Source organism: Prionailurus viverrinus, chromosome A1, assembly GCF_022837055.1.
Source record: "Prionailurus viverrinus isolate Anna chromosome A1, UM_Priviv_1.0, whole genome shotgun sequence".
NCBI classification, from domain to species: Eukaryota; Metazoa; Chordata; class Mammalia; order Carnivora; family Felidae; genus Prionailurus; species Prionailurus viverrinus.
Window position 1 is genome coordinate 227,640,924 of NC_062561.1, and position 248,889 is coordinate 227,889,812.

At 41.7% G+C, this 248,889-nt stretch overlaps 1 protein-coding gene and 2 long non-coding RNA genes across 3 annotated transcripts; 1 reads left to right on the top strand and 2 right to left on the bottom strand.

Moving 5' to 3' along the window:
• Nucleotides 1-59,535: 59,535 nt before the first annotated feature.
• On the bottom strand, nucleotides 59,536-60,628 carry LOC125160161 (uncharacterized). The gene is made up of 3 exons (XR_007150168.1): nucleotides 60,466-60,628; nucleotides 59,732-59,828; nucleotides 59,536-59,624 (listed from the first exon to the last, which is right to left on the bottom strand). It is a non-coding gene; the product is annotated as an uncharacterized LOC125160161 (long non-coding RNA).
• A 58,686-nt stretch (nucleotides 60,629-119,314) lies between these two features.
• LOC125160122 (uncharacterized) lies at nucleotides 119,315-127,535 on the bottom strand. The gene is made up of 3 exons (XR_007150153.1): nucleotides 127,449-127,535; nucleotides 119,667-119,780; nucleotides 119,315-119,455 (listed from the first exon to the last, which is right to left on the bottom strand). It is a non-coding gene; the product is annotated as an uncharacterized LOC125160122 (long non-coding RNA).
• Nucleotides 127,536-128,285: 750 nt separating this feature from the next.
• Nucleotides 128,286-233,149, top strand: MARCHF11 (membrane associated ring-CH-type finger 11). Its single transcript, XM_047863970.1, has 4 exons — nucleotides 128,286-128,967; nucleotides 130,202-130,357; nucleotides 208,631-208,823; nucleotides 232,557-233,149. The coding sequence occupies exons 1-4, from the start codon at nucleotides 128,419-128,421 to the stop codon at nucleotides 232,877-232,879; spliced, it is 1,221 nt and encodes a 406-aa protein (XP_047719926.1). The 5' UTR covers nucleotides 128,286-128,418; the 3' UTR covers nucleotides 232,880-233,149.
• Nucleotides 233,150-248,889: the final 15,740 nt, after the last annotated feature.

Genomic DNA, 248,889 nt, shown 5'->3' on the forward strand with positions numbered 1-248,889 from the left:
TATTTAGTTTGGAATGGTATTCATAAACATGTCATCTCTCTGTGACAACTGTTTTCAATAACTTGTTTTCCATAGTAAGGGCCATGCTTGAACCACATCAGAATTTATGTCTATCCACGTGTGGGGAGGGTAACATTTTAGAAGTAGATCACAAATGTCAGAACACTGTTCAAAGTGATAGCTTCACAGAAATGCTCGAGAGTAGATAGAGAGCCCTGAAGGCATTATGTAAAGACAGGAAAAATTCATTGCAGTCAACATATTCTTGCAAACGATTTTGAAAGGGAAGCACTTAATTACATTGTAATTATTAATGATTTCAAACCAGTGGTGGTTATATGGATATCAAACCATTCAAGGAAGGGAGGGTGCTATGGAAATGGATGTTAGATTTATAGACCTTGTTAGTTTGCTTCGGCTGATAGAACAAAATGCCAGAGAACGGGTGGCCTAAACAGCTGATGTATTTCTCAGTTGTGGAGGCTGGGGAGTCCAAGATCAAGGTTGGACCCACAGATTGGGTTCCTGGTAAGATTCTCCTCCTGGCTTGCAGACTGCTGTCTTCTTGCTGTGTTTTTGCATGGTGGACAGAGAGAACGCCCCGGTCTCTTTCTCTTATAGGGACACTCATCCTATTGTGGGACTCCGTCCTCATGACTTCATCTAAACCTAGGTGCCACCCTAAGGCCCTACCTCCAAATGCCATCACATTGGGGATTAGGACTTCCACATATGGATTTTAGGGGACATGAACAGTCGTAAGAAAAGCTGAAATGAGCTTGACTATTTTGTTGGCAAACAAGTTCCCCTGTCTCCCTCACTTCCCTTACTCAGCCAGCCATCAAGTCCTGTCGATCTTACCATCACGTATTTCTCTAATCAAACCTCATGATACACCTGAGCTGATCCAGACCTTCTCATTTCTCAAGTGGACAGTGCCAGTAACTCCCACCTGCCTGCTGTCTCCAATCCTACCTCCTTTTAATCCATTTGTCATAATTTATAACATGCAAATGAGATTCTGTCACTTACTTGCAATCTGAGGATTGCCATTACTCTTATGATGAAATCTCCAATTCTTACCATTCCTTACAAGAAAGACTTCATCACTGGGTGTCGCATGGGCACTGGGGAGCGTGTGTGTGTGTGTGTGTGTGTGTGTGTGTGTGTGTACGTGCACGTGCGTGCGTGTACATCTGTGAGTGTGTGTCTGTGCGTGGGAGAGTTGATCTCACACTGATAGAAGTCCGCAAATTTACACTTTTTTTGCTTTATGTCCACATGAGATTATTTACGGTCATTAAAGTTTATATATTTGTGTTGAGGCATTAATTTAAGTGCAAACATTTAAGAATACCTGATTTTTACGATCCCCTTCTTTCCTTTCTTTATTTTGTTTGTATACTGGGAGCCTAAGGTAAAACAAGTTAAATTGGCCTTGAAGTCTGTCAGTTCAGAGGCCCTGCCCTCCAGACTCCTCTCTCTCTGTTCTCCACACACCACCGTGCACCCTAAGCTCTCCCTTCACGAATGTTTTCACTTTCTTAAGTGTTTGGAGCTCTCTCATCTGCGGAACTTCTCACGTAGTGTTGCCCCTTCCTTGACTCATTCTACTCCTGTTTTGCTCTTTCAGGTCTTAGCTCAAACATCACTTCCTGTTCCTGGGACTTCCCTTGAGAAGGCCCGGTGCTCCCATCACCCACCTCTCATTCAAACTTCAGCATCCCCTTTCCTACCTTCCTAGGGCAGCAGGTTTACTGCTGGTTCATTTGTTCCTCCTCCTTGAGGATAGGGGTCTTGACAACCTTGCTCATTATGGAATCCCTCAAGTCTAGCAGAGGCAAAGGCACCCATTACAGAGGAGCTTGTCCTCTGGAAGCTCCATGGGAACGAGAACCTCCGTTTCATCCTTTGACTGATTCACTGCTATATTCCCCAGCACCAATAACAATGCCTGTACATAGCGAGTGCTTAATAAATGTATGTGTGTGCGTGTAATAGTCATACACAGTTAGTTCTCTCTTCTTCTATACACATATAAGTATATGTATAAATAGGAAGTACGGTGCTTAAAAGACTATTTTGGGGTGCCTGGCTGGCTAAGTCAGTTAAGCCTTCGACTCTTGGTATCGACTCAGATCATGATCTCATGGTTTCATGGGTTCGAGCCCCATGTTGGGCTCTGCCCCTCTCCCACTCATGCTGTCTTAGTCTCTCCCAAAATTAATAAATAAACTTAAAAAAACCCAAAAAAACTATTGATTTTAGAGCAGTTTTACGTTCACAGAAACATTAAGAGGACAGAGCAAAGATTTTTCATTTATCATTTGCCCCCACACATGCATAGCCTTCCCCACCGTCCCCACCACCAGAGTGGCACAATTGTCAGAACTGATAAACCTACATGGATACATCATAATCACCTGAAGTCCATAGTTTATATGAGGGCTCACTCTTGGTATTATACACTTTATGGATTTGGACAAAGTATAATGATATGTATCCATTATTATAGTATCATATGGAATATTTTCATTGCTCTAAAAATCCTTTGTACTCTGCCTGTTCATCTCTCCTCTGACCACCCCCCAACCCTTGGGAACCACTGATCTTTTTATTGTCTCCATAGTTTTGTTTTTTCCAGAATGTTATGTAACTGGAATCATACAGCATATAACTGTTCACGCTGGCTTCTTTTACTTGGTAATATGCATCTAAGATTTCTTCATGTGTTTTCATGGCTTGATAGCTCATTTCTCCTTGGTGTTGACTAAGACTCCGTTTCCTGAATATACCACAATTTACTTGTCCATTCACCTACTGAAGGACATTTTGCTTGCTTCCAAGTTTCAGCAGTTATAAATAAAGTTGCTATGAACATCCACATGTAGGTTATGTATGGACATCTATAAATTTCTAACTCCTCTGGGTAAATACCAAGCAGCACAAATACTGGATCATTTGGTAAGAGTATGTTTAGTTTTGCAAGAAACTGCCACGCTGTCTCTCAAAGTGGCTGTACCATTTTGCATTCCCACCAACAAGGAAGGAGAATCCCTGTGGCCCTACATCTTCACCAGCATTTGGTTTTCTTACTGTTCCAGATTTTGGACATTCTAATAAGTGTATAGTGGTCAAGAGACACTTTATGACTGAACCTCCTCTACATCATGGGACTAGTATGACAACTCTGAAGAGGTGATATCTTTGTTAAGTGCTATAAATATACATTATTTGTGCCAGGAATCAGAGTACAGATGTCACCCCTTGAAAAACACGGACCCGTCAAGGAACTAGCCTGCCATCTCTCTGCCTTACCTTTATGATTCATCAGTAGTAAAACAGGAAGCCAGGCATGGCTTGGCCACTCATTTTTTTTAATGGTCTTCTTTCCTTTTAATTATTTCATAGCAACTTGCTTCAGTGGGAAGAAAATAATGGCAATTATTTAAATTTGTCTAATGTTTATTTACTTTTGAGAGACAGAAAGAGGCAGAGCATGAGCAGGGGAGGGACAGAGAGAAAGACACAGAATCTGAAGCAGGCTCCAGGCTCTAAGCTGTCAGCACAGAGCCCGGCATGGGGCTCGAACCCATGAACCATGAGTTCATGACCGTGAGTTCATGACCTGAGCTGAAGTTGGCTGCTTAACTGACTGAGCAACCCAGGCACCCCGAGGGCAATTATTTAAAAAATTATCTTTAACATTGTTTAATAACAACTTAGCTGCATTTTTTGCCTATATACCAAAGGTTCAAATTATTGCAGAGACTGCTGACTCTAATGAGCTAAGAAGACCAGTATGGTTTCATGTTGAAATGTTTACAGCATAGCTACGAGGTCATAAATATGAAAAGAGGAAAGGCTAGCCACATGGTTTTTAATGCATCAAAAATTCAAATAAGAGTTAAATGTTTAAAATGTTTTGTAAGGTTCAGTTTTCCAGATCTGTATTTGTGAGCTATAAAATTAGGAAATGAAACGGTGGTTTCTAAATGAAAACTTTGATGAAGGTTGACCAAAGTTTTCGAAGCTTAGACCCTCTTATTATTGAGTATGTACTTAATAGGAATGAAAATTTATAATAACTACTAACTAACTGAACCTCTGTTTTTAATTTATTGTTACCTTTAGGTACATAAATATAATTTAAACTTTATGCTATTTCTGTAAGCCAAGTGTAAGTATCTCAGTCTTGCAGAAAAGGGGACTAAGGATCAGAATGGTTAAGTGGCTTGCCTGAGAGCACACAGAATGAGACAGTCGCAGAGAACAACGTTTCCTGCCTGGGTGAGCCCATTCCTCTGAATGTGTTTTGGACTCCAGTTAATGACTCTCCAATGAACTGTCTGAATTATTGTTGTTTAAATGGTATTTTTGCTGCATCTGCAATTCTTGGAAATCAGTTTGCTGTCAGGGAAGGTTTCTTAAAGAGCAGTCTACCTTTAATTATTTCCATTTTTTCCTATTTCCACTGTGCAGCTTCCACATCAATATTCTTGTTATTGACTAACCTCCAGATTGGCAAATTTGGTGGGATCTCTTTCTAGTATTTGAATTGCCAACTCATCTTCCTCTGAAAAACTTTTCCTTCTTTTTTTTGCATTTAATAACTTGTTTTACTTTTATTTTTTTAAATTTACATCCAAATTAGTTAGCATATAGTGCAACAATGATTTCAGGAGGAGATTCCTTAGTGCCCCTTACCCTTTTAGCCCATCGCCCCTCCCACAACCCCTCCAGCAACCCTTAGTTTGTTCTCCATATTTAAGAGTCTCTTCTGTTTTGTCCCCCTCCCTGTTTTTATATTATTTTTGTTTCCCTTCCCTTATGTTCGTCTGTTTTGTCTCTTAAAGTCCTCATGTGAGTGAAGTCATATGATTTTTGTCTTTCTCTGACTGACTAATTTCACTTAGCATAATACCCTCCAGTTCCATCCACGTAGTTGCAAATGGCAAGATTTCATTCTTTTTGATTGCCAAGTAATACCCCATTGTATATATATATACCACATCTTCTTTATCCATTCATCCATCCATATATATACCACATCTTCTTTATCCATTCATCCATCCATGGACATTTGGGCTCTTTCCATACTTTGGCCATTGTTGATAGTGCTGCTATAAACATGGGGGCGCATGTGTCCCTTTGAAACAGCATACCTGTATCCCGTGGATAAATGCCTAGTAGTGCAATTGCTGGGTCGTAGGGTAGTTCTATTTTTAGTTTTTTGAGGAACCTCCATCCTGTTTTCCAGAGCAGCTGCACCAGCTTGCATTCCCACCAACAATGCAAAAGAGATCCTCTTTCTCCGCATCCTTGCCAACATCTGTTGTTGCCTGAGCTGTTAATGTGAGCCATTCTGAAAGGTGTAAGGTGGTATCTCATTGTGGTTTTGATTTGTATTTCCCTGATGATGAGTGATGTGGAGCATTTTTTCATGTGCTGGTTAGCCATCTGGATGTTTTCTTTGGAGAAGTGTCTGTTCATGTCTTTTGCCCATTTCTTCACTGGATTATTTGAAAAACTTTTCCTTTTCCTTCTTATTGGCACAATCCAACTACATCTCTGGGATCTGTTCCAGATCCATATGTCAAATTGTCTCCCCAACAGCTTGTTTGGTGTTTCCATCGACATTTCCAATTTAACATGTGTGAAACTGAACTTGTTTTCCATATCAAACCTGTTCTTTCCTGTGTTCTTGAACTTAATTCTTATGATAGTTGATTTTATATGTCAGTTGGTTACACTCTTGTGGCTGGGTGTTTGGTTAAACACTAGTCAAGATGTTGCTGTGAGGTATTTTGTAGATGCGATTAACACTTACATCCGTTTGACTTTAAGTAAAGCAGATTACTCTCCATAATGTGATGAGTCTCATCTCATCAGCTGAAGGACTTAAAAGGAAAAACTGACATTTCCTGAAGAAGAAGGAATTCTGCCTCCAGACAGTAATGTAGAAATCCTGCACGCGTTTCCAGCCTGCTGGCCTACCCAATGGATTTTCAATTCAATACTGCAATGTCAACTCTTAACATAAATTTCCAGCCTGCCAGCCTACCTTCTGAATTTCAGACTTTCCAGACCCCCCAATCACATGAGCTAACTCCTTAAAATCAGTCAACCAGGGGCGCCTGGGTGGCGCAGTCGGTTAGGTGTCCGACTTCAGCCAGGTCACAATCTCGCGGTCCGTGAGTTCGAGCCCCGCGTCAGGCTCTGGGCTGATGGCTCAGAGCCTGGAGCCTGTTTCCGATTCTGTGTCTCCCTCTCTCTCTGCCCCTCCCCCGTTCATGCTCTGTCTCTCTCTGTCCCAAAAATAAATAAACGTTGAAAAAAAAAATTAAAAAAAAAAATCAGTCAGTCAGACTCTCTTCCCATGCTTGGTTCTGTCTCTGGAGAACTAACTGATACATTACTAAGTCAGAAACCACACATTGTTCTTAGCCTTCTCTACCTCCTCCTCCTCCTGCTGTCCAACAAGTGCCAAATCCTCTAGATTCCCTCTTTTAGAGGCTCCTAAATCTATCTCCTCTTCCCTTCTTGCTTGGAGCTCTGTGGTAGCTACCTAAGCCCCACCTCCAGTTTGGTCCCCTCAATCCACTTTGCTGGAGATGTCACTGTGTCATTTCACAATCCTTTGGTGGTCAGTTCCCTTCACCTGAAACTCAGGCATGGGCGCATGGCTCTCCTTGATTTTGTTCTTTATTTCGGGATCCTCACTTCCTCTACTGGCCCAGGTTCGCTTTTGGATCCATGAAGAAAGACTTGCTATTTCATGCCTCTATATTTTTCCACATGTCATCACTTCTGAATGTCTCCTCTCCTTTTCAGCTAGCCATCACCTACTTCCTTTTCAACACTCAGCTCAGGGCCATCTGTTCTAGGACTCTCGTTTGTTCCCTCATAACCTCTTGCTTACACTGCAATCAAGAACTAATCCCTCTGACCTGGATTTGTTATTTGCTCTCCCCTCTACTAAAAAGCAGAGAGCAGAGACCGTGTGCTTTTATTTCTATGCATCAAAAGCGTGTATTTTGCAGACATGTAATAAAGGCATATAGGATGAATGGATCAATAACCAGATGAATAGGCTATGACCGGGAGGTCTTTGCTGTATAACGAGTCCCCCAAATGGTAACGGTACTGATACAGGTTCACCTGTGACGCAGTAATAAGGATTGGAAACTCTTTCTTTGCATACCACCCTAGGGCTAGACAGGGCCAGGAGTGCTGCTGGATATCTAAGCAGAAGTGGGACTAAAGGAGAAAAGTGAAGAAAAAAGGGAACTAAATGTTAAAATAAAAGAAGTAGTTGGGAAAGGGGAGAGAAAGAAGAGGAGGAAACATGGAAGAATCCTGGGGAATAGGTGGAGGTCCAGGGAGCTGTGATTAGGACCTCAGGTGTTCTCAGCAACAGGAAGCGCAGGATTCTCCTGTTGTCCACCCTTGTTGTTCCTTGTGTCAATACTAGGGATCACGGCACCCTTACACCCCGGTCTCCTGCACATATCCTGTGTGTGCGCCTCTCTCTGTGCACCTCTCCCCTACGGCGAAGAATCAGCAGTACCAAAGGGACATGCCCCCCTTGAATCCCCACCTAGGCCCCGGGATCTTGCAATGCCCTGCCCAGCTGGCCCTCAGTTGGCCTCCAGAGCCTTCACAGCACTTCCCGTCCATCTTCAGAGGGCAGATAGCTGAGCAGAGGAGTTGTCCCTTAGGCACAAGGTATACTCTGAGTGGGGTTACAGCTAAAGCTCTACACCTGGATCTTGCAGACCATTCTCAAGGCCCTGGGAAGGCAGAATGGGTCTAGAGTAGCCCGGAGGTGTCAATATATTGACAGAAGAGAAGAGTTGTAAGATGTCCCAGCTTCATTCTGACTCCCAAATCTCTGCCGAATCTCACCTAGGCCGAGGTGTAACTGGCCCTCCTGTAAGTCCTCCAAAGTTTTCCTTTTCTTAAAAAGTTGGAAAACAGAAAGCATTACACATAAAATATTAAAAAACCCAATCACACATACTCCTAACACCTGGAATTAACCCTGTCAACGTTTTGGCATATTTGCTTCTAGTGGTTTTTTTTTTCTATGTAGACACCAAACACAATTCTGCTGGTGATATATGCGTATGTCACCATTTCTTGTTAAATTTTTTTGATATAATTTCAAACTTAAAAGTCGGAAGAATGGTATGAAAACTCCTCTTATGTCTTATACCCAGATACACCACATGCTAACATTTTGCCTCATTTGCTTTATTTTTCTCTTTTTCTTTCCCTCCCTTCCTTCCTCCCTGACCCCTTTCTTTGTAGCTTTCTCTCGCTCTCTCTCAAGTTATTTTCTGAACCATTGGATAAGTTTAAGTTTTTAGTTTATTCCAAAATATTTCATGTGTGTTCGCTACAAACAAGGACATTCCGATGATCACAATCAAGAACTTTAACATTGATACAACACTGTTATTTCAGTCACAGTCCAAACTTGTTTGATTGTCCCAGTCATGTCCTTATAGCTATTTTTGGTTTGGGCTCAGAATCCAGTCCAAGATCAGGCATTGCACCTAGCTGCCTTTAGTCAATTCCTCAGCTTCCTTGTCTTTCATGACCTTGACATTTTTGAAGGGTATAGGCCAGTTATTTTGCAGAATGTTCCTTAACTTGGGTTTTTCTGATGTTTCCTTGTAATTGGATTCAGTGTCTTTATTTGGGGCAGGAACACAAGAGATGTGGTGTTAGTCATTTCCCAGAATGTTGTAACAAACAGTCTGGTGCCCTCCAGTAAGGCTTCTCTCTCTGACGATCCTGATTCCTATTCCTGACGCCTGGATCTCCCTTACCCCCATAGCCACTGTTACGTGGGCCTCCTCTTGTTCTTTAAAAATAAATTTACAAACTTACGTGTGCTAAGGGACAATCTGTACTGTTAATTTTATGCTTTTAAAGTTATACACGTAAAGTTTGAAGCTATACATACGAAACATTTGTAATGTGTCTGAACTCCATCCCTGACGATGCATATAGACCTATGCGATTCCTTTTATGGTTCTTGTTCTCCAGAATCTTCAGTTTAATGCAGGCCTGAGAATTTCTCCAGGTGGCTGCAATATGGATCCCACAAGATCATATCTATCTAGTTTACTACTGTGTTACCAGTCCAAGGCCTTTCCATCACAGGTCCTCAACTAATTTCTGCTGGATGGACTGAGACATCACCAGGATTAGAGGAATCTTCCAAGCCAGCTCCAGGGCTATTTCCCATACCTGGTTCTATCAGCACCAGGAGAGCTTACTGATTCCCCCACATTGTGACACTGACTCCTGGGTCAGAGTGTTCTGACGCATGAAATCTCACCTTTCTGTAAGTTTTCTTAAAAATTTGTTTTCAAATTCACGTTAAGAGAGAGGAACTGGTAATCAAGATTAATGTTAGCCATTGGGGTGCACATATTTTCTTACTGTCATAAAAGAACATTATTGGTATTTGAGAACAGTGAGTCTCCATATATCGCTGCTATTAAAACTTCAACACAAAGCCTTTTCAGGATGTTTTAATGATCAGTGAATGACTTAATGAATGTTGAGCTGGAGGCTATTAACCCTGACTCTGACCTCTATTAGCTATGAATTAAGGCAGAGCTTTAGGCTTCGAACAAGGGATCAGAATAAATGTGGGGAGTAATTAAGCTTCCTCGGGTCCCTGGATTTTTGCATTTCCCATTGTAGCCTGTGTAATTGCCCAAAGAGCTGATCACTCTGAACCTTAAAAACAAAAAGATTTCTTATTCTTTGATTGTGAATCTGTATACAGATGAAATGGTGTATAGTCTTTCTTACTTTGAAGAGAGTAGTGGAAAAAGAGAAGTAGACGTAAAATTGATGTTAGAGGAACCGACTGCCATGCTTTCAAACATGTAATACACTTGTCTGGGGGAAATGGCTTAGTATTCATGTTTTCACCAAGTAGACTTCTGTAATTGGCCAAGTGCAAACACAGAGACTTTTACCTTCTTGCAAGAATCGAGCAAAGCTCCTTTTTTCTAATCAACAGGATATCTGATTGAATAATATATTGTGTAACTCTGGGATATCAAAGTCAGTGTTCTTTGAATATGTATGAATCATAAGGAATTTAGTTGGTCAACATATTTACCCTGTAAGATTTTACATTTGCTTTTTTATTTGTAGCTTTTGGAAAAAACAACTCGGTCCTAAAGGGGATGATTTGATGACAGATCTTCATGTTATAGAAGCCAAATTGGGTCAAAGATATCCTTATTTTTAATCAGGTTTTCTGGGATAGAACTTCAAAATCCTGGAGGCTTTTAATTCCACTTTTCGTTAGAAAGGAAGAAAGGAAGAATGGAAGATATTAAGGAAAGAAGGAAGTAGAATGGAAGGGAGAAAGAAAATAGACCCTTTCATAAAATTAATTCCTCCTTTGAAGAGCTATGTAGAGGCACAAAGGATCCCCTAAGTCCTCCTGAACGACAGATGTGAAAAGTCATGTGAGTGGTATACTGATAGTGATCAGGGGAGCCCCTAACCAGGAACAGGGAGCCTAGGACCTAATGGCCAATGTATAGGACATATGGCAATACCTAACTCTTGGGCTTAAATTCCAATGTGCATCTCTTATAAAAACAAATAGTAAGGGATTACAAGAGAGGCCACAGCACTTTAATATGCTTGGAGACTCCCATCTCTTCTCTGCTCCTAGCAGAGAGTAGAGGGATTTCCCCCCAAATATGTGTCATCTGAGAATGGTCCTTGAAGAATTAAATGAGACAAGATGGACTATATGTATATTTGCATATCCCTGTAGTATGTATGTGTGTACATGTGCACGCTCACATACACACATATTTTAAAACCTAGGATAAAAGCTAAATTAATAATGGAAATACCAGCCTTTTTAAAGACTGTGAAAGTGTTTGTTTATTCTTCGTGAGGAAGCGGGATCTCTCCACTATGTTCAACGCCATTAAATCAAGCAGAATAATGGATCCCTGAAGAGTTCCACATTCTAGAGCCTGTGAATATATTCCCTCATTTGGAAAAAGGGAGTTTGCAGATGTGATTCAGACAAGGATCTTAAGACAGAGAGCTTATCCTTGAATATCTAGGTGGGCTATGTAATCACAGGATTCTTCAAAGATTGAAGAAGGAGGCAGAAGAGAAAGAAGTGACAAAGGATTTGAGGGGTCTCTGCTGCTGGCTTTGGAGATGGAGGAAAATGCCATAAGCCAAGGAATGAACGCAGTCTATAGAAGCTAGAAAATACATGGATCCTCCCTGAGAGTCTCCAGAAGGAATGGAGTTCTGTTGACACCTTGATTGTAGCCCACTAAGACCCATTTTGGACTTCTGACCTCTAGAGCTACAAGATAATAAATGTGTGTTGTCTTAAGTCACTGGCTTTGTGGTGATTTGTTGTAGCAGCAATAGGAAACTAATGCACTGAAGCATTTGCTTTCCAGATGAGAGTCTCTAATGTTCTCTAACACACCATTGACTATGAAGGTCTTGTGTTCTAGATGGTTGTCACTACAGGATGGTGGAGCCTCTGTATGCCTGGGTCTCTGAGTCCCCACATTACTCCTTAGACTGGGGGCGGGCTCTGCTCGAGCGAGAAATAAACTCTCTTCTGATTAAGACCTGGAGATTTTAGGATTGTTTGGTTTCGCTGGGTCACTTGGCCTTTCCCCCATTAGTACCCAGGACCTGCCTGGTAAACTCAGATCTTCACAAATGAGGTTTTATCAGTGGTGTGCTGATAAATGGTTATTTCTATGGTGTAAATATTCCCACCACGGCTAATTTCAAGTAACATATAATGTCACTGAAGGACAAGTAATATGCACAGTTAGTTAGCTTTTGTGAGTGTGTAAGTTGTACCAGCTCATTTCTGGGTGAACTTTGATTGGATCTTAAAGATGGGGCAGAATTTGACTATTTTGTAAATTTAACAGTGGCATATCTATAGAGGGGGATGAATGTGGGAGAGGACACAGCCTGTTTGTGGTAACAATAACTGGAAAGGCTATATTTAGTAATATTTTGCATTAAGATTTTCAAGCCAGGAATTAGAAGATTGAAATCATACCTGGTAAAATAAATTCTAGCACTTAAATTTTAAGATCTATTTAATATACCCAACCAAGGCAAATCATTTGGAAAATTATTTTGTGGGTTTGGGGTTTAAAAAAACCTTTTTTTTTTAACATTTATTCATTTTTGAGAGATGGGGGGTGCAGAGAGAGAGGGAGACATGGGATCTCAAGTAGGTTCCAGACTCTGAGCTGTCAGCACAGAGCCCCGACACGGGGCTTGAACCCACAAACTACAAGATCATGACCTGAGCCAAAGTCAGACGCTTAACCAGCTGAGCCACCCAGGTGCCCCTTATGAGTTTTGGTTTTAAATGATGGCTGTATAGCTTATTTTTGTGGAAAGAGCAAGTTACCGCCATAGTAAAATAAAGGTAAATGAAAACAGAACATTTTGGAATTTTTTATAGTAAATGAACTTTCTTACATTTGTTTTATAACTCAAAGACATTATAATTACCTATGTAAATATTTAGGAGGATGTGAAATGTCAACCGAGGAGTTTAGGTAAGTTAAATTATAATTTAAATATCATTTTTTACAAAATGTTTCTTGTGAGACCCAATATCACTCCTATAAAAACAGTCCATTTAAATTATCTAGGAAAATATTTCAAGTTTCTTTTTTTAAAAGCCTTAATGTCAAATAATAGTGTTATTTTTAATGTTAATCTAAATATATTTTTCTAAAGCCCATAATGAAATTTAGGGCTTTAAACCAATTCAGTCTTTTTTTTTCTTTTTTTAAAATATGAAATGTATTGTCAAATTGGTTTCCATACAACACAGTGCTCATCCCAACAGGTGCCCTCCTCAATGTCTATCACCCACCCTCCCCTCCCTCCAACCTCCCCCCCATCAATCCTCAGTTTATTTTCAGTTTTTAAGGGTCTCTTATGGTTTGCCTCCCTCCCTCTCTAACTTTTTTCCCCCTTCCCCTCCCCCATGGTCTTCTGTTAAGTTTCTCAGAATCCACATAAGAGTGAAAACATATGGTATCTGTCTTTCCCTGTATGACTTATTTCACTTAGCAGAATACTCTCCACTTCCACCCACGTTGCTACAAAAGGCCATATTTCATTCTTTCTCATTGCCATGTAGTATTCCATTGTATACATAAACCACATCTTCTTTATCCATTCATTGGTTGATGGACATTTAGGATCTTTCCATAATTTGTCTATTGTTGAAAGTGCTGCTATAAACATTGGGGTACAAGTGCCCCTATGCATCAGTACTCCTGTATCTCTTGGGTAAATTCCTAGCAGTACTATTGCTGGGTCCTAGGGTAGATCTATTTTTAATTGTTTGAGGAATCTCCACACTGTTTTCCAGAGCAGCTGCACCAGTTTGCATTCCCACCAACAGTGCAAGAGGGTTCCCGTTTCTCCACATTGTCTCTAGCATCTATAGTCTCCTGATTTGTTCATTTTAGCCACTCTGACTGGAGTGAGGTGGTATCTCAGTGTGGTTTTGATTTGTATTTCCCCGATGAGGAGCGACGTTGAGCATCTTTTCATGTGCCTGTTGGCCATCCGGATGTCTTCTTTAGAGAAGTGTCTATTCATGTTTTCTGCCCATTTCTTCACTGGATTATTTGTTTTTCAGGTGTGGAGTTTGGTGAACTCCTTATAGATTTTGGATACTAGCCCTTTGTCCAATATGTCATTTGCAAATATCTTTTCCCATTCTGTTGGTTGCCTTTTAGTTTTGTTGATTGTTTCCTTTGCAGTGCAAAAGCTTTTTATCTTCACGAGGTCCCAATAGTTCATTTTTTCTTTTAATTCCTTGCCTTTGGAGATGTGTCAAGTAAGAAATTCCTGCGGCTGAGGTCAGAGATGTTTTTTGCTGCTTTCTCCTCTAGGGTTTTGATGGTTTCCTGTCTCACATTCAGGTCCTTCATCCATTTTGAGTTTATTTTTTGTGAATGGTGTAAGAAAGTGGTCTAGTTTCATTCTTCTGCATATTGCTGTCTAGTTCTCCCAGCACCATTTGTTAAAGAGACTGTCTTTTTCCATTGGATATTCTTTCCTGCTTCGTCAAAGATTAGTTGGCCATACATTTGTGGGTCCAATTCTGGAGTCTCTATTCTATTCCATTGGTCTATGTGTCTGTTTTTGTGCCAATACCATGCTGTATTGATGATTATAGCTTTGTAGTAGAGGCTAAAGTCTGGGATTGTGATGCCTCCTGCTTTGGTCTTCTTCTTTAACATGACTTTGGCTATTCTGGGTCTTTGTGGTTCCATACAAATTTGTTTGTTCTAGCTTCAAGAAGAATGCTGGTGCAATTTTGATTGGGATTGCATTGAATGTGTAGATAGCTTTGGGTAGTATTGACATTTTAACAATATTTATTCTTCCAATCCATGAGCATGAAATATTTTTCTATTTCTTTGTATCTTCTTCAATTTCCTTAAAAAGCTTTCTATAGTTTTCAACATACAGATCTTTTACATCTTTGGTTAGGTTTATTCCTAGGTATTTTATGCTTCTTGGTGCAATTGTGAATGGGATCAGTTGCTTTATTTGTCTTTCTGTTGCTTCATTATTAGTGTATAAGAATGCAACTGATTTCTGTACATTAATTTTGTATCCTGCGACTTTGCTGAATTCATGTATCAGTTCTAGCAGACTTTTGGTGTAGTCTATCGGGTTTTCCATGTATAATATCATGTCACCTGCAAAAAGTGAAAGCTTGACTTCATCTTTGCCAGTTTTGATGCCTTTGATTTCCTTTTGTTGTCTGATTGCTGATGCTAGAACTTCCGACACTGTGTTAAACAACAGCAGTAAGAGTGGACATCCCTGTCGTGTTCCTGATCTCAGGGGGAAAGCTCTCAGTTTTGCCCCATTGAGGATGATATTAGCTGTGGGCTTTTCATAAATGGCTTTTATGATGTTTAAAAGTCTATCCTGACTTCAAGGGTTTTTATTAAGAAAGCATGCTGAATTTTGTCAAATGCTTTTTTCTGCATTGATTGACAGGATCATATGGTTCTTATCTTCTCTTTTATTAATGTGATGTATCACATTTATTGATTTGTAAATATTGAACCAGTCCTGCCGCGCAGGAATGAATCCCACTTGATCGTAGTGAATAATTCTTTTTATATGCTATTGAATTTGATTTGCTAGTATTTTGTTGAGAATTTTTGCATCCACGTTCATCAGGGATGTTGGCCTGTAGTTCTCTTTTTTTGCTGGGTCTCTGTCTGGTTTGGGAATCAAAGTAAATCTGGCTTCATAGAATGAATCTGGAAGCTTTCCTTCCCTTTCTATTTTTTGGAACAGCTTGAGAAGGATAGGTATTATCTCTGCTTTAGATGTCTGGTAGAATTCCCCAGGGAAGCCATCTGGTCCTGGACTCTTATTTGTTGGGAGATTTTTGATAACTGATTCAATTTCTTCTCTGGTTATGGTTCTGTTCAAATTTTCTATTTCTTCCTGTTTGAGTTTTGGAAGTGTGTGGGTGCTTAGGAATTTGTCCATTTCTCCCAGGTTGTCCAGTTTGTTGGCATATAACTTTCACAGTATTCCCTGATAATTGCTTGTATTTCTGAGGGATTGGTTTTAATAATTCCATTTTCATTCATGATTTTATGTATTCAGGTCACCTCCCTTTTCTTTTTGAGAAGCCTGCATAGAGGTTTATCAATTTTGTTTGTTTTTTCAGAAAACCAACTCTTGGTTTCATTGATCTGCTCTACAGTTTTTTTAGATTCTATATTGTTTATTTCTGCTCTGATCTTTATTATTTCTCTTCTTCTGCTGGGTTTGGGGTGTCTTTGCTGTTCTGCTTCTATTTCCTTTAGATGTGCTGTTAGATTTTATATTTGGGATTTTTCTTGTTTCTTGAGATAAGCCTGGATTGCAATGTATTTTCCTCTCAGGACTGCCTTTGCCTCATCCCAAAGCGTTTGGATTGTTGTATTTTCATTTTCATTTGTTTCCATATATTTTTTAATTTCTTCTCTAACTGCCTGGTTGACCCATTCATTCTTTAGGAGGATTTTCTTTAACCTCCATGCTTTTGGAGGTTTTCCAGACTTTTTCCTGTGGTTGATTTCAAATTTTACAGCATTGTGGTCTGAAAGTCTGCATGGTATGATCTCAATTCTTTTATACTTATGAAGGGCTGTTTTGTGACCCAGTGTGTGATCGATCTTGGAGAATGTTCCATGTGCACTCAAGAAGAAAGTATATTCTGTTGCTTTGGGATGCAGAGTTCTAAGTATATCTGCCAAGTCCATCTGATCCAATGTATCATTCAGGGCTTCTTTATTGACCGTGTGTCTAGATGATCTATTCATTGTTGTAAGTGGGGTATTAAAGTCCCCTGTAATTACCACATTCTTATCAATAAGGTTGCTTATATTTGTGAGTAATTGTTTTATATATTTGGGGGCTCCCATATTCAGCACATAGATATTTATAATTGTTAGCTCTTCCTGATAGATAGGCCCTGTAATTATTATATAATGCCCTTCTTCATCTCTTGTTACAGCCTTTAATTTAAAGTGTAGTTTGTCTGATATAAGTATGACTACTCCAGCTTTCTTTTGACTTCCAGTAGCATGATAAATAGTTCTGCATCCCCTCACTTTCAATCTGAAGGTGTCCTCAGGTCTAAAATGAGTCTCTTGTAGACAGCAAATAGCTGAGTCCTGTTTGTTTGGGTTTTTTTTTTTTTTATACATTCTGATACCCTATGTCTTTTGGTTGAAGCATTTAGTCCATTTACACTCAGTGTTATTATTGAAAGATATGGGTTTAGTGTCATTGTGATGTCTGTAGGTTTCATGCTTGTAGTGATGTCTCTGGTACTTTGTGGTCCCTGCAACGTTTCACTCACAGAATCTCCCTTAGGATCTCATGTAGGGCTGGTTTAGAGGTGATAAATTCCTTCAGTGTTTGTTTGTTGGGGAAAACCTTTATCTCTCCTTCTATTCGGAATGACAGACTTGCTGGATAAAGGATTCTTGGCTGCATATTTTTTCTGATCATCACATTGAAGATTTCCTGCCATTCCTCTCTGGCCTGCCAAGTTTCAGTAGACAGGTCTACTACTATCCTTATGTGTCTACCTTTGTAAGTTAGAGTCTGTTTATCCCTAGCTGCTTTCAGAATTCTCTCTTTATCCTTTCATTTTGCCAGTTTCACTATGATATGTCATGCAGAAGATTGATTCAAGTTGCGTCTGAAGGGAGTTCTCTGTTCCTCTTGGATTTCAATGCCTTTTTTCTTCTCCAGATCAGGGAAGTTCTCAGCTATGATTTATTCAGGTACACCTTCAGCCCCTTTCTGTCTTCTTCTTATGGAATTCCTATGATACGGATATTGTTTCCTTTGATTGCATCACTTAGTTCTCTAATTTTCCCCTCATACTCCTGGATTGTTTTATCTTTCTTTTTCTCAGCTTCCTCTTTTTCCATAATTTTATCTTCTAATTCACCTATTCTCTCCTCTGCCTCTTCAATCCGTGCTATGGCTGCCTCCATTTTATGTTGCACCTCATGTATAGCATTTTTTAATTCCTCATGATTATTTTTTAGTCCCTTGATCTCTGTAGCAATAGATTCTCTGCTGTTCTCTATGCGTTTTTCAAGCCCAGTGATTAATTTTATGACTATTATCCTAAATTCTTGTTCTGTTATATTGCTTAAATTGGTTTTGATCAATTCGTTAGCTGTCACTACTTCCTGGAGTTTCTTTTGAGGAGAATTCTTCCATTTCATCATTTTGGGTTGTCCCTGCGGTAGCTCCAAATGGCAGGGCACTTCCCCTGTGCTGTCTGGAGAAACTTGTGTTGGTGGGCAGGGTTGCAGTCAGACTGGTGTGTCCCTTCTCTTCCCCTCTCCCAGGGGCAGGACTCACTGTGGACTGGTGTGGTCCCTGTCTGGGCTACTTGCACACTGCCAGGCTTGTGGTACTGCTTCGATGGGATCTGGCCAAGGGCGTATTAGCCGGGGTGGATCCGAAAGGTGCACGGGGGCGGGAGGGGCAGGGTCAGCTCGCTTTGCCTTCGGTGGTCCACTTCGGGAGGGGCCCTGCAGCACCGGGAGGGAGGCAGACCCGTCATGGATCCGCAGAAGCACAGCGTTGGGTGTTTGCGCGGTGCAAGCAAGTTCCGTGAGGGGAACTGGTTCCCTTTGGGATTTTGGCTGGGGGATGGGCGAGGGAGATGGCCCTGGCCAGCGCCTTTGTTCCCCGCCAAGCTGAGCTCTGTCGTCCGGGGCTCAACAACTCTCCCTCCCGTTGTCCTCCAGCCCTCCCACTCTCTGAGCAGAGCTGTTGACATATAACATTCCAGATGTTAAGTCCCGCTGGCTGTCCGAACTCAGGGAGTCCAGTCCCTCCGCTTTTGCAAGTCAGACTTGGGGGCTCTGCCTTGCCAGCCAGGCTGCCCCTCCACCGCCCTGGCTCCCTCCCGCCAGTCCGTGGAGCGCGCACAGCCTCTCCCCCCTTCCTACCCTCTTCCGTGGGCCTCTTATCTACGCTTGGCTCCGGAGAGTCTGTTCTGTAGTCTTCTGGTGGTTTTCTGGGTTATTTAGGCAGATGTGGGTGGAATCTAAGTGATCAGCAGCCCAAGTCACTCTTTAAGAAGCTATTTATTTATCTAAAATCTTCTAAGGAATTAAAGGATACCATACCACTGTCTGTGATAAGAGATAGTTAATTACCAGAAGATTATTATGACTGTATGTGTTATTAAGCATATTCATTTTAAAAATAAAAATGTGTGTTTAACAAAGGAGTGGAAAAAAAAAAACCCAAAGACTTAAAACAAGGGGGAAAAGGGATAAATGTATATTGACACAAAGCCCAGAGAAGGCAATGCTTGCTATTTTGCCTAGGATGAAGGACCCATGAGATGGGCCTCCCTGTCCAAATCAAAACCTTGACCTCACCTTTGAAGTAAATGGGTCCTGTCACCTGCACACACACGTAGAGCTGCTCTCTGTCTGTGCTGTTTTCCGCACGAGGAGAGGAAATGTTCTTTGTCTTCTGTGTATCCTGTCCCAACAGCAAAATTTGTTGTCCTCAGTTTACCATATAGTCTCCCCTAAAATCTGCTAGCATGTATATTGCCTGTAGTCAGTTGTGAAAATGTTAGTCACTGGTGCAGTCGTTATCAAGTAGTTATTCTAGTTAGAAGCTCAGCCAAGACTGTGGACAGTCCTCATTCCTAAACTCCATCTTTGCTTTCATTTCTATCAACTGGTGAATCTCCTCTGAGGACCTTTCAGATGCTGCCCTTTTTTATAATCAGTCCTTAATGCTGTGTATGTGTGTGTGTGTGAGTGCATGTGTGTGCACACACACCTGTGTGCACGTGCATATGCAGTGCATACATATGCACGCAAACATACTCATGCATATACACATGTGTGCATATACAGACCTATGCATGTGCGCACACACACATACACACACACACACACACACACACACACACACACACACGATTGGGAGACTTGCAGCATACATGCATGTGTGAGCATACACACACACATTTTGTAGACTTGTAGGAATTGTTTTGCGTCATTGAATTATTGGTGGACTTTCCGGACAGCCACTTGGCAGTATTCTCTCCTTGCTTGTTCTTCCTGGCTTAGCACCCAGAAGCAAAGTGGGGCAGGTGATGTCCTCATGATTTGTATGCTCTTCCAGTGTGGCTCAACACTGCTACTGAAGCCATACTGCCAAGCAGGTGCACATGTGTGCAAAGCTGTGTTAACAAAGAAAGAAGCTTATCCTTCCCATCGGGAGCCATTTGTGAATATTCGGGTTGATTTTATTTACATGGAGGGAGTACTATCCACAGGAATGTATCCTAGTAATTGTATGTGTATTCATAGGATGGCAGAAGTTCACACATGTGCAGAGGAGACAGGACTCATTTCATTCAAAAATAAGATCAGGGCTTTGGAACAGAGTGATCCAGCAGCTATACAATGATTCAGACAGGCAGGAAAGTCCAATGGGTTTCTCACTCTAACACAAATTTAAGGACTTCTAAAACACTTTATTTCCAAATTTGGCTTATTCTATTTGACCGATAAGAACATTTGCTTATTCCACAGGTCACATTGCAAAAGAAGTAGTGAAAGCCCTTATGGACTGAGAAATGTTTTGAAAGTTCACATCATCTAGAACCAACAGGGGCAGAGAGAGTTGAAAAGAAATTGTGAAAAAAAAGTAGCCAAGTTGTGGGCAGAGAGCCAAAGTGATTAGATGCCACTTGTCACAAAATCTATAGCAAATGGAGTAGTAGGACTGTGTTTGAGCGTGAGTTCCTTGAAAATGGCGTCTGAGACAAAGTTCATAGTGTCCAGATATGTTATTCGGGATTATGATTCCAGGGAGCAGGAATGCAGGGTATAAGGAATGAAGCAGAGAAGAAAGGAAGGCCAATATTGAGATGCATTACAGAGCAGGTCCATCCTCCAGGTAGCCCGGGCTCTCTTTTGCAGGAACTGCTGAGGAACCTTATGAAATGTGCCTGAAAGTGACTACATAAGAGACAACAGGTGGACTTATTTTCCACTGACTCCAGCTTACCATTTGTTAAGGGAAGCTTCACGGGTGGTATCGCTCCCTCGTATGTTTCAGGTCCTGAGGCAGAAATCAAAACATGTGTGCATCAGTGCAAACAAGATACTATTAGATTGAACTTGCATCAGGCTGCTAGAAACGTGGGCAGAACTGGTAGCCAGAGCAAAGGCTGGAATGAGGCAGTGCCACATGGATGAAATTAATGTAGAAGTATCTGAGAAAGACTAATTATCTTCGTCGGTTTTCACTAGGTGTGCTGTGTTAGGAAACAGCCCTGATATCTCTTAAAACAACAACAGTTAAGGGGCTCCTGGGTGGCTCCGTTGGTTAAGCATCCGACTTCGGCTCAGGTCATGATCTCACGGTTGGTGGGTTCAAGCCCTGCGTGGGGATTTGTGCCTAGAGCCTGCTTTGGATTTTCTCTCTCTCTCTCTGTCCCTCCCTCACTCACATTCTGTCTCTCTGTCTCTCAAAAATAAATAGATGTTAAAACAACACTTTATTTCTTGGGCTTTCAGACTGAAGGAGAAGCCTCTATTTAGGAATGGCAGAGGGAGCAGAGCAAGAGCATATATTGACTTTTAAGGCATTTGCTCAGACATGACATGTATCACTTCTGTTCATGTTCCATTGGTCGAAGCAACCATATGGCCAAGTAGCACAGACTGGAAAACTCAACTCCAGAGGGAAGCACTACAGCTCACGTGGCAACAGACAGGATTGTGTCGCACGCTCACAAGGAGGGCAGAGAATGAGCAAGAACAATAATACAGTCTAACCAGGGGACCTCCCCATAAGAACTGTTTACAGGGAGGGCCATGAGACTTCTAATTACTGCCTTATTACTGCCTTATTAATGCCTTATTACTGACTAGTGGTCACCTGGATAACTAAGGTAACTAATGTAATTACTGCAAAGCATTGAGAATTCGTGATCAAGTATTCCAGTCACAGATAAAAGAAGCCCTGTTCACTGAGCCTGCCACATATATGTTATAACACGAGAGAAATCAGAGTCCGAGTTTACGCCCAGATTCATCAAAGACACAGACACCAGTGTCGCTGTCAAGATAAAGTCTTTCCATTGTCATCCATGCTTCTCACTATATGTCATCCATGCTTCTCACATTGGCCACATTACACACACACACACACACACACACACACACACACACTCCTACACTTCCCTTTTTCTCTTAGACACAAGGACTGCAAATAGAAACACGTGACTTGAGCTTCAGAAAGGTGCTGAATGTCCACAGGAGGTCTTGGGTGTTTTGAGATGTTTTGCTTCCAGCTCTCAGACCTTCTATTTTAACGATGGCTCGTGCGTAAGTAAAATTCAACGCAAATTTCAGAATTTTCCAACTACCATTGAGATCTCCTCCCACTGGGTTCTGGCCTCTATATTTAAGATGCTCAAGGAAATCTTACAGAAAACTGCCTTCTTTGGGCAGAAGAGATTTTAATTTTTAATTTGCATGCTGTCTTAGTCTATTTGGGCTGCTGTAACAAAACATCATAGACTGGTGGCTTACACGCAACAGAAATTTATTTCTCACAGTTTTGCAGGCTAGAAGTCCAAGATCAAGGCGTCAGCATGGTCCTGTCTCTTGGTTCATAGCTGGCACTTTCTCACTGTGTCCTCACTGCAAGTCAGATATCGCATGATTTTTCCAGCTTGCCTGAGGTGTAATTAGTATACAAAAAGCTGCACACAATTAATGTATACCATTTGGTATACGTGTGTGTGTGTATGTGTATATTGGCATTACTATCGCCACAGTTTGGAGAATGAACGTACTCATCACCTCCAAAGGGCGGATTCAGTATCACTCGTCCCTTTTCTGCCAAAAACTCTTGTAACCATTTTCTCATTAAAAAGTGAGGGGTTGGAACTTCAGGTCTTCCTGACCAGTTACTCTACTATCAAAATATACCTGGGCAGCTGGGGTGCAGGTGCAGGAATTCTAAAGGGCATCGCCACCTAAAAGTAACTGTTTAAATAAAGTGAGAGGCTAAAAATCATTTAGGAGAAGAAACCTCTGTTCTGCATGCAATCGCTGCAGTAAATTGTCCTTTTGATGTACATATCACAACGGAAACTGTCTTTGAAACTGAACCTGTGGAATGCGGCCTTTACCTTTTTGAATACTAATTGGTCATCATCGGTAACAATGTTTAAATTAATGTATGCAAGTTTCAAAGACATATAGATAGATTTGCTTCCCTTTCCAGAAAAGCTTTGGAATTTATCTACTCTCCCTCCATGAATAAAGGGTAAGTACAGTGATAACTCCTTACTGTAAGACAATTTAAATATAACTGGCTGCTTATCGTCATGTGACTGGGAAGGGCCTTCAGAATTGTGCTAATGAGGTCAGATAAGATAAATAATGTAAGAACCACAGTTCCGGGCCAAAATGGTCTTAGAGGTAACAAAGTGATGTAGTAATAAGGGATGGATGCCAGGAAGGGCTATGGGGGACTGAGGGAAGCTGGCTGCAGTTGGGTTTGTTTTGGGGGGGGGTGGAAACATTCGTCCCTGTCAAATGCCTCTCCCTTTACATGATCAGTGGGATCATATAAGGACCCAACATCCCACGACATGTCCTGGTTTTGGTTGAATGTGACATGTCTAAAGAATAATAAGGCTGAATTTTCCTTGTGATTTAGGGAAGCAAGGCAGAAGGACTGTCACAGCCACTTCTAGTCACACTTGACAGAGCAGCATGTGGCCCTGTAGCTGGTCAATCTGCTGAGATCAAGGGAATGTTTTTCTTTGTCCATGTGAAAATAATTGCTCAAAATGCAAAGCTTTAATACCAAATAACACATAGATTTTAATCAACTAAGGATAAATTACCGGACATATCAATTAGCATCTCTAGGGATAAAGTAACGTTCTAATCAGGAATTAATCCCCCCCCCCCGTCATATTGGGTTTTAAAAGGCAGGAGAATCCCCAGTCGTAATGAGTACCCCTAACAGCCAGATCTTGGTTTTTAATAATATTCTCAAATCAAAGGAACCAGAGCTTTGGAGAAATGACTTATTCCAGTACTGAGGCAGGAAATAAAAAAGATCAGTCTAGAGTATCTAATAACATCCGAAAGTAAGGAAGTATCCCTCTTTTCCCCAAACCGCACAATGACAGGCTCTGTCAGAGCCATGCAGGAGCTAACTGAAAGATTTCCCAACAGCCAAAGCTGGAACAATTTGAGCAGTAAAATGAATACAGCAGTATTGGATTATAATCCCAAAATAAATAAATAAGTATCCATGTGTCCATACTGATATAAGTAAGTGATTGAATACATTAACAAATGCAAGAGAAGAGACAAGTCTATGCAGAAGAATTCCAAAATACCTATACAGATACTCTGAACTGCAGAGGGAGAGCATAACTCCCCATTCCTTAGGTCGGGGCTGCAAAGGGTACATTCATTCTAGTATGGAAAGGAAGAGGAAAAAAAGAATAAATTTGCAGTGGAAAATCTGACAAACACTGCCTCAGCTAGGTGGTCAAGGTCCGTAACAGTCATAAATCAAGTTGATGGTAGATGCCCATGATGTGATGTGACGAAGATGGCACCTGACCTCGGTCCTCCTGATAGTAGTGTCATGAGAAAAACATCACATTCCCAGCAATGGATCCCTGGCAATTTTCTCAAAACCTTCAGTGTCACCAAAAACAAGGAAAATCTGAGAAATGGCAGCAGCCAGGAGGAGCTTAAAGAGACATGATGACTAAATATAATATGGTGTCCTGGATGGGATCCTGGAACAGACGGACATGAGGTTGAAACTGAGGAAGTCTGAGTAAACTCTGGACTTTAGTTCATAGCAATGTATCAATATTGGTTCATTAGTTATAATAAATGTATTATACTTATTTGCAGGTGACATGATACTATATGTACAAAACCTGAAAGACCTCCAAAAAACTAGAAATCATAAATGGATTCAGCAAAATAGCAGGGTATAAAATCAATGAGCAGATATCTGTTGCATTTCTATACACCAATAATGAAGCAGCAGAGAGAGAAATTAAGAAAACAATCTCATTTACAGTTGCACTAAAAATAATAAGATACCTAGGAATAAACCCAACTAAAGAGGTGAAAGACCGGTACTCTGAAAACTATATACACGGATGAAAGAAATTGAAGATGATGCAAAGAATGGAAAGACATTCCATGCTCATGGGTTGGAAGAATAAATATTGTTAAAATATCTGTACTACCCAAATCAATCTATAGATTTAATGTAATCCCTATCAAAATACCAACAGCATTTTTCATAGAACTAGGAAAAACAATCTTAAAATTTATATGGAACTGTAAAAGACCCCGAATAACCAAAGTAATCTTGAAAAAGCAAAGCAAAGCACAGCTGGAGGCACCACTGTTCTAGACTTCAAGTTATAGGACAAAGCTGTAGTGATCAAAACAGCACGCCACAAAAATAGACACATAGATCAGTAGAACAGAATGGAAAGTCCAGAAAGAAACCCACAATTACATGGCCAGTCTTCAACAAAGCAGGGAAGAACATCCAATGGGAAAAAGACAATCTCTTCAGCAAATGGTGTTGAGAAAACTGGATAGCAACTTGCAAAAGAATGAGACTGGGTTACTTTCTTACACCACACACAAAAATAAACTCAAAACAGATCAACCACCTAAATGTGAGACCTAAAACAATAAAAATCCTGGAAGAGAGCACAGGCAGTAGTGTCTCTGACATGGGCCATAGCAACATTTTTCTAGATATGTCTCTGGAGGCAAGGGAAACCAAACCAAAAATAAACAACTGGGACTTCATCAAAATAAAAAGCTCCCACACAGTGAAGGAAACAATCAACAAAACTAAAAGGCAACCTAAGGAATGGGTGAGCATAATAGATAAGTAAAATAAGTCAGACAGAAAAAGACAAACACCGTATAATTTCACTTACATGTGGAATCTGAAAAACAAAACAAATGAACAAACAAATCAGAAACAACAGACTGGTGGTTGGCAGAGGAAGGAGGTGGTGTGAGGGGAGGGGCAAAATGGGTGATGAGGGTTAAGAGGTACAAAGTTCTAGTTTGTAGTAAGTCATGAAGATAAAAAGTACAACATGGGGATATAGCAACATTGTAATACTGTCTAATGCATAGACTTGCCAAATCACTATGTTGTACACTTGAAACTAAGATAACATTGTCAACAGCATTTAAATAATAAAAAAGCTTAAAAATCGTCTCAAGTGTGCATGGGTGGCTCAGTCAGTGAAGCGTCTGACTTCAGCTCAGGTTATGATCTCTCTGTTCATGAGTTCGAGCCCCACAACGGGCTCTGTGCCGACAGCTCGGAGCCTGGAGCCTGCTGCAGATTCTGTGTCTCCCTCTCTCTCTCTGCCCCTCCTCCACGTGTGCTCTGTCTCTCTCTCTCTCTCTAAAAATAAATAAACATTAAAAAAATAAGGGCAAAATTTAAGGGGACACCAACATAAGTACTATTTCACTGAAGTATTTTTCAAAAGCCAAATGAATGGAAAAAATCCATGACGAATCAAATGCCAAAATTTTATTCAATTTTAATTCCAATATAGTTAACATACAGTGTTATTATTGGTTTTGAGCATACAATATAGTGATTCAACAGCTCCATATGTCACCCGGTGCTCATCACGACAAGTGCACGCCTTTATCCCTATCACCTACTTCATCCGCCCCCCACCCCCGATCCCCCCCCTGGTAACCATCAACTTGTTCCCTATAGTTAAGAGTCTGTTTCTTGGTTCCTCTCTCTCTCTTTCCCTTTGCTTGTTTATTTCCTAAATTCCACATGAGTGAAACCATATGGTATTTGTCTTTGTCTGACTGATTTATTTCACTTAGCATTATACTCTCCAACTCCATCGGTGTTGTTGCAAATGGCAAGATTTCATTCTTTTCTATGACTGAATGGTGTTCCATTGTGTGTGTGTGTGTGTGTGTGTACCCCATCTTTTTATCCATTCATCTTCACATATAACAATTGATTCATTTTTTAACATTTATTTATTTATTTATTTATGTTTATTTTTGAGAGAGAGAGAGAGAGAGAAAGTATGCATGTGTGCATGAGCTGGGGAGAGACAGAGAGAGAGGGAGACAGCTCTGAGCACAGAGCCTGATGCAACGCTTGAACTCACAAACTGTGACATCATGACATGAGCCAAAATCAAGATTCAGACACCTAAGCGACTGAGCCACCCAGGTGTCCCTAACATATAACAATTTTTAAAAAAATCAGTACCGGTGCCAGGTTGACCCCCAGTGAGTTCTGAGGCAAAAAGAAAACTCAGTAAACTGAATCATATACTGATCCTATCTTCACTTAAATGCTTGATATTTTGTCTGTCATGGATTTTTGGGTATTCGCTTGATTCTTAAAGGATATTGCTGTGAACTATGATTTTCTTGAGTACCAAGTTTTCAGTGCTTCTTAATTTTGTGCTCAAGACCTCACTCAAGCCTCGGCCCTGGATGTCTGCCTCAGATTTTATCCTCTTCTTTTCCCCTTTCCTCTGCTCTGGCCACAACGGTTGCCTTGCAGTTCCTCAAACATTCTAGACAATTCCTTACATTAGGGCTCCTGCACTGGAATCACCTCTTCCCCAACTCCTTTTACCCCAGAAAAGTACATAGCTTGGTCCCTCAGCTCTTCTAAGTTCTTGGTACAAAGCATGCTTTTCCTGAAAGGTCTACCCTGGCCACTGTACGTAAATATAAAATCTGTTCTACCCCTCCTGCAGCCTCCCTTTTCGCTTCAGTCCTCTCTTTGAAATAAATAAATAAATAAATAAATAATCAATCGATCGATCTCCATGGCACTTCTCACGTCTTTCACTAGATAGTTTCCTGAAGGCGGAGTTTTTGTGTGTGTGTCTATTTTGGTCACTGCCTAGTGCATAAGGGTTGTTCAGAAAATATTTGCTGGATAAATGAATGGTTTAACCACTCCAAGGCCCATTGAGAGCTTTTGGAAGGGTCACAGATTCATTTGATTCAGATAGACATCAACTGTAAAGTGTTTAAGAGGTAGAATAGATTCAGTCTGAAACTAATTGAAGGAAAGTTTCTGCAGAATGGTATTGGGCATGGTCATTAATTTTTGTCCTTAATATTGGAAATCTGCCTTTCTCCCAGTCTTCTGCAAGAAAACATGATCTGAATAGGATCCTCCCAAATGATGTGGAAAAGTATGCCAAAATCTATATTATAAAATTCCAAAAACCACGCTTAACTAGTGGTAAGGGAGGAAAATGTTGATGTATTTTGTGGCTGTTGCTGCCTTTGATTTTGCAGAATTTATCTGGCAAGGGCAAAATGTCCCGTATTGCAGACTGAGATTCGGAAGTCTGTGATTCTGTTGACCGAAAATATTGAAGTATTTCACTCATTGTCTTTATTTTTTCCTCATAATGAATATTTTAAACAATTAGAAATGTGTTCTAATATAATGAGCACTCAGATTGTCACTAAATTGTCAAATTGTACTATTTTTTCCATATTTGCTCAAATTTTCCTTTCCTTTTTTCCCTAAGAAGTAAAACCTGATAGATATGATAGATAATATATGCTTTCTCTTTCCCATGGTTCTTCCTCCCTCTCCAGTTAAGTACTCTCCTAAATTTGTTGTTTATCATTTGCATGCATGTTTTTATACTTTCATTAATATGTATGTACCCATAAACAATTTATAGTTGCTTTGCAGATTTTTTTAAACTGCATATAAATTTTATCCTACTGTATATACCCATCTGAAACATTTTCTTCTGTTGTTAAAAACTATGCTTTTAAGATTCATCCGTGTTGTTACATGTAGCTTTGGCTACTGTAGTATTACATTGTGTAAATATACCTACCCACCATTGGAAACAATGTTGTACACATCATTCATTGTATTTATCTCTTTGGGTATACAGCTGGGCGCTTGCTAGGATTGCTGCCTGGGCAATAGGTCTATGTATCTGCAACGTTACTAGAAGTGGATTGATTGTTATCCAAAGTGATTATGCCAATCATGGGCATTTTCCATTAGATCCCGGAATATTTTCTGGGAGCCTGTGTTTTGTAGAAAAATGATATCACCTAATCTGATCACCCATCTGTTGAAGTGTAAATGTGTTGTTTAAATTTTTTTTTTAATTTAATGTTCATTTATTTTGAGAGAGAGAGAGACAGAGCGCAAGCAGGGGAGGGACAGAGAGTGAGGAAGACCCAGAATCCCAAGCAGGCTCCAGGCTCCGAGCTGTCAGCACAGAGCCCGACGTGGGGCTCGAACTCACAAACTGCGAGATCATGACCTGAGCAGAAGCTGGACTCTCAACCAACTGAGGCACTCAGGCGCCCCAAATGTGTTTTTTTTTATAAAAAATATATCGCTTAATAGACATATTAGTAGAAAAAAGTACTGCTTAATAGATATATTAGTAGAGAAAGGTGCAAAAAAAAAAGCTTGGACTAGAAGAGTGATGAATATACTGTAAAATCAATTCAATCAGCATTACCTATGGATGCAAAGTGGGGGAAGAAGTTTCCTGCTGTTCCCGCGAGAGCCGGGGTCATTGGGAACAGTCTCGGGAGCGTTGCCAGAGCAAAGTGTTCATCATTCGGCCCAGTCTGCGTGGCTTCCACCAAGGCTCTTGAAGCCTCTCCAGTTGCCTGTACACCCACATTTGAGACGGAGACAGGGAGGGGAAAAGAAAACTCTGCACTGCCTTTTTTTTTTTTTTTTGGCAACTTTGGTTACATTGCTTTACTTCAAGCAAAAGTAAACCTTAGCCCCTAACTTTCTGCTCCCATTGTTCTCTTGATTAAACCGCTTTTCCCTTCTTTTCATTTTCCCCTCGGTCCTCAAAGTGAAAGGTACCAGACACAGGACGGCAGGTGGAGACACTTGAATGAAGAGACAATATCCACGTTCATGCTTGGATAAAGTTGGGGGAAGGACAGGTAGTGGCTTTTCCTTCACCCCAATTTCTGCCCTCTTCCCCAAGCAAGGCTGAAACATTCTTTGTCTCCTTTTAAATGGTTTCACTTTATTTTCCCCCGAAGCATTTTTTTGGCTTAAACAGTGACCGAAGCTGTCCTGGTTTCCCCTTCTCACCTTCAAGACTGTGTTATACTTCCTTTGGTGCCTTTCTGCAGTGGAGAGAGAACCTGGTTAGACGGCTGATTAAAAAAAAAAAAAAAAACTAAATAATTTGTCCATAACATTAAAGTCTATTAGTGAACAACATCATTTTGGCAAAAAAGCACCACTTTAATTCAACAGAACATAGTCCAGCTGTCAACAGACAACTGCTGCCATTTCCCAACCCAGAAAGTAAGATTCAGGAGGTCATTTGGTAGAAAATGGCTTTGTCAATACCAAGCGTAATGCCACTGCTATGGCTGTGTTCCACTCTCCTATTCTGAAGTAACAAATGGGACTTTGTAAGACTGGGTGGATGGAGCTTAACATTTTTTAGAACTTTAATGGAATTCCTGAACTTGCTTTTCTCATGGTAATAAGGGACCTGGCCTCGATGGAGCAGCCGTTCAGAAAAAGCATATGCAGTGTTCCGATTCTGCAAAGACTAACGTGGAGAAATGGGGTGCGTTGAGGAATTTATCTTCGTGTGTTCAGGCGGTTGAAACAATGTTGCTTAATTCTCACTTCGCTGACACCAGGTCTACTGGAGTCGGAAGTGGCTTTAAATGGCTTCCTGAATTTTTCTTTGTGTGAATAGTTTAAGGGTCTGAGAAACTTGGCACATAAAGGCTTGAGAAGTGGTTGGGTTGATTCAAAAGACACTTATTAACTGCTAATGGCATGCCTTCATGTCACCGGTGATTCTCAGATAGAATGTATCTCCGAAACTCTCCTCCCTTTCCCTAGTAAGCTCATTGCCAAGTGTGTTAGTTTCCTAGCGCTGCAGTAACAACTTAGCACAAACTCTGTTTAGAACAAAAGAAGTTTATTCTTTCACAGCTCAGGAGGCCGGAAGTCCACGATCATGATGTCAGTAGTGTTGATTCTTCCTGGAATATCTGAGGGAGAAATGGCTCATGCCTGTCTCCTAGCTTCTGATGGCCACCGATGATGTTCGGTGTTTCCTCGGCGGTAGATGCACTCTCTGGAGGCATTCCAATCTCTGCCTCCGTCTTCACATTGCTTTCCTCTCTTTGTGCCCCTCCTCTTACTAATCTCTGGATTTAGGGCCCACCTAAATTTCTGTGCCTTTGCCCTCCACCATGCTTGGAACTACTTGTGTTCATGGTAAGAACACACAATGATGCCTGCCTGTGTCACCCCCCATGAATGCTAAGAGATGGAGTCCAAGAGAGAGCTGAGAGGTGAACCAGATCATCTGCATACTTTATGTGAGCAGCAGATCTAATGGTCATGCTTACCAAGTCACTAGACCTCCAAGTTTTCCAGGTTATCTGTTCTTACCGGGATGCTATTTTCCGGTCACACAGTTCTCTGAATCTTTCACCCACGGGCAGTGATTAATTGTCTGCCGTCAGCAAAATCCCGTATCTTTTACTTCTTCTCTGCACAACTTTGACTTTCACGATCCAACTAAAACTCACTCCCTAAGGACTCTGATTCCCTTATAAACTCTTCATACGGTGCTGTTTTTCCAATACCCACCCTGTACCCCTTGGCCCAGAGGTGGAGTAGAAGACCTTTTTGTTCCTTATTGCTACTTACGGACACTGTCTTCCCCTGTCCCTCAAAAATCTCCAAACCTATCATCAGAACCACCTGCTAATTTTTCTGGTTGTAATCATCAACCAGCATCCTGGTCACATCTGCATTTACTGAGGTTTTTGTTCCCTGGTCCATGGTCTTTTTTCTCCAACATTTCATGTCTCACTACATTTACCTACCTTCCAGAGACTTTTTCCCAGCCCCCACCCCCAGCCACTTCTCTAGAACAGTGGAGTCCAATGGAAATAAAATCTGAGCCACAAAGGTGAACTCTATGTGCAACTTTCAATGTTACAATAGCCACATGATAAAAGTTCAAAAAAACCTGAAATTAATTTTAGTGATATATTTTATGGACCCAATATTCAAAATATCATTTTAATATATGATAAACTAAAAATATTAATGATGGGTTTAATGTTTTTCATACAAAGTCATCGAAACTTGATGTGTATTTTATACTTGCAGCATATTTCAATTCAAACGAGCCATCCAATATCAGTCCTTAGTGGCCATACATGGCCAGGGCTACCATACTATATAACTCACTCAGCGCTAGAGAATGGATATACTCCAGGTGTTGTCCTAACCAGTAACTGAACCACCACCATTATCCTGATCTTGAGGGTCTCATACCCTGGCACCACCTCTTCCTAGGTCACTGACCCTAGAACGACCTGTCCAAGAACTCTTCTACTCTAAGAAGACTTCTACTCAACTGACCTACCTCTTTACTGTCCCTCATCCCTCTGATATCCATATGCAGCCTAGCTACTACGTTCTACCCACTGTAATGGTTCCCTTACAAATACCCTTCATCTCTCTCTCCTCCCTTATGCACTTGACTAGTAAAACACCAACTCCAGGAGCACGTGGGTGGCTCAGTTGAGCATCTGATTTCAGCTTAGGTCACGATCTCATGGTTCATGAGTTTGAGCCCCACATCAGGCCTGCTGCTGTCAGTGCAGAGCCTGCTTCAGATCCTCTGTTCCCCACTCTGTCTGCCCCTCCCCTGCTCATGTGCGTGCTCTCTCTCTCTCTCAAATAAAAACATTTTAAAAAGACACGATTATAAACACACACACACACACACACACACACACACACACACACAAACACCAACTCTAGTTAAGCTCAGCCCCTTGACACCTGTTCCACACCTGCACCAGAACAGCTGACTATACCTGGAGAAAATACATGACTGCAAGAATCTCAAGTGGGACCTCAGAAACATGCTGTATTTCCTTAATAGTGAAGTCTCATTCTCTGAGACAACTGTTTAATGTTTTCTCCTCTCTTCCCAAACTGATTATCTTACTCCTCATCTCACTTAGAAAATAGAAGCAAGCAGAGAACAATCCCATTTTGTTCTAGCAAATCTACCAATCTAACAAGTGTCGAAATCCTGCCATTCTGCCTGTTGTCCTGTTGGCAGGATGTCTTAGGCCAACCTCTCTTCCTGCACTTGGATCCTAGCCTATCTCACTACTCAAGGACTTTGCTCCTATACCTGTTGCCTCTCTTCCCTACATTATCAGTTGCTACCTCTCCAATGGAATACACCTCATCCCTACCCAGAAAGGCTACAATGTATCAAAAGTTACCCAAAAAGTGCCCCCCTTGATCTTCCAATCTCCTCCAGGAACTGTCCCACTGATCTGTTTGCCTTTAAGCAAATTCTTTTAAGGAATTTTCTATCTTCTCCATCTCATTTCTCACCTCCCATTTTCTTTTTTATCCCCTCTATTTAGGCTTTTGTCCCTATTCACTTGCCCCATCCACTGAAAGTTCTCTTGTCAAAGTCACTAATGACTTTCATCTTGCCAGATCCAATGTAAAATTCTCGATACTCATTTTATTTGAGCTTTCGGCACATTCGACGCACTCCATACTCCTTGAAGCACTTTATTTGCCTTCTATGACTCACGTTCTTGATTTCGATTTACCTCATTGGCTTCTTCCCTTTCACTCTCTTGATGAGTCTATTATCTCTCTGCTTCTCTTAATGTTGGAATGTCCCACAGCTCACTTCTCAAAACTCTTCCCTCTGACTGATCTCATAGCTTTAGATACCACTACATGATGATCTCCCCAATATTTTTCCTCTCTCAATGAGCTCTCTTGAGCTCCAGACTCTTATAATCAACTGCCTTGTCAACATCTTCTTCTAAGGACCTTCATGTTATCTCAAGTGTAGTATTTCCAACTTACAATTGATTCCACCTCCTCCAAGCCACTCTTCCTCCCATTATTCATGTCAGAAATCTAAGATTTGAGTCCTGATTCTGTATTTTCCCTCATATGCCATTTGTAATCCATCAGCAAGGCCTGGTTGGCCTACTTTAAAAATATATATGAATCCAATCCCAATTCTTATCAGTTTTTCCTCTAACACCCTAGCCCAAGGCACCATGGTCTCCCTGAACCACCGTCAAAACTCCTACAGAATGAACCTTTCAGATGTAAGTCAACGTACTTCCAACCAAATCCATGGCTTTCTATCAGACGGAGAAAAAAATCCAACACTTTAATATGGCTGAAAGCCCCTATGTGATCTGGCCCCTGCTCACCCCAGTGACCTCCTCACCTGCCATCTTTCTCCTTTGCCTATTCCAGTCTGTCTGCTATGGCCTCCTTGCTGATCTCTGTATACACCAAGATCATTTCTGGCCCACGCATTTGTACTTTTTAGTCCTTCCCATTAGAACACTCTTTTAAAAGGGCTTTAAAGATCTTGCCCTTATAAGTTTTTTTCAGGTCTTTTCTCTAGAGTCCACACTAAAAGGTATAAACACCACCACTGTCAACAACAAAACCTATCTAGGACTTAAATGTAGTGTTCATGATGCCCCCAAATAAATAAACAAATATAAATAAATAGAATCTCCAAAATTAAAAAATAAAACACCGAACTCCTCTTACTATCTGTCACATTGTTTTCCTCAGTCTCTGCTTCTAGAGGATGCCAATCAATGTCTGAGAAGCCCAGGAGAAAAGAAGGACCTTCAGCATTAATTGACAAGGAGAAGGAAGAGAGGGCCTTAGATGGTGCTCAATATCTAAACATCCCTCCTGCTCAGAAACATTTTGGCACATTTGGTTTAAAAAATTAACTCTATTAGTTGGGATTTCTATCTGTCTTTACATGGCTCAGATGCAAAATAGCAATGTCTTAGATAAGACAGTTTATTTTTCTTTCATTTAGGAGCCTGGGCTGGTATCATGACTCTGCTCTACAAAGTCTCTAGGGATCCAGCTCCTTCCATCTTGTTAATATGCCATCCCTAGAATACCCACTGGCCATTCTAAGATGACTCCCCCTCCAACAAGGAAGGAGGAGGGGAGAAGGTAAAGCAAACCCCATGCCTTTAAGTCCTAACCCCAAAGTGGCACATGTTATCTCCACCAATACAGCATTGGCCAGAATCTGGTTATGTGAGTATGTCTAGCTAGCTGTGTGGGAGATGAAGAATTTTGTCCTTGTTCTATTCTGTGTGGTCGTGTGCTATATACTGGCTGAATATCAGGGGTTTTATTGTTAAAGTAGAAAGGGTGAATGGCTATTAGGTAGTGATGGGAAACTTCAGTAATGCACATTTCATGAAAAATAATCACATAAGAATTATAGAATGACTGTATTGCAATGAGCTGGCTATCATGTGCACATGTATGTGTGTGTATCTATGTATGTGTATAAATATTTGTGTATGTCTAAGAGAGATGAACTCTTGAAAGATTGATAAACTCTCTCCATAGAGGAGTTCAAGAAGGTCTGGGAAACATCATGGAGTAAGTCTATAACCTCCCAGGGCAATGACTTTAGAGAGAGCATCAATAATTGTGTTCTTAAAGCCTGCTGTGTTTTTACTTCATACAAATGCATGAGGATCAACCTCGTACTCTGTGTATTAGGAACATGACATGATTTATACCTGCATAACCAGATATGTGGTGTAACAAAGAACTTTTTAATTTCCTCATTAGAATAAGTAATCATGACTGTAAACAGCTATCAGTATGATTATAGGGCTTAGTAATACCTATGGAGGATGCAAGTCTGATTTTAGGTGTAATGGTCTCTCCCTCCTTCTCCCCCCCGTAGCTTTGCCTCGACTGCTGTTAAATGCTATCCTTTTAATCAGTCTTGATTGCTTTGCCTTGCTTTGAGACTTGCTTAGAGACTCCTCAGAGGCACATTGTTTCATGGGAGACAGCTGTTCTTTCCTAGCTCACACTGACTGCGGTTATATATAGTGACGATAATAATTGTCTGCACATACGCACACAGCACATGGGGACCCACTGATGAAAATTAGTGTTTTGTGCGTATGTAGTGCTTTCCTTTGATTGCATTTACAAACATCCAGCCTAACTTCCCCCCTCCAGCTGCCGCAACGTATCTCCTTAGCTCACAGAGGGGTCAAAAATTGCCCCCTCAACCTCCAAGACTCCTCTACAACTTGATAATTAACACATTCCTGACTAAGGTTTCCCCTTCCAGTTTCTCCTCTAAAAAAAAAAAAAGATTCAGATCTCTAGGTTTTTAAGTCTTTGAATTTTATTCTGCGAACAAAGCTTTTATTCTGTAAGTACGATGCAATTTCTAGATAAATTCCACTTACAAAAATAAAATATTTTTTATTTTTTTAATTTGAATCAATTTTGAAATTGGTATTTGTAACATTCAGCTCCACTTCCACTTCCCATGAGGCACCAGTGACTGTAAAACAAAGGGCTTAAAAATATTGATTACCAGTGGGAAGAAAAGTAGAACATGCTCCTCATTAATGTGTTTGATAACAGTTCCTTTGTTTAGAATGCCAACCCAAGTTTCTTCACTGATCATATAGAATTTATAACAGTCATATACTAAAAATGGAGACCACCTATTTGAAATAACAAATAGTGTCCTTGTTTGTGGCATCAGCCTAAACAGATCTCATATGCAGTGACAAAGGCCCCCTCTCATTGCCAAATGGAGCATCTCTAAAGCCCAAAGTATGGTTGTTCACCACACTGGCCTTTCAATAACAATCTATTTTGAAGTTGGCAGTTGTATTAAAGGGCATGATATTTACACTACGGTGCATATTCTTCAGGGTCTCTGGTTTTCATTTAATTTTAGGTCTTCATATTCACTCTTTTTTTCTTCCTAGTTTTACATATCCTTATGTTAATGTTTCATTGCCATGGAAAATCCCATTATTTTTTGTTTGTTTCTTTTCTTGTTTTCATTTAAGACACTACAGTGTTGTCTTTACCACAGTTTCCTCACAGTTTACCACCATAGCATAAACTAGGGCCATAATTTCTCTATGTCCTCTTTGAATTGCATCGGGACCATAGTGGAGTGAACCAGATGGTTTTCCCCAAAAGAGAGAACTCTGGGAGAGGGCACACCGTTTCTGAGGTCACAGATGACCCCAGTGGCCACATTGCATATGGTACCCCAAGACAATGCAGTCAGTAATTATAGAGGAGGTGGTCCCTGCTGTTTAGAGCCTCCTCGTTTTTCTTCCAGGCTGGTTTCCCTCTTGCTGCACATCCAGCCTTTCCTGATGGCCATTTTGTCTACGTGCAGTATACCAGAGACTGCACTGGCTAAGGCTTCTGCTCTGGGCTCTATCTCTTCCTATGTCAGTTTTGATATGATAGATGGCATCTCTGAGCCTACGTACTTAGTTTTAAAAGACGTGGTAAAATGGAAAGAACTTGAGAGTAGGCTGACTTGGGTTCTGAGCTTGGTTTTGTCTATTACTGGCTGCACAATTAATTACCTTGAGCACTTGACCTCCTCTCGGGGATTTGGGCACAATGAATGAAGTCATACATTTGAAGGGCCTGCCTTGTATCAGAGCTTTATAGCTCTCTGCTTTCTTGTCCTACTTGTCCCACCACTTTTGTGAGAGTCTGGTGAGATAAAATGAGAGAACACACTTTGAGTATTGCCTGGGAGCGTTCATGGTTTTCAATGGTGGACTGCATAACCAGAAGGTATATTTAGATCAGATAACTATTACCGACAACAGTTGGTTACACTGAGAACATACACACCCCTGGCCTGTCTTGGTGACTTCAAAAGTGATTCACATGTGGGTCAAGTCCTCATTGGTATTTTACTCTTATTTTCTGCTTTTCAATAATCTTGAATAATGTGTGAATTTTACAGTTTGAAATTAAACTCGAGGGACTTGAAATTATGCCACTTAATTCAGTTTCAGTTGCAAATGTGAAGGGTTCTAAATGATCCCTGTACACAAATGATACAAATGATGTCTGTCAAATGATGCCTGTACATAGGCAATACAATGGAAGCCAGTAATGGTTTATCAGTTTCTGCCAATGAGCTAATTCAATGTGCTGTTGTGCTAACTGTGCTACCTTGGCTGGACTCCATTCCCCAGGCAACTTCAAATTTACTCTCTAGCCTTCTCTGTCCTGCTCTTTGCCCGAGGTGGCTGGTACTGTGGGCAAGGATCCTGGAGCTCCTTCACCTTTATAGTTAAGTTTGACCATAGGGAAGCGTGAGCAGGAGCTCAGAGGATCGAGAGAGAGAGGTCAGCATACTTCAGACTGGATTGCATATTAGCTGGTCTCTCCCAGTAGCTGATTCCTTTGATGACCACAGCCACACTATTTCTTCCAAAGCTTCAGCTCTCACGGAGCTTCTTCAACACAAATTCCTTTCTTGTCCCTCCAGTTTTAGGGTTGAAAAAACTCCCACCTGTTGCTGTTCTTTTGGGCCTCCCTGTTCCTTGTCTGTTCCTTTAATCCTCCCCAAAACTCAGTAAGAAGTCTCTCCTATTGAACCTCCATATTTGAATCACCCAGGGTGAACCCTGTTTCCTGCTAGACCCTGGTCTTTACTCTTGAGAGCCCTCAAGTCACCAGTCTACACAGGGGATGCCCAGATTCTCGATTTCCTCTTCTTAGATCATGAAAAAACTTTACCTCTGATTGTTCCTGCTAGAAATGCCTTCAATTAATCAGCTTTATATGTTCAGCTCAATTTGAGGGTGAGGGTGGCATTGAAACGTTAAGTACAAGCATGAGAAACATTTCATCTTCTCTAAAATTAAGTGAATGTCCAAAGTCATTCATTCAGATAAGAATCCACATGATAAACCTCTCCACCATGAAAAAGGTTCTTTTTGTCTCAATAAATGTGATTATTAAATATCTAATTTCTCTATTAATTCTCTGAAAACATTTTAGGCAGTAGTCAGGTTATAAATTACACATACAGAAAATTCCATTAATATTACTTTTATTACATGATGAAGTCAAGGGTCTTGGCAGATAGCCATACTGGGAAGGGATTGCCTCCTGTATGTATGGCTTAGTGAACCCTCTAGTTGTTAGTGTTGTGGAAATAGGGACTAAACTGATGCAATAGTAAGAAAAATTGAGGGACCCAAATAGCAATACAATCCTAAATAGAAAGTGGGGGGAAAAAGATATGGATGTTGAGTTTTTAAGAAAATTGGGAAGCAAAGTATAAAAGAATGAACATTTTATATATGGAGAAAGGGCAGAATTTTGCAAGATCTCATAACTTCGGCTAAATGGCCTCCTAACCTTTTGAAAAGATGGATAGGGGAAAAAAATAATTTAATTACTGAAGGCTTCATAGAGAAGTTAAAGGTATATGGGGAAGTCTTATTAAGTAAAAAAAGACAAATTATTAGTAAATTTTTAAAAGACTCTAAATTATCTAAGATTAAAATTTAGAGGGAAAAGGGTAAGTATATGTGGCAAAAAAATGAGAATACTAATATAAGGCAATTCAGAAATATTCCCACTGAGATAGGAAAAAAGCCTCCAAAGAAAAGCAAATATGTTAATAAATGAGACAAAATTCTATGACTCTTGCAAATGGCTTGGAGAAATCAATAATTCAAGGTTTTTAATATATATATATATAATATGTATACTATGTATATTATAATATATAATACTATATATTATATTCAATACACATTTATTTATAGATATTTTAAAAAAATATATATTTATATATATTAAAAACCTTGAAATATATGTGTGTGTGTGTGCATATATTTATATCAAACCCCTTGAGTATGTTGTTATTAAAAGGAATTATTGTTATCATCTCAAGTGAACCATCTGTGGGGTCAGTGAGGAGTTACCCCAAGTGGTCTTTCCCTACAAAATTCAAAATGTCGCACAGTAAATAAGCACTGAGAAATTGTCAACTTTTGTTGTGGGTTGAGTTGTGTCCTCTAAAGAGATACATTGAAGTCCTAACCCCTTAGTACCTGTGGATGCAGCCCTATTGGAAATAGATGTAATTTGTAGATGTAATTGAGTTAGGATGAAGTCATAGGGTGGGTCTTTAATCCAGTTTGACTGGTTCCTTTGGGAAGAGGGAAATTTGGACACCGGCACAGACACACAAGGGGAAGGCCATGTGAGCTCAGAGGCAGAGCTGCAGGGTCTTGCTGTTGCAAGCCAAGATATGACAAGGCCAGCAGCCACCAGCAAAAGCTAGGAACAGGGACAGAGGGACTCAGAGTCTCAGAACTGAGAGAGAGTGCATGTCCATTGTTTTAAGCCACCCACTTGGTGATACTTTGTTTTGGCAGAGCTAGGAAATGAATACAAGTTCCTCTTCTTTTTCTTGTCCTTCATGATGGTGAAAAACAGAAGGAGAGGTCCCTATGGGTACAGGCAATTAGGTAGTGCATTCTTTACAGAGAACTTGTAAACAATAATACAATTAAACTAACAGCCAGGCTGTGCTTTGTCATCACGGTGGATCACCACTTTTAAACCTTGTCAATGATCAGCAACTAGTCTTCCCCCCAAATGAGGTGCTGCTGTAAGATCTAACCATTTGCTGCAATTACTGTAGAACTTTTAAAATACATATATAAGCTTCCAATGAGTACATTTATATTCTGTACTTTTTATTTAAAAAATTTTTTTTAATGTTTATTTATTTCTGAGAGACAGAGCATGAGTGGAGGAGGGGCAGAGAGAGAGGGAGACACAGAATCCAAAGCAGGCTCCAGGCTCTGAGCCGTCAGCACACAGCCTGATGCAGGGCTTGAACCCACGAACTGTGAGATTGTGACCTGAGCCAAAGTCGGACGCTCAACTGACTGAGCCACCCAGGTACCCCAAATTCTGTATTTTTTAATGAAAAATGTTTTCTGTGCAGAGGTTAATATGGAGAATTCATAGTTAAACAGTCATCCTGCACCATGGGCAGACTCAGCTATCATATTCCTTTCAGGGTAAAGCTTGAGCTCTGGGTTTGTGCAAGGTTTGTGCCTTCCTCCCCTTGATACTAGATATTCCTGTGTTTGAAGAGCAGACTCAAAGTAAACAGTGATAACACTGCCTCCCTAATGTGGCCACTTGGAGTTTTTATTTGTGTGTAAGTTTTTTCGACAGAAAACCTTAAAAGCTGCTAGAAAGGAAAGCGAAGACATGGATAGTGTTATGGTTTCTGGAATTTAATGCGAAATAGGATTTTTATAACTCTCGACCCAACTTACTCTTGCGTTGAAGGCTTTTTTTTTAATCACTTGTAGGTCTGCAGTTTAATGTAAAAGAAACTCATCTAAAATAAAATAAAATAAAGTGTGATTCAATCAACCGTGATTGAGACTGGGTGGACAAATCTCATTGTGTTTTTTATCAAACATGACTATGTGAAGATCAATGTTGATGAAATCATTGGCAAATTTGCAGTTAAGAATTGAAAAGAGAAGCTGTTGCACTATTATCCATTACGGTGATAAATCAATATATATGCATAAATCTTCCGATCTTTTAAAATGTGTGTGTGTGTGTGTGTGTGTGTGTGTGTGTGTGTGTATGAACTAGTACTAATCAAAAGTACTAATCCATTACTGTATTGGTTTCCTACCACAAACTGGGGAGCTTAAAACAACAGCAATTTATTTTCTCATAGTTCTGGGGGTCAAAAAGCTGAAATCAAACTGTTGGAAGGGTTGGTTCCTTTTAGAGGCTCTGGAGGCAGAATATGTTTCATGCGTCTCTCCTAGACTCTTGTGGCTGCGGGCGCTCTCCCATTTTCTGCCATTGCTTTCTCGTAAGCCTTCTCCCCCTGTGTCTGTGTTTTTCTCCTCTTCTTATAAGGACGCTAATCCTTGGATATATGGATCTTGAGATTCCTCACTTAATCACATCTCCAAAGACCATGGTACCAGGGGTCAGGACTTGGACATATCTTTGGAGGAACCCCGATTCAACCCAATACAGCGAACTTTTGCCTATTATCTATGGCAATACTTATTTTATCTTTTTATTATTTTAATTTGGGGGGCATGATTTTATATGAAAAGCTTCATAAAAGAAAGTGTTCACTGTCTCTATTTCTTCTGTGGCCATTATTATTATTAATTTCACTTTATGAATATTCCTAAGAGTACTAAAAATGGCTATGATTTATGAAGGAGCATGGCATTAAAAATTATTTTCTCTGAGTGCCAAATAGCTAGATATGGATTGCTTCTTTGCTGGGTTTTCAAAGGGAGAAAACAGAAAGCAGAGTACAGGCTGGAAAAGATAAAACTGGGAGAAGATGAGAACTCATCCGTGTGGTGATGTCATTGTGCAGAGCTTAACAGCATGAGCTTCTGAGTTTGAAGGTGAGGATTCATAACCCCAGCCTGTTGCCCTTGCAATGATATCTGACCTTAGCATGGCTTCACCAAGTGCAGAGACTTTTCAGAAGAGGGTGTAGGAAGGGAAACTCAATCATTTTTCACTTGTTGTGCATGTAGGGGTGCAAATGTAGGACCTGGTGCGCCTTACAAAGCTGGCAAGGATGAAACAGATCTGGGCAGTCAGGCAGGGGTGAGGGTGGGGCAGCTTTGGACGCCCGGAGGATAAATGAAGGCATAGAGACTGGGAGAGAAGGGGTCAGCTGCGCTGTGCTTAATGTAGAGTCTATTCCTTCATCTTATTGGAAAAGGGAAGATAAAAGAAGATGGACAAGCTGTACAATTAGTAGGCCATGACCTACCAGTGCTAACTGGGCCTTTAGAGAGGAAATCATCCAAGCTCCTTCATTGTCAAAGAGGAAATGTGAAGTCCACAGGGGTCTAATGTGTTATCTGAGACAACTCATTGTGTTGGTGTGGAAGCCCCTCTTCCACGGTGCAGAAAACGTACACGTAGCCTTTGTAGTAAGTTGTCCTCACCTGCCACGGAGGCTCCTTCGAACATTCTACTATGTATTTGCACGGAATGACTGGTACCACGAAAATACACCTATACAAGATTGCAATTATAGTCTCAAATTTATTATAGGAAGAAAATAATGAAGTGAAAAAATTAAAAACAGAGTCAATGATACACTTTACTTGGAAATACTTACCTTGTGTAAATACCTTAGATATGTTAAATGACAACCACTTAGAAATGCATTACAGAATTCCTTTAATAAAATGTAAAATCCAGAGTTAATGGCTATATATATATTTTAATGACACACATTTATTGCTACACATAATTCATTGCATATATTAAGTATGAAATTTCCTGTGAGCAATAATAAATGTGATTTATAAGTCACAAATTTGCGTGGAATCTATTTCTTATTCTCTTGAGGACAGTTCCAAGAACCATAAAAAAATAGAAAAATATCTAAAACAATTGGAGATCATGCCAGTCAGAGTGGCTAAAGTGAACAAATCAGGAGACTATAGATGCTGGCGAGGATGTGGAGAAACGGGAACCCTCTTGCACTGTTGGTGGGAATGCAAACTGGTGCAGCCGCTCTGGAAAACAGTGTGGAGGTTCCTCAAAAAATTAAAAATAGACCTACCCTATGACCCAGCAATAGCACTGCTAGGAATTTACCCTAGGGATACAGGAGTGCTGATGCATAGGGCACTTGTACCCCAATGTTTATAGCAGCACTTTCAACAATAGACAAATTATGGAAAGAACCTAAATGTCCATCAACTGATGAATGGATAAAGAAATGTGGTTTACATACACGATGGAATACTACATGGCAATGAGAAAGAATGAAATATGGTCCTTTGTAGCAACATGGATGGCATTGGAGAGTGTTATGCTAAGTGAAATAAGTCATACAGAGAAAGACAGATACCATGTGTTTTCACTCTTATGTGGATCCTGAGAAACTTAACAGAAGACCATGCGGGAGGGGAAGGAAAAAAAAAAAGATTAGAGAGGGAGGAAGCCAAAACATAAGAGACTCTTAAAAACTGAGAACAAACTGAGGGTTGATGGGGTGGTGGGAGGGAGGGGAGGGTGGGTGAGGGGTACTGAGGAGGGCACCTGTTGGGATGAGCACTGGGTGTTGTATGGAAATCAATTTGACAATAAAGTTCATATTTAAAAAATAATAAATAAAACAATTGGAGATTTATTTGTTTGTGGAATCATCTTTGTTTCAGTTAATCCTACAAAATATATTTTGAAATACAACTAGCTGATTTATATTCCTATCATCAAAATTATACGGAAATTAAAACATGCAATTTTAAGGCTCTCTTCATTATTTTATTTTATTTTATTTTATTTTATTTTATTTTGTTTTATTTTAAATTTATATATTTTTCAGAGACAGAGTGAGACATGGTACAAGCAAGGGAGGGGCAGAGAAAGAAGAAGACACAGAATCTGAAGCAGTCTCCAGGCTCCGAGCAAGCGTTCAGTACAGAGCCCAACATGGGGCTCAAACCCATGAACCCTGAGATCATGACCTGAGCCGAAGTCAGTCACTTAACCGACTGAACCACCGAGGTGCCCCAAGGCTCTCTTCATTTTAATCACTCAAGGAACATACTAATTTTTTTATGATTTTGAGTAAATCATTTTCTTCTGCTTTTTTAAAAATTAAAAGTGAACTTTATTACAAAATTAGTGAATATAAATTATAAAAAATTTTAAATAAAAATAAAAAAATTAAAACAGGACAACCTACAGAATGGGAGAAGATACTTGCAAATGATATTTTCTGATAAAAGTTTAATATCCCAAACATAGAAAGAACATACATAACCCAACCCCAGAAAAAACAAATAGTCCCATTAAAAATGGGCAGAGGACCTGAATAGACATTTTTCCAAAGAAGACATACAGATGGCCAACAGACACAATGAAAAAATGCTCGACATCACTAATCATCAGGGAAATGCAAATCAAAAGCCACAATGAGATATCACCTCACGTCTGTCAGAATGGCTAAAATCAAAAAGATAAGATATAACAAATGTTTACGAGGATGTGGTGAAAAAGGAGCCTTTGTGAACTGTTGGTGGGAATGTAAATTGGTGCAGCCACCCTGGAAAACAGTATGGAGTTTCCTCAAAAAATTGAAAATAAGAATACCAGTAAATATGATCCAATAATTCCACTACTGACTATTTATCCAAAGAAAATGAATAAACTAATTCAAAATGATATATGCCCTTCTTATGTTTATTTCAGCATTATTTATGATAGCCAAGATATGGAAGCAATCAAGTGTCCATCAATAGATGAATAAAGACGATGTGGTGTGTGTATGTGTGTGTGTGTATGTATGTGCACATATATACATGCACACACATATATGTACATACACACACACACTGGAATATTACTCAGCCATAATAAAGGATGAAATCTTGCCATTTGCAACAATGTGGATGGATCTAGAGGGTATAATGCCAAGTAAAATAAGTCGAAGAAAGACAAATATCATATGATTTTTACTTGTGTGTGAAATTTAAGAAACAAAACAAATGAACAAAGAAATGAACAAAATACAGACTCTTAATACACAGATAAACTGATGGCTATGAGAGAAGTGGGTGAGGGATGGGTAAATAGGTGATGGGGATTAAGAGTACACTTATCATGGTGAGCAGTGAGTAATATACAGAATTGTTGAATCACTCTAGTGTACATCTGAAACTAATATAACACTGTATGCTAATTATACTGGAATTTAAAAGAAAGATGTGGTATAAATGCACAGTGGAATATTACTCAGCCATAAAAAAGAATGAGATCTTGCCATTTGTGACCACATGGATGGACCTAGAGGGTATTACGCTAAGTGAAATGAGTCAGACAGAGAAAGACAAATACCATATGATTTCACTTATATGTGGAATCTAAAAGTCAAACGAACAAATAAAAAAAGCTGAAACGGACCCGTAAATACAGAGAACAAACTGATGGTTGCCAATGGAGAGTGGGGTCGGGGAATGGGCAAATGTAGGTGAAGGGGAGTGGGAGATACAAGCTTCTAGTTACGGAATGAATAAGTCACAGGGATGAAAGGCCACAGCATAGGGAATACAGTCAGTGGTATCGTAATAGCATTGCATGGTGACAGATGGTAGTTACATTTGTGGTGAGCATACCATAATGTATAGAATGGTTGAATCACTATGTTGTACACCTGAAACTAATGTACCATTATGTGCCAACTATACCTCAATAAAAAAAGAAAAAATAAAAAAAGAGGGCATAGGGAGTGAGAGAGAGAGTCTTAAGCAGGCTTTATACTCAGCATGGAACCCAATGCAGGGCTCAATCCCACGACCCTGGGACCACAACCCGCGCTGAAATCAGGAGTCGAATGCTCAACCAGCTGAGCCACCCAGGTGCCCCATATACATATACATTTTTTAAAAAAATGAAATAGTATATATAATGTGTATGAATGATTTGTTTTTGTCACTTGACATTTTCTATTTTTCCATGTAAATGAAACTATCCCATCTAGTATCCAAGCCACATTAAATTGCCCTAATTATACCCAAAATGTCTTTAAAGCTTCCCAAGAAGAATCTCCATCAGGACTGTCTATTGCATCCTGTTGTTATGTTAAGTCTGTAATCTAGAACAAGGGCTGCTGGCCAAATTCATCAGGCTGCTGGTTTTTATAAATAAAGTTTTGTGGGAACACAGACACTCATTTATTTAGGGCCGTCCATGACTGCTTTCACTCTATAAAGGAAGAGTTGAGTAGTCATGACATAGGCCATGTAACCCACAAAGTCTGAAGTGTTTCTATTTGGCCCTTTTCAAAAAAGATTTGTTTACCCCCAATCTAGAATAGAACAGTCTTCTTTTTTAATGACTCTGAATTGCTGATGTGACTGGGGCAGTTGTCCTCCAGAATGTCACAGTTTCTGGATTTATCTGGTTGCTTCCTATAGTATCTTAGTTTATTCTTCCTACTGGATGTTTTTTCCCATTTCATTACAGTAATCTCAATTACCTTAGTGTCAGTACGACCAGGATTTCATAGATACTAAAAGGATACATTAAATGAAATGAATGAAGAGAATTCTCTGATCCTGCCAAAACTTAGTTTTTTATTCTGAAATTCCTTTAAGTGGGGATAAACTCTTTCACTGTATCAATAGAAAGAAATACTTCAAATGAAAATATCTTGGGAGAAAGTATAATGGATGAGGCAGCACAGCCAATGGCTGGGTTTTAAAGCAGGGGAAGGGGAGACGTAGGGAAGATAAAATGCTGTTGGAAAGCCAGTCATACCAAGGTGTGAGTGGTCCAGGCTTGTGAGAAAGAGAAGCACGAGGCCTGCAGAAAGGCTTTGTTTTCCTGAAAGAGTGGAGAGATAACAAACCATAAAGAAGAGAAAGTTGAAATATCAAAGACAAACTCTTTATTCTAAAATTTTGTCTGGAGCCAATTCTGAGCAGTAAGCATTGTGTAGTGTCCAACCATTTCAAACTCATTCGTGTTTCCATCTTCTCTATGGGAGGCATTGCATGGTGGTGGAGAGGCATAAGGAAGACCTGCCACTTGCCTAGCACTGTTCTGATTACATTTCTGTAGCATTATTATCTATAAATTTCAAGTATCCTCGAGTGGCCTAACTCTATCTTTAACATGCAGTATTCAGTATCGGCCAATGAGTCACAGCAGAATAATTTGAAAAGTAACAACAGGATAATTTGAAAACTGTCGTAATGTTTGATACAACACTGGCTTTTTAGGTGCTAGATAGTTCTCTGGTGACCTTTGATTACAGCATGTAAAATAACTTCTGCCCAAAGACCGGTTGATTAAGCAAAGCTGAGTTCACTAAACTTCCCGCCGCAAAGGAGATTGTCACCTTATCTTGGAGGAAGTTAGGGAAGGATTTCTTCCGAAGGGATTTTGAGGTCTGGGCCAAATGTTTAAAATGGGTCTTTCAAAGCAGGGACTGGGTGAGGCCAATGACATAAAAATTTAGGTGTGGTGAACATATATGGCAAAGCAAGGTTCTGATGAGCAAGCTCTTTGAATAGGGAAGGAAATCTTTGTTCTGACAGGAGAGCTGTTTGCCCAGATGAGCAAACTGTCTGCCTTGATAAATTGACTTGTAAGCATTTCCTGAAACAAATGGTGAGGTTAATTATTGGTTTCCAGTCTTTCTCTTCCAAGGTATAAATTACCTGGAACAATCAGGTCATATTAATATAGACGGTCTCAGTTTTCAGTCCTAATGGCTGAGTTATGTTGACGCAGATGGTCTCATGCCTCAAGAACTTGGTGGAAATTAAACAAAAACAAAAACCTAAGACGTAAAATTATTGCCTTAAGTATTTTTATATATTAATAAGGAATATTTGTTTTGTTATACCAACGTTATATTGGAAATTTTCCAATTTGCTTTCAATGAATATTTAACTATTTTAATCATTTGTTTTGAGTTACCCAAGTATTTATAAGAACAAATATTAAAAACATGATCGTGAACATACTGGTCTTTTTCCCTTAGTGATAATTATAGCTGCTTAGACAACTTTTGGAAATTAAAAGAATATGTCAAAGTTAACATGCTAATTAACAGCATCTGAAATGTTGTTTCTAATTAAATATGTGGAAGGAATCTATGTGTTTGAACAAGATATGAGAAAAACAATTTTGCCAATTAAAATGATTTCCTAAGATACTTTATATAATAGTTTTTCATTTATACTTCTTATATTTAACAGGTATTTATTGGGCATCTACCATTTACAAGGTACCATGTGCAATCTCTAGAGAATTCAGGCCCTCCCTGACCTCCAGGAGCTGACAGTTTAATAAAATAGACGACAGAGAAAACTATAAGTAAGGGATATTTTATGCAAATCAAGAGGAGTCATAGAAAGTACTTCCCAATGATAGTGTTAAAGTATAATTTTTTAAAAAGTTAAAAACATGAGTCTCATGCAAATAGAGAATGACATGAGTCAGAGTTTTATTAACTCATTAGTGAAAGAACTATTAAAATGATAAAGCTGGTCCAAAGATCATTTTGAGGAATTGGGTATTTATTGGCACTTTGAGAAAAGAATGTTAAAATATGACGGGTAGGTTAGGTACAAAATTAGCTAATGTCCTATAGGGCAATAAAATCATAACCTCGAAGATTATGTTTTCTTCCAGAATAAAATCTGCAAGTAAATAGTAATTCCACACAGTCGAAGATTCTTAATTAATAGTAAATAGCAAATTCAAATGCAGGAATTCCCTGAGATAATTAAATAATCTTTATATGAGCCTATTATATGTGACTTTGGAAGTAGTGTTTTCATATGGGAGTTCCAAAGTGACATTTCTTGGGGATGTTATTCTAAATCCTGAATCCCAAGAAAAATCAGTTGAGAAAAGGGGAAACAGGACAAAGTATTAAAATTCTCTTGGGGTGCCTGGGTGGCGCAGTCGGTTAAGCGTCCGACTTCAGCCAGGTCACGATCTCGCGGTCCGTGAGTTTGAGCCCCGCGTCGGGCTCTGGGCTGATGGCTCGGAGCCTGGAGCCTGTTTCCGATTCTGTGTCTCCCTCTCTCTCTGCCCCTCCCCCGTTCATGCTCTGTCTCTCTCTGTCCCAAAAATAAATAAACGTTGAAAAAAAAAATCCTCTTACAAGAGTTAAAACTTATCAGTGTAGAGACATTACTGACTCAAAGGAATCCACTGACACCAAGTAGAAAGCAAGGGCAGTAAATGATCACACACAGAGGAGAAGGTTAAGTTAATGTTTCTAGGAATGTTTCGATGTAAAGTTTTAGACCATTTTTCTTAACAGACACAAGAAGGATCAGAAAACACTCTTAGAGAAAGCTGTGGACAAGAAATAGTTTAAACACGCAAAAACACAGATGGGGTGTGGGTAGGAGAAAAGAAGGGCTTTCTAAGCAAAGGGAACTCTGCGAACAGAAGCAGAACGTTTGGAAAGTGTGCGGAATCTATAAAACCTATAAACAAGGGAAGATGAAGGTTGGGCCAGATGGTAGGAGGTCTTAAGTTCCAAGATAGGATTTGAGTTTTATTCTGTGAGCAGAGTAGTTACGTGACTGTAGATGGGTTTTGTGTACATAATTAAGGCTGCAGATTTTTGGGAATGGGGTGAGGAAAGCTAGGTTAAAGGAGCGATAGCACTGGAGTCGGGCAGATGGGTTAGGATAATGTCACAGTATAGATGTAACTCTGGCCTAGACTAGGTTAGCAGCAGTAGGAGTAGAGATTAAAGGGAAACAGGTACACTGCTATCTTGGTTGCAGATGCCAAAAGGCAGGTCAAATGCTTGGATGTATTAGGGGGTGAAGAGGGGCTGATAGGAAGGCAACAAGAGTTTTAGAAAAAATAAATGTGAGACTGGAATATTCGTATAGGAAATATGGAAAAAGTAGCAGGCACTTTCTGCTTTGCCATTAAAATGGCTTACTATGATGATCGTCTTACCAATAAATTTGAATATTCATCAAAAGAAAGGTTTTCTGTAAATTATTTAATTTGAAATAAATTTTGTTTCTGTATCAAAGTTATGGAAAAGTTAAAAACTTTTTTTTTTTCCAAAATACATTCTCCCTTTTTCAGGAGAAGGTCAGTTAGACAATAATCAACATACTACAAAGACATTTGGCTTTGGAAATAAGCCAACCCAGAGAGCAAGGTTCTGGATAGAAACTCAGCAATTGGGTAGCCCAAACTTAGGTACTCTTGAGTCTGTGTCTTAGTCAGTTATCTACTGGCCATTTGGTATTATGAATGGACAGTGAGGCAAACAAGGGCAAGTGTTTTGGAGATAGGAAGGGGGATGGGTTGGGGGGAGGGAGTATCTCTAGCAGAAAGGTGACAAACTTTATTAAAGAAAGAGAACAAACTCTATTATACATCCATGAGAAAATGGAACATTAACATCAATACTAATGCTACAGACTCATTAATTCATTCACTCCTTTATAATTAATTCTTATTCTGAGAATCTTGAATTAGCCATCTGTTTTCATGAAGTTTCCTCCTTCTGCACTAGAGAGAGTCCTGGATATTCTGACTAAGTACACTTTTGGTCTTGGTTTTTCTAAGCTATAGAATGGCTATACTTTCGGAGTGTGTTGATATATACGTTATGGGATGTGTGTATTTGGCATGTGTGTGTGCGTGTGTGTGTGTAGCTTAGTTAACTATGTTTCAGTATTTTATTTCACATAGAAATTATCTTGATACCCAAACATTCTCCATTAATTAACTTAATTTAATTGTAGTCTAGGATGAAAAATTATCTAAGTACCTTAGATACTACTTTTAAAGTTACTTTTACAAAACTGTTAGAGTCATGTTTTAATTTAGTTGAATACACAATTTTATGTTTTTTACATTGCTAAACATTATACAGATGTTAGTTATCTGATCAATAAACCGATATAAATCATTTAAGGAATCAGATTAACTAAGCTCTTAAAAAAACAAATAAAAAAAACCCCATATGGTTTGTATAATGTGCTTCACTGGTAACATGCCACACTGATATCAAAGAAAAGATATATAGTTGATGTTACTTGTTTTTTTTTTTAATCAAAATCATTAAATAAGTCTGACTTGTCTAAAATTCACTTTAAATATGGGAACCTGAATTCCTTTTTAAAAGAAGCTTCTGAGCCAGTGGTTTCTTTTGTTTAGTTTTACTTAAAAAGGCTAGCATAATAAAAGTATTAGAAACTGAGTTTCTTTATTTTCTGAAAATTTTGGCAAATTATTGACATGTAAATACATATTTATTTCCATAAGCCAAACAGAAGTTCTTTAAGAGGTGTTATAATCTAATTTAATAATAACCTCTAGTGGTAGGAGAATATTTATGGAGAGGTAGAGACCTTTTCCAGGTTCAGACACACAGGTATCCAAAGAGAATGTAGTTCAAGGTCCCACAGGTCAGAGTGAACACAGACACATGACGCCTCACCTGTCTTGCTCTCAAAGAACCATTCTTCACCCGAGATCACATATCGGCAAGGATAAAGAAAAGACTAACAAATTGGATACTCTGTTGTTTTTCACCAGTTCAACCAACACACCTGACTAAATTGCCAAACCATTAAACCAGATTCCCAGCCATCATTCTCCTAATGCTGCTGCTGCTGCTGCTGCTGGTAACTTATCTGCTATGTATGAAGTCATAGCCACTTGGACAAAGAGTTTGCAGCTTCCCACACAAACCAGAACCAGAACCAAATTTGGCCAAGATCCAAAAGCAAAAGGAAGGGCTCAGCATCAAGTTACAAAAAGAAAGAAACAGAGTTAGCAAAAGTAAATGTTCTAGTGTGCTGGAGAATCCCTCTGGGTCCTAGAAAAGATGAACCTATGAGAAACACTTCTTGGATAGCACGGTTTAATTTGTTCTGGCACAGAGTCTACCTGGACATGTTCGACCATCTCCAAGCAAAGTCCCATTTGGGGAAAGTTAAAAACATTACCTGCTTTCAAATACAGAAAGAGCACATGCCAAAAGTTTTACTCTTGTTAATCAATGAAGGAACCGGCAGGATCATAGGACTAATTGAAAGAAGAATTCCTGGAACAGGGATTTATGTCACCAGAAATTCAGAGGAATGCAGAAATAAATGTTCTAATGGCTACAAAATTGGTTAGTGTCCAATGGGACTATACAAGTTTAATAACTGGAGCTATCATTTCTAGTGGACTGACATCTACAAGTAAGCTTTTAACTTCATAATGTCTGTGCTTTAATCAAATATAGTTAAGAGTGACGTTTCACACAGGTGCGTTTGTCTAAATAATTAATTATGACATGTGGGATCTTGAAGGCTTTGAATAGACTTTGGATTTTAACCAAAATGCAGTTTGCAGCAGAGTGATGATAGTAGCTTGGATTAGGGAATTGGCAAGGGGAACCAATTGACAAGGGGAACCAAGAATGCTCTTGAGATATATTTTAAGGAGGAAGATCCCCCAGATGATTATTAGATTACTGGCATGAGCATTTGGGGGTATTTGGGTGGCATTTATTGAGACACAGAGAACTAGAGGGAGAACAGATGAGAGCAGGGATGGGGAGGTTAACTTGGGAAGCACTAGGTTAGAGATGTCTGTGAGATAGGCAGAGGCTATGTTAAGTAGACAATTGGGTGTTGGGTCTGGGGCTCAGCAGAGAGGGCAGGGTAAGACTTAGCGGTGCGGGGATGCAAAGTATTAGATATGGATGACCTCCATGAGGAGATATTGTGAACGAGATGTGAGCTCAGAATGGGGGCCTTGGCACCCTACCCTGAGGGGTCAGCTGGAGGAGGAAGAGCCAGCAAACGAGACAGGCTGAGGGGCCAGTGAGGTAGGAGGACCTGGAGAGTCAAGAGGAGAGAGTGGGTTTTGAGAGTTTATCAAAGAAAACTCAGTCATTATTTGTGTGCACTGTGTCCCCTGAAAAATATATGTTGAAGTCCTAAGGCGCACTACTTCGGAATATGATTTTACTTAGAAATGGGGTCATTACAGATGAAGATGAGGTCATCCTGGAGTTGGGTGGGCCCTTAATCCAATATGGCTGGTGTCTATTTGATTCATAAAGTGCCAAGCATTGGTGACTTAGCAAGAGTGGCTTTGCCGAAGATAAGCAGAGCCAGACTGCCGTGGGGGATAAACTGCAGGAGATGAGAGGTGGGGGCAGCTTTCCAAGAACTGTGACCCCCAAACCTCCTATGCTTACAGAAGCTCTGACAAGTTTTGGGAAATGTGTACCTCCATGACAGTTGTATGTTAACAACCTTTCACATCATAATTTTAAATAATACCTATATCTATATCTATCTATGCATTCTTTTGGGTCTTGTATTCAATTTCAGCATGTGGAGGGGGTGAGGGTTTTTACGGAGGCCTCATTACATGGGCATGAGTGATTAAGTCATTGGCCATTGGTGATTGAACTCAATCTCTAACTTCTCTCCTCTCCCTGGAGGTTGGGGGTGGGTAGGTGGGACTGCAAATTCCAACCCTCTGTTCACACGGTGCTCCTAGCAACCAGTCCCTATCATTAGGTGGGTTCCAATAGCCACCTCATGAACATAAAAGGCACATCTATCACTCTTTCACTTAGGAAATTCCAAGGGTCTTAGGAGCTGTGTGCCAGAAATGGTGATGAATACCAAATATAGATTTCTTATTATAAACCACAATATCACAGGCATATTGTAATAATTGAAATTTTAAGATAAAACTATTGTACGGTCCTTTAAAATATACCTAGTGGAATCAGCATGCAATCGCAATTTGATATTCAGTAATTCACTTGAAATATTCATGAACAAGTTGGAAATTTTATGCTGTTCTTTCCCTGTATAATCTTATTGTCATTTGATTTCTTCTATAGAATTTTATCATAATATATCATTATGTTTAGCAATCTTTTTTTTTTAGCAGTCTTTGCAATAAAATAAAGACATTGACATTAAATTTTAAAAAAGGCCTATGACCATAAACTTTGAAGTAGTAAATATTTTTCTTTTGGATTGATTTCTTCCTTTCTTTTTTCATGTTTATTTTATTGAGAGAGAGAGAGAGAGAGAGAGAGAGAGAGAGAGAGAGAGAGAGAGAGAGAACGAGTGAGCACATGTGATTGGGAGAGGGGCAGAGAGAGAGGGAGAGAGCGAATCCCAAGTATCACAGCTGACAGTGTAGAGCCCATCGCAGGGCATGATCTCACCACCTGGAGATCATGACCTGAGCCAATATCAAGAGCCAAATGATTAACCAACTGAGCCACGCAGGGAGCTCCCTGGATTGATTTCTTTTTCACATTTTCATACAGTTGGTCAAAACAATATAATGCAATCTAAAATTCAATACATCATTGTTAAGTGTATAAAAGCTAGTGGAAATGTATCTGATAATGAGACAGATGGCAAAGGTTTTTCTTCAAGTAGTTTAAGTATCCCTGGTTCAGTATTTTTTTGTGAGAATGAGGCAGAGTTCTGCACCAATACTTTTCCCGTTTTTCACTTTTGTTAATATAACTCTTGAGAAACCTTTTCACAGAAATAAGTAGACAAGAATGGAAGGACTTTTTTTCTAGCAATACCACCAAATTCTTTAAATGGTCCCCATGATGCCTCCAGAGGAAGAGCTACTCTTATACTAAAGCTCAATCCGGCTTAATCATAGGCTGTACCTCCTCCCAGTGCTTTTGAGTTACATGGTAAAAATCAGAGTGTGTGTATCAAACAACATTTCCCATAATCTATTCATTGACAGAAGGATTGGTTTCTCCCTTCACTTGTGTTGAAAGCAAGAATTGGAAAAGATCTTTTACCCAGTTGCTAGAGTGATTCACTTTCTTAACACCTATGCTGACATTTTGAACTGCCCCTTGGGCAGTGGCAGAGGAGGAGTCACACCTGAAGACAATGAAGTTAATGAGATTTGAGCTTCCAGAACCTTCACTTGTACCTGCCCCAGCTAATGCCGAGAGTTAGGAGCCTTGCTACTTGAAGTATGGTTTGTGACTGAGCCATACCAGTATCACCTGACCATGTCCTGGGGATTGTCAAATATGTAGAACTCGGAGCCCATCCAGACCTACTGAATCCTAAATGGATCTACATTTTGCCAAGTTCCCCAGATGTTCATAGGTTCTTTGAGGTTTGAGAAAACACTGCTGTTGGGTATTCCAGGTTAGGAAGACCAACCAAGTTGTAATCAGTTACCATTTCTGGTAAGTTGTGCAAAGAGATCTCAAAAGAAAAAGGACCCGGATTCCCAAGTCTCTAGTATTTGGTGTGTTTTCTTTGCTCATTTGAAACAAATATTCACCTTCTGGGGCCCCTGGGTGGCTCAATCAGTTAAGCGTCTGACTTCGGCTCAGGTCCTGATCTCACAGTTCGTAGGTTCGAGCCCCGTGTCAGGCTCTGTGCTGACAGCTCATAGCCTGGAGCCTGCTTCGGATTCTGTGTTTCCCTCTCTCTCTGCCCCTCCCCCGTTCATTCTCTGTCTCTCTCTGTCTCAAAAATAAATAAACATTAAAAAAAATGGAAATAAATCTTCACTTTCAGACTAAATTTTAAGTTTGTAATGTTTTTCTTAAAAGGGACTCTTAATACTGTACAAACTTCAGGGCTTACCAAACCTGTTGTGTCCTGGCGGGGGGGGGGGGGGGGGGGGGGAGGGGGGAGGGTGGGCACTGAGAGCAGAGAGTGGGGGAAGAGGTGAGGAAAGATGCAAAGGGAGAGGAAGCTCAATGGGGAAAAGCACCAGGGCTAAGTGTCAGTGAGGAGGGCCTACTGGAGGTTGGCGATAGTGCTTTGGCTGTGTGACCTTTTTTTTTTTTTAGCATCTCCTAATGATAGATAGGGTGGGTGCCTTCTTTCTCCACAGGTTCATGGGGCAGATTCAAGAGAAGGAGGAGGAGTGATGAGAAGATGGTAGTTTCTTATTTCTCATTTTATCCTCATGACACCTTTATGATATGTGAGGGCATACATACGACCACCATTTTAGAGTTGATGCTGAGCCTTGAGTCAAGTACTTTTCTAAGATGCTACACTGTTCTTGACCCAGTTTATCACCTCCCCAGATTCACTTAGCTTTTCCTGCCTCCTGCATCTTGGCCATTTGTTCAGTGGAGAGATGCATGGACCCTCTAAGCCCAGAGGCGTGGGTGCTCTGGGAGTGTTGGCCTTTGGCACGGCCTCCATGATGCCTCCAAAGGAAGAGCCGCTCTTATGCCAAAGCTCAACCCAGCTTGGCCATAGGCTGTACCTCCTCCCAGCGCTTCTGGGCTCAGGCGAGCACTGTGCCATAGGCAATGCAGCGGGCCCTCCAGCAGCTGCCTAGCAGGGTCAGACAGCAGTGTGTGGGAGTCAGTGCCCCAGGGGATGAGACACAGGTAGGCACTGGAAAACAAACTCCTCTCCCCTCATAGATGGTCCTGAGGCTCAGGACTTCTACATGGCCCATCTGGCTGGTGTCCTGGGCTAGGAACCAGCGGCTTCTTAATCAGCAGCTGTAGCTGGCTCAGTAGCATATGTATCACCTTCATTTTGCTTTCTGTTTTCCTCTCTTTCTGAAGGCCTTGGGGTTGTACCTCCTGAGGAGGCCTCAACACACAGCTCTGCCTCAGTGTTTGCTTTTGGAAGTGCTCTGGACCAGGAGACACTTATTCAGGACACAGTAGAACCAACAATAGAAGTTACCTCATTGTCAAGGATACACTATATGCCAGGCACTGAGCTGGAATGCAAAGTAAAACAAGAAATATGTGGCCCCTTCCTTCGGGGGGTACAAATCCAGCCTTCCCATCTCCTGGTCCCATGTTCTTTCTAGAAGACACCATAGTGATTGCAATGGACGATCCGTCTCTAAAGAATGGACGGAAACTCACCAGAAATCTCCTACTAGAGAAAGTTCAAGCCCTCTTGTCACACTGCTCAGAATTCATCAGTTTTGTTTTCTGAGTGGATTTTATGTGAAAGTATAGCTTGTTCTTTCTGTGTCTATAGAATAGAAAGAGAGCAGCAAGCAATATATCCCACAAAAATAATTTATCTCAAATGGGAATTTTTTTCCCTAGAAGATATGCTTTTCATTTACTCCATTGAATCTGACACACCTTGTGGTTATCTAGGTTATTAGCCACTCTGATAATGAATGAACACATATCCAGCCCTCTCTTCCCTTGTCTCCTCCATAAATGTCATTATTCATACTTCATTCATTCGTTCGTTCGTTCGTTCATTCATTCATGTATTCATTCACAGAGAAAGGGTTGTTGCGCTGAATTTAACAAAATAAAATATTGACTTCTGGTGTAACCTTAGCCTTTGGTGAAGAGCCAGCAGCCTGTTCTGAGCCATGATGTTGAACATTTGGGAGGATGCAAAGTTGGCATAGTATGGGCCATAGGGATCCTCATCTTACACAGGAGGAAATGGAGTCCCAGGGAGGGTAGAGGGATTCCCCAACACTAGTTAGGGATACAGCTTGGACTTAGGCATAATCACGCTCTCTTACCATCATGATGTTTGGGAACTATTTTCTTTATCAGAAAAAAACATGTTCTATTTTGATATGCAAGTATTCATCCTCCTACTGCAATTCTCTCTTAAGAGTGAGCAACTGGGATGAAGTCTACTTCTCAAAGAAAGGGCCATAACCTTGGAGTTAAATATTTATGAGGAAAGCATTTCTATTTGCAACTGCCACATAAGAATTTGGGAACAGCTGCAGGGTCAGGCCATAGCATATAATGCCTCTTCCCCCACTCCAGCGTCAAAGACAAGATTATCTCTGCTAAATTTTCTAGGTGATTTCCCCTGCTTTATATTTTGTCCAGATTAAAAATGTCCAGAACACCCTAAATGTAATTTTGCAGAATTGACAATATTTAATGATGCTAACATCTTGGTAATCATTACTCTGAAAATGTGCACCTAACTGCCTGGCCTGAATAAGGGAAAATGTTTGCCTCATCAGGCTGTTTAGTGGATTTTAAAGTGGATCGATCCACTGGGAAAGAGTTTATATGAGATTGTTCTGGTTTTTTTTTCTTTAAGTTAATTTTTTTTGAAATTTGCTGCATAAGAATAATGAAATGAACTCCAATGAGATTAATTTAGTATAATGCTTCCTATAATTAAATCCCAACTTAAGTTCAGTACTGCAAATATGAGTAAGCATCTAAATTAAATCTGTTTTAACTAGGCTCTAATAGTCTAATTGAAAAATCTATGCTAGAATCAAGTACTCAGGTTTATAGTAAATGAGCCTCTCTCATATGACATCACACTGTAAAATGGAAATCTTTGGTAAATTTTGATAAATATCTAAATACTTTGCCCCCTATATTTTGAATATGTTCTCTCTCCACCCCCTGCAATTTTTAATATTTGCTATTTTAGCTTGAGAATCTGGGGAAATGGCTCCATGGTTAAATGTGGAGTAGTTAACATAGTCCTACATTTTGATTTAAGGGACTTAAGTCCTGGTCGCAATTCTACACCAAGACATCTTCTTTACAAACCCACTTAACCTCGGGTTCATTATCTGTCAAATGAGAGATTTTGTCTACCAGACAATATCTGTGTTTCCTGCCCCATTCAGTCACCAAATGAATATTAGTCTTTGCTCTAGTGTTGGAATGTGCATTTAGCCTTTGCTGTGGTTTTTATTATCACACATTTGGAGATATTGCCTCAACTACCTTTGAGAAATAGTATTACATAAGGAAATCATTTTATAGATACGCATATCAAGTAATTAGTAGTGGTTCTTGAAATCATTCAATGTCAATCAGATTTTAAACCCTTCAGAAGCATCCTATTCTTAAATTATGGTAATACATATCTTTCCAGGAGACGTTTTCTAAATGAAAGGAATTTTTAAATGTATATAATCGTCTCTAATTAGTGAAGAAAGACATCAGGCCTCTTGTGGTTTACAACATCCAAGTGAAACACTTAGTCAAGTAGATTGTTTATTTGGAATATACATCAGGACATAGCTTGCAAAGTTTGAAGGTATTCAGTCAAAGATTTTGTAATCAAAGACCCCTGAGAGCAAATATCTCCCTGTCAAATAAAACATGGTAGAAATATTAGATTTGGTCATTTACCAACTGCATGAATTAGACAGGATGCATGTTTATATTCCAATTTTACAGAAGAAAAAGTTGACCTTCAGAGAGTTTAAGCACCTTGGCCAATTTTACACAGCTCTCCCACTGGGACCAAAATCCAGGCCTTTCATTTAGTTACACTGTTAACTACATCACAGATTCCTTTGAGTTGCCTAAAAGGAAAACAAAATTGCACACGGAAGGTAAGAAATGCCACTTTATTTAAATGGATAAATAGGGTAACAAAACAAAAGCCAACTGCTCTAAGAATCCCAGAGGAATTTGAAAACGTTGTATTCATGTAATTTCTCTCACGTATAAGTGCTCTTGCTTCTCTGCCCCTTGTTAGAGATGGAATCTGTTGAAAAGGTTGGTTGAAAGAATAATTTTCATAAGGGAGGTTAAGGCTTGAAGAAGGGAATGGCAGTTTATAAAAGCTCCCCTGTTGAAGGAATTACTTCTTACCTAGAACGTAGGGCAACAGACCATGGACCAGTGAGGTGAAGACGCCAGCGGGGTTGGTGGTCCTTTGCTGAAGGCCCACAGGGCAATTGAGTAAAACCTGAATAAGAAATAATTTGATTCAAACGTATACAGATTACAACAAAGAGTGGCTGGATACTTAATTATGTGTTCCAAGTCAGAAAAATTATCGACAACCGATGGCAGAACAAATATAAATGGTTTGTTGCATTACAATTTCTTCAGATAAGAAAAAACAGCTTTCTTTGTATGAATGAATGGTCATACTTGGCACATTTGAATCATCGGTGAACTGGTTACGTAAAAAAGAAATGCAAAGATTCCATTTCTTTGTTCTCCTGTTTTGCCTTTGGAGAAAGTATTTTTGGCATTGTAAACGCTTTATTCAACTATAGGAAATGTTAACAGAGGTGGGTGTAAGATGGTGATTCTCAACCCTTGATGAGCAGTTGGGTCATTCACAAGGGCAGCCAGAATGGGGAGCTCCTGCCACAGTGGCAAGGCCATGGGCCTCGATGTCAGAAGACCTGAGTGTGGGGATCCGTTCCTAAATTTATTAATTTTCTTTAACGAATTTAAAAATATTTGTTTGATTTGATTAACGTGTGGTCTGTAACATTTGACTTGTAGTCATTTTCCCGGGTTGGTACAAGAGGGCTGCACCTCGTATAATCTGGGGGGAACTTTTCGAGAAAAAGAATAGAAAGATGTCTTACCTTTGCAAATATTAGAAAACTGCCCAACCAAGGGGACACAAGGCAAGCGTCAAGCGTTTCACGGCAATCCCCGCTCTGGCTTTACCGTCAGATCATTGTCGGTGTCTGTTACCATCAGGTGTCTGGTTGAAGAGTGGATAAGCTTGCATTCCAGCTTTAAAGAACTTTATGCAGTATCACTATGGCAGCAGGAAAGGGGAAGGACAAGGCGTTGGGGGTGGCATTTGTAGAGGAGAGGGAGCCTATTCTAAAATTCACGGGCTGAAGGAAGATGGATCCTTGCTGAACGAACAGCGCCACCATCATTGGGACACGTACGTTGAATGCTTTCCCCTGATATTTTATAGTCTAGATACATTCACCGCCAACTTTTTTATTGTTGTTCAAATAGTTTCCTTTGTTACTAAAAGAAGTCATCCTTGAAATTACTGTCAGACGTTAGGTATGTACAAGTTGGATCTGGAATAAGGAAGGTTGTTGGCTTACACGGAAATTATAAATTCATAAATATAAAATGAAAATCCCCCTTTGGCTCTTTTTATAGCATATCCTTTTCTATATCGTAGAGATCTTGTCTATTCATGTGGTTTCAACAGCCACATTTGTCTTACTTCTCATTTTATGTGTGCCGTGGTTGCACATTTAACTCACGTGCCCATCAAACACAAATGCCAGTTTCCAGTCATCTCTCTTGAGTGCAAGATACATATAGGGGCACCTGGGTGGCTCCGTCAGTTGAGTGTCTGACCTCGGCTCAGGTCATGACTCATGGTTCGTGAGTTTGAGCCCTGCATTGGACTCTCTACTGTCAGCTCAGAGCCTGCTTTGGATCCTTTGTCCCCCTCTCTGTGCCCCTCCCTGGCCTGTGCTCTTTCTCTCTCAAAAATAAAACCTTGGAAAAAAAAAAGATACGTATAAATGCCTACCAGACCTCCACATTTCACCTCGAACCACCTCTGTTCACAAGTACAAGCATGGAAGCTACCCAGTCTCCTACCAGGATCCCTGTCTTAGTGAAAGACCCACTACCTACACAGCCACCTAAACGGGAGGACTTGGAATCACTTAGACTGCTCCCTCTCCCTCACCCCTGACATCTGATCAGTCATTGAGTCTCAGGGATTCTGTTCCTGTATCAAATATCACCTTCTCTGTCTTTGCACCATCTCTAGCTTGCATTAGGCTCTCATCGTCTTGCGCCGAACTATTGCCATGTTTGAGGAACAGGTCTACCCCCCGCTTCCAATGCACTACTAGAGTATTCTTTCTACAGTGCAAAATTCATCATGTTTGCAATCCTGCAAAAGCCTCCTATTTTTGAAGATAAAATCCTCAAGAGCATATCACATTCAGGATGTGGTCTCGGACTTGCCCCTCCTATTACCCCTATTGTCTTTGGTCCAATACGAAAGAACCTGTTGTAGTTCTTTAACAGGCCAGCTTTCTCACTTTTATGCCATTGGTCATGCTGCCCTTCCTGGCTTCTTTGCCAGCTCCTTCTGCATATAACACATGTGCATCCTATAGGGCTTAGCATAGGCATCACCTCTTCACAGAAGCTTCCTTGGCTTCTTCCCCCAATATCCAGGCTGAGTTACATGCCTCTTTGCTGGGAATGAGAGAAGAAGAAGTAGAAACAGCAAGTTTCGATAACTCATATGAAAGGGAACAGAAAAATGAAGGAGTAACTAGGGTTAAGTAGCTTCAACTCTACACAGGATGACCGTGACAGAAAACGGTGAACCGTGTCTGAACTCTCCAACTTGATGGCTTCAGCACTGCCCAGCTCAGGAAGGAATCACATGCATTGATGCTTCTGACTTGGATTTTTTTGTTTGTTTGTTTGTTCTGATTTAGTTCTATTTCCTCAACGCAACTTTTAAGATTTTTTATGATAGTTATACCATTTAGACATGAGGCCAGTCTCTAAAACTAGTGCTACTCTTAAAAATCAAAGGGTAAGGGTGCCTGGGTGGCTCAGTTCATTGAACATCCGACTCTTGATTTCAGCTCAGGTCATGATCTCATGGTTCACGGGACTGAGCCTGCATGGGGCTCTGTGCTGACAGCGTGGAGCCTGGTTGGGATTCTCTCTCCCCCCCCCCCCCTTTGTTCCTCCCCCACTGGCATACTCATGCTCTCTCTCTCTCTCAAAATACATAAATAAACATTTTTTTATATATTTTTTAATGTTTATTTATTTTTGACAGAGAGAGAGAGACAGAGCACGAGCAGGGGAGGGGCAGAGAGAGAGGGAGACACAGAATCCGAAGCAGGCTCCAGGCTCTGAGCTGTCAGCACAGAGCCTGACGCGGGGCTCGAACTCACAGACCGCGAGATCGTGTCCTGAGCCGAAGTCAGACGCTCAACCGACTGAGCCACCCAGGTGCCCCCATAAATAAACATTTTTAAAAAATCAAACAGTAAAGATAAAAACCGTATTTTGAGCTCTAATACATTTTATAAAATGGATATTATTTCTTCTTTGGTAGAATCCATGAGTGAAGCCATCTGGGCCTGGAGTTTTCTTTGGGAAGGTTTTTGAATACAAATACATATCTTTAATTATTGTAAGTCTATTCAGATATTTTTTAATGTTGATTTATTTTTGAGAGAGAAAGAGACAGAGACAGAGCATGAGCAGGGGAGGAGCAGAGAGAGGGAGTCACAGAATCTGAAGCAGGCTCTAGATTCTGAGCTGTCAGCACAGAGCCTGATGCAGGGCTCACACTCGCAAGCCATGAGGTCATGACCTTAGCCAACGTCAGACGCTTAACCAACTGAGCCACCCAGGCACCCTGTCTGGATTTAGAATAGAAAATAGATTTTAGAATAGAAGATAGAAAATAGATTTTCTATTACCTCTTATGTCAGTTTTAGTAATTCGCGGCTTTCAAGTACTTTGCCCTTTGATCTAAATTGCTAAATATATTGATATAAAGTAGTTCATAAACTTTATTATTCTTTTAATGTCTATAGATCATTATCAATATCTTCTCTTTCATTCTTGTTATTGGTAACTCATGTTTTCTCTATTCTTATCAGTCTAATTAGGATGTTTCCCTAGATTCTCAATGAAAGCAATGGCTGTTGATTTTAATCCCTTCCTCTTTTTTATATAAGTATGTAGGAATATAGAATTCCCCCCAAACACCGCATCCCACAAATTTGGATATGTGGTATTTTCCTTATCATTCATTTAAGAATATTTTCTACTTCTTCTTTTACCCAGGTCTTAAGACATAGGTTTCTTAATTTCCAAATATTTGGGGATTTTCTGGTATCTATTTTTAAATCATTTTATAATTTAACTACTTTGCTGTCAAAGAATATACCCTGTATGGTTTTGATTGAGATTTATTGTAGCTTGTCTTATGGCCCAACATATGGTCTATATTGATAAATGCTTCATGATCGCCGGGGAGGAAAAGGGTATTGTGCAAGTGAGGTTAGTTGATAGTACTATTTAAATCTACTGCATGCACATGGCATGTTTTATATACTTATTCTGTCTACCTCTGACAAAGGAGGTTTGAAATCTAAAACTTTAAGTGTGCAATTTTCTATTTCTCCCTTCTGCTCCATTAGGTTTTTCATTGTATATTTAGGATTTCTCTGTTTAGGGGTATACACACTTATCATTTTAAAGTTTATTTATTTTGAGAAAGAGAGAACATAAATGGGGGAGTGGCAGAGAGAGAATCCCATGCAGGCTACGTGCTGTCAGTGTAGAGCTCAATTTGGGGCTCGATCTCACGAACCCATGAGATTATGACCTGAGTCGAAATCAAGAGTCAGACGCTTCACTGACTGAGCCACCCAGGCACCCCACGTTTATGATTTTAATGGCTTCTTGATGAAATGATCATGTTTCCATTATGAAGTGTCCCTCTTTATCTCTGATATTTTTTTTTGTCCTAAGGTCTAATTTATCTAATATTAACATAGCACCCCAGCATTCTTATGATGAATATTTCAGTGAAATACTTTTTCATCCTTTTCTCTTTCATAAGCAGCATATTGCTTTTTTTTTTTTTTTTTTTTTTTTTTTTAAGAGAGACAGAGAGCCGGAGCACAGGGAAGGGGGTGGGGGGGGGTGGGGCAGGAGCAGAAGAAGAGGGTGAGAGAATCTTAAGAAGTTTCCACGCCCATTGCATGCCTAATGCAGGGCTCAATCTCACAATGGTGAGAGATCATGACCTGAACTGAAATCAAGAGTTGGGTGCTTAACCAACTGAGAACCAAGGCCCCCCAACAGTATATTGCTTTTTTTGAAAACAAAAAATCCAATCTGATCATTTTTTCCTTTAATTAGAGTCAGTCCCATTGAATGTAATTATCAGATAAATATGATTGTGTTTAAATATGTTATCTTGTATTTACTCTTTCTGTCCCATTAGATCTTTGTTCTTTTTTCCTCTTTCCTGCTTTCTTTTGAAACAAGTTTTATTGGGGCGCCTGGGTGGCGCAGTCGGTTAAGCGTCCGACTTCAGCCAGGTCACGATCTTGCGGTCCGTGAGTTCGAGCCCCACGTCAGGCTCTGGGCTGATGGCTCAGAGCCTGGAGCCTGTTTCCGATTCTGTGTCTCCCTCTCTCTCTGCCCCTCCCCCGTTCATGCTCTGTCTCTCTCTGTCCCAAAAATAAATAAATGTTGAAAAAAAAAATTAAAAAAAAAAAAAAAAAGAAACAAGTTTTATTTATGATTCTATTTTATGCCCTCTGTGAGTTTTTGTAGCTTTGCCTCTTTCTTTCTTTCTTTCTTTCTTTCTTTCTTTCTTTCTTTCTAAACTAGTTGCCCTTCCGTTTCCTGGGTATATCCTTGACATATCATGGTCTACAGAAATATAAATAAATAAATACATGTTATGTATAAAACATATTATGTGTGTAAGTATTTATATACACACACACACACACACACACACACACACACACACACTTATAGGATACTTCCGTCTTTCTGTAATTAAGCAAGAAGAAAGTAATCAGGGGCAACGTGCTGGCTCAGTCAGAAGGACATGTGACCCTTGATCTTGGGGTCATGAGTTTGAGACCCACATTGGGTGTGAATGTTACTAAAAATAAATAAATAAATAAACTTTTTCACAAAGAGAAAATACTCATTTTTATTTGTTTACATATTTACCTTTCTTGTAATTCTCCATTCCTTTGTGTAGACTTAATTTCCATCTAATATCATTTTGTTTTAGTCTAAGAACTTCCCTTAATATACCTTGTAGTGCCTGTCTGTTGGTTGCAGACTCTTGTGGCATTGATTAGTCTAAAAGTTTCTTGATTTTTCCTTCATTTTTGAAAGATGTTTTCACAAGGTTTTAGAGTTTGTTCTTCCTTTTGTCTCTGTTTTTCCTTTTAGTACTTTAAAGATGCCGATCTAATATAGTCTGCCTTACTTTGTGTCTAATAAGTTTAGCTTATGAACTCATTTCTTTGGCTGACCTCCTTTAAGATTTTTCTCTTTATCACTTTATATATTTTAGAAAGTAGTCCCTTCCCCCAAAAAGTATCATACTTTCTAAGCATTCAGAGGTTGAGATTAATCCCATGTTTCCAAAAATAAATTGTTTACACTTTGTATTGACTGACGTTTCTTTTGGTTCTGTATCGCATTTTGCTGCTTCCTCACAATGTCTATTAATTGTTTATTGTATGCTAGATACTATGGATGCTATGTTGCTGAAGAGCTGGCTTTTATATTCTTTCTTAATAGACAATATATTGAGTATCATTCGTATTGATATTGAGTATCGTACCTCTTACAGAGAGGTAAGTAATTAAGCTTGACACTTTCAAGGATTATTGTAGAGATTTGTTAGGAAAATTTTAGAGTAGCTTTTACTGTGGAACTAGATAAGCATGACTTTTCCTGGGTCTCTGTTGAATGTCAGGGTTATTTTACGAGGTGTCTCCACTCCACCTGGTCAGGACTCAAATATCTCCCAGGCTTGGTGAGTTCTAGCAGTTGCTCAAGTCAAATTTCCCCAGTAATTTTTCTTCAGTACTTGTTTTTTGCCTCATCTTACAGATTCTTGCCCCATGCATACACAGTTTGGTATTGGACCAAAGACCAAGGGGAACCATATGCAGAATTCTGGAGTTTTCTGCGTCTCTTCTCTCCATTCCTGCCCTCCCCAGTGTCCAGCCACCTCAGTAGCCTGGAGCTATGATATCTGTCTACTCAGCCCAGTGAGATTACTGTACTCTCTTTGACTCCTTCCCCTTACTATTCGCAGCGTGCCTCCAGGCACAAACTGGTATAACTTCATCTTATGTTTCCTTTTCTCTGGGATCGCAGACCTGTGTTGCCTATTGTCTAACATCTCAAAATAATCATTTCCTGTATTTTATCTAACATTATAGTTGATGAGAAGATTAGTCTGACACGAGTTACATTGTTGTTTTTTTTTTTTATTTTTTATTTTTGTCAACCTTTATTTTTGAGAGACAGACACAGGGTGTGGGCGGGAGAGGGGCAGAGAGAGAGAGAGAGAGAGAGAGAGAGAGAGAGAGAGAGAGAATGTGAGGCAGGCTCCAGGCTCTGAGCTGTCAGCTCAGAGTTCAACACAGGGCTCGAACTCATGAACTGTGAGGTCATGACCCGAGACATAGTCGGATGCTTAACTGACCAAGGCACCCAGGCGCCCCTGACACAAGTTACTTAGTGAGGGCCACAAGCAGAAGACCTCTAACATGTTTTGCAATATACCTTGTGAAGTTATAACTCAGCCATCTTTGTAAGTTTTAAAAATTCATTTGTCTTATGAATATTACATGAAGAACAGGGTTTTTTTTTCTATTTTGAAAATATTGGCTAGACTTTCCCAAGTCCTGAGAAGTAAAATTTTCACTGTATAAACCTTGGATGCCTTCCCACGGTTTGCTGTTTCAAAACTGAAATGGCAAAGAGAAAAAAGTAATCAAAATTCTACAAGAAATTTTATACTCTGGACATCCCAAGTACAGTCCTAATGCTTTTTCACAAAAAGCAGAGGGTGATTTATTTATTTTTTTTTAGTTCAGAATGGTGGCCAAGTGTCAAAGAGCATTAGACTAAAATATCAGAAAATACTGAGTCTTATCCTGGTTCTGCTGCTTCATAATCATGTGATATCGGATAAAGGCGACAGTTTCCTCATCTGTGAAATTGTGTCTGGTTTGTTGACCTCATGAGATTAACATGTGGTTTCCATGTTGTTAAATAGATCAGAAAGGATGTTGCTCCTTGTACCTTGGGAAATATAAGGGCCAATTTGTGGGTAAAGATGCTAATTTCAAGTGTGAAACTCTCAAGTTAAGAAGAATGTCAATAATGGGGTGAAAATAAGAACTTACCTACAGGGATAACTTATTTAGTTTTTATTTGTAACAAGGAAATTAGAAATCATTTTTTTTCTTTTCTTAAGCTTTTATTTAAGTTACAATTAATTAACATACAGTGTAATATTAGTTTCAGGTGTACAATATGATGATTCAACATTATATTAGTTCATATTCAACATATTCAACAACAATATGATGTTACAACACAGGTGTTGTATGGACAACAGCTGATACTCATCATAAGTGCACTCCATGATCCCCATCACCTACTTCACCCATTTCCCCACCAACCTCCCCCCTGCCCCCCGCCCCCGGTAACCATCAGTTTGCTCTCTATAGTTTCTTGGTTTGCCTTGCTCTCATTTTTTCCCCCTTTTCTCATTTGTTTTGCTTCTTACCTTTTTTTTTTAAAGTTTATTTATTTATTTTTGAGAGAGACAGAGAGAGTGAGTGGGGGAGGGGCAGAAAGATAGGAAGAGAGAGAATCCCAAGCAGGCTCCACACTGTCAGCATGGAGCCTGACATGGGGCTCGAACTCACAAACTGTGGCATCATGACCTGAGCTGAAACCAAGAGTCAGGTGCTTAACTGATGGAACCACCCAAGTGCCCCTGTTTTGCTTCTTAAATTCCGCACGAGTGAAATCATATGGTATTTGTCTTTCTCTGATTGACTTATTTCACTCAGCATAATACTCTCTAGTTGCATCCATAGCGTTCTTTGTAATGGCTAAGTAATATTCATTATATAGATACACACCCCCTGCCCCCATACAGAGACCACATCTTATTTATGTATTCATCAGTGGATGGACACTTGGACCGTTTCCGTAATTTGCCTGTTGTAGATAATGCTGCTATAAACATCAGGGTGCATGTATTCCTTTGAATCAGTATTTTTGCACTCTTTGGGTAAATACCTAGCAGTGCAGTTGCTGGATGGTAGGGTAGCTCTATTTTTAACTTTTCAAAGAAACTCCATACTGTTTTCCAGAGTGGCTACATCAGGTTGCATAACTGAAAGTCACTTACGTGTTTTTAGAAGCAGAGCAAATTTCACTCAACTTAGTCAAAATATGTTTAAATGTGGTATGATCAGTTGTTTTTTAGTATTTTAATCACACCTTAGTTTTAGTTATTTAGCTTAATAATTAACACTAATTAATAAACTAATAATTTTAAGAGCCAAAATAAAATTTCATTGAAGAAAGAAAATAACTTATATCAGTAGTTCTGATATAATTATAGTCTATGCCTTCAAATTTTGACCCAAATTCAAAAGAATACATTACTATTCTTAAATAGTGTTTTCCAACAAGAAAATCACACCTTTGAAACCTTGAAAGATTGCAATTTACCCCATTTTGCTAAAAATAAGCTATTTACATTTTTTGATCCAATTAGTTCAAAACATCACCAGGGATTACACTTTCCCTCACCAAATTAATGGGCTTATTTATGTCAAAAAGAACTTACTTCTCTCAGTAATCTTATAATCACAGAATCATAAGACAAGGGGTCCAGAAGACACCATGGCCCTGATCTGACTAAGCCAAGATTTCATTGTAGAAAATCAACCATTCTGATGGTGACCAACTCTGGGGAGCCCATGCACAAAGCAGACAGAAAGAGACTGTATACAAATGGAAAAATAAAATAATGCCACGTCAGTCTACAACTATAGTAAAATATCATTTTGTTTTTAGGAGTTATTTAATCTACTAATGTTTTAAATTTTTTAAATATTTATTTATTATTGAAAGACAAAGCACGAGCATGGGAGGGGCAGAGAGAGGAGACACAGAATCCAAAGCAGGCTCCAGGCTCTGAGCTGTTTGCACAGAGCCCGACGCGGGGCTTGAACCCACAGACTGCGAGATCGCAACCTGAGCCGAAGTCGGATGCTTAACTGACTGAGCCACCCAGGAGCCCCAACCCGCTAATGTTTTTTTGAATGCTTCTGTCATCACTAATGGAAAGCACTGTACTTGGTGTTTTGATACAAAGGAGTGAACAACAGAGGTCCTTCGTTCAGATCTTATGCTGAAGTGAGAAAGACAGCCTGGGGCAAGGATATTGCATCATTATTTCTGTCTATGAGTTGGAGGAGCTGAAGTGAACTTAGTTCCATGAGGGCTTATGTAACAGGTGGCTGTAGCTGCAATGGGAACAAATATGTGAAAGAGAAGGCCCTAGCTCTCTTGTACCTTAAAGTTTCGTAGTGATGAAGGATATATGAACAAAGATGTGCATTAATATACGCAGGTCCTGGACTGATAAATATTGTAATAAGACAGAAGGATGTGGTAGAAAATGAGGCCACAAGAGGGAAGGCAGGGGCAACGGGGATGAAAAGAATGGTGGAAATTTGTGAGATATTTACGAAAGAGACAATAGGAAGTGGTAACTAGATGGATGTAGAAAGAAGAAGGCACCTGAGAGGAGAGACTGGCTTATTCGTTTGGGTGAATGGGTGTGGGATGCAGCCACCAGACAACAGAGAAAATACCAAAGAACTGGAACATGAGTGGCACTGGGGACAAGAACAATGGTTTTCATTTTTTGATATGTTGATTTTGAGATGTCTGTGGCAAAGCCTGGTGAACATGCCAGGAAGACTTTGGATACGTGGGAGGCTTTAATCTTTAAGTCCTAATGCAAATAGCGGACATAAATGAGATTATCTGGGGAAAGAGTGTAGAGAGAATAGCAGCCCAAGAAAGAAATCCTGGGGAAGACCAAAACGAAAGGGACTACGTGGAGTAAGACGACGTTACGAAGAAGATCCAGAGCACATGGTGAGGAAGATGGAAGTGAGTTCTGTCCTCCTGTACGTGTGGCCCATCGGACCCTGTGTGTTGTAGAATGACACCCTTCCCTTGTCCCAGGAAAATGTACAGTGATTACGATGCGCCAATCGTGGACATCTACCTTTGTCAGTGATATGATTATCCATGAGCACGTGAAGCCGTTCTGGCCACGAAGAAATAAGGGGAAGTCTGAGGGCTGCTATTGTTTTTCAGGCCTAGCTCATAGATTTGCCCGCTTTCCGCCTCTCAAGGAAGATGTCCGAGGCTGAGTTCATTATAACTGTAGCACCCATCTTGGACTCTGAAAAAACACGCCTGAAAGTGAAAGCCAACAACCTACCAGGGGCAGCAGAGGGCACAGGAGGCACTGGAGAGATTTTGCTGTAGGCAAGGCTGAAACTGTGCGTGTGCCTACTTTATATGTGATGAAGTACATGTCTTATGGACTAAAGTGTGTCCCCTCTTTTCCCCCTATTCATATGTTGAAGCCCTAACTTCCAGGGTGACTATATTTGGAGATAGGCTATTTAGGAGGTAATTAATTTTAAGTGAGGTCCTAAGTGTGGGGACTTAACTGAATAGGGCTGATGACCTTATAAGAAGAGAAAGGGGGTTCTCTCTCTGTTTCTCTCTGCACACGCACAGACAAAAGTCCATGTGAAGACATAGCAAGAAGGTGGCCATTTGCAAGCCAGGAAGAGAATGCTCATCAGGAACTGAATTGACTGGTATCTTGATCTGGGACTAAACCCAGAACTGTGACAAAATGAATTTCTGTTATAGCCACCCAATCTATGATAGTCTGTATGATGGCCTGAGCTGACTAAGATAAGACCCTGTATATTGTTGAGAGGGAGAAAGAAGGGAGAAGGGAAGGAAGGGAGGGAGAGAAGTCCAATTAGGAGAGGCTGATGTGGAAATCAGACAAGATAGATTATTTGCAAAGGATGGAATGGTTGAAGTCTCTAAAGACTCAAAGATCAAGTTCAGTAGTCCTGGAAATAATTTCGGAAAGTCGCTGGTGGCCTTAACAATTTAAATGATGTGGTCACTGTCCAGATGACACCAGAGCAAGGAATGACTAGGAATTGAGCAAGGGGAAACCAATACAACATTTTCAAGAGAGTGGATTGAGAAAGGAAGATAGGGAGGCATCTAAAGGGATACAAGGTCAAGGAGGACTTAGTCTCTACTATGGGAAAGGTTTTAATTTTATAGGCAGAGGGTCAAGAGTCAGGAATGAGGGAGAGGCTGAAGATGCCAGAAGGAGACTTATTTATGGGGACTGTCTCTGAGAAGGTGAGAAGGGGTGGGCTTAAGAAGAAAGATGAGGATTTTGACCTCGAAAGGACACATCCTTCTCAGTCCATGGAGACAAGTGAGGAGTGTGAGAGGAAGGGATGGGCAATAGAAGCCAGAGAGGTGATATTATTCTTTGCCTTGAAGGGGGAGAGAATTTTGTTTGTGGCGAATGAGGGGGTGGGTGTTGGCTGGAAGCAGGAGTGGCCACATTCTGTATCTTTGGACAAGCTCACGCAGCTGCCTCTTGGCAGACTGGGGAGTAGCATTAGCCCAGGAATGTGACCCTGTTAAGTCATGCATCTCAGTGCACCCAAGTGAATGACGCACCGTTGGAGCCACTGCTATATTAGGTTAAAGTACATGCCACAGGGCCTTATCAAGATTGGGAGTGATTCCAGGGGATATGTGACTGCGTCAATAAAAAGAAAGTAAAAGATGAATTAATATGTTAAAAATAAGGAAGTAATTTTTGCAAGGTTACTCCTAAAAATGAATTGTATCTCTAGGAGTTGATATCTGGTGACTTGATTCTATCACCTTAGTACCTACGGAGGGATGACCGTATTTTTTGTTTTTATTTTTTTAATTTTAAAGATTTTAGTTTAGTTTTAATTTTTTTTAATTTTTAAAATTTATTTTTGAGAGAGAGACAGAGAGAGAGAGAGAGAGAGAGAGAGAGAGAGAGAGACAGTAGGAGAGGGACACAGAGAGGGAGAGAGAGAGAATCCCAAGCAGACTCTGCACTGTCAGCACAGAGCCCAATGCAGGGCTCAAACTCACGAACTATGAAATCATGACCTGAACTGAAACCAAGAGTTGGACACTTAACTGACTGAGCCACCCAGGCACCCCTAAAGATTTTATTGTTAAGTAATCTCTACACCAAACGTGGGGGTCAAATTTACAACCCCAGGATCAAGAGTCCCATGCTCCACCAACTGAGTCATCCAGGTGCCCCTATGTTTTATTTTTAAATTAAATACATGTATAGTAATTTGAGCATAATGTGTGTTATCCCAGCCTCTGGCTTGTGTAGGCCACCTTAAGAAAGGTGGGCAATATGGTGATCCTTAAAAAAGATCATGGTCCATTTGATCAGAATATTGAAAAGTGAACGTAAGAAATAGGTATGATATTATTAGCTATTATTTTCCAGTGGCTTATTGAATAGCAACAACCACCACCTGAGTTTCTGCTCTGTACCCATTGTACTTATTTATTGCCATATAAGGAATCATACCAAAACAGCCCAAATCCCTTTTATTGTTTTCTCCCATTTTTCTGGGCATTGACAAGGCTCAGTTAAGCAGGTTTTTTTTTTTTTTTAATTTTTAATGTTTATTTATTTTTGAGACAGAGAGAGACAGAGCATGAACAGGGGAGGGGCAGAGAGAAAGAGGGAGACACAGTATCCGAAGCAGGCTCCAGGCTCTGAGCTGTCAGCACAGAGCCTGACACGGAGCTTGAACTCACGAACTGCGAAATCATGACCTGAGCTGACGTCAGATGCTCAACTGACTGAGCCACCCAGGAGCCCCTCAGTTAGGCAGTTTTTGCTTGGGGGAATCTCATGCTATGGTAGCAGATGGTGTGTGGGGCTAGAGTCATCTTGTGACTCACCTGCTCATATGTCAGGAGGCTAAGGCAGCTCTTGACTGGGACCTCAACTGGAACTTTAGCCAGAAAGTTATACTTGGCCTCTGTGTGGTCTTGCTACATTCTCACAGCATAGTGGCTAAGTTCCAGAATGAATGTCCCAAGAGGACCAGGTAAAATCTGCATGGCTTTTCATGTCCTAGCCATGGAAATTCCATAGTACCATTTCTGCGGTCATCACAGTCCCCACCAAGGTTCAAGGAGAGACACAAAACCTCCATGTCCTATAGAAGGAGTGTCAGCATCACACAGGAAGGAGACAGGTTGGATGGAAGTCTTGTCGCAGCCATCTTGGAGGACACAATCTACATCCTGCTTTCCTACAGGTTTATTGCTCCATTCCTCTCCTCGTACAAATGTAAAGAAAAAGTATTTTGGCTTAAAAATGCTTTGTGTAGCTATTCCTGAAAGTAGTAGTTCTTCTCTGACAAATACTCCGGATGCCTAGAGTCTGTCATCTAAGGAAGAGGCGGAACCCATTAAAGCACTAGGTGAATGGAGACTATGTCTGGTGGAGGAAGCTATTGTGGAAGGGACCTTCTCTCTTTAAAAACAAGAGGGAACCAGAGGTTTTTCCATTACTGAACATCTACTCTGATTCTTCCCTTCAGCCAAGATTAAATCAGATGGAAGTCTGAGTCTGGGAAGCCTGAATGAAATGTTTCTATCCCACCAAGTACATTTTGTGCTAAGAGGGAGGAGAGTACTGATTTTGTACTTGAAAAAAAAGTGGATCTGATTCAAATATAAATTAATTTCTTCTCTTCAATGGTGGTTGCCATCATCCCCAAAGTGATGTCATCATTATGGTCATTATAGTCGTTTGACTGACACAGGAGGAAGTGATTAAATTAACTACATCAAAATAGTTTTTACAAACATTATTTTAGACCTGGACAAATGATAGGAAGTTTAAGCCTAGGACTATTTTTCTTAATAAAACGAATCGAAGCTAAAATAAGGAGGATTATATCATCAAATATGACGGGGCGCCTGGGTGGCGCAGTCGGTTAAGCGTCCGACTTCAGCCAGGTCACGATCTCGCGGTCTGTGAGTTCCAGCCCCGCGTCAGGCTCTGGGCTCATGGCTCGGAGCCTGGAGCCTGTTTCCGATTCTGTGTCTCCCTCTCTCTCTGCCCTTCCCCCATTCATGCTCTGTCTCTCTCTGTCCCAAAAATAAATAAACGTTGAAAAAAAAAATTTAAAAAAAATATGTTTCTACTGATCTGTATAATCTTTGTTGTTGTAAATGCCGCACAGCTAATTTTTATTCCTGGTGTTTGTCTAATATTGACTACGTCAATAATGACTAAAATGATAGCACTCAGAAGGATGAAGTTTAGAGAGATGGTCCCAGTGAAGGCAGTAGTAACAGCAAGTGCATTTTATTTTACATTGTTCTTTTTTGAAAATTTGAATAAATAGATCTTAGAAGGGTTTAATATTTCATATGAACTTCACTTATAAGTTTGGGGACAAAGTTTCCTTAAAAAAATTTTTTTTAATGTTTATTTTTTTTTCTTAGACGGATAGAGCATGAACAGGGGAAGAGCAGAGAGATAAGGAGACAGAATCAAAAGCAGGCTCCAGGCTCTGAGCTGTCAGCACAGAGCCTGATGCAGGGCTCGAACCCACAACTGGGAGATGATGACCTGAGCCAAAGTCGGACGCTTAACCGACTGAGCTACCCAGGCACCCCCAAAGTTTCTTTAATAAAACACATCTTGTTCTTAGGAGTCTGCTATTTCAACATTGTTCCTTCCCTTCAGTGATTTTATCTTAGCGTATATGTTCTATTTTATTTTTCCAAAAAATTATAATGCTCATTTTGATGTAAAGTAATGGAGAAAAGAGCATATTGTATGCAAAAAAATTCCCTGAATAATGCTCCATTGAAGACCATCCTGTTGATGCATATATCACTGTTTTCCTGGCTTAGCTCAATGAGGGTAAAGCTCAGTGTCTGGGTCACAGCCAAATGCTCTTTAAGAACTATGAAGTACAGACACGAAATTTCCTTTTACTCACATATAAACCTATCGCCTAATGTTAAGCCATCTTCATTGAATTGATGGTCTTCCTCTCACTTATTTTACTTAATCATATTTATTAGGGAAGCTTAACACATCAAAAGCACATTTAAAAATAGTCCTATGATTAACCTTAGGGCAAAAAAATTAATGTAATGTATATTGCCAAGTTTATTAACTATCTTCCTGATGAGCTAACAGCTGTGTGATGAAGACAGTAGCCATCAATTAGATGAACAGTGATCTTGAGACCAGAGTTTTCATCTTGAAATAGTCATCTAAGTTATGGCCATTGAGAGGCAACCACTGGATGGACATATTTCCAAGGATTCCTCAGTTCTATGCCTTATAGAAGAGTGCTTATGAAAGACCTAGGCAAATTGGTCAGGTCAGAAAGCCAAAACACATTTATGTAGTTTGGGAGAATTTTAACAAAAAGTGATTTTTTAGAACATTAATGTATTATGGAAGTACATATTCACGTTCAAAGGTTGTTATTCATCTAAGGTATTAGCAGGTATACACAATAAGAAGTATAAATTATTTTTTTTTATTAAAAATTTTTTTTTAACGTTTATTTATTTTTGAGACAGAGAGAGACAGAGCATGAACGGGGGAGGGGCAGAGAGAGAGAGAGAGACACAGAATCTGAAGCAGGCTCCAGGCTCTGAGCCATCAGCCCAGAGCCCGACGCCAGGCTCGAACTCATGGACCATGAGATTGTGACCTGAGCTGAAGTTGGACGCTTAACCAACTGAGCCACCCAGGCGCCCCAGAAGTATAAATTATTAAGCTTGCTATTGTCCTTACTCCTTTGCAGAAAGATGTCATTAAATAAAAATGTAATATAAGAGAGACAGCTAATACTCATATAATTGGTATTTTTTGATGAAGCAAACAGACACTACTTTGAGGGGCAAGAGTTGACCAACATCTCAAAGTAAGAAAGAAATGCTTAAGTCTTCTGCTCCATTAAGTAAGATAAATCATAACACAGTTGTTCTAGGGCAGGGGTAAAAGGGAATTTAAATATTTTTTAGGCCAAAGTGCTTCTCTTTTTTCTTGCAGAGTTTGCAGAGGATCAAGAGGGAAGTTGTTTAAATGGTGATACATGTGAAGGGCATATTCCTAGAGGTCGCAGACACTTGCATAAAAACAGTGGAAGTCTCTTCTGGTCATTATGCTTAGACGAACCCATGTGAAGCAGTTAGTCCAGGGCGTGGCTCAAAGCCAAGGGCTCAAGACATTTAACTGTTGTTATTATTTCATTTCATTTCATTTCACTTCACTTCATTTCATTTCATTTTTAAAGTTTATTTATTTCTGAGAGCGAGAACCAGTGGAGGAGAAGCAAAGAGAGAGGGGCCATAGGATCCAAAGGAGGCCACGTGCTGACAGCAGAGAGCCCAATGTGGGGCTCGAACCCATGAGTCCTGAGACCAGGACCTGAGCCAGAGTAGGATGCTTAACTGGCTGAGCCACTCAGGTGCCCCTAGCTATTGTTATTATTATCCCTCCAAAAACAATTGCATAAAAGCTCTAGGTTGTTGATTCCCACCTAAAGATATGGTCCCCTAATGATGTTGATTCACTATAACATTAAACTCTGATGAGAAGAAAAATCAAAGGTGTAACATGAAAGTTCTCCTTTGATTTTGCCCAGGGAAAATTAAGAAGTTTCATAAACCTGAGATCATTTTATCAAAAAAAAAAAAAAATCCAAAGTGTTATTGGAGTCTGAAACCTCCACTGAGAAACTGTCTCTATTATTCTAGAGAAAAAAGAAATGTTAATGAAATGAAAGTCCTAAAAATGCTCTTCTACCATGAAAACTTGGATAGATATAAAGACATTTGTGTCCATCAGCCAGTTACTGGCAGCTGGCTTTGAACCTGGGAGAAATGAGTAGGTGTTATTTATTCTGTCACTGAGTCCTATCTCTTTGCTAGATGAGGAAGAGACTACAGAGAATAAGGAAGCTAAGTTCCTTTCTATTAGGGAGCCTGTGGTCCAATGGGGAGTGGGAAGTTAAGGACAGACAGTATACAAATAAATAATAAACAATATAGAATAAATAATGGCAAAATACAATAAATAAAGAAAAAGAAATGAAGAAAGTGAACCAGAGTGACATATGGTCATGTGAGATGGGTGGAATTGGTGACAGTCTTGGTGATGACGGTCAGTGATGACATTTGAGCTGAGAACTGGATGGTGAGAAGGAGGCCGGTGGCCATGTCAATATCTTTAAAAAGAACATTCTAGGCAAAGAAGTTAGTATGATAAACAGTCTCCAAAGATGGCTTCCACCAACTCCTTCCTTTCCTATCTGGGCAGGCCTCTCCTCCTGTCTTCTCCCTTCACTTGAATTTGGGTCTTGTGACCTGCTTTGGCCGACGTAGAGCTGGGCCAGTTCCAGGCCTTTATCTGTGAAAAGGCCTGGCAGCTTCTGTTTTCCCTCTTCAAAACCAGCTCTGTCTCTTCATAAGTTCAAATACTCTGAAACTGCCATGCTGTCAGGAAGCCCAAGCTACCCAAAGAGGCTCCACAGGGCTCCATCTGGGCACCAGACTTGTGAGTAAAGACTTCAGAAGCCTTCCAAGAGAGTAACACGATCCACACAGAAGAGAAGAACCACCCAGCTGAGGTGAGTCAACCCACCAAATTGTGAGAAAGAATAATTTGTTATTTTACGTCACAACTTTTGGGGATAGTACACAACTTGGGGGAACAGAACAGCCTAAGGAATGTGCTTTCTTTTTTAGTGCGCTTTCTTTTTAGGGTGAGAGTAGTGGGTGATAGCGTGTCCTCCAGTTCTACAGCCCGTACTAGAAACATCCTCCACAGGACTTGCTAGGAGGCGGGCATGCTGCTTAAAAAGCATCTGTGTAAGGAATCACCAGTCACTGAGTGGAGCAAGCTTGGAAGTGTATTTGTAGGGAAGAAAGTGCCACGGTGTTTCCTTTTTCTTTTTCTGTGGGGAGAAGGGATTAGTCCTGGTCCTTCCTCCAAGTCCTGTGCAGGAAGCAGTAATTGAACCCTTTGCAGGGGCTGAGGGTTGTTTACCAGAAGAGGAGACCAGAATCCTATGCCTTCTCTCAGAACTTGCTTAGAGAAGCTCAGAGCTCCGCCTCCTGCTTCTATCAGAGAAATGTGAAAGGTAGTTCTTGGAGAATCTCTGATATAGGTGGCAAAGAGTCTGTTGCCCAAACTTTGGTTGGAGAAGACCCAAGATATGAAGGTGGCTGAGGAAGGTGGTGACGGTAGGGCGAAGGGAGAGAACAGAGGGGAAGGACACCAGCAGCTCGGGAGGGGGGTGGGTAGGGGGCTGTGGGGGGGCATCAATGTGAGAAAGTGCCCAAGGACCCTGTGGGCTCTGTGGAGGCAGCATAACTTGAGACTGCCCGAGGGCTTCATCAGAAGGCTGCCTGCTGAGAGAGAGGGAGTGGGGAGTGGGGTGGGGAGGGGGTCGAGGACCTCTGAGCTGCTTCCTCCTGCCATTTCCAAGCATCGGGCCAGACCTGAGCCAGGGAGAAGGGACAGGCACTACAACGGGGGTGAGGCGACTTTGTTTTCTTCACAAAGTGAGCGGAAGGCCAAGAGCAGGAGCTGGCACAGCTTGAACGGGAATGGGAGAGCATTTTTTTAAAATGAAATAAATTTGACACGTCACATCGTGTAAACTTAAGGTGTACAACTTGCTGCTTTGATATATTTACATATTGTGATATGATTACTGGTGTAGAGCTATTTATCACACTACATGATTACCGCATAGTACATTGTAGTCTGCATTCGTCACGCTGTACGTTAGATCACCATGGCCTGGCTACTTCTTGTTCAAGTCAGCAGAACAATCCTCAGAGGGGCACCTGGGTGGCCCAGTTGGTTAGGCGTCTGACTTTGGCTCAGGTCATGATCTCACAGTTGGTGGGTTCGAGCCCGGCATCAGGTTCCGCACTGACAGCAAGGAACCTGCACCTGCTTCAGATCCTGTGTCTCCCTCTCTCACACTGCTTCTCCCCACTGTCCTTGCAAGCTCGCTCTCTCTCTCTCTCTCTCTGTCTCAAAAGATAAATAAACTTAAAAAAAAAAAAGAACATTGTTCAGAGCCCTGGTAGGAGAAGACTAAAGCTCTTTTCTGATTACACTCACCCCCCCGCCCCAAGTTTAGCCCATTCCATTCAAAGTTCAAAAGCTCTAAGGGAGAAACAGGTTTATTACGTGCGAGGATATGAAAGAAGGTGTCTGTGGCAGGCAAGCACGGGCCAGCAGAAAGCAGGGGAGAGTGATGTAAAGTGAGGCTGGAGAGGAGAGGTAGGCAATGTAATGCCCGAAGTTCCGAAACCTCCCACAAAAGTCCACCAGAGTCGTAAGTCAAAGCCAAGCGGCAAGGGTCGTTTATTGCAGGTTCGAACCTGGTCCCCCGCGCACTCGTCGCCGGTGACGCAAGAGGCCACGATCAGGGTTGGTACAGCGTTTTTATAGACAGAGACAAATAGCACAGGGGAGGTTTCAAATTATGAGGGGCCTGATTGGTTGATTTTAAAGTAAGGACATTTGTTGTTCTCTGATTGGGCGTCCTTTGTCTGTCCTTTGGCGGGAAGGCTTTGTCCGTTACTTGTGGCGGGAGGGAAAAGGGGGAAGGGGGAAGGGGGTAGGCTAGGTGAGGAATGTGCTAAGCAAGCAGGTTTACAGAAGCGAGAAATGCCGGTTAGTTTATGTACAATCTCTCATTCCATCACATATCAGACCACATTTAGGAAGGTTTACAACCCATTCTACTACACAGCGGGTTACATTCAGGAAAGGCCTCACAATGCTCGTAGCAAACAGCAAGCAAAACAGACTTCTCAGCAATTGTATTTCTTATCAAAGATCCATAATAAGCAGAAAAGAGAACTTTAGCTTTAAACTAAGGCAGGGCTGTCATTTGGATTTAAAGCTGTTCTTTTCAGGCAAGGGTTCCATCCTGTGTCACTTTGTCGCCCAAGAGTGTTTCACTGAATTTTACGGAGTGTGTCAGAAAGCCATTGGAGAGTTTTAGGCAGGAAAATAATAGGATCTTAGTTGCACTTTTCAAAGCCTCTGGCCTCTCTTGGGGGAATCGGGTGGGAGGGGGAGAAGGGCTGAAGCAGGGAGGCCTGTAGGAGGCCCCCCATCGATGGGGATGCCACGTGGGAAGCAGTTAACATGCAAATCCCTTCTGATCTCCTCTGATCCATGGTGTGGGGCCCTGAAACCTGCACTGTTAGAAGCACCTGCATGCTCATAACTTCTTTGACATCAGCCCTACAAATATTTCTCTAGATATGTCTCCTCTGGCAAGGGAAACAAAAGCAAAATTGCACTATTGCAACTACATCAAAATTAAAAGTGCCGTATAGTGAAGGAAAACAAAAAGGTAACATACCAAATGGGAGAAGGTATTTGCAAAAGCTCCATCTGACAGCGATTATTAATATCCAAAATACATAAAGAACTTCTCTAATTCAAGACAAAAACAAAAACAAAAACAAAAAATTCAATGAAAAATGAGCAGAGGACCTGAATAGACATGTTTCCAAAGAAAACACTCAGATGGCCAACAAACACATGGAAAGATGCTCAACATCGCTGATCATTAAGGAAAACGCAAATTCAAACCACAACGAGATATCAATCTACACCTGTCAAATGGCTAAAATAAAAAACATGAGAAGTAGCAAGAGTTGGCAAGGATGTGGAGAAATAGGAACCCTCTTGCACTGTTGGTAGGAATGCAAATTGGTGCAGCCACTGTGGAAATGGTATGGAAGTTCCTCAAGAAATTAAAAATAGAAATACCATATGATCCAGTAATTCCGCTGTTGGGTATTCGCCCAAAGAAAATAAAAACACTAAATTGAAAAGTTGAAAAGACATACGCGCCTCCACGTTTATAGCAGCGTTATTTACAATAGCTGAGCTATGGAAGCAATCCAAGTGTCCATCCCACGCGTCCATCCATGGGTGGACGGGTAAAGAAGAGGTGATTACTCAGCCATAAAAAAGAACAAGATCTTGCCATTTGCAACAACCTACACCTAGAGCGTATAATGCTAAGTGGAACAAGTCAGTCAGAGACAAATGCCATATGATTTCACTCATACGTGAAATTTAGGAAACAAATGAACAGGGGCACCTGGGTGGCTCAGTCTGACTTTGGCTCAGATCAGGATCTCACAGTTCACGGGTTTGAGCCCCGCGTCGGGCTCTGTGCTGACAGCTCGGAGCCTGGAGCCTGCTTCGGATTCCGTGTCTCCCTCTCTCTCTCTGACCCTCCCTCGCTTATGCTCTGTCTCTCAACAATGAATAGATGTTAAAAAATTAAAAAAAAAAAAAACAAAGGGGGAGAAAAGAGACAGCTGCCCCCCCCCCCCAAACCAGACTCTAACAAAGTGGTGGTTGCTGGAGGGGAGGTGGGGGGGGGGGATGGGTGGAATAGGAGAAGGAGATTAAGAGTACACTTATCTTGATGAGCACTGAGTAGTGTGTAGAATTACTGAATCATTCTATTGTACACCTGAAATTAATATAACACTATATGTTAATTATATTTGAAAATGAATGCATGCATGAATGAATGCATGCATGAATGAATGAATGAAATTTAAAAAGTGCCTGCATTCTCACACAAATGGTTCTGGGACCCTAAAAACCTCTGAATCCAGAGGCCCCAGTTCCCTGTGATTTGGGCTTTCTCAGATGTGCAGTTAACTCTGCACTCGGAATTTCAGCACTTATTAAACATTTTTCTTTTGTTGTTTTATTTTCTCCATTTTATGCTTTTTTACTTCCAACCCTTGAACTTTAAACACTTTGAGGACTAGCTTCTTTTCCTTCCTCCTTCTCTCCCTCTCTCTTTTTAAGTGTTTATTTCTGAGAGAGAGAGAGAGAGAGAGGCAGAGAGAGAGGCAGAGAGAGAGGGAAACAAAATCCCAAGCAGTCTCTGCACTGTTAGCACAGAGCCTGATGCAGGGCTCGAACTCTCAAACCGTGAGATCATGACTTGAGCCAAAATCAAGAGTCAGATGCTCAACGCACTGAGCCACCCAGGCACCCCTCCTTCTCTCTCTTTTTAATTACCCTCCTAAGGGAATAGAATTCCAAGTGCATAAGTACTTCTTAACTGTTTTTAAAGCAACACCATTCACAGTATAAACACTTTTAAAGGACAATGTATCAATTACTAGCAGAACAATTTAGAGACAGAAGTGGCTTAATGATATAAATAAAGGACTCATTTTCTCTAGGAAGTAACAGAGACAGTGTCTCCAAATTTCCCCTCCTATAACCAAAGACATTTTAGGAGAATAGACTTCCAGCTCAGAGGCAATAAATGGTAAATGAAAATATACAAATGTCTTTATCAGGCATTTTAATCTAAAAAGCAAAAAAAACACCCCTAAGTTTGCAGACATTTAATGCTGTGCTATCGGACCTAATGTGGGACAGCTTGATTTTACCTACAACAAAATGGAATTTGTTCCAGATATCTGGATGACCTTGATGTAGCAGGAAATGTGTGATTTAATCATGTGAGCCATAATACCTCCTATTGGTACAACCAAAGTTGGCAAATGTTCCAAACTGTCCCCAACAAGATCATCCAATGGTGGATGGTGGAGGAGGGGGGTGGGGGTGGGGCAGACATTATACCTTTATGCTGATGAAGGCAGGAAATCATTCCAGTCATTAATGGAGACAGAAGCAAAACTTAGCTGTTATAAGAGTTTTATTATTTTTCTTTCAAGTAATCAGCTCTCCCCCCCCCACCAAAGGCCCAAACAAAGTCCAAATGGAACTTTAAAAACAAAGTATCTTTTTTTTCAAAATACTTTTCTAATAAAATTTGTGTATGAAAAATCAAGAATTACTTTTATCTAGTCAAAGCATGTGGTAAAAAAGACAAAGACCTCAGAAAAGCACTATGTGTAAGTGAAAAATGAATTTCTATTTTTTTCTTTTTTAAGTTAAAAGTTTTTTTTGAAGATTTATTATTGATTTTTGAGAGAGAGTGAGGCAGAGCATGAGCAGGGGAGGGGAAAAGGGAGGGGGAGACACAGAATCTGAAGCAGGCTCCAGGCTCTGAGCTGTCAGCACAGAGCCCGACGCAGGGCTCAACCTCATGAACCGTGAGATCATGACCTGAGCCGAAGTCGGATGCCCAAGCTACTGAGCCACCCAGGCGCCCCTTTATTCTCTTTCTGATTGCTTTTCTAGGCCCAAAGAAACTGATAGTCAATGCAGACAAGTTGTCCAAGAAAACTTATTTACCCCAAACTGAGGCCAGATCAACAGAAAACAACTAACCAAAATATGGTGTTTGCCACACCTGAAGAGCAGGCAGAACACCTCACAAAAACCACCTGAGGATCGATTCTTTTGTTCCACACCGTTGTCCTCAGACAGGGACACACATGAACGGCTTGTCCCACGGTGAAGAAAATTCAATATGCCTCATGTGATTGCTTGCCGGATGGTGACACATGGCATACAAGTGGAAAGCCAATTGGCATTCAGTCACTTCTATTTCAATAAGCAAGAAAAACACTCATCTCAAACAGAACTAAAAGAAGTCCCTTTTCAGTTTCAGGCCAAGGGCTGGACAGTTGATAGATACACGTCTGGAATATATCAGCAACTTTTCTGTTGGGAAAAATACTTCCCTAAGTAATAAAGTGTTCTCACTGTGATTGAATTCCAAAGTAGAACATGGTATTTTTTGATGTTTATATTTACAGAAAAGGGACCTGCTACTCTTCTCCTTTCTTGAAGAAAATGATTGCCTGATAAAAAGCATTATAAATGTGAAAACACTGTTGTCTCTGGAGTTAGACGGAGACACAGTATTAAGGGGAAAAGTGAGACATTTGTTGAGCTAATGAAATTTTTAAGAACTCCGAACTTTTTAAAAAGTTTTTAAAAATATTTATTCACTTTTGACAGATGGAGAGAGACAGAGTTCTAGCAGGGGAGGGGCAGAGAGAGAGGGAGACACGGAATCCGAAGCGGGCTCCAGGCTCCGAGCTGTCAGCACACAGCCGGACACGGGGCTTGAACTCAAAAACCCTGAGATCACGACCTGGACTAAAGTCAGACGCCCAACTGACACAGCCACCCAGGTGCCCCAAGAACCCCAAACTTCTTAACAATTATTTATAAAAACTAGTTTCATGCCTCAGTGGAAATTGCCTAAAATGTAGGAAATTGTTTCAATGGCATTAAAATCCAAGATGACACAGAAAGGTTTGAGATGATTGATCTATTATCCCTAGGTAATGTCTCTGCCAGAATCCACTTGATAGTTTTTATGGGTTCTTCAAAAAATGTCCAATTTCTGAAAAGAAATTGACATGTCTGGACTATGTATAGAAGCATTACATCATTCACTTCTTATCTCAGAAGAAAGTCTTTGGTACCAGAATGGGCCTTTCTCTTTCTTTCTTTCTTTCTTTCTTTCTTTCTTTCTTTCTTTCTTTCTTTCTTTCTTTCTTTTAGTGTTATCAGATTGATCAAACCATTGGAGCACAACTTTTCAATTCAAAAAGGAATGTGTTTGTTCTTGTTAATTAATACAGCAGGCTCTGGATTACAAGAGGGTACACCAGGTTCTAACCTCAGGAAAGGAGGATTATGGGAGCAGGGTTCATTACTGCTTGTCTCTGGAAAGGCTGTAAATCAGCATGCAGACTTTAAGGAGGAAACTCTTTAACCTGGTCATTTACATAATTGTGTGTCAGCACACTTTTTCCGCCCCTTCTCCCCTTGGTTGGCATTACATTTTCTTCAAGTATTTATCTTTTTAAAAATAATATCTCCATTTTCCCTTCAACGTAAAATCACAGACAGGACCTGACTGATACAGGCAATAGAAAACACCTACCCGAGACTCTAAAATGGCTCAACCAAAACACGTTTTCTTTGATATCCTGTAGTTCGAGGTATGTGCTATTTCTTGAGCAGATGGAAATTTTTTGTCATCTAATAGAGTTCAAGGAGATATCTGGCTGGGGAAACCAATGTATAAAAAAAGAGAAACTGCTATTTAATTTTGTTTGTTTTTGTAGCTAAAAGAAAAAAAAGTGATTGTCCTAGATATGCTCAAATTTACCATCTGGTTCTCATTCCATATTCTCGTGGTTCAAAAAAATCACTAGATCCAGGACTGCCTATTAGGTTTATTCTGATTAAGAATGGTTAGGAGGACAGATGGTAGAATTATTTGGTAGAGAAAGTGATGGGGGACAGTGAACTACTTAAAATGGATACTCTGCCAGCATAGGGGCTGTTGAATTATTGGGTGGAAACTCTAAGTTGAGTGTCATGTCTGGAACATCCCCATGCGGAAAGCATTGCTCACAGAAGGTAAAAAAAAAAAAAAAAAGTTTTGACAAAAATGTATGTACATTAATATAAAAACCTAATCATGTGTCATTATTATTGTTTGTTATAGTTAGCACTTGTTGAGAATTTATATATCATAAATTATACTGATTTCTTTTAATTGAAGAATAATCGACATACAATATTGTATTAGTTGCAGGTGCACAAGTAGTGAATCAGTATTTACATACTATGAAATCGTTACCACAATAAGTCTAGTTACCATCTATTGCCATACAAAGTTGTTACAATATTATTGACTATATTCCTATGCTATCCTCTGTGTCTCTGTGTCTCATTTATTTTATAACTAGAAGTTTATACCTCTTAAGTCCACTCACCTATTTCGTCCCTCTCCCACAGGGGCCCTCCTCCCCTCAGGTAACCATCAGTTTGTTTTCTGTATCTTTGAGTCTGTTTCTGGGGTTTTTTTTTTGTTTATTTTGTTTTTATTAGATTCCACATATAAGTGAAATCATATGGTATTTATGTTTCCCTGTCTGACATATTTCATTTAGCATAATGCCCTCTAGGTCCATCCATGTTGTTGCAAATGGCAAGATTTTATTCTTTTTTTATGACTGGAGTTGTACTAATTTCTGACATGCACTATGTCATTCCCTCCTCAAACAAACCCCAGGAATCAAGTATTCCTACAACTTCCTTTTTTTTCAGACCCAGAAATGGAGACCTTGAGAGTTCCCGAATTTGCCCAAGGTCAACTAAGAAGTGGCCAAATGGGAGACTCAAAAGAAGTCCAATTTTGAAGCCCTTACCTACTAAACCACACTGCTTTCTGTAACCTTGAATGATTGTGAATGCAGCCAGTAGTGGTCCTTCTGCTTTAGTCCTCCATTCAACTTGTTTTTCCCAATGTCCACCCTCTCCCTCCACTCTTCCCTTGACATATGCCTTGAACTTGACTGTGATTGAAGGAGTTTCCAAGGAATAACACTTGCGATACAGTTTCGAATTCTAGATGTCATGTCTGCGGTCGCTTACATTTTCCTTGCCTATAGAACCTCCTTCCTTGGTGTACAAAACAGCACTGATCATTTTTAGCTCGCCTCTGTTCTGCTGCCATGCACGATTAACTTTGCCATTACCCTCGGGCCTTTTGGGACATTAATATTTGACTGACTTCACTCATCCATTGGCAGTCCATGTTTTGAATTCTTTGTTAGTTCTCCAATATATTAGATTGTGACTTGCCAAGTTGAATTTCAGTCCCTCTGTGGTTTTCTCCTCAATTTATTCTTCTGCCATTGCAGCAATTCCCAATTTAGCATCAGATTTCATTACTGTGGTATTTCCACATTCTTCCAGTTTGTCAATAGAGATGTTAAAACCAGAGAGACCTTCAAAGTGACCCCTTGGTTCCTGTCTCTATTCTCTTTCAGTGACACCAACCAGGAACAGGTTAAAGTGAATACAGATGGTGGAACTGGATGGCGAGAAGCACCTAAACTTGTTACCAAGGGTCAAAAGAATTACCCATGTGGCAATCATATGGAAGGGGACTTGGAACAGCAGGAATAGAGCGGTTCCAGTAAAACCGGAAAACACAAGGGAGAGGATGAAACAACCTTAGTTCTCGTTGCTAGAGATAGCATGAGGAACGACGTGTTTAGTGCCCAGAACATCGTTACAAGTTCTTACAAAACAAATTGTATTTTCTCAGAAATGGTTAATGTCATTTTAATTTCACAGCCGGGGTTGTTTTTCATGTCTTCAAAACCATCACCCCAGAAGGTGAACGTTATCTCCATTCAACGTATAGAAATGGGGAAGCACGAAAAGATACAAAAGCACTGATTTGAAGTGATACATGCACCCCAATGTTTATAGCAGCCTTGTCAACAATAGCCTAATTATGGAAAGAGCCCAAATGTCCATCAGCTGATGAATGGATTACACACACACACACACACACACACACACACACACACACACTGGAATCCTACTCAGCCATCAAAAAATGAAATCTTGCCATTTGCAATGATGTGGATGGAACTAGAGTGTATTATGCTGAGTGAACTAAGTCAGTCAGAGAAAGACAAATACCATATGATTTCACTCATGTGTGGAATTTAAGAAACACAACAGATAAGCATAGGATAAGGGAAGGAAAAATAAAATAAGATAAAAACAAAGAGGGAGGGACAGCTAGGTGGCTCAGTTGGTTAAGTGTCCAACTCTTGATTTCAGCTCAGGTCGTGATCCCAGCGTCATCAGATTGAGCCCCACGTCTGGCTCTGTGCTGAAAGCACAGAGCTTGCTTGGGATTCTCTCGTCCCCCCCCCCCCCCCGCCCCTTCCCCCTTTCTCTTTCTCTCTTTGTCTCACGCACACTCTCCCTCTCTCTCTCAAAATAAAAATAAATAAACTTTTAAAAAACAGAGAGGGAGGCAAACCATAAGAGAGTCTTAACTATAGAGAGCAAACTGAGGGTTGCTGGAGGGAAGGTAAGTGGGGAAATGGGGAAATGGGTGATGGGCATTAAGGAGGACGCGTCTGACTTCAGCTCAGGTCATGATCTCACACTCCGTGAGTTCGAGCCCCATGTCAGGTTCTGTGCTGACAGCTCAGAGCCTGGACCCTGCTTCGGATTCTGTGTCTCCCTCTCTCTCTGCTCCTCCCCTGCTCATGCTCTGTCTCTCAAAAATAAATAAATACATTTAAAAAAAATCTTAATTACTTCCTTAAAGCCCCAGTCTCCAAATATAGTCACATTGAGGGTGAGGGCCCCAACACATGAATTTGGGGCCGGAGGCAGGCACAATTCAGGCTCTAACACGTGTTGGTGCTGCATATCACCTTCATAGTTGAGCTCTGAGTCTGGTGTAGGTGTAGGTGTGTTCCATTTTTCCATTACGCGTCTCTCGCTACTGCTCCAGAAACACACACACACACACACACACACACACACACACGCACACACACCCCACCCTACCACCACTTTGAAATGCCAGCCTTCAGAAAATAGTGAGGCAGTTCTGATCCTCTCATGGGCCTGGGGTGACACCCTTATCTGAGACGGTGCTGTCTTCTGGTTCCTCAAGAGAGAGCAGTTTCTCAAGAAGAACTGTGCAGACCCCTTGGCTAATGTACTAAGTTGTACAGTGTCCCCTCAAATTCCTATCCGCTCCCAACCCGTGAATGTGACCTCTTTCGGAAACAGGATCTTGAAGATGTCATCAAGTAAAGAGGAAGTCACGCTGGATGACGGTGGGCCATAAGTCCCGTGACAGGTGTCGTTATGAGGAGAGGGAGACACAGATCCACTGAGGCAAGACAGCCAAGAGAAGGCAGAGGGAGGAACCAGACTCATAAGAGTTACAAGCCAAGGGACCCCAAGGATTCCTGGCAGGCACCAGCAGGAAATTCGTGATTTCTCTCCTTCACATGGTCCTGTCCAATTCATAAGTAGCACTCATGGAGGGCGCTTCTAAGATGTGTCCCGCTCCTGACCACTTCTCTCCGTCCCTATCTGAGGTCGCTGTCGACCTCATCTAAGCCATGGTCAGCGTTCATTTAAAGTACTGGGATAGTTCCTCCGTTGGCCTCTTGCGTCTCGCTCTTGACACCCTATAATCCATCCTGTGCACAGGGGCCAGTGTGATTTGAAAACATTTAAATCTGATCTCCTCGCTCCCCTTCTTAACCCCCCACAAAGGTTGCCCATGGCAATCGGGATGAAACCCAACTGGCCTTTCCTGCTCCTACCACCCACCTTCTGTGACCCGGCCTCCGTCTACAATTCCACCTCCGCCTCAGGCCCTCCCTGCTTGTACACACTTTCCAGCCACGTCTGTGCCCATGACGCCTAGTTCCTCTGCTTAGGTCACACTTTCTCCCGGGTCTTGTTGCACTTGTCTGCTGCTCACTACCGCACACGCACACGCTTGCTCAATTCAAGTATCACCTTCTTGGAGAGACCTCCTCTGGGTGTACAATTTAAAATAGTCCCTTGGGACTCCTGGGTGGCTCAGTCGGTTGGGCGTCCAACTTCGGCTCAGGTCATGATCTCAGGGTCCGTGAGTTCAAGCCCCGGGTCGGGCTCTGTGCTGACAGCTCGGATCCCGGAGTCTGCTTCGGATTCTGTGTCTCCTTCTCTCTCTGCCCCTCTCCCACTTGTTCTCTGTCTCTCTCTGTCTCTCAAACATAAATAAATGTAAAAAAAATTTTAAATAGTCCCACAGTGTTGGTCCATCACATCAGGTCTCTGTAGGCACTTTGTCTCTGTTTTTCTTGTGTATTTGTTTGTTTGTTTTCCTCCCTCACCTGTAATGTAAAGTCCACAAGAGCAGGGACCTCTTCTGCCTTGTTCACTCCGGAAAGCCAAGGATGGGAGCATGGCTTGACACAGCGAAGCTGCTTGGTAAATATCTGCCTAATGAAGGAGCAAACAAAGAGCTGGAGAAATTATTGTCCTGATGGTGTTTGTGGGGGTTTCCAAGGATCACCAAGTCACAGAGACCCTTCCTTCCTTTCCTTTGCTGAGAGGATCTCGGTACCCCTCAGCGTCACCCATGGCCATGACATGATCCGGCTTTGAAACATGTTTGTTAAAATTTTTTAATGTTTATTTATCATTGAGAGACAGAGACAAAGCATGAGTGGAGGAGGGGCAGAGAGAGGGGAAGATACAGAATCGGAAGCAGGTTCCAGGCTCCCAGCTGTCAGCACAGAGCCCGACGTGGGGCTCGAACTCACAAACCGCGAGATCATGACCTGAGCCAAAGTCTGACGCTTAACCCACTGAGCCACCCAGGTGTCCATGTTTTTGTTTTTTTACTCACCCTGAGTGTTTCACCTATTTCACTCTGAAAGGAGTAAGTTATCAAGTTATTATTATTATTATTATTATTATCATTTATTTTATTTTTTTTGCCTGCCTCAAGGGATACAAGATAGTTAAGAGTATGTTGAATATACAAGGGGTAGTATGTGATAGTTTCCCTGGGCTTGGGCAAAAACTTCTGACTGCTCAGTGATGCCTGAAATTCCTCTACCTAAGAGAAGCTTTTCATCCTGGATCAGAGATGAAGCTTAAAGATAAAGACACAGCACTGGCACCTGGGGAGGGAGGTGGGAGAAGCCACCTGTGAGGGCAAGAGTTGCACATCCGTCCCTCTGTGTGGCTTCCTTCGCGATTTTTATCCTGCGTAGAAGCTGGTCACAAGAGCTGCGTAACTCTGACTAGTGGGCGAATCAACACGCATGCTCCGTTACGCATCCCGACTGCTCTGGAGCCCCTTCGCTCTCTCCACCTTTTGCTAGGCCCCTTCTCTCTACAAACTGTCTTAGGCTGTTTCTTGCGTGCAGAAAACGTATTTCTCTCTGGCTTTTTTTCTCAGCAAAATCCGTCTCCTGCAAATTTGTTTTCAGAACTAGGTTTCACCAAATCTTTTGAATCCGGTCCCCGAGTCAAATTCCCTCCCTAGGAGGAGAAGGCCTGAGACGTGGCTCAGGGAGGAAGAGAAACGAGACAGAAAGTCAGCGATTCCTCATCCGCGAAGCCCGCCTTCCTTCCAGACGCTTCTTTCTGGTTTCTTATTTGCTCCTTGTCCTGATTTGCCCTTCAACTGCAGGCCCAGTGGACAAAATCTGTCCCCACCTTCGTGTTCTCAAAAGCACTCTATAAATTACAAAGGCACCTGTTTTGTTGTAGTTTCCCTATGTTATCTGAATTGCTTCCCTCACGCGGACTTTTTCACAATGATAAATACCCGTGCTGTCCTGATTCAACATCTAGTTTCAGTGAGGGACACAGAGTTGATGATAATGCAGGGGTTCGGAGCACAGAGCACAACGCCGAAGATATGGATCTAAATGTAGTAGTTATGCATCCCCACTCTGCACTTGAAATTGAAATTTACGCCATATTTTATCAGGGTACCTCCATTTTATATGTAAAGAAAGGGGGGAAAAGGCAAGGTGAGAGTTGTGTTGGGCTCTAAAATAAAAATAGATGTTAGCAGAATCAGGTAAGATAAGGCACACAGATTCACTCTGTAAAACATATGTGTATACAAGTATAAAGTCATAATGTATTATACAGACAGTTGGGTTTTTTTTTTTCACTTTCAGACTATGTGAGTGTTTTAAGCTTTCAGAAATTTTTTGAATTTCTTACCAGATGGAAGAGGGCAGAAGGTATAAAGAGTAACTTAGTTTTTTGGGGCGCCTGGGTGGCGCAGTCGGTTAAGCGTCCGACTTCAGCCAGGTCACGATCTCGCGGTCCGTGAGTTCGAGCCCCGCGTCAGGCTCTGGGCTGATGGCTCGGAGCGTGGAGCCTGTTTCCGATTCTGTGTCTCCCTCTCTCTCTGCCCTTTCCCCGTTCATGCTCTGTCTCTCTCTGTCCCAAAAATAAATAAACGTTGAAAAAAAAAAAAAAAAAGAAAAAGAGTAACTTAGTTTTCTCCTCTTTCTGATTCTGCTCAAAGGTTTTTGTAGGTTGCTAAAGAAAATGGGTGGAGAATTTACTTATTTTCATATTTTCTTTAAAAAAATTTTTTTTTCTTAAGTAGGCTTCATGCCCAGCATGGAGCCCAATGTGGGGATTGAACTCACAACCCTGAGATCAAGACCTGAGTGGAGATCAAGAGTCAGACGCTTAGCCCACTGAACCACCCAGGCACCCCTTTCATATGTTCTGGATATTATTTTATTATCTTGATTTCCTCAAGTTATGAAGGAGCCAGCCACGATGATATAGGTCCAGTCTATGTCCTGTTCCCAGAAAAGAAAGGAAATGTGTTATTAATAATCACTGTTATTAACTGAAATGATTAGAACTGATTTACATCATCAGAGGGTACTTAATATTTGAATAGTTTAGCATCTTTGTGGTCTTTATCCTGGTTAAATCTCGACATCTCTGAGAAGAGAGAAAAGCAGAAGTGTTATACCCACGTTAGGGATGGGCAGACTGAGGGCCAGAGAAATTTACACCTAGGATTATAATCAGTTGTGTGCTGTTAATCGACTGTCCTGGGGAGGGAACCCCCAAACCCTGATTTGTAGCATTTGCTGGTTCTTGGGGTGTAAATACTCCCACGTGGCTGGCTTCAGGCTGCCTATGTGAAGCCAGTCAACACACAGTTGGAAGAGATCCAAATGGTGGCTGATGTGTGATGCCGAGAAGATTGAGGTGCGAGACGCGCGGGCAAAGCCAGGTCACATAAGTCCAGAAACGAAAGGTTTTGGAAATGGAAAGCACAATATACCTCTGAAAGCAGGGTTTGCCTGGGGCTGAGGACAGAGATTGTCCACAAGTGTTGACAAGTTACCCCCCGGGTCCCCTTGCTTTTTCTATTTTAATCCTGATTCCAGCTCTCCTTACCTGGCAGGAGACGAGAGAATTATCCTATAGGGAAGCTGAAGGAACCAAAATCCAGGTCCCTGCTTCTCCAGACAGGTTGCCCGGAGCCCTTGTGCTGCACTCGGCTTCCTGCTCTGCTCCCATCCCCAGAACTGCTGTGGGGGGGGGGGGGGCTGAATTCTGTGGCGTCCCCAGAGGCTGCCTGCCCCCCAGCAGGGTCTGGTGCAGGTGTAGGGAGGGCCAGGGTCAGCGGGGGGGGGGGGCCCGGGCTACCAGTGCCAAAGCTATTTGGTGGGGGACTCTGCACAGTCTCTCCCCTGCTCCCTATTCAGGAACCAGCACAAAAGTGCAGTCACCTGGGGGGGCAGGGGGGAAGGTGAGGGTGCAGACCGTGCCTTATTTTCTTATTCGTTTGGTTATTCCTGTCTATGATTTTATCTTTCTTTGGGAACTGTGAAAAACATCTGAAATCTGAGATAAAGGTGGGTTTCTCCAGGCAAATTTAGCTGTGCTTTTTCAAGGCACTGTGGGTACCGCCCATCTAACTACTTTAAATCGGTCTTTCTCTTAACAGAAGACCATGGGGGAGGGGGAGGAAAAATAAAAGTTAGAGACAGAGGGAGCCAAGCCATAAGAGACTCTTCAAAAACTGAGAATAAACCGAGGGTTGTGGGGGGTGGGGGAGAGGGGAAAGTGGGTGATGGGCATTGAGGAAGGCACCTGTTGGGGTGAGCCCTGGGTGTTGCATTTGCCAAGAAATTTCATATTAAAAATAAATAAATAGTCAGTGTAAATCGGTGTTTCTCAAGGAGTGTGTTATTAGCATCTGGGGTGGGGCATTTCTTGATTATGGAAGTTCCGTGCCTCTGCTTCTACCTGAAAAAAAAAATGCCCAGGGTGCTCCCAGGAATAATGAGAACTCAAGAAAATCCCCAGTCTTTCCCAAATGTCTCTTCTGTCAAGTGCTATCCTCACTGGATGAAAACCCAGGTTCTCAGTGATATTTTCGGCTTGAGGCTTTTGGGATCTCGCAGGTAGTTTGAAATACGATTTCCATTCTCCCAGGGACCAACTGGTAGCTCCAAATTCTCACGGCTTTTTTCTACTATAATCTGTTCCGAGACAAGGGTTGAGACATTTGCTGTTCCCTGTAGTAGCTTGAATCAGAGGGTACGGTCTTGCTTTCTCCTTTTCTCCCATGGTCACGTGTAACCCTTTGGAATCTCATCTTCATCTAGACCATCACTTATTGGGACCCCCACCTGGGGCCCACCTTGGACTTCATATTCTGCCCCGTATCTGCTGAGGTCATAAAAACTAAAACTCTAGGGCTTCGGTTTAGGCAAAGGACCTGAGCACCAAAGCTGGATTGAGTGCTCTTCTGGCCTCCCCTCCTGGTCTGATAATTGATATCTTGTTTTTCTGTTTGTCTTCTTTTCTTTTTGTTTTTTTTTTTTTTTTAATTTTACCCAAGATTTCTAGTCCTTTTCAGAAGCTGGAGTGGTTTAGCTATCATAACGGAAATCTTGGCAAGGCATCAGTAGTTACAAATTTCATAGCTTGATTAGGAAAAAAAAATGTTATAAAAATGAGCACTTTTATGAGAAAGGCGAAACCACGGGATTCAGGGATAACACGAATCATGTGATATAAGGAGAATCCAGAGTGTGGGAACCAGAGAGTTTTGGGTCTGAATCCCTGCTGTACCACATCCTATCTGTGTGGCTTGGGGTAAGTTCTTAAATATCTTTAAAGCTCAGTTTCCTCCTCTGTACATTGAGGGAAAAAAAAATCACACCTCTCAGGGCAGTTGAGATGATTGAGGAGATCGTATATTTTTGGCCCTGTCCCTTCCCCTTTAGTTCAGCTCTGGGAACTTTCAAATCTTATTCACGTTCCTTTACTTTAAAACAGAACAAAACAAAACAAAACAAAACAAAACAAAACAAAACAAAACTCTTGCCATTCTCTTGTCTTTGCAGTGGGCCTCGCAAAGGGAACGGGACACACCTGGGTGCCAGATGAAGTTTTAATTAAATCTCTAGAAGCTCAGGGAGTAAATTCAAGTATATCCTCAGATATAGAACTTAGAATCTCTCTCTCTTTTTTTAAAGTTTATTTATTTATTTATTTGTTTATTTATCTCTTTTGAGAGAGAGAGAGAGCATGCCTGTGCGCAGGGGAGGGGCAGAGAGGGAGAGAGAGAATCCCAAGCAGGCTGTGCACTGTCGACACAGGGCCAGATGTGGCACTCGATCTCACGGACTGTGAGATCATGACCTGAGCTGAAATCAAGAGTCGGATGATTAACCGACCGAGTCACCCAGGCACACCAAACTTAGAATCCCTTAAAAGAGGCCCAGTTGTAAATGAACAGACCACTTCCCATCCCCAAATACCTGACATATTCCTCAGATGTGTACTATAGTGGATGTTTGAGAAAATGGACGGTGTCATGAAAATACAACCCCAGGTAATGCCACTGAGACCGTCTTTTATGTTCATTAAAAACTGGAAGAAATAGACAAATCCAGTTTGTTCTTATGTGACCAGAGTACAGGGAGCTCAAAAGTCCAGGTCAGAAATCACACTTGTGATGATCAGAAATGGGAAACCATTGGAAGAGGGAGTGAGTAGACAGGTAAGCTCTTGGTTACAGTTGAGTTTTTAATAAGCTACTGAGAACAGTTATGAAAACTTCCAACGTAGACACAGAATATGTGCATATAACTTCTATGAATTATCTCAGAGAGAGAGAGAGAGAGAGAGAAGGAGACAGAGAGGAGGGGGGAAGGAAGAAGAAAGAGGAGGAGGAGGGAGGGGGGAGGGAAAGAGAAGGAGGAAGAGCGAGGGAGAGGGAGAGAGAGAGAGAGAGAAGGAGACAGAGAAGAGGGGGGAAGGAAGAAGAAAGAGGAGGAGGAGGGAGGGGGGAGGGAAAGAGAAGGAGGAAGAGCGAGGGAGAGGGAGAGAGAGAGAGAAACATTGTGATGATTCTGCTCGTTATTTCATCAAAGACCATGTACCTTCAATGAGAATGAAATGGAAGCCAAATCTGTTGTTGGTCCTGGGGGACCTGGTTGCAGAATATCTCATACCACTGAAAATGATTCTCATTTTGCATATATATTTTATCCATAGAAAATGGCTTTTACATGTATGCAAGCCAGTAACTGCATTTGATATGGAACTGATGAAAGAGCCATCTGTGGTAATGTGAGATTACATTATGTGTAAATGTGAGAGAGATTTGGCGGCCTTGGATTTGAGAGGAAAGGAATGTCTACCTTCGTTTGGGTGACTGTCAGGGGTAATTTTTTTACACGTGATTTTTGCCAAATAGGCCGACTTTAGAATCTAACCCAGTACAGTGTAACTCTACCGTGATTGGAATTTATATTCTCTACATGATAATCAATAAGCTATGTTAGCACTTGGATTGGTGAGAGCGAATCTGTTTTTATATACCTTCAAAAGTGTAAAAAAATTAAACATAATTCGGATGAAATCAACCACCAGTGAAAGCAATCTACCCTCAAAATCATACAAAAACCCTCTTTTCTTTCCAAATCTTGATCTAAGTGCAAGGGATAACTTAAGTTATAGCCACCATGAGATAAATGTTGACGCATTTAATTCTGGTAGATTAGGGGTAATGTTCTAAAAGATGTGAAATCTCGCAAAAAGAGATTCAGAGTCAGAATTTTTCAGGAATAAGTAAACGCTGTCCAGGAGGTGGACCAGGAAATTTTCTACTTTCTGTATCCCCACAAATAAATAATGCATACGCTTGGTGAGCATACAGTGGCAGCAAAGGGAGTTTAATCATTCTGCAGCCTATTTTATCCAGGTTGTGGTAGATTGGACGCTCCAGCTATAGAAAATTATCCTTCTAGGAGGTCCTGATTGAAGATAATGGGTACCTTAGCACAAAATCCCAACAGACACACGGCAGACTATTAAGTATGGACTAGATGCCAAAAGTTCCACAGCAACTTGGTGTTTGAAAGAATGCGTTTCATATAATTATCAAAGTTGCAACTAACCATCTGTTTCAATATCATGGCATCGTGCTGTTGGTCAGCATTGTAAAAATGAACATCTTGTTGTTTTTGATGAGCACCATTTAGGTTTATCTGAGCATATGAAACACTAATGGTAATTTAATTCAACATTCATTGTGTGTCTAGAATGTGAACGGCATGGCAGTAGGCAGTAGGAGAAAGATTGGGCAAAAAGAATTCCTTTTCTCAAAGTGCCGACCGGCAAGAGAGACAAAGACTGTGCACAGATTGATCTTGTAGAGGGCGTGATGGGGTTATTTGTTTTAGACATGGTTTGCACACCTACTCCATGCCTGGTACTGTGCTTAAACCTGCGGACACAGACTCACGAGACACAGTCTTTGCTCTCAAGGAGGTGACAATAAGGTTGCAGAGGGCAGCAGGAAGAGACACGGCCATGGAAAGTCACGTATACTGTTCTTCGTGCTATGATAGAGAAAACCGGAGGGTATGTTGAGTCACAAGGGAAGAAGATCCTATACCGTCCTGCTTTGGGGGCATCGGGGAAGGCTACTCAAAGACTCCTAGGCTGAATATTTGAGATCGAGCATTTATTGACTGTTTCACTCAGCACATGCACACTGGCCCCCACCCTCTTCTGCACGCTGCGCGAGACAGAGGGGCCCTACAGCAGCAACACGATGAAGCTCCTTGGGTGCACGGAGCATATTTTTCTAGTGGGAGGAAAGAGGGAGTAGTGAGTAGATGATGAAGCTAGTATCAGCTGCTAAACTCGCTCTGAAACCTTAGGTTATGTGGGGACAAAAATAATAACTATATGTTAACGCTGAATCTTCTTAATCAGAAAACACGGTACTTAAATTCTATTTTCATTGCTTCGCTGGATTAGAAACACATCTCCTAAAGACAGCAATCATCTGTTAATAGTTAAGCAATCTCACTAATTTAATTATAGCCAACCGAGGGAGGGGTAAGATGGGAGAAGAACATACCAGAAAGGAAAACAATGGTAGGGAAAAATACCACGTTGGCAAGTCATAGACACAAGAGAGGATGACGTCCTCGCACACCTGTAAACGTATTTAGTGTGGCCAAGGCGTAGGGGATGTTGCAGCAAGAGGGAAAAGTGAGCAGTAACTAGATCATAAAGCCCTGTCTGCCCGACTGAGGCACTTGGACGTTATTAACAAGGGAGATTTTCATCCTGTCATCCAGATGATCAAATGTTTATATTAGGAAGATGAATCTGGCAGCAGAGTGGGGAATGGTTAGGAGGGGGGGCAAAGTTGGAGATGGGGGTTAATCACAAGGCTGCTGCAATTGTCCAGAGGAGAAGTGATGCGGGTCTGAGCTAAGGCAGAGTCAGTGTTGACGGACGTGAGCTAAATTAAGGAAGGCAGAATCCTTGGGGGTCTAGTAATTAACAGGGTATGGAGCCTCTGTCAGATGCTCCAGTGAGAGGGGCGCTCGTTTTCAAGATGGAGACCCTAAGGAGGAACATATTTAAAAAGCCAAATTAACCAAGACCAAATTAGGGTGTTTGAGATATGTGAGGGACAAATAAATGGGTGTGTTCAGGAGGCAGCTGCATCTATGAGTTTAGAGCTCAGCAGAGTTGGGGACTGGGAATCACTGAATCCAGGGCCGTCTGGGTGACTGAGGAAGCTATGGGAGTATCTGAGGAGAGAACTGAGGAGAGAAGCAGGAACTGATGAGAAGAGAAGAGAATATTCACACTGAGGTGCAGCCAGAGAAGAGCCCCCTCAAAACAAAAGACCAAGAAGGAGCTGCAGGGGTAAAGGGAGAGCAGGGTTCTGGAAAGCTAGGGGATTTGTAAGCAGAAGGAAGTGGGCAACTGTCAATCAAAAGAAGAGTTTGTGATATGGAGCCTGAAAATTGTCTGCTGTTCAGCAACGGCAAAGCCTGTGGCCACCTTCCGCAGAGAACTTTTAGAATGTGTGTGGCACGGGGCTGAGGATGGGGGCTGTGTACAGGGATGAGGAGGCAGGACATTATAAAAGGCTAAAGAAAAGGTGAGGGATTAAAGAGTGGAGACAATGTTTGGAGAGAACACTCAAGAATGTTGACTCTGAAAAGAAGGAAAGTGAATAGAACTCGGGATGGAATCAAGAAAGCACCCTCTCCTTTGCCAGTGGGAGAGGCTTCAGGTGATTATTTTAAGCTGAAGCTAATGGCGGGGGTGGAGGAGGGAGAGAGAGAGAGAGAAATATTTCAGAGAAAAAGGGACTCTGGCTCCCAGCGGCAGGGGGAGATACAGGTCCAGAGCAGAGAGGGAGTGGCTTTCAACTGAAGGCAAACGACTTTTTCGATTAAAATGGAGCGAAGAAGGTGTGATGCTTAATTTTATGTGTCAGCTTCAGTGGGCTAAAGGGTGTCCAGGTAACTGGTCAAACATTGTTTTGGGGTGTGCCCATGGGAATGTCCCTAGGATAGATTAGCATTTGAGTCAGTAGGCTGAGTAAATGAGACTGCCTTCACTAATGTGGGGTGGCAGGTGGCTGTGGGGGGGGGGTACATCATCCAGCCCATTGAGGGCCTGCCTACAACAAAAAGGCAGAGGAAGTTAGAATCACTCTCTTTTTTGCTGGAACCGAGACACCTATCCTTTGCCCTTGGACATTGGTACCTCTGATTCTCAGGTTGTAGGACATAGACTGGGACTTACGCCATCAGCCTGATTCTCAGGCCGTCAGACTCGGAATTTACCACTGGCTTCGCAGGTTCTTCTCGCAGAGGGCAGACTGTAGAACTTCTCAGCCTCCATAACTATGTGAGCCAACCCCTCTAATAAATCTCCTCCTCTCTCTAATGTAGCTATACAGATCTATAGCTATAGCTGTATCTGTCTCCTGTTGGTTCTGTTTCTCTGGAGAACCCCCACCGATACAGGAGGTGTGGCTGTGTTTGTGGGCTGGGAAACCCAGAAGCCAGCGGAACTCAATGCTCGTGGGTTCTGTTTTCACTCTGAAGTAGGAGGAAGGGTCAAATGCCAAGTAAGGATGATAGTATGTGTTATTTGGGATGGGAGGAGAGGAGGAAAATGTGAAGGGCCAAAAAAGAGATGGATATAATTTTGACTAATGTGTAGGACAGACAAGGTTTTGTGGAGGAGGTAGATTTGGCCCCACTGTGGACAAGATGGAGGAAGATGGTGAAGGAAGAGGAAGTTCCGGGAAGGCGACTACAATGAGAAGAAGAAAGAAACTGAAGAGTGAAGGTCATTTCAAGATCACCCATTCACAGAACTGAGAATGTTGGTTAGATAGCAGGATGCATGAAGGCAATTATACAGATATAATAATGACAAATGTTATGTTTATTTATGCGTCTATAGAATCCAACCTGGCTCTTGGCACAAATATGGGTCCTCAATACATGTGTGTTAAGTGAATGAGAGCAACTTCATTTGCTGTACCACAAATTAGAAAAATTAAAAGGAGTGTCCAAGGGCAGCCAATGGATGCTAATGTCCTTTTTTTTTAATAGCAAAATATTGGGGCACCTGGGTAGCTCAGTTGGCTAAGCGTCTAACTCTTGAGCTCAGGTCAGGATCTCAGGATTCCTGAGGTCAAGCCCCACATCAGGCTCCACACTGTTCGCATGGACTCTTTCTCTCCCCCCCCTCTCTCTCTGCCCCTCCCCATTCACATGCACTCTCTCTCAAAATAAATAAATAAACTTAAAAATAAATAAAATAGAAAAATATCATTACATTTCATTTTCCATCTGTGGAGGTGCTCTAGTCACTATTGCTATACAACAAACTATCCCAAAACTTAGTGGGTTAAAACAGCAACCTTTCAAAAGGTGAAGGTCACTGATTCTGTAGGCAAGGAATTCTCGCATGGCTCAGCTGGGTAATCCTGCTTCTGGTGACTTTGAGATTACTTAGTGGTACTCAGTTAGCAGATGGGCTAGTCTGAGGGTCCACAATGCTAAACGTCCTATAATGCATGGGACATCCCCCACCCACTCTTCCTCACAAATGATTTTTCAGCCCAAAATGTCAACAGTGAGAATGTTGAGAAATTCTGCCGTAGATCCTGGGACCCAAGGAAACAGACAGCGGCTGCAAAACCTTCTGAAGTCATGCAGAGGGTCACTTCTCCTCCACTGTATTAGTTACAGGATGTTCACAAAGCCAGTCTAGGGAAAGGGACCAGACTCTACCTCTTGATGCGGGGGGGGGGGGGGGGGGGGGGGGGGATTAGCAAGGCTTCATTGTGCTACAGCATGTGGACAGCACAATTTTGGTAAATGCAGTTTACTAGGACAGAGATGGAAGCACAAAACAGATGAGGAGGCAGTATTTAATGCCAGAGAAGTTGGAGTCCAGAATATACGTAGAATGTGGACGGGAAATGGAATGGACCCGATGTGCTTCACAGAAAAAGTGTGCTTCCAATAGGAAAGCTGAGAGAGAAAACTGCCTCTCCCCCATCTGGAATTGTCCAGTTGACAAGCGACAAATCAGTGGTGGGTGGGCCTATCAGGAAGAATTAGGCTTCCCCTTCTGCTAGTTCCTTGGGACATCACAGTCTAGGGTCTTTACTGATGCTGAGGTCACTGAGCTTAAGCCATCAATACTTTCACCAGGGATACTCACTCTCTGAGCTCTTGGTACCGAAGATTATTCTCCAATAATCTTGGAGATTATTGAGAACAGTTCTTTGGTTTGTGTTCATTCTCGTGTTACCCTCCCCTTAGGGCCAGATCACCCGTGAGGCCGAACCTCTGAACCTCTACTCTGCCTTCCGTCAACATGAATTCTTTTGTAAAAGGCTCCTTGGGCCTTTATGTAAAGTCACCAACCTGTCAAATTGGATTTTCAGTTGTATTTTGCTTATTAAAAACATTTTTTTGTACTGAATCTTTAAAAGACACTTAAACAAGTTGTCAGTATCTCAAAATTATAAATTTTGCATAGAATAAAAGAACTGTTTTTGCTACTTTTGCATGCCTGGAAGATCCAGATACATTGGACCCACAATTTTGATAGCAACAATTGTTGGAATCAGGTAGCAACTGCCTTGGAGATACTTTGTGGTGGAAAAAGTCTGTGAAGTACAAGCGAGAGTCCTCATCTTAGGGATTCCCAATGCATGGTGGCATATTAACCCCTCTGGCGAGCCCCGAATCATGCCGATAGTAATGATAATGATAATTAGTAATCACGGTGTAATTTTGTTTAATGGAGCATTTTCCAACGGGCAAGAAAAATTTTCTTTAAAAAAAAATGACTTTGAGACAGGTAGAAGCAAAATGTAAGCAGGCCTTCGTGAAAGCCTATGCTTTGGACTTCATGAAAATATCTGAATCTGGGATCTTTGGTACATGGTGCATATATATATATATATATATATATATATATATGCGCACCCTAGTGACTTGCTTGGCTAATAGGGGAATAACAAATATGACACATGCATAGATTTAAAATTCCTATGTATTAGGTCTTGCCCTTACTTCCTTAGAATTCTGAGACCACCATTTGAATAACCTGAGCTAGCCTGCCAGAGAGGCCAGGGGGTGGAGAACTGAGGTGTCCCAGCCTACAAACCAAGCCAACTGGTAGGCTCATGTACGAGCTCTCTGGGACCAGCCACTCTACAGACACTTTTCCAAATAACCACAAATACATACACAAACCCAGCTGACACCACCTGGAACAGCTAAATCTTCCCAGCTGAGCCCTGCCCGAATTGCCAACACGCAGCATCATGAGCAAATAAGTGGTCGCCATTTCAGGTTGCAACTTTTGGGATTGAACAGCAATGGAAGACAGACACGTATCACCATCTGAAATTATATAGGATGATTGGCTTAGTCACTGCCCTCCCTCCTAGGATTTAGCCTAGCGAAGGCAGGAACGTAGCCTCATTTACACTGTGGTTGGCAAGCTTAGAACACAGTCCAGAAGCCACCTACGGAAACCCTCAGGAAATATTAGTTGAATGAATGAAAATCGCCTGAGAATCTCTCATGAAGCAGCCTCATGTGTGCTCCTCCTCCTTCTGGAGAAACGGAAGAGAAGGGGGTGCCCTCAGGAGAAGTGAGGGGATTAAAGTCTGGGTGATTTGGAGTAAACAGTGCTTGACATTTTTTTTTTTAAGCGTGGAAAATTTCAATCTGCACAAGAGTAGAGAGACTGGTTTTAATACACTCCTCCTGAACTTGAACTCCTTCTTCAACAATCATACATTTATGACCAATATTATTTCATTTATTCTGAGTGAAAACATTTCTGGAATATCTGAATATATGGCCACCCCATCTGATACAAGGTGTGTGTGTCTGTTTTTTTTAATTCAGTTGATTCTTAAGTCTATTAGAGAGAAAAATGACTTGAAGTCCTTTTAATTTTTTCCTGAATACAATATTACAAATGAAGCAGCCAGGCTTACTCATTAAACTCCAATCCTCTCAAAAATCTTGGCATACTATTTTAAAGACTGCTATATATTAGCTGCACATGATGAACTCAGTCCAGCAGTCTGAATAAAGACAAAACTCCCATTTGGATGAGGAAAAAAAAGCAATTAAATGTAACTGGTAAAGAGGAAGAAATGGGAAAAAAAATGTGAGATTAAGACCAAGATTATTTTTTTTTATGTGAAATCATCAACACAGGTGAAATTATTTCAAAGATCAAAGGACTGACATTTTGTAAGGAAGCCAAAGAATGTACTATATTTGCTCTGTGTGTCTACACATATGGAGTCCTGGGCTTTTGTCCCCTCGACTGGACAGGCTGTTTTAATGTAATCAGTTCAAGTTCTGAATCAAGTTTAATTTCAAAGGAGGAGCAGTAGAGCACCAGTCCTTTATTATGCAAAACTATTTTACTATCTAATGAATTTACTGTCAAGATATCTCTGCAGACAATGTTGCTTCCCCCTTTTTTTTAAAAGTCTTTTTTTCAGTTTATAAAATTGCATGAGAATCTCAGGAACAGAACCTCTGAGATCGTAAAAGCCGTATTATTCCTGCCTCAATTTTTACTATTAACATAGACAAACAAAAGAGTTGAGACAAAACTTGGCCATAAAATATAGGTAATTGTATCATGCACCCTCATTAAGACTTTAATTATTGTAATTTTGAAATTATGCATATGATCAAATACCAAATGTTACAAAGAACGTATAGTAAAAAGTAGCCCTATATGCCACCTTGCCCACCTGTCCCAGAGTGTCTTTTCCAAGAGTCAACGATCCAAGTTGTTTCTTGCACCTTTGTAGAGATATTCAGTGCACACACAACCATTGAGTAGGTGCCTCTGTTTTACCTTTCTCACTCAGATAATAACACAGTATAAACACTCTCCAACACTGTTTTCTATTCCCACCATATCCAGCACATCTTGGCAATCATCCCATGTTAGAATGACTGGTGCTTCCTCACGGTTTTCAACATTGCATAGGATTCCATTATATGATGTATTATAATTTATATTATCATTCCTCTATTGATGGATATTTAAGCCGTTTTACTCTTTAGCTGCTGTAGAAAGTGCCACAATTAATAGTCTACTACTCTGTCTTTAAGTTTCTGTGTAAGTATATCTGTAGGATAAAAGCCCTCAGGGGCACCTGGGTGGCTCAGTCGGTTGAGCGTCCCACCTCAGCTCAGGTCATGATCTCACGGTTTGTGAGTTCGAGCCCCGCATCGGGCTCTGTGCTGACAGCTCAGAGCTTGGAGCATGCTTCAGATTCTGTGTCTCCCTCTCTCTCTCCCCCTCACCTACTCATGCTCTGTCTCTCTCTGTCTCAAAAATAAATAAAAACATTAAAAAAATTTTTTTAAAAAGCCCTCCAATGGAACTGCTGAGACAAAAGGTATACATGTTTTAAATTTTCATATATATTGACAACTTTTAGGGAGATTATATAAAAATTATACCACCAATAGTAATATACCATGTGCCTATTTCTCCAAAATCTTGCCCACTCAGGGTGCCACATAATTTTGACAATATAAGTAAGAAATGGTATCTTTAAAAATTTTTTTTTGATGTTTACTTATTTTTGAGACAGAAAAAGACAGAGTATGAGTGGGGGAGGGGCAGAGAGAGACGGAGACACAGAATCCGAAACAGGCTCCAGGCTGCGAGCCATCAGCACAGAGCCCGATGCAGGGCTCGAACTCATGGACCGTGAGATCGCGACCAGAGCCAAAGTATGACGCTTAACCGAGTGAGCCACCCAGGCGCCCCAGAAATGGTATCTTATTATAGTTTTCATTTGCAATCTCTTATTTTGAGGTGACTTTCTTTTCATAGGCATGAAAAAGTTTATATCTCCTTTCTGAGAATTACCTACTCATGACCTTTGACTGTGTGCATAAGATTATTGATTTCTTACTTCTTAATAATTTGTAATAAATCAGTAGTATTTATAGTAACCATTAAATATATTTATATAATTAGAGACATTATCTTCTATGTGAATATTGCCAATATTTCTTGCAGTTTGCTATTTGTTGCTTGACTTTGATCATGTTGTGGTGGAATTTTTTTATACGATTATTTTATAAGCAACCTATTCTATCTTTGAAGGTCTCTGTCTGGGAGTCAACACTATAAAGAATATATCATATTTGTTCTGAGAATTCAGATTTAACCTAAATTTTTAAAAACTGTTTGCTAGGGGCCATGCATGCCAACATGCTTTCTAGGTGAAACGGGAGAAGATTCTAGCAGCAACCAGTGGACAGTGAGCACACTCAAGTAGAATCTGACCACAAGAGAGTTGATCTTTGAAAAGGTTCTACATCTTAAATGACAGGGAACGTAGCATTTAAGATACAGGATAAGAGTCTCCATTTAAAAATATTTACTCTGAGGGGCTCCTGGGTGGCTCAGTCAGTTGAGCACCCAACTCTTGATTTTGGCTGATAATCCCAGGATCATGGGATTGAGCCCCGTGTCTGCCTCTGTGCTGAGCATAGAGCCTGTTTAAGATTCTCTCTCTCCCTCTGCCTCTCCCACTCACACATGCTCTCTCTCTCTCTCTCTCTCTCTCTCTCCAATAAAAACAAATAAATAGATAAACATTTAAAAATATTTACTATGAAAAACAGAGGTTAATTTGGAGAAATATTTGCTTCCATGATCAATGAAATGTAAGGATAGATGAATTCCGGGAAATAAGAGACTGATGACAAGATGAAAACCCCCGTCTTGCATGAGTTGGGATGTACCTGAGAGGTGGGTGGAGATAAAAAGATAACTGGGTGAGACAGAGAGGGTTGAAAACAATGTCAAGACAAAATTATGGAGGTAAACTTGTCGTTTGGAAGACTAATTGGTACTGTAGAAAAACAAATCATGAGGTGAAAGAGAACGTAAATATTTCAGAATACACAGGGAAAGGACAAAAAGAGAATAAAAATGAGCCAAAAGAAAATGAAAATAGAGGAGGAAACACAGAACGGAAAGCCGCTGATGTTGATGAAGACGCTAGAAGAGATGAGATTAAGAATGAGGACAGTGTCGCGTTCAGATTTCTTCACTGCAAGCTGAAGAAAACAATTCTGGGTCACTTCACCAGAGAGAAGAATTTACTTACAAGTAGTGGCTAGCTCGAGATATCTCTAAGAAGCTTCCAGAAGCAGGCTTGGCGACTTGGTAACCAGGAAGCAGGCACATCGTTAGGCAAAGATGTTGCTGCCTGGACCTCAGAAGTACTGAACGCGGGATCCAGAATGCCCCCACTTCCTGCCGCACCGTGTGCTTGGGTGTAGCTGCTCCCAATACTTTTTCCCAGGAGTGGCTTTTGTTTCAAAGTCTGCAGTGGTACATCTAAGTGGGTAAGTGTAGATCATATCCCTGTATCCCCGACACTAGGAAGGCAGTGAATGTGTGGTGACTGCCTCTACTTTCTGTAGAGGTGCACAGGCTTTTCCAAACAACGAGAGAAACTTCAAACATGAAAAAAAAAAAAGAGCATGCAACTCTTGATCTCAGGGTCCTGAATTTGAGAACCACGTTGGGTATGGAGCCTACTTTAAAAGAAGAAGAAGAAGAAGAAGAAGCCGCCACCTAGATGGATTGGGTTGGGTTTAGAGACATGTTTCTAATGAAGAGAATACAATAAAAGTGATGGGATATCCCTTCCAAGATTAGGTTACAAGAGACTGCCTGCCTCCTTGCTGGACTCTCTCTCCCTGGCTCCTGTCACTTACTCATTTGATGACACAAGCTGTGATGTTGAGCTGTTGAACATCCAGTGGAAAAATGGAATCCTGCCAACAGTTACAGGAGTGGACTTGGAGGCAGATACTTTCCCAGTTGAACCTTGAGATGAGTCCCATCCGAGCTGACACCATGACTGCATCCTGAAAGAGATTCTGAGTCAGAGCCACCCAGCTGAGCCACAGAAATGATGAGATAGGATATGTTGTAGTGTTTTTTTTTAAATATTTGTTCATTTTTGAGAGAGAGACAGAGACAGAGAACGAGTGAGGAGGGGCAGAGAGAGAGAGAGAGGAACACACAGAAACCGAAGCAGGCTCCAGGCTCTGAGCTATCAGCACAGAGCCTGATGTGGGCTTGAACTCAAGAACCGTGAGATCATGACCTGAGCTGAAGTCCGATGCTTGACCAACTGAGCCACCCAGGCGCCCCAGTGTAGGTTGTTTTAATCTGCTAGGTTTTATAGAGTTTGTTATCAAGCAGTAAAAAACCAGTAAAAACAAAACAAAACCCTAACTACTTCTTAATGATTCTTAGATCAAGAGTTAACCAAAACTAAAACTATTGATTCCTCAGGGAAAAAAAAAAACAGCAATGAAATAAATCACGTATCAAAATAAATAGGTGAGCTTTGACTTCTGACCTCAACGGTAGAGTCTGTGGCTGACCAGTACCTCAGTGAGAACAACCAAAACTGGTTGCATTAAAAAAAAAAGAAAAAGATTCTATCTGAAGGTTCCAAAGACTGCAGACGCAGCCTGGAAGTAAGGGGCCAAGCTCCCGGAGAGAGGCCAACTTATTGGCTTGGATTTCTGCCAAGTCTGGGAACTGAGGGGCTAATATCCTGGACAGAAAGAAGAAGATGGAAGCCGGTAGGTGAAGTATTTCCCTTTCCTTGCCCTCCCCTCCCCCCCAAAGACCTTCCAGAGGTGCGGTTGGCCTGAAGCAAGCCCACCTGCAGGGCGCCATTTCTGCAGCCAGGCTCCCAGGGACCCTCCTGACAACGGTGCCTCACCTGCCTTGTGCCTCATTCCTGCTCCTGGGAATGCTAATTCCTAATAAAGTAATAGCTCATAAGCCCCTCCGCCTGAGGCTTTGCTCGGTATTGAAACCAGACTCCAAACAAATGAACAGAAACTAAAACATTTTTAAGACACCAACAACAGCTAATTAGGAAACATAATGGGAAAAGCACCCCGTACGTTTTATTGGGTTGTGTTTTCATTATCAGTTAAACATATTTTCTAATTGCCATCGTGATTGCTCCTTCAGAACCATAAATTGATACACGTGAAGTGCTAAAAGGTACATAGTACACCCTGTATAAGTGCTGGCTTTTATTCTTGAAAAGCATAAAGATAACATATCCGTAACGGTACATTTACATACATATTAACATACAGTATTACAAGTAAAAGGAAACTTACAGTGTATATGACAAACAAAATAATAACACAGATGACATTAATGCAGTGCCCTCTATGTCTTATAGGACAATACCATGTACTTTATAAATGAGGAAATGGAGGCACAGTCATTTATCCAGGTCATACAACTGGTAAGTGACAGAGCCTAAATTTGAACATAGGCAAATCTGACCATTGATAACGGTCCAGTTTAGATAATGAGAGGCATAATAAAGACTTTTTCTTTTTCAAACCCTATTAAAATATAATAAGAAATCTCTAAGTAAACCCGTAAGAGACTGGAAAGCCAGTGGGGGTGCTAATGGCATAATAAAACAGGAAATTCTGGAACGTAGAAAGCAACTGGTAATTGAGTGATAGATATGCTAACAGAGCTGAGAACCTACAACCTGAGGACACTGTAACTTGAGCTCAAAAAAAAAAAAAGCGGGAATGGGAGAAAGCATGGGCTGAGGAGGTGAGCCTTCTAAGCAAGGTTCCTCAGGAGCCCAAGTTTCCAAGAACCCCCGAGGGATGTGGAGATCTCACATCACAAGTACGGACAGTACGTCTATCTCTGTGTCTGTGGGTCTGTCTGTCCTCGTGCCTCCCTTCTCCATGCTCTCCTGTCTCCCTTCCTCCTGACCTCACCCATCCCCACACCCCACTCAGCACCAAATGCTGTGTCGAATAGAAAACATAAACGAAACAAAGGTCATTCCAGGGGTGCCTGGCCGGCTCAGTTGGAAGAGTATGTGACTCTTGATCTTGGGGTCATGGGTTTGAGCCTCACTTTGGGTGTAGAGATTACTTGAATAAATAAAGATTAAGGAAGAAGAAAAAGGTCATTCCAAATTACTATAGGCTAAATAATTATTTTAATTACATTATATATTATGTAGAATATATAGTTCTTATATAAACACTACACATATATTAAAAGATACAAACTTTACACATAAAAGTGTATATTATATAAATATAATAGTAAATAAGCTTAATAATAATAATTAGCATGGTTAAAGAGTTTCAATATAAAGCTAAATGAACACAAATCCAACAGACTCATTGAGCGATTTTCACACTCTTAAAAATCGGCACATCAAGGAGAGAAAAGCCCATTTACAATGTACATGACTTTGCCCTAAACAAAATAAGAATATGAAGTCTTTTCAAGTGCTTATGAAAAAAAATGACACATGTTCACCACAAGCACTAGGTTGCAAAGGAAATCTTACATATTCCAAAGCAGAGAAATCATGCTGGCCCCATCCTCAGTCCACAATGATGTAAAAACAAAAATAAGTGATAAAAAGCATGCCCTTCTCTTAAATATATTGTCCTTGAAAGTTTTTAAGTCATTAAAGAATACCATTTGAGAGAAAAAAATTAAAATAGAAATGACATTCTATTTAGAATTGAATGAAAACGCTCAATTGGTTGCTGCCAAGACACTGCTTCCAACAATTGTTTCTAGTTTTTGAAATAGAGCAATGACAGCAAAAAGAAAGCACAATTAAATTAATTAAATCAAAACTTTAATTTTTGGAAAGTAGCAAATGAGATAGTACAAATAAAACATTAGGTTGGAGGACATAATTATAAACATTTTTAAAATAAAATATGAGACTTTGAATAGTTGTCTTTGAAAGTCTACATGAAAAGGGTAATTTTCTAAAGAAATACAAGACGGGGGAAGAAACCTCAAATAAGAGGGGTTAACAATGTAAGGACAAAAACCTCACAAAGAGAGAGAGCAAAAAAGTATTTGCTATGCATGTAGCATTAGGGATTAATACCCAACCTATATACAGTATTCTTATAAGACACTTAAAACTCAAAATTAAAACACACACACACACACACACACACACACACACACATTCAAGAGATGGGGTGGGGGACACCTCAGTCACTTAAGCATCTGACTTCAGCTGAGGCCAAGATCTCTTGGTTCCTGAGTTCGAGCCACCCCACATCCAGCTCTGTGCTGACAGCTCGGAGCTTGGAGCCTGTTTCAGACTTTGTGTCTCCCCCTCTTTCTGCCCCTCCCCTGCTCATGCTCTGCCTCTCTCTCACTCCCCAAAATAAATAAACATTTAAAAAAAATTTTTTTTAAGTAAAAAAAAAAGATAGGGGCGTCCAGCTGGCTCAGTCGGTAGAGCATGTGATTTTCGATCTTGGGGTTATGAGGTTGAACCCCACGTTAGGTGTAGAGATTACTAAAAAAATGAATAAACACTAAAAAAAATCTTAAAAAATAAATATAAATTTAAAAATATTCACAAGATATAAATATGCTATTCACAGAAAAGGGGATAATGAACGATAAACCGATAGAAAATAACACAACCTCACTGGTCATCAGGAATATGCAGATTAAAACCAGAAGACTACTTATGTGCTCTTTCTCACCACATTATAATTTAAAATGTTCAAATGATGGCTCATATCCTGTTCTTTTGGACGTGAAGGGAAACATATAGGTGGAAGATAAATTGATAAACCAGTTTGCAATGTATGTGGGCAGCATCTATCAAAATTCAAACTCCGCCATCTATCTTTTATTGTAGATTTCTACTTCTAGAGACTTTCTGTTTGGAAATATTCAAACAAAATGTATTAGTAGAAACACCCTATAAGAAACAATGGACAACTGGGGCGCCTGGGTGGCGCAGTCGGTTAAGCGTCCGACTTCAGCCAGGTTACGATCTCGAGGTCCGGGAGTTCGAGCCCCGCGTCAGGCTCTGGGCTGATGTCTCAGAGCCTGGAGCCTGTTTCCGATTCTGTGTCTCCCTCTCTCTGCCCCTCCCCCGTTCATGCTCTGTCTCTCTCTGTCCCAAAAATAAATAAACGTTGAAAAAAAATTTTTTTTAAAGAAACAATGGACAACTTACATTGTTACACAGAGTAAAGCACATTCAAAAATATGAACAGCCCTACAGCTTTAAAAAGAATGATATCCAAAGTATTATGGAAAGAGACATTTAATGTCATTCTATTTGTTTATTTATTGTTTTATGAAAAAAAACATTTAATGCAGTTTTAAATCTCTTTTTAAAGCTCCATTTGGCAATGGTATCAAAAGTCTCTAAAACTTTCGTCTTCTTACTGCTGTCATCTTGGATCTCCCAACGTGCCCTGTTAAGCCACAGACACCGTTCCTGCCACGCAGCCACAGTTGCACGGTCCTAGGCTGGGACAGGGTCGGAACAGAACCTGATAGTTGTGAATCCATATAGGAGCTGCAGGAACAGGATTCCACACAGGCAAGCCCCACTGGCAACAACGCCTGAAATAGATGGTCCAGTCAGTAAAAGCAAAGCAAAGGAAGTCTTGGGAGGCCATGTCCACACCAAGTCCTCAATGGGCTACAGAAGTTACTGGAGTAGCCTCCCAAATGCTTAGAATTCTTAGAATGTGCCCTTTGTCATCACAAGGCCACATGTCTATATGAGCCCAGCCTCAGACACCTACATAATTTTAGGGGAAGAAGCCAAGGTCAAGGGTCTGTCTCAGCAAGCAGAGCTAGCAGCTGCTGAGAAATTCAAAATTCAAGTGAGGCTGTTTAGAACCTTCCAGAAAAAGAGAGACTCCCAGTGCCTAAGAGGAGAGTGAATGGAAGGAAGTTAATGAAACAGATGTGAACATTCAGGCCCTGGAACTGATCATGTCATAAGCAAATGTGTCGAGCGCAAAGGCAGTTGGCGCCCTGCAGAACAGCAGTAATGACACTGTGAGTGTTATTATGGAATTAACAATGAGGCCATCCAAATAGAAGGGCTCTTCCTTCTTTCGGTGTTTCAAAAGAGCGGCTTAGCTTGGTTTTACATCTGTGCCGTTTCCACCATTGATACAAGTACAGTTTCTGTTCCAAACTGTTTGGCCTATTCCTTCTAATGCTGTGATTCTTCTTTAGGAAATGATCATAAAACACAAAGAAAAAAAATTCTATACTTATGCTTATACACATATTATTAAAATATAAAGAAAAAACAAACAACAAAGCAAAAACAAACAGTGACAAACAGAGAAAAAGAAAAGCGAGCAATACTCTGTCCCAGGAGAAAATAAACAGGATCTCCATAGAATGCGGTGTGATCTCGATGTGAGGTCTTCGAGTGCAATGGTCGAGAAAGAATTCTTCAGACGGTTGACAGTGCAAAAAAGTGCTTTTGTTATAGCGTGGGGACAGGACCCCTGGGCAGAAATGGCTGCACTGGGGTTGTGGGGAGTGACTGCTCATATAGGGTTTTTTATCCTGTGGAGGAGAAAGTGATGTTAGGGCTCCTGGGCATTGACTGTACAGGTTCCTGGAGGTCTGTTACTCAGATTGTGCTTTTCTTGTAAAGCGTTAAGACCATGACAAACTCTGATCGAGTTTCTGTCCTGCATGACTGCAAATCTTTATCAGTTGACCATTTGTTGCTCCCCTGCCTTTGTTCTTGGGCAGACCTGAGGGACGTCACAGGTAGCCCACCTTTGGTGTGTGTGTGTGTGGGGGGGGTGGTATGTGGGTGTCAGTTTGCCTTTTGCCCTTTCTTCAATCTCACCATTAAAAAGTCTATTGTAGGAGCAGCTGGGTGGCTCAGTCGGTTGAGCATTCGACTTCGGCTCAGGTCACGATCTCACGGTTTGTGAGTTCGAGCCCCTCGTCGGGCTCTGTGCTGTCAGCTCGGAGGCTGGAGCCCGCTTCGGATTCTGTGTCTCCTTCTGTCTCTACCCCTCCCCTGTTTGTGCTCTGTCTCTCTCTGTCTCTCAAAAACAAAATGTCAAAAAAAATTTTTTTTAAGTCTATTTTAGAAGGATATGAGAAAATGATCAAAATATACTGTCTGTAGAGTAGACTTCCATTAGCTGAGCCATATCTTTGGGAGGACTACAGGGCTTAGTTAATTCACTAAATTCGGAAAACTTTCTGATAAGTCTGCATTCCTAAAGACTAGCCTGTGGAGATTTCTCATTACGTTAAGGGTGTTCTTATTATGATAAAAGTGTTCTTAGTCCTTGTGTCCCCTCCTCTAGGCTTCAGTCAATCTCTGGCTCACTCCCCAACTCTGTACTCTCACCTAAACCCCTCTTCTTTGTCTTTCCGAAGAGGATTGGGGGAAGGGCTCAGATGCTTCTGACCCTTCAGGGAGAAGCATTTATGACAGAAAGAGAAAGCATTTATTTGTCTACCCTAACTTCTGGCTCAGTAGCAGAGACACCCCTTTGACTCCATGTCTGTCACATTGTTATCCCAATGGAGACTGTGGTTCTTACCAAAGATCCCTCCTAGGAAGGCATTTCTGGAGTGGAGAGAAAAGCTCCTATACTACGTACTTATGTTTGGGTAATAGAATCAGTAGTCATTGTTTTATTTTTTTCATTTGTTTTCTGTATTTTTCAACATTTCAACAGATAACATATGTAGGGAAGGAAAGGTAATTTTTCCCTCTACTCTTCTAGGTTCTTGGTGGAGAAGGCCCCCGGATAGAAGATTAACAAGAGAAAAACAAACAGAAGTTTACTCCAGTATACATGGAGGGACCCAGGAAAACATCATCTTAAGGCTTAAGACAGAAGGATGCTGGGGGGAGGTGACCAGGAAAAGCTCAGGAAACAAGGTGAGTCTTGTTACATAGATCTAAACTGAAGCCTTCCCCATGGCCAAGATTCTTAGGATTTAGAGTTGGCCTTGTGTTACCAGAGGGAAACATCCTTACACAAGCAGATTTCCCTTGTTAATGGAAATGCCCCTTAAGAGAGGGTAGCCTCTTGGTTTTCAGAGCTTTTGCTGTGGCTGCAGTTTCTTCAAAAATAAAAGTTAAGGGGCGCCTGGGTGAGCATCCCGACTTGGGCTCACGTCATGATCTCACAGCTCCTGAGTTCGAGCCCTGTGTTGGGCTCTGTGCTGACAGCTCAGAGCCTGGAGCCTGCTTCGGATTCTGTGTCTCCCTCTCTCTCTGCCCCTAACCCACTCGCATTCTGTCTCTGTCTCTCAAAAATAAATAAACAAAAAAAAATTTTTTTTTTGAATAAGAAAAGTTAAAAAATCAGTTCCAGATCATCTTTATGCCAAAGAGGCATATTTTGGGGTGGAATGTTTGGCTCCCCTTCTTATAAAAAATCTGCAAAAAAAAAAATCAGTCATTACAATTTTTTTCTTTTTGTCTAAAGAGTTACTAACATGATACTGGATGATAAGGGATTTCTTCTGAGTGTTTTGTATTTATGTATTTATGTACTTATTTATTTATTTTTGAGACACCCCAACATATCTCTGTGATATCTCTCCTGATAGGATGAGGGCCCCCAAACGTGGGGTGACCCGACTGGGTGGAAGCTGGTGGGATGGGAGGTGAAAGGATTCACCCAGGGCAGAACAAAGGAAAGAGAAGTTTATTGAATGCATCACTATGGAGCTGCAGGCCAGACAGCAAAGCAGAGAGGATCTGCCACAAGGCAGTGAGTGAGGGTTGTATTTAAAGGGAGAAGGTGAGGCTGTATGGGGACTTATGGGATACTCCTTTTCTGGGCCTGTGCCTGGTTGTAAGTAGCCCATTGGTAATTGGCCTGTGGGTGGGTCACCTGATGGGCCTGTCTGTATTCAGCTGGAGAGGGGCTGGTTACTGTGGGCCCTTTCGCCTTGATCCGGTTTCCATTGCTCAAGCCTCTTCCCGAAAAGTGGCTTCTACCATCTCCAGACATGGACAAGTAATCCTAGGGTTGGAAGATACAAGTGAGCAAAGTCGCTCCCTATTGAGAACCGCAGGATTAGGGCCAATTTTAGGTGTGTGTTGCCATTTTTTCCATTATGATTTATAAAGGAATTATCCTCTGAAATATGAAAGTGAATACGCCTTTTACACCTGGATTTTTTTTTTAAGACTACACAGATAAGAGCATAGGAAGTACCATACTCACTCGACTCGATGACCCTTCATTTCTGTTATTTTCTTTCCTCTAGTGACATCCAAACACGATTTTGAAAGAGTGTGACCATAATACTTGAAGCTATCTATCTTAAACGGTCAGGCGCGTCTCAGCCCCACCTCCCCAGTGCCCCATCCTAACACTCCCTGCTACTCAGGAGCAGAAGTGAAAATGCAGATGAAAGTCACATTTACCTCTGTCGAAAAGAAGACATCAGGCCCCAAGTGGAGTCTCTTATGCTAAACCTCACATTGCCAATCCAAAACTTAATTATGGTTCCTGTCTTCCCAGAAATGGAATCTTAAGCCTGTCAGTCAGGAATCTCCTGGTCAGCACCAGACGGGTCACCTGCCTGATAGACCCCTGCTAGCCCCTAACAGAAAGTGACTTTGCAATAACCAGCCCACTTTTTGTCGCCGCGTATAACTTTCTTGCTCCTTCGACCCCTTCTGCCTGTCAGTCTTTCATTTTGCATAGCTTCTCAGAGCCCCTTTCTACCTGCTGGATTGGGTGCTACCAGATTGATTTTTGCTCACACTCAATATTTTTTACACGCCTCTGTTTATTTCCCATGCTCACTGCGTCATTATTAACAATAGCCAAGATATATAAATGGATGCAGAAAGTGTATTCTATATATGCAACAGAATATCATTTGGCCTTAAAAAAGAAAGAAATGCTACCATTTGCAACAACATGGATAGACCTTGAGGATATTATGCTAAGTGAAATAAGTTAGGGAAAGACAAACCCTGTATGATCTCCCTTGTAAATGGAATCCAAAAATGTCCAGCTCACTTGTATATGGAATCCAAAAACGTCCACTCGTAGAAGAGTGGTTACAAAGTGAAGACTTTTGTTTTTTAAGTGGTGAAGCTACACTGATAATCTTAGCTGTCTCAAGCCACACAGGTTTCTTTTTGGTCTACTATGAGTTAGATGACACGGGAGGCATGTAGCAGTGTGGGTAAGGGGATGGGCTTGGGCATCACATTTCCCGGGGTGAAGAAGGCAGCCTCTGCTGCTTACTAGCTGCCCGGATGGGCACAACTCCTTTTCTCCGGTCCTACTTACCCATCAGTAGAATGAGCATAATTGCACCTGCTTCATGGCACTGTGGCAAAGATTAAATAAATTAACGCATGTTCAGCGCTTGGAATGGTGCCTGACCCAGGAAACGGTCAATCCACTTCAGTTATCATTGGTTAAGTGCAAGAGAATTGTTCATGTAGTTAAAGGTTCAATCATTTTTAACATAAATCTTCTTTCAAAGTGTTACAATCACGTCATTTCTCCGGTTCATGAGCTAAAACATTTTTGGCTCCCCATTACATACCAATGCATTTGTACTTAGCACTGGGAGCAAACCATAAATTTCGTATGTATATAAATGATCTGGCTTCAACCCCTTGTGATCTGCTGGCGGAGAAAGCAGCAGCGAGAGTAAGAGGAGGGAGCTTGTGTGATCCCCGCCCCACTTGGAGTTGGGGGAGGGGGAACTGAGGGGGCCTCCATGCCCAGCCCGGAGCCTGATACAAGTCTCCATCTTAGGACCCTGGGATCATGAGCTGAGCGGAAATCAAGAGCCTATGCTCTCAACCAACTGAGCCACCCAGGCACTCCTCTGAGAAAAAATTTTTAATCTGGTTACATTAAGTGGTAAAAAGTTGTAATTTGTCATATTGGAAGGGAATCTTCTGAACGTGTGCCTCATCAGTCTTTACAGATTGCCCAGGCCATTAACTTTTCTTGGGGACTCAAGCCCTTCATGGTGAATAACAGTGATTGTGCAAGACTACAAGACAAACACCCCCCGACCCGTGGCTTCATAAACTGTGTGCAGAGCTGTTTGCTCTTAAATGAACCCTTACTGCTAAGATTTTTATTTTTATTTATTATTTTTTATAATACTCTATTTTTTAAGTCATTTACTTATTATTTTTAGTAATCTTTACATGCAACCTGGGGCTGGAACTCATGGCCCCAAAATTAAGCGTAGCATGCTCTTTTGAATGAGCCAGCCAGGCGCCCTACTGCCGAGGTTTTTAAATTATTGGGTTATATTGCTAGATTGGTTATTTGTAATTTGCTGTGGATAGGGAGATCAAGCATAGTAATGAGGATTATAGTTAAAATCAAATACAACATCTAGCGGTTTCACTTGATAGTTAATGTGATTCTGTGGGGCGGGCTGTGGTGCTTTTCTGGAGGCTGATTTATTTCCTGGTTCTCAGGTGGTTCTAGGTCACGTTTGATGCAAGAGTGACTTCTTAGGAATTACATGGTCCAAACCCTTCTACAGTGATGTTTTTTCCAACAGAAGGAGTGCTCCTCTTCTAGCATTTCAGGAGCTAATAAGTTATCCTGCTTATCACTGTCTTCATTTTTTATGAACTTGAATCATTTCCTCAATCACCCTCCCTCGTCTCTCTGGTCTTCGTGCTTGAGTCTGATGCCGACAGCAGGTTCTGTGTCCTCTTGATTTTGTTAGTTGCTGAGATGGGCGTGTACCTGGCACACTCCTACCTAGCCTTCAAAGCCCAGTCCAAATGACCCACCCTGAGAAACTTTTTCGCAGGATAACCATCTTTCTCCCACAGAACTGTTGCTATCTGTACTTCCTGCATGCTTTTAATCTCCCTACTATAACTCTTAATCTGTGTAACATGTTTATGTCTACGTGCTTACCTTTTTAGTTGGACTATGGCTGTTTTGTGGTTAGGTCCATCCCTCTCTCAAAGTCCCTTACCCAAAAAGTTGTCCCTTGGCAATTGCTGATTTTACAAAAAGATGGCGTTTTATGGTCTGTCCTCAATCCCTTTTTGACAATGCCCATGATTGTGGGAATCTCCCACCCACCCATCCACTTATCCCCCACCCCCCCCCGTCCCGCCCCGCCCCGACCAGTATATTGAGCTCATGCTTATAGCATCAAGGATTGTTATTTATTTTTTTGACGTTTATTTTTCAGAGAGAGTGTAAGCTGAAGGAGGGGGAGGGGGGGATAGGGGATCTGCACCGATAACAGGAGACTGACATGGGGCTCAACCTCACCAATTTTGAGATCATGACCTGTGCTGAAGTTGAAGTCTGATGTGTAACCGACTGAGCCACCCAGGTGCCCCAAAATAAGACTTTTTAACTGTATTAACTTATGCCCCATTATTCAAATTTTCCTGCATTTAAGAAGCCTTGTGTATAGCTGCAGTTTATAACTCTTGGTTTTGCATTTCAGTATCTTTCAGAATACAATTTCATATTGTTGGCCTAGCTGGGAAGGGCTACGTTTGGGAGTTCCAATGGACAGGAGGAAGGGGCTGACAAGTACCGCAAATCTAATGGGCTAAAAGTCAAATTCCAAGATGCAAGGAGGGTTGTATCTGTTCATGTCTGTCAGTCATGTTCAGTCATTTCCCTGGAAATGACATTTCTCTTCCTTTGAGGAGTTGCTGTTTGACTGTAACAGCCGCATCGTTGCGTTGAAGGTTAACTTCAGTGGTTGATCAGCAGCTCCTGATGCAGACTGCGTCTATCATGGTCATTTCATGAAACTGTTAAAGTCTGGAGAAAGGGTGGGTTGGGATAGAATTGGAAGTGGGATGTGGAATTTGTGATCTGGTGTAAACATGGAACTGTCTCCACCTCTTGTCTGAACAGGGACCCTCTAAAGGGAATGGGAGCAGACTAGTACCCCTCATGGAGGCGGGGGCCCTGGAGAAGAAAGAGGGAGCCTAGGATTTTATGGGAAAGCAACCAGGGTTCAGGTCAGTACCCGGTTGAAGCCAAGCTCCAGCAGGACATCCTTGTAGGTTTCTGGCTTCATAGCTCCACTTTGCTCAAAACGGTGGGGCAACTGCCCAGCTGCCCAGGTGGTAAGAGAAATATCCTGAGGGAGGGTGGGCAGGGATAGGGAGAAGAAAAAAGAAACGTGGGTGTTTCACGGTACTTTAATTTTTAAGAAGATTTTATTTGTAAGTAATCTCTACACCCAGTGTGGGGCTTGAACGTACAACCTCGAGATAAAGAGTTGTATGCTCTACAGACAGAGCCAGCCAGGTGTCCTTCACTGTACTTATTAATCTTGGATTGTTCCTTAGGGACTCTAATAAAGGGACGTGTGAAGAGTTTGTCTGTCTAGCAAACTAATTTTCTGCTCTCCATCCAAACATCATGGAAGCATGGCTATCTTTAAGTCATTTATGGAACTCTATCAAAAACTTTAAAAGTGTAAATAATAGTTCTTTTGAAATAAGATTTCAGTTAATATTTACTTATTTAATCCACATTTATTGAGTTCCATTAATATCAGCCATCATAGTGCATGCTTCAGAGAAAAGGACCATTTAAACAGATCCACTTGAATTCCAAGTAGCTTACAATGTAGCACAAGGGGGGGGGGACCCAGATAAATGCATACCTAACCACAATGTAAGGCATAATGTGATAAAGGTCCTAAGAAAACCATCTAATTTAACGTGTGAGGTTATTATAAAAATAAATGATTTTCAGCCGAGGGAAATTAGTGCTGACTTTCTTCCAGGTCCTTCTAAAGCCTGGAGTCTCTATCAGGTCATGCTGATGTGATTGCATTCCGGATCTCAGTCAGGTTTAGGATATACAGTGTACACAATAAATCAACATATTTTTAAAATGTTTATTTATTTATTTTGAGAGAATGAGAGCACAAGTAAAGGAGGGGCAGAGAGAGAGAGAGAGAGGGAGAGAGAGAATCCCAAGCAGGCTCTGTGCTGTCAACACAGAGCCCAACATGGGGCTCAGTCCCATCAATAGTGAGATTATGACCTGAGCCAAGATCAAGTCGGGTGCTCAACCGACTGAGCCACCCAGGAGCCTCTAATTCAACATATTTCTATATCTTCAGCTTGTCTGCTAAAATACCTTCTGCATTTCCAAGTTTCAAGGAAGTGAGACCAAGAGAGAAAATAATGTGTTGCTGTTTTTTGTTTTTGTAATTTTTAAATTGAATATGATGTTTTACAATCAAACATGCCCTTAATATATTATTTTATTGTTTTGAAGGTCTCAAGAGTATTGGTGGGGGCGGGGGGAGATATAGGAAGTGTTTTTGGTAGAAATTAGGAAGCTCATTATCTCATAACTTTGATGATTTTGCATGCAAAGTTTAGATATCCCTGAGTGTTCAGAGAAGAGAGCGGGTTCTGGGAGAGATCAAAGGAGCTTAGTGAGGACCAAGGCACCTAGGAAGGGTAGAGGGAGGACTGGCTGGTTGGCTTAGATTTAGAAGCCTTTAGGAGTGGAAATCCAGCAGGAACAGAGAACAATGGAAAGATGGAAGAGGCAAAGATAGACTTGAAGGAGAGTGTGGTACCAAACTTATGGATAAGACTGATAAAGGCTAGAATGCAGTGTTGTGCAAAATCATACAAGGTGCACCATGAGTGATCAATCTGATTGGTCAGATATGGAGACCATCCATCCATATTCCTTCACTTTCCTTTAAAACCAAGGGCATGCATTTTCAAATTTCTGACATCTTCATTGAATGTGAAATCAAGGTATAGGGGAGACAGTATTTCGCCTTCCTCCCTTCTAGGTTCTTTTGGCGGGTCTACTAATTAAGGTAACATGAGACAGATGAATAGGAGAAAAACAAATCATGGAGGTATGGGAGCCCCATGAAATATGAGACCCAAAGGCAAGTGAGGCGGTTGTGGCTTACATGCCACCCTGAGCTTTGGAACGGGATAGAGACCTGGGGCTTGAAGAAGGGAAGGGGGCGATTCACAGGATAATGTGAAGAGCAGATTTCTGTAATTAGATGTTTGCTTTGCCATCTAACTTTTAGATAAAAGTTATCTCTGGTAATAGTTCTCTTTCTGGGCCATGCCCCCTATCTAATTCTTTATGTAGTTACAGGAGAGGTCAAAGTTTTTCTTGAATCTGCTGGGTCTTGAAAGCCTTCAATCTGAAATAAGGTACCTGCCAAAATGATATATTTTGGGATCGTGTATTCTGCTGCTCGTCAAAGGTCAATCAAGACTTTGATATTACTTCTACATGGTAGCAAATGACTAGGCAGCAACTACAAATTGGTAAGAGAATAATTTTAGTTAATTTGGTTAAGCAATGGAAAAAAAAAAGTATTCACATGAAATGGAGCGTGCCAAAATGCTGTAACTACATCCTTCATTGTCCTACAGATTGCGGTTTCACTTGGGAAGTATGGTTTAACCAAATGTACAATGCTTTACAGACAGAGACTGATTGGTTATTACCTGCTTGACTGGACGGAGTTATTCATATACAGTAAAACCTTGGATTGCGAGTAACTTGTTCTGGGAGTGTTTTGCGAGACAAGCAAACATTTCTTCTTTTTTCTTAATGTTTATTTATTTTTGACAGAGAGAGAGAGAGAGAGAGAGAGAGAGAGAGAGAGAGAGAGAGGGAGATCCTGAGAGGGGAGGGGCAGAGAGAGGTGTAGACACAGAATCTGAAGCAGGCTCCAGGCTCTGAGCTGTCAGCACAGAGTCCCATGCAGGGCTCAAACTCCCAAGCTGTGAGATCATGAATTGAGCCCAAGTCCAACACTTAACCAAATGAGCCAATAGTTCTTGAAATTCACTTTGATATATGAGTGCTTTCGATTACAAGCTTTGATATATGAGTGCTTTGGAATGAACTTTGCTCACAAACCAAGGTTTTACAGTATTTGTTCAATAAGTATTGGCTGAACACTACTCTGACCAGGCACAGTGGACAGAAGTCTCCAATGGAGCAAATGCCTCAATAGAAGATGTTAGATAAGAAGCAAACAGGGGTGCCTGGCTGGCTCGGTTGGCAGAATGTGCGACTCTTGATCTTGGGGTTGTGTGTTTGAGCCCCACGTTGGGTACAGAGATTACTTAAAAATAGGATCTTAAAAAAAAAAAAAAGAAGCCAACAGAATACACACAATGTGTAAATGCAGGCATACCTCATAGATATGTGGCTTTGCTTCCAGATCACCATAATAAAGCAAATATCACAATACAGTGAGCCTACTGTGTTTTTGGTTTCCCAGTGCATATAATAGCTATGTCCACACTACACTGTGGTCTATTAAGCATACAATAGCATGATGTCTAAACAAAAAGTACATACCTTAATTAAAAAATTCTTTGCTGCTCAAAAATGGTAACCATCCTCCGAGCTTTCAGTGAATTGCAATCCCTGATCACCATAACAAATATAATGATTTAAAAAAATTCAAGGGGCGCCTGGGTGGCTCAGCCAGTTGAGTGTCCGACTTCAGCTCAGCTCATGATCTTGTGGTCTGTGAGTTTGATCGCCGTGTCAGGTTCTGTGCTGATGGCTCAGAGCCTGGAGCCTGCTTCGGATTCTGTGTGTATGTGTGTGTGTGTGTGTGTCTCTCTGCCCCTCTTCCACTCACACTCTGTCTCTCTCTCCTTCAAAAATAAATAAACACTAAAATTTTTTTTAATTCAAAATATTGTGAGGATTACCAAAACGTGACACAGAAATGGTAGTGCTGTTGGGCAAATGGGACTGACGGACCTGCTCGAAGCAGAGCTACCGCAACCCTTCTATTGGTAAAAAACACAGTATCCGTGAAGCACAATGACAGACAATGAAACGGTGTGCCTGCATGTAATACTGAGTAGTGACATGAGAAAGAATAAAACCGGGATAGGGTCAGAGTTAAAATAGGGCTGGAGGATTCTATTTCTGATAGGAAGGTTAAGGAAGGTCTTTTGGATGAGGTGCCTCAGAGCAGAGATGTGAGTGAAGTGAGGGAAAGAGTCATAAGGAGCCGAAAGAAGGTTGAAGAGGGAGTGTACTTGGCAAGGTCAATGTGGTAGGAGCGAACAACAGGGAAGAGGAACGGGGGCGGGGAGGAAAGCTATGGTCATGTCTTCAGAGAGGTAGCCAGAAGGTAGATAGAAGACTTGAAAGGCATGCTCACATTTTTGATAGTGCACAGGGAAGCCATTGGTGGGTACTGAGCAGGAGCACGCGTGATTAGACTCACATTTGAATTGGATCGTCCTGGCCGCTACTGGGGATGGATTCAAGAGTAAGAAGCAGGGTGACAAGAGGCTATTTTTTTTAAATAACATTTATTTATTTTTGAGAGAGAGAGAGAGTGCAGTGGGGTAGGAGCGGGGGGGGGGGGGGGAGAGACAGAGACAGAGACAGAGATCCCAAGCAGGCTCCACGCTGTCAGTGCAGAGCCAGATGCGGGACTCAAACTCACCGACTGCGAGACTGTGACCTGCGCCAAAGTCAGACGCTTAACCAACTGAGCCACTCAGGGGCCCCAACAAGAGGCTATATGATAGTCCTGGAGCACCGTGATGGTAGTTTGAATTGGGATGTCGGGGTGGTGAAACGTAGTAGTGAAATTTGGAGCATATTTTGAAAGTACACCTGAAAGAACTTTCTGATACACTGAATGCATGATGTGAAAACTCAGTCAAGGATGCCTCCAAGGATTTTGGCTTCAGTAACTGGATGAATGAACAACTAGCTTACTGGCATAACGAAGGTTGGGAAGCGAGCAGGTTTGGGATGTTGTTTGCTTTTGGACTAGGTTGGTTTGAAATGGCCCTTCGGCATCTAAGTAGGGCAGTCAAGGAGACACGGTGACACGTGAGACTGAAGTTCAGTGGACAGGTGAGAGTAGGAGATATAAATTGTGGGCTGGGCTGCACATAGCACTGTTCTATGATGCTGACACCGTTTTAGCTCTGACGTACAACAAAGCTATGCTCTGCATTGAATATTTACAATACGCAGATTGCACTTCACTATCCTCTCTAAACACTCACACTCCCACCCATACAACATAACCTAATTGCTCTATAGCATAGAGTTCTTTTCTCTTAGATATTTGAAGGCAACTGAGGATTCTGTGTATTGTACTTAGCGACCACAGAGACACATGAGTGCACCCCAGCCAAGTAAATGTTCTCTAGAACACTTTTCAAAAAGATGTAACCATTACCATGCGTCCCTGCTGGTTTATCCATCTTTTAATCACTAAATTATTCAATATGTATAATGAATATTTGCTATGAATTTATATTTACAAATATGGTATAGTATATAGCTTAAAGAATATTTTACATCGGTTTGGGAAAGAGAAAAATGTCTCATTAAATAGTTTTGTGAAAATACAAGACTACCTTAAAACTAAATGTCTGGATTTGTGGTGTAAATCCAGAAATACAGAAGGAATCTGAAGGAAAGAAAAGCTAAAACAGAAACAAAACAAATTAGTGCACTCCAAAGGTGCCAACTATACAATTTTGGAACATCTCTAAGAGTTTAACTCGAAAGAATCAAAAGGCAATTCTGAAGAGCTCTCCAGGCTAATTTTCCTGTTGTTAACCCTCCTATTGAAGGGCATATCAAGGTCGTCACACATAATCTAGCTTCAAGATCATTTTGAAACCATTCTGACCTAGTGTAGCCTGGATTGTTTTCTATTTAAAATCCCTAACGTGACCCCAGAGGATAGATTCAGGACAGAGCAACATGGGAAATTCAAGGAGGATTCCTAGAGATATCCATGAATATCACCAAGTAATTTTTTGGGACATACTTGCTTGGGCCCCTCCTAGCTCTCCTTCATTCTTGGATTCAGCTCAAGAAACTTCTGGTATCTAAAGGTTTACAAGTTCATAGTGAAAGGACTGTTTTGGTGAAGGGTACATTTCACTCAGCCTATGCATGAAGGGAGGTGGGTGGGTGGGGGTTAAGATATGACTTTTCTGGCATTTGTTATATTATTCGTATCTTTCTTCTCCTTTACATAGGTTGAAGCAGATTGGATGTGCCTTTCAGCATTTTGGTAGATGCGTGTTGGCTATTGGATGCCTGTCAGTGGCCTGCTGGTGCCCTGATATTCTTTATCAGATGTCTGTGTCTCTATCATCTCTTTTGCTTGGATGCCAGCAGCTAGAGTGGTTCATCTTTTCTGTGCTTCCCAACATTCTATATTCTTACAGCAGACGGTGCATTCAAAGTCACAAAGGTGTTTTTCCTTGATCCATTTAAGATTCACTGAGTTAAATGAAGATCATGAACACATGTCCCTTTTTCAGGGAAGGGTCAGCTTTGGAGGTCATAGAAGCTGGGAAATAATGTTTTTATGTGGTTACTCACCGTATCGATGAAAGTTAATTTTCTCTTCCTAGCATCGTTTTTCAGAAACAATCAACTAAGAGGACACATCCAGCACTGTGGCTCTTTCCTCTTTTATCCATGATACTCTGCTGTCTGAATCATTCCGCATCTTTTATACAGAATCCACGGCTTGTATGCTGTCCTTCAAATATTAATGTACTTTGTCTTGCCTGGTAGAAATTTACTAGTTGTTAATTGAATTATTTAGGGGATTTTTAAAGACAATTTAGACAGCTTTTAACTCAATAACTGAGGATCAAGGCTTATGACTATCTTAAGCCTGTGGCGGTATACAAACGGTGTGCAATGTCATTTTGACAGGTGCAAACATATGAAAACAGATCTACAACCACATTTCTTCAGTGTGGTAAGTTCCGAGGGCATTCAGGGATTATTATTTTAAAAATATGCTTGCTGCCTGCCACTCTGCTACCAAAAATAAGCAAGTCTGAGGGGCGCTAAGTGTTAGAGGACATTCCCTGGAACTATTTCATTCAGGACCACGTGTGACAAAGCGTTTCTGAACTTTTTTGTTCACGACCTTCTTTTTCCGCTTTGCAATCAAACCAATTTATGTCTAAAGACCTGGGACTTTTTTTTTTTTTTTTAACCACGTATACTTTTTACTTCCAAAACTTATAAGAGAAAAAATAATCTCAGCTGTTAGTTTATCTCAGTCCTTTCAGAGCATCTATTAGTAGGACGCGGTGTCACCAGACACACCATTTTAGGAGGCTTTATAAAGGATTGGGGAAAAAAAATCATTGGGTATTTGAGCTGGAAGATCTGGAGTCAGGGAACTCAAAAGTTTTGTCAGTAGCCTATGACCTTGAAGAAGTTACTTAGCCTATCTCATCCTGGGTCTTCAGCTATGAAATGCAGCCCAAAATGACTGCCCAGAGAGAGTCGACTGTGCCAAAGACGTTAAACTGTTAGAAGAGTGAACATCACCATTGACTCGGATAGGCACATTGCACTACGTAAATCCGATGCTTTATGAGTTTACACTGAACGGATTTGGAAACGATTTGTGGAAACGGATTTGTGCGGGCTTTTCCGTCCCGTTCCCTGCAGGTATGGTAATTTATTTCCAGAAAAGAACTGAAGAGAAAGTTGCCCTGCCTATAGAAAAGTCCCAGAAAGGTTTCCCAGAGTGCAAGTGCAGAGAACTGGCCTTGGGCTGCTGGAAACCCAGACCCGAGGACACAGCCACTTCTCAGGGAGGAGAGGTATCATTTGAGTCCTTTATAAAAGGGCGAGGATGAAAGTGACCACCCGCCACACAACGTGGCACCGGAGTTCAGCTGGGAGGAGCCGGCCCAGGAAATGACCCAAGATAGTTACAATGTCACCAAGATATTTACAAATAAACCAGGATACTCACTGCAGGAGGGAGGGGGCGAGGAGGACGCAGGGAAGATTCTGGGGCGAGACGGACAGAGGGAGGACATAGGTTCCAGAGGCTTCGGTTTTTAGGGCTCTGGTGGATCCCTGAGAGCGCCCTTGAGGGAGAAGGCTCTGAGAGGGCCCGGAGCAATCCCCGGGCAGCAGCGGTTACCGTCCCCCGGGCTCGCGCGCCCCTTTCCGGGCCCCTGCTCCGCCGGCTCCCGCGAGCCAGGACACCAGCCTCGCGCCCCTCAACTCCCACGCGGGTCTCGGGTTCGACCACCCCGGCCCCACCCAGCCCAGGGCTGCCGCAGCCCACTTGCCTTCCCAGTAACGGTTTCTGGACCCGTGGCCTCCGACCCCTCCCCCTCTCCCGGCTCCCGGAGCCGCAGTGCCGCGCCGTTAGGAGAGGGGTAATCCGCCCCGGAACCGACGTGAGCGGCCCCGGGGCGGGGTCGGTGGAGGCGGCTCGGGGATCTCCCCTCCCTGAATTCCAGCCCGAGGTCTCCGCACCCCACACGGGGCTCGCACCCGCCTCCTCAGGCCCCCCCTCCTCCGGAGCGCCCCCTCCGCTCCTCCACGTCGGCCCCCTGCCGGCTCCCTCCACCTCCTTCCCCCGCCCACCTCCCCGTGGGGCGGCTCCGGTCCCCCTCCCCCTACCCGCCCCCCCCCCCCCCCCCCCCCCCAGCGCGGCTCTCACGCGCAGCCGAATTCGGCGCCGCCTCCACCAGAGCCGAGCCGGCGGCTCCGCGGAGCAGCAGCCTGTGCCGCCGCCGCCGGGCCCTCCGCGTCCCCTTCCCGTCCCGCCCCCTAGCCCCTGGCGCCCGGGCCCCCCTCCCCACCCTCCTCCCTCCCTCCCTCCACTCCTCTCTCTCTCTCTCTCCTCCCACCCCCTCCGTTCTCCCCTCGGCTGCAGCCCGAGCCCGGCCCGCCAGCTGGGCTGGCAGGAGGGCGGCGGCGGCACCACCATGAGCTTTGAGGGTGGCCACAGCGGCAGTCGGCGCCGCGGGGCGGAGAGCGGGGACACCGAGCCGCCCCCGTCGCCGCCCCCGCCGCCGCCGCCGCCGCCGCCGGGAGAGCCGGCCTCGGTCGCCGCGCCCCCACGCTACCTGCCACCTCCGCCCGCGCCGCCCGCGTCCCCCGAGCGCGCCGCGGGACCAGACGAGCCGCCGACGGAGGTGGTCCCGCGGCGCCGGGGCGCGGACGAGCTGCCGCCGCCGCCCGCGCCCCTGCCGCCCGCCGGCCAGGAGGTGTCGGCGGCTGGCGACTCCGGGGAAGGTCCGAGGCGCCTTCCCGAGGCGGCGGTCCCCGAGGCGGCGGCGGGGAAGGGCGTCCCCGGGGAGCCTGAGGCCGGCGCGGGCGGGGAGGGCGAGCGGCGGGGCGCCAGCGACCAGCCCGAGACGCGCTCGGTGTGTAGCAGCCGCAGCAGCAGCAGCGGCGGTGGCGACCAGCGCGCCGGGCACCAGCACCAGCACCACCAGCCCATCTGCAAGATCTGCTTCCAGGGCGCCGAGCAGGTAAGGAAGGCCCTGCGGGACCCCGGAGGTGCCGGCGGGGGGCTCCGGTCCGAGCTGGACCGGCGCCTGCCCAGGACTGTCGACCTTTCAGCACCACGGACAGCGCTCGCCTCCCGGCTCTTCTCCAGCCCGGCTGGTCCAGTCCAGCCAACTCAGCGGCAGCTACCTGGGTTCCCTTTTCCCTTTCTGTCAAGGCAAATGAGAATGTCCCGGTGGCGAACGCAGGGTTTAATTGGGTCTGCACTTAATTTTTCCTACCTGGTTTTACAGTTACACATTCCTCAGGTGCTTTAATGATAATGTCATAAGTATCTCCTTTGTGAATTGCTACATGGATTTTGGTTTATAGATAGAAACAAATCCTTTTTCCACACATGCCTACGGAGGCAGAGAGTCTTAGAATACAAACTGGGGGTGAGTCACGTCAAAACCAAAAAGGGCAGGGGCTTTACATATTGCAAATTATGTTGACTCACTGATGTGAAAAGCATGTCATAGTGTTTACAAGAGAAATAGGAATGTGCTTTGACCTTGCGAAAGAAAGAGTATTTAGCTAATAACTTCTTTTTTATTTTGTTAGAAACATAATTCTAACATTATAAACTCCGTTAGAGGTACATGCAAACTTCTGTGAGAGTGATCATGGAGGCAGCAGGATAATATACCTCTTACAAAATGTGTGGTCTGAGAAAACATTAGGTTTAGTATTTTTAAAAGTAAGGAAATTGCATAAGAATATGCAGGCTTTCAGGAATATAGTGCCCTAAGTCAATAGTTATGATGCTACATTTAGAAAAAATAAAAGCATAACGCTATTGCAAGCTACTTTCAGGGATGCCATGCATTTCTTCTTTAGCAATGATTAAGAATAACTGCAGAGGAAATGCATCTGACCATCCACTTAAAAGTTATTAAAGAGGTTTAATAGTACAGCTTTCCCCCAAGGGTATTGGGAGCTATATCTTGCAGACATTTTGTGTGTTGGTAGAACATTTATGTCATAACATCAAGCAATATCTTTGAAATAGTTTTAAGACTGTAGTTTCATTCCCATCAGAAGTATAAAAATTTAATTTTCTCATGTAGATTGATGCTTGTATCCATCTGGGTAAATGGCTTTGAAAGAAAAGAAAGCAAGTGTTAGTTTTTTTTTGTTTTGTTTTGTTTTGTTTTGTTTTGTTTTTTTTAACAGAGACACAAGTACAGATATTCACCTGAGGTGTTATCTTTTCAGGGGGAGTTGTTAAATCCCTGCCGATGTGACGGATCCGTTCGGTACACACATCAGCTGTGCCTGCTGAAATGGATCAGTGAGAGGGGTTCCTGGACCTGTGAGCTCTGCTGTTACAGATACCATGTCATAGCCATTAAAATGAAACAGCCTTGCCAGGTAAACATCGGTGACATTTCTTTTTCCTGAAATGATCTTGCTAAACATGTGTGCACTTGAGTTTAGTTATTATGAAGGATACCGACATAATGGTACTCAAAAACATTTTATGCAAATCAAAATAAAACCAAGATGAAGAATTTGTTGAGTTGTGCTTTGAAAAATCTGTGACACTTTTTAATCTGAGGAACTCAAGAGACATTTTATTCAAATGGTTTCCATTATTAATTTGTTGCTCTTCGATAAAATGATACCCATCTTTGCTTCTAAAAGGACAGGTTGGTAAACTGTGAAATACTTCAGTTAAATCGATTTTATTAATTGGACATGTTACACTATTTTTATAATATTTTGTTAATTGAAGCTTTGAAGCATGAATGGGCTGCATTGATGGAAAACACATGCATGTAAAGTAAAACTTTACTAGTCTGGAAACTTCAGTTGAGTCTTTTAGTTTTAATCTGAAAACTAGGCTCTTCACTTAACTAGGTTCTTTTTTGTATGATGTTACATTTAGAAGCTTTGGCTACTTTAATCATTTGTTGTGTTCAAGTACATAGTGGATTCAGAGGTATTGCCAACAGTTACTCTCAATAATACCACTGAAATTGTGTATATTCTTAAACTTTTTGTGTATAATCACATAAAACACAATTGCCATAACCCTAAAAATACCCTTGGAAAAATAGGCTTTCATTTTTTTATGGTGGGGCTGATTCAGGTTCTTTGAATTGATCGGTGGGATGTAAAATTGAAAATATTAAAAATGATGTATTAAATTAATGCAGAATAGTGTGTGACTGATGAGATCTGGTAGTAACCTGGAGCTGAAGTTAGGCAGACATAAAAGTGGAGATTCAAAACAGAAACAAAGGAAGGAAGACAAAAGAGGGAAAAGGAAAAGTTAGGAGGGGAAGAAAGTCATAAAATCTATTTCTGCTTACATCAACAAATGCAGCTTGCATTGAATAATATACAATAAGTGAGACTGTTAGTGATCGCAGGGGGACCTGGAAGCTGATATACAACTGCATTCATAATTTAAATTTCATAGATTTTAATTTGTGCATCCTTCGTATGGTTTGCAATTAATTTGCATCTCTGATAGTCACCATTTAAAGCATGATTAGCAGGCATGAAATGAAAATATGAATATTTTCAAGTTGACCTAAGGCTTATAAATAATTTGGAAAGAAGAGTAACTAATGTGGAGGAGTGATGTTATCATGCTGAAGATAGGCACAAACCTAGCACATTTTCCCAGAACCTCTAATTGATTGAACTACTTGGGTATCAATTTATGGATATATCGTAGCTGTCTTGAAAAACACATGGAACCGTGTCCAGATACAAGGATAAGAGTCGTATAATTGGATCGACAATAATTCTATGACTAGAAACATGGGGGAGATGGGAAAGAGGCAGCTTTGGGCCTCCAGTGAAAAAGTCCCATGAGAAGTACCATGGCCAGATGTTCAGGAGTTCAAACAGAATGCTAAGTATTTAAAGAACTTATGGCTACTATATCTTAATTCACGTGGGATGATTAATTTTGAAGTAAATAGAAATAGGTCCTTGATGTAATTTTAAAATACAGAAGAGACAAAGGGCTAGGACAAAAAAATACTGCTTACTAATTCTATAGCAAAATGAAGTGATTGCTACTATGTTTTGTTTCATTCATAAAAGGAATCATTCAGTGTCATTTTAACAAAAGCTGTTCCTCAAAATGTGTATATGATATGAAATCAAAACAACAACAACAAAACCAATGAAAACCCCAAACCAAAATCAACCCAGTGTTACTAATACACTAGAACTAATTTTATTACGACACATGCGGATACTGCCGTGCTCTGCAACCTGACCTGTTTGGTAGAGTTAACGACCAAATAATATTTAGAAACAAAGTTGATATAAGTCTGATAATGATAGCACAGAACATGCCTGAGAAATAGCCCTCCAGGACTATGTCATATGCATATAAAGCTTAGTGCCTTAATGAGTGGAAATCAGTTATAAAGTTCCTAAAGTGTGGATTCTTCTACCTAGGAGCAGGTTATTCTCAGATAAAGTTTTATTAATCGTCTGACATTTCTGTTACGGATGACCTACAAACTGAGCATTTACTCTGATTTTTGGTTTTCTCCCTTGCCGGTGTGAGGCCGATCAGCTTTAGCATTTATCACATTCATGCTTTTATGACCTGGCAGAAATCCATTTCTTCATGGTGTAGGATCAAACAGGAAGTATGCTGTGGCACTCCTCTTCTTTCCACATCCGTCTAAGTATGGAAGGTTACGTATGTCTTAAGTATAGAGCCCTCCGTAGCTGTGAGTGGGTGGTTCCTTGGATGTAGAACAGAAGAGAGAATAAATAATAATATTAATAGAGAACATTTGCTGAACACTTACTCTGTGCCAGGCACTGTTCTAAGTGCTTTACATATGCTGATACTGATATTTAATCTTCCTACGAGGTAGGGAAAAGTATTATCTCTGTTTTACACAAATGGAAACTGAGACACGGAAAAGTTATATAACTTCTACTAGGTACATATCTAATCAAAGGCCAGGATTCAGATTTAGTCAGGCTGGCTCTAAGATCCATGGTCTTAGTCACCACGTCGCATATTGGAAAGTGTTCTCAATTCCATCATGGCCATTTCTGGGCCTATCATGGCTTATCCTGTGTTATGCTGAGTCCATCAGGAACTGGTTTTTAGCCTGGGTCTCTAACATGGTGTAGAAAGGCTTTGACTACTTGTTGTTACATAACAAAGCACCCCAAATACTTAATAGTTTAAACAACAATCACATTATCTCTTCAGAGTCTGGGTTGATCGAAGTCAAGTCAGCTCGTAGGTTCTTCTCCATATGTGGTGTCAGTCTGGAGCTGTAGTCATCCAGAGGTTTGACTAGAGTGGAACATCCAAGGTGGCTCACTTATGTGACTTGTTCTTGGTGCTGGCTGTTGGCTGGAAGCTCATTAGGGGCTGTCACCTGGCACCTCGGTTCTCTTTCCACGTGACTTGGATTTTTCACAGTAGGTTGTTGAGTTCCAAGCGCATGAAAGCAGAAGTTACAGATCGCTTAAGTACAGTTTCATGTATGTTGTATTCTCTTGATTAAAGCAAGTCACAGGACCAACCCACATTCAGAGGAGGGAAAATAGACTCCGCCTTTGGAGTCTGTCCTTCTTTTAAAGAGGGTGGCTATCTTTAATCCACAATAAAAGATAGTTTCTAAAATGGCTCTAACTACCCTGGTCTCTGTATTAAGTACTCACTAGGCCCAGATAGGTCCACAGGCACCATCATAACTCCCCTCCCAGGGCTCAGAAATAAAAACCAAGCTTGAAAAAATGTATAGGAGGTTGACTCATCAGTGATGCTTGATGCAGACCCCCCAAGCACTTCCAGAAATGATTATGACCATGAGGTACCTCCTGGTGCTCAGAGGAATATGGGGACCGAGAAGGGAAAAGAATAGCTAACCAGAAGCAGGTGTATGTGCGAGGGAAACATGCTGCAGTGAGTCTAGAACTTTAGTTTTACTTGTTTTTCTCATTGAGATTAGAATTCTTTGAGAATTTGGGTCTAAAACTCTCCATTCCATTGGGTTTTAGCGATTCTCAGCAACATGACCTAGTAGAAAACGGATGTATCCTCTAAACATATTTAAGCCTTAATTGCTGTATCATTAGCAGTGGAGTTAATTAAGACATTCCAAGTAATTAACATGCATTTACCCTCCTACCTACTTGCAGAATCTATTTTATTGATTAGCATATTCAAGATGACGCGTTAATAATATTCTAAGAGTAAAAGCTAATTGTTTTGAATCTCATACTATGGTATAAAATTAGTGGAATCTAAGGACATATAAGATCAGTTTTATCTTGAGATGCTGGTGACATTAACTAATTAAGCTATATTCAAGGTTCTGAATTCTTTCAGTGCTTTTTGCAAGGAATATAGACGGTTGAAGAGATAACATTTATTTGGTAGCATATTGTAGGAGAATCTTAAGACTTGTTATAAAAGACCTCACTCCTCAAACATAGGAAAATACACTATAAATGGAAGGTACCTGGGACAAATTACTTAACTCTTTGTGCCTCAGTTAACTCACTTTTTAAAAAGTCGTCTCTATACCCAGTGTGGGCTAGAACGCACAACCCTGAGATCAAGAGTCATAGGCTTTACGACTGAGCCAGCTAGGTGCCCTCAGTTAAGTCATCTTTAATAGATCCTAATGGCATCTATTTTATCCATTATTTTGAAGACTAAATACATAAATATATGTAAAGTGCTAAGAATAGTGCCCAGTACATAGTAGGTACCATTTTAATGTTAGCTTTGATTATTATTACTTGTTCATTCAGCTAACAGATGGGGACCTTCAGTCACTCACAGGTCCCTGTTGTTTCCTTCAATCTCTTGTCACCAAAATGAAGTTAATGACTTCTCTTTCCATATCACTCTTTATCCCTGGATGTTGACACCCCCCTTTTTCTTCGAGAGCACATCTCGGTGTCTGAACAAATTTATTTTTGTACATAATGAATAAACAGCATTTTAAGAATCAGGTGCTATGCTATATAACAATCTCAGCACACAAGGGCGTATGTGCTCCAGGGATAATGTCCCTCCCCGTGGGTCCTTATTGGAGTCTACTCATAATCGGGAGTTATGACATGTTAAGGTTATGTTAAGTTATGACATGTTAAGGCACAGACTAGTGCGATTCAGTTTCTCAGGCGTCATTTGTTTATACTTTGGAAATGCCCCTACTGAGTGGGGTGTGCCTGTGAGCAAGAGGAGGTTGGAGAAGCCCCAGAGATCCCTGGGGGGCAATCACAAAGAGGCACAGGCAGTTGGCTGAGCGTCAGTCAGTGAATGGTGGTGCCCATCAGCTTTCCTTCTCCCCCCTTACTTCAAGTACCAAAGGAAAGGGCGAGGAAGGAACTTGCCTCGGACAGTGTTGAGAGTTGCCTGGGGGCCATACACCTTTGTGAATATTAGGCCCCTGGACATTTTTACTAGCCTGTAACATTTTTTATCAGCATTCCCCTTACTGCTTTGCCTTTCAACACTCAGTGTGCTGTCAGCAACAGGTCTTCTCATAGCAGTAAGAATGACTCAAAGTCTCCTAGGAAGGAGAAGGACTTGAGAGCGGTTTTCATTTCTGCCCATATTCTCAAAACCCCGGGGCTCATCGTGACAGTTTTGAATTAGAGAGGAAGTTGGCACCAGGTGGGTCCCTCTTGGCTAATGTTCCGGACCTTATCTGTACAGCCTTTATAGAACCTTAACTTCTCAAGGACTCTGTGGTCGTTATTTTCCCGAGTGGGGCTGTGTCACGGAAGGGGTGGTCTACCTTCAGAAGTGATGCAGTCATTCTTGTGATGTAACTGACACACAGCAGGAGAAGTTGACAAGTTATTATAGAAAATCAAGTGTGATTTTGAACATGTAGTAAGAAGACATCAGAGCATGAACTGTATCGCTTTTGCATGCTGTCATTTGAAATACTTCAAAATACTTCAAAATACTTCAAGGCGGTTTCCTTTTATGGGTCAAAAATGTCTGCATACATACCACCTGGCTGACATGGTGAACCGCCCTTTCTCTGGTTTTCTCTAACCCCTGCTCTCTTACTAACATTCGCTGCGGGCTTAATAGCAAATGGCAAGCTGAGGAGAAGCTTTTCGTTACCATGCCTGAACAACTGAGAAACAGCATTAAAATGTAATATTTAAATGCATATGTTGGCATATTTTATAGGTAATTAAAAATGTCAAAATAAACAAAGAACACATCATGAGGCAATTTGCTCGCCTTTGAAATTATTTTTGTTCCATTTGCTTACTAATTCTCAAAACACATGAATCTTCATTTTACTCACTGGAACAGATTAATGATTCTCTGCTGAATAAAATATGTAAATTATACTTTGTGTACTACTTATAAGCCATCTTATTTATTGTATAGGCCACGTGTACAGTGATGTTACAATTTGTCTCAAGGCCGGATGGTTCTGAGATGGCAGTCAAACAGATGGAGTCCATTGAGGCATCTTGCGCTGGTGTTGACCTTTGCCCTTTACCAAAAGAGGACTGGGATGATGTTGCCCGGATGGTGGTACTTTCCAGAACTGTCTTCTATACCCATTTGCTTTTCTACACTTCCTAGCTCTGGTTAAGTGTATTTCTATTTTGACACCTCTCTCTTCTTCACTTTCTTGGCCCCTCCCCAGTTGCCCTTGGAAGAGGAACCCCCCCCCCCCCCCCCCCGCACCGCCGCTGCCAACCAGGGGTGGAACTGGGCAGACTTTTTGGTTAAAGCAACTTACGGTGGCAAGAAAATTGGGTAGTGGTTGGGTAGAGGAACCTTGCAATGGCTCCAGAATGTCTTCACTTGATAACATTAATCTTGGTACGTAAACCAGAGGTCAGCAAATCTGTTCCGTAAAGGTCCAGACAGTAAACTTGAGGCTCTGAGGGCCTAAAATATTATGGTTCCTGTCCTAGCACGAAAGCAGTCATAACCATCGCGTAAAGGAATGAGCGTGTCTGTGTCCCAGTGAATCTTCACTTGTAGACCTTGGAGGTTGAATTTCACATAACCTTAACATGTCAGGAAATAAGATCCTTCTTTTGTCTCCCCCGCCCCACCCCACACCGCAGCGATTTCAAACGTAAACACTTGTGGGCACCACAGAAAGAGGTGGATTGCCAGCTGGATTGAGCCCACATGGGTTTGACAGTAGTTTGCCAACCCCCAGTTTAAACAAATTAAGTATCAACATGGACTTCGGTATTTTCTGACCTCTTAGAAAATGAGATGGGTGAAGTGTCCCCAGATTTTTATATGTTTCTTTGTAATTTTGAGTGAAATCATCATACACTTGCATCATTCAGAAAATGGTGGGACTGTATCTCCATAACAAAATGCTATCAACTTTACACTAAATATTAAAACCATTGTTTCTTCCGAACAGTTTCTTGGTTGTATTGAACTCAAAGCCTCCATTTCCAGGAGCTGCTTCAGTTAAGTTAGAAGCAGAAGGCGGAGACATCCCAGAAGAAGCCCTCAGTGTCCCTGGAGTAGGCCACCTTCTTGTCCCTTTGAGTTGTAGAATGCATTTTGGAGAGTGTTCGCAGATCCATCCCTAAAGCAGGTCCTCCCAGGCTATCTGCAGCCCAACAGGTATGCTTAGAACACCCACTTTTGAATGTTTGAAAATGTTGTTGAGTTTGATTGGGGTTTCCAAGCCTGCCTTCTGGGAGGACAAGCTTATCAGTGAGTGGGAGGGGTTTGGGAACAAATTCTGTAACACAGCTCAACAGAGTTTGGGAAAGCTTCTCTTTCTTGGTCGCTTTGTGGTCATTCAGTGGCTGTTTGTAGTACGAATGAGTGAATGAATGAATGAACGAGCGTCTTAGTAGGATGAACAGAACCAGGGGGCCATGTTCATATTTGTGCAGTGAGAATACATCTCAAGGAAAATGATCGAACGTGCGTTCGATGCTGGCATGCAAGCCATCTATTGGCTGTGAGTTTTCAGCTTGTTCTTAAGTTGCTTTTCTAATAATTCTCTTCTGAAGCTGTTTGGGCAAGTATGTTCAGTTCTTCAGACCACAGGAAAAAGCCTTGAGAGTAATACAGAGATCTATTTTTAAAAGCCTAAAACTGAAAGGAAAAAAAAAAACCCACAAAAGTTTCCAGAGAGACATGTCTGCTCTTTTCACAAAATAAAATGTCATGAAAAAAGACTCTGTAAATGTGAAATTACACATGTGTGACACACTTGCTTTCTTGAGGTTGTCACTGGTTGGAGGATTTCATCTAGCATTTGTTCAGAGAATCTGAATAATCTGCTGGAAATTTTGCTGTATGATCATGGGTATAGATGAGCTGCTAAGAACGTCTACGTGGTACAACTCTTGGCGTGGAATCTGTCACCTGGCTAAAAACAAGGTGAATTTTTTTTTTTTTTTGACAAATGGTTTGTACAGTTGTGATGTGACTCCAAAAGTGCTTTTCTACTGGTGAGAACAATACTCCAACACAGAGAGACACGGAGGAAGAGAACAGACTCTCTTCTCCTTGCTCATTTCCTGCTTGGCACGTGGCTTTACTGTGATGTGACCAACTGGGTTCCCTTCTATTTTCGGACCCTGTAAGAGTAGAATGGTGCAACTGAGGAAGGGGGAGTGTGCTTCTGACCGTTCGTAGCAGCAGGGAGTGGACCCGCAGGAGATAATCGCCTATAATTACACGTAAATGGATGGTAGTCCCTGGGGTCTCTCCAGGAAAAACTGCGCTATGGCTTGTGCTTTCTGTGTCCTTGGATATTTGACCACATGGTCCCTGCCAGAGCGTAACTTACAATTCAACAGCTGTTCTACATGACTTAGCCCGATGAGGTCCCGTGTAAGTAGAGGTGGATGGCGCCTCAGCACGAAGCAGCTCACGTAGGAAGACATGGCCCAAACCTGAAGCATTTCTATGCAGGCAAAGCCCAGAAGAGAATTTACTGAGGATTTCTGTCCTTCCTCTTAGGTGTGGTATGCTCTGGGGACTAGCGTCTGAAAACCTGCTTTCTCTCCAGTGTTTATCTCTTCTATCAGTTCTCTTGGCTAAAACTTGGGCAGTGTGTTCTTATCATAATAATAGAGTTTCATTGCCTTCCTGTGCCCTTTGGTTTCCTTTCTCATTTTGGTATGCTAATTATGTGCAAGTGGCCAAAGCTTAACTTGGGCACAGGAGGCCCTCCCATATGCATCTAGCTCTTATTACAGGAACCCTCTGGGCGCTCCTTTGTTATATATGGACTTGATCTTGTGCCATGATACTCATTTGTGTCGTGACTCTGAGTTACAATATAGTTCAAATAAACAAGGAACTATTTCTTCAAGAAATTTATACAGGCTCTCCTTGGTTTGTTCAGCCTGTTAAAAAAAGATTTTGTTTTTATTATTTTTTTAATATTTATTTATTTGGAGACAGAGAGAGAGAGAGAGAGAGAGAGACAGAGTGCACGTGGGGGAGGGGCAGAGAGAGAGGGGAGACACAGAATCCGAAGCAGGCTCCAAGCTCTGAGCCATCAGCACAGAGCCCGACTCAAGGCTCGAATTCAGGAGTTGTGAGATCATGACCTGAGCCAAAGTCGGACGCTCAACAGACTGAACCACCCAGGCGCCTCCAAAAAAGATTTTTCAGAATGATAACCTCTCTCACAAGTATCAGGGAATTTTACTTATATTCTTGTTGAAAGAATATTCTAGAAGCCACAGGAGAGTACTTTTTTCTTTTCTCTCCCCCCACCACTCACTCCCCAGTATTAACTTCTTTTCTATGTTACATTTGCAATTTTTTTTACATAAATATGTATGTAAGGAATCTCTTATTAATTTAAAGAAAAAATAAAGAACATAAAATATTTATAGTAGAATAGAAAAAGAGCACAGGATTTACTAGGAATACATGGAACATTCAGTAAATATTTGTTTCATGCTCATATTCCATCTTTTTCTTATTTTCTTGACAACATTATCCCCTTACTTTTTTAGCGGAAGCTCCAGTCCTTTGGAGAGGAAGGGTTATCTATTCTTACCCACATTGTATCCCCTAGGATCAAGCATTCCCAAGCTCAAATTTGGAAGTTGAAAGAAAATCCTTTTTTTTAAAATTAAATTAAATTAAATTAAATTAAATTTATTTTATTTCGAGAAAGAGCACATGACAGCAGAGGAGGGCAGAGGGGGAGAGAGAAAATCTTAATCAGGCTCCACGCTCAGCACGGAGCCCAATATGGGACTTGATCCCATGGCCCTGGGATCATGACCAGAGCCAAAATCAAGAGTCAGACACTCAACCGACTGAACCACACAGGTGCTCATGGAAGTTGAAAGGAAATCTTGGATGTAAAACCACCTTTTCATCCTTCTGAAACTGTTTTCTTGTACCCTTCATGAGGGCCTCTCAGTCCTGCTGCTAAGGCTTCTATTAAAGTCATTTTCAAATCTAGATAAGACTTCTCAGCAATTTAAGTAGTATAAAGAAATGAAAAAAAATGCTAAGCCAACAAGATTACAACTAATTGTGTCAAGATTTGTTGCGTACATTTGGATGACACGTGGTTCTTAGAATATGGTGGGAAAGATTCTTGGATACTGAAACTTGTTTGACTGATTTGGTGAAACACATAACAATGGGTGACTAATCTCCCTACTTCCTGCCCACCTCTTCTCTCTGACCTGCACCCTACTGAGACTGAAGGTAGTATCTGTTACAGATAAGGACATTTGAGATAGAAACATGCTACTTTCATTTTGGACATGATTAAGCTCTACTATAGTAAACTTTAGGAGGAGAAAACTAACCATTTCTTGAGTTGCTTGTAGGGAAAATTTCAATGCTAAGTGATGATGAATGTGTGGAGATTATTGATATAACGGGGCATAGGGCATAGCAATGTGCATTTTTGGTCTAGAAGGTGACTTCACTTGTGTCAAGGGGTAGCCTCAAAATATTTCATCTCTGTTATTTCTTACTAAGAATTATATAATTAATACTTTCCTGTCGATTATTTTTTCATGCGTTCAACATATTAACCTCTATCATATAGCAGGCACTGTTTTAGGCCCAGGAGCAAGGTAAAACAGGCAAACCTCTGCTTCTTATTTTAAATTCTTGATGGTGAGGGACAGACCATAAACAAATAAGCAAATAAATTTTAAGAACTAGGTAATTATAGATTATGTGAATACTTCTAATGGAAATAAAGTGAGCGACTAAAACAGGGCAAACTAGACTCAGCCATGTGGTGCTGGATTAGAGTTGGAGACGTCAGTACAAATTCATGTTTTGCTTAAGATAGATACAACTATTTATAGCTATGTGCTTATGCATGGGTTAGTATACGCCTATCCATTGCCTAGCTCTGTCTGTTGAGAAGGCCTAATAGTAGTGACACTCCAGTAATAACAAACCCACCTAGAGCCAGATCTTAGCTTCCAGTACCATTTTCCAATAAAAGGAATGAGTCACATACAAAATGCTTATTCTTACACAAAGTGGGTCGGGAGTGGCTTGTGCTGGAAAGTCAAGAAGTGCCCAGAAACCAAAGGGTGGAGGCACAGCAGAGGGACACAAGGGCCAACGTGAAAGAGCCCCCAGTGGCAAAATCTGGAACAATTTGAGGAATGAAATAAATGACGTAGTATAAGATTATAACTCAAACTACAATATGAACAGCCATGAATGCATGCTGATATAAATAAGTGATAAATAAGTGAATGGGGGGGGGGGGGAAGAGACAAATCTCCCTAACTGAAGAATGCTGAATAATTTATTTGCTTACTGTCCCCTCCGGGAGGTGAGGCGCATCTCTGTGCACCCCTTGAGTGTGGGCTGTATTTAGTGACTTGTTTCCCAAGAGTAGGTTGGTTATAGGGTGGGAGGAGCCAATGGAGTAGCCTTCCAGTGGAGAAGCCTGGCAAATTCTGCCTTATCTAGGTTTATGTTAAACTTATGCATGATAAGTCATATTCATAACATATGCCCTTGTTATGTTGTGATGAGACTACTTGACCTCTATGGTTTTCCTCTTAGAAACCTCTAACCTAGTCTAATAATGACAAAACCATCAGCGCAAACCAAACTGGGGGATAGTCTACAAATGCCCCTTCCACATTGCGAAGGAAAAACAAGGAAAGCCCGAGAAACTGTCACAGACCAGAGGGAGCTAAAGAGATGTAAGGACTGAATGTAACGCGGTGGTGTCCTGGATGGGATGCTGGAACAGAAAAAGGCGGACATCGGGGAAGAATTAGTGAAATCCTAGTGAAGTGTGGAGCTTAGTTAATAAGTGATGCACCACTGTTAGCCTATTAATTGTGACCAATGTGTCAGGGTAATGTAAGATGTTAACAGTGAGGGAAACTGTGTGCAGGGTACAAAGGAACGCTTTACACTATCTTTGCAACTGTTCTGCAAATCTAAAACTGCTCCCAAATTCAGTTTATTAAAAAAAATTATGGGGAAGCCTAAGTCCAACTAGATAGAAGGGGTGGGGAAAGTCTTCCTGAGGAAATGACATCTGAGCTTAGACATAAAGGTTGATGATAATCCCACCTTTGAAAAACTCTAAAGAGCATGTTGAAAGGGAGAGCAGCTAAACCATAGACTGTGAGTAGGAAAGAGCTGGTATGTTCAAGGGAGTAAAAAGAGACCATGACTGAAGAGGAGCAAATGATGTCTTCAGGGAAGCAGGGGTGCACTTCACCACACAGGCCATTTGCATTTCATTCGTGCATTTCCTCATTCATGAGGAATTTGCATTTCATTATAAGGGCAGGCAGAAGGCTCTGGAAAGTCGCAGTCAGTGGAGTGATGTCTTTTGTTGCTTTGTGGAGACTGGGTTGGAGAGAGGCTGGGCTGAGGCAAGAATGCTGTTAGAAGGCTCCCTTGGTGAATGGGTGGAAGGACAGAGCAGTAGGTCATGATGGCAGCAAACATGAAAAAAAGTGGATCCACTTGAAAAACGTTTGAAAGTAGAAGCAGCAGGTGTTTAAATTTTATTTTCATTTGTGTAATTCATTTGATGATAGAACATCTGAATTGACCTGAAGCTATTGATAGTTGTTATTGATCAGTTAAGGTCAATATCCATATTTTTGCTGTAGAGATACTGTGATTAGAAAATAGGATGTTGACCTAGATAGACCCTGCTGAGGATGTGGAATGTTCCATTTATGTTGAAAATGCGCCGTATCATATTTTAAAAATCTGGACAATTTCAAATTTGAAACATGTATGGCCTAAGGTATTTTGGGTAAGGGATTTTGGCCTAACATATGGTTTGTCCCAGAGACTGTTGCATGCATTTCTGAGAAGCATGTGTATTCTGCTGTTGTGGCGTGGTGGGTTCTATAAATGTCTGCTTGGTGTAGTTGATTGATAGTGTTGTTCAAGGCTTCTATTTTCTGTTGATATTCTCTCTAGTTCAAAGTGGGGTATTGAAATCTCCAACTATTATTGAATTGTCTGTTTCCCTCTTCAATTCTGTCAGTTTTTGCTTTTTGTATTTTGGGGCTCTGTTATTAGAAGCAAATATGTTTATGAGTGTTATACCTTCTTGAGAGATTGACCATTTTATCATGACAAAATGTCCTTCATCTGTAGTAGTAGTTTTCATCTTAAAGTCTGTTTTTGTTTGATATTGTGGTAACAATCACTGGCATAGCCACTCCAGCTCTCTTTTGATTACTGTTTGGATATATATATATATATATATATATATATATATATATATAATTTTCATCCTTTTACTTTCAGCCTATTTGGTCTTTGAATCCGAAGTGTATCCTTGCAGACAGCATAGGGTAGGATTGTTGGCTAAGGGAGCTTGAACCTGCATATGGTTATTCCTGAAACAGAGCCTCATGAAAAATCAGTAAGAGTTGGTGAGCTAGCTTTCTTTGTGAAGTTATCAGCTTAGGAGATTCTATGATTCTGCAATCATGGTGATTATGTAGTGCATGAGATTAAGTGTTTCAGATCCCTAATCAAATAGTCTCTTAATCTGTGTGTTGGTGCAGTTGTCCTCTCCCATCATTCATGAAGGAACTATGTGACTTTTCATCATCTTCTTTTTCCCTGATCACCTGAGACTTCGTGTGAGTAATTGAGGAGTTTTGGGACTCTATGCTTTTCAAGTATCAAGGAGATACTTACTGCCATTCATAAATATCCAACTGCTTCTTCCAGGTCTCCAGAGCGTCCTGGGTATGAGTATGTTGACACAATTAGCCTTTGTAACTTAAGCCCATCCTTTAAAATATTTGTTGCACATCTTCTAGAGGGGTTGATATTATATGAGGGTCAGTATAATACAATAGAAAAAGCATGGACTTTAGCAATGTGCAGACCAGGGTCCAAATTTTAGCTCAACCTCTAACAAAAGCTGTGTGACCAGCAGTGACATTATTATATTAATTCTGTCATATTGTTGGGGAAAGTTAAATCAAGTAGCATTCTCAAAGTTGTTGGCATTTGATTGTGCTTCATTAATTCCTGACTTCTAACCTTATTAGAACAAGTGTTGTAACAAATACAATTCTGCCAGATTTTGTGTTTGTTGTTTATTCATTCTTTAAATAATCCAACAAATAATTACTAATTGATGGGCACTGTTCTAGGGGCAGGAGATGAACAAAAAAGTAAATGAAAGAAATAAAATCTCTGCCTTCAGAGGGCATACAACCCAGAGAGGGAGACAGATGCTATACAAGTATAAATTGCAAGTCAAATAATTAGCAAACTAATTAGGAGCAAGTGCTAAGGAAAAAAATACCGGGCAAAGAAGGAGACCTATAAAATCTTGGGAAGAGGTGGTTAAATTTTTAGGTACATTGGTCAGAGAAGGCTACCAGTCCCCGATCTTTGACTTTGATTGACAGAATTTTCAAATTTATGGCTTTCTAGAAATAGGGTATACTAGTGAATGATTACTTTTCCTACTGAAACACATTTCATTCTGGGTTTCAGTTTTCTAGGAACTGGAAAGGTCAATACTTGTAGCTTATAGTTTTATAATTTGCATCAATATGTTAAAAGCCTTTATAGTGGCCAATTCCCTCAATCCACTGTACTATCCAGGATATTATGGTGAAGATTCAATACATTGGTTTTAGGAGCAAGGACAAAGAGTGCAATCAGATGGATGTAAAGAGAAGAAGAGTAGTAAAGATGTATTTTAGAATCACAAATGATCAATTTGCTCTTCCTGAGTCATTCGCTGTTTGATCTACAGAATTTTCAAGGGGTAGGATTTTAAATAAGTGCCATGATATATGAGAAATTCAGCCTACTTTGGATTATTATAATTTTGAAAGTAATCTCTATGCCCAACATGGGGCTCAAACTCATGACCCTGAGATCAAGAGTAGCACACTCCACCAACTGAGCCAGCCAGGTTCCCTTGGATCATCATCGTAATTATTATTTTTAATGTTTACTCATTTTTGAGAAAGAGAGCACGAATGGGGAAGGGGAAGAGAGAGAGGGGGGACAGAGGATCTGAAGCAGGCTCCGCACTGACAGCAGAGAGCCGGATGTGGAGCTCGAACTCACAAACCGTGAGATCATGACCTGAGCCAAAGTTGGACGCTTAACCGACTGAGTCACCCAGGTGCCCCATGGATTATAATTATTTTTAAGAATGATTTTTATAAATATAGTGATAATAAAACAAGTAAAAAACTAATATTGGGCTTATTTTATCCTGATGTTGAAAAACATACAATTTCTAAGGTGGATTGTTTTGAAGAGAAGCTCCATCATCTAACTGAATGTCATCTAGGAAACTTGGCTATTTGGAGAATGGATGTTTGAGGCTGTAATTTTCAAGATAATATAATTAAGAGATACTGAACATGACTTGGCCACTATGAAAATCATGCATTGACCAAAAGAGGGTAAATGACTTTTTATGTTGCTTTTGGAGCTACAGAAACTGACATCTGGGCTTCCAAAATCCATTTGGAATAAATGGCTTCCATTAATCAGTGAACTGGATGCTGGGCAGCCCATCTATTTGAATCTCTGCCATTGACAGAGAATATGAATATAAAGGAGTTTTGAAGGGTAAACACTCCTTCCTTCTCTTCAGAAAACTTTTAATAATATGGAGACACTCTGTTTGAGCTTATGGTACTTAGTCAACCAAAATGGAATAATCAGTTCCCTAAATTTGATGGGAAATGTCATCCATAACTCACAACCCATGGCTTTCAAAGGCCATAAGCAAAGTGGGTTATTAAGAATCTTTTATTCAGAAGAAAAGTGATGGTCATTTCATGGAGAGTAAGATTCATATTTATAAACATATGCAGGAGGGAAGACAGATCATTCTGAGAATAAGCATTCTCCATGGAGCCCTTATCTGGGTTTTCTGTATTTGCTTGAATGCCTTTGTAATAGATAAGTTTAGGTCATCAATTAAAAGTTCAGTGCTTTTCAAAACAAGTCAGAAGTGGCAGGTCTTGAGGATTTATAGGAGCAAGCATCTGACTATTGGTATCCGTTTCCCCAGTTAGATGTCAGAAGAGCTTCACTATGCAACTACGCCCTCTAGTGTTTCCTGTTAACTCCACTTGTGTTCTTGAAACGGATCTCATAGCGCACAGAATTCCCTTGACCTTAGACATGTTTCTCTACCTTTTCATCTTGTTTGGAAATAAATTTGGGCCAGTTTCCATTTACTTAAAAGGCTTTGGCACCTGGTGTTGTTCACCTAACTTGTTTCGAAAAAGGTGCTCCTTTCTCTCTTTGACCTTGATCAAATCAACCATTTCTACATTCCTGTTTTCTTTCTTTCTTTCTTTTTTTTTCCTTGACACTTTTCAATTTGGGGGAGTTCATCTTTACTCTGTTCAGAGATTTTGGAATAGCTACTTCTTGAATAGTTGAAGAGCGTGAAGTATGTGAACGCAAGCAGAATGTGAAATCCATTCAAAGTTATTTTAGGGGGTGCCTCACATTTTGATTGCCCATTGACTATCTGGGCACAACAACTTTAAATGGAAGATAATTATAGCCCCTAGTGGTCCCTGCCAGAATATTTGCACTATATCCACAATCAAGTATTTTCGATATTTTTGTCAATAAGACAAAAAACCTCTTTTTTGGATTCATCCGTATTTGGAGCAGTTTTGTTATTTGAAAACCAGTCATTGCATTTTGGCTTGTTGTTGCCGCTGTTGTTTGGCTTTAGTTTTTGTTTGTTTGTTTGTTTGTTTGTTTGTTTCAAGGGCCTTTTACTTTTCTCTGGGCAGCATTTTAAAAGAGAATTAGACAAGAAGCAATTTTCTTGATGTAAAACTTATGAACTATATTTGAAAATGAGGTTTTTAATTACTACTGATTGTTTTACTAATGGCAAGCAATCTTGCTTGAGGGAGAAAATTTTTCCAAGCAGCTTGAGTTCTTAGTTAACAACCAGAGGAACTGTAATTAAGCAGTAACTAGGCACCGGGCATCTCCTGAGGTTCGTCATGGCGGGGAGGGGATGTGGAGGATGATTCTCTCTGGCTGGTTGTGAATCCCCAGGAAAGGCTCTGTTACCCTGGAAATAACAAAGAAATAGAGCAAGGAAAAAGGAGAGATAAGTAGAATTTTTCTCTTTCTAAATGGGAAATATAATTTTGCTTTAGAGGTACAGGCATTTCAAGAACACTAATAGTGTGCATTAGAACAAATAGTATTTGTCTGAACTCACATGCATACCCTTTCCAGATCAAGGAGGCCACAGTTACTCTTGTCTCGATGCAGAGAAAATATGACCTATTTGTTACTGAAAATAAACAGTGTATAAATACTCAAAGAACTTGGTTTGTAACACTTCCCCTGCCTTCTGTATCGAGTAACTCATTTATCAAATAGTACATGAGAATATGGCAAGAGGTACAAAGAATGTTATGTTCTGTCAGAGAAAACCATTTAAACTGTGGTTTCCAAGAGCCATAGGTGGGGCCAGGGCCTGTAGGAATATGAAGCTTCTGTTGGATGATGATGGGGGCCATAACATTCATTAAATATATTTTACATAGGGTTACAGTGTGTGTGTGGGGGGGGGGGGGTAAGTGAATAAGTAAATACATAAATAAAAACAATATCTTTTACATAAAAATGTACATGTAGTACTTCTGCCTTACCAAAACCTGAAATGTATTTCTAGGCCAAAATAAGTTTCAGAGAATATTTAAAAAGCTAAGCACGATAATAATTGCATACATTAGCATGGTTAATTCATAGCCGGATATCTTGGTAGCTAGCGTGTATTTTAGTTTGGCCTCCTAGAAAAATATTCTTCATCAGATTTTGGGACAGTAAGAAAAATGATTTATATTATTTATTAAGTGCCTTTTTTTTTTTCTCTAGCTGCAAACGATAGGGTACTAAATGACGAACACAGTAAATTAAAATTGTCTTGCGTGGTCAATAACATGTTTTCAGCAGCTAAACCTTGAGCAAATGCTGAGCATATTAATTTTCACGGCAATGTTCCGGCAAAGGGTTGGTACAAAACTGGGACAGTTTTCAATAACATAGCATAAAGTTTCATTGCGAGTAAGGAGAGAAACATTTACACTGATAATGTATCTGCATTGCATGTTCTGTATTAAAACCATTGCCTAGCAGCTCCACACTCACATAAGATTGCTATTCCCATAAAGGACTGAGAGAATACTAGCCATTGTTGAAGGTGGTTTTCGTTTGTAATTTGAAGACAAGACCCCTACTACAGATAAGGTGCTAACTATACATGGGTGACAGTTGTATGACATGAAAAGTAATACAAAGCTCCTTGTCAAGTATGGGTCTGAATTTGTCTAGCACTTTAGATGTGAGAGAGCTCACTTCTCAGATGCTATCAGAGTCTGATAATGGAATTTCTTCTAGATGTCTGATCAGAACCGAACAGTGCCTGCAAAATGACGATGCCATCATCAAATTATACAATTATTATCTTTTAACTGTATATGTATACAGTGAATCCATTCAGAACTCAGCACAACAGATAGATGGCTTTATTCACTTCCAGATACTTATGGATTAAAGCTAACTTGATTGCAAAGCAAACAGCTGTGGAAAGTGATGTGGATTAGACAAGTGTTTACTTAAGCGAATCCCAACATGTCATTTCCAGGACTGAAAATATCTTAAGTATGGTTGTTGAGAGCGATCTGGAGTAGGAGGTTAAGAGTTATGCTTGGGCACCTCCCTGTGTACACACTTTCTCAGGCTGACCATGGCCGATGAGAAAACATGGTTTGGGAAACAAGCATTTGTTGTCGCACTACAATCACTATTTCTAGAGACCCTTCCTGATAATAGCCACCATTTATGGAGCACTTGTGCAGGAAGCCGTTTGCAAAGTGCTTAAGAGGCATCGCCCCGTTTCGTTCTCAAGCTGCTGTACCAACGAGTAGTCTAGAAAAATGTGTCTTACTCTGAGGTGCTTCAGTTTAAGTTGTGCCAAGATTTACAGGATTACATTTGAATCAGTTTGGGAAAATGGAAAGAACGCTTCCTGATAGGGAGCCTGATCCTAGTTCATGAGCCACCACAAATCACTATGGGATTTGGGTTAAGTCTAATAATTTACTAAACTGTGTTGAACTACACAAGTAACTCAGGAAAATGTAATGGAGTTAAAATGTATGTTAAAATTTAAATGATTCAGGTAGTATAGAAACCAGTGGAATGAAAATGGATACTCTCTCCTTTTGTTTACCTCCCAAGCCCCACCCCCAACCATTACCCCAATCCAAGTGTTCACCGATAAGACTGTCACCTTCTAAGACTTTCTGAATAATGTATTATTTTCATATGTACAAATTCTGTGTATTTATAGTATTTCTCTTTCCTGCTACCTGCCTTGTTCTGCAGTTCCTTTCATTTGACAGTGTTTTGACCCTGTATTATTTTTTTAACTGATGTATATATTCTTCAGAATGGATCTAACAATTTATTTAACAGTTTTCCTGTTGAGGGACAGTTAGTTAGTTTATAAATTTTCGCTGTTGTAAAATGGCAGCAGTGAACTCTATACACTCACGTTGGGTGTATTACTGTAAGGTTGTGTCAGATGTAGAAATGTTGGATTATAGAGTGTCCACCATTAGATTTTTGATAGATATTTCCAAATTGCCCACAATCAGCACTGAATGAATATGATTCTCCATTAGCATTGTAGGACAGTGGTCATTTCCCCTATTCTGACCAACGTAGGAAATTACCAATTATTAATTATGAATAAATTATTTATTAATGTTGCAGGAAAGCGATACTTTGTTATTTTGATTTGCATGTCCCTGATTACTAGTGAGATTGAACATCGCTTTCTATGTTTACTGATCGTTGGTATTTCTCTGTGCTTGTGAATTATATGTTCATATCCTTTGTTTTTATTGACGTTAAGCTTATTAATTTAAAAAATTATATTTACATCACTACATGTTTTCCCTTTTTTTTTTTTTTTTTTTTTGGCCAGCTCAATCCGTCAGTTTCTGTAACATAGCTTACAATCTATCTGGCAGATAGACATTAACAAATCATCATGCAATTAATTTTTCAACTTTTTATGAGGATTACCTTTGTGTTTCTGATTTCTTGCTTAATTGCCTTGTGATTAGAAAACATGGTGCGTAAGAATTCATTCTTTCAGTGTTTGCTGAGACTTGAATTTTGGCCAAGTATGTGTCCCGTGTGCTGGAAAAGAATGCGTTTTGTCCAGTTGTTGGATGCAGTTCCTCGGGTTTAATTGGATTGTCCAGTAGGGCTTTGCTCCACCCTTTCCAGAATTCTTGGACTTCTTCCCTAGGGTGAAACCCACAGACTTTCTGGGCAAGGAGCTACAGAAAGCCCCTTGCATTACTTCCTAACCATGTCAGATAAGATCTGCTGTTGGTGCCCATGGTGGCTGTGATGCCAGTGGTGGCTATCTAAAACATCTGCAACTCAGAAGAGACAGGCCTCTCTTTTTTCATAAAAGTGTCAGGTGAGATGCTCCTGGGCTGTGAAGGTCATGCATCAGAGTCCAGGTTCTTCCCCTCTCATTGTCCTGACATATGCGACCTCCATTTCCAAGTTCATCTTCTTGCCCAGAGCGGCTGTTTCACCTCCAGACGTTGCATCCATGTGCCAACTGGGAGCCAGGAAAAAGAAAGCTAAGCACATCCCTCTAGAAATGTCTTAAAGTGTCTAGAAGCCATCTCTCAGAAGTCGTGCACAGCACATCAGACTACGCTCCGTGCCTACGGGTCGGGTGGGCCATATGACTAAATATGATCATATTTAACTTCAAGACAAGCTAGGAAACGTGTGGCGTTCGTTCTGGCCAGCCTGTGACCAACTGAATTTTGGGAATTCTTAAACAAGAAAGGGATGCATGGGTACTGAGCAACAGTTACCAGTCTCTGACATAACCAGTTCTTTCAACTATCTATCCGTCCATTAATAGCCAACATATTGAATACAAGCGTCTTGAAGCGTAAAGAATATCACACTTAATGTTGGGTGCAGTCTTTGCTCAAACACTTAGACTTTCCCCTTTCTGCGTCCTAAAACACAACTCTGAGCGTGCTTCTTGGGAGCCCTTCCAGGAGCTCCTGGTTGCCTACAGAGTGCCGTGCATGCTCCCAGCATGGTGGTCAGGTCTTATTCAAGCTAGCTTCATCTAAGCTACCAAATGTACGCCTCCTTCAGTGCTTCCGATAACCCGTGATCCTGCCAAAGAGTTATCCTTGTTTTTCTAGCACAACCCACAAGTCCGGTCTTAGTTCCTGAGCTGAAAGCACTCCTTTCCCATCTAGAAATGCCCTTTCTCTCTTTTCTACATGGAGAAGGTCCCTCTGGCTTTCCAAGTCTAATCTAAAAGCCACTTGTTGACCAGGACATCTTTGAACACTGCAGCACGTGTGTGATCTTCTCCTCCTTGCAACTGCCATGGTACTTTGTCTTTTCTGCGCTTCTGTCATCGCGCACACATTTTTATCTTGGCGCTCAAGGGCAGGACCGGTCCCTGACTTAGTATTCCACCCGCCACAGTGCCCAGCCATGTGTATAACATTGGACAATGCATCGAGAAAGGAAATTAAGTGGATGATCGACTGCTTGTAAAATGTGTGCATTTAGTGTCATAGTATTTATTTTATACGATCCGAATGATCGTGCTACGTTAACGTAACTTATGCTCTGTGTGGTCCAAATGACACGGTTGCTGCGTTATCATTGTAATAAACTGAGAGATGCATTTAGTGTGAATATAGCATAACCAGCTGCAGGTGGCGAGAGAAAACACGATACCACTTACTGGCATATCTTAATATCTTAGCCAAATAGAGGAAGCAGAATTTAGAAACGGTGCCAATTCCTGCAATTGAATCCATCAGGGGACATTTTATTTCATCAACTTTGGGAGGGTGTGATGAAACTTCCTGGGTTCCGTTTGTGTCTCTGATTGAGGGGAAGAAACGGATCTCTGATTTTGCTGTGAGAGCTGTTTGTAGGCAGTCTCTTCTCTTGTGGCTTTATACCTATCTCTTCTCGATCGGGATTTCTTTGTATTGGACTGGGTCCTGCCAGAATTTGGCTTGGTTTCTTTAAGATGAATTAACAAACAGGGCTTGATACGGTTTGTGACACGGCTCTTGATAACACTTACTGTTCTTGTGTCATAGCTATACTTGGAAGGTGCGTTTGACCTATAGCTCTCCGCGTTGGGCCAGAAGCTTGGAACAAATCTCATGTTTGGACAAAAACTGAAAGATTTCTTCGTGATACAGAAGGAGGGGGGCAGGTAGACACTGTGTGGTTTGCATCACAGCCACTACAAGCCTATTTATCTCCGTGTATTCATCTTTTTTTTTTTTAATTTTTTTTTCAACGTTTATTTATTTTTGGGACAGAGAGAGACAGAGCATGAACGGGGGAGGGGCAGAGAGAGAGGGAGACACAGAATCGGAAACAGGCTCCAGGCTCCGAGCCATCAGCCCAGAGCCCGACGCGGGGCTCGAACTCCCGGACCGCGAGATCGTGACCTGGCTGAAGTCGGACGCTTAACCGACTGCGCCACCCAGGCGCCCCGTCTCTGTGTATTCATCTTAATAGATGCACAAAAAATGCACTTGGTGAAAGTCATTCATTTAGAACCGTAAGCAAAATATAAACAAAAATATAAAGCTCAACTAAAACCCTTTTCATGCTTAATGAGTGAGATACTGGAAATACAGCTGTCACGAGTTATCTGAGGTTGTTCTAGAAGTACTTAACTAACGCAGTTACCTTTTCCTCCCACTGAACATCAGCAAGACAACTACACTTTGCCTTCACCCAAAAATGATGACAGGGAAAAAATCCCCAAAAAGCCATTATTATTTTGTTTACATTGCTTTGGCTAATGGGGAGATTAGGTATCTCTTCATGTGTTTTATTGGCAATGTTAGGAGCGAGATGTGAAGTATTTACTTGTGGCAGTAACTGGAGACCTGGAAGAAACAATTCTATTTGATATTGGCTTTCAATAGCTCCCATCTCTCTTCCCCCCCTACCCCAACACATAGGCTCCCAAGGTAAAGATGCCAGAATGTCGACTGCCAGGCTTTTGTCCTTCTAGGAAACAAAATAATGAATCAGTCTCAAAGAGTGGGATATAGTGGGGGAGTGGTTCTGGGAAAAGGATTTGGGGCCTATAAACTGATACTCTGTTTCTAGAGAGTGATCTAGACATGTTTCTCTAAATATAAAATAAAATGTGTTCAACTCTTTGCCTTGGCAATCCTACCTTAAGAGGTTTACCGTAAGGATATAATTATGGGAGTCTGAAATGATGGACGTATGAGGATATTGGTTTCAGCCTGGTTTGTGATAGAGAAATACTGAAAAAGACCTAAATGCTGATCCACAAGGCCTGATGCACGGTTATGTAAATGATGCCACCCCAATGCAGTGGAGTGCTAGGAAGCCAATGAAATGTGTTGACTTGGAGAAATTTTCCACCACCTGTTAATGAGGACAAAGGGCAGGTTACAGGACATGCGTGTGTTCTAATTCCACTTAGTAGCTGAATAGGTAGACAGACCTCTATCTATATATCTGAACATATCTTTGAATGTATAATTATACCTAGAAAAAATTACTAAAATATGGACACTGGTAATTAAAATCCAGCTGGGAAGACACATGTAAAAGAGAAGCTCTTGGGGACCAACTTGGGGAAGATACTTACAATGACTGAAGGTCACAGGGTTTCCGAGAAGGGAAAGGTCAGCGGCGCAAGAGAGACCAAAGAGGGTCTTACACGGTGGGAAGCACTTGCGTTGGTTCGTTCGCCAGAGTCAGGGGTTGATTGGGTGGAGAGGCAGGAGCAGGATTATGGGTAAGAGGGACAGCATTCACCCTACAATATTTGCGCACAGCAGCGAGGCAGACCCTAGGAATCACATGTAAGTTATAGCTTCCAGACTAGAGGGGTGTACAGCCCACTGGGGGATAAAAACACATAAATTACAACCCAGTGTGGATTGTCCTGTGTGCACTGTGAGAGTACTAAAAAATGGTACCTGCTTAAGCCTTGAATGTGGTGAACAGGGGTAGACGATGAGGGGACTGCCTGAGGGAAGTTTCTAGAAGAGGTGAGGGTGAGTTGAAAGTCAGCAGGCGTTAACTCTGTGGAGAGTAAATACTGGAGGCAAACATGAATGCTTACCTCAAATACAAATGCTTACCTCAGACTTGACCGTTACGCTGTACAGAAGGCCATCCGCAGCTCAGTAACAGGTAATGTGTTGAACCTGTTTGGGAATAGCGCTCCCTTTTCACTCACAGAGCCCGTGTGGGTTTCTCTGGCTTGTCCACTGGGGCCCTTTTGCCTGGATGCTGAGCACCACATATGGAGCTGCTTAGGTGGATTGATTTCTGGGTCTGGGGAGGGGAGGAACATCTGTCTCCCCATTTCATCTCCACTCCAGCTCTGTGACAGGCACGGGCACAGGGCAGGGTGAAGAATTTGGGCCACATGCGGCAGGAGGCCCTGGGTCATGGGGCATGAGTCTATATAGCTTTCGTGGAGACTACCAAAAAGCTTCCGAGGACTTGTACCAACTGATACTCCCACCAGGAGTAGAAGAGAGTGCTTCCATATCTTCACCGGGAAGCATAAGGGCAGAGGACTGTTTTCCTCTTCTCAGCTTTCCATCGCCTTTTGTCTTCATTTCATTTGGACCCTAGGTCTTTAAAACAAGAGGTACTAGTGACTTTCTGGAAAAACTTCCCTTAAATTTCAAAAGAAAGCCTTGGACATTGAGGTCAGCCGGGGCTTGGGGGAGGAGTGGAGCTGGGTGGGCAGCACAGAGCAGTGCTGGGGGGAGGGTGCGGGGTGGTGGCGGTGGTGGTAAGGAGGGCTCTGGGTGAAGAGATGAGAGGGGCTGCTAGCAGGGTGCCTGGGTGATGGCTGGGAAAGAATCGGTAGGTGGAGGTGGGGAACAGGTCCTGGAAGGATGGGGTGCTTACTCCCCCTTCCCCAGACTCACCATTGCTCACATGCTTTTGGACAAGGGTCAGTACTGATTAGAGTTGGACGTTGGTGCCAGGGGTAGGGAAAGAGTGTCAAATATTAGTGAGTATGTGTACCAGTGAGGAATAAAGGAAAGAGAGGAAAATCCCACGTAGACACTGAATTTGGTGAATTTCTGGATAGCCATTCTTTTGTAAGGGGAATGGAATCATCTATCTATCTATCTATCTATCTATCTATCTATCTATGTGTGTGTATGTGTGTGTGTATATATATATATAAATTTAACATGTATGTATGTGTGTGTGTATATATATTAATTTAATATATATTTTGTGTCATTGACACAAAAACTAAATTCATGTCCTCTGTTTCCTAACACTGCTCTTGCTTCATACTCTGATTATTAGATCTGCTGTTGATTGCACCTCTCCTCCAATTTTTCCTCAATATTCCCTAAAGTGTACAATATAAACCAGGAGCAGAAGATGAAGAAAAACTCACTTTATAGACATTTCCTCGTGGGCGAGGGTGCACTACGTGGCCTTGCAGGTGGTGTAGACATTTCCTGGAATATACAGTTGTATAAACCATGTAACCTGGGCCCTGCAGCTTATTCAGTGTATTCCTGGGTGCTCGTTGAATGCGTATCGTGTTCCAGACATAGACAACGAGCCCAAATAACTGCAAACCGGTGTGCAGAGTGATCGGAATTGGTATGTGTGCCACACCATGTTTACTTAGCAAAGACAGATCCAGTAGACTCTACGTTCTCCTCTGAGATAATTGGGGACTGATTCATGGTCGTTCAACGTACGCATTAAAGACCTTCTAGATCAGCCCTCTTTTCTAAAAGGAGAGATGGGGTAGCCAAGCTCCTCGAGACAATTAGTGACTGAGCCCTGTCTAGAACCAGGGCGCCCTCCTTCTGCCAAGAAGCTTTGTGGGCAGGAGCATGGTTTACTAAGTCTGCATTTACTGGCCTTGTAATGTTGGGCCTGCTTTTTAACCTCTCAGTGCCCCAGTTTTCTCAACTGTCAAAAGGGGATAATAATAGTAGTAACTGTGTCACAGGGTTTCGGAGGATCAAATGAGAACATGCACGCAATACACTTGGCCGAATGACACATGGAGTAAACGCTCCATAAATATCAGCTGTCATTAGCGGTGTTTTTATTTTTTTTTTTTTCAACGTTTTTTTTTTGTTTTTTTTTGGGGGGACAGAGAGAGACAGAGCATGAACGGGGGAGGGGCAGAGAGAGAGGGAGACACAGAATCGGAAACAGGCTCCAGGCTCCGAGCCACCAGCCCAGAGCCTGACGCGGGGCTCAAACTCACGGACCGCGAGATCGTGACCTGGCTGAAGTCAGACGCTTAACCAACTGCGCCACCCAGGCGCCCCTTTTAGCGGTGTTTTTAAATGAAGGGTTTTATAGTTGAAGGCAGAGAAAGACTAAGTACCGATTCAAGGTGTTCTTGAAAGTCCCCATAGACTGACCAGTGAAAACCTGTTCTTTTGTGACTGCCCTACTTTAAACGCAGGCCCCTCAAACAAGGCATCTGCCATGACATCAAATGAAAGGGAGTTCTTTGAAACATTACTTTCTTTGGGAAAACTGATCAAAGAACTACTGAGATACTTCAGGATTTCCACTTAGGTACACTTGAACACAGTTAGCAGATTCTGCCTCTGTGTTAGTGTCTGTCTGCCTCTCTCTCAATGTTTTTCAGATTTTTAGCACAGAATAGCTAAGCTAGAATTTCCAGTTATCCGGTCTCCTACAGAGTACTATAATGGAAGGCAAGAGTGGTACTGCTTAGAAAATGTGGCAGCTACAGCCTGTATTTCTGCACTAGCTGGCTTGTTTTAAAATTGTTACAGCAGAGGGGCGCCTGGGTGGTTCCGTTGGTTGAGTATCTGACTTCGGCTCAGGTCATGATCTCACGGTTCTTCATGGGGTCGGGCCCCGCATCAGGCTTGCTGTTTCTGATCCTTTGTCCGTTTCTGATGGACAGAGAGCCCATTTCTGATCCTTTGTCCCCCAAATCTCTCGCCACCCCCCCTTGTCAAATATAATTAAAAAATAATATAAAATTCAAATATAATTAAAAAATTAAAAATTTTTTAATTGTTATAGCAGAAAGCTACATTGAAATTATTGATTATCCTCCTGTTTAGCTCTTGTGCCACAAACTTAAAACCTTGGAAACAGCCAACCCCAAAGAATTTCTCCTGCTTCTCACAATCCTTCAAATCAGAACTTTGGATTCCTTTTAGATTTGTAGTTGTTTAAGCTGTAGGTACCCTAGTCATCACATACTCCAAACCCCCACGACCATAAAGCTGGCGGAGTGAGCCTCAAAATCCTGGTTCCTGGGGTCCAGGGGTCACTTTACCCTTCTCCAAGTGGTGGCAAACCAGAGAGAGTTCTCTAGTTCTGAGCTGACTTCTTTCTGTCTCAACAAGAATACTCTTTTTGAAACTTTCAACCATCAAAGCCAAAGAGACAAAATAGAATGCTGTTAGCAAATGAAAGGTGTTGCTTAACTATACCTTGTTTTTTCTTATTTGTGATCTTAACTGATGAATAGCAGGCCTCAACGTCCAGGAGTTGGAATGATTTGGTAAATATAAAGAAAGCCACTGTGAGAGGTCCCTGGGAACACTGCCTAGCCCTTTGTTTTGAAAAGATAGAAATAAATTGAGTCTTGACATTTTGACAGTGAGATTAACAACGTCATCACCTGCTTATGATTAGGGAGGTTGACCTTATGTTCCAATTCGTTTGGTTATTTACAAAGTGAAGAAATTTTCTGCTGTTCTTAAAAGAGAGCCCCATTTATGAAATTGGGGGGAATGTTAATTGAATTTAGATAGAAGAGATTTGAAATGCTTCCACACAGAACCCTCTTAAAATCCCAGGGCGTGATAAAGGTAAAATTGTATATATACTATTATTTCCCTTGGACAAATATGGGTAAATCTTATCTAGAAACGGAAGGGCGTTCATGACTAGGTCACGCATCCGGGGGTCATGTACTGCATGAATATTAAAATCTGGAGATAGTGATTTGGTGCAAAGCAGCACCAGTGACATCCATGAGGAAGAAAAAAAAACATCTTTCTGCATTTATTTGGTTGACAGCTTGTTCTGGAATGGGGAAAAATGGATATGGTTATATTTTTTCCCAAATGCCTTTCTCTCAGTATTGACAAACTGATCTTTTCAACACATGAATCATTTTATATCGCATAATAGTGTTGGGTGCTGTATTCCAAAAGTACTTTTTCTTTCACAAAGAACTGTATTGGTCAGTTTGAGCGGCTGTAATCAAACACACAGATCAGGTGGCTTAAGCAACAGAAATTTGTATCTTACAGCTTTAGAGGCTGGGAAGTGCAGATCAAGGTGCCGACTGATTCAGTTCCTGGTGGGGCTCTCTTCCTGGCTTGCAGAGGTCCGCCTTCTTTCTGTGCTCTCCACTGAAGACTACCTTCTTATAAGGCCACGTTCCTCTCGGATCAGGGCCCTGTCCTTATGACCTTTAATCTTAATGCCTCGTAAAGATCTTATTTCCAAGTACAAGTCTCATTGGCGATTAGGGCTTGAACCATGAATTTTGTGTGGGACACAGTTCAGTCCATGGCAAGAACTTTCTGCTGGATTGAAATGGATACCTACAAAACAAAAGCATTTTAGTTGGCAATTTCGTTGAAAGCCTGGCAAGGGTACTAGGATTCAGTTTATATATTCCACCCAGGTGTCTTGGTGAAGAGTGAGCTGTCTCACATTCCTTGGGCATGATGAAAAAAAATCCAGGAAATTTTGCTTTGCCCTTGATTTATGGGCCTTTCCCAACTGAGTTCACTTCTCCGTCCTTAAACATTATTCCAGGTAGCGTTGTAGGTTACTTCAGCACTGTTGATACATTAACATCATTGGATGGGTGGGTCAGCTCTTCCCAGAAAAGAGAGAGTGGAGGTCGAGGGTGGGAGTCAGGAAAGAGACCTCGTTTAGGGTCCTGTGAGGTAGAGCTGGCCAGATAGTGATGGAGTCCTGTCCTTGGCTGTCTGGTGGCAGCAAAAACAGATACCACCAGGGCACAAAGGAGGGCAAGAAGATGAAAGTGAGGCCCAATCTGGAATTTAAGGAGATAGAAACAAAAACCACACCACCACATAACTTACCAGTTATTTATTCCAGCCCTACAAAATGCTTGCAATGAAAGCAATTAGTTTAGTTTTGGGGGTGCATGCCTGGGTAGAGCATGTGACTTTCATTCTTGGGGTTGTAAGTTCGAGCTTCACGTTGGGGGTAGAGGTTGCTTAAAAATAAAATCTTCAAAAAAGAGAAAGCAGTTAGTTCAGGTTTTCCAGTTGTGAGTGCTCTTTGACATTTTGATAAACTTTTAATTTTAGAACGGATTTTTTTAAGTGTATTTAGTTGTTTTGAGAGAGAGAGCACAAGTGGGAGAGGGGCAGAGAGAGAGAGAGAGAGAGAGAGGAGAGAGAATGAGAGAGAGAATCTCGAGCAAGCTCCACGCTGTCAGCACAGAGCCCGACATGAGACTCGAACTCACGCACCATGGGATCATGACCTGGGCTGAAGTCGAGAGTTGGACGCTTAACCGACTGAGCCACCCAGGCGCTCCTAATTTTAGAATAGTTTTATGTTTACTGAAGAGACACAGAGTTAGTACAGAGTTCTTGCACACCCCACACCCAGTTTTCCTTGTTAAACATCTTATATGGCTCTGGTACACCTGTCACAACTAAGAAAGAAACGCTGGCACGTTATTATTGACGAAGCTTCACATTTTAACAAAATCCCAATAGTTTTCTCTTAACAGCCTTTTTCTGTTCCAAGGTCCTCTCTGGGACACCAAATTGTGTCTAGTTGCTGTCTCCCCTCAGGATCCTCTCGGCTGTGACCATTTCCAGACTTTGCCTATTTCTGATGACCTTGACAAATTATGGATTCTTTATCAGGTGACCCCTCGTATGCCTCTTCACTTAGGTTTCCCTGATTTTCTTCTCTTAGGTAGACCAAGATTGTGGGGTTTTTTTGTTTTTGTTTTTGTTTTTTGTGGGGAAGACCCCATAGGCGAAGTGGCATGGCCATTGCCTCGTATGAGGGCACGTGCTGTCAGCACGACTTATCACGGTTGATGGTGACCTCGCTTGCTTGGCTCGAGGTCACGTTTGTCACGTATCTCCACGGTAAAGTTACTCTCTCCTCTCTCCCCACTCCATGATAAACTGTTCGAAAACAAGTCAGTAGGTACAGCCCACACTCAAAGAGTGGAAGATCTTGAACTTTTTAAACTGAACATATTTAACTTTCTTCTGTTGACCTGCAACACGTAAGTGCATCTCAGTTCTAACACTTAACTCTAACGGGAAGGTTTTGTCTAGGCATTTTCTCACAAGCTCCACGGACCATTTTTTTTTTTTTCCCCCTCATTTCTGTCAGCTGTCACTCTTAATTGTGCAGGTTTTCTGCTGTGCGCACATGACATTTAAAATCTAGATTAAGGCTGAAAAAGTTAGTCAGCTATCCCCACGTTCTCACTTAATGTAAATGTTTCCCTAATAGGCTAAAAATTCAAATAACGAACTAAAAAGCATTTCTTAATCACACTGCTTGGCATTGCTAAGTGATATACTGGCTCTGGCACCATGAATGCCTCACTATGTTATTAAGCAAGGATGTAATTTCACTGGCTGTGGAGCCATGTGACTCATTTGAGCATTCCTCTGTGTGCTCGATAAACAGATTGCAATATGTTGCTTTGATTAAGAATCAAAACTCGCGCTTTAACTAAAAGCTAAAACCCCCAAGTCAATCAAGCAGGCCGATGGAAAAACAAGAGGTAGGATTATGGGATAAAGACGAGAGAGGGTCAGTGAGCATACATTTAACAGTCAGTAGTGGAGAACGAAGGCAGAAGACAAGGAGTGTGTGGGTGATGCTGTTGGAAAGCATCCTGTGATGGGGAGACGGTGAGCACCCACTGGTGGTTGTCCATTGAGGTGGATGGGACGCTGGGAGAGGTTATATGATCTGGGCATCATGCAGCAAGTTGATAAAATTCCATTTTAAAGAGCACGGATGGTCACTTCAACGAATGTCCAGAGAGAATTCGAGAACATATTCTCAACTTCTGCATTTACCAACCTCACTGGTTGAAAAATAATAATGAGAAATAATAATGAACATCCGCGTCTCGTTTTTCCATGTATAAAGTGCTTTCGCACGCATTAGTTCATTAATCCCTTATGAAGAATCCGAGGTGTTAATTTTGTCATCATCCCATTTTGCAGATGGGTCCGTTGAGACTTGAGGAGGTCTCACTTGTTCAGGGATAAAGAACCAGGAATTTCACTTTGTTTCAGTTCAAGTTTCAGTTACAAGAGAGGGAGCCCCCTTCCCTGCTGAGCCTGGGGGAGTCATGCAAATGTGAATCTACCACCGTCCATTTAAATAAAACTGCCTCTGGAAGCCTGTCGGTATTTTGAAGAGATTTTGCTATCAGGATGTCTAAGGAGTGTCTCTTATTTTGGCGGAGGGGGTGCTAACTTAAACTGAGGCCTGAGGATTACGACCGCACCTTGAACTCATTGCCCCGGGTCTGGACAAAACTCCCAAATGCTTGCCTCTCTCTTTGGCCTTGCTCTATTTTGTAATCAGTCCCTCTGGTTTAGGTAAAAAGACTACATTATAGTTGAGGAGAAATGCCGCGTTCCTTGGAACGCTAACCGGGACCTGGCTCTTGGGTGGGACAGTTTTCTTCCACGGGCACATTCTTTTAGATTAGCTGCTTGAGAGATCAACCGAACCTTAAGAGGAATAGGGCAGAGCAAGTTCATTTCAGAGGGGCGATCGTCAACATTCAGTGGCGCGGTGAGCCAGCTCCTGGAAGGTGACGAGGTGGCACAGAGCAGCCGAATTGCCATAATCTAGGGTGTTGTTGGAGAGACGGGGAATGCCTGGGAAATAGAAGCAGAGGGCAGGGCAAGACGTGTCTTCCCATCAGCTGTCCTCTGCCACCCAGGTCCCGCCTCCTTGCCTGATTCCATATCCATGGTGTCCTGTCACCCTTCTCTTCCCTCTGCTGTCTTAGGAGTCTGAAACAGAGAAAGAACAAAGGGGCAAGCTAGATGAGCTTTGAATAGGATGAAGGTCCAAGGACGGAGAGGGCAACTACACAACACAGAAAGGAGAAAGGAGGACACAGGGGCATAGGGTGTTTAGCCCCTGTTAAGGTCTGACACTATTTGCCTGTACACATTAGCAGGTAACCTGCACAAAGTGCTTCCTTTTGAATGGCGTTACCAGTGGAGAGGAAGTCAGAGTCATGGGAGCAGTGATGGCTGTAGGCAGTGTGAATCCTCAGGGCCCGACCAGGCTGCACTCTTGGACACTACAGTGTATTTTGTCGTGTGGTCACCTTTTGAGCCATCTACTTGGCTTAACGCACCGTTGAGGCCAGAAGAGGGATTTTTGAGATCTGTCCCAAAGGTCCTAGAGTGGAATTACTTTTAATGTCCTTAAAAGTGACAAGTCCAGTGAGCTCGAGGGGAGGAGATGACGACGTAGATGTGTACTTAGGTTGAGCAGGAAACCATGCTAGGATTTGTGTGTTCTTGGATGCCTTTGACTCTTAAAATCTCACCTTAGAAATGGCTTGTCTTTGTAAAATATAGTCCAACTTAATAATTTCCCCCCAATTTTAGCCACTTGTTGATAACTATTTCGGTTTTGGAAATAGTGATGCCAACTCCTTCCAGCGAGGTTTTTAGTCATTTTGGCCCGAGTTGATACTGTGTGACTAAGATAGAATCTGCTGTTTTTCCTCTTAAAAAGGAAGGCTGTCTTCTAACTTTTTGGCAGGGACTCGTGTGGAAAACACAGGGTGGCTCTGTTTTGCCTTTTAAAATCTTTGTATTAAAGTGATTTTCCAGGAAGATGGAAAAGAAAATCTCCCTAAAAATTAGGCAACATCCTGGTTGCTGAACGCCTTGTAGGGGTCCTTGTGCCGCGAGGTAAGGAATGTGCAGTATTTGGACACTAGAAAGTACTTTATGCAATATAGACTTTTAAGAGGCAATGCTGCTTTTTGTTGCTCAAGGTCAGAGTATATTGTTCTCATGTGTTTCTTGGCTCTTGAGTTTCAGTTCACAGTTTCAAGATGAACGGAAAATAGATGTTACGGTTTTTAAAAACATGTCATTTTTTTTTCTCAAAATATTAAAGTGAACGTGCTGTGTAGACAAGTGTATCTCAAGCTCCTTGGCCTTGAAAGGATGTGATTCGCTTACATTTTTATTTGATGACTTTCCAAGGACGTCCTTCTTTCATTTTGCCAATAGAACGCGGTGGAGGGTATTTGCAGTTCATTGGCTTCCCTACAGCCTTCACGTCTTTGTGGACACTCTAGGCTCCTTAGGAAAGGGCCATGTTTCGTTTTTATTTTATTCAGCGCCTGAGATCTGGGGAGTGTTTACTACTAATAAAGAAGGTTTATGCTGCTACATTCTTTCTGCCTTTAGATTTAGGACCAGAAAGTGAGCTGGGTGAGGATCATTTATCAGTACTGGTATATCTTTAACACCTAGAACAGCATCTGGTACCCAGCAGGCACTCAATAAGTGCACGCCGAATGACTGTGTCTGCCATCTGATGTGTTACACAGCAGTTAGTAGATAAGAGCAGAGTGTTTTATATATAGTCTCTAAGATGTACTCTCAACAGGGTTGAAAGAATTCTGGGAGGTGGAGCTTAGATGTTACTTCTTCTGTTGGTTTGGCAACTAGGTGATTCCTTCAGCTTTCAGAATAAATCCAGAGTCCTACAGTGTTGGCTCTGTCCGCTGTCCCCTTCATCCCCCCTGCCATTGCCTTATTTAGCATTACTTTAGAAAAAGGGAGAAAAGAACAATTTTGAATAGGTGCACATCCACTCATAGCAGCACCAGGCATATAATATGCACTTTATAAATGCTCATTATATTACTCATTATTATGATCTTGGTGATGTGTCCATATTTTTCTATGTGATTAAGTCTAAAAAATAAAAAAAATGGAGAAATTTTAAATTTTATGAAATTTTGTCCCATTCTTCCTTAGCATTAATGGAGAACCTCCAACTTCTCTCTTTTTACTTACTGATATGAAGAATTATATTGACACGTTTTCTAATGCTAAACATTCTTTGCACGCCTGTTAGAAGCCCCATTGTATTGCATAATTCAGCTTGTGTCTATTTACTTTGAGATTTTTGCGTTGAGAACATAAGTGAAATTTGTCTGTAGTTTCTCTTTGTGTGGATGTGTTGTCTCAGGTATTGATGTGGATGTTATGCTGGTGTTTTTAGAATCAAAACCTTCCCTTCATCTTCTATGTGTATTGTAAATGGATTTGAAATTATCCGTCCCTTTAAGGTTTTGTAGAAGTCTCAGTTGTGAAATTGATTAAGTCTGGTGCGTTTTGGGAGGGGTTATTCTTTGAAACACTGCAGTTTCATTTGTGGTAATTGGTTATGTATGACATCATCCATTCATTTAGGGCTTTATGTTTATTATAATATTTTGGAGGCCAGTAGTTTTTATGATTCACATATTCCATGAAAAATTTATGGTTCTTTCTGCATTCTCAATTTTTTTCTTCTTTATTTTGGTGAGTTAACGGCTTAATCTCATATATTGGCCTTAGATTTCTTGACTTGAAAAAAAAGGCTCGGTTTCTTATTGATGCATGTAAGTAGTTTAGTCTGTGAATTTTCCTCTGAGCACATCACAGCTGTATGCGAGTTTCTGATATAGAGCATCCCATTGTTACTATTTTCTGTATATTCCATATTCTTGGTTTTAATTTTATTTTTGACGCCAAGTTTATTTTGGAGGCTTAAATGTTTTGCAGATGGTAGGGTTCCTTGATGTTCTGGTTTTGTTACAGATTTTAATTTTTATTGCATTATGGGCAGAATTTTTTTTTATTTCACTGCTTTTTTTTAATGTTTATTTATTTATTTTGAGAGAGAGAGAGAGAGTGCATGGGAAGGGCAGAGAGAGTATGAGGGAGAGAGAATCCTGAGTAGGCTCTATGCAGTCAGCACAGAGCCTGATGCAGGGCTCGAACTCACAAACCATGAAATCATGACCTGAGCAGAAATCAGGAGTCAGGATGCTTAGTCAACTGAGCCACCCAGGCGCCCCTATTTTATTTCTGTTTTGATAATTGATTGAAACTTTTATTTTTGGTCTAATTGTCAAGATATTCCATGGAGATTTATAAAGAAGTCACATTCTCTGTTTTAAGACACGGAATTCTATTTATATATCAGAACAGCCTTGTGATTTTATTCTTATTTTTTGTTCGTGTGATCATTCATCTGCAGAAAGAGATAAATTTCAATACATCTGTATTTCTTACACTTGTACCTCATATGGGTTTTGCTGTATAAACGAAGACGCCATATTTATAACTGTTGGATGCTCATTGTGGCTTGCAATCTCTACAATTTTAAATATATTTTTTTAAGATTTTATTTTTAAGTAATTTCTCCACCCGGTGTGGGGCTCGAACCCACAACCCTGAGATCAAGAGTCTCCTGCTTCACCGACACAGCCAAGCAGGCGCCCCAGCAGCCTCTACAATTTCAAAGTAGCTATTTCTTATCGCAAGTAGCTACTTGTTTTGAAGTCAATGTGTCTGAAATTTCCATCAGAATTCCCAAGTTTGTGTTGGTACTCACCTGGCATGTCTTTGCCAGGTGAGTTTATTTTCAACTTTTCTTCGTCACTTTCGTTTTACGTGTTTCTTCAATAGAGCCTATCATCTATTTTTTTCCCCCCTTGGGAAGCAGTCTGGAGGTTTTTTGTTTTGATTTCTTAATACAGTGCCAATACGTATATTTATAAAATAGATGTGTTTGGTCTTAATTCTGTAATCATTTTATGTTTTTCTTTCTTTTATTAACTTTTATTATATGGTCTTAGTTTAATTGTATGTTTTTTCCTCTTATTTGGAAAGTTCCTATCTGTTACGGCGTAACTCTTTTAGGAACAACCGTTATAACTGTACCTTCATAGATATATTTAGTTAATTATATTTCTTTAGACAGTATCTATTTATGCTCCCTCCCAGGGCTCGTGAAGAAATAAGTATAATTCCACTTATTTCTACTTTCTATTCCTTCCTTCTACCGCATAATTTTAGTTGATTATACTATATATTTTTAGCTATTCTCTATTTACCTTTATATTTTTAATGTACTTAAATTTCTTCTCCTCTTCCTTCACCAGATTTAAGTCTGGCATTTTTAGCCTGGCTGTAAGAGTTGAGGCCGTTGGTACACTTTGCCTCCGCTATTTCTACGTGGTCGCGGTGCATGCCATTTCCATTGTGTTCTAGAGCTGATGCTCACGGTGGCTTTAACTTTCGTTCCTTGCTTACATGCAGCCAGGGATCACTACTAGTCATTTTGCTAAGGGTTTTTATTTGTCTCTTGACTTTGTTTGCCTGAGGACTTTGGAGACCTTCTGCCATGTCTCAATATTGAATGTTGCTGGGGAGAAGCCCAAGGTTAGCTGATGTTTTTCCCTTCGAGATAAATTTATCTCTTTCTCCTAGCTGGTTGCCCAGAGGATTGTTCTTTACCACTGAAGTCTACGAACTTCATGTCTGTTGTTATATATCACATTTATTTCTGGCATCCAATGTATACTTTCAATCTGTTTCTTTATTTCTCAAAACATTTCCTTGAATTACATCTTCCTCCTTCCCTCCCTCTCTCTCTCCCTACTTTCTTTCTTTCTTTGTCCTATTTGCTCTCACTTTTTTTTTTGAGCCACCGTTTGTACAAATATACTATCTGCTACCACTTTCCCCTTGAATTTTTTAAGAGCATATTACTTAATTTATAGATGAGAAACTGAGGCACGGTAAGAGACATGGCTGGCTAGGATTGACAACCATGTCTGCTTTCCCTGTGTCTTTTCAGATGAGCACCTTTCTTCCTATTTCGGAAGAAAGTTTCTCCTTCCTCCCTCCCTGCTCCTCCCTCCTCCCTTCCCCCCTTTCCTTTCTTTATCCCTCCTTTCCCCCTTCTTTCCTTCTTCCCTCCCTTCCTTCCTTCCATCCTTCCTTCTCTTCCTCTTTCCCTCTCTTTCTTTTCTTCACTCCCCCAACCTCTCTCTCTTCCTCCCTCTCTGCTTTCACTCTCCCTCCATTCCTTCATTCTTATTGCCTTTGATATCTTTTCCCACATCTTTGCACTGGGGAACCTATTCGATATAATGTGATTACCTGGGGTTTGGAGGATGGTGCTGGTTTGAGGGAGGGAGATGATGTGATCATTACGTAATTTAATCACACTTTCTAAGGAACATTTTATGCTCCATATGTAGACGTGGAGACCACTGGCCATTGCCAGCTGTGTAATAATTACTTTTCATCTGTCCCAAGATTTAAATCTTTCCAACAGTATTTTTGGGGGTGGGGGGTGGGAGGGGTGCTACATGATCTCATTTCTGAAGAAATACTGTTATTTATAATGTTTTCCTTTGAATCTTTCTTCTTAAATTGTGAATCCAAAAACTGTAGATGATATTCATAAAATACTATATGTGACCAGTGGGGTGGGGAGGAATTAATCTCATGTTTTACTTGTCATTTTAGGTTTCAATAATGTACTTGATTCTATACACAGGTTTCTAATTCATGTTCAGTTCCTGGTCTGCTGACTCCTAGATCTGTTTCAGACACACCTACACTTGTTATCTATTACATTGTGTAATTAACTTATCCTTGTTAATGACCCAACAGAGGTCCCTCTTACATCTCGTCTTTTTATTTCTGGTTACCTCAGCATTTAACAATGTCATTCTGAATTCATAAAGTCTCCTGGTTTGGTAAAGGACCCAAAGCTGTTAAATTTATATACTGTCCAATGTGTAGTCACTGATGAAAAGATTATAAAATGCACCAGGTCGAGAACTGACCTCTAAATTCACCCAAAGCTGTAACCAATCATTAAAAAAGTGAATTTATTGTTTGTACTTATTTTTTTCAAAAAATTTTTAATGTTTGTTTATTTTCAGAGAGACAGAATACATGTGGGGGAGGGGCAGAGAGGGAGGAAGACACAGAATCTGAAGCAGGCTCCAGGCTCTGAGCTGTCAGCACAGAGCCCCATGGCTCGAAATCATGAACACCGAGATCATGACCTGAGTCAAAGTCAGACATTTAACCCACTGAGCCACCCAGGCGCCCCCCCTTTTTTTTCCAAAAAAAATTTTTTAATGTTTTATTCGTTGTACTGATAAAATGAATGTATGCCTACTATAAGGAATTTGAAAATTCTGTGTGTGTGTGATAGATCACCCAAAATCCTAATCCTGGAGGTACAAAGATTACTTAGCATGGCTTTGTATTTGCTTTTAGTCTTAAATATACATACACACACATATAATTTTATTAAATTGCAGTCATGCCGTAAACACCTAAAAGTTGGTATCGAGTTTTTCTCTCTATGTTGCCATGTTATCTCATTTTCTTAAATATTCTTCACATGTGTTTTTTGTAATGATCCACAAATTTTAAATTATAAGGCTATTTTAAGGCTATACCCAAATTTACGTAGTCACTCTCTCATGGTTGAAATTCTTGTGTTATTAAATTTTGTACATATGCATAAATATTTCATTGAGATAAAGTCCAAGAAGTACAGTTAATAGATAGATGAGCATGAAGACTTTTTTGGTGCCAGGTTTTTGGTTTGTTTAAGTGTTTTTTTTAATTTTTATTTTGTTAATGTTTATTTATTTTTGAGAGAGAGAGAGAGAGAGAGAGAGAGAGATAAAGGGAGAGGGGCAGAGAGAGAGGGAGACACAGAATCTGAAGCAGGCTCCAGGCTCCGAGCTGTCAGCACAGAGCCCGACACGGGGCTTGAACTCCCAAACCGTGAGATCATGACCTGAGCTGAATTTGACGCTTAACCAACTGAGCCACCCAGTTGCCCTGTTTTTTAAGTGTTTTGTTTTGAAAAACTGGGGGTACAAAAATATAACACGAGTGTGAGCATTTCGAGGCTCAAGACTTGATGTGAGCCTGATGAGGATGGCTGGGCCGTAGTCCCTTTTCACAAGGAGTGTGTTTGAGTGGCCGCCTGCCTGTGCCAGCCTTAACATTTATATGAGTCTTGAATTGTGTTGTCAATTTAACGTAGTAAAAACGACATTTCTTTGCCTTCATTTGTTTATCGCGTATCACTAGAGTTGAGTAGATTGTGGATGTTAGCCGTATGAATTTTTTTCTGTGAATTGTCTAAGGAGATCTTTGCCAAGTTATCTGTTGGAGTATTAGAATTTTGCTTATTTCCTTTAAGCATTTTAAGTATTTCAACATTTTTCTATCTCACAGATGCGTGTGTGTGCATGTGCACGTTACAATTTTTTGTTCCAATTTAGGTAGATTAGTTAGCTCGTGCTGTGTAACAAAACCCACCAAAACTCAGTGGCTTACAACGATAGTCCTTTCTTATTGTTTGTTAGTCTTTGGGTAGTCTATGTGTTCTTCTGGCCTTGGCTGGATTCTCTCATGCCTCTGTGGTCCACTGTGGGGTAGAGAGACTCTTCTGCTGATTTTCACTGAGATCTCTTACATTTAAGGCACCGGCAGGGTGGCTGAGCTCTGGTGACCTGGACAAAGATAGCTGGGCTCTCTCTCCGTCTCTAGGCTAGCTTGATTTGTTCAAACGGCAGGGTTTGAAGAAAGGCTTGGAACTGGTACACAGCTATTTCTGACATTCTTAGTGGCAAAAGTAAGTCACAGAACCAGACCTGATTCAAGGGATGGTGAAATGGACTCTTACCTCTTGATGGAGAGGACCGCAAAAAATACGTTGCAACAGGCAATGGCAGGAGTGCTTAACCTGTGGCTATTCTTCTGGTTGTCCACAGTAGGTGCATAGTTTCTTGGTGGTGGTGGGTTTTGTTTTTATTTTTTTACTGGATATTGTTAGGATATTTCTTCATCCTTTTGTTTCAAAATGATGTATTCAAGAGACAGTCAACAAATAATTTTGCTTTTTTCGAGCACGGGGAAGCTTTTTTTTTTTTCCAGGAGGCTTTTGATGATTGCATCAATTCCTGTTGTTCCTCATAATGCCAACTGTTTCCTGCACGGTGGGTTTTGATTGGCCTGTTATGTCTCCTAATTTCCTTGCAGTTATTTATCTTCATCCCTGTCCTAGCTGGTTGTTTCTGTCTGTTCCTACTGACTTTGCATCTGAGGACTGCCTCTTGTTATTTTCTTTCTTTTTTCTTTAATTTTTTTTTCAACGTTTATTTATTTTTGGGACAGAGAGAGACAGAGCATGAACGGGGGAGGGGCAGAGAGAGAGGGAGACACAGAATCGGAAACAGGCTCCAGGCTCCGAGCCATCAGCCCAGAGCCTGACGCGGGGCTCGAACTCACGGACCGCGAGATCGTGACCTGGCTGAAGTCGGACGCTTAACCAACTGCGCCACCCAGGCGCCCCCTCTTGTTATTTTCTAATTGCAGTTTTTGCAGGGCATACCTTCTTTCATATTTCTGAAGCTTCTAAGAAGTCTCCTAAAATGTTCTCTGGGTTCCCTTCATAAGACATCAGCTGTCCTACTCTCAGTCTCCAGGCTAGCACACCACACTGTATTATCCTCTGACACTGTGAATTTTAATCAACCACATCCAAAGGCAGCCCCTTATTTGCCTGTTACTCAAACTTTTTCCATATCCTAGCACTTTGCTTGTAAGAAAGCATTCCTAATACAACCAGGTTTCCATGTTCAAGCTTTCCAACACCAACTCATCTTTTTCTGGCAACCCAGGCACTGGAGGAGGGTTATGAGCGTCACTTTAAGGAGGAAGAAGTCAAAGATAGATGCAAAACGGAATCTCCTAGACCAGCAAGAAATGGAGCCCCCAAAGAGGGACTAAGTGGGACTAGTAAGACACACATAACTGGCCTGAAGATTGATAATATCAGCCATCCAGATGACTGCTCATCACACTTCGTCCCTTCTCCTTCTCAGCTCATTATTTCCTCTCATTCTCTTTGCTCTTGGGCCATGTAAACACCTTGAGAATAACTATTTTCTACTTGGTTGTGAACATGGCGGCTAATCTGCTCTGTAGGCGAGGGGAGGAGCTGCCCCTGCTGTATTCTCCCATATCCCCTGGGTAGCGTCCCCAGCCACAGTTGGGGTGCTCTGAGCTCCTGCCGTGGGGCTCTGGATCAGGGGTGAAAGGAATCCTCTGTAGCTGGCTTGGACTGTACTCGAGGAAGCAGTCAGTGGCTTCACATCTGCTTTTCTTATCGGATCTTTCGATGTCAGTGAGTTTTACCCTACCTTCCACCATCCCTGGCTTAATTACTGTAGCTCTCTTTTAACTGGTGCCGCATCACCGCTATTTAATACCTCACATCAGAAGTTGGCAGAAATTAGAACTGAGTAGGAATTTTAGGGGGGAAAAAGGACATATATTCCAATTCTTAAGCGCAAAGTAAAATGAGCTTTCTCTTTAGGTTGTCCTTTGTGAAATGGCAACATTCCCAGAATATTTGAACTGACAAGGATCTGATAGATCATCAAGTTGAACCGGAGGAACCTGGGCCCCAAGAAGGTTGGGACTGATTCATTCATGATTCCAGAGTGGGGAACTGAAAAACAGGATTTACACCAAGATCCCCTTAATCTGTTGCCTTTTATTGTTTACCTACCCTCCCAAGTCTTCACGTTGCTCTGCTGATAATATTACGTTTTGTTTTAGATTATATTTTTCCTTCCTTTGCTACTCCCACAGTACAATTTTTTTCACCGTTTTCCTGGTATAATTATACATTTGTCTATTTATTATATTTCAAAGTTTAAAATATTTCCAGAATCTCTTTCTTGTTGTCTAGAAATCCATCCATAACAAACTGTCATTGGCTATTTTCTGCTTCCCTTTCTCCGTACAAGGTAATTCTGATGGAGATTATGTTACTACTTACTGAACCAAATACTATGTGTTCCATGATGGTTGTTCGCTTTCTTCCTTACAAATTAATTAGGAATTATCTCCATTAGGATTAGAATTTTGAACTTTTTTTTTTAAGATTTTATTTTTAAGTAATCTCTATACCCAACATGGGGCTTGAACTCACAACCTTGAGATCAGGGGTCACACTGTCTACTGGTTGAACCAGCTTGGTGCCCTAGAATTTTGAACTTTTTATTTTATTTTATTTTATTTTATTAAGTTTATTTATTTTGAGAGACAGAAGAGCATAAGCAGGGGAGGGACAGAGAGAAGAACAGAGAGAGAATCCCAAGCAGGCTCCCCACTGTCAGAGCCTGATGTGGGGCTTGAACTCACAAACCATGAGATCATGACTTGAGCCCTAATCAGGATGTTTAACTGACTGAGCCATCCAGATGCCCCTTGAACTTTTTAAAAAGAATTACTTTTGACTGTTGAGGCACTTGCCTTAATATTACATGTGGATTCATGTTAATTTGCCCCTCCCTTCTATTTACCTTTACATGCTATCCTTGTTAAGTGGAATAATGAAGGTACTGCTGGCTCTAAAATGCATTTTTAAAGGCATGTGTAAATATTCATCGTTATTTCATCTATTTCAAATGAAGGATCCAGCAGATCATATTTGCATGGTAAATTAACATGAGCCTTCAGGCATATGGATTAAAATAAATTTTGCCAGATAGGAAAGGATTCAGGAAGTGAATTTCAATGAGCAGGGAAAATGTGGTGTCTCTTAAACATATCTGGAGATAGGCTGTCATCAGCTTCTGGTTCCAACTCTGGAAGTGATACTGGGTTGATTTGTGAGTGGTGACGATTGTCTTCTACCCTAATAACTACAAGTTAGGAGCATATGGTCAGCATCTCTGATGTCCTTTAATAGTGCCTTCTTGATTGTTTCCATCTATGATAATGTTACTGCCTTTTGCCCTTTTATATCTGTTTCTTTCATGAATATCATCATCAGGAAATATATATATATATATATATACACACACACACACTTATCTATATCTATATCTATCTATCTATCTATCTATCTAACCAGAACCAAGGAGGTTTTCTTTTCCAAAGAGTGATTTGTCCTCTGTCTAGTAGCATCCCTGCATTGACTGTATTCCCTAACAGCCCACGGGTCTGTATAAACCTTCAAAACAACAAAACCACTTCTAATGCCTAAGTATCACAGGCACGACATTTTGTACCACAATATTCTAATTTGTGAGCATATTTAGCATAGCAGAAGTATTCAAGTTCAAGGTCTGTGCACATTCAATCTCACTGAAGAGCTTATGATCTTTCTTGGCTAGAAACAGGGGCTAATGGTTAATAAATATTTAATAAAAATGTGAACACACTATTATATGTGTGTGTCGATCCCCTAGAATTTATGGTATTTTCATCTGTACCACAGTTAATATGAATTGTTAGCTGAAAGGTAGATCACATTTCTGAAACTGAAGCTACATGTAATCATTGAATTTATTAACATGTGATTTTACCTGTATTTACATAATGCAGTTAGACAAAATCTTGGGAACAATAGTTACCTCTCATTTGCTCTGTAACTGATGAAATATTACGTCTATTATTTGCAAAGGAAATGTATCTTAAAATGCTAAAAATGAGGAGGCATGGAAATTTTAGCCATTAGCCATATTGGATTTCATAGCACAAATTTGACTGCATGCTCTTTTTTTATTTTGATTTATTTTTCTTTTGGTCCTTATCTCACTGATAGGCATTCCTCATTCTGTAACATATCCACAGTGCCATGTAAAGATAAAAGTCGGTGGGGACAGGTGTCATAAAATCACCTTAAGACGAATTATGTAGCTCAGTGGGATGAATGTCCATTGGAAATCACTCATTCTCTATTGAAATACCTGGAATAAAAAAAAAACCCTCAAGCAGAGCAATGCAAATATCTTATTCAATTCTACATTTAACTTTTATAAAACCTTTTTTGGAATTGCTGAGACTTAATGTAAAAATAAAATATTGCCGAACCAGCGAGTTGTTTGAAAAATAATTTACTGAAGACATAATGTGAATGTAAAATAACCCTAAGATAAATATTTTAAATACCTTTATTGGGCCATCTTTATATTAAGTAAAATTAAATTTGACGCAGCTATTTCAATATAAAACACTTGACTGAAAAACTAAATTTTCCCCTTGTAAACGGTGACTTTAAAAAATTGTTTATTCTAATACATTGCTTTATAGAAAAAAAAATGAAGGGCCCAAAGTATGTGCTAGAAAAAGCTTTCCTGAGCCATATCATGAAAATATAACCAAAGAAACATCGGTAGTAGTGTGAAAATAATAGAAAACATTCCTAGCTATTCCACAACTTTAAATACCTATACATGTCTTTGGGCAGTGGGACATATACGATTATATGAGCAAGACATCTGACTCCAGAAATGAGAAAAAGTAGTGTGCCAAGATAAGCAGTGGAGAACCAGCTCATGTCAATCACATGCCAAGTGCATGAACTGTGGCGAACAGTTTATAAGTTCTGCATTGCCACATAAAGGACTGCATGATGATATTAAAGTTCGTCTTCTCGGGGCGCCTGGGTGGCTCAGTTGGTTGAGTGCCTGACTCTTGATTTCGGCTCCGGTCGTGATCCCAGGGTCATAGGATCTAGCTCCCAGTTGGACTGCATACTGAGGGTGGGGCCTGCTTGGGATTCTCTCTCTCTCTCTTTCTATCTCTCTCTCTCCCTCTGCCCCTCTCCCACTCATGCTGTCTCTCTCTATAAAATAATTTTTAAAAGAGCTTATTTTCTAATCAATGCCTGCTAGTCAAGGGTTAATGGGACTTCTTTGTGTAAAGACATAAACGTGGAGAGGGGAGGGGTTTTACATACAAAATAAAAGAGACTATTTTGTAAATGAAAACAACAAGGCACAAAAATGAATATCTGAGGCTTAGATATCCATCTGGAATTGATGTTTTATGAATCACTTGTATGAACAGATGGCCAAGCTTGCTCACATTTTTTTCAAAATGTTTGAATATTGGATCAGTTTTTTTATGAGCTCTGAAATACGCATTGGAAAGTGGTGTTTTTACACACACACACACACACACACACACGCACGCACACACACAGTTTGGCATATAACCAGTGAACTCTAGTTCATCGCAAGGAGGTTATTTCTTTTGTTAGGGCACATTCTTTGTTCAGAGACTTTCCCTACACCACCTTCTCTAGGAAAGGTTATCTTCTCAGGCCACATCAGCTTAGAATTACATAGGTGGTGACTGAAATCAAGAGCATTTGATTCTGTTTTTCTGGCTCTCATCCCTCCTTCCTATAATGGGACCCCAAGTGGCTTCATACTCTTTCCTGTATATTTCTGGGTATCCCCAGGGACTGTCACTGGGCCTGAGTGTGCCTTGGCAGTTAATAGCTGTTCAGCAGTTTGAAAAGCTGTGCAGAAGTACCCAGGTACAGCCTCTTGTGCCCACATTTGGACTGCCTGCAGATAGGCGCTGTTTCCGGCGTCCCTTCACCCCCCCAGAGGTATGAGTACTGCCCGGTCATCCACTAGAGATCAGATGCACCGGGCGGGCTGTTTCTGTTGGCCTGCACATTAGTCAAGCTGCGTTGTGCCTGGAGTCTGACTAAGAGGAAATCCGTACTTTCTCTGCTTGGCAAGCATTGCCCGATAGTACTGCCTTGTGTCTGGGGTCTTATTGAAATTTCAATAAAGATATTAGCCTTTGAAATTACATGTAGCCTGCATCAGCCCTGGTAGGAAACAGGTGGATAACTCAGTGGGTTTTGTGGGTGGGAGGGACAGGGTCAGGAGAACCAAAAAGAGGTAGGAGGTGGAGAATTCCCAGAGTGCTTTCGGAGCTGTAGCTGTTGCAGAGATGAGCTCAGGATAGCAGAATAGAGCCACTGCCATGTTCCTGATCAGATGGGGAGGGAGCAGGGGGGAGCAGATACTCTGACTTCTCCGCTTCTGCCCTCTGACTTCTTCCAGGTCCCTCCCATTGACCCCATCCATCCAGGAGCCAGACGGCAGGGGAGCTAATACGGTTTCATAAAGAACAGGGAACGAAAGGACAGAAATGAGATCTGGAGGGGCGAATGATGAGTGTTTGGCACACAGCCTCTCCTCCCCTCCCCCTCCCCCCACCCCCGTCCCATGCCACACTAGCTTATGGGTCTTAGGAGCTGGGTTTGAGCATACGTTTGCAAAGAAAGGGAAGGAAAAGAGACAGATAAACACATAAGATGACTTTATGGCTAGGCCCGGTGTGGCTGGCATCTGGTCACTCATATCCTATTGGCCACTTAGTCACAAGGCTCTAACCTGAATGCAAAGAAAGGCAGGATGTTTGAGGAGTATGTGCCTGAATCCCAACGATGAACATAACCTAGAGTGAGTTGGGACTCCTTACCCAACTGTTAACTGAATACCCAGCCCCCACTCAGCCTCCATTAATTCCTGTTGTCCTACAAATTTTCACCATGTCCTGTGAAATGTTTAACCAGTTTACTCTAGATATGCTACTTTAATGATCTAATTTTAAATATTATGCACTTTAATTATTTACATTATTCATTATTTGGAAGAACCAGGGGAGATTTTTTTTTTTTTACTGAGTTGAGATAATGTAAGTATATAGGTTTATGTTGTTTTTCTTTTTTAATGTTTATTTATTTTTGAGAGAGAGAGAGAGTGTGAGCATGGGAGGGGCAGAAAGAGAGAGGGAGATACAGAATCTGAAGCAGGCTCCAGGCTCTGAGCTGTGAGCACAGAGCCTCATGTGGGGCTCGAACTCACAGAACCGTTAGATCATGACCTGAGCCGAAATTGGACACTTAACCGACTGAGCCACCCAGGCACCCCGATAGGTTTATGTTATTAAAGATTTATGGTCCTTTAAAAATATCCCTCCCAAATATTAATTAAAGGGAATATTAATGTTTTAATCAAGTTTTTAATTTGACTCGTTGTAAAATGTTCATGCCTATTACAAGCAGATGCTAACCAAAGCAGGACCTTTGCAAGATGCCATTTCTTACGGTTGGAACAAACAATGAAGGGTATTATGGGGAACAGGTAATATGACAAATTGATTTAATGTCAGTACTTTCAGAATCTCAGCTCTGTAACTAGAATCTCAACTCCGCATTTCTCCTACAAGAGAAATTCTGAATATTTGAAACCAAATATTTAGGACCAAAGAGAAGTCCAGAGGGAGAATATATAATTTCACTTTCCTTGCCGTAGGAAATATACCATATAATGCTATTTTTTCCCATTCTTTTTTTTTTAATTTTTAGTGTTTTATTTATTTTTGAAAGAGAGAGAAACAGAGTGTGAGTCGGGGGAGGGGCAGAGAAAGAAGGCGACACAGAATCCGAAGCAGCCTCCAGATTCTGAGCTGTCCGCACAGAGCCTGACAGGGGGCTCAAACTTGTGAAGCACGAGATGATGGCCTGAGCCAGAGTCGGATGCTTAACCGACTGAGCCACCCAGGCACCTCGATTTTCCCCCATTCTTATAAGTAATTAGTTCTTATTTGTAAAATGTCTACGCAAGGCATTGAGAAAAGTAGCTGTTTTAACGATGAGAATGCTCTCAAATCGGGGCTTTGCAACTAAAAACTTAAATCCAAATGCAAAGTATTATAATTTGAAATAAATTACAAAGTAATTCATGTGTTAAAAATTAGTCTATCTGCCAACATTTTCTTGTAAATGATTTAGTTGTTAATTAGCGGTGTTTATATGGTACATTCTTGGCATGTGAATTCATGGAATTGGTGAACGCAGTACAAATGAGAAAATAATTTGTCTTAATTTCTGACTCTCCTTTTATTAAATGTCAAAGATCTCTGCGTGTCCCTTCCATCCAACACCCCCCAACTTAAAACCTTGCATGGTTTCACGTTACATTATTCCCTCATTAGCAATTTCTCCTTGAAGCACCAGGTTACGATCAATACCTAACGTGCATAGTAACTATTAGTTGGGGTGATGTGTATTTAAGAAACCCAAAGTAACAACTGTAAAGTTAAAGGATTTCTCTGAATCTTTCACCACGAACACTCATAATGCTTATTTTCTCAAGATTTGCAAGCAAGGCATTATGTTCACAAATCAGAGCGAGGAAATTCTCATCACATTGACTTGGTATCTACGGATTTCAGGGGCATCAGGTCTCTGCTGTGACTTTCTTCTCATGGAGAAAAGTAAAAATGTGGGTTACCTCAGGCCTACTGGTGTTTATCAATTGAACCTGAAAGCGATTTGTATTAAATTTCTGCTGACTTACTTGTGTGGCTTTTCTCTCTCTCATCGAGCAGGTGTAGTTAGGGTTCTTCATAATCAGGCCACATATGCTGGGTCTCTTGACATGGGTCCCTTTGGTGTTGTAATGAAGCGGTGGTCAGCGTGAACTATGGACAGCCAGGGTTCACAGCTAAGAGGTAGCCATGGATATCCAGTTCCTATAAACTCCAGATCCATCCCTGGATGCCAGACTCGGGACTAGAGTCTTCATGGCAGCCCAAGCATTGCCAGAGAGTGATTCCATGCTTTAAAAATTACGTGGCAGAGGGCCATTCTGGGGACTCTTTACAGCACTGAGGGCTCCAAGAAAATGTTAATATCTTAGGGTTTATTGAACTTGAACCGCATGCCGTCCCCATTCTAAAGAGTTGCATATATGATCCCCAGTGCACAACAGCAGCTTTACCAGTGTTTAATACACAGTTGGTGTCTGTGCCAGTGCCCAATTCCAACGTTGAGATGATCAGGAAGGTACGTACCCTCAGCAGTGTTCCAGAAAACGAGTTCTCGGCACCCCCTCACACCCCACACGTATTGCGTTTCAGGGTCATGTGACATATCGCTGCTATCAGGGCCCTGAGGAGCTGATATTGCAGATTACAATACATGCTTTCAACTCCACTTCACCCATCACATAACTGGCAAGAGACTGAAAAATATTCCTGCCAAGAAACTTTGGATTGAAGGAAATTATAATAATGGAGACCTAATCAGACAATAAGAACATGGCCAAGCTGGCATTCCTAGTACTAGTTCAGTCATAGTTCCAGAAAAAAAAAAAAGAAAGAACAAATCTAATCATATCTGACAAAAAGCCGAGGACCTAGCGAGTGAGCGAGAGAGTTTTAGAAACGTGGATTTGTATCTTCCATCGTTAATTAAGAATCTTGCCCCTAAGTGCATTGTGGACTAGATAAAAACTAATGATTCTATAAATTCCTGGCTCGGAAACTTAATTCCTGTGACTTCCCAGGGGCACCACCAGGTACTGTTAAAATGTCCAGGAAAATACAACGCCACCTGTCGGGCACTGGGTGAATTACTATTCGAAGTAGCTTCCGGTTTCAGGTTTCAACGTTAGATCTTGCACATTCCGTTTGATGATGTCATACATTGTGAAGCTAGATTCTCCACATTTGCTGTGATAAAATGTAAGTGCTTCTCGACAGCCCAGGTGGAACAGGGAATGGAAGTGACAGCGTCTTATTTCAGTCTAAAGTTTGAGACGTACAGTACCGAGCAGCAGGGTCACGTGTCTGTAACAAGTATTTATAGTCATTTAATAATGACACTTACCTGTATTATTTTTTTTTCAAATGGCTACTAAGTTAGGGAATAAATACTTATTAGTTGTCTGGATCCAGCTGTTTAATAAGCGGGACTATAAGCAATTTCTTTTCGACTAGGAGCTTCGTGAGAAAGTTTACCGTCTTACTGAGGGCTCCTTGGGCCTAGGAAATATGGCAACCTCGGATGTAAACCCATGATAATTACCAAGACCTTTTCAAAGGGTAATATACATAATACGGAGACAAGTCTCTTACACTGTTTCTACAAAGATAGTTTCAAATCACGTTTGAATAGGGCAGACCGGTTTCATTCATGTGCTCGGAACCTGTCTGAAAGTCTTATAAACCTTATAGTTCTCACCATGCCTACAAATTTGCATTAGGCCATCTAGGTTCTCTCGAGACTTCGGTTGCCCTGAATTGGTGACTGCATTTCCAAGAATCATGGCTGCCTTATATTTTAATTTGACTATGCAACTAAGACCAAACAGGCTGGGGACAAGCCCCACACACCAAAGTGCCTGTTCTTACTTACCCTAAAGTGCCTAGCTGTGAGGTTCCTCGGGGCAGCGTCTTTCATCATTCCCTGTGGGAGGTAGAAATCTTTACTAATAGAGCATGTGGGGTAGCAGGCTGTGCCTCTGGTTTTGGCTTCACTTCTAGAAAACATACTCTTATATTCCCTGCATGTCTCCCATCATCCATTATGCTCAGCTCCAGATTCAACTCTCTATCTCATGTCAAACGTCATTGACAGTTGTTGGCCCCCAGACTGACGGTTCCGCCCTCTCCTGGATTCATAAGGAAGAGGGGTAATTTAAAAAAAATGTTTATTTATTTTTGAGACAGAGAGCACAGGTGGAGGAAGGGAAGAGAGAGAGAGAGAGAGAGAGAGAGAGAGGGAGAAAGAGAATCCCAAGCAGGCTCCGTGCTGTCAGCACAAAGCCTGGGCTGGTGGGGGGGGGGGGGGGGGTTGGTCTCACGAACCATGAGGTCATGACCTGAGCTGAAACCAGGAGTCGGCCACTCAGACTGAGCCATTCAGGCACCCTGAGAAGTGATTTTTGTTCAGACTACTGAGACAACTTGGGGTGAGCTTTGTGTGAACTCGCCTTCCTTTTCCGTAGCCGAAATAAGTTCCAGAAGTGTCTCCATCAACGGTGGCCATCCAACGCCCTATCCTTTCTTTCCCTCCCTGCCCTTGCTGGCTTCTCTCATGCTGAGGCCCCAGTCTCTACGTACCAGGTCCTCATTTTCTTTTTCTACTTCCTTCACCTCACAACTTATCATTGATTCTTTTCACCATTCCCAGACCCCTCATCCTGAGTCATTCCATGCTCAGAGGCACACAAAGTTAGCTGCTAACTGGTTGGCAGTTTGACTGAGCTCAGCTAGGCAGTTCTAATGTCGGTCTTGACTAGGCTCACTTATGTGTCTCTGGCAGCTGCCAGGAAGCTGGTACTGACCGGAAACCTCAGGTGAGATGGCTTGTGTCCGATCCACATCTGGATGCTTGCTCACATGGCCAAGTCATTTTGGCCACATTCTATTGGTTGAAACAGGTCTCACAGCCAATCCCAAATGCAAAGAGTGGGGAATTGGCTCCACCCCTTGATGGGAAGAATTGCAAAGCATAATAGCCGTTTCTGGAATCTACACACAAGGCCAGAGAGTGGTGCAGCCTTGTCCGTTGTAAATGTGAGTTTAGATTTCATTCCTAAAGTAAGGTGGAGAGCCATCTGAGAGTCTGGAGCAGAGCTTTAACATGATCTGACTTAGTAATTGCAAAGTCTCTCTCGGGGCTCCTGGATAGGAGCTCAGGTCATGATTCTAGGGTCGTGGGATCGAGCCCTGCCTTGGCCGCGTGCTAAGCATGGAGACTGCTTAAGATTCTCTTTCTCCCTCTCTCTCTGCCCCTCTCCCCACTGCACATGCACTTTCTTTCTCCATCTCCCTCTGTTTCTCTTCCTCTCTCTTAAAAATTAAAAAAAGAAAAGGAAAGCCCCTCTGTAGCTGCTCTGAGGAGAAGAGACCACAGAGGGACCAGGAAGCTGAATGACCAGCTAAGAGGCTATTGTAATAATCTTAAGTCAGATTTGGTGGCAGCTTGAACTGGGGGGAGGATAGCAGTGAAGGTGGTGAGAAACAACCACATTCTATGTATACATTGAGTGGCTTCCCCTGCTTAGTCTTTCTTTTTGTCACCTCATGAAAGCTCTTTGTGGGTAAGGAATGCTTTATTTTCCACAGTGTTCCCAGCACCTAGGACCATGCGTGGCACATAGCAGATGGTCAATACATATTTGTTGAATGAATGAATGAGTAAAGGAATCTATTGGACTTTCTATTTCCGAGGTGAACTTACAGAAGCTAATAGACATTCTCAGAAACTCTTTGCGACCCCAGTGGCTCTGGGTGGATCATGGCATGCAGTGCTGATACAGGCCTCTCTGCTTGCTGTCCTTGGACCAGGCTGCTGGGATGGGAGTGTCCTTGAGTTGAGCACTTAGCGGCATATGCATGGACATAAAGCCGAGGGGAATCCATTTGTGAAGGGTTATTTAGTAATGCATTTTAAGCTAGTTCATTTCGCTTCATTGCATTCTGTGTGTTTATTTGAATCTGTGGGTTGAGTTTTTATTACTATAAATAGAAGTAATAAAACACAGAGCCTTGGGTTTTTTGCCTTAGAGGAATAATTGGTGGGATAAACTCAGAATCTGAGCGTTCTTAAATGGTATTGTCAGCAAGTCAGGAAACATAATTGCTTTGTCGGCTGATAGGACTTTAGTATCTCAAAACATAATCATGTTCATGGCTAGGCATCCTTTAACATTTTTAAATGGCTTCCAATATTCATGGCTCTAGGAATTTGGAAAAATTAAAATCAATTTTTTTTTCCAAGTCTTGTAGAAAGAGCATCAGGGTGATGCTTTCCGCATGCTCTCTGCACCTGATACCAGAGGAAATATCTGCCTCTTCAGGACCCATCCTTCTATTCCTGCTCCAGAGCTCAGTCCCTCAACAACTCAGGGCTTTTGCTCCTCAATTGTTTTTCACCTCTTCCCTGACTCTTCAGTTGTGTCCTCTCGAGATTATTCCAAGGGTAGTTATACAGAGTTCTGTAGTCCCCTAGCCTCATTCTAAGAAACGGAACAGAAAAACCAAGACGACAAATACACCTTCCTTTGACCCACTCGGCCACGGCTCTCCTTTCTTCCCTGGCCCCGGCACTCAGCGGCACCGTCCCCCTTCCCTGCTTCTGCCCCTTTTCCTTCCCTGTCCTTCTTCAACCCACTCGGAGCTGCCTTCTGCCTCCATTACTTTCCTGAAACTGTTCTTGCGGAAGCCAGTCAGGACCTGAAAGAGGAGTCTTCAGACATTTCAGAGCAAGACGCAGTGGGTGACGCCCTCCTTTCCTCGCTTGCCCGGATTCCTCTTTCCTCCTTCCCCTCATCTCACCCACTGCTCAGTTTTGTTTTGGTTTTTGTCTTGGTTCTCCTTCCCCTATCAAATATGGTCATTCTTTCGTGCTCGTAAATCCAACTACCTACCCCCTGTCGTCGCTTGAATACTTAATGGGGATTTCAAACTAAATGTCTCTAACAGAACTCACGGTCTTTCCCCTCAAAGTTTGTCCTCTCCAGTCTCAGTGTGCTGTACCTCCATGCATCTACCTTCTGAAGCTACCATCTGGACCCAGTCATGGCCGTTTCTTCTTTGGACCAATTGAATGGCCTTCTGAATGATTTTCTGTTTCTTCCCTGCTCAGATCTATTCTCTACAAGGCAATGAAGGAAACATCATCTTCTGCCTTAAAACACTTCAGTGGTTGTTTCCCCAGTGACCTTGGGAGAAAGCCTCAGCCCTTGGAAGGGCCCCCAGCCTCTGTCTGGCCCATACCATGGCTGAGTCTGTGAGCTCCTTTCACATCACGGTATCTGCAGGTGGGCGTGTGCCTCCAGATCGCCACAGGTGCTTCAGGGCTCTTCCCTCTGCCAGGCACACCTTTCCCTCTACTATTCTCGTAATGAATTCCTCTTACCTGTCTCTCAGTAGGATAAAGTGCCTTTTGATCAAACAGGCTTCCCTGAACACCCAAATCCAAAAGAATTCTGTTCGCCTCCCTCCTTCAGAGCAGCCCATGTCTCTTCTCATGGCCCTTGTCACAATGCGTAGTTACACGCTGACTTTCTTTGTGCCACTTTGGTCTAATGTCTGCAATCTTCTGCTCTGCTGTAGTTATCACATGAGCAGGAACTTGCCTGACTTGTCACCAACATATGCCCAGCATCAGGCACATAGTAGGCACTAAGGTAGGATGAATGAGTGAATTTTACTTCCTAGGTTGTTTTGGAAGACAACCGAGTCTAAAGAAGGCAGTCGTCAGTTTCATCACAGAAGGCCTACGTGGCCTTCCTGTGGGACCAGTCCAAATGGGGACATGACTGTGCTCTGCTGCTCTGTGTAGGGCACTTCCTAAACGTATGATCCCCTTTATGGATGCATACACAAAAATCTTTCAGGAGAGCAAAGAAGCTAGTCCTGAGGCATGCCTACCCAAATAAATCAGTTTCAGAAAAGTTTGCACCATTTTGTGAGATGGCTTTAAAAGGTTAGTGAATAAACATGCCGAGTGGGTACAGTCAGGAATAAATAATTCACAGCATCCCAAATGAGCCATATTATAGCAGAGCCGATCTAGTCATATTTTATTTATCTCTGTATTGAAGAAAATCAATTTGAGAAAATTTCCAGAGCGGTCCTGGTGCTTCGCCGATCCCCCTCCTCCATGTGTAAAGTTAGGTGATTCTTTTCAGCCAGAACAGCTGCAAATCCCATCCTTTCTCTCACTCTTCCTATCTCTGGTAAGATCCCCACTGCAGTTACCACTGGAGTATTTAACACATTTGTCCTTTTCAGCGTGTTTCTGACTCGTCATTGATAATTGCTTTGCGGTGCTAATCGCCAGCTTGACATTGTGGTAGAGTTTAGTTCTCCTCCACCGTTGCTGTCCTCCTCAAAAGTCCTAGCTGGGCAACCTCGACACACTCTCACCCCTGCACGAGGTGATGGGACTACTTCTAGAAAACCACTTCTTGCTATGAAGGTGTTCTTCGGGTCTTTCACCCAAATCCAATTTCTGAAGCATTTGTCCACAGGTTTAGATATCTTTGTGCAGTTGTTCATCGTTGAATGAGGGTATACCTTTGAATTATTTCCAAATATTCCAAAAATGTTTTTCATCATATGCAATAGGATAGCAGGTTTTACTAATGATTCCAGGAGCCTTAAGATTAATTTTGCTAACCTTGTTTATAGGATCTATTTACTCTATCAAAGTCAGCAAAGTGTAATCAATAGTAGCTCAGCATGGCTTTTTTTTTTTCTTTTTTTCTTTTTCCCGAAGTTCATATGGTAGCAGAGACCTGTTTCCTGTATCACCTGTACTAACAGTTCTCTGCAATTTGGGGGAAGAATGAAGCCATTTGAGATAGTTAGAGTTATTTGAGGAAATCATAAGCATGGAAAATCAGGCAATCTTAGTTGCCTGTTAGATGTGGAACCTGTCATGAAGGTAGTATATCTTGTGCAGTATATTTCCTGGTGAGAGAGAATCCCAGGACCTGGGCACTGAAGTACAGTCAATTGGATTTCACAGAGCTAGATTCAATTTGGTGGTTTCAAAGAGTCAGAAGGCATCACGTGGTCGAAATGCTTCATTTCAGGACACTAACTTCAAGAAGACCATTCACTGACTTGATATGCTCAAACACAAAGAGGATGATTTTCTTTTGTTCTGACAGTCATTAGTAAGTACATGCATGTTCCAGAGGCTAGAATCATGCCACACTCAACTTTCCCCTTCTTTCCCCCAATGATGTGCAACCTCACAAAACGCATTTCAACCTGTGCTTACAAGAGCATTTAGTTCTCAGAGACGCACATGCAAAACCAGTGTCAGCAAAACTGCTCATATTGAAATTGTCCTAGGGAAAAAAAAAATTTCCCGAAGTCAATAAGTCCCAGGTTTCAATTTCAATGTTCTCAAATTGTTATTTAGATCTTTTTATTCCTTCCTGCTTACCCAACGTACGAAACTCCTAGACCACGGGTAATGTACATGCCTCCGGAAAATACTTGTTTAGCAAAAAGTATTCTCCTTTCATGCTATTGCTTCTGTCCTGTCTTCTACGTTGCAGGGCTCTTGATTCAGATTTACTGATGAGTTCATTCTTTTCTCGTAAACCGATGAGGCCATGACATCAAGCTGCACTTGACGGTGCTCCCCTGCTGAGGAGAGAGCCAGGCGCGCACAAAATGCCACTCAGGGATGCGAAGGAAGAGAATCTAAGTGCCTACTGGGTGCCAGTGTTATGACAAAAGTGGACGCGTTAGGGAAGGAGAGGGCACTCGTTACAAAATAATGGTTTAAATTAGACTCCCAAATTTCATCTTAATAAGTAGATTGGCTAAATATTTCATTTTAAGTTATTCTTACTGCAAAATGCCCTTTGCAAAGTTCCACCCCGGCCTTCGTTAAAAATGCTACTGCAAAGTCAAGACTCATAATCCTATTCATGAACCTCACCGGTGACAGGAATTTATTCAGCGCAAAAGGCTGAATGTCGCAACAGCGTGAGCCATGGTGTGCAGTTAAGTGCTACCGATGAATAGTAGCAACTAGAAAAGCTTGGTTGCTGGGTTTGGATTCCACAGCACAGGAATTTGTTTTGTTGTTGTTGTTGTTTTTATTCTTGTCTTATGCTTAAAATGACAATCCAAATAACCAAAGTAAATAGAATCTCAGGGAAGATACAGGAAATCATATTGTTATTTCATGTTCATATTAATAATTCAGGCAGCCATTTCTTCTTGTTTATAAAAGAAAGAATTGCAGGAGAGCCGGCCCCAGTATACTTGCCAGTAGGTTCTCTGCATCTACCGGTTGGGCAAAGCGGCAGTTCTGGACGAAAAGGGGAGATTACAACTCCATCAAGAGCAAGGATGCTTTCCTGGGTGGTAAACAAGCTGGAAGTAAGAAAAAAAGGCCATGTTGAAAAGAATGCACAAACATGATCAGTGCCAAAATGAAACCCAAAAAAACCTTTTTCAGATTTTAGACTCTTTCTATACCTTTTTCTTTAGTTGTATAATCTCGGTTTTCATCTTAATTTTTTTTAACGTTTTTTATTTATTTTTGAGACAGAAAGAGACAGAGCATGAACGGGGGAGGGGCAGAGAGAGAGGGAGACACAGAATCGGAAGCAGGCTCCAGGCTCTGAGCCATCAGCCCAGAGCCCGACGTGGGGCTCGAACTCACGGACCGCGAGATCGTGACCTGAGCTGAAGTCGGCCGCTTAACCGACTGAGCCACCCAAGTGCCCCTTGGTTTTCATCTTAAAACCAAGGTTTCTGTTACTCTGTGAAAGAGTAAGACAGTGACCTTCCTTTGAAAATAAAAAAATACTCCCTTGATGTAAAATATTGGAATTAGGAAAATGGATTGTATTGCTAACCATTTCTCAGAGACAGGGTGGTGTTGAGATTCTAATAAGGTCATTCCTTAATTATGCCCCTTTTTATCCTCACTCAAATACCTGTATATTTTTTTAGTTGGAGAAGGTAGACTACGATCTAAAAAATGATATTTTATTTTATTTTATTTTATTTTATTTTATTTTATTTTATTTTATTTCATTTCATTTTATTTTTGAGAGAGAAAGAGAGAGAGCTGGGCCTGCACACTCAAGTGGGGAGAGGCAGAGAGAGAGAGGGAGGGAGAGAATCGTAAGCAGGCCCCACACTGAGTGGAGCTGACATGGGCTCAATCTCATGACCATGAGATCATGACCTGAACTGAAATCAAGAGTCAGATGCTTAACTGAACGAGCCACCTAGGTGCCCCCATTTTTCTAAAATTCTATCTTTTGGGGGAGCCTGGCGGGTTCAGCGGGTAGAGCATGCGACTCTTGATCTCAAGTTTGTAAGTTTGAGCCCTGTGTTGGATGTAGAGATTACTTAAATGTCAAATCTTTAAAAAAAAATAAAATAAATAAAACTATATTTTTAAAAATGGGGCACTAACAGCAGTGTATTTCTTTAGTATGCCTGGAAATATTCCATATTTTAGTCCTACTTTTCATTTGAATGCTGGTTAACATTAAACACAGTTGTTTCAGTGAAATGGTAAACTGGGGGCGCCTTGGTGGCTCAGTCCATTAAGTGTCCAACTCTTGGTTTGGACTCAGGTCACGATCTCACAGCTTCATGGGTTCAAACCCCGTGTCGGGCTGTGCCGTGGCAGTGAGGAACCTGCTTGGGATTCTCTCTCTCTGTACCCTTCACTGACTTTCTCTGTCTCTGTCTCTCTCAAAATAAATACACTTAAAAAAAAAAAAGAAAGAAATGGTAAACTGTACGTTAGATATAACTTACTTCTTTTGGAATGGAGGTCTCAACTCCCCATCACCAAAAGAATAAAAAAGCATAGAATACCTTGAATATTGCCAATCCAATATACAAAGAGCTTTCTATAAATTATGTTAGGCTACTAATAATTTTAAGGAAAAAGAATATGTCTGCCAAAGATTTATTTTAAATATATCACATATTGTTAAGACTTTAGTTCACTAGGGGTGTCGGCCATGTCTGAGCAATTGCCTATCATGGATACCCTACCCGTCGTGCTTTCTGGTTATATCACTCTTTAATTCCTCAGCTTTTGATATGGAACCCATTATCTTCCTGTCAGACCTCAAGGAATACAGTAACTATTACTGCCTGGGCTGGAAATTAGAAATATAAAATCACACCATTTTCTGAGTCTGCTATTATTAATTATAATAATAAATAAGGTCTGTACTAATAACAAAACAGATCTATAACTTTTGTTATGTTGGCCATTAACTAGCTGTGTGATCTTGGGTAGGTCACTTTACCTTTGGTCCCAGTTTATGTATGATGGGAATTTGGACTAGATGGTTTCTATGTACTTTTTTCAAAACTCTAATATTCTCTAGTCCAAATACATATCCACTTTATATTATGTGGTTCTATTAAATTGTATTATGGTTGTGCACTTCACATACGAAGACGCGGTTCTTCACCTACGACTACAAGCCTGTATGTCAGTGAATTTTGAAAAATTCAAAAGTAGATGGGATGGACGGTCTTCTTCATTACGTCTGGTCCCCTTTGAGACCAGTGACACGATTGAATGATTCTTTTGTGCAAAACGATCTTACATATACTGAAACTGAACTATGTGATCTTGGGCTCAGTGTCCCAAACTAAAATTTTCATTTTTGTCCTTTAAAGGAGGCCTTTAAAATTACAAATATTCTAAATTTTTCTAAACCAGTAACAAAATATATAAATAGAATATGCTCAGGTTTTCTAGAGAACCAGAAAGAAAATACATTCCCCAAATGGGACTTCACTGATAAGTCACTCTAGTGATCCTGGAAAAAGAGTAGTAGTTGCTGTGTTTGATCATTTGAGAAAGCATCTCTGGGCGTGCTTTCTCTCAGAGCTCAGCTGGTGAGTTTCTGGGAGGTCCGCCCTCTTAACAGTTAATAGCTAGATGTCGTTCATTGAGTGCTTATGTTCCAAGGATACCGCTAAGTATTTGTGTAAAACTTATCTCTTGTGCTGCTCACAGCACTCCTACAGGTTGGTGTTTTGCGTTTGAGGAAACTGAGGCTCTGAAACAACAAGCAGATTTCCCAGGTGCTGCAGAAAATGCAGTTAGGACTCTTTTTTAAAAAAAAAACTGTTTATTGATTTTTGAGAGAGCATAGGCCGGGGAGGCGCAAAGACAGGGGGACAGAGGGTCTGGAGCGGGCTTCTCCCTGACGACAGTGAGCCCCCGATGCGGGGCTTGAACTCACGAACCATGAGATCATCGTAACCTGAGCCGAAGTCAGAAGACACTCCACGGACTGAGCCACTCAGGTGCCCCAGCGGTTAGGACTCTGACTGAGGTCCATCGAGCTACACTGAGGCTGCGCTGAGGCTTCTGACATTGACCGTCGGCAACGGCAGTCTGTGGACACAGGCGCACCGCCATGAACGCACACGTGTACTCACGCACACACACACGACACAGAGGCTGTCTCGGGCAAGCTGTTCACCCAGACCCCCACTTCTGCGGCTGCCGGAGAGACACAGCCCAGAGCACGCTTTTCTCACGTGCCTCAGCTCCCTGGAAGCACAGTGGCCTTGTTTTGTGTTGCCCGTCGTCCTGGCTTTTTCATGTCGGCGAGAGCTTTTTAATGTCAGACGTCACCGCCACCACGACGGCCACCTTGGTTGTGGACGTCTGTGCCGTGCTCGCTCGGGATCTCTTGCTTCGCGGCTCCTTCCTCCCCTTCCTTCTTTCCCCTCCTTCCTGTCCCAGGCTGCTGGGGCTTTCTGCGAGGGAACAGGTCTGACCTTGGGTGCTCCTTTTCTCCTCCTGGAGCCTGTCCTTTCCTGGGAACAGTTCGGCCACCAGTAGGTCCCCTTCCTCCACCCTGGCCGATGTTAAGAAAGGACCTTCCCGGTTCTGTGCCCGTCACTACAACCCTGTGCCTGCCCGCCCTCTCCTATTCTGTGCCCTAAAATGCCCAGATAGAGGTTTTATTTCTTGTAGTGGGTGTTGGTGGGGGAGGGGGGCCCTTTTAATGTTGCTGCAGCTATTTCATAATGTATCAATTATTGGGGGGTACAACTTGCCTTATTTTGCTGTTTGCAAAGCGTGCTCGTCTCTGGGTGTGCACTCCTCCTTTCACTTGCAAAACTTGTCAAAGAAGTTTCTTGAAGAATAAATTATCCTTCACTAGGGACATAACCTCGGAAAAAGCAACAACATGGTAATATGATTTCCAAAAATATCAATAGTGCTTCCCTCAAGCCCTCTTATCTTCAAACCACTTCTTTCTTTTTTTTTTTTTTTCCCCCACTCTCAATCTCTTTCTGGGGAGGGAAAACTCTAGAAAATTTGCTTCCGCATCTTCTATCACATCAATCTTGTTCATCAGCAAAGCTGCTTAAAAGCCAGGTGAGCTGTCGTGAGGATAATTTCATCGTCGTTCCTTCGGTGACACTCCTCATTGACGAATGTTTTCCAGATGGAGTACAGGTGCGGTTCTGTATCACACCTCACCTGCGGCCAGGGCCCTGGCCGCGGTCGAGGGTCCTGGGGCAGGAGGCTTCTGCCGCCGTCATAAGGAACGGGCTGACCGTCCTGCAGCGGCAGGACCAGACTAAGAGTGACTGGGACTAAGAGCCAACATGGAATGAGCAGATGGCCCATCTGGAGAGGGTGAGGTTGCGGGGTAAATCCCGAGTCCCCGCAGCTGAGCTCCAGGAGCCCTGGACCGATTCTGGGGTCCATGTCCCATCAGCCAGCTCGGCAGCCTTGCCCCAGAGCCTTCTCGGCTTGTACCACTCTTGGCTCGTCCTTAAAATGAAGGGCCTCTGAGGAGCTGTCTGCCTCCTTCCAAATGTGCTTTTATGAGGACAGGTTCTAAATTGTGTATGTTCGGATCCGGCACAGGCTGAATTTGGCCCTCAATGGACGCATTTTTCTTCTGTGCTGACCATTCCTCTCAGAACTAGAGCCTTCCCCTCTACAACACAGTAATTTATTTTGTCAGGCAGTTTCCTCTACCTAAAGGTGACCTGATCCAGAATATTGGTGCCACCCTAGTCTTTGTGGATGGCTTTCTTCCACTTCTCTTTAACTTTTTTAAAGCCTTATTTATTTTTGAGAGACAGAGAGAGGGCGAATGGGGGAGGGCCGGAAAGAGAGGGAGACAAGGAATCTAAAGCAGGCTCCAGGCTCTGAGCTGTCAGCACAGAGCCTGATGTGGGGCTCAAACTCACGAACCGTGAGATCATGACCTGAGCCAAAGTCGGAAGCTTAGCTGACTGAGCCACCCAGGCGCCCCTTCCAATTCTTGATCAAAACCAGAAAAGGCCAACTGTTTCCACTAACCTGGGGGGTTACAGTGTATGGAGACACAATGCGGGATGGCTCTACAGCATTATGGATGTTATAGTGACCTTGGCAGTGGCCTTGGGTGAGGGTAGTTCAGTCTGTTTCTTTGTCCACCAATCCATCAACCACTGACTCATTCAACCTCCCTCCCTCCCTTCTCTCCCCTTCTTCCTCCCTCCCTCCCTCCCTCCCTCCTTCCTTCCTCCCTCCCTCCCTTCCTTCTTTCCTTCCTTCCTTCCTTCCTTCCCTATCTATCTCTCTCCCATGCTATAAAGAAATCTTTCCTTAAGCATCATGCCTTTCCCTCCTTCATCAGTGCTTTATTGAATCATCTCTCATTCACTTTAAAAGTAGCATGTAATGCTAATATATACATGTAGCTTCTTTCATGCAGAATCACAAAGACTTTGAACTTGTTTTTAACTAAGGCACCTCGGACACATCAGCACATTAGTCACCATCTGACAGCATCCTCTCTGCACCGTTCCTCACACATTTTCTGGACGCAGCAACCATGTAATGGAGTTTGCTGGCTGATGAGATGACCCGTGGCATACCTTGGATGTCTCTGCTGTTAAGTTTCCCGGGAAACTAAGTGCAATTATCTTGAAAAGAATTCGGCTCTTTCCCCCTCATTTCTTTTCACATGCTTTCTGTTCAGAAGAGAATACAACTAGAACCCCAACAATCCAAACACGGCATCTATTTTCATCTTTTTTTTTTAAAGTTTATTTATTTTTGAGAGAGAGAGAGAGAGAGCACGCCATGCGCACAGGGCAGAGAGAGAGAGAGAGAGAGAGAGAGAGACAGAGAATCCCAAGCAGGCCCCACGCTGTCAGCACAGAGGCTGACGCCAGGCTTGAACTCACGAACCGTGAGATCAGATCATGACCTGAGCCAAGATCAAGAGTTGAATGCTCACTCAGGCGCCCCAACATCTATTTTGGTCTTAAGTGTGATAGACTAGAATAGGGTTTCACGAACTTGGCACTGTCAACATTTTGGGCCAGACACGTTTTTTGTTGGGGCGGCTGGCTTGCAGCCTGTAGGATGTTGAGCAGCGTCTCTGATCTCTGTCCCCTAGACACGAGTAGGGCCAGTAATGCCAAGCAGAAATGTCTCCGGACATTGTCAGATGACCCGTGCGGAGTGAGTGGGAGCAAAATCAGACCTGACTGAGAACCACCAGGCTGGAATCAGAAAGCTAAAATGGCTTTTGGGTCCTTTCATGCTGTCCAAACAGGTCAGTCACGTGAAGAGACAAAGCAAAAGCAAACCTCAGTTCTTGACCCAATTTCCCTGAGTTCTGCCAACAGGCCACCACGTGGCCAAGAGACAAAGACTCAGACATCAGTAAGGTCCATCCTTGCCTGCAGAGAGCTCACAGAGAGGTTGGTTGGGGAAGAGACGTGTAAACAGGTCGTCATATACAACAGGACCACATGGGGAGAACACTGGTCATGTCGCTGGATGTTATGTAGCCAAATCTCACTGACTACACTTTTCACTTTTCAGATAGCTTCTCCCGCATCCTAGACTCCCGGTCCCTTTATTTATTTATTTATTTATTTATTTATTTAAAGTTTTATTTCTTTATTTGAGACAGAGAGAGCAAGCATGAGTGGGGGAGGGGCAGAAAAGATGCAGAGAGGGGATCCCAAGTAGGTTCTGCACTCTCAGCATAGAGCCCAACACGAGGCTGGACCGCCGAGCGGAAATCAAGAGTTGGACACCTAATGGACTGAGCCACCCAAGCGCCCTCCGGGCCCTTTTCTTTTAAACCACAAGAGCGTCTCTTGCTCATTCTCCCTCCTTGGAGCCTTGCTGGAGTGGCTCCTTCTGGAAGGTTTTAGCTCAAACTTTCACATCTCTGAATTCCCCCTGCCGTTCACAGGCCAGCCTGTCTCTTCCGGGAAGCTGTTCTAGATTGTGTTGATGTCTGTCTGTCAGACTCCTCCTATGAAACCCAGAGTCTCTTCTGCACAACTTGTGGGCTTAATTACATGCTGTCTTTGTACAGTATGTCCTCCCCGCCCCCTGCTTGCCAGGCATCGGTCTGATCACTCAAGAGGTTGTGGGCTACTTGAAGGTGGAGATCAGATGTTATACTGGATTATTCACATTAATGGCAAAGGAAGTCACCATTGGACTGCCGTTGGCTCGCAAAACTCGGTGTGGGAGGAGAACTCAAAACCATGAGGAAAGGCCAGTGAAGGAGAAGATGAAATTAACGCGGACCTAAAGCTAGAGAATGACAGGCATTCGGTCTTCTGTCTGGTGCCTTCTTTTCCACCTAGTGACTTCTGCTGATGCTTTAAAACCCCAGAGCGCACACTACCTTCTCCTCTATGCTTAATGTGGCTTCTGATTATGAAGTGTATCTCTGCTGTGCATTTTGATAGCGTCGTTGCAAAGATGCGATTGCTGGGGTGTCCCGTGCGGTCGCTGGTGGTGAGTCCGAATTCTTCACCCGGCAGTCAAGTGTTCAGGGCAGGGGCGAGCGCATCTCGTGGCAGTGTCCCGTCCAGCACTCTGCCTGGCCCACGCCACCGTGGCTTCTCAATCGCAATGTAAATGAATGGCCTAAAGTTTACACAGAGGAAAGATATCTCTTGAGTGAGGAAAAGCTTCTTCTTTATTATTCCTATAAAACCCTTATTAGTGAGAAAACTATGGGTCAGTGAGGAATTCCTGGAGCTGGTGGGAAGGGCTTTGTTTTATTAAAGTATTGCTGAAAGTAAAGAATAAATATGAGAAGATATCATAGCTCTTCCTTCCCCCCTTTCCCCCCTTAATGAGTTGCCAGATCTCACTTAAGAGAGTTCTTGTTTGTGGAAAGGATTTCTTTGTGCTCAAGCAAAGTGACATGCTCACCATGGCAGGATGTCGGGAAATGGGACATGGTTTAGGGTGAAACTGGGAGTGGGACAGGGCAGCCTTGTTCAGACACACTGCTGACCATTCTTCCGTCAGACTTCTTCTAGAAGCATCTAGAAGCAGATGGCTCAGGGATTTCCCTTTCTCAGAGAAGTTGTCAATTAGGGCTCTTTTGTCTTTGGAATGATAATTATAGCTGAAGGAGTACTGGTTATGTGCCCCATGTATACAGTGTGTGTGTGTATATGTTATGTAGCGCATGTATGTGTGTGTATGTTGTGTGTGTATGTGTGTATTATCATTTAATCCTCACCACAACCTTTGTTCAACATTTTTTATTTATTTTTGGGACAGAGAGAGACAGAGCATGAACGGGGGAGGGGCAGAGAGAGAGGGAGACACAGAATCGGAAACAGGCTCCAGGCTCTGAGCCATCAGCCCAGAGCCCGACGCGGGGCTCGAACTCACGGACCGCGAGATCGCGACCTGGCTGAAGTCGGATGCTTAACCGACTGCGCCACCCAGGTGCCCCTCCTCACCACAACCTTTGAGATAGTTACCAGGATCTCAATTTAAATGAGGAAAAAAAGGTTCTTGTCCAAAGTCCCACAGCAAAGAAGTGGAAATGTCGGAGCCGGTGTTCGAATCTGACCTCAGAGTCCAAACTCTTTATCTGGTGTGCACCTTTCTAGGAATTGAAAAGCTGAGAAGAGTGAATTCAGGTAAATGGCCTTCTTAGGGGTCCCCTCTCTGTGGGGTTGCACTAGAAATTATATTTAATTAAAAAACTAAACACATTTTAAGGATAAAACATTTGTAAACGATAGCACACACCAACCAAGCAAGTAATTGCTGAAAAGATTTCACTCAGTTTGCTACTTTAAGGATTTCTTGAGGGCTTAAAAAATAGTTTTATTGAGAGGCATAGCTTACATACCATAAAAATCATCCATTTTTTTGGTGCACAATTCAATAATTTTTAGTAAGTATATTGGCTTGTGCAACCATCACCACATGCCAATTTTAGATCATTTCCATTACCCCCCAAATATTTCTCACGTTTTTAAGGACAAGAACCCTAAGTGCATATGGAGAGAAGATGGAGGGGTAAGAAAAATGGTGCGAACGCAAGTTATATAATAAAAAGGCATATTTGAGGGAATTGTAGAGTAGAAGTGAGACTTACAGGCGATCTAATTGAAATCTTCATTTTAAAAATGAGGATGAGAAGGGTCGAGAGTTGGGGAGCCGGAGTGAGGGGGCGAAACACCAAGAGTCTGGTTTTCTAATTCTCATCCCGCAATTACCACAATGCAAGGAATGATCTGCGAATGGATGGGTTCCACTTTGTCTCTTGCTATCGAAAAAAGCTATCCCAGTACTTCGTGGTTCTTTTGCTCATGATTTTGTAGTTGGAAAGGGTTCAGCTGGGTGATTCGTCTGTGATCCCTGTGGTGTCCGCTGAGGTTCTGGGGCCTGGAGAAGCCACATCCCAGATCACCTGTCATTCACGTGCCTAATGCCCCCGTACTCCTTGGGCTTTTCCTCATGGCTTGAGATTCTTACGGCATGGCGGTCTTGGGGGAGCCACACTTCTTCAGAAAAAAGCTGCAAAGACAGTTAAAATCTGTGCGTGGAATTGACATAGGGTCACTTCTGCCATATTCTGTTGGCTAAAGCATCCATTACTCGAAGGAGTGGAGAGATTGATGCTCCTTCTTGATAAGGATTGGCAAGGCCGCATGGCAGGAGAGCGTGTGCGATGGGATGTATCGTGTCCCTCTTTGGGAAACACCAGAAGCAAGAGCAGAAGTAGGCAGATAAACCTCTCTGAGCCATCTTGTCACAAGACGTGGCTCTTTCTTGTGATTACCTAATAACCATTGCCTTATAGGATGAAGTTCAAACTGCATCGCCAATTCTGGAAGCCCCTTCCAAGCTGGCTCCCACACCACTTGCCCACATGGGTTCTGCTCTTCAGCAACAATAAAACCCCCACTATTTGCCAGCTCCTCTGCGCACGCTTCTTCTTGTCCGCCTGTCCCGTCTCTCCCCACGTCTTCAGCATACTCTCCGCTGAGCAGACTCTTCTTACCCATGTGTTCACACTCAGCTCACCTTTTGCCCTTTGTGCTTCTTTTTAATGCTTAGATAGTGTTTCTCATAGCAAGAGGATTTTTCCTCAGTCTACTAACTCCTGTAAGGTCTGCCATGTACCAGGCATCTGGTAAGTGTATGTTGAAGGGTTCCATTTATACACATCAGAAATTTAAAGAGGGTGCGGTTCTGTGTGAACCTTTATGTCTGACTACCAGAATATACAGTGTTTGGGTGACATGAGCTCAATTATTTAAAATGGAAAGATGGTTGCTTTCCGTGAAAATTCTGCTTCAGAATCAAGGTTGAACACAGCAACAATCCACTGAAAGTTTAAATAAGCTTTAGCAAAGGTAGCTCTCAACTCTTTGTGGAGATAACACGTAAATATGGTCATGACCACCTACTAATTACTTAGATACAAATATCCTTGGGAACCTGTATTTAAACATAATTAATATCAAATATTGAGAAGAATAATGAACTGAAAATGCATTATATACAGACACACTGTTAATTCATGTGGGAGCAAAATCTAGTTACTAAGATTAACTCTTTTAGAAAGTTGGCACTTGGAACAGATTTCCCTGATTTGGAGTAATGGATAGCACCAGCTTTTGTTACAGAAAGAATTAATACAGAGAGGGGGAAGGCAGTATAATTTCTCGAACCCTGAAGAGCTAAAGTGTATTTTTATCTTAACTTTCGGACTGTTAAGTGTGGATTCACAAGACTTTTGGCAATTATGAAAACCTATAGCTGACAAAACAACTGAACAAGAGGTAACACTGAGAGATGAGATAGGGAATAGTTCTGGAAGAATTAAGGGGGGGGGGAAGGGAGAATCAATATATGCTTTTTCTTAAGTGAGATCTAGAATCTGGCATTTCTCATGTGGACTCCGTGCCCTATGGTTGCTCAATTAATGCTTGTTAGTTCAAAAATTGTTCCTTCTGTTAACGGTCATTTGAGAGATTTTTCTCAGACTACACCTTCCAAATAAGGATACTCAGCTCCTATACGAAAACTTTTTACACCTTCTACTCTTTTGATCTACCTTCGTCCTGTGACTCCAGAGACAGCCAGGTAGGCTATTCTTCGGGACTTCGTGTCCTATCCCAAGATTTGGCATCGAGATAAAGGACAGCTTTTATTACCAAGGTTTTTCTGGACACACATTTCTTTAGAAGGTTCACCTCACTTATGTAGTTAGTATCCTGGTCCCTGGACATTCACAGATGCTCCTCCCATGCAGCGTCCCTCCCCACTCCACATCTTTGGGCTCTGCTAATTCTGCTTCTCACTTAGTAACCAAACTTTTACTTTAGATTAATTTCCTTCCCCCCTAGAACTAAGTTTTCAAACTTGGCAGGCGCTCTGGTCACTTTGGCCTACCTCTGGATCTGTGGTCCCTTTTAATTTCATATGGGAGCAAAATCTAGCTACTAAGACCAACTCTTTTAGACAGTTGGTACTTGGCCTTGGACTAGGTTCACCTCGTCCCAATTCATCCAGGACTTGATTCTCCTGGCCCTGAAGTCAAATCTCAGCCTCCCCTATTCATATGTCTAGCACAACTGAGCCCAATTGCTGTGAGGAAAGCTGAGAAGAATCTCCCTACCAGAGTCAAGTCTTAAAGGCCACCTTCTCCCAGGGGCTTTCTTCTGGGGGACAAAAATTTCTCTCCTTCTTCATTTCATCTTAGGACACGGACAGAGTCCTTGACAGTCCATTCCGGGAACCCCCAAGGTGGCCCTCACCTTGAGATTCTCAGTTTCTTCTCCCTGAGCTTCAAACCATATCGAGTACATCTCTGTAGTCCTGGTACATGGCTTGTCAAACCTCTTGGGATTTACAGGTTTCTGGAAGAAAAAACTTTCATTGGTGGTCTGAGCCCTATACCATAGCACGAAGCCCTCACAACATGCCCTGGTACACATGGAGACCTGCCCACCCACTTCTCGGCTTTCCTGTTGGTCACATGATCTACTTCGAAGCATTTTAATTAAACCAAATGATGCTCTGTGGTCAAGACACAGCACCCTGCAGAATATGCATTACCGCCAGCTCTGGGAGTGGCAGTCGAGACTATTCCCTAGAAGAAAGTGAGTCCAGAGAGTTTTCTGCCAAATTCTTGTGGAAACTGCAACCCATGATTTGGAGATTTGTTTTTCTTTTTTAATCACTGTGAGTTAAAAGTAGATTGATAATATCAATGGATCGGTATTCATTTTAAATTCTAGAGCAGCAGCCTTTTTTTTTTTTAAAATGTAAACAATAACAAGAAACCTTTGTGCTTTGGATACTATTTTTCTTCCCCTTTAACTGTAGAACCTAAATTTAGGGAGAACAATTATCTGAACAATAGTGAGTCTTCATGAAAGCCATTTCTTTAAGTCCTCTTTATTTCAGCAGTGACTTGTAGATTATCTTTTAAACATGTTAGTCATAAGTAATTTATGATTTATGGTATTTTTAATGTAGCGCTGTTTTTTGTAATTTTATTTTCCAACTTTTTGCGGGGGTATTTAATACGATTGATCTTTGTTTATCGACCTTGTATTTTGAGGCTTCGCGAAATTAACTTCCTAATTCTGTTAGGTTTTCTTGTGGATTTTCTAGGATTTTCTACATAGATCATCATATCATCTACAAATAGAAACCTTTTTTTTTTTCTTGACTTATTCCATGGACAAGGATGTCTATCTAGTTCACTAGCGCATAGGAGTAATAAGGGTGGAGATCTCTGCCCAGTTCCTGATCTTAGGGGGGGAAAGCATTCTTTCTTTTCCTCCACCATTAAGTATGATCCTAGCTTTAAGTCTTGTACATGCCCTTTACAGGTTAAGTTTTCTTTCTTTCCTAGTTTTCATCATGAATGGGTGTTTGTCATGTAACTTTATGCATCTTTTGGTAAGATCTGTTTCTTTTTTCTTCGCTTTTTTGTTTGTTAGTATTGTTAATTACATTGATTGACATTTTGTTATATCAATCTTTCATCCCTAGGATAAACCCCGCTCACTCATGATGCATTATTCTTTTTTTTTTTCAATATATGAAATTTATTGTCAAATTGGTTTCATACAACACCCAGTGCTCATCCCAAAAGGTGCCCTCCTCAATACCCATCACCCACCCTCCCCTCCCTCCCACCCCCCACCAACCCTCAGTTTGTTCTCAGTTTTTAAGAGTCTCTTATGCTTTGGCTCTCTCCCATTCTAACCTCTTTTTTTTTTTCCTTCCCCTCCTCCATGGGTTTCTGTTAAGTTTCTCAGGATCCACATAAGAGTGAAACCATATGGTATCTGTCTTTCTCTGTATGGCTTATTTCACTTAGCATCACACTCTCCAGTTCCATCCACGTTGCTACAAAGGGCCATATTTCGTTCTTTCTCATTGCCATGTAGTACTCGATTGTGTATATAAACCACAATTTCTTTTTTTTTTCAATGTTTTTTATTTATTTTGGGGACAGAGAGAGACAGAGCATGAACAGGGGAGGGGCAGAGAGAGAGGGAGACACAGAATCGGAAACAGGCTCCAGGCTCCGAGCCATCAGCCCAGAGCCTGACGCGGGGCTCGAACTCACGGACCGCGAGATCGTGACCTGGCTGAAGTCAGACGCTTAACCCACTGCGCCACCCAGGCGCCCCTAAACCACAATTTCTTTATCCATTCATCAGTTGATGGACATTTAGGCTCTTTCCATAATTTGGCTATTGTTGAGAGTGCTGCTATAAACATTGGGGTACAAGTGCCCCTGTGCATCAGTACTCCTGTATCCCTTGGGTAAATTCCTAGCAGTGCTATTGCTGGGCCATAGGGTAGGTCTATTTTTAATTTTCTGAGGAACCTCCACACTGCTTTCCAGAGTGGCTGCACCAATTTGCATTCCCACCAACAGTGCGAGAGGGTTCCTGTTTCTCCACATCCTCTCCAGCTGCATTATTCTTTTTATATACTACTGGATTTGCTAGTATTTTGTAGAGGATTATGTTTTCTTTTATGCTGATAGGGAATATTAGTCTGGAATTTTTTTATATACATATTTTTCTTTTTGGGGTTTTGGTATCGGGGTCTTGCACGACCTCATAAAATATCTTGGGAAATGTTCTGTCTTCTTTTGTCATCTGATAGAGTATATGTAACTTTGATATTATTTTTTTCTAAATGTCTGATAAAATTTCCCAGTAAAACCATCTGGTCCAGGAGGTGTTTGTTCATTTGTGGAAGTCTTTTAATTTTAAGTACAATTATTTTGTAAAGGGTTATTCATACATTCTATTTCTTCTTGAGTCAATTTTGATAACTTATGTTTTGCAAATAACTCATCTATTTCATCTCTATTATTGAATTAATTGGCATAAGACTGTTTATGATATGTTCTTATTACTCTTTTTATCTGTAGGATCAGTCATGTTATGTTCCCAATTTTATTTCTTAATTAGCCTTGCTAGAGTTCTATCAGTTTTTGTTAACTATTTTAAAGAAGGAGTTCCATGTTTTCCTATTTATTTTCTCTAAGTTGTTTAGATTTCGCTTCTCTCAAAGAACAATTTTTCACCTTTCTCAGGCAAAGCAAATTCTCTTTTGTCTGATTATCATTTCAGCTCTGATAAGTTTATGAGGATGCTTTTCTAGCAGAGAAGACCCACACCGAAGCATGAAATCACGTTTAATATGCAGCTTATAAATACAACTCTACAAAGAAGGGGCATATAACTAACTGAATGTTGTATCCGCATGTCAGGTTGATTACACATAGAGATGTTTTCTACCAGCATTTCAAATCCCAACTTATAGTGGCTCAATTTAAATACCATCTAAAGATGATTGAAAATAGGTTTTAGCTAAATTCACTTTTCTGAAGAGGACATTTCTTAAGAACAGGTTCTCCCTCCTGTGACACTGGTAAGTGATCCCACCTGTCATACTGCATGCTATAAATCATCATACTACAAATCTATTAGCTTATGATTCATGTCTGGCCTGCCTTTTAAAAACAAAGGTGAAACAGTTTTAGAATGAAGGATTTAATGCACACTCAATGAACCTACTTTCCTTGAGTTCAATTTCATTCCCTCTGAGCATGTGTTATTTTCGGGGAGGAAATTGGGTTCTAAATTGAGAAGGTGCATTAACTATTTCAGACAACGGAATGACAGGTACATCTTTCTAAATAGCTTCCTGGAGGCCTGATGGAGCGTATGCCTTTCTCCAATTCTTATCTTACTGGCTGGAAGTGACTGATACCAGGAGACGACTTGCTCTTACCTTGGCTTGGGCTCCCATCACTTCTTTAAAGAAAATTCCCAGCTTTTTCTTTCATCCTTTTTTCTCTGAAGGAAGTTATAAATCTGTGCTAATCAGTTAGATTTCATTGGGAAAGGCAACGATATTGCCATGGTTTCACAGCAGTCTGTGGTAATTAGTGGGGTAGTTATTTAATTTTCCGGGAAGAATGCCACACAGACATGGACCCTCACACACAACGATACCCAGTTCCGGGCCATGTACGTTGTGTGTGTCTTTTTAGGACTGGTGGACCTTTCTTGGTGCATCTCTGAACAGCCGTATATAATGAGAATATTAAATAATTTCCAATGTGTATTTATTTATTTCCTTTCAAACTTCATTAAAATGAAAGCGATACATCTCCTTGAGGTTGTCTTCTTTACGTTAGTATTCAGTTAACAAACTGCAAATTTCAGACTCAAGAAGTATTGAATGCCATTTAGAAAGTGATCGGTGATATTTCGTTGGGACTCTGCTGTGCTGAACTGCTTTTCGCATATGTTGACTTTTCCCTAACTGTAGAGGTATAATTTTTATGGAGGTATAGTTATGCCCAGTTTGTTTTCACTTTCAAATATAGGATGTGTCAGTTGATGCAGGTGGCGAGAAGGGCATTTCAGAAAGAACTTGGGCTTTGGAAACAGATCACAGTTTAAATTCTCACTTCTCTACTCCTTGGTGGCTTGGCCAGAGCTGGAACTTTATCTTGGAGCAAGACTAGAATGGAGGTGCAGAGAATATCATTGTGACAGTCAGATAGATGATGGAAACTGAAGTCAGGACACCATGTAGTGAAGCATTTCCTGGGTCCGTACAGCTGTTTGGTGAGTATCAGGGGGGATGAGGCTGAGCCTCTGCCTTCATGAAACTTGCAGTCTGTGGACAACAGGGAGATAATCACCTGGGATCCAAGAGAGAAATTCACACCACACAGAAGTAGAAACAGTGGATTATGGGGTCCAGACGGGGGAATCTGCACGAGGAGAGGCGGGGACGGCTTTTTAGAAGAGGTGGCATTAAAGCCAGTTAAGGATGGGTGAGAGATTTCAGCCCGTGAGGAAGGGGAGAAGGGCATGGCATGCTGAAAAAGGAACATGCTCAAAGGCAGAGAGAGACCAAAATAAAAAGTAAGTACATGCATTTGGGACAATACAGGCAGGCAGATTAAGCAGAATTGAGGAACGTACACATCCCTCCCTCTTTCTTCTTTCCTTCCTTCTTTCTTCCATTTTTCCCTTCCCCCTTCCCTCCTTCCCTCCTTCCCTTCCTTCCTCCTCATTTCCTTCTTTCCCCCTTCCTTCCCTCTCTTCCTCATCATATCCCTCTATCCTTTCCTTTCATCCTTCCTGCAACAGTTATATGCCAAGGACTCAGAATATGTGCTGAGCCATATGTGTAGCCTTCCTTCCTGGGACTCCTTTCATTAGGAATGTAGACTTGGGGCTGCCACGGGGGACCAAGGCATGACTCACGGCTAGCAGTCCAGCTGGCGAGCTATTTCAGGAGACCATAGAAGACAGACTTGAAGCTGTTACCAGGAAAATTGTGGTGTCACTGCAAAAACAGGGTGTGAGCCGTTAACTGTCATCAGAGCATAGTAGAATTATCGTATGGTACAGGTGACCCTTGGACAACACAGCTTGGAACGGCGTGAGTCCACTTATACACGGATTTTTTTTTTTTGGATAAATGCAGTACCCTACTGCAAATATGTTATTTTCTCCTCCTTATGATTTTCTTAACGTTTTTTTCCCTCTAGCTCACTTTGTTACAAGAACGCAGCATGTAACTCACAAAGTAGGAGTCAGTCGACTGTTTATGTCATTGCTAAGGTTTCCTATCAATAGTGGGCTATTAGTAGTTAAGTTTGGGGCGATTCAGAAGTTATACATGGGTTTCCTGCTGGAGAGGGGGTTGGTTCCCCTAACCCCCGTGTTGTTCATGGGTCAGGTCTATAAGAGAGTGAACCTCGGAGCCAGACTGCCTGGGTTTATATGGCAGCCTTAGCCCTTGGTAGGTGTATCACCTTGGGCGAATTGTTTGACTTCTCTCTGCCTCAGGTTCCTCATCTTTAAAATGGAGATCATAATAGTACGTTCCTCACAGAGTTGTTGTGGGAATTAAATGAATTAATATGCATAACCTCCTAGAAAAGTGCCTGGGACATACTGGCCCTATATAACCATAGACTATGTTTATTAAATTACTTCTAGTACATTGCATGAGGATGAACTTTCAAAAGAGGAACCGCTCGGTCCCACTTTTGCTAGAAACAATACATCCAATAGTTTGTATAGAAGTGAGCATCTTTTCAGGAAGATAAAAGTCAAACATATTCCAATATTATGGAAAGAAATAAATCATAGCAATTCTGTAGAGTCAATCTGCTCATTGTTATAGTACTTACCTTTCCAAACTTGGGAAGAAATGTAAATAAACACGCATATTACGTATGCTTACATATTAAGTTTTAGAGGTGAAAAGTATGTTCAGCAGTTGACAAATTCTGTTCAAATATCAGAAATGTCTTACAGACTGAAATCCAAGCCTTGGATACCATTGGGATAGCCTCGAGAGACTCATCCTCTATTTTTATTGTCTAAGCTAATGGTCCATTAACACAGCTTCTTGAGGCTAAGCCCGTTAGATAATGTGTGCCTTCTAGGGCAAAGACGCCAGGTGGGTGTTTCCTAGTGGTGGAAAGCAACATTATTTTTCCTAAGGGAAGAATGTGAACAATCCCACTTTTTTGCATAATGGTAACAATAATAAGAACATTATATAACGGGCAAAGAAATTGCCAAGATGACATCAGCGTTCAAAGGGAAAATCCCCATGTTCATAATCAGTTTAATGATTTTGGTTTCAATACTGGCTTGCCCTCATTAGCTATTCAGATAAATGGTGCTAATTTTAAGGATCATCAGTATATGAAGAACATCGACGCCCTTTCAGACTCATTGGCATATTTGCATTAGCGGACTGATATAAAACCAAAAATTTCAGGAAGCTTTTTATAGCGTTTGAGCAGTGTTTCCTTCTTTAGAAATAAACTTCCAAAGTCTCAACATTATTTCTGACCTTATTTCTTATCTCCACAACACAAAATAATTTCTATGATAATAATAAATAAGCATCTCAGGGTATGAGAACTTAGAGTTATGCTCTTTTTTTCCCCCTGGCTTTCTGGATGTAATTTTAAACACCTTAATTTCAAACTGCCAGGTATTTGAATTTTAAGCCATTTTCAATTTGGTGTCACCAAACAAGTGTGCAACATCAATGGTTCTTATTCCTGGTAAGTCTGTCCATTCACTCATTCTCCTTCCCTGCCAGGAAATAGTTAAGCTTCATGTGTCAGAAGATTCCCAACACAGGGCTCCTGGGTGGCTCATTCAGTTAGGTGTCGGACTATTGATCTCAGCTCAGGTCTTGTTCTTGGGGTCATGGGTCCAAGCTCTGCATTGGGCTCTGGGCTGGGTGTGAAGTCTACTTAAAAAAAAAAAAAACCTGCCCAACCCGGAGTGGCCTCTCAGCCCTCTCAGTCATGCTGACTCTCAGATGTGAACCACCACAACTTCCTGTGTCCCAGGAAACACTTCAGCTTCATCTGTTCCTCCTGATCAGTTCACCAAAATCTAAGTGGTTAGTAGGACCTCACCACATATGCCTATGACCACCATGTTTCGCTAAATCGCCACGCGGGCAGTCTTGGATCAATTAACTACTAAGCCTAATTGAAGCTCAATATAATGAATTGTACAATATTGAGCTGTCTGAATTTAATTCCGCTAAAATTACGGAATGAATCTGGAACATAAAGGATTCCTGAAAAAGGAAAATAGGTATCAGTAAAGACCACTTTTGATAAATCCTTCTTACTTACCGCTCGCTGCTTACCCAAGACTCCGGTGAATCTGGCTTATGTATTTTGGAACATATTGTTCACCATATGAAAATCACACACACGTGCACACACACACACACACACACACACACACCACTTGTGTTCCTTTGCCTCGTGGATTTAAAAGCATGCTTTGTTCTCATCTATCTGACATGATTAATAAATTGATAGAACACCATAATGCATAGAGATGTGATAGCAGCCATCTGGGATGGATGTTGGTTGGAAGTTATTTTCTACTTAGCTTTCCGTGTTGTGGTATTTAAGGCAAAACTTTAACGAGCACCAAAACTAAACTAAGACAGCAACTAATATTTCACACCTGTTTGGTGACGCCAAATTAAAAAAAAAATTCAGTGTTTATGTATTTATTTTTGAAAGAGAGAGAGCACGAGATGGAGAGAGGCAAAGAGAGAAGGAGAGAGAATCCCAAGTAGCCTCTGCATTGTTAGCACAGAGCCCGATGTGAGGCTCTAATCCATGAACTGTGAGATCATGACCTGAGCTGAAACTAAGAGACGCTCAATGGACTAGGCCACCCAGGTGCTGCTAAAATGGCTTTAAATTCAATTGCCTGGCAGTTTAAAATTACGTCAGGAAGCCAGAAAAAAACAAAACAAAACAATAGCTTCAAGTACATGCTTGAAGTAAATTGATTCATTTGTAATGATAAAATCATATTGACTAATTTAATTATTATTCATCCAGAGTTGTAAACCAAAAGCCAGTTTTCGATAATCGAATCTGCATCTTAAAATCATTAGAAATACGTTTCTTATGGAATTCCACAGAATGGTCATTTGGTTATAAAATTTTTAAAGGAAGGGGCGCCTGGGTGGCTCAGTCGGTTAAGAGTCCGACTTCGGCTCAGGTCATGATTTCATGGTTCGTGAGTTCAAGCCCCACGTCGGGCTCTGTGCTGACAGCTCAGAGCCTGGAGCCTGCTTCGGATTCTGTGTCTCCCTCTCTCTCTGCTCTTCCCCTGCTCACATGCTGTCTCTATCTTAAAAATAAATAAAGATTAAAATAAAATAAATAAAAGAAAATAAAATATTTAAAAGAAAAATAAATGACCCTAGAGAATTAAATGTTTCATATGCATTTTTGTATTTAATCTTTAATAAATGTAGAGTTTAATAATATCTATGAATATGCAAGGTAAAATGCATATTTGAATATAATACATAAATTATTTATGATGAGAGACAGAAGCAATGAGGGAGAAGAGGGAGTCATGGGTAGTGACAGACTTACCATTTGGGATCCACATATTCAGACTTAAGGTAAGTAAAGAGTTTAAGGAAATATCGGATTCACCCAGTGGATGCTGGTTGTTCAAGCTCATTTGTTTTTAAAGCTTATTTAAACTGTTTAGGAATTCTTCTGACAAGCCATATGTTGCAACAGCCAGAGCCCTTTCACACAGAATAAAATTGTGCAGGTTGTTTTGAGTTTCATTGTTTACTGACAAACCATAATAGCAATCCTAGTCTTGTTTCTGTCTCAATTATGCAAAAGGGAGAACATGACTAATTAATCCTTTCAAGTTGATAACACTCTTGAAAGACTTTTGATCATTTGGACTGTAAAATCCTCACAAATACTGATACTTAGGATACCAAATTATTCTCCCCATTGACTAGTGTGGTACTTACACGGTTTGTGAATTTCAAAGATATTCCATTTGTTTACCAATTCGAAATCTTGACAAAAATGGCTTCACAGATCACTCACTAGATAATTAAAATTCAGTAATATCTGAGTATATGAAATGTACCAGTAACAGATAATGTACAATTTTATAGTTCTTTTAGAATTCTAGTGTATTACTTTAATGACTTTTGCATTGATGTTCTTATGTAACTTATGTATTTGTTTCTTACATTTTTTTTTTTGCAAAAGCAAGAGACAGTTCCCCTTTTTTGCAGTAGCCAAATGTGCTAAAAAGCAAAATAAGTTTCCAAATAGAGGAGACTTCAACGCGTATCTTCGGAGTATATTTAATTTTGTGCATGCATGAAAGATAATAATGTGATCCCAGGTACTAAATATTCCTCAGCCATTCGCTTGCAGTACTGTTATCTGGAATAAAACTAGATTAAATGTGCAGAGCGGTGAATTACTGAAAATAATGAAGCTAAGGCAATTCATTAATCTTTATCTGCTTGTCTATTTTTTATAGCCGGGATGAAATGGAAAAATTCATTTGGGGGCTGATCAGATCGAAAAGCGTCTAACATTATGAAGAGAAACATGGGGCTGAAAATGTTTTTTTTTTTTCCTTTTTGAATTGAACACAGCACCTTTTTCTTACATGCCTCTGTTTTTCTTTTAGTGGCAAAGCATTTCTATAACACTGGTTGAGAAAGTTCAGATGATTGCTGTAATCCTAGGATCCCTGTTCTTAATAGCAAGTATGACCTGGCTCCTCTGGTCTGCCTTCAGCCCCTATGCAGTGTGGCAGAGGAAGGACATCCTTTTTCAAATCTGCTATGGAATGTATGGTTTTATGGATCTAGTGTGCATAGGTAAGACCATGCCGTTGAACGTTAACAAACTGTCAGTAATCCATTTCTTTCAGCTGTTTTACTTTCGCCAGTGGGATCTGGGGTAGAACGTTGTGGTTCACGGGATCTCGGTTCTCCAGGTACTTAACTGTCTGGGGTGTCACAATCGGGCCGCTTTCCTCAAAAAGCATAACGTCTATATACCCAAGTTGTTGCAAAAAATTTAACAGAGTAATGCCCATTTGAAGTGACTTGTTTTGCAAGGTAAAGGAAGGAAGAGTGGAAGAAATTATTGGGGGGGGCGCAAAATAAGGTCATTTATTTCTATGGCATGAGAGCAAATCAGCCCCCTTTCACCAAGCTGGGAAGGCATTGACTGGTGACGGTGGTGGTTTGTGCATTTGGGGAGAGGAGGGACAGACCCCTGGTGGTCCTACCTCGTGGTCAAGTGACTCAGGTGCCTCGAGGGCACAAAGTACTCCTGGGCGGGATGGGGGCTGGGGGTCAGTTTCTCCTATTACCTGTGCCTCTTTGTTTTGCTTAATACAGTCAGTGGCTTAGAAGAGAAAAAGGAGCAAACATTTTGGCTTAAACAGATCCCTACGGAAAAAAAAAAAGGTTATTTGCACGTTCCTCTTGACTGATCTGCTGTTTCCCCAATACCAAGAGAAAGTGGAAGCCAATTCATGCAGCAGTTATGTGGCGTGTAATTACGCAGTCATCACACTGGCGCTGTGATGGTGTCTGGTTGGCAGTGGGGGGCGGGCACATAGAGGGGCCACGCGGTCTCGAGGGGACTGTCCCTGCTCTGATGTGGTTGCAGCTCGGTGGGGCGTAAAAAGAGCTGAGAGAGGCAGCCGTGGTTTAGAGCAATGGTCCTACAGCTGCTTCTTAAGAAGTGCACATTCTCAGGCTCCACCTCGTCTGCCAAATCAGAAATTTCAGGATTGGGGCCCCCCGGCCGCCTGTGCATCACAAGTCCCCTGGGATTCTGAGGCACGCCGAGGCTTGGGGGACGCTGGTTGCAGGGAATGGTGCAATTTGGCATCCAGTGACTCGGTTTCCAATCCTGGGCTCTGCGGGGACTAATCAACTCTCTCTCTCCGTGTCCTGGATGGAAATAATAATCCCTAGCACACAGGCCCAAATCAAGGAAATCATGATTAGAACCAATTATGTTATTAACTGGAAGTTACAGATTAAAGGTATTTGAATAAGTCACAAACATTAAAGCAACTCAAATCATTCACACTAATGCCTGTGCTCACTAGAGCCTTAATTTCACTAGCAGTTTAAATATCTTCAGTCACTTTTTCTAAAAGAACCCTATACATTTTAAAATAGGATTAGCCAGAATTTCCTCTCTTCCTCCTTCCTCCCTTGTCACTAGCACAAGACTAATAGGAAAGAAAATGATCAAATTGCAGGCCAGGAAGGGAAAAAGGAGGTGTGGGGGGGAAACGTCATGAATAATATGTAAACTGAGCAGATGTTGCCTGAATAATGGAGCTAATGATGTGTATGAACAATTTGCATTAAATGTGATAATGCACTTGTAAGCATTTGGAAATGCTAAATCTCTATACAAATATAATCTCTAGGGTATTGCTCTAAATAAAGAAGAGTCACAAAACTGTTCTACAAATTCCTTAATAAATTCAGAGATAGATAGTACTTATTTTTTTTCACCATAAATGTTATAAAATGTGGTATTCTGTTGATACGAAAAGGAGAGATGAAAAAAGAAACCATTAGTCTTCCAGTCGAACGTGGAGGGAAAAAGTCCCGTTGGCTTTGATATCATTACAGCACTAAAAAACGAACGTATATTTATACATCCTGGTTAGGAAATCATTATCCTGGCTTTCCTTTCTTCTTCTTTTTTTAATGTTTATTTACTTTTGCGAGACAGAGAGAGAGAGAGGGCATAAGCTGGGAGAGGCAAGAGAGACAGACAGACAGACAGAATCTGAAGCAGGCTTCAAGCTCTGAGCTGTCAGCACAGAGTCCACTGCGGGGCTGGACCCCACGAACCATATGAGATCATGTTCTGAGCCGAAGTAGGATGCTTAACCGAAAGAATCATGCACCCCCATTATCCTGGTTTTCAAAGCTTGCATTTAGTACCAAGTTACCTTATCTTAAATTTTGATTGCTAATGCCAGTTTCTTAATAAAAATTATTAAATTTTGGTTTTAAACGCATAGGCCTATGGACTAATGATTTTTGGCAGAATATGGACATATTTGGGCTTCCCTTTTGAAATCTGGGTATTTGCCCATTTTATGAAGTCAAGTTTCTTAGGAACACAAACCAATGAACATTTTCCTGGCTTACACTTTGGAGAGTGCATTTTTATTGAAATTTTAAATAATGACAATAACCTGTCATTGCATTCTAACTCATTAAATCCAAATCTCACCCTTGCAGGATTTATTTGTTTTTTTTTTTTTAACGTTTATTTATTTTTGAGACAGAGAGAGACAGAGCATGAACGGGGGAGGGTCAGAGAGAGGGCGACACAGAATCTGAAGCAGGCTCCAGGCTCTGAGCTGTCAGCACAGAGCCCGACGCAGGACTCGAACTCACGGACTGCGAGATCATGACCTGAGCCGAAGTCGGCCGCTTAACCGACTGAGCCACCCAGGCGCCCCAGGATTTATTTGTATTTTTTGAAAAATGTCAAAGAATTCAGGTTGAACAACCTTGTTCGTTTTCAGAGAGTATCTTATTTTTTTCCTCAAGAAATTGGGAAACCACTATAGCCAAGTTAGCAAATACACACGCAGGTTGTCAATAGCCAACTGGATCATAGCCAATAATAACTCCGGCAAATTAATTCAAGGGTCTGTTAATTGCATGTAGATGGTAACAAAGTAGGTTACATTGATTACGCCTCCAATCCCCCTGACTGCAGGAGTCTGAGGGTGAAAGCAGGTTACCCTCTGAGCCCAGTTTGCTCGGGTCAATCAATATTTATTGAGAACCTTCTTTGTGTCAGACACAGTGCTAGGTGCTGGGAATACAAATCAGAGTGGGTCATTTTCCCACCCCCACGGAGCTCCCAGCCACACAAGAGGACAGGCATGTCAGTAGGTAATTAGAATCTGGTGGAATGTGCACAGTTCTGGAAGCAGGCACAGGAGGTGGGCAAAGCAGGGAGACATGACTGCTGGGATGTCGTATGCAAGGAGGGGGTGGTTCCAGGCAGGTTTCACGGGGAGGTGACAGCCAAGCAGGCTGATGGATGAGTACATGCATGGCAAGTGGGGAGATGGCCCCTTGTCACTGGTGGAGGAGGTAAGATTGGCTCCCCTTGCGGAGGGCGTTAAAGTACTTGGGAACATTCCCGCATTCCTGTTTGCCCAAGCTTTTCAAACTTGTTCATACCTCAGTGAGAAGGAACAGGCTGGCAGCTTCATAAATCTTCTGTTCAAAAAAAAAATAATTCGGAAAATCCGTAGATTATTCCTGAATCAACAAATGTTATAATCCAGCCAGTGTTTGTAATGCTTAGGAAGAGGTTGTTGTTGGATTGTTCAATAGAAATGTAAAGATTTGTAGAAAATGTATTTACTCAGGAAATTCGTTAACTTCTTTCTACACATAGTGGGTTTGGTTTTTGCTTTTATTCATGATTAATTGATACATTTTCTGCTTTTCCGAGATTCAGTTTTTTTCTTGCTATTAAAGTTTTGAATTCTCCCTGGGTTCTAGGTGCCATTGTCATTGAAATGCCTGGATTAGGGCTGTCCAGTAGAATTTACTGCAGTGTATCTGTTGTCCAGGACCACCTACCCTAGCTACGTTTGGCTCTTGAACACTTGAAATGTGGTTCGTGAGAAAGAGAAACAGAATTTTAAAGTCAATTTTATTTAAATTGACTTAAATTTAAATAAATAGCCGCATGTGGCTGGTGGCTATTATATTGGACAGTACCGATCCTAGATGATGATTCAACTTGAATGTGTAAGGGTTCGATGAACACAATCCCCATCGCCTATATAACCAGGTTGTATTTACTAAATCACAAAGCGGCCGTGTGCCAAGAGAGATGGAGAAAGTAAGAATGAGTTGAAGATCGTTAAGAGGAGATATTAAAGGTCAGAGGGTGGTGGTCGAGAGGTCGAGGGAGAACCATAAAAGGGAAATGTGTCTTAAGGAAATCGAAGTACAAAACGGTAACTTTATGTCATACAGGGGGAGCTCTTTTAAGTATTTAACTATTTGACATTCCAACTATAATTGTGTACCAGGAAAACTAATATAAAGGATTTAAATCACTGAGATGTTTTAGCCTAGGACAGTAAGTTGGGGACAATAGTCCAAGCAAGCTCGTTTGTGTTGGCTCCCCACTAAGAAGATTTGCACGGTGGGCAAAGGAAGGTTATGAAACCCAGAAATGAAAAGCAAATGCATGGTGAAAGGCTTTGGGCTCAGGATTTGGTTCTTAAGTCCATACTCTGCACATTGAGAAATTAAAAGGCTATCGCTTCCATTGACTGATTCAGAGGAAGCTTGTTCCGTAAGAGGAATGCATTCAGTAGTGACCCAGAGTCAGCCATGAGGAAAGGAGGTCATTTGATGAACTTGCATCCAAAAAGTGAGGGCAGTAGTTACCAAGTCATTTGAGTGTCTGGTAGAACCTGATGAGGTGAGTTCAATTTTCTGTCAAAGCAATAAAATGAAACTAGAACCCAGTTAGTGGGATTCCTGAACTCGGGATAGCAGTGCTTATGCTTAATTTCATTAACACTCTAAATTAGTGCCGAATCCATGTCTGGAATATGTTTTGAGCTTCCTTGAGATACCCATGGAAGGGGCTGGTTATGGCCACAAAATTTAAGCGGCGCCTGGGTGGCTCAGTCGGTCAAGCATCCGACTCTGGCTCAGGTCATGACCTCGCGGTTCTTGGGTTCGAGCCCTGTGTCAGACTCTGTGCTGACAGCTTGGAGCCTGCTTCAAATTCTGTGTCTCCCTCTCTCTCCCTGCCCCTCCCCTGCTCGCACCCTGTCTCCCTCTCTCTCATCTATGGATAATAAAACATTTAAAAAAATTTAAGAACGTGGATCACTTTGTTCTTTTAAAAAAATCTCTTAATTGTCCACATAGTATAAACATATACATATTCAAATAAACCCATTTTATGAATATATAAAGTTTTAAAAAAAAGACTTCACTCCCACTGCCCTGTTATGTCATTCCCTTTGCAGAAAGGTCCCCCTCCCCCAATATTTTGGTGTATATCCACCAGATCTTTTTCATTAGGTTAACATGTCTATGGGTACATAGACACATAGGTGTTTTAATATAAGTGGGATCATACTATTCGTATTGTTCAAAACATAGTCATTTTCATGCAGCACCATGACCTAGAGATCTTTCCCCATTAGAATGGATGTACAGCCGTTTACTTAACTTCTTCTACTGACGGATATGCAAGTTGTTACCAATTTTTGTCATTAGACACAGTGCTGCCTAGCGGTATTTCTGTAGGCAGGATTCCAGGAAGTGCAAAGTCTGGGTTGAGTAGTAAGCACATGCCCCGTTTCGGCTCTCTAATTTTGGCTCTCTAAATTTGACTTATGTTGCACTCACCCCAGATATATGAGAATTCCCATCTTCCCACGCCTTGCCAAAAATGGATATCCACTTTTTGACATTTTCATTGGTAGTTTGAGCTATATTTAATACCATTAGAGTGCTTTCCTTAAAGTCTCTTGTAACTATTTAGGTTTGTGGGGCGGTTTTACCTAAGAAAATAAGAATGGCCACACGGACCCGTGCTCTTAATGCAGCCTGTCCTGCGTGGCGTCCTTTGGGATGCGGTGGGCGGGAACATAGACTAGCTCTGCCCTGTGATTACTCCCACCTCGTCTTTCTGAAAATGAAATCAGAAGATGGGATCGAGGTCAAAGATCGCTGCCTCTCGAGAACAGTTCTATCGATGATACCATTAACACTCAAGGAGTTTCACTTCTCAGTCTGTCTCTTTTTTTCATGCAGAAAGTGCTCCCAGAAATTGCTTTAAGGAAAATTGCCTCCCTCTATCACTTGGGTCTGTGGGTAAAGTACTGACTCTGTTATTGCTTGTTTTCCGTATTACTCTATTAAATAAACAAATTAAAGCACAGACATCCAGAGTGGAGGAAACACACATGTACCCACCAGGAACTAACACTCCCTCTCAGAGCTCTTTGAAATAATGATATAAAGTATAGTATGGTAGTTTTTCTTGTCCTGCTTTTGAAAACTGCAGAGATTAGGGCATTTTTAAAAATAACCTGCTATGCACTTGAACGAGGATCAGATCAAAATATCTTCTCCTTAATCTACCAATTATATAGTCAGTGCTGAAAAATGCTCCTTCTGCAGAAATTTCATATCCTCCAATGTGAGGCTTTATTTCACTCTGTTTGAAACCTAATTATTTTTTTTTTTAAAATACATATGAATTCTTGTAGTTATTATCATAGCCCCTTTAAAAAATCTGTTTTTCACAGTTGATGATCTGTCTAGTTAAAGGTTCTTGGGCACACACAAGAAAACGATATAGAGTTACCAGTTGGTAATGTATTCACATTTCATTATAGAACTTCAAATAAGTAAATACCACATATTCTTACGGTCCTTGATTATATCGGAGACACGGAGACACGTGTTTACATTTTTAAAAGCTAAGGTAACATTTCTGTCTTACTTTCCATACTGCTTCACTGTGCTATTTTTTTTTTTCCCCAGGCAGAGCAGCTAAAAGTAACACATCGTTGAACCTTTCATTGACATGAAACTTAAAACGTACATTTTCTAATTCTGTGATATTGTATGAGGAAAAGTGAAGACTTTTAACCAAGAATTTCAGGATAATCAAATTCTTGGTTACCACAAATGAGTTCTCCCCATTGAGGATGGCCAGTTGTCTATTTCAAAATTTTTTTTAATGTTTATTTCTGAGAGAGAGACACAGAGCACCATTGGGGGGTGGGGCAGAGAGAGAGAGAGAGAGAGAGAGAGAGGTAGGCAAAGAATCCAAAGCAGTCTCCAGGCTCCCAGCTATCAGCACAGAGCCCGACTCAGGGCACAAACTCCCGGACTGCAAGATCATGACCTGAGCTGAAGTCGGACACTTAACTGAGCCACCCGGGTGCCCCGCCAGTTGTGTATTTCATGCCAGGGTTGTTTCTTCCTAAAATGAGGCTTTTAGATTTTCTTTCTTCCTGTGGCTTGTTTTCAACAAATATAAACCAATTAGCATAAGCAAAGCGTGATTAAGAAAGTAAATCAACTAAGGAAGAAAAATTCGAATGCATTCCAAGCAAAATATAAATGACTGTTGGACGATCTCTTGTTTAAAATTTTCCATGCTCTCTGGCACTTCACAGCATGATTCAGAAGTTCCTAAAGCATTTTAGGTGAAAAACATAGATTTACTTAAAGAGTTTGAAAGAAATTAGCATGGAATACGCCATGATGTGGAGCAGGAAAAAAAAATGAGTTTGCAGGAGACAACAGGGGAGCCTTCAATTCTTAGATTGTCACACAGGGTCATCAACCGTATAGATGAGTGAGTTTGAAAAAGAAATGTGGGCAAAGTTTGTAAAATGTGCAGCCCTTGGCTCACTGCAGAGAGACAAAATATTTACGGATAAATATAAAATCTATCAAATAGTTTTGAGTGAGAAACGTAAAATTGCCAAGAGGACAGTGTCGTTCACCAGCATTCTTCAGGGCCTGTGTCGGTTCTGTCCTGCGCAGAGGGGTGAAGGATGCCCGATAGACTAGGAGAGGCAGGATCGCAGAATCCAGTGTGGTTCTGGGGGCCTCTTCTATGAGAAATGGGGGAGAATAGCTGTCAGCCACCCACAGGCCCCACACCTCTTCTCAGGGCCACACCAGCAGGGCAGCTCCACCCCATTCAAAATTGTCAGTAAGTTTGATCCTGAGACTCCAAATATATGTTGATTTTTTTTTTTTTTAATCACAAAACACCGGGAGCCCACATCCAGCCTTTCATGGCACTACACCCCTGTCACCACCACCACCACCACCACGGAGTCTGGGATCTGAGCCACCAGAATCATTCCAGAGAACAGAGCTTTGAACGTCAGTAGGTCCTCAGCACGAAGTGGGCCCGCAGAGGCTGTTTCAGAGCTACGGGCAGAGCTTTGGGCTGCGGAAGGCAGAGTGTAGGAGGGCGACACCGCTCTCCTCTCCCAGAGTTTCCTGGGAAGCACCAATGTGGAAGCATCTGCGTGAATCATAAGGCATGTGAAAAAAAGCAGCTCAACTTAAACACTGTTTGGCAGAATAACTAGGAAAGTTGACTAGCCCGGTACTTCCTTTTTTAATCTTCCTATCACAATTTTCAATTTTCCCTCCAAGACAGGAAAAGACTATCAGCCACCTCCGCTCTCAAGACATGCTTCCATTCCCTGATCTGTGATCTGACGGGGGATCGGTACCCCTCTGGTGCCACAATTTGGCTACTTACGAAACTTGGCCCAGCTGCTGATGCAGGGAGGACAAAAGCCCCTTCTGCTCTTGCCCGGAGCCCCTCTGGGTTTCCCTTCAAACTTCCTCCCAGGCAGAGGGCTGGGTTCTGAGGTCGGCTGCTGCAGCCAGGACCACTACCAGATTTGCGCGAGCTGCTAGCTTGATGGGAATCATTCCTTAAACAGAGTAGAATCTTTTACAAGTATCGATGTTATTTCCCGAATACAGAATGTCTTAGCAGGCATCATGCGCTAGGAAATGCCGCAACTTTGTCGCGAAAGAGTCTCGAACAGGAGTGCATCCTCCCACACCGGTCCCAGCCTCCTATCTGATCCTTCGCTTTCTGACCTCTGAGGCCAGGCCCCTCAGAGAGGCAGAGTGGTGCTTTGTAATTCAAAATTGTTAGAGGAAAACCAAATCTTTATCATTTATATGCTTTGAAAAGTATGCCATTATTAGCATTTTACTCTGGAGGTACAAATTAAAGGCTTTTCTGTGCCTTAATCATACTAATGTTTACCAATTTCTCTAAAGATTATTATCGTAGTTGGTTATCAGAGATATTGCCGCCTTTAAAACCCCAGGAAATAAAATAGAAGGAAACTTGTTTTTTGGCACTTGCCCTTCAATGCTGCGCTTGCAACGGACTCTCAAAGCGAATTAACTCTTTAGGCTTCCTCAGGGAGAGAAGACACAACCCCTTGCCTTCCTGTCCTTTGCCCTTGTAAAGTTCAAGCTCTCCGGGGCAAACATTGACATAGTTAGCAAAGCAACAGACCAAATATGCTGATCTTGTTGACTTCTGTTTCCTCCAGAGAAAATGTGACGCTCTTAGCCATCTCCCTCATCTGGAGGCCATTTAGCCAAATGGGTCCCCGTCATCTATTGAGCCAACATTTGCTAAGTGTCGACTGTGTCGTTGTAAGCCTGGAGTGCAGGATAGCGATATTAATAGCATGGGTCTGCTGCCTGTTTTTGAACAGCCCATGATCTAACAATGGGTTTTACCTTTTGAAATGATTTAAACAATATTTAGAGGAGGTTATTATTTTGTGGCATATGAAAATTACATCAAATATAAATTTCGGTGCCCGTAAGTAAAGCTTTATTGGAATACAGACATACCCATTCATTTATGTGCCATCGATGAGTAGTTACAACTTCGTCATTGAGAGACCATGATGTTCACATAGCCTAAAGTATTCACTGTCTGGCCCTTTCCAGAAGAGCTTTATGCAGCCTGACACGCTCCCTGCTCCCCAGCTGCTGGAGAGGGCCAGGGAGCTAAGCAATTAAAATGCCGCATGAGGGGCGCCTGGGTGGCGCAGTCGGTTAAGCGTCCGACTTCAGCCAGGTCACGATCTCGCGGTCTGGGAGTTTGAGCCCTGCGTCGGGCTCTGGGCTGATGGCTCGGAGCCTGGAGCCTGTTTCCGATTCTGTGTCTCCCTCTCTCTCTGACCCTCCCCCGTTCATGCTGTCTCTCTCTGTCCCAAAAATAAATAAAAAAAAACGTTGAAAAAAAATTTTTTTTAAATGCCACATGAAAAGTGTCAGGAGACAAATACATGTGAGAGTAGGTGGGAGAATGTTGGTTAACCATACTTAGAGGCAGCAAAGTCTGTGGGGAGGAAGAAATCTTGAGTTCAAGTCTAAAGAAGAGCACGAAGGGGGCCAGAGAGAGGCAGCTGCCTGAAGCTGTCAATACATGAAAACATGTATTTTGGAGGACTCCTGTGTAATTTGGTGTGACAAGAGCAAAAGACGCTTGCTGGGGAGTGGCAGTGAGGAAATAAGGTGTGATCATCTAGCAGGACCCTGTGGCTGGAGCATGGATTTGGGACGGAACCGTGAAAGCTCAGGGAGCCCCTGGAGGGTGGTCTGCCGCCTGTGACTGGTCAGCTTGACAGTGAAGAAAGAGCCTTGGTAGCAGGGGACGTTAAAGGGGTCAGGGGAGTGTGGTGGGCATGCTGGGAAGGCAAGAAGATAATAATCCAGGCAAAGGATTAGGCCGACATCAGGGCTGATAGGCAGCTGCCGGAACTCAAAGAGGTTAATCTCCAGATAACGGGGATCAGATCAGTGGAGGCAGGGGTGGAGGTCAGGGGTAAGGGAGAGGGACCATCAAGTGTGATTCACAGAGGCTGATTGGTAGATGGGAGGGAAAGAGGATAGGTGCTGTTTGAACATTTTCTTTTTGCAGAATTTCTGAGGAATCGAGTGGATAGGGCCAGGCCGTGGCTGCGTATAGCGGTCTGGAGCTCAGGATAGAAATTTGAGCCGGAGATTTGTATCTGGTACTTGAAGCCACTGGCTGCAGGGGAAGGTGATCTGGGCGAGAAGAGCAGCAGTTTGAGGAACACAGAGACATGCAAATCAGGCAGAGGGATATGAGACAGTCTGCTGAGATGGAGAAGAGGCAGCATGGGGAAGAGTCTGAGGGGCCTTTAGAAATGAAGTTCGGCGGTGGAGGGCTTTGGAGCATTAAGGACCACTGGGTATGATGGAGCGCCTCCCCCCCCCCCCCCAGAGGCTGGAGCAAGGTGCCCCCAGTCTGCACAGCCATGTGGCTCTGTATTTTTACCCAGTAGGGATGAGGAGCAGGTGCAGAGAGGTGAACTATGAGGCTGGGCTCAGAGGGGGTTTGTAATGCTGAGTTGCAGAGAGAGGAAGCAGCAACGTCGACCTTACCTTTTCACTGCGCTCCCCTCACCCCCACCCCGTGCTGGGAGAGTGATTATGGGGTGTGGGAGGAAACAAAGCCAGAAAGACGTAGCAGATCGGGGCGGGGGGTCTTCAGGAGGTAGAAGAGGATGCATTGAGATGAAGAGCATGGGTAAGAAGCCCTGGAGGGTGGTTGTCCGCACTGGGTGGGAGAGTTTCAAAGCTAGCAGTTGGAACTGTTTCTGGAAGGGAAGGGCCCCAGGCTGGAGTGAAGGAGGGGCAGCAGAGGGCAAGGGGCATGTACATTAGGTCAGGTCGTCCACATGGGCCTGGAGTCCTGTGTGTTGAGGGGGCTTCGGGGAGCCAGGAGCCAGGGGACAGATCATCTGTGATTGTTGAGAGCGGCTGAGGGGCCAGGAGAGGAAATCTCCTGTGGCCGCACCATAGGCTCATGTGGCCATACGTGTGTTTTGTGCAACTTGACTCTTTCTTTTGTGTGACTTTACTGTTCTCCCAAAGAGTAGTTGTGGGACTTTAAATACAATGAGGCTCACGCATGGCTGCAGCAACCGTAGAGAAATCTGAGTGTGTCCCTAGGCCAGTGTGAGATAGGGTCACCTCGGTGTGGGAACAGGAAGTTTTCCTGGGAGGACAGATCAGACTAGACTGCGTGGCAATGGGACCCAGGACACTAAGAGGCAGGCCCTCTAACCTAAAAACCTGGAGATTGTTCTTCAGAACTGTCGCCCGCCTCTTTAGGGATCTCTTGACTTAGGACTGTTTTGCAGCAAAGAACCTTATTTACTGAAGAGAAATGTGAACATGAAGATTCTTCTAGATGATGTGCACATCACGGCAGGTTGGGGACTATGGGTTTGCTGACAGGGAGCAGGAGACAAACTTGGGTCATGAGGAACCACAGAGATGAGCATAGAGACGAAGCCCGTATGTGTTTTCAGGGGCCTCCAAATAGGTAGAAATAAGGTTTGAAAAACCATGATCTCCAATAATAGGTAAGATTATGTTTTCTAGTCCAGGTACTTTTCCTCAAATGTCACTCTTAATCCCCACATTGCTCCACTAAGTGTAGGTACTGCCACTATATCATCTCAGAGATGAGAAAACTAAAGGCGCCACTAAGTAGTTCTGCCAAGGTCACCCGGATTGGAAGAGGGACCCGACATTGGAATCCAGACCTTGTCGCTCCCAGAGCCTGTGTAAGAATATTTATGTGATCCGGTCAATTCTATTTATTATTTAGTCGGTACCCCTTCTAATATGCTGAGCTTGAATAGCTAATTTACAAAATGTTGTTGTTTATTCATGAAGTGAAACCACATTGAGTTGCTGTCTCAAACACCTAAGGCATAACAACAGGAATAAATATTTATTTGAGGTATGGGGGATCTGAGTTTAGATCAGACACGGAGAAAAATTTTCCCTAAAAGCCCAAAGTAATGTAGCTATTTTGTGAAGTCTTTACTCATTTATTCTAAATTAATGGACCCATACAGAACATACGGAAACAGTGGAGAATGGGAAATATTTAATACAGCATACCAAAAGCGATCTCTTTCTTTTGACTGATCTGAGTGAAACAATTGCCTGATAAGAATTATGGATGTAAAGAATCCCCTCTTAACCCTTGGATTTTGTTGCTAGATCACAGAATAGAATATTAAGGAAAGCTAAGGTCTGAGCATGTTTTATATTCAGGTTACAAATCCCATTAATATTTTCAATTACAAAAATCTTACTGATGTGTGAATGACATCAAAGAGTTAGAAAGTTTATTTATGTTTATTTAGGTGGTAGCTTCTGTTTGGAATTTTTACCCACTGCCTGTATGATTTAAGAGAAATGAAAAACAAAGCCAACAAAGATGAGATAGCCTATGACAAGTCGCAACGATAAATGGGGTTGTAACTAGATATTTCGATTTAGATCTTTTTAAGTCTTTTTTTTTTTTTTTAACGTTTATTTATTTTTGGGACAGAGAGAGACAGAGCATGAACGGGGGAGGGGCAGAGAGAGAGGGAGACACAGAATCAGAAACAGGCTCCAGGCTCTGAGCCATCAGCCCAGAGCCTGACGCGGGGCTCGAACTCACGGACCGCGAGATCGTGACCTGGCTGAAGTCGGACGCTTAACCGACTGCGCCACCCAGGCGCCCCTAGATCTTTTTAAGTCTTATTCTCACCCTGAGAAATAGAACAACCAATACATATACGATCTACTCTAGAGATTAATAAACTTGTGTTCTGTGAGTTTGCGGTAGACAGTTTGTCCATTGGCGAAGAAGGAAAATTAGCTGTGTTTGTTTCTACTTGCCACCAGGAAAACAGTCTCCACCAATAGTCTCCTTCTAAGAACTGTGTTTTTAAATTTTTCTTAATTTTTAAAATTTTGAGAGAGACAGAGACAGAGACAGAGAGAATCTCAAGCAGGCTCCTTGCTTAGTGCGGAGCCTGACTCGGGGACTGCATCCCACAACCATGGGATCATGACCTGAGCTGGAATCAAGAGTCGGATGCTCAGGGCACCTGGGTGGCTCAGTCGGTTAAGCATCTGACTTCGGCTCAGGTCATGATCTCGGCGTCCGTGAGTTTGGGCCCAGAGTCGGGCTCTGTGCTGACAGCTCAGAGCCTGGAGCCCGTTTTGGATTCTGTGTCTCCCTCTCTCTCTGCCCCTCCCCCGCTCACACACTCTCTCTGTCTCTGAAAAATGAATAAACCTTAAAACAAAACAAAAGAGTCGGATGCTCAGCCAATTGAGCCACCCAGGCTCCCAGAATTGTTTTTAGTCCATATCTTAGAGTGTGGGAAACAAATGGAAATCTACCAAAGTAGATTTCTAACTCTAAAAGCTTTAACACAGCAAATGGACATTGGTAGGACTTTTTAACACAATACTATTACACTGGGGTTTGTGGAGTTACTTTCATAAATTGTGAAGGTCACTGTAATCCTTCCCAATGCTGTCGTGTGCCCTTTAAGATAAAGACCAGAGGAGAACTTAACCATCCTAGGCTCTGGTGTTATTGAAGAGATTTTGATTCTATCTACTTCATAGTATCATATCCCTTGGGCCAAAGAGGCACCAGTGTGGACTAGCTCTGGCCAAGGATGGTTCCTGGGGTCTGAGTTCTTACAGAGCAAGCACACTGGACCAGCCATCAAAGGTCTGGCTCTGGTTCTGGGCTCCAGCACTAACTAACTGTGGACACTTGGGCAAACCATGTCACTTCTGTGAGACTCAGAGCCCTCATCCCCCAAAGCAAAAGGGCTAGATTAAATCATACCCGGTATTTTCTAAGTTTGAAATTCAGTGACTGCGTTTGTCCACTGCTGATCCCATGACACATGATGTTACCCGTTTGCTACAAGGTGTTTCATCGGTTCATGATTTGAAGGCAGACTTGAAGTTGTGTTCGGCTGAAATTAAACGAGTTCTAATCCATGCTTCCAGTTATAGGAGGGCTCTAGGATACCTTTGTCATCTATAAGGACATCAGACTAATTCTTTTATTTCTTTTATTGAAATAACCATATTCATTAGGTGACTTTTTTCTCAAGCACTTTTGGGTAGAAGCTTAGATGATATAACAATTCTTCTCTCCAGTGAATTCTTTTAATCCTTTAAAAAAATTAACTTTTTGAGGTGTGTGGGTGGCTCAGTCAATTAAGCACCTGACTTGGGCTCAGGTCATGATCTCATGGTTCATGAACTCAATGCAGGCAGTGGGCTCTGTGCTGATGGCTCAGAGTCTGGAGCCTTCCTCAGATTCTTTGTCTCCCTCTCTCTCTGCCCTTCCCCTGCTCACACTCTGTCTCTCTCTCGCAAAAGTTAATAATCAATGTTAAAAATTAAAAAAAAAATAACATATCTTGTACTTTATAACATGTAAGAAAGTTTGCAGCTTTTGAGGAATGTTCTGTGACTATGCCAAAGGTGGATTCGAGAGGCAGGACTAGTAAAGATTGAAAGATCAGGAGTTTCTTATTTACTAAGAAATAAGAGAAATCATTAAGATCATTTGTTGATGGATTGGCTTCTTAGAACAGCAAGCGGTCAGATGAATGGGGAGCATCTCTTTTAGTCTCCCTGTTTTGCCTGGAAATAGCAGAGACAAACGCATATAAGTTGCTTAGGCTTTCAGCCTGAGCATGGTCATTTTATGACCAGCTGGGTTCATGATTGTTTGATTCAGGAAGATGTTTGATGACCAGGTCAACAAGACCTTGGGGGAGTTGGCTACAATTTACTTGGACTGAAAAGGAGTCCCAGTGAAGAATTTTAGCTCTTCTACCCCCTGCCAGGCTGTGTGTGTGTGTGTGTGTGTGTGTGTGTGTGTGTACCCGTACATATGCTCAAGTATGTATGGAACGTGGGCCCCGATTCCTAAACTTTTTTCATCTCTAGTCTTAGAGTGCATGTCTCAGTGTGGTATCTTAAGATATTACTCTGCTATTTTATTTTATTTTTAAATTTTTTTTTTTATTTTGAGAGAGATGGAGACAGCTCGCAAGAGTGGGAGAGGGGCAGAGAGAATGGGAGAGATAGGGAATCCCAAGCAGGCTCCATGCTGTCAGCTCAGAGCCCTACTCAGGGATTGAACTCATGAAACCCTGAGATCATGACCCGAGCCGTAACCGAGAGTCGGACGCTTAACTGACTGAGCCACCCAGGTGCCCCATAACTCTACCAGTTTAAAGAACACTGTTTTAGTGGCACTTTCATGACTAGACTTAAATTGACCCTTGTTCCCCTTTACATTCTAGGGATGCCTGCTCACCTCTTTCTCATCCCCTCCCATCTCGCAAAGATTTATTGAGTTTCTACTATGTTTCAAGCATGGAAGTGAGAATAAGGTCTCTGTTCTCAGAGATCACACAGCTGATTGAAGTCACACGCATATAAACAAATTATTCCAGTACCAGTAATAGGTAAAACAGGGCAGGTATTTCCTGTGTGGAATGGCAGAAGGTAGGAGGGAAGGATTAATTCCGAGTGGGCCAGAGAAGAAATTATGAGAGAACATGGATCAGAAAGCATATTTAATAATAGTTCATTGTGAAAATGTAGGAGCATGATCCTTCTGGAGAAGTCTCTGTCTTATGGGTTTATCTCGGATTTGCTAAGAAGATAGAATTAGCAGAATTTAGTGCATAGAGGAGTCTAGGTGATTCCAAGGTTTTAGCTTAATTGACTCAGGGGATGGTCATTAACTGAAATAGAGGTGGTAGGTCAGGAAGCAAATTCAACCTATGTCAAGACCTTTCAGAAAACAGTGTGCTTCACTCCCCACTAGTTAGTAAACTATTATACTCCTTAATGAAATTTGGCTTTGCCATCTTGTTCTACCACCAGACAGTGATGTCATCGACATCAGTGATGATCCAGGAGTCCCTGAGGATCCAGCCCCACTGTGTTCTTTGCGTGAAGGCTGAGGACTGCAGATTTCATTGAGCAGACGGGAGGACATAGAGAGTAGTGAGCGGGTCATAGGACAGACACTGTGAATTTTCTTTTGTGTGCTCTCAGAGAAGCAATCACGTAGGGTTTTCGCTATTCTAATAATCATTTCTTTATGTGTACTGTTACATACTCTGCTTTGGGGTGGGTCAGATCATCAGTTGGGGTGGGTCAGATCATCAGTATTTGGGAATTAGCCAGCGCCTAGTTGCAACGGTTTTCATGCTGTGGGAACTTTGTGAGTAATTTTTATTCTTATTACATTTCTTACGCAGAAGATTTTATTACCAACAGATTGAGTGTTTGGGCTCCTGAACTTTATGCTTTCGTGATTAGCCTGCCATCCTCAACTTGGTTCTGTGAATTTATGTATATATGTGTAAGATATGCATATTATACATATATACAATGTACATACATATATATGTAATATATATAATTTACAATAGAAAAATTAACTCATTTTTATAGATGTAAATGCATTTCTTGTGGGATATTTCTTTACATTATTTGTTCTGATTTGGGCAACACTGCAAATACACTTTCACAAAAAATCCCCGTATATAATCAAGACATTGTAGTCCCCAGTTGGCTTTTAAGATACCAATTTCTGATGGCTTTGTTGTGTGAGTCTAGTGACTTCAGTGAGGGCATATGTATTGTCTTTCAATTTTCATCTCTTAAGTTTCATATTTTTGCATTTTTTTTCTTTAAGCTCCACATATAGTTCAGTTCAACAAAAAGCATTCGTTACGCAAAGAAGTAATCACTCATGTTTATTTCTTCAAGATTCATATTAACAAGATTCAGCAATGGGGGAATGATTTACGTGTTCAAGCGTTGACCTCTATACTCATATCTAACTTTCCATTAAATGTTCAGCATTTAAATTTGGGGTAGGTTGGGAAAAATAAGCCAGGAAGATTAATGCATTTTATGACACCCCAGCAAAGATTATGCATCAAAGGGTATCTTGGACCACAGTCTCATTTAGTCGATCTTTCTTATACAACCATGCTCCGGTCCTCAAGTAGTGGCAATTAAGGAGTCAGAAATGGGTCCATTTTGGGGTATCTGGGTGGCTCAGTTGGTTAAGCATCAGACTTCGGCTCATGTCATAATCTCAGTCTATGAGTTTGAGCCCCATGTCAGTCTCTGTGCTGACAGCTCAGAGCCTGGAGCTGCTTCGGATTCTGTGTTTCCCTCGCTTTCTGCCCCTCCCCCCTCAAAAATAAACATTAAAAAAATGTTTTTAAATGTGTCCATTTTTTGAAACTGGTTCTAAACTGTTCTTAAGTGGGATTAAATGGGACCCAAAGTTCCCACCCAAAGTTTCCATTCTTCTTCTGTTGCCCACTGACTTCTCAGAATGACATAGGTTATATTTTATAGAGTATGTGTAACTTTCACTGAGAGAGATGGGCAGAGAGAAAAAGAGGGAGACAGAGTGAAAGAGATCTTGGCAGTGGACACTGGTGAAATTTAGTCTAAAAATCTTGGACATTTTCACAGTCAGGAGCCTTTTCTGGCCAAATGTGTGCTGTGCATTGCAAGTTCTTTAGCTTCTCCCAAAGGTTGTTTTGATTGGACAGCACACAGGGCTTTCACCTGTGCTCCTTTGTGGTTTCATCAGAACCTCTCACTTCTTGGGAAACCTCAAGGTGGAGGCAGCTTCCCAGATGAAGCTCTCACCACTTATAGTGTTGTGTTCAACAACTTTCTTCCTGTGGATGGGAAGAGGAGGAAGGGGCTGTTTCACTGGCACTTTTAGAGATATAACAGTGTCAGTGACCTACAAGATATTAAAAATGGCAGTTAATGGTATAACTTTGTCCAAATCACAGTCTCCAGGACTTAATTTACTCATATTTTCCATGAGGATGGTGTAGGTCTGCAAGGTCTGGCTTTGTCTGCTCAAGCCTCTATAGCAAAGTATCACAGGACATTTATTTCTTAGTTTTGGAGGCCGGGAAGTCCAAGGTCAAGGTGCTAGCATATTCAGTGTCTGGTTAGGTCTCTCACTGTGGTTTGCAGATGGCTGTCTTTCTCATGTGTTCTCACATGGCCTTTCCTTGCTGTCTCTTCCAGATTATATAAGGCCATTAATCCAATCATGAGAGTCTCACCCTCATGACTCAAAATAGCCCTTATTACCTTCCCACGGGTCCCACCTCCACATAGGGATTAGGGATTAGGGCTTCAAGGTATGAATTTTGGAAGGATACACTGAGTCCATAGCGAGGGTTCTTTTAGTTGATCTTCATTCTGAGAGACCGCCTTGCATTGGAAATTTAGCATGGATAGGACTATTGTACACAAGGTTTATATGTAGACAAATTTGAGCCCCAGTCTCTGCTCTTATTCTTATGTCTTGATGTTGGACAGTTATTAAATTTAAGTCTCAATTTCCTCAACCATGAAGTTGTTCAATCGTGGTGTCTATTTGTAGAGTTACTGCCAAGATAAAATGAACACCGTGCGCGTAAAGCACTTAACACAGTGCTTGGCACAAAATAGATCCTTGATGATAATTTAAGTTCTGAAAATCAACCAAACCTCTTTGAACAAGAGCTGAGACTGGTAACACAAAAAATGAAACGATTTGATCAGTAGTTTGTTAATATCAAAATTTGTTTGTATTTGATTATAATTTTTGCAAGTCTCTGTTAATTGCAACATATCATTTGTGTTGCAATAAACATGGACAAGTGGTGTGTGCGTGTGTGTGTGCGTGTGTGTGTGCATGTGGGTGTGTGTGTGTACATGCTTGCGCATGTGAGCATGGGACCTTGATGGTCTTCCCCATGATGTATTTGGGTAATTAATTCATTTTCTGCTACCATAGAAAAAAATTCAACCAGCACACCACTTACAAATTTGGGATATATTTTACCCACACATCACCCCTCTGCTTTTATTTTAGTGAAACCGGAAACATTTGAACTTTCTCTTTTTTGAAGCATATTATTCCCTAACAAAAATGTTCCTCTTCACATCAATAAGGGGATGCTCGAATTAAATGTTACTGGGAGGAAAATGATAAAAAACAAATAAATAAAAAAATAAATAAATAAACAAAAAGAACCCCCCCCACACCACCACCAACAAAAACAACCAACACTTAATACACACACACTTTCTGAACTCTCAAACTCCCAAATTCTCAGGAATCACCCCTTGACATCCATGCTATTAATAATGTAGCAAGTGTCGGGGCGCCTGGGTGGCTCAGTCGGTTGAGCGTCCGACTTCGGCTCAGGTCATGATCTCAGTCTGTGAGTTTGAGCCCCGCGTCGGGCTCTGTGCTGACAGCTCAGAGCCTGGAGCCTGCTTCGGATTCTGTGTCTCCCTCTCTCTCTTTCCCTCCCCTGCTCATGTCTCAAAAATAAATTAAAACATTAAAAAAAAATTTAAAAAATAGTGTAGCAACTGTCCTAAAATATTTCATACTTACATTTTATAGAAATTATCATTGCTTTTCCATTCAGCTCTAGTGACTCTTGGAAAAAATAAATCTAAGCCTGTTCTTACATGACCTGAAATGTCAAGATGACACATTCATTTTAAGGCGTAACTTAAGGTATGACTCAGAGAGTGAAGGTCCTGGGGGAAGTGGATTTCTCAGTTGTGAAACAAGAGGAGACAAGATCATCAGTAAGAAAGTATGGCAGCGTGAATTTTAGTAGTTGGATTTTCAACATATGGACTAGAGTTGAATGAATCTTTAGTCTTGGATTTTGACAATCTTAGTACCATATGTTCTCATTACCTTGAGTACAAAAGGCATTTGCTACAAGCCTAGAAGACTTAAGGAAGAAAGGGAAAGATGCATATTAGAGAGGACCTCAAGGGTAGGATAGCCCTCCTCCTATTTCAAGAAAACTTAAGCTTCTAAAGGGCAAGGAGTGATTCCCAACACTTATAGGAAATAAAATCTAAGCATCGTTCATAACTTGAAGTGCAATGAAGAAGCAGAACATGGAACTGAAAATTCAAGAGGACTGTGTTTTCCTGAAAACTTCAAGTAGCTCCCTCTAAATTCAGAATGTACTAGAAAGGCCTGTTGGATTTATTTCTGCACACTGGGTAGATTTATGTATTTAGAAAAGGGCTACCAGGAGTGCGTTCCCAGAAAGTGACGTTAAGCTCTAGTAAATGATCTGATTTCTGGCCTTTCAAAGGAAATCGATAAAAAAACAGAACAAGATCCTGTGAAATGAGTGATTTCCTGGGGTGAAGCTGTCCCCCATCACTGTACTTCTCCAGAATGAACCTGTTGCAAGCTGCACTGGTTTTGTGATTAGTGTGAATGAATGTTTCTCGTCACGTAGATTCACTATGGACTTTTTAATTAATAATAATGTCTTGTGTCTTTAGAGCCACCATCTCGAGGAAATTTGAGTGCATTATAATTGATGAATTTCAATTTGTCTTCATACTATCCTGCTGAATGTATAGATTAGGTATTGCAATTGTGTTTTGATGAGGAAAAATAGAACCAGAAACATTAAATCATTGCCCACAGAGATTTCAGAAGGCCAATAATCGAATCATCAATTACTATCTGGTAGTCTTTACTTCTAATTCTGGCTGTTTCCCCAGAATATCTGATCAGTTGTGACAGTTTGTCCTTAGAAAAATAGAGTTGATCAAAACAGTTATTTGCAGTTGCTATGATTAACAGTTTACATTCCTTCTCATTATTTTGGTGGTGTTACACAGTTATTATTTGTTTATTTTTATAGATTAAGCCACATGCATGTTTTAAGTGGCCTATGCCAACATCCTTGGAATTCTCGTAAGTCACGCATGTCAGAAGTTTTTGTCCTGGTAAGGGAGTGGTGTAAAACTTAAATTCGGATATTAGGTAGTTGTGATATTTAAAAATTGGGTATCTCCATCACCTACCTGCCATTGTTTTAGCTGCCAAAAGAAAATGAAGTAATCTCCCCAACAAAACCATGTTCAAAACCCTTACTCCTTGTACCTTTGGAAAGATTGCTATCATCCTTTCAATCACCCATTCCTCTAGGCTTGAAAACATGAGACGCTGATTTTTCCCCTTCTGGTATTACTAGTTCTGTCATTGTTTTCCTTTGACAAGTGTATTACTCTGTCCCTTACTGTGCCCACTCTGCTCCTCGCCTGCAATGTGGTTATCTCCCTACTTGTCTCCTGACTTCAGTTCTCTGTGCCTCAGTACGTCTTCGATAAATTTTCCTAATAAATTCTTTGTAATTTTAGAAAGTAGGACTTAGGCATAAGAAAGTATACAGAATATGTTGAACATCACCACCACCCAGCTTAAAAAATGGGACCTTAGAGGGGCACCTGAGTGGCTCAGTTGGTTAAGCGTCCGACTCTTGACTTCAGCTCAGGTTGTGATCTCATGGTCATGAGATCGAGCCCTGCATTGAGCTCCATGCTAACAGAACAGAGCCTGCTTGGGATTCGCTCTCTCCCTCTCTCTCTCTGCCTCTCCCCCACTCACGCTCTCTTTCTCCCTGCTCTCACAAAGTAAATAAATAAACGTGAAAAAAAAGTGACCATAGAGATACAGCCAAAAAGCCTATTTGAAACCTCTCCGGGATCTCATTTCTTTTCTTTCCTTTCCACTGTCACGAATTTCATGATTATTTTTTATGCATCTTTTTATACTTTTTACCTATATATCTGAATCTGTAAAAATGGGTAGTATTTCTCTATCCCAGTAATTTCTTTCTGAAACTTTCATGTTGGTTTTTTTCACATGGCTTTAAGAGTTCCTCTCTTTTAAGATTTATACATGTTCGTGTATGCAACTTTGCTCCCTTCAGTTTCGTTGCCGTGGTCCACTGGACCCGTACGACACGATTTATCCATTCTTCTCCGCATGTACTTTGAGACTGTTTGCTATTTCCCCTCTCAAACACAAACAGTTACACGACAAACATGTTTGAACATGCTTCCTTGTTCACATTTCTGAGAGTTTCTCTAGACTCAAGGTCTAAATCCTGGGAGGTAGGATCTGCTCACTTTCCAGTTTTTCATTCAACAGTGCTTGTGGCCAACTGACATGCTGTGATTATGTGCCCCATTCCACCTAAAAAAAAAAGACTCTGCATTCATCCCTCCACCGATGTTCAATGGAATTTCATCCTCCTGAAGGAGAAGAGCTCCTTCTCATTTCCCAATCTGATCGGACCTCCCCCAAGGAATTTCTTTCAGTGAGGGGTCACCAGTTCAAAAGCTTTGGGCCACATTCTGAAATGCCAATGTATGAAAAATGCAGGGTGTGGTGGGATCTGGGTAGAGTGGGAGCCATGTATCAGGGCACCATATCCGATCTACAGACTACGAGTTTATGGTCCCTGAGATTCTTGTATTACCTTGTTTATTTTCCTGAGAGTGTCTCCGAAATGCGTAATCATCCAATATACTGCATAGCAGCAAAGACCTAGGAGCCAGGCTGCCTGGGTTTGAATCCCTGTGCCACTGCTACTAGTTCTCTGCGTCTGAGCTGGTTCCTTGTTTGCAAAATGGGGGACATGCGCATACTCGTTTCCTAAGGCTTTGGCAAACACTGGACGAGGTAATATACATGAAACTCTCACGTAGGTGCCTAATGCATTTTTGTGGAGTTGTTGAAGAGAGTGAAAAGAAGAAAAAGTCGTCTCATACCTCCTCGGTGTGAGACAGTGCTTTAGGAACTGGGAAGATGATGTTGACTTTAACATCTGTCTCTTTCCCAAGTTAAGGTGTCCGTTGAAACCAAGCCCTCCACACGTTACTTGGCCCCGCAATGAGTCCGCAAATATATGATGAATGAATCAATAAGCCTAATGATTCTCTTAAGGCAACATGAGTGCCCAAGGTGTGTTCTGAGCCACGATGGAGCAGGTTAATTATACCCGTGATAACTTTACTCTGTGCACGTTAGTGTATTCTTATTCTTTGGCTATTGATTATTCCTGTGCAATATGGACAGTAGCTTGCCGTTAGCCGTGACAGTTGAGTGGTCAGGATACCATCTTTTTTTATGACAACGAGTAACAGAGAACTATTTCTTTAATGCCTTACTTGTATACAAAACCACCGACTTTTGATTATGACGAGCCTTTGTCCCCTCCCCGCCTCCATTTTTAGGTCTCATTGTCCACGAAGGAGCTGCAGTTTACAGAGTGTTTAAGCGCTGGCGGGCTGTTAACTTACACTGGGATGTATTGAATTATGATAAAGCCACAGACATCGAAGAAAGCAGCCGGGGAGAGTCTTCCACAAGCAGGACTTTATGGTTGCCACTGACGGCCCTGCGGAACAGGAACTTGGTCCACCCGACGCAGTTAACTTCCCCCAGGTTTCAGTGTGGCTACGTGTTACTGCACCTGTTCAACCGGATGAGGCCCCATGAAGATCTGTCTGAAGATAACAGCTCAGGGGAGGTTGTGATGAGAGTGACTTCTGTGTGACAAAAGCGTAAGGCGGCGTGGTGTAGACCACCCTGCACATCTTGGAATGTAATTGCAATGAATGGCGAAACCACAGCACTTCTAAAAACACACATCTATGAACTTTTTAAAATTTATGCTTTTTATATGAACATTTGAATTGCAAATACATTTTTCTGAAAAAAAAATAGCTCTCTGGTTCTTTGTTTTCTGATTTCCCACATCTTTTATAAGTTGGTACTTGAAATCATTATACATATAATTTAACCCTACTTGGTTCAAAGAATGATGGAAGCTGTCCTGAAGGCCGAGACTATTTTTTCTTGCTTGTTTTAAATATATTTTTTATCAAACGTTTTGCTCCATGTGTAGTTTTTCAGGCATGCCAAGAACGGGGAAGAGCTTAGAACTCTGTGGGCAGATGCCAAGGTGCCTGTGGGTTCGCAGATCCCAGGTGCTTGGGCGATGCTGTGGACTGGTCCTCTTCGTGCCTTACATCTACTGGCAGATGTAAGCGGGACTCTTTTGCTGGGATGGAATAATCTGTCACCAGGAATGCAAGCTCTAGGAATGTTGGCTTGCTTTCTAGCTTGTGAAACAGTACAGAGAGCTTATAAACAGTTAAAGATGAGTGGGGAAAAATAGTACGTATAACTTACTGGTATTACATGCAAGTGGGCAGGGCCTTCTGTATACTTAGAACCGTAAGAGCTCACCAAAACATCACATCATCGCTTGTGAAGTAATAATCCCACCGCCTCACATTTGCGTAACCCTCTTACAGACCCACGGCAGTCATTTGGGTTAATTATTAGTGTCTTGAAGCCTGTGAGCGCTATCTTAATTAGATTTTCTTTCTGTAAAAGCTTATATACCTACTGAATCATTTAAACCCGGACCCTATCACTCGCTTTAATGAAGTCCTGGGAAATATATTCACCTGCAGCGAGAAATGTTTTCTTTCAGTAGATAAGTATTTTTTAAGTGAAAAGAGGAATAGAAAAATGAGGCTATTGACTCCCTAGGAACGGTTTGCTAACTAGCGGCACCTGGAGATTTTCCACCTTTTAATCCTCCTAATGGAAGGAAATGGCACATTTTAATGAGCAGTGACAGAATAAATGAAGAGGCAGGCGGTCATGCTTTCCTTTGGAACATGAGTTGAACATGTAAGTCATTGGAAGTCACTGATGAGTAGATTTTAAAGCATATGAAATAAAAACGCTTTACATTCTATTTTCTAAAAATGACCTTTGGATGATTCGTACTAGGATAGTTAACGTTTACAGGTAGCACTGTGATTCGTACGTAGCAAATCCCACCAATACGCGAAAGAATATTTTCCCAGTTTAAAAACTGTCGCAAATGAGTTAAGGCTGTGCTAATTTGCATAAATGGGAAAAAGGAATCAGGCAATCATGAAAGAAGGAACACGCAACCACCGTTAAGGGGGCAGTTGTAGGAAGCGAGAGTGTTCAATATTCCCATCCTGTATGTCACTTTTTTAATTCTGATATTACACAAGCACAGTCCTGGGGAAGACACTGGGAGGTAGCAGTCAGTCCTATGAATCTGGTTCCGGACGCTCAGAATCTTGCCCCCTGGGACCGAAAAGCAGATTCATTAATAGGGACACCAGGAATGCCAATCTGCTGTCAAAGGAACAACCCATTTTTTGTGCCCCGCAGGTGTTGATGTTTGTCCTGGACAGTTTAATCACGAAGAGGAGTCGTCGTCAACAACACGTTTAATGGAGAATAATTGTGGGAACTGTTCAGCGCATCGCATTAAAAATACTGGATAAAGAGACAGACACAGATTAGATTATCACTGCTCCGTATTTAGCAAGACTGCCCTTCTAACTGGCGTACACCCTCGTATTCCATCAACTCGCTAGACACAAAAAGGCGTAATGGATGGGAGACCCCTCCCAGTGTGGGGTGCACGAGGTAGAGATGTCGCCAAGAGAGTTCAGAGTGAGCCTGTCAACCTGGAAAGGAATATGCGTCCCTAGGCTGCCCTGCTTTCCAGCACCCTGACCTTTGGATGCACATTTTGCCCACACCCACTGTTTCCCCCCATCACCTTCACACCTCCTAACACACCCACACACACAGTCACACACCCACACGTGACCCGAGTCAAGGTTGGAATAAGGATCTGGCAGAACCTCCGCTCAACAAAACGTACCCTCTCTGAAATGATTACATAAAAACTCAGAAGAAATACTCCAGGTGGGGAGGAGACGTGCCTTGAAAGAATTGAATTCACTGTTTAAAAATAATTAAAATGTTAATATGTACTACGAGTTACGATATAAATAATTAACTTCCAGTTGCCAAGTCTGTAATTCAAACGTGGGCTCCCTTAAATATCAAAATCACCGACGTAAGGAAATAAGTTCGAAATGCCTTATTTTTAGGATCTTTTCCGATATGAGAAACACTGAGACCTGTATGCAATTTGTCTCTTTCCAACCACTCATTTGAAGGACAGGCATCCACAGAGCACCTCCTGCGTGCCACATACTTTCGCAGTGGGCCACAGAACGACCCAGGTTTGCAGGGAGACTTTGGGGACATGTGCCACAGCATATGTGGCAGGATACAGGCCAGCAAATGAAAGTGGAAGATCAGGAGCAGATTTCCCTGGGGTGGCCGGGGAAGGAATCCCCAAGGAGCCGTCATCACTTGGGTGCTGAAGCGTGAGCAGAAGTTTGCCACTCAGACAAACGGAGAAGAAGTTCTGGGAACGGCTCCTTGGGGGTAAAAGAGAGGCATGTTTCAGTCATGGTGACAGGCTTCTCACCGGGGGGGCAGAAGATGCCTGGGAAGACATGATCTATCTCTATGGGGTTTACTGGGTAGCAGGGTCCGAACTCCGCAGGGAACCCTGAGAAGACGGTGTTCAAGCTGCAGGTGGCCAGACGTGGCAAGGTCATCTCGGGGGGATGTTCATCCCCCTCTAACCCGATTCCTATGGGCGACACTCTCTGTTCTCAAGGTACGGCTAAAATAAATGGACAGTGGTCATACCCTCAAAAGAGTTCGGAGAAATCCTACAAAATGAAATAGTAGGCGGCAATCACACATGGGTGCCACCACTATAAATTAGATAATGCAGTAGAAATACTGGGGCATTGAGTGGGCTCCCTTCCCCTCTTCCAGAAAACAGCAAAACCCACAATTCCGAAGAGGAAAGCACACCGGAGATTTTGTGAAGTAGAAGATAGTGTGTCTATTATTGAAAATACTCCCAAACACTTCCCAGAATAAAGACTATCACCTGATTTTTCTTAAACATGATTAATTTTTTTTTTTTTTATTCCGTATGTCTCATTAACTGAACAGATGCCAAAATAAAGCAAGCTCTCTCTACTGCTTCTGTTTCAGCCTGGGACTGCTATTCCTTTTTGTTTTTCTTTTTTTTTCCCCCACACTACTAGCATAGTCCATTATTTTTGATGATGTGCTAATCAATCCTCCTTTATCTATGGAGTGAAATAGCAAAATTAATTTGTCTTTGCCAATCCAGAATTAGATCAGCGATCATCTAATAATGGAAGTGTCATTTTACACAAAGGTCATAATTTGTCCCTATTTTCCTGCGTAGCTTGCTTCTTTTTTTCTTTTTGATTTGCAAATTTTAATGACAGTAGCTTACGAATATCTGGTACTTAAAATTTTTCTTTCCAGGCTCATCGTTTATCAGACTTCAGTGGCAAAATTTGGCTTTTTATTTTCAAAACGTGTTTGCATAAATGATATATAAAAATAATTTGATGTCCAACATATTAAGAAATAATTGGTTTAAAACCTTAAGAAGATACTGGAGGCAGTTAGTTCAATCCCATTTTATCAGTTCAGAAAAAAAATGCTCCCATAACGTGTGTGTGATTCAGAATTGCGGCAGGTGCCGTAATTTATAGCAAAGCTCAAAGTTCCGAGCCCCGGTGGAACCTAGAGATTAATTAATTACCTCATAAAGATGCCATTTTATACACAGTGGATTTATCTAATAAATTAGTCAAAGGCTTCAAAGTTATTTTAAGGGATTTTCCCTCTAGGAAGTATAGACACTGGGAGCCAGTGGGAGAATGAAAACTAGGCATGATTTCCTGTAAAATTTTGGTGATGCATAAACTTTACCCCAAAGCGTTTGATGCTGATTTTCCAAAATAAGTTAGAGGTCACTTAATTTTCTTGTAACTTCTTCATATTTCTGAGAAGTTTGTCTGCATGCAACGTGGCCTTTCGGAAGAAAAGTCTCTTTTTCTAGGGCTGCCAGTAGAAAAAAAGAGATTTGCTCCAAGACACATAGGGCGTGGAGCCTAGTGAGCGTAGGGTGGAAATGGTGACCTACGTGATTTAAAACCCTGCTCTCTGGGGCTGTCAAGCACGAACGTCCATCTCAGCTGCTGGGCCACCGAAGGAGCCTCAGCTGTGAGTGGGTGGAAACATGGAGAGAAATGTCTCCTGTAGTCATACCTCTAGCTCCCTAGCATAGCTGTCCTGGGGCTTTGGGAACACAGGAGATCTGCCCAGGAGCTGTTATGACAACAAGGACAATGTGGCCAGAAGCTGGAAATGCTCCATGGGACACGCTTCCCATGAGACTCTTGGCAAAGTCAAGATTTAGTAATAAGAAAGAGCCAAAGCATAGATCCAGAGACCAGGAGAAGAAAAAGTAACACAATTCAACACCATTTAACGGCACGATGTGATTAGTTTTGTTAGCTGCAGCTCTGGGGATACTTACTTCTCTACCTCGCCTTCCTTATTCATCATCCCTGGCTTAGACAACAAGGTGGCACCGTCCCCACTATGCCATTGTTCAAAGTATTATGCCCCAGGCACACAGGGAGGCTCCTAGCTGCTCCTGTTGGTATATCACTAAGGACCAGCTCCCCACATGGGCTGGAGAGACTGCCCCCCAAAAAGAGATAAGGAAGAAATCAGAAGAGGCAGCCATGATGGAGGGACAATAAAAAGTGGGCCACAGTGGCAACAAGCCCAAGGGGTTGCTCATGAGGTGAGAGTGAGGGAAGGACTGCCTGGGAACAGAAGATAAAAGATAAGCTGATTTGATAAAGTTTGTGATCTTGGGGAGGAGGAAGCCCATTAATTTGGCAGTTGAATGAAGTGGTTTAAGCACTTTGATGCCAGAAAAGAAAATTTCAGAAAAGACACATGACTCAAACCTAGTGTTCAGAGAAAGTTTCCTGAAGAAGGTAAACTCCAGACCAAGATGGCGACAGAGGTTGTTCCTGACTTGACTCTCCCTCACAAGAACAAATAACAACTCTTCAAGAACGAGACACCACTGAGAGAATTCTAGAATATGGAGTGAGGCTGAAGCCCCCCTCACCCCCCACCCCCCAGACCAGGACAGACTGCATCGGCCAACCTGCTGGGCTTTTGTTCGACCTTCCACTGAAGTCATGGACGAACTTAGGGGCACATAGACAACACTGTGGAGTCTTTCAATACACTAACATTTGTGTAGGATTTCATTGTTTTATCTCAACCACATCTTATATTTTAAGTGTGGAGTTCCTTTACCTCTTTTGTTAAAATTAGTCCAAGTATTTCATGTTTCTGTTTTTGTAGATCATGTTTTCTTTTATCTAATTATTTGTTGCTAGTATGTAGAAATATATTGGTTTTGCTATGTGGACCTTGTATCCTGAGACCTTATAAATTCCCTCATTATCTCCAAAGCTTTCGTTGTTGTTATTGTCCTGGTGTTCTCTATATACACAGTCAAGTCTGTATCTGTAAGCAATAACTGTATCTTTCTTTCGGTTTTATAAATTTGAGTTTAATTTTTTCTTCTTTGGCTTCTTCTTTTTAATTTATTTGAATTTGTATTTTATTTTTTGAGAGAGAGAAAGAGAGAGAGAACGTGAGTGGGAGCAGAGGGGCAGAGGGAGGGAGAGAGAGAACTTTAAGCAGGCTCCACACTCAGCATGGAGCTAGATGCAGGGCTCGATCCCACGACCACTCATGGCCTGAGCCAAAATAGAGTCAGACACTCAACCAACTGAGCCACCCAGGCACCTCAGTTGGGCTGTCTAGCTTCTTAAGGTGGAGGTTCAGATGATGGAATTAAAGGATTTCTTCTTTTCCAATGTAAGCACTTAAAACTACAAATTTCCCTCTAAATGCCATTTTAACGGCATTGCATATCTCTTAACATACTGCTTTCCCTATCATCCTATTTAAAATATCTTATAACTTCCCTTGTGGTTTCTTCTTTGATCCATAGATTATTTAGAACTATGTGGTTAATTTCAAAATATTTGTAGACTTCCTAAGTCTCTTCTTGTTATCAATTTATAAAATTTATAATTTAATTCATTGTGGTTAAGAAGACACTTTTGTATAATTTAAATCCACTGAACTTTATTGAGATGATTTTATGGTCAGGTATATGGTCTTTCTTAAGTGTATCATAGATCTACTGCTGTATCACAAACTACCTGAAAAAATAAGCCACCTCAAAGCTTAGTGGTTTAAAAATCATAATTTATTATTTTTCATGATTCTGCTGGTTGTCTGGGTGATTCGTCTGCTAATTTCCTCTGATCTCACCCTGAGACTGCATTCAAATGGAGGGTTGGCTGGGGGCTGGGCTTAACAGGGACACTGGCTGGGCTGGGCTTCTCTCTCTGTCTCTCTGTCTCTCTCTCTCCCTCTTTTTTTTTTAATTGTATTCATTTTAGAGAAAAAGAGCATGATCAGGGAAGAGGGGCAGAGGGAGAGAGAGAAAGAATCCTAAGGAGGTTCAACATTCAGTGCAGAGCCCAACTTGCAGCTTGACCCCACCACCCTGGGATCATGACCCAAGCCGAAATCAAGAGTTGGACACTCAACCAGCTGAGCCACCCAGGGTCCCCTGGGCTTCTCTTTCAATCTCAGAGGTTAACCTAGGCTTCTTTACTGCCGCAGTGCAAAAGTGGGTGAACAAAGTCTAAGAGGCCTTGACTCCAAAGTGGTATAACATCAGTTCTGCCATACTTCATTGGCTAAGATGGATCACAAGACCAGCTCAGATTTTTAAAAATGGGAAAATGGATTCTACCTCCCGACAAGAGCAAGGACGATTAATTTGTAGTCACGTTCAATGTACTACATTTTGTGAAGGTTCCATGGACACTTGAAAAAAATATATGTTCTTGCAATTGTTGGGTGTGATATTCTCTACATTTCTGTTATGACTCACCGATCAATATTGCTCAAACTATATCCTTAAATAATTTTTTAAGTTTATATTTAAATCAATTACTTCCTTATATAGTTTTGTTTATTTCTCTGTTTAGCTTATTTTTGTTTCATGTGTTTTAAAGCCCTGCTTTTAGCAATGGATGCATACACATAGGGTCGTTGTGTCTCATCCTTTCTTGCATTAGGGAGCGTTCTTTATCTCTGATATGGGCGTTTACTTGGTTGACATTAATTCTGCCCTACCAGTCTTCTTAAACGGTCTTATTTACAATGGTGCAAATTTTCTCATCCTTTAACTTTTAAACTATTTGTGTTTTCATGCTTAAATTTCATCTCTTGAAAACAGGATGTAGCTGAATCCTGCTTTTCTTTTTTTTTTTTAACTTTTTTTTCAACGTTTTTTATTTATTTTTGGGACAGAGAGAGACAGAGCATGAACGGGGGAGGGGCAGAGAGCGAGGGAGACACAGAATTGGAAACAGTCTCCAGGCTCCGAGCCATCAGCCCAGAGCCTGACGCGGGGCTCGAACTCCCGGACCGCGAGATCGTGACCTGGCTGAAGTCGGACGCTTAACCGACTGCGCCCTGAATCCTGCTTTTCTTTAAAAAAAAAATTTATTTATTTTGCGAGAGAGAGAAAGAGCACAAGCTGGGGAGGGGCAGAGAGAGAGAATCCCAAGCCATCTCCGAACTGCCAGCACGGAGCCCAATGCGGGGCTCGAGCTCACCAACCATGAGATGCTTAACCAACTGAGCCGCCCAGGTGCCCCATGAATCCTGTTTTTATATTCACCGTGAAAATGTTTGTCTTTTGTCTCCTTTGCCGTGTAAAGTAACACAATCTGCTGTCTCGAGATTTAGAACTTGGACATTTTTGGGGGGGCATTCTATCCTTTCTTATGTCTCTTCCCTGTATCTCTCAGCTCCCGTCCTTTCCAGGACCCAGGATAATTTCCTCAGGAAAAGTAATAGTAACAATAATAAATAACAATTGAACAAAAAATCAAAGCAAAACAAAAACAGAAAACAGTTCACAACAGGAAAAAGATGTAAACATAACCATAGGGATGAGGGAAGGAAAATTATTCTCTTACATTTTAGTTTCCTATGGACATAGAGGGAAAAAAAGTATTAATTACTAGTTAATAGTTAGTGAATTACTTGTCTGCAGTTTACTTTATATCCCCAAATTCATGGGGGCGCCTGGGTGGCTCAGTCGGTTCAGTGACCGACTTTGGCTCAGGTCATGATCTCGAGGTTTGTGAGTTCAGGTCCCGCGTTGGGCTCTGTGCTGACAGTTCAGACTCTGGAGCCTGTTTCAGATTCTGTGTCTCCCTCTCTCTCTGCTCCTCCCTCGCTCATGCTCTGTCTCTCTCTCTCTGTCAAAAATAAATATTTAAAAAAAAAATATATATATATATATATATCTCCCCAAATTCATGAAACTCTCCCAAAATCTCTATAGATGAAAGTACCATTTAAGACATCAATTTATGTAATTCTGTGTCAACGTCTGTGCCCGGAACACCAATCATGAGTCTAGGCAGAGACGGATTTCCCGAGGCTGATGGAGGTTTGAAATGTCAGAAGAATGTTCAGGAAGAGAGTGTGACATTTATCTCTCACAGATTTAATCTTTCCTGTCTGCCCTAGATCTGATAGCCTTACAGGAAACAGAATTCGGAGGGCACGTTTGAATTACACCCTAGGGGAATTAGGCCCCAGCAATCTCTGTTCCATTAGAAATCTTCACCTAGCCATGTTTATGAAGATTTTGCATTAACACCCTTCCAAATAAAAGGGTGTATAGATAAAAGGGTCAATAGATTCGGATTCAGAATTTGAGGCTGAAAATGTTCTTCCACTTCTTCCCTCCACTTTTACTTAAAATACCTGGGCTGTACCTTATTTTGGTCTTTTTTTTTTTTTTTTCCTGAGGCCTGGAGCACCAAGTTTAATCAAAAAGGCAGGCAAGCTTTTTTTTTTTTTTTTTTTTTTTTTTTTTTAAATAAGACTGTAGGACTCAAGTCTTTTCTATTTGGACTAAAATAATATTAAAACACCTAGGTCCAATTAACTAAAACAACTACTTCCATGGGTAATGAATTTTCTGGATGTAGCAGAGAACGTGCTTTGAAACAGCAGTAAAACAAAGTAAGGGGGTTTGGGTCTATGACATATTCACAGGTCCGTGACTTACAGGTCTGGTAAATAACAGTGTTCTCCAACCATTACCGGTGTCAGACTTGGAAGGTTCTATAGTTCTTCAGAGGCTTCTCTGAAGAAATAGTCAGGATGAGTAGCCCTTTTTACATAAATCTCCTAACTGCATAATTGCAGTGTTTTACAGCCCTCAGCTCCAATCATTTCCATTTTACTCGGTTGTCATTACCAGAAGGGTGTGTGTTCTTGGGTAGGGAGGTGGGTGTGGGTGTCGCGGAGAGATTAGAGCAGACTGTCAGCGTCAGGGGAAAATTCATCGGCAGGACTAAAGGTTGGGGCGGTCAGTGCTCAGGGGTCACTGTCAAGCGTCTGGTGCTTGTCTGCACCACCGTTCATGGAGCCGAATCTAATTCTCATCCATCCCGCTGGCTCTTCAGAGTCACTTAGAATCAATTTGAGCTGGGCTCAGAGATGTGTGGGAGTCTGGCTCCTGTCCCGGCTTTATGATCTCACTCCGGGCTGACAGTCTGAAACCCCAGCAGCACCCAAGATTCAAAATGTAAAGCTTGCCTCTGGGGACAAGGTTACTTTATCTGGTAAATATTTATCGGTCCTCAATTATGGGCCAGACATCGTGAAAGAGGGTGGGGTAGAGGGTTTGAAGGTGGAGTTGACTAACCATCCTTAGACCTGAAGAAAGGAGCTCTTGTCACGTGGCCCTCACTGGCAACCTCTTCTAGCCACACTCCTCCACATGGCACAAGAAGACCTGGCCAAGGGACCCAGAGTCCATCCAGAGCCCAAATGTCAATATAGAACGTGCACCGAGCACTGAATTCCCGGAAGTTTCTACCCAAATTGGTCGTGTCTACTTCATGAGCTCACACGGACCTCTTTCCTGGGTTCGTTCTTCTAGGACTGACTGTCCCTCCAGCATGACCATCCCTAGGACTTGGGGCTGACCAAGCAGAGCTGATGAGGCATGCGTGAATGAAGCCGGGTAGTACAAGCTGGAGGTAACACACGTGTGACCACACGTGTAAGTAAGGAAAGAATCCAGGGGTAGAAGGAGAAGCGGTATAGCCATGGGGTCCAAGAACTCAACTGACCATTTAGATTGCACGAAGGTGTATGTAAAGGGGATGAAACTGATTTGACAGTTTTTGCCTTCATTTTTAACTTCTAAATACTAGACATCTGGGATCTGTCCTCCTGCCTTGAACCTTGGAAATATTAAGAGCTTGTCTGTAAGCATGGAGTTAGGATAATACATACTACACATTATTATGTATCACCAACTGTTACATATGGTTTAGTAGGGGCTTCTAAAATTCATTTGTAGGACCATAGTAATATAATTCTGAAGTCAGACGGCTGGGTTCAAAACTAAGCTCTAGCTTTTAATAGTTACCCAATCATTGAAGAGTTACAGAGGATGTTGGCTTAGCAGACCCTCTAGCTGATGCGTGTTCAGCGTTCCTTCTGTGAAACATACTAACGAGACCCGAAACGTTCATTAGCTGGTCTAATGTTGCACAGCAAACCACTTAAACTGAATGGGTTCAAACAGCGGTCTTTTATTTTGTTCACTAATCTGTAGTTGGGAAGGGCTCAGCAGAGAGGTCCCCTCCTTACCCACTCGGTGTAAGGTATAGGAGGGGCTCGGCTGGGGCGCCGGGGTGGCTCAGTTAATCGTCCGACTTCGGCTCAGGTCATGAACTCACAGCTCGTGAACTTGAGCCCGGCGTCGGGCTCCGTGCCGACAGCTCAGAGCCTGCTTCCAATTCTGTGTCTTGCCCTCTCTCTGCCCCTCCTCTGCTCTCTGCTCGTGTGCTCTCTCTCAAAAACAAATAAAAACATTTTTAAAAAATAATTAAAAAAAAAAAAAAAAAGAGGGGCTCCGCTGGGATTGGAGGATCTGCTGGCAAGACGGCTCAAGACAGGGCTGGAGAGGTGGTGTTGGTATCGGCTGGGAGTTCACTCAGGGCCACGGGCAAAGGGCCTTGGTGCCTCTCCATGTGGCATCACTACAGTGTGCTGGGGCTTCTTTGCAGCATGCGGCTGTCCAAGAGGCAGGGCTGTAAAAGAACAAGGCAGAAGTATGTGGCATTTTTGTGACTTAAGGTTGGAAGTCGCATAGCATCATTTTTGCCATACTCTCAAGGTAGTTACCAACGCTCCTCCAGGTTCAAGGGGAGGGGACGCGGATTCTGCACAAGCATCTGAGATGCTCCAAGACCTTTCCATCTTGGAGTAGAATCTTCTGTAACAGACACATACATTCTTGCTTCTATCAGATGAGTTTCTGAGAATTAGTTGTCAAATCACTTGATACCAATGTCATTACATAATTTCATTTAATATAACTGATGATGGAATTGAGTATGAAAAGAGGTGACCGCTAGGCTGAGAGTTTTGGAAGGACTGGAGAGGCGTGAGCCCTGCCAGTTGGATGTTGGGAAAATATCTTTGGAAGATTATAGAAAACAAAAAAGAAATCTAGAAAGACTCTGCATCAGATTGTTTCACCTGGGTCTCCAGGTTTATTTCACATCAGAGAAAGTGAAAGTAGAAAATGTGAAGCATATGCTATATGCATGCTTTATGCAGGAAAACAGCCCTGAATCCCATCAGCTTCTACCAAAAGAAAAGCCCTTATCAAATTGATGTATATTATGCATTTGAAAAAACAGAATGTTTAAGGTATGCATGAATCAGTTTCTAACAATTCCTTGTTTCTTTTTTTAAGTTTATTTATTTATTTTGAGACAGTGAGTGAGCAGGGGAGGGGCAGAGAGAGAATGGGAGAGAGAGAGACTCCCAAGCAGGCTCCATAATATCCGAGTGGAGCCTGAGGCGGGGCTCAAACTCACGAACCGAGAGATCACGTCCTGACCTGAAATCAAGAGGCAGACACTTAACTGACTGAGCTTCCCAGGTTCCCCAACAGTTCCTTGTTTCAATTGGTTTTTTCAATTAACTGATTAATTCTTGGCACTTACTGTATTCCATAAGAAGACTTTTTGTTGTACTTGACCCCCTTCACCTTACTTTACTCATCTATAAAATGATAGTATCATTAGGATGCTTACTTCACAGTGTTTTTGAAATGATTAACTAAAACAATCTACTCACACATTTAACATACAGCAATCAGGTGTTTCTTATACTTATTATCATTATAAGTACTTTAGGTCACAAGGAGGAGAGATAGGCTTGAGATACCTCAGGTGATGGGGATCTAGCAGGGAATATTTGGGGAAGTGAGGAGGGTCAGGAAACCACCTTTGCTCTCCCACAGTAGATGCCACAAAGAATCAAAGCATCATTCCAGATCTTCAGGAGCTCTGGTGCCCTATTGTCTTTCTGTCAACAGCACTGGCACCTAATGCAGTGAGCCTGCCATTCTCAACCTGTGCTACTGTCTATCTGCTTCTCTCTCTACTCTTGGGTTTCCTCCATGGCTGCCCTGACTCTTTTTCTTCCTTCTATGTCTTATGTCACCTGTTCAATTCCTCCAGAAAGAAGCTCTTACTGGGCTCACCGATCTTCATCCAAAAAGGAGCACATTGATGTGGCACTTGACCACCTTGTGAGCCACTGGCCTGCCACATATGTCTTGTAGTTTTTAGTCAAGGAGCCGATCTCCGGTTCAGTCTGTTGTGGGTCAAGACACCTGTATCTGAGGGCCCAGAGCAAGACAACACATGTAATTCCACTCTGTCCATGGGTAGAGCAGGGAGGCAGGGTTTCAGGAACTTGAGCTGATGGTTGGTATTCATGCCTGTGCAGTTAAGCATGCCATCCTGGAAGCTGATAATTGGCATTCATTCTATTTGAGCAGTGCTGGGGCTGTACCATTTGTCTTGACGCCCATGGTGTCATTTGGTGATAACCATTCTGCATGGGGATTATTTGATGATTACCATTAAAAAGAAAGGGGCATTGTGCAGAAGAACATGAGTGGGAATCAGATCCTGGTTTTTAATCTTGGCTTCTCCACTAGACTCTCTCTCTCTGCCCCCACTCCTGTGGGGTCTCTCTGGGTATCTCTATCTCTCTTGATCTCTCTCTTTCTTTCTCCCCCTGCCCCCCGCCGCTACACTTCTCATTAAAAGTAAAATGGCTCCTGAAACTAATTTGAAATAAAAATCATTTATTATTATGGCAAGTACCCGTAGGTACTTGGGCAGAGATGTGGATAACTCATCCCGTAGATTGATCCTGTCATCCCTACCCTACGAGGATTACCATCTCAGACGTGTTGTAGATGCACCAAGAAAAACAAAACAAAACAAAAATGGAAAATGAGACCATTTACCCAAAGTGACACCTGGATACCACATTTGCCATCCAAGTTGCTTAATATTTCAGCATTCTTCAGTCTGCAGTGAACACGTACATTCTATCTTTAGAATCCATTTAGAAAAACCAATTCCATAAATGATACAAAGAGAATCCATCTGGAATCAATTGTTTAAAATACTCAGCAAAACTCTCTCCTTCTCTTTGGAACACTCCAATCCCCTAAATAGAGTTAAGATTAAAATAACTCTCCCATATCACTGCTGGCCAGAGAGCGGGGGAAAGGGATGTGCCAACATAATGGAGTAAGAATTCCCACAAAAGATTCCTTTATGTTATTAACCAGCACTCCATGTAGCTGCTTTCTTCTGGCCTCACACCTCCTGACAGTCACTCCTAGCTTGCGTGAGCCTGGCCGTTCATTTCCTTTCCAAATACAGTGAAGGGATGGTGAAATCACCCTAAGAAAGAGAACTTACCACCAGGAGGTACAAATAAAATGATCGATAATTAAGTGGGCCATCTGGCCATCACACCAGCCTCAACTGACAACATCCAGCGTTGCTCATTGGCATGCATTTTATCACTTGGGGCAGAAGGAAAAATGTCTTTCCGTACAGGCCAGGAACAGAAGATCCATTCTTTAATGGGGAGCCAAACCCACTCACTCTTCCCTGCTTGGGTCTTTAAGATCCCTTCGGATGGGACTTCCTGGGGTGTAGTTTTATCAGAATATGCTTGGTCCTTCCTACGTGCAGTTTTCAGGACATAAATAACGGACCAGACTCCGTATGAAGTGATTTTCCAAAACACCAGGAAAAATTGGTTTCCTCCCATCAAGTGGCTTTCACTACCCATAATCCCAAGCTTCACATCTCCTAGTGTCTCTTTTTATTCATCCTAATTAGCAGTAAGTGAATCCAGTCGTGTTCTGTGGTCAGCCAACTTACAATTGGATTTTATGTGCACTTTAGACTCAGCAACCTGCCGCTATCTGGCTCCAGACACCGTCTCATCTATGGTCAAGAGAAGTGTCTGCTTTTGATTTATTTCCACTAGAAATCAAACGGCTGATTCCGCGCGCACATCTGACACACGGTGACCATGCTCATTTTCTATATATCTCGTTTTTAAGAAGCTTAAAGTTTCAATAGGCAATGACTAATTTGTGCGGCTCTACTGAATGCATGGGGTGGGCACCAGGCTTCATTTTATCAAGAAAGGCTCTCCAAGGGTCACAAACAGTGGCATAGAGGCGAGTGGGATGTCAGATAACAGAGGACAAGCATGTCATCAGCTCAGAATGGGCTTTCTGGGCAAGGATTCAAGCCCAGTAGTCCGCTCTGATATAAGTCCGCCGTAATGGGACACTGCTTGGGCACATTCTCTGTATCCCTTTCTCTGTATTCGATTGGCACTCTGGGGATACTAATATTAATTAGGATACTAATACTAATATTATAAAGAGCAATAAATGAAGTCTGCACATATAATCCAAGTCCAGACCAAAAAATCTCAACATCAGTGATTTGCTGTCCAGTTTTCATGGATCATTTTCAATGATATAACACAGAATGTGCTCTCTTTTGAGAATGCTTTTTTATCCCATCCTAGACTCAGACTGGGCCCTCTGGGTTTTCTCGGCTGTTTCTTAGAGTGACAGGGGCTACTTAAAAGCCCCAGACATCCCCTCAGGGGACATACCCAAGAGGAGCGAACACAGGGTTGCACTGGCCTCTCGAGCTAAACCCCAGGTTCCTGTGACCCCACAATGTCCGGTTTCACATCCATAATGCCGAACTTGAAATCTCCCCGTGTTATTCATTGTAATTACCAATGAGTGAACCCCACCTAGTGTTATGCCCTTGGAAGAAGACTGGGAGGGAAAGGTTCCCCGTGGGTCGGCCAGAATTTGACCTGAAGGTGCAAACCTCTGTTCCACAGCCAGTCAGGGTCAGAGGCCCTGGCAGCTGGACCGCACCTCAAGTCCTCCTTTTGGCAGCCAATGTGGTTCTCGCTGCTTGGCGAAGGTGCTTCCCACTCTGCCCTATGTTCCACGTGAACCTCAAGACGTGCAGCACCCTCAGACCGGGACAGGCCAAAGAGCTTGCCATCTTCCCTGAAGGTATCTGTTGACACTCACCCTTTATTGACCATGATGTCCGTTACCATCTTCAAATAGGTGCTTTACAGTGGCCCAGGAAAGGGGCTCCAGGAACCCACCTCGCGCCATGCTTTTTATACTGGTCCCTCTCGGGGCCGCTCCTGTACAGCCCTACCTCTCTTGAAAGACCTGGTATGATCATTGATTACACCTTCTAAGCTAGTTGTTTCCAA

Bases quoted from the DNA above. Each gene is read 5' to 3' on its own strand.
- MARCHF11 (XM_047863970.1), top strand. From the start codon at position 128,419: ATGAGCTTTGAGGGTGGCCACAGCGGCAGTCGGCGCCGCGGGGCGGAG. The intron at 130,358-208,630 runs GTAAACATCGGT...TTTTTCTTTTAG, and splicing joins AAATGAAACAGCCTTGCCAG to TGGCAAAGCATTTCTATAAC. The intron at 208,824-232,556 runs GTAAGACCATGC...CTCCATTTTTAG, and splicing joins TATGGATCTAGTGTGCATAG to GTCTCATTGTCCACGAAGGA.